General features: G+C 41.2%; 4 protein-coding genes, 1 long non-coding RNA gene, 1 other non-coding gene and 2 pseudogenes across 9 annotated transcripts; 2 read left to right on the plus strand and 6 right to left on the minus strand.

Annotated features, from left to right (window-relative positions):
* Positions 1-1,050: 1,050 nt before the first annotated feature.
* INTS4 (integrator complex subunit 4) lies at positions 1,051-113,328 on the minus strand. The gene is made up of 23 exons (XM_022593907.2): positions 113,144-113,328; positions 107,268-107,462; positions 94,718-94,835; positions 88,919-89,025; positions 68,564-68,749; positions 67,885-67,935; positions 63,422-63,510; positions 62,138-62,258; positions 55,558-55,629; positions 53,647-53,821; positions 48,838-49,043; positions 38,633-38,775; positions 35,908-36,023; positions 33,336-33,469; positions 31,160-31,317; positions 23,477-23,570; positions 20,541-20,621; positions 18,573-18,703; positions 12,984-13,043; positions 11,057-11,216; positions 10,688-10,831; positions 6,036-6,156; positions 1,051-2,296 (listed from the first exon to the last, which is right to left on the minus strand). Exons 1-23 carry the CDS (start codon positions 113,195-113,197, stop codon positions 2,118-2,120), a joined length of 2,895 nt encoding a protein of 964 aa, XP_022449615.1. The 5' UTR covers positions 113,198-113,328; the 3' UTR covers positions 1,051-2,117.
* Positions 23,577-31,146, minus strand: LOC149748749 (cytochrome b-c1 complex subunit 6, mitochondrial pseudogene; annotated as a pseudogene).
* On the minus strand, positions 64,531-65,218 carry LOC111184907 (peptidyl-prolyl cis-trans isomerase A pseudogene; annotated as a pseudogene).
* LOC115802658 (U6 spliceosomal RNA) lies at positions 98,753-98,859 on the plus strand. The gene has a single exon (XR_004023172.1). It is a non-coding gene; the product is annotated as a U6 spliceosomal RNA (small nuclear RNA).
* LOC149748750 (uncharacterized) lies at positions 112,914-157,045 on the plus strand. Its single transcript, XR_016393856.1, has 2 exons — positions 112,914-113,401; positions 156,786-157,045. It is a non-coding gene; the product is annotated as an uncharacterized LOC149748750 (long non-coding RNA).
* Positions 122,155-127,792, minus strand: KCTD14 (potassium channel tetramerization domain containing 14). The gene is made up of 2 exons (XM_022593908.3): positions 127,649-127,792; positions 122,155-122,949 (listed from the first exon to the last, which is right to left on the minus strand). The coding sequence occupies exons 1-2, from the start codon at positions 127,718-127,720 to the stop codon at positions 122,287-122,289; spliced, it is 735 nt and encodes a 244-aa protein (XP_022449616.2). The 5' UTR covers positions 127,721-127,792; the 3' UTR covers positions 122,155-122,286.
* A 901-nt stretch (positions 157,046-157,946) lies between the features above and the next one.
* Positions 157,947-165,373, minus strand: NDUFC2 (NADH:ubiquinone oxidoreductase subunit C2). The gene is made up of 3 exons (XM_022593910.2): positions 165,054-165,373; positions 159,956-160,099; positions 157,947-158,126 (listed from the first exon to the last, which is right to left on the minus strand). The coding sequence occupies exons 1-3, from the start codon at positions 165,220-165,222 to the stop codon at positions 158,077-158,079; spliced, it is 363 nt and encodes a 120-aa protein (XP_022449618.1). The 5' UTR covers positions 165,223-165,373; the 3' UTR covers positions 157,947-158,076.
* Positions 165,374-173,439: 8,066 nt separating this feature from the next.
* On the minus strand, positions 173,440-201,752 carry ALG8 (ALG8 alpha-1,3-glucosyltransferase). 4 transcript variants are annotated; one of them, XM_089915348.1, is made up of 13 exons: positions 201,634-201,752; positions 196,778-196,856; positions 190,377-190,570; positions 187,261-187,370; positions 185,966-186,033; positions 182,542-182,668; positions 182,172-182,275; positions 181,206-181,326; positions 178,631-178,729; positions 177,275-177,380; positions 175,831-175,928; positions 175,443-175,515; positions 173,440-174,077 (listed from the first exon to the last, which is right to left on the minus strand). In XM_089915348.1, the coding sequence occupies exons 1-13, from the start codon at positions 201,726-201,728 to the stop codon at positions 173,846-173,848; spliced, it is 1,506 nt and encodes a 501-aa protein (XP_089771474.1). In that variant the 5' UTR covers positions 201,729-201,752; the 3' UTR covers positions 173,440-173,845. The 4 variants fall into 4 exon arrangements, with proteins under 4 accessions (XP_089771474.1, XP_022449619.1, XP_089771476.1 ...); XM_022593911.2 differs by having other exon boundaries at positions 177,275-177,414; positions 178,631-178,770; XM_089915350.1 differs by lacking the exons at positions 177,275-177,380; positions 178,631-178,729; positions 182,172-182,275.
* Positions 201,753-229,126: the final 27,374 nt, after the last annotated feature.

Consider the following 229,126-nt stretch of genomic DNA (forward strand, 5'->3'; position numbering starts at 1 on the left):
TTACAACAAACTTGTCAGGAGCTTGTTCAACCTCTGCTTGAACACATCCAGCATGGAAAACTCCTTATCTCCTAATGCAGCCCATTCAATTCTTAAAAACTCATCCTGATACTAAGGTAAATTTTGCCCCTTCGTGTTTTTCTCCACCTTTGGTGGGAAAAGTACTATTTTGGGTTTTAAGACCTAGGGATGAAATCCTGCCCTTGCCCCTTAGGAGAAAGACGTTACCTCTAAGTCTCCGTTTCCCCACCTGTAAAATGGGGAATGACCCAGAAGGATTTTTATAAAAGGAGTAGTGTTATCTGAAAAGGATTCAGCATATTCTTCCCTTGGAAGGCTTTCTATAGCTATGGCATCAAAGGCTCAGTTAGCAGCGATGAGTCTTGATGTTTTCATCTGTGCTTCAACTCAGTAATCATCATTAGGGGCTTTGTGTCAGGGCCATGGTATGGTTCAGCCTGGCTTTAAGCTTCATTTTATCTCCAAGGCAGGCAATTTTCTTCAGGGCATCTGTTGACACATGAGAGCCCACTGATGGCACATCACTGAGATGTACTAAACAGGCGAGCACAGGAGAAAAGTAAATCCCATGGAGGTGACCTTCTTCCCTTAGTCCCTCTATAGCAGTTATAACCTCCCAGAGCCAGACTGCCTGGGTTCAAATCCCAGCTCTGTCATTTACTAGTTGTGCGTCCTAGGCCAACTAGGCAGCTCCAACACTGTAGTCATCAGAGATGTAGTTCACAATATTATTTCTTATAGTGGATCCCTCTTTCTCATAATCCTGGTTTCTTTAAGTTCTCTGAACTTCAACGGCCTTGTTTATAGAATAAATGTAACAGTACCTACTTCATAGGGTAGTTTTGAGGATTAAATGAGTTAATTCATGTAAATGGCTTACAACACTGCTGGGCACACATTAGGTATATTAAACCAAAAGTCAAACATGCTTGAATTCAAATTCCAGCTCTGCCTCTGAGTAATTGTATGCTCTTATTATTTTTATTAGCTTTCCAAGTACCAAATATGATCAAGACTGGCCACAGAAGATTTGCCAAGCATTATTTAATTAAACCCATTCAACAACACTTAGGGTATAATTACCTCTGTTTTACAGATGGAAAAACTGAGGCACAGAGAGAAAATTTGAAGGTTCTTTTCCATATGGTATAGCTCAGGCCTTTGGAATCATCTTGGATTTGAACGAGTAAAGGTGTTATTACAGTTTTCCTACCAGTGACTTAACCTCTTAGTCTCACTCGGCTGTTGCAAGGATAAAATGACAGGTAAAGAACATAGCACAGGTCTTCACATGGTTCACATCTCTGGAGCCTTTACTGTTCTTAGACCCCTGCTGCACCTTCAGCTCACACGCAGCTCCAACGCTGGAGTCATCAGAGAAGTAGTGGGAAATGACTTTGTTTCTTACACTAGGTCCCTCTTTCCCATAATCCTGGTTTCTTTTGTAAAATATGGCCCTTCTCTCATATTTTTGTTCTAAGGATAACGGCAGGCAAGATCAAGAATTTCCCTGAGGGATGAAAGTGATTCATTCTTTAGCTGTTCATTCAGTCCTTGGCCAGCTATTGCCTGAGTTACGGAAGGAGACTCTCAGCAAGATAACGAAAGTCTAGGGCCCTTCAGGAACTGTCGGTGGTGAAAAAGTACAGCTGTGAAAGCTGCTTTGGAGTTGGCCCTGGCAAACAGACTACTGCTTTAAGAAATAAGATTATGGCTCCAATAACTGGTTCTTTGGAAGGGGCTAGAAAATTGGATCTTTTTGTTTCACACCCGAAGAATGTAGGCCTGCGGTATAAATGTTGAACCTATAGCCACACAGATTTCTTTAAGGACCAGGAACTAGAACAGCTTGGTGTCTCAACTTTACTGGGGACAAGGCTAGGGAGGTAGGGGGTGGGGGATGGGATAGACTTGAAGGTTTTTGTTTTCTTAATGCAAAATAATTTATCCAATGTTTGATACCAGATAAGACTATAAGGGTCACATGTTCTTCCTTATGCCTATATACCATGTCCAGGTGAAATGCTCCAGGCTTCTGGCTCACTCTGACCCCAAGAAGGGCCTTCTAGGCCACGGCTGTAAAGACTACTTGTGACTCAGCGCCTTGCGGGTTTGGGCATTATGTAAACTTTTACAGACTTGCTGAAGGGGATGGTGCCCTCGATGCTGGTTTCCACCTGGGATGACATCTCACCGCCCTCAATCCAGGGGGATTTTGGAATGCGTGAACTGGAGTTGTAGGCCAGCAGCAGTCTCACTTCCACCTGGCACGGTTCTAGAAAAAAAAAGACAAAAATCCTCTGATGGGGCAACGCCTAGGAATTGGGATGAAATGTCAAGTAAAAGCAACATCAAAGATAGAAGCAGTAGGGTTTCAAGAACATTTCTTCATCTGTCTGCATCCCTCCTTTCCCCCATCAGCATACAAAAACACTTTTCCAGCCTGAATATTGTGAGGCTGTTCCTAAGCCTGCAGATGTACTGCTGCTTCTCTGCCACTGCTACCTCCTCCTCCGGTCTCTTGGACTCCCCGCAGCTCAGAGCCATGCTGCTGAGATGTTCAGAGAGCAAGCTAAAAAGGCCTCTTCCACAGAGGCCTTCCAGCCTCAAGAAAGAGGGTCACAAAGTACATGCATGTGGCCAATTCTTGTACCCAGATAATCATGCCTTTCTGCACAGCTGATCTCAGCCCTGAGGGCTACATGCACAGTGGACTCTACTGCATTAGCGGAGAGGAAGCCTTTCATTAAGGAAATAGTTCGGACAGAAAACTCTCACTACTGAACAGGAATATATTTCAGGGACCTAAAATCACGTCACTGAACCTTCCGTTCTTTCATGACATGACATTACAATACTGATCTGGTGTCTTCATGTGGCAGGCCCCAGCAAAAATAAATAAGACCTCCCTCAAATTGCTGTTTGGCTGAGGAGGCAGAGACAGTTGCACTGGAGCACAGTGCACACTCGAGTCCGTAAGAAGTACTGAGGAGGGAGCTCAGGAATGCTTTGGAATGGAACACCTGCTCTGTGCCAAGCACATAACTCCAAGAGTTCTTACCCTGCCACACCATGAAAGAAAAACTGTCACAATCCCAAAAAAGTCCCAAGACTCTGAGAGGTTCTAAGTGACTACCCAAATCCACACCAGTGACAGAATTTGAGCCTAGTTCATAAATTGAAGCAACTAATCTTTCTATTCACCATGTGACTTCCATAAAGAAGGGGGAGAGGATTTCAGAAAAACCTAAGGGCAAGTGCAGAGGCCAAGAACACCGCTAGCTTGGGTGTCCTCCTTGATTTGTGTGACTGCGTAATCTCATGAAAGGTGAAATTATTAAAGATGAGCCCAAGGCTAAGAGGTTTACAGGGCAGGAATGAGGTCTGGATGGATCTAAATGAACAAGGGCAGAGGTCCCAGGACTTCTCAATGCCTCCCCAGATGTGTTCCTGGTTACTTCCAGACTTCTCCCTAGGGATCAGAATACAGACTAGATTGCTGTCCTCCAGGAAGGGAAAGGCTGGCAGGCAACCAGAGCAACCTAGCCAACCCCAGAGAGCAACCAACCTCAGCATCACCTTTTCACATGGGGCCTTTTACCAGCCTGGAGTGTATCTGTAATGAAACTAGCACTGCTTTCTGGTACTAGGCTCCAGTATCAGCTCTCCCACTATGCTCTCCTTTCTTGTCCTAGATGGCTATTGCCAAACCCTAAACCACAATCTAGCCCTGGCTCTCATAGCACTTTCAGGAGCCAAATACTGTTAAGGTCAGAGGACTAAACCCAGGTCAGAGGACTAAACTCCATCTGGTCATTATGCCTTTTCTCACCAGCACGTGGGAAGAGTGGCAATTCAAGCCACTGCCAGCAGCGGAAGGGAGCAGGGAGAAGAAACAAGAGGGAAAAGACAGTGGGAAAAAGAGACAAAAGATCATCTGGGACAAATCATGCAACCTATTTATCATGCTTGGAAGAATATGTCTTTATGAGGTATATATTATTACTCCAATCTTAAAGGAAAATGAGATAGAGAGGTTAAATAACTTTCTCAGGATCACACAGCAAGTAAGGCAGAATTTGGAAACTCGTCTATGTGACTCAAACCTTGCGACCTGGCAGCATTCTGTCTCCCAAAGGAGAGGCCCTTGGTAGGGAGCTGAGGGACTAGATGGAGGACCCCTTACCAATACCAGGCACCGTCTCCTGGATTAGGAGAAAGAGGTGCTGGCACCTTCAGAATGAGAACACATTTTCACTTTAGTGTCCCAGGTCAGATGGGAGGATGGTACAGTGAAAAAAACAAGGGATTTAGGAGTTAGGAAATCTGTGTGCCAGCCCCAGTGCCATTACTATTCAGCTACATGGGCCTTCACTTAGGCATCTACAAAATTAAGAGCAGAATACTAATTCCCACCACAAAGTTGTCTAAGAATTAAATGAATTTTAATTGCAAATTCAAAATCCTATATTCAGTTTTCATTATTTGTTGAGCACCTACTCCATATCAGGCAGTAGGGACACAGAGGTTAAAGATGACGAGCAAGTTCCCTGTTCTCAAGGAGCCTACATTCTAATTGGAGAGAAAGTCAATAAACAAATGAGAAAACATCTGACACTAATAAGTGCTGAGCAGAGAATTAAAATAGATATTTGTAATTGTGACTAGGTAGCAACCTCTCAGAGGAGGTGATCCTGGATGAATTACAATTCTTCAGGCTCAGGGCAGCCCGAATTGTAGGCGTGGTTCAGGCAATGACCTGCTGTGTGACCAGGGGCAAGTCAATATGCCCCTCAAAACCTTTCAAGCTCTTCTGAGCTCTAACATGTTGTTTTGCTTCCCTCAGTCTTAACCCTGTAAAACAACGCTGTCCCACAGCATTTCCTTCCCCATATCTAGGATCCCTTCACCACAAGAGATTAAAATAAGGAACTCTACGTTTCTGTGGACTTACACTGTGGCAAACAGTGCAGAACATTGCAGGCAGCAAGGATATGGATTGAGGGACACTCAGGGAGGCAGATTCTCTGTACAAGCATTGCTGGATCTGCTCCCTCAATTTTGCCAGGCCCGCTGGACCCCCGAAGGGGCTGCCCTGACACTCAACAGCACCACTTCCTCTTTGTGAAAACTTTATAAAGTCATCTATACCTGCCTAACACCCTTGACAGAGGAAAACCATTAATAATGGCAATAAACAGTTACTCATGTATTCAAAATACAGTGAAATAAAATTCCAGAAGGCGTCCACCTATTTCTAAAATAAACCAGATTTGGTGGTATTGAACACCTTCTCCAGTAACAACCATGCTTCTGAATCACCTTCAATAACTTAGGCAACACCACCGAGGCCAATTCTCTCCCACATTTTAGGTTCTGCAGACTGAGTCTTTTTCAGTTTCCAAAGCAGCCTTACAGGCTTTGGAAGTGTAATGTCATTGCACTTGTATTCTCTCGTTTTATTCTTTACAAATGAAAGAAAAATACTTATGTAACCTCCATGTCTTTTCTCAAATTATCAAGGTTCTTCTCAGTTGCTGTATGGGAGGGTAAAATAGGAATAGATCACCTTACTTTGCATTATCGCACAAACCAGCCCATGTGGGAAGGGAAGGCAAGAACAGTTGTCATTTTACTTGTTCTGGGGGAATGAACTGTATTGTTCATATACAAAAAAGAGTGATTTTAAATTTCTGGTAAGAAATATAAAACTTTAATTTCCAGACAGAATAGTCCTCAGAATTAAGTAGTAAAGAATTGTTATCTTAATTTGAAAGGTGAGGAAACAGATTCAGAAGGGAGAGTAGCTTGTCCAAGTGTACACAGCAAGTCAGTGGCAGTGTTAGGATGAGAAAATAGTCTCCTGGTGTCCATCCCACAGTTCTTTCAATGAGACTCCATTCTACTGCTTTCAGGCTCCTTAAGAATCAAGTTCAACCCTCAGCAGGCCTGGTTCAATCACGTATTTTTCAAACTACAAAAAAAAAAAAAGCCTTGGCCCACTGACTCTTTACCTGTCCAGGCAGTGTGGGAGAGGTACACCTGAGTGATAAGCCGGTGCCGCCCTGGGCCGGGATTCCGAAAGTCTGCCGGCTTAGGGTGGATCATCTGAGCTTGGCCATCTGGATATGAGACCTAAGAGGTGACAGAAATGAGAAAAAGAGGCAGAAGAGCCATGAGCTTTTAACAGAATTGCTGGTGACATCTGCTGTGAACCCCAAAACAGGAGGAAAAGAAGACACTACCCTTCATACAAAACTGCTCCTGGAGGGGAGGACAACACTGTCGAAATCTCTCTACCCCTTCCCCAGTACAAAGCAGTATGTGATAAATGTTTCCTGAATTCATGGTGAATGAGGGACAGGAATAAAGTGCCTCTATTAAGTACATGGATAGGTTAAAATATTAATCCTGATGTGAAAAGCCTTCTCAGACACCCCCATCAGGATGACTCTCCTTCCTCTGGCTCCAAATCATATCATGGCCCAGGATCCATCACCAACTACCAAGGATTAAGAATAATTCTGTAACTCTCCACTAGATCATAAGCAGCTAGGAAGCTGTTTATCTGTCTCTTTCTACAGAGACAGTGCTCAGTGCTCAAATCACTGGCCAGGTCTTCAAATCTTACAAGCTGCCAAAGAGCTCTCCTCAACACCCAAGGGGACCTCACAGCTATCTGTGTAGAGGGCCTATTATTATATACTGCACAGTGTACAAATGAGCTAAATGAACAAATGAAGCATATCCTACAAACACATAGGTCCTGGGCTATGGGAATACACTGATAGGGGTAAAGTAGGGACCACACAGGTCTTTCAACTTTGAAACTCTGGGGAGGCATGTCTCAGCCCACCTGCCCCATAATCTCATCTGTCCGGAAGTGTTGGGGCACGGTAGCTGAACTGGACAATGCTTTCCTACTGTCAGAGCTGTCCCATGACTAAGCAGCGAGTTCCCCATCTCCCAGCCTGCAGAGGTATCTAAACAGTCTGGCCATGCATGTAGTAGAGCTACTCTGAAGGTGATCTTTCAGTAGAGTGTAGCAGGTGATCCTTAAATAATCTATACCTGCAATCTCATTTATGCTCAATTGGTCAGCGAACTTTTTCCAGGGACAATGTGAAACAGGGGTTCTCAACCCGGGCTGCACATTAGAATCACCTATGAGCTCTTAAATAAAAAATACTGGTAGTCATGGGTCCTACTCTCAGGATTCTGATTTAACTGGTGTAGGCTGAGGCCCCGTGCATCAGTACTTTTTAACACTTTCTGTATAATTCTAAAGTGCAGCTAGGGTGGAGAACCACTAACTTTGGGGCTGAGAAATAAAACATTGCCCACCACATCAGTAAACAAAGGGTTTTGGGCCATGAGCAACCGCAGCCACCTTCCAGCAGTGAGCCCTGAGGGAACTGAGGAAGGAAACAAGGAATGACCGCAGTCATCAGACTGCAGCCACCCCGAATGGTGCAGCTTGAGGAAACTCGGGAAGAGGAAACACAGGATACTGGCCCCAGAGAGCTGAGGTGCATATCAAAGGAATGATTTCAATGAGTCCAGACTCTTGCATCTTCCCTTATGTAGAAAAGTGCCAAATTCCTTAACTTGAGATATCTAGTTTTCTTTTATTAACAGTAGTCTTTTGTTCCGGCTACCTGGTGTTGTTGCAAAAACTCCTATATATCCTGGTTTCCCCCTTCCTCTTCGGAACAGTTTTCTCAGCATTTATCTGAGATGCTGTCTCCCAGGCTTGCGACAATCTACACCTGCAATCTAAGAACGTCTGCCAAAAAAAACATAACTCTCAAATTCTACGTTGTGCATTTTTTTTCGGTAGACAGGGGAAAACAAACCAACAAACAAAAAACTGCCGTCCAATAAAACTGCAGCTCAGAGTTAGTTCTCTGTAGGTCTCATGATTTCTAATAATTCCTGCTGGGAAGCCAGAAGATTTTTTTCCTCTACTGTCACCATAGGTAAATATTAACCGTCTTCAGGGCCTGATTCATCCTGACTCTCTTCCAGGAAGCCAACCCTGCGTGCTCCAGGCTATTTTTCTGTAACTACTGCAGGTGCTTGCATCCCTAACTTTTATTCATATTCCTTCTGCTTGGAATACCTCTATCCTTTGCTCTTAATCATCCTTTATCTCATCCATGTAACAGTATCTCCACAAAGTCTTTCTCTTCCTTAGTCACACTCTACAAATTAAGGGCTTCTCCATAGTATTCTTTATAATTTATATATATATATATATACACACACACACATATATGTATATATACACACATATGTATATATGTGTGTGTGTGTATATATATATATATATTTTTTTTAAGTATATTGCAGAATGTTTTTATAGTAGCCAAAACTGGAAATAACCCTGTAGGGGAGAAAAATTAATTTCCCCTCTACCCTTCTTGGTTCTTGGCTGAGACCCTGCTATAATAAAAGGCAGATTAACAGGAGAAAAACAAATAGAAGTTAATAACAAATATGTCTCCTCTATATAAGGAAGAGACCTAGGAAAACTGAGTAACTCCCTGAAACTAACCAAGCCATCACCTTAAATACCATATTCAGCTAAAAACAAAAGGAAGATGTTGAAGAGGAAGGGAGCCTGTTATGGGAGGTTATCAGGTAAAACACAATAATCAAGGGTATGAGTGTTATGCAAATTTAAGTTGGCATAGTCTTCACTGATGAATTTCTAGAGATTTAGTCTTGCTTCCCTTTCTGGTACCGAGAGGAAGATACCTTACAAATGGAGATTTCCCTTATAAATGTAAATTTCCCGCACAAAAGGGCAATTCTACTCTGTTTCCAGTCTACAGCCTCTCAAAAATAATCATCCCAAAATAATCCTTAGGCCAAAAAGGCTTATTTTGGGGTGGTGTATTATGTTCCCCTTCATTCCTGCCTTTGAAACTTCTAAGAAGCTTCACAATCCAGAAGCTAAGTCGGTAGATCGGTCCATTATCTCACTGAACCAGTCTCTTAGTCTTTCTTTTTAATCTTTATTTTCTTTCTTTATTTCGTTCGTTGGTTGGTTGGTTGTGCTGGGTCTTAGTTGCGGCTCGCGGGCTCCTTAGTTGCCGTACATGGGCTCCTTATGTAACAGAGAAGAGCCAAATCTGGCTACATGTTGGACCTGTTTCTTTTACTTTAACCTTTGCTTTCCTGCTCTTGTTCACTAAAAGGATACTGTCTATACATAACGGCCTGCCTCGGGGAACCCTGTCCCTCTGCCTGAATGTTATGTTAAACCAAAGTGCCTTTGTTGGGGGAAGCATCCTGACCCTGTCCACCTGTGGGTGGCTGCAAGAAAGAAGAAATTAACACATCCCCTCCCTGAGGCTAGCCATTCCAGGGGACATTTGCAAAACTTACGGCCTTTTTACTTTACTTCCTCACCTCCTCCCCCTCTCTGTTCTATAAAAGAAACTGGCATCCAAACCCAGGTAAGATGGTTTTTCAGAGACACTAGTCTGCCATATTCTTGGTCTGCCGGCTTTCCGAATAAAGTCGTATTCCTTGTCTCAACACCTCATCTCCCGATTCACTGGCCTGTAGTGCAGTGAGCAGAGCGAGCTTGAACTCAGTAACACTTAGTTGCGGCAGGCGGGCTCCTTGGTTGTGGCAAGCGGCTCCCTAGTTGAGGCACGTGAACTCTTAGTTGCGGCATGCATGTGGGATCTAGTTCCCTGACCAGGGATCAAACGCGGGCCCCCTGCATTGGGAGCGCGGAGTCTCATCCACTGCACCACCAGGGAAGTCCCAGTCTCTTAGTCTTGAGGATAGGTCAGGTTATTTAAAAAGTTAGGTCTCATTTCAGGAGGCAGTGTTGCAAGTGGCTCCCAAAGTTAGATCTATGTTGTGTGAGCAATCAGGATTTAATAAGAGGCCATAACATTCTTAATTCATCCTGTGCCTGTTGGAACTGATGACTGAACTTCTGTTTTACAACTGCCTGTCCATTTGTCTGTCTCTCACTGAAACTAAGCATCCTCAGGGCACCAATTCTGACATGCTTGCCTAGCACTTAGCATGTGCAATAGAGTAAGCATGGATGGATGGAAGGGAGGAAGAGAGGGAGGGAGGGAGGGAGGGGGTGTAAATGGGTAGGACTCTTAGTGGGGCTTAACTACTGACTGTTAAATTGCTTAGTGTCTATACTGCATCTCTCCTGTCTCTCTAGTACATCTATCTAACTTGGAAAGAATACTCCCTAGTGACTACTTTTTCCCACCCATAAACTGTATTCACCAAGCTGACCCACCTACAACCGGAAAAGGACTTATTACAGTTTGCTTATAGCCCTGAAAATACCAAGTCTTAACTTCACATTATAAGAATAGAAGCGGCCCTGTCATTTAGTGAACCCTTACTGGGGACCAGGAACTTTATACACATCACTTCATTTCAATGTCAACTATTCCTATTTGTCAGTTGCAGAATCTAAGGTTCAGAGTTTAAAGTAACTTCCTCCAGACCATACTCAGCAGTAGAGCTGGGATTCACACCCAGGCTCTTGTCCATAAAAACTTATCTCTTCTCTCTCCCCAGTTTCTGTCCCTCAGGTAGAGATTACAGGGGTGCTAAAGTTAAAAGTTCCAACACAAAGTCAGTTTAGAAGCTCCATGGGAACCAAAACCTGACAGACCTGGACCTTCACAGTGCTCTGAGGATCCTGAACATGTTCCAGGGTTGCATCGACATCCAGGGCCACCACCAACCCAGAGGTAAACCGCAAAGGGTTGTCTGACTCGCCCGCTGGCTCAATAATGGTGGCTGAGGCTTTGTGGATCTGTAAGCAAGAAGAAAATACGATTCTAAAGCCAGGTCATCTCTGGGTAACAAAACATGATCCTTGCCTTTCTGTCTCCTTATCTAATGGGTGGACACATGTTAGTCAATCAGAGGAAAGGCCCTAACCCAGCTCCTCCACTGGTCAAAGAAGATCACCAAGATGAGCAGTTTTGGATGCTCTCTGGATGGATTTCGCCTGAAGGGGTATGACACAGACACTGACCTGCTCTGGAAGGGGGAGGTGTAGGAAGGTACTCTGCCGCAGCATGGTATGTAGAATTTTGACCACTTCTGCAGGTTTGGATGTCATAAGTCGGGGCATGAGGTCAAGAAGTTTGTCCACAAAGCTGTCCTGCAGGTGGGGCAAATCAGCGATGAAACACCTGAAGGAACAAACAGAAGCAGCTATGCATTCATTCACCACAGGCTGAGCCCTAAACTTCTGCCAAGCCCTGAGGTAGGAAAAGTGATGAACTGGAGGAGTTCATGGTTACCGAGGAAAGCCATGCACCTATGTAATTATGCTGTAGTGACATGACCATCATAATAGCCTTGCTTATTAAATATCTATATATGCCAGGCATCCTCTTAAGTGTTTTACACTATCTTATTTAATCCTCCCAGTAGTCCTGTGCATTGTTAGAATTATTATTGTCATATTACAGATTCATTAATTAATATAACAAATATGTCTTTAGGTCTTACCAAGTACTATTCTAGACACTGAGGATATTATACTGAGCAAAAGAGAAGAAAAAGCCTGTCTTAATGGAGCATCACTGATAGGAACATTGAGATTCAGAGAGGATAATGTTGTACTGAGGCTTAAAAAAAGTTAAGTAACTTACTCCCAGCTCTGAATGATTCCACAGTACTCTGCTTTGTAGAAGGAGATAGTCAAAAATATTTCACTGAGGGGTGATATCAGTATAGGGACTCAGAGGCTGAATTAAGAAAGAATGTGCAGCCCTTAACAACAGATCCTCCTCTGTGGCAAATCAGAGCTGTCATCTTTCCAAAAATCTCTCCAACCCAACTGTGCAAAAACAAGACTCTCCACCTTAAAGAATCTAAAACCATGTCTAACTAAATCAGTTTGCTGTACACCAGAAACATATACAACATTGTAAACCAACTATACTTCAATTAAAAAAAAAAATCTAAAACCAAAAGTAAGGCATGGACTTCGTAGAGATTTGAAGTCAGGATCTAAAGAGTCAAGCTAGATTGCATCATTTACTAGAGCAGCTCCTATTGGTGAAGAGTAGTATTGCAACTCAGCCCTATAGGAAGCCATCATCACCCAAATGAAAAAAGCCTGAAAAGTGTAGAGTCATACAAACCTGTAGAGTCAGGTTTGGTAAAGTTCATGGGGGTAGAAGCAAGGAGTGAAAAAATGAAATATTAGACTTAATAAATATTAGATTTTAAAATCCTATAAATGCCTTCTTCCCAGTATTGTATCACCAGCATACCACAGGTCACAGTCAAGGTCACTACCTCGACCCCCACTGTTTCACCAAGCCTTCCACTCATCGACTGCATATGTTTTAGCTGATTTACTTCATAATGAATCCTGAGAAAACATATCTATGCTACAAAATAAAAGCTACCTATAGAATGATGGAACAATTTTTGTAGATTAGACAGAAATATGCAAGTTTAAGATCCATGGTGAAGAAAAATAGACAAGTTGTGATTTTTCAACAAGAGTTTGAGTTTTCTCACATAATATTTGTCTTTTTCTGGCCCAGCTGAGTGCTGAATCAAAAAAATTCCTAATGTTTTTATTATTATGTTGTATGTTTAGCTAACCTAAGAAGTTTATATACCAGTAAAGAAAATACAGTTATCTCTCAGTATCTGTGGTGGATTGGTTCCAGGACTCCTTGCAAATACCAAAATCCACAGATGCTCAAGTCCTTTATATAAAATGGAATAATACAGTCGAACCCTCTGTATCCATGAATGCAGAACCCATGGATACTGAGAGCCACCTGTATACAAATTAGGGCATACTGCATGTATCATAATAGCTTGGCTACATGGGCTAAACCAAAGATTCTGGCTTGTGATTGCTCTTGTTTCCCTGTAAGTACGATCTTTACATAACCAAGATTTAATAAGCTAGAAAGTGATGAAATACTTACCTCTGAAAAAAGTCCACTTCCTGTAAAAATTTTTCACACATCCCAAATAAGGGGTCAACTCTGTAGAAAAGAAAAAACAACAAAACAAACAAAAACCCATGTAATTTGCTTGTAAAATCTGAGAACTGAGGAGTAAAGACCAAAGTTCCAGAAACCTGAGCCCACAAGAAAAGACAACGAGCATATTATACTATAAAAATTATCTGTAAGAGAAACAGAGGACTCCTAATGGACCTAGGGGGAAATATTTGCCAGGATCCCAAGACCTAATTAAAACACTCCAGTGCCCATTAGGCTCAACGTACATTCAAAATCAAAGACTATCACAGGCCACACTTGGCACCAGATTCAGTAAGGATATAGGACAGAAGCACAGCTTACAGGCAGTGCAATGTCATATTCCTCCTCTGCAGGAGTCCTTGCAGCAGCCCATTCAACCATCTACATAGCTGTCTGGGAGCTCTGACCTTGCCACTGACAGCTCAGGTTCAAGGAGATGAGATCTACATCAGGTGAATGTGGAGACCATCTTCACTTAGAAGCCTCATGCTCCATAGGTGCTAATATCTCTTGAAGTAATCCAAAGGCATACCTTCCAGGGTCCCCACAGGGATATGCTCAGTTACAAGAATCACTGCATTCAATGAAGCCCAAAGCTGTGGTGTCTGCATTAGGTAATTATAGTTCACTGATAGTTCCTTCTAGTGTACATGTAATTTTCTCAGAGATCATTTTTACCATAGCAGTGTCACCTAGTAATAGAGTTGATGCGATCAGCTTACCAGGGAAGAGATCTGGAAACCAAAGGTCAAATTTTCATGCAGAAGGGGAAAAAGTTTTGTTACTACTTTGCACACAGACACAGACTATATGCTTTCTTCTCTATCTTGGCTTCTTTGGTCAAGTAGTACTTAGAGTACCTAGATAAGCCAGGCAACATGCCAGGCCAATATAACTTACTAATCACACAACAGATTTTTCCTTTGATCTTTGTGCGTTTTATTTATTATAATTTCTGCAGGGAATGTTCCACTCATTTTCATTAATATATTATTAATTGAAGGAGTAAAGTTCCAGTGAAGAAAAAACAAATACTCTTTCCTTATATAAAAACATGTAAGAGAATGGTATCAAGGTTCTTAATAACCGAGTCAAGTTTTTCTACTAAACCGTAAGCTCCATGAGAGTAGGGACTTTGTATCATTCATCATGTATTTCCTGACACAAGCAGCTATGCAATAAATATTTGTTGAATGGATAAATGATAAATGGCAGATGGAAATGTACTCTACAACCAACATTAATTTGAATTATTTTCCTAAAAAGCAGGTAGCACTTGAAACTTTCTTAACTCTGACAAACTACTAGAAGTGGAACTGAAATTTGCTGGTGAGGTTAACCAACCAAAGACCACCTAGGATGAGAGGGCTGGAAGGGAGAACTCCAGCTAAGCAGAGACTGAAATGAAAGCAATTTGGCCAAGTAGCACCTTTTTTGGCTTGCTCACGTACAACCAACTTGGAGAATTTCCAAGCAGTAAAATACAAAAAGATTTGGGAACTCTTCCTCAACCCCCAAGCAGAGTAGGTAGCCTCACCTACATGGTACGTACATGAAGTAGGCCTCTAGCACTAAGAACCCCACTTTCAATGTAAGAGTGAGGCCCACTAGGGGAAACCAAACATTGACCTATAACTGTTGGGGAAGCCTATGCCAGTTACCAATTTAAACTAGTCTAAACTTTCACTTATAAGTATTCAAAGACAATGAAAAATTATTAGATGTTATAAGGATGATAAGGAGCTGTAAAGGAGACCAAGCAGACCTCAGTGAGGTAATGTCAAGGGAAGAAAGCACAGAAAGCTTTTTTTAAAATTCTAATAAACAACCTGATTAAGATTTAAGAGGATATTTGAAAGGATATCGAATTGATAAAGTGAGAAAAACTGCTACAAAAAAGGTACACAGAAGAAAGCACACTTGGAAATAATAATAATGAAATCAACTCAACAATTGAAGAACACTAGAATGAAAAATGATGAAAACTGAAATGGTAAATTAAAAGAGTACGTTGAGGAATTTACTCAGAATATAAAGTAGAAAAAGAAACTGAAATTGTGAGAGAAAAGATAAGATATAGGGAAAATAGATCCAGAAGATACAATATCTAGTATGGCAGACTGGAGTGGATGGAAGAAGTAGTAATTAAAGAAATAATAGAGGGAAAAAAATCCCTGAGATAAAACAGAGCTGAGACTTCGAAGTCCCATTAAAAGTCAGTAAGAATAATGAAAGGAAACACATAACTAGACATATCCTGATGAAATTTCTGAATTCTAAAAAGAAAAAGAAAAGTTTACAGCTTTGAGCCATGAAAAATAAGCTAACTACAAAGGAAAGAGAACCAGACAGACATCAGACATCCTAACTGTAACATGAAATACTAAAAGGTAACATAGCAATATTAACAGAGTTCTGAAAGAATTCCAATTATGTATGAGAGCAAAAGAAAGGCAGTTTTAGATATGTGAAGTCTCAATGAGTATACTACTTATATACTTACTCTGAAAAGCAATACTAGCGAATGTGTTCCAGTCAGATAAATGGTGAATTAGAACAAGGAATTTTAAAAGGCAATTGTGATACAAAAAGAACAGTGGTGGGTAAGCTGGAGCTAAATTATTTTGATAATGTACTTATAAAGACTAATGCTATTTTAAGAAAGAATTCTTAAAATAAGAGATACGTTAAAAACCATAATCCAATATATTGTACAGCACAGGGAATTATAGCCATTATCTTATAATAACTTTTAATGGAGTATAATCTGTAAAAATACTGAATCACTATGCTGTACACCTGAAACTAATATTGTATACCAACTATACTTCAATTTAAAAAAAGAACAATCTGAGGGCTTCCCTGGTGGCACAGTGGTTGAGAGTCCGCCTGCCGATGCAGGGGACACAGGTTCGCGCCCCAGTCCAGGAGGATCCCGCGTGCCGTGGAGCGGCTGGGCCCATGAGCCATGGCCGCTGGGCCTGCGCGTCCAGGGCCTGTGCTCCGCAGCGGGAGGGGCCACAGCAGTGAGAGGCCCGCGTACCACAAAAAAAAAAAAAAAAAAGAACAATCTGAAACTAAATTCTAAATTATTTAACAGCGTGAAACAATCAAATAAAAATACACTAAAACTTTCATTTTGATTAGATATGGTCTTGATAGAGATGATCATAAATTCTATTTTTTAATGCTAAAAAATATAAGGTCAATCTGTTTATTAAAAATATAAGGGTAGGGATTCCCTGGTGGCGCAGTGGTTAAGAATCCGCCAGCCAGTGTAGGGGACACAGGTTCGAGCCCTGGTCCGGGAAGGTCCCACATGTCGTGGAGCAACTACACCCGTGCGCCACAACTACTGAGCCTGTGCTCTAGAGCCCGTGCTCTGCAACAAAGAGAAGCCACTGCAATGAGAAGCCCGTGCACCGCAACGAACAGTAGCCCCCGCTCGCTGCAAAAAGAAAGCCCGTGCACAGCAACAAGGACCCAACACAGCCAAAAATAAAAAAAATTTTATATATATATATGAGTAAAAATACTATTTATACAACTAAAATGAGCTAACATTTGTCAAGTGTTTACTCTTAATGTGTCAGGCAGTATTTTAAGGGCTTTACATATAATAACTCAATAATCCTTACAATAACCCTATGACAGAGAGGCAAGTACTATTATTATCCCAGTTTAACTTATGGGAAATAAACTGAGACAGAAGTTCTTAAGTAACTTGTCCAAGGTCACTAAGTTTGCAAATGGTGGAGTCAAGATCTGAATCAAATCAATGAGGCACCCGAGCCCTCTTAATCATTATGTTCTACTGCCTCTCACTTGAATAGGTTAAAATTAGGGTACAGAACTTTCAAACCCCTGGAAGGAGAAAGAAACAAAACAATAAAAAATTTCCAGCAAAAATCAAGGAAAAAGAAAAAGAAGCAGGTATGCATACAAATGGAAAATATAAAATAATATAGCATGAGTAAACACCAAATATATTGGAATCTTTATACAATGACATGGAAATACGAAAAATTATATTGTTGGATGAAATGAAAATATGGCAGAACAGCCAAGTATATTATGATTCGATTTACACTAATACACGCATTTATAATCTACACTTTTAGTCATTTGTTTTACAAGGGGTAGATTACCAGAGAACAGAATGTTCACTTAATCTACAATATTTAAAGTTTTACAGTAATCATACATAAACTGAAAAAGATATTTATTTTCTTTAAATAAAAATGCGTAGGGCTTCCCTGGTGGCACAGTGGTTGAGAGTCCACCTGCCGATGCAGGGGACACGGGCTCGTGCCCCGGTCCGGGAAGATCCCACATGCCGCGGAGCGGCTGGGCCCGTGAGCCATGGCCGCTGAGCCTGTGCGTCTGGAGCCTGTGCTCCGCAACGGGAGAGGCCACAACAGTGAGAGGCCCACGTACCGCAAAAAAAAAAAAAAAAAAAAAAGTGTAGATGCCAGCACAAGCACCTATCTTTTCTCAGCTGTGACTGGCACATAGCAGGAATTAAACATTTGTTAAATGAATGTATGGCTATCTCTAAGATTAAATCACGACCTGAGTTTATCAGGTCACTATCAAGATAAGCAAAGAAATAAAATAATACAATGTTCCTTTTAATGTATTTTTCAGTGCTCACTTAAACACTCATATTTATTTCTCTACACTATTTTTAGGCTGACACAACTGGTGGACTGAGCATCAAATGTGTCTCCTGTCTGATAACGAGTTTCCTAAGCACTATATTACATTAAATCCGTGGTGCCATTATTCTTAAGATGCACCTTTATTTTATGAAACACCAAGAAACAAAAACACTTTCAAACTACGGCACACCATCAAAATATCTGATTTCAGAGAAGTAAAATTTCTAAATGTGCATTTTAGAATCAATGAAATATAGCAATTCTCATTATCAGAAAGTCTAACAGCTACAATTATAATGAGCTCTTACTATGTACTAAGTACCATGCTAAGTGCTTTTACATGTATTATCCCATTCATTTTTCATAGAAACCCCATGAGATAGATGCTGTCATGGTTCTCATTTTACAAACAGGAAAACAAGGCACAGAGAGGCTAAAAAAACCTGTCTGTAATCAAACAACAAGTAAGTAGAGAGTCAGGATTTGAACAAAGTAGTCTCACAGCACCATACATTCTCATAATTTGTCTTTACTGCCTAAGGTAGAGCACTAGTCCCATCAGAAGAGAAAAAAAGTGGTTCTGGCACTATATTCTTAAAGAAATCTATCAAGGACTATACAGAATGCCTTGTTGCCAGATGAAGCCCTATGTTGTGTTGTAGGCAATGGAGAGCCACCAAAGGGTTTTTCCAGGGATCTAATCTGATCCAAGAATGTAACTTGGAATATCTGAAAAAATGAAGAGCTTGTAGGTAGTCTTTCCTAAATATTATTTCACGCATCATTAACCTTGGTGAGATCTCTGAATGCAGTTGTAAGTGTCTTTAAAAGGACTCAGCCACCCTTTTTCACCAACCACACATCTTACCCTCGAGCAGTCCGTGCTGTTACTATAAGTTGCAAGGCTTTGGCCTGCAGCCTCATGTGATGGATAATCACCACCTGCTTGTTCTCCACGCCACTATACATGAACTCCATTTTGTAGGTCTCTTCCATGATCTATAAGGAAAAGATAAGTAATAAGCAGATTATAGTCTTACTTAAGAGCAAAGAGCAGCACAGGATTCTAAGTGAAACCAGATCTGCACAGAGTGCTTTTTTTAATGCCTATGTTTTAATTCTGAACTGAGATTTTTAAGTGCCTATGTTGAGAGAAACTAGTGTAATTTGAGAGAAATTAATATACATGTTGAGAGAATAAATTATTTTGTCAATTAAAAAAACAAACTTCCATCTGGTAATATCATCTTAGTTGATGATATAAAGATATGAAAGTTTAAACACTGATAAAACTGTAAAGCACTGCTTGTAACTAAAGCAAATTCACTGTGATGTGGTGGCAAATGAATACGTATGGAAACGTAATCCTCAGGAAAAGTCCTCAAGAATTTAGTATTAGGAACCACTGACCACCTGTTAGCCATCCAGACTGTTCTATGGGCCTGGTCTCTCAGAGGGATTTTAGGGAGGGAATCAGTGCAGAAAACAATGTCAGTGACCTCAGCTCAAGCCCAGTGCATCTTAAGCTCTCGCTCTGTTCTATCCAAGTCAGCAACTCCCCCACAATGATGCTTCTCTTTCCCTTCCCTTTCTCCAATGGGAGGCAAGCAATGATGGCAGGCAATGATGCTTGCCTCCCATTGAAGGCTTTGGAGTCAGAGCCCTGTCAGCTGTCTTCTACAACTGACAGTAAGATAAGTTTCCTAATTACATGGTGCCTCAGTTTCCCTATCTGTAAATGCAGAAGAAACAGCACCAACATCATAAAATTTAAAGGATTAAATGGGGTATGGAAGGTGCTTAGCACAGTAACTGTCACATAGCAATGGTAATTCCTTTCTCTTTCTTCCAGACTACTGCTCCCTGTCCCATCCCTCCCAACATGGCCTATTGGTGTTCTGTTGTCATTAAGTTCTACTCCCCTACAATAAGCCACATGGCAGGTCTGAGAGGGAGTCTAGATTAGATGAGAGATGAAGCAGAGTAGTGGAAAGAAAACAGACTCTGGGTATCAGAGTACCTGAGCTCAAGTTCCTGACTTACTACCTATAGCTCTACGAATATAACCTTGCTGAGCGTTGTTTCATCTGTAAAATGGACTTAATACTTATTCCAACCTAATGGGATTATTATGAGGGCTAATTAAAATAGACTTGAAATCGTTTCGTGAACTGTAATGTAACAATCATAGTCACCATCATTATCTTCCTACTGGGTTGTAATTAGTCATATACAGACTTACTATTGGGAAGACATGACCCAGAAGAGTTCACCAAATCCCAATACCCAAGAATGAAGGGAAATTGCTCAAAACTAGAAAGAAATAAACTTAAGGCAAGTAAAATTAAATGCTACTTAATGAACTGAGGAGGAAAAAACAGACCTTTAAATATTCAAGAGATGGTTAAAGAAAAGAGAGAGAAAGAGAGATGGTACAGGCTAAAAATATAACCACCTCAAAATGAGTTCAGCTAAATTTTCAGATGAAAGATTCATGATAGTATTTATTGGATTTTAGTATACCTGAAATACAAACTAATAATATTTTAGAACACAAAAGAAATCTTAGAAATCAGGGAGGTTAAGTAACCTGCTCAACACCACCCAACAAATTAGAGGCAGACATGGGAACAGAACCCAAGTCCCCAGACTCTAAAGCCAGTGCTGTGTCCCCTAATTATGCTGCTTCTCGTATCACTAACTTCTGACACAGGCTGAAAATGGGGAGGCCACAGCAGAGCCTTGTGAACGCCTCTGACTCTAACTTAAACAATGCAATTTCTGGACAGAGATCTGGACAGAGATCCACCTGAGGAGAAGGTCTCAATAAGCTTACCTGTTTTGCTGCTGCTGAGGCCAAATCACTCTGCTTCAAATACAAAGGGGCAGCCACATTCCACAGCTTTTCCTGCAAGGCCTAACAAATCAGGAGAGGACAGAACACAGAGGTCAAAAAGACTGCCATATAATTTGAGACTTAAGTGTCTGTTTTGCTTTGAAAATTTACCGTGATCAAGACTTCCTCTCATTCTTATTCTTTTAGGCCAGTAAGTCCTACCTATTATGGACAGAGAGGAGACCAATGATTTGGGCCAAATGAACTCCTCCCCATTCAATTCTTGGCCCAAAGACCCTATGTTCCAGACCAGAGCTTGCAAGCAGAGTGCAGGAGCCATGAAGGCCTCACCAAGAATGCCCAGGCAAGCCAGGCTTCTGAGGCTCTGGGACCTCCTTGATCCCAGAGTCACTGGACTAACCAGACTGCCTAGACCCTTCTTCCCTGACTTAGTTCCTTTTTCTTTGCTCCATGCTCTCTATCCTTTGAACAGCCCCATCACCTTACCAACATACTCGAACAAGAAATCAAGAAGCTTTCCTAGATTCCTCCCTCTCTCAATCTCTGCACATTCAAAACTATCACTTAGAGCCATGGATTTTACCTTCCATCTCCCTCCTCGCCTATCCATCCATACGGCCATCTCATCTAAACCTCTGCTATAGTCTCTTATTTTCACAGCCCTTCTTAATTACAGACATAATGACATTACAGAAAACCTAGACTAACACTATACAACATAAATATAACACAAGCCGTGTATGTAATTTTACACTTTATAGTAGCCACATCTTTAAAAGTAAAAAGAAACAGGTGAAATTAATTTTAATATAGTTTATTTAACCCAGTATAAATAAGATATTATTTCACTATGCAATCAATATTTTTTAAATTATTAATGAGATAGTTTACATCTTTTTATACTAAGTCTAAGAAATACAGTGTGTATTTTACACTTACAGCACATCTCAATATGAACATTTATTTACTTATTTTTATAAATTTATTTATTATTTATTTATTTATCTGTGGCTGCATTGGGTCTTCGTTGATGGGCACGGGCTTTCTCTAGTTGCGGCGAGCGGGGCTACTCTTCCTTGCGGTGCATGGGCTTCTCACTGCGGTGGCTTCTCTTGTTGCGAAGCACGGGCTCTAGGCGGGTGGGATTCAGTAGTTGTGCCATTTGGGCTCAGTAGTTGTGGCTCGTGGGCTCTAGAGCGCAGGCTCAGTAGTTGTGGTGCACGGGCTTAGTTGCTCCGCGGCACGTGGGATCTTCCCAGACCAGGGATCGAACCCGTGTCCCTGCATTGGCAGGCGGATTCTTAACCACTGCACCATCAGGGAAGTCCTCAACATGAACATTTAAAGTGCTCAATGGTCACACATACCTAGTGACTACTGTATTTGACAGTGGCAGGTCTAGACTATAGATATAGAAATTGTTTAATAACCTAAATCATACTACCATTAAGAGTTATTGTTTTTGAATATTTGCTTCCAATCACTTCCTATATGCATGTTTTTTTATATAGTTGTAGTCAGAAAGCAGAAGTAATTTTGTGTGCTTCTTTGGGTACATAATATTATGTCACATTTGGTCATGTTCTTATATAATTCTTCATAAAGATCATTATTGCTACAGAATATACTGTTGAGTAGACGTGCCACGATTTATTTAGCTCCTCCCCTATTATCAAACACTTGCCTGCCTTGGGTTCTAAGTCTGGGTCCCTTACCTACACTTCTCCTACATGACGCTGAATAAAAAACATAGTTCTGTGTTCTTTTCAGGAGTAATCTCTTCTCTTTTCCTACTAAAGAAAAGTGGATTCTTTTCAAAGGCCTTCTTGTATTGCTATCTAGAAGACAACAAGCCAAGGAAGAAGGAAGAAGACCAACACTGACACAGCACTCACTATGTACCAGACACTAGACCAAGGGTTTTCACATGCACTGCTTGCTACCAATCCTTACCTGGGTAGAGTTATTATTAGCCTTGTTTCATAGAAGCTTGGAAAAGCCAAATAACTGTGCAAAGGGACATGAAGGAACTTTTGGGGGTAATGGAAATCTTCTATATCTTAACCGTGGTGGTGGTTACACAGGCATATATATTTGAAAGAATCTATCTAGCCAAATAAGGACTGTTTAAATCCCAAACTACTTCAGTGTACACACTCATCTTCACATGCATACACACACCTACAAAACCCTAAGCTCACATATCTTACAGTGGCAAATAAGTTCTGACGCCTCCATTTATTCTGACTTTGGTCAAATATCACTAATAACTTTGAAGACTAACCACATTGAGAACTAAAGCCAAGTTAAGTCTTATCAAGTTAGAAGGGCGCTTCTAAATTCTAAGCCTAAATTTATAGCAGAACTCTGCTGCAGAAGCTGACAGCTATTGAGCTAGTTTAACTGGTTTTCAACTCAGGGAACTGAAACAGCTTTTGGGTACCAATTTTGTGTGTGTATATATATGTACTCTAACTACCTAATATGAAATGACAGCAAGTCATTAGCTCTTAAAAGCAATGAAATCAACCTTTGACTAATTTGACTTTGACCAAATGCAATTAGCATTTAGAAATATATAAATATATAAAATACAAATGTTTATATAAGATCTTTGCTAATCAAATTGTTAAAAAACAATTAAAATCCTTGGGATTCTAATGCAAATGGTTATCCAACCTGCTCTAATTATATGATAAAGGAATTCTCTCAAATTAAAAAATTCAAATTCATATATGAGTTAACAATTCTTTAATTAGAGGCAAATATAATTATACTACAGAGTACATAATTTCCCCATTGCTAAGCAGTTGCATAAAACCAGTTATTTTTCTACTTATAGCCTCAAACACTGCTGGGTCCATTAAACTGCATTCTTAGCAACACACTCATGAACAAAATGGATTCAAACCAACCTTGATGAGAAGAAGCTGACACCTCAGATAGGTAGCAGAGAAGTCAGCTACTCCTGCCAATTCAGACTGAAGTTCTCCAAGTCTTTGCAGATCCCTGTAGTAAATAAAAACCCAAGCCAAACACAGAATAAGAATAACACCAATTAAAGATCATGTCAAAAGCTTTTTACCATTTTATACCTAGTAAATTGGTAAAAAAATTTTAAATGACAGCACTCAATGCTGAAGTGGTTATAGTGAAACTGTTTCACTTACACTTTGATAGCAGTTTAAGCTGCTATAATTCTTCTGGAAAACAGCACTGTACTACGTTATAAAAGCCACACATATAGTCAAAAGTTTTGATCAGTAGCTTTATGCTACGAAGTAATTCTAAGGGAAACATTCAACGGAAATGAAATACTTTATGCCCCGCAATATTCATTGTTATGTTATAGTAAAACCCAGTAACTACTTAAATATCCAATGGTAGAGGAATTATTAAATAAATTACTGTACATACAGTCAATGGAATATTCTACAACCATTAAAATATAATATGGTAATAAGGTATATGATCTCAACTATGTAAAAACCATATATATATACATATATATATATATATATATATACACACATATATGAAATATGAAAAAACAGAGCAAACTGTTTTCTAGATAGAGGTATTAGGGTGTTTTTTAGTGCCTTCTCCTAACTATGCTTTATTTTCCAAGTGTTTTATACAATTGGTAAGTATGTTTTATATCATCAGAAAAAAAAATTTTAAGGTATCATAGTGGGCTCCATTGGCTGCCTACCTAGTTAGTAATTTTCCACTTTTTCCTTACTAAGTGAACCCTGATTTTGTTTAAGAGAAGGTGCCCCAAACCTAGTTCCAGATAGAGCCCAACTGGACTAAGCTAATTAGCACACATCATCTTCCTGGTTAGGTCACCTAGGTTGGCCTTATGAGTCCTAATGGAAGGACTTATATTCAATGCTTGAAGCAGGTCTGATGGTGGTCTATGAATCACTCATTTTCTCTTTCTCTCTCTCTGTCTCTATCTCTCACTAGACTGAACAAGAATGTTTTATACTCCTGATTACCACTGGCAGTCACACTGTAACTCTAAAAGAAAAAAAGCCTTGGGATAAAGCAAATGTTGAGGACAAGAAAAATCCAAAGAGAGAGAGAAACTGGGTCCTTAATGATATAAATGAACTACTTAACCATACCATACTAAAAAATGCCTCTGGTTTCTGTTCATATGAAGAAATAAATAGCCATTATAAGTTAATTTGAGATAAGGTTTTCTGATACTCACAATCAAAGCATGCTAACTGGATATAGGTATAGACAAAGTGATTGCAACCATATTAAATACATCTGCCTGTGGACAAGAGAACAGAAAGTGGTACACACACATAAAATAGTTGTGTTCAGGGCTGGGACTACTGATTTGAAGCATTTAATTTTTTTAATAGGTTATACATACCTAGCTATAGAATTACACCAATAAGGAATAGAATTCAAAAGATACTAAAGGATAGACAATTAAATTAGTCCACTTTCCTATACCTATGTGCTGCTAACCAGTAGCCTTTTCCAGAGGCAACTACCATACCAGTTTCTTTTAAATTCTTTTGGAAATATGCTACACATCTACAGAAAGTAATGTTTTTCTTTTCTTTCTTCTTCTTTTTTGGGGAGGAGAGAGAGGGAGAATGAGAGACAGTGCGAGCAAGCAAGCTAACAATCTCAGAAAAAATTCATAGAAAGCTGCTTGGTTTTTTAATGTATCAAAATTTCACATAGAAATGATAACTGTGGGAAACCTAAAGATCTGGCTCATGAGGGAAGTTAGCTGTTTCAGGGCTGGGATACTATATCAGGTTTCATAGCAGCCTGTACAAAACTGTCCATTGGACTAAGCCCCTCCCTCTTATTTCAGGCAACTTTCTGAGAGCTAATGCTGCCTCCTGAGAACCTTGATACAAGAAAGGAGATGCCCTGGAAAGGGGCAAAAATGAATTATTTCCAAAGTGACTGAAGAAATTAGGGTCTGTGGCTTATATACCGACTCTTTTGAGTTTTGGTGATTTGAGCTAATCCCGGAGAGCCTGCTCATGTGTGGGAATCAAGCACAATAAAAGGCAAGACCTTGCACTAGCTAACCATAACTGTAAAATCCTATTTTGGCGGCCAGCTGGTCTCTCCCTTTCGCATCTCTGATGTCTCTCTTGCAAAAGATGGCCCGGAATCATTCTACGTCTGAACCATTTCATCTCCAGAAAGATTCTGCCTTCTGCTACATTATAGAGAACACTGACCAGCTGACTATACGTTAGCTGACTGCCCCCATGTGTTAAGTCATTCTACCACCCTTGCCCTGTAGCATTTGTTCTGAATTGCACAAAACAAGATGCAACCCAACTAGCCATGGGAAATCTGAACTATTATAAAAACAAAAATAGAAACTTGGCAGCCCTGCTCAAAAAGCTCTGTGTCTCAGTGTTTCCTCTCTGTATCTCTTTTTTTTTTTTTTTTTTGCTGACCACTGGACTTTATTAAGATGGAATCACTGATAATTACACGGAAGCTACCTGCCTAAGCCAAAATCCTTGAGGTTCACATGAACTTAGTTATACAAATAAGAAACAAATGGCATGTTCAAAACCATAAAGGAAATATCCCGACGCTCAGGTGATGAAGGCTGGGGTGAATGAATCGGCACACTTATTCCAAGCTTTAAAGAGTTTGTGGGCCACGCAGTGGTCCCTTGCATGCAAGAAGTCAAAGACCTCCTCTGTGCAATCCTCCTCTGTCAGTGACCTGGAGGATACATGCTCATCACAGAGCTCTAGCCGCTCCCAAGCCTTTACACATTTCTCCAGCTGCCCGCATTGCTCTCTCGCTGCTGTTAGGGGATCCACTAATTCCTCCTCCTCCTCCTCCTTCTCCTTGGGATCTCCAGACCCAGTCAGCATCGTTTGCTCATCCTCCAGCCCCATGTCTGGCTGCTGTTGTGGACTCAACATGAGCAGCAACAGCGACACCTATTCTCTGTATTTCTTTATGCCCACGATCCTCAGGAAGCCTCAGTTTAGACATCCATCAGGAGACTATGGACTCTTTAATGAAAAAGGTACAAAAAAGCACCTCCTATGTGCACTGTACTAGGTGTTTCCTTATTTGAGCTCATTTAATCCTTACAATGTGAACTGCAATTATAGGCATACTTCGGAAAATTGTGGGTTCAGTTCCAGACCACCACAAATAAAGCAAATATCACAATAAAGCTAGCTAGGCACGCAAGTTTTTTGGTTTCCCAGCATATAAAATTCATGTTTACATTACACTAGAGGTTATACTGTTCTCCACGGTGGCTGTACCAATTTACGTTCCCACAAACTGTAGGAGGGTTCCTTTTCTCTATACACTCTCCATCATTTAGTAATGTTGAGTACCTTTTCATGTGCCTGTTAGCCATCCATATGTCAAACTATGTTGAATAAAAGTGGTGAGAGTGGGGCTTCCCTGGTGGCGCAGTGGATGAGAGTCCGCCTGCCAATGCAGGGGACACGGGTTCGTGCCCCAGTCCGGGAAGATCCGTGGTGAGAGTGGGCATCCTCTTTTTCCTGATCTTAGAGGGAATGCTTTCAGCTTTTCACCACTGAGTATGATGTTGGCTGCAGGTTTGTCATATACGGCCTTTATGATATTGAGGTATATTCCCTCTATGCCTGCTTTCTGTAGTGTTTTTATCAGAAGTGGATGTTCCATTCTATCAAAAGCTCTCTGTTATCTGTTGAGATGATCACATGGTGTTTATTCTTTAGCTTGTTAATGTGTGTATCACACTGATTGATGTGCAGATATTGAAAAATCCTTGCATCCCTGGAATCAATCCCACTTGATCATGAAGGATGATCCTTTTAATGTATTGTTAGATTTAGTTTGCTAGTATTTTGTTGAGGATTTTTGCATCTATATTCATCAGTGATATTGGCCTGTAATTTTATTTTTTTGTGATACCTTTTCTAGTTTGGGTAGCAGGGTGATGGTGGCCTCATAGAATGAGTTTGGAAGTGTTCCTTCCTCTGAAATGTTTTGGAATAGTTTCAGAAGGACAGGTGCTAACTCTTCTCCAAATGTTTGATGGAATTCACCTGTGAAGCCATCTGGTCCTGGACTTTCGTTTGTTGGGAATATTTAAATTAGTGATTCAACTTCAGTACTGGTAATTGGTCTGTTCATATTTTCTATTTCTTCCTGGTTCAGTCTTGGGAGATTGTACCTTTCTAAGAATTTGTCCATTTCTTCTAGGTTGTCTATTTTGTTGGTGTACAGTGGTTCGTAGTAGTCTCTCATGATCTTTTGTATTTCTGTGGTGTTGGTTGTTAACTTCTCCTTGTCATTTCTGATTTTATTGGTTTGGGCCCTCTCCCGTTTTTTCCTGATGAGTCTGGCTAAAGGGTTATCAATTTTGTTTATTTTTTTTTAAAGAATCAGCTTTTAGTTTCATCAATCTTTTCTATTGTTCTTTTAGTCTCTTTTTCATTTATTTCTGCTCTGATCTTTATGATTTCTTTCCTTCTACTAACTCTGGGGTTTTTTTTGTTCTTCCTTCTATGGTTGCTTTAGGTGTAAATTGGGTTGTTTTGAGATTTTTCTTGATTCCTGAGGTAAGTTTGTATCGCTATAAACTTCCCTCTAAGAACTGCTTTTGCTGCATCCCATAGGTTTTGGATTTTTGTACTTTTGTTTTCATTTTTTCTCCAGGTATTTTTCTGATTTCCTCTTTGATGATTTGAAACAAGTCTTTGGATTTTAAATCTCACTATACCAGATCCTTCATGTCATACAGACTGTTTATGCAGAAACAGAGCAGTGTGACAAGATGGAAGGGCTGGAAAAACCTATGTTCTAGTCCAGGGCTTTGCTGTTCCTTGCCTTTGACAGTCTTCTCCCTTCTTCACTTGACTAATTTCTAGTCATTCTTCTGGTCATTGCTTAAACCATGAAAGGAAGGGTTAGGTGCCCCCTTCTGTCTTCTAGAAAACTCTGTACTTAATGTATTGTGTGGAAAGCACAATACTGCATTGCCTGTTTACCTAGCTATTTCCCCAACCAGGCTGTAAGATCCCTTGCAGCAGAGACTATGTCTTGTTTACTGTTGTGTCCCTTCTGCCTAGCACAATGCTTGGCGCTAAAAAACCATATAACAAATTAATGAACTCCAGCTCCCTCACTCCTTGTAAAAATTGGATAATTCTCATGGAATTGTTTTCAAATTCAATGAAATAATTTACATAAAACAGAAGAGTGGGCACTTAATAGACAGCAGCTCTTACTATGATCAAGGATAGTGGAGCCTTATAAAAGATTAAATCCATGCAACTGAAGGTGAGGTATGACCAGAAGAAAATGCCATCTATAAAAATATTAAAAGTCTTCATTCCTGGTTAAGCCATCATAACCAGAGTTTTCAACAAATATTTACTAAGCTCCTAAATAAGGCACCCAAAATACAGTGGTGAAGACAAAGTAGTTATGTCAAGTTCTAAAAACAAACCAAAAAAATCATCCCCCCAGGGTCCTCACTGAACTACAGCAGTGAGGTGAAATCTTATTTGGGTGACATGGCTGCTTAGATTACAACAAAGGACAATGTGTTTGACGGTGAAGTTTGTTTGATACTAGTACTAACAAGTAAACGGCCAGAGTCCTAATCAGAGAAACTTCTGTATGAAATTCTGACTAACATTTCACTTTTCAGCAACTACGGAAAAATGTAAATTCTGAAGAACTCCAGGGATCATCTGACGTACCTCCACTGACAAAAGAATCCCCTTCACTGCTGCATATCAGAGAGCAACAATTTTAGAGTCAAACAAAGCTAGATTTAAATCCCAGTTCTGCTACTTCCTAGCAAATTGCTTCATTTCCCCAAATTTCTATTTCTTCACTGTAAAATGGTTAACGACATCTAACTGCAATAGTATTTGTGAAACACAGTAGGTCATCAGTAACTGCTGCACCATCGGCTTTCCTTTTCGGATCTTTCACCATCCTGGCCACCTTTCTCAGAATGCACTTAACTGGAAACATAGTGCCCGGGACTGACCACAGCACTAGAACTGCGGTCTGACCAGCCCGAAGCCCAATAGGACTATCACCTCATAAAATCCAGATCATAAGAGTGACTCAAACCTGGGTGTCTACTGAGTACCTACTAATAGCCAGCACTGCAGGTGATGACCAAATTGGCTTGCTTTTGTGCATTTTGTACCTTCTCAGTGCCAACTGGATAGAAAACTGTCAAGGACAAAACTAAATGTTTATTTAGGTGTGGCTGAGTGGGGAAGTAGAGCTTTTTTTCCTGGGCTCAGGGCCAAAAACTTCAGTAGCAGTTTCTAAATTTAATCACGTTGGTGAGGGAGCAGATGAGAAAGAAAATGTGATCCAGGCATCACTTCAGGGTCAGCAAACTTCTTCTGTAAAGGGTCACATAGTAAACATTTTAGGCTTTGTAGTCCATATAGTCTCTGTGGTAGCTACTCAATCTACCACTGCAGCAATGAAAGCAGCCATAGACAGTACCTAAACAAATGAGTGTGGCTGTGCTTCAATCAAACCTTATTTACAAAAGCAGACAGATATTGTCTTTGCTAAAGGCAAATGGAGGGCTTCCCTGGTGGCGCAGTGGTCAAGAATCCTCCTGCCAAGGCAGGGGACACGGGTTCGAGCCCTGGTCCGGAAAGATCCCACATGCTGCAGAGCAACAAAGTCCATGTGCCACAACTACTGAAGCCCGCACGCCTAGAGCCCGTGCTCCGCAACGAAGAGTAGCCCCTGCTCGCCACAACCAGATAAAGCCCGCGCGCAGCAACTAAGACCCAACGCAGCCAAAAATAAATAAATAAATTCATTTTAAAAATTAAAAAAAATAAAGGCAAATGGGTTTCATTTCTTTTCAAATCATTCAGGACATACTAATAGGGCCTGGCAGACTCTGCTGATTGTTCTCGATATCCTTCTCTTCTTCCTTAGTAACAGAGTCACTAAGTGTTAACTAAGCACTGCTCACCCAGAACAAAGACTACCTTTCCTAGCTCCTTACAGCTAGATATAGCCATGTGACTTAAGTTCTAGTCAATGGGACACAAGTAAAATTAGAACATGCAACTTTGGGGAAGTGTCTTTAAAAGGGAGTGGTTGTAGAAATGATGCCCTTCTGCTCTTTCCTTTTTCCTAGAGGCTGGATTACAAAGGGGATGGTTAAAGTTTGGATATTCAGCCAAAGGCCACTTGATGCAAAAGATGGAGAAATAAGAAAGAATGAGTCTAGGTCATCAGCCATCTCAGCTCTGTCCGCCTATGAGAAACAATTAACCTTTTATCCTGTTTAAGCCACTGTTAGTTACATTTTCTGTTACCCTAACTAATATAAGGTAAGAAAAATTGAAAACAGGTTCTTTGTAACTCTTTCTAGTTTTGTACTAATCATCAATCTTGTCATGAACACAAAGCTTTTCTTTGTAATATGCTCAAACAACAATCTAATCCAAATAAAAACATCAGAAAATCCTGTCAACACAGTCAGAAAAACTAGCCTATAACCAACATTAGAAATCAAAAGGATCAAGCCAAGCATAACAACGTTAACTGTGTCAAAGGAAAGGGATGATCAATCCCCTCACCTGATGGTGAACTCTAGCAGCTCCTGAGTTCCTTGAGGGTCCAGGTGTTGAAGACTGTATACCCTTTCAAGGCTCTGCTGCAGGAACTGATGGGAAGGATCCTCATGAGGCATGATATTGGGAGAAAGAGCTGATGACACTAGTTTTCTACCTGGTAACTAAGCAAACACAGTGGGGTTACAGCACCATCAAATTCTCTGGCTTAAAAAAAAAAAAAACCAACTTCTGTGGCTCAGTTTTTAGTAACACGAAGAAACCAGGAAAAAAATGTGAACCAAACAAAGAAATGGTAAAAAAAAAAAAAAAAAAAAGCTAGATAATTCTGTAAACAACCTTCTTCTCCTTCCTCAGCTTAAGTGGGAGAAAGGGAAAGAGAGAGAGAAAACGAACATGGTCTACCGAATACAGCCACAGCTGCAAGGAGAAAAAGAAAAGAGAATGGTATAACATTATTTTCTATTGCTAACTGAAATAAATGGGCTAACCACAGAAACAGGACTAAAAATTAATCTGTAGTCACATTTATTTTTAACCTTTATTTGATCATTCACTTCATAGAAGAGTGATGATTTATTCCCAAATAAGTTTATATAGCATGTTGTAAAAATGTTTTTTATGATGATAATTATAATCCTTGTTCTTACTGTTAAAAGTGGCTACCTTTCAAGAAAGGGATGAGGAACGGAGAGCAAAAAGGATTTTACTTTTAACTTTGTATCTTCTATATAGTTTAAATTTTCTAACCATGTACATATATTATTCTAAATAAAGTCATTTAGAGTTAACTAAGCAGGGATGAGTAAATACAAATAAAGAGCTTAGAAAAGTGCCTGCACACAGCATTCAGTAAGTGTTTGCTATTATTATCATTATGGTTCATTAAAATTTTTTTCTTTCTATATCTCTCGGTTTAAAAATAATAAAGAGTTTATTATTAAAAAATAAACTTGGGAGTTCCCTGCTGGCGCAGTGGATAACACTCTGCGCTCCCAATGCAGGGGCCCCGGGTTCGATCCCTGGTCAGGGAACTAGATCCCACACGCATGCTGCAACTAGGAAGCCTGTCTGCTGCAACTAAGACCCGCAACCAAAAAAAAAAAAAAACTTGCTGAGAATCATAGCTTTATGTAATTATTAAGATATAACACAATCTTAACCTTGATTTAAAATATGTTGTTCTAGATTTCTTCTTCTTGCCTAATATAACATAATCAATAACCCAGGGACATTTTTTTTAACGTCTTTATTGGAGTATAATTGCTTTACAATGGTATGCTAGTTTCTGCTTTATAACAAAGTGAATCAGCTATACATATAAATATATCCCCAAATCTCCTCCCTCTTGCATCTCCCTCCCACCCTCCCTATCTCACCCTCCCTATCCCACCCCTCTAGGTGGTCACAAAGCACCGAACTGATCTCCCTGTGCTATGTGGTTCCTTCCCACTAGCTATTTATTTTACATGGTAGTGTATATATGTCCATGACACTGTCTCACTTCGTCCCAGCTTACCCTTCCCCCTCCCCATGTCCTCAAGTCCATTCTCTACGTCTGTGTCTTTATTCCTGTCCTGCCCCTAGACCCAGGGACATTTAAAAAATGAATCTTCTTAAAAGATTCAGAGCAGGGACTTCCCTGGTGGCACAGTGGTTAAGAATCCACCTGCCAATGCAGGGGAGACGGGTTCGAACCCTGGTCCAGGAAGATCCCACATGCCGCAAAGGAATTAAGCCTGCGCACCATGACTACTGAGCCTGCACTCTAGAGCCCGTGAGCCACGACTACTGAGCCTGTGCTCTAGAGCCTGCAAGCCACAACTACTGAGCCCATGTGCCACAACTACTGAAGCCCATGTGCCTAGAGCCTGTGCTCTGCAACAAAAGAAGCCACCACAATAAGAAGCCCGCACACCACAACGAAGAGTAGCCCCGCTCTCTGCAACTAGAGAAAGCCCACGCAGAGCAACAAAGACCCAAAGCAGCCAAAAATAAATTTATTAAAAAACAAAAAAAGATTCACAGAAAAGTACAAAACAATAGAAGAAAGCCCAAGAGAGAAAGATAATTAATGAACGTGCTTTCAGAGACTATACAGTCTGCTTTCTGCTACTTAACAACCACACGGGACTAAAAATCAAAAAACCAAAACGAAGAACGAAAGATGTTTTCAACATACCCTCAAGGCAGGAACAAGATGAGAAAGACTGTCTCGGAGGTAGGCATAGTGTCTGAAGGTATGATCTGAGAACAATGCAGGCATTGTTGGACAGGTTTTAGCAGCATTGAAAATAAGAACCAAAACTGCAATGTCTGATAAATAAGTGGGTTAAGTAAACTTGGAGGTATAAAAGGTTGAGCTTGGCCAGAATTTGGTGCCTCTACTTCTAACCCCCCAAATTCCTGTTAAATGACTACAATTTTCTAACAAAGAAATGCAAATTCAAAGAGATACATTACCTCACTCCAAATTACCCCAATTACCCCTCCAATTACCAAAAAAAGGTTTTTTAAAATAATGTCTGCTGCCGAGAATACTAACAAATAGGAACTTCTGGTACAATGCCTACTAAAGTATATACTGGCACAATCCCTTGGAATAATAATTTGGTACTAGATATGAGTCTTATGAATGTTGAGTAATTCCACATCTCAAAATCAAATGGCAGAGAATCATTTACAGTAGCAAATAATCAGTAACAACCTAAATGTCCAAAACCAGGAGAATGATTAAATAATTTGTGTTTCATCTACTTGATGGAGTATTACACAATAGTTAAAAATTATCTTTATAAAAGATTTTTAACATTGCATCATAAGCATTTTGTTATAAGTGAAAAAAGCAGACTCTAAAATGTATAGACAATATGACAGCAGCTATCTATCATCAAATGTTTGTTGATGAAATAAAATGTTAAAAAATAAAATGACAGCAAAATCCCAAACCCAAGCTTTTAAAAAGGGAGGAGGAGGGCTTCCCTGGTGGCGCAGTGGTTGAGAGTCCGCCTGCCGATGCAGGGGATGCAGGTTCGTGCCCCGGTCCAGGAAGATCCCACATACCGCGGAGCGGCTAGGCCCGTGGACCATGACCGCTGAGCCTGCGCGTCCGGAGCCTGTGCTCCGCAACAGGAGAGGCCACAACAGTGAGAGGCCCGCGTACCGCAAAAAAAATTAAATTAAATTAAAAGGGAGGAGGAAACACACCAAAATATTAAGTCAATTACACTGGCTATTAAGACTCTGGGTGTTACATATGAAATTTCCTCTTTCTACTTTTAAAAGTTTTCTTTCTATGTATATTAATTTTGTAACAGAGGGAAAATCAGAAATTAAAAACACAAGATAAACATACCTTCCAATCTTCTGTATGTATCTCTATGGCAGAGTGTGCTATTTGCCTACCCAGTATCCATTGTTCCCTTTTTTCTTACTAATAGAATATTGATTTTATTCCAAATATCCTCTAACTTCCTGCCTAGAACCTGGACCTGATGACTGGAGCTCTAGCAATAATTTTGGACAACTGAAAATGGAAGAACAGAAAAATGGAAGGAGCCTAGATCACCAAGAATAATGTGGAACTACTATACCAGACTGCTTACCTCCAGACTTCTTTTACATTGAGGAAAAAAAAAAAAACCTGTAATTAACATTTAAGATACATTTGGGGCAATCTCTGTTATTTACAGCCAAACATATTTCTTAAATAACACAATTCTCCAACTACCCAGAAAAATATCTTAACATTAGGCTTCCAAAAATGTTTAGTATTTTTTTTTAACGTGAAAGGGGCTTCAGATTTCAGGGCACTTTAATATGTCCTGTGTGATTTGTAATAACACCTAGCCCACAAGTCTCTCTGATGAGCTGAATTTCAAATAGTCATAGTATTGCACCTTTAGAAGTAAGGTCAGGGATGTGCCTTTTTTAGATGTAAACACAGAGTCAGGCATTGGTTAGCACATCAATTACACAGATCTTTTAAAAAATTCTCCAAATGCCCTGTGAAAATAAAAAGAATTAAGAGAGAATACAATGGTCATCACAAAAGCCAGTTATTTGGCTGATCCCTGTATCTCAATAAATACCCCCCTAAACCTCACCAAGGATGTGCTATAGAGTGAAAAGAACCACGGGAGAGTATGGATGTACTGATGTAAATGTATTCCCATTACTGGAAAACAACCCGACGGCATGGCATGCTGCCCAAAGCTATCACAACCCCCTTGAACTTGTATCAGGGCTAGAGTAATCATGCAGCGTAGCTCAGCCCATCCCCTCCTTCAGGCTGCAGATCAAATTAAGCACGGAATAAGACACAGGGAAAAGTCCACAGGCTTTAAAACCAAAGATGTCTGTCTGGCTTTGAATCCCAGATTTGCTGCTTAGAGAGGTACTTAGCCTCTCTGAGCCTCAGTTCCTCATCCGTAAGCAGGGAATAATACCTCCTTCCAGGGTTGTTTGCAGATCAGTGATAAAAATGTATGAAGCATTTAAACAGTATGTGGAATGTAGTAGATGCTCAATAAATGGTTAAAAATTTAGTATTAGTATTAAATGGCAAAGTTGAATTACTGTGAATATAAGAATAAAACCTGAGGAAAATAACCATTAGGCTCCCTCAGGATATACTTTTAACTAAAAGAAACGAGAAAGAAAAATAACAACAAAACAAAACAAAACCCTCAGACCATCCAAGCTATACTGCAGAAAAAGATGCCAAAATTCCCTGCTAAATCAGCAGAGGATACAAGCTGGATCATCCATGTCTGGTTCAGCTGTGTCAAAAAACGGATGGGTGCTCAGGAGCTCAGGCACCAAGGGAAGCACCAGGGTTGGATGCCGACTTCCCAGAAACTTCAAGCATCTGAAACAAGCAAAATGAGAAACAAGCAAACCTCTTTTTTAAAAAGTACTGAGAATTGGAATCAGAAAACCTGACTCAGAATTACAAATTCTCAACCATCTACTTTTGTTACCTCTATGACTTCAGATAAGTCATTCAATTATTCCAGAACTCAAGTTAATTCATCTAAAAACTTGGTTATTATGAAGACAGAGAGCTGATATGACAGATATTACTACAGGTTATTTAACTAACAACCATTTCCCCCAGCTTCCTCGCCAAGAGAACCCTGATTTTACTCAGGTATCAGGTAAGTAGCAAAGTGCTCAATGAAGGTAGGCCTAGCCCAAGGGCTCAACCACAACTGGTCTAAACTCATCATGGCAATCCCAAGCCCATTTTACAGAGACTGCTTTGCAGGTAGTCAAGTAACCCAGTTCTGGTCAATGGGACAAGAGGGGAAGTCTGCTGTGGAGCTTCTCAGGAATGTTTTCCTAATCAAATGAAGTGCATACAAATGAACATATCTATGAAACGGAAACAGACTCACAGATACAGAGAACAGATTTGTGGTTGGGAAGGGGGGTGGGGGAGGGAAGTATTGGGAGTTTGGGATTAGCAAATGCGAACTATTACATATAGGATGGATAAACAAGGTCCTATTGTATAGCACAGGGAACTATATTCAATATCCTGTGATAAACCATAATGGGAAAGAAAATGAAAATAATATACATATACGTATAACTGAATCACTTTGCTGTACAGTAGAAATTAACACAACATTGTAAATCAACTATACTTCAATAAAATTTTTAAAAAAGAGAAGTGCATGGAGGGAATGTCCTTTTCTTTCTGTCTTAAGATACTGTCTTATCAGGTAGCCATATTGCAACTATGAAGAGAAAGCCAAGAGAACTGCAAAGAAGTCAACCAGAGTACTAGCCCTGTTAAGCTGTTGAATGACCAATCCTGAAATCAACTTTCTGACTTCTTGTTATGCAAAAAAATTAGACCTTACTGTTTAAGCCACTTTTAATCAGGTTTTCTGTTATTTGTAGACAGAAGCATTCTAACGGATATCCTGGGTGAAGTTCTAGAATCAGAAGAGATCTGATCTGAAACAGGAAACTTAATAACTCTGTGGCCTTGAGCAGATATATGTTTACCTACAAATGAGATTAAATATAATTACCTCATACAGTTGCTATAAGGATTAAATGAGATAATGAGTGAAAAGTACTTAGCAAGGTGTCTGCCATTATATAATAAGAACTCAATTAACTATTAGTTAACTATTATTAATTGGCTATTAGTTAACTACTATGACTACAGGAAGGCCCTTTATAAGTTATAAAGAACTACATGTGTGCTGGTATTTATGCTTTTTTGTTATTTTTAATTAAGTTCTGGTGTAGAAGGTGTGTTGAATTGAAAATAAATATAAACCTTAATTTAATGTTCTCACTGAGTTTATAATCTAACTGAGGCAAAGATGACTAACACTATAAGGTAATGAACTATCAAATGAATGAAACCCTGCTTTCTACCTGTCAAAGGTAGAAGGGATCACTATGATCGGAGAAAGTTGCACAAAGAAGATGAGACTTCACCAAGGACTGGAGAATAAGAAGATCAGCAAAAGAGAGAAAACAAACCCCATGAACAAACTGATGGCTATATGGGGTATGAAAGGCATCACATTTAAAACACTTGATACTGTTAGGAAAGTACACTTTTCTCCAGTTCTGTCTTAAAGAACTTAATTCACTAGTTTTCTGACCTCTCTCAGCCCATTTACTCACTGTGCCTCAGGGGACATTGTATCCCCACAGCCCAAATGACTGAGTGCTCCTTGAAGACACTCAATAAATGTACAATGAATTGAGCTGAATTGAACTGAACAAACATGAAGAAATGGCAAAACAGAAAACCAGGTATCGAAAATGTTACCTAGAGCAAGATTCCCTGGCATTTTTAGTTCTTAGTATGTCTTCCAAGCACCTGATTTGACCCACAGTTTTTCGACTTTTAATAACAATTTTTTTTGAAAATAAATAAATCATATATTTACAGTGATCTCATCACATAAGCTCATTGAAATATGTGGAGTACAACAACGCACATTTTATATTAAATGTATGCAAGTAGCTCCTCAAACAGCAATTCATGAACAGTGTTAAGCTTGACTCTAGCCAGTAAAGCTAGAGGTAATCAGGGGAAAATATGATTGTGATTTTCCATCTGAAGACCAAATACTCACCCTCCCTTTAATCTCTACAATGATGGAAACAGACAAAGAGTGACTAACACTATATAAGAGGAAAAGGAAATCTAATCGACTCATCTCTGTACCTCCAAAACTTACCACAGGGCTTGGCACATAGTAAGCACATAGCAGGCACATAATATTTGCTAGGGGAATGGATGGACAAATGAATAACCTAAGGTGTGATATTCAATTTAGGAACCAGACTCTTGAGAGTATAGTTATGTTGAATCAGGTTTCTAAATTGAAGACAAAATTGAAGGCCATACCCCAATCTATGATGATCCACTAAATAATGTCAACATTGTACATTTACCATATTATCAGACTCAGCGAACAAATGAGCAAAAAAAATCCTTACTTCCATATGGAGTCCCTATCAGTAGGGTACTTGGTTAAATTTTTCAGCAGCTCCACCAGTGCAAGATGAATCCCTTCTTTGGTTGAAACATTAGTGCAACATAAGAGTTCATGAAGAGCCTCTCTAATATCTCTGGATGAATCCTTTAAAAAAAGAAAAAGGTAATAATAATAATAGCAGTCACTATGGATTAGCTATTATGGAGGAGTATACAAGTTAAAGTGGGAGTACAGGGTAAAGAACTTCTCAATTTTCAGAAAGGGGAGGGGCTAGTGTTCACAGAGGAGGAAAAATTTGAAATGATATTTGAAGAATTCATTCATTTGTTCATTCATTAATCGGTACACTCAACATTTACTGAACACTTATTAAACAGTCAACATTTATCAGCACCTACTATGTACAAGTGCTAGGGATACAGCAGTAATTAAAATTGAATCCCTGCTCTCAGGAGTTTCCTTTTAGTGAAAAGACAAAAATGAATAACTAAATATATAGGTCAGATATGAGAAACTATAAAGCAGGTTAAGGTTAAGAGTGCTAGGATAGGTGGGGTATTTTATATGGCATAATCAAAGGGAACAGCAAACATAAAGGCCATGAGGTGAAAGCATGTTGAAAAATAGCAGTGTGGCTACAGCAGAGTAAACAAAAAGAGAGTAGGTACCAGATGATGTCAGAGAGTGGCCTCTTCCCTCCCCAACACTTTCTGCTCAACCTCACTAAAATGATTAGAAAAGCTCACCAACAACTTCTTAATGCTAATGTAAGTGAAAACATATCAGCTTTACTCTTATTTGATATCTCCATAGCATTTTTTGCCAGTTCTTTAAAACTTTTTAATATAGACAATTTGAAACATATGTAAAAGTAGAGATAATTCCCCAGTTTCAACAATTAACTCATAGCCAATCTTGCTTCATCTATATACATTTACCCACTCCTCCCAGATTATTTTGAAGCCAATCACAGAAATCATAGCATTTTGTTGGTAAATATTTCCACAATATCTTTTTAAAAATTATTTTTAAAAAAACCCACAAAACCAATATCATGCCTAAAATTTTAATAATTCTTTAATAGCAAATATCCATTCCATAATAAAATTTCCCTGACTCAAAAAGTTTTTATTTGTTCTAATTAGGCTCCAAGAATGTCCGCACATTGCAATTGGGTAATATGTCCCTTAAGTATCTTTTAATACGTAAAATCTCTTTACATCTCACGTTTTTTTCCCCTTGCAATTTCTCCCCTGTATATCCTGAGATGGTAGTTTGATTTAGAGGTTTAATCACATTCAGGTTCAATTTTTTTATAAGACCACTTCACAGGTAGTAGTGTGTACCTCCCTCAGGAACTATATTTTTCTTTTTGTGATATTAGTAACCACTGAAGATCACTGCCTAGATCTGGTAATTCATCAAAGTTGTAAAACAATGATATATAAATTCTATCATTCTTCTTCATTCATCAACTGGAATACTTCTACAAAGAAAAACTTCCCTTATCAACTAGCTGGTTGTCTTGAAGTTCCATCTGTATAGGAAAAGGAAGGATAAATGCTTGATTCCTTAATTTACCAGTTTTCAAAATAATGAGTTGATTACTAAGCATCTTCTAAAGGTGACTAATGCAGTGTTTTGTTTTTGAATTATTATAAAGTCATGGGTTTCAACATATTTGCAGTTATAATCCTTAATGATATGTTTCACCTTTGGTCAGTGTGAGTCTATTTAAGTTATCTCCTGGGTCTTTTTTTTTTTTTTTTTTTTTTTGCGGTACGCGGGCCTCTCACTGCTGTGGCCTCTCCTGTTGTGGAGCACAGGCTCTGGACGCACAGGCTCAGCGGCCATGGCTAACGGGCCCAGCCGCTCCGTGGCATGTGGGATCCTCCCAGACTGGGGCATGAACCCGTGTCCCCTGCATCGGCAGGCAGAAGCTCAACCACTGCGCCACCAGGGAAGCCCTCTCCTGGGTCTTTTTGATATAAGCCTAGAGGTCTTTGATAGCTAATGTTTGCTTTCTGTATGACAAAGACAGTACAAGGTCATCTTGTTACGTTTCCTACACCACACTTGGAATCAGCCATTTCTCTTTGGAATTTTGGTTCCTTTTAGTGGGAAATGGGATCTCCAAAGCATTTTTTAAAAAGTCAGGTTTGAGAATTCCCTGGAAGCCTGGTGGTTAGGACTCCATGCTCTCACTGCCGAGGGCCTGCGTTCAATCCCTGGTCATAGAATTAAGATCCCACAAGCCACATGGCTTGGCCAAAAAAAAAAAAAGTCAGGTTTACTGGCATATAATTTACATTCTGTAAAATTCATCCTTTTTAGTGTACACTTCCATGAGTTCAACAAATGAATACAGTTATGTAACCACCATGACAATCAAGATATAAAACACTTGCATCACCCAACACTGCCCTCGTGTCCCTTTGTAGTCTACCCCTCACCCCCAGCCTCTGGCAACCACTGATGCATTTTCTGCTACAGTTTTTGTCTTTTCCAAAATGTCATATAAATGAAATCACAGAGTATGCTGCTTCTTGCGTCTGGCTACTTTCACTTAGCATAATGCATTTGAGATTCATCCATGTTGTTATGCGTATCAGCAGCTATTCCTTTTTATTACCGAGTAGTAATCCATTGTATAAATGTACCATAGTTAATTTATCCATTCACCAATTGAAGGATTTTGTGTTGTTTCCAGTTTGGGACTATTATAAATAAAGCTGCAATAAACATTTGCATACAGGTCTTTGTGTGAACATGAGTTTTCAGTTTTCTTTAGTAAATACTTCAGAGTGGTACTGTGGGGTCATATGTTAAGTGTATATTTAATTTTATAAGAGGCTGTCACAGTAGTTTCCAAAGTGGCTCTACCATTTTGCATTTCCGTCAGCAGTATATGAAAAGTGCCAGTTGTTCCCCATCTTCACAGCACTTGGTATTGTCAGGGTTTCTTTTGTTTGTTTGTTTGTTTTTACCCATTCTAACAGATGAGTTGTTGTAATTTCTCACTATTGTTTTGTTTTTTGGGGGGTTTTTTGGCCACGCGGTACAGCTTGCAGGATCTTAGTTCCCTGAACAGGGACTGAACCCAGGCCCTCAGCAGTGAAAGTCCAGGGACCTAACCACTGGGCTGCCAGGGAATCCCCTCACTATTGTTTTAATCTGCATTTCTCTAATGACTAATGATGTTAAGCATGTTTTCACATGCTTATTTATTATTTGCCACTGCTATCTTCTTTGCTTAAGTGTCTGTTCAAATCTTTTGCTCATTTTTTAATTGGGTGGTGTGCTTTCTTATTATTGAATATATATTCTTTTTATTTTTATTTTTCTTTTGGCTGTGCCACATGGCTTGTGGGATCTTAGTTCCCGCACCAAGAATTAAACCCAGGCCCTTGGCAGTGAAATTGAGGAGTCCCAACCATTGGACTGCCAGGGAATTTCCTGAGAATTTTTAATATATTCTTTATCAAATGTGTGTTTTGCAAATATTTTCTCCCAGTCTGTGGTATGTCTTTTCAAAAAAAAATTTTTTTTTGGCTTAGATAAACAGAAATTTATTGTCTGAGCTCTAGAGGCTTGACGTCCAAAATCAAGATGTAAGCAGAGTTGGTTCCTTCTGAGGGCTGCGACACAGAATCTATTCTACAACCCCCCTCCTAGCTTGTGGTAACCTTACATTCCTTGTATGGCCTTGTAGATGGCATTCTCTCTGTGTCTTCACATTGTCTTCCCTCTATGTGCGTTTCTATATCCAAATCTACCCCCTCCCTTTTTTTGGTACAGTTTATATATCAAAGCCATTATATGTGTTTGATTTGGTCCCATTATCTCTTTACTGTCGTCAAATATATATAACATAAAATTTACCGCTTTAAGTAAATGTACATTTTAAGTGTACAGTTCTATGGCACTAAGTATATTCACATTTTTGTGCTATCTTTAAAATTTCTTACAAATGTTTCTTTGAAGAAATTTTTTTATTTGATAACCAGTTTATCTAGTTATTTCTTTCATAGATTAAGTTTTTGGTGTCATATCTAAGAAATCTTTGTCTAAGACAAGGTCACAAATATTTCTCCTAAAAGTTTTATACTTTTAAGTTTTACTTAATACATGAAAGAAATCAAACTAAAAAATTTAAAAGACACATCCATAACTATATAACAAAATCTAAGAATCAGAGGACTCTTCCTTGAAGCTCAGTTGGAAACATGCCTTCTTTATTCTCCAGGCACCCTCTTTTACCCTGCAATTCTCTCATTTCTTTACCCTATACAATTGGGGGGCCCACTTCTCAATAAACACATCTGACCATGTCATCTCCCCATTTAGTAACCTCATTTGGCTTCCCCGCCACCCCAGGATAACACTGAGTCTCCTCAGCATGGCACACAGGCCCTTTACAATTGGTTCCCTACTGACCTCTCCTGTTTCACCTCCCACCCCTTCTCCCTCACAGCCACATGTGAACTTCTCAATGTTCCCTGTCCAGGTCGTGCCATTTCACACCCCACCCCCCATCCCCCGCCTTTACCTGCGGTCATATGCTATCCTTCTGGTGAGAATGTCATCCCTTACCTTACTTTTGATACGATCTTGTAATTATGGTTTATATTGATGTTTTCTCTATAAAACTGAGCGACTAAGAGGCAAGAGGACTGTCCATCTCAACATCCTCAGAACCTAGTACAGAACCTGGCTCAGGAAAAATCAGTAAATGTTTCTTGAATGACTTTCTGAGGCATACCTGAGAGACACTGCAAGTTTGGTTCCAGACTACCACGACAAAGCGAATATCACAATAAAGCAGGTCATAAATTTTCTGGCTTCCCAGTACATACAGAAGTTATGCTTATACTATACTATAGTCTAGTTAAGTACGCAATAGCATTATATCTAAACAAACAATATACATACCTTAATTTAAAAATACTTTATTGTTAAAAATGCTAACCATCAAAACTGAGCCTCAGCAAGTCATAATCTTTTTGCAATAGGAACATCAAAGATCACTGATCACAGGTCACCATCACAAATACAATGATAATGAAAACGTTTCAAATACTGAAAGAATTATCAAAATATGACACAGAGACATGAAGTGAGCTGCGGGAAAAATGGCACCAATAGGTTGGGGGTGCAGGGGGAAGAAAAAAACACAGGACCGATAGACTTGCTCCATGCAGGGTTTCCACAAACCTTCAATTTGTAAAAAATGCAACATCTTCAAAGCGCAATAAAATGAGGTATGTCTATATTATGAACTACTACCATGTGAAGCGCTTTACATGAATTCTCTCATTTAATTCTTAAAAGAAACATAAGAATATGTGAAATTATCCTCACTTTAGAGATGAGAAAACCAAGAACCAGAAGGATTAAATAATTTGTCCAAAATTGCAAGGCTGCTAAAATCCTTTAACAGCTTTTAGTTGTTCTAAAGGCTCTGCATGAGCTGGTCCCACCAACCCCCTCCAGCCTAATCTCATACCACACACTAGCTCTGTTACTGCCAGGCCCTCTTTTGGTCCCTCAACTGTGTCATGTTTCCACCCACCACAGTTTCTACACTTCCTGCTCCTCTGCCTGAAATGTCCTTACACCTCACACTCCCAACTCCTCCGGCCAAGTTAGTGCCTTATTCCTCCTTTAGAGTTCAGGTTCAGAAGCTTTTCCTGATTGCTGTACCCCCTCAACTCCTAAAGACCAAGTACCTCCATGATATACCCCCATGGGACCTCACTTCTTTCTGTCGTGAGCTCCTTATTTCAACTTATATTACACCTTCATTTGTGTCTTATTTGTCTGTCTACCTCATACCTAAATTCTAAGGTCCATGAGAGCAGGGCCATGGCTTTTGCTCACTATTGTGTCCCCCTTCGCACAGTGCCTGGCACATAACAGATGGTCAATAAATAATAAAAACAAACAAACAAAGGGAAAAAGGGACCAAAGAGAAGAAATGACAGGTTGATTTGGATCTGTCTGGCTCTGTATGTAGCAGACTTAAATAAGATATAATGCTTTCCATATGAACAAATCTCCACGACTGATAGGAGGCAGCTATATGGATGTACTGGAGAAACAATTGTCAAGTAGTAAGAAAACAATTTTGACTTGTGTGTTTCTTAAGAACTTCCCAGTTATACAATTAACCTGTGTAGATTTGTTTTAGGAAATGTTTACTAAGCATCCTCTATGGGCAAGTCACCACATTAAATCCTGAAAGGATACAGTAAAGGGTACAACATGGTCACTTAAGGACTTCACAATCTCATCAGGGAGATAAGACAAACATACTAAACCTGACATAAATGGATAAAGTGTGAAAACTACAGTAAGAGACACACGGACTTGGTACTCAATAATTATGCCTTAAATGAAGGAATGAGGGAAAAAGTCAATTTATTTGATATGAACTTCAAGAATGAGATATGTTGGGGCTTCCCTGGTGGCGCAGTGGTTGAGAGTCTGCCTGCTGGTGCAGGGGACACGGGTTCATGCCCCGGTCCGGGAAGATCCCACATGCCACGGAGCGGCTGGGCCCGTGAGCCATGGCCGCTGAGCCTGTGCGCCCGGAGCCTGTGCTCCGCAACGGGAGAGGCCACAGCAGTGAGAGGCCCGCATACCGCAAAAAAAAAAAAAAAAAAAGAATGAGATATGCTGAAAGCGGTAAATTGTTATGTTATCCTTCTGCATAAAATTTTCCAACGGTATCTCATAATACTTAGAATAAAATCCAAACATCTTACAACAGCCTCCAAGGTACTCTACCTGCCCCTACCCACCTCTCAGACCTCATCTCATACCACTTTTCTACTTTCTATGTTCCACCTATACCAGCCTTCTTACTCCTGTTCTGGAAGCACACCAAAGCTCACCTATGCCTTAGAGCCTTTCTACCAGCTATTGCCTCTTCCTGAAGGTCCTTCCTCCAACTTTCACATGGCTGGCTTCCTTTTGTCATTTAAGACTCAGCACAGGCCCCAGCCGCCGGGTCAACCAGCTGTCCCGGCGGACTTGCGTTCCATAGCCCCAGCTGCCTGCTCCTTATTTGTGTCCTGAAGATTAGTGTGCCGAGTTCGTCTGTTTATTAAGATTAAACATGTAAACAAGAACCAAAAAAAAAAGACTCAGCACAGGGACTTCCCTGGTGGCGCAGGGGTTAAGTATCCACCTGCCAATACAGGGGACACGGGTTTGAGACCTGGTCTGGGAAGATCCCACATGCCGGGGAGCAACTAAGCCCATGCGCCACAACTACTGAGCCTGCGCTCTAGAGCCCGTGAGCCACAACTACTGAAGCCCACGCGCCTAGAGCCCGTGCTCTGTTACAAGAGAAGCCACCTCAACGAGAAGCCTGTGCACTTCAATGAAGACCCAACACAGACAAAAATTAATTAAAATTTTTAAAAAAGACTCAGCACAAACACTGTCTCCATAGAAATGCTTTTACTAATCCCTAACTTTACAGTGAAACTTCCCATTCCTCCATCACTATTTACCTTCTGTATAAGACTTATCACTCTCTGAAATCATATTGTTTACTCTACCTGTCTTTAGAATGTATGTCCCATGAGAGCAGGGAATCTGTTTTTGACCACTACACCTCCAGTACATAGACAGCACTTGTTGAATTCAGGTAGTAGCTCAATGTAAAAGAAAGGAAGAAAAGAAAGAAAAAAAAGTAAAGGAAGGAAAGGAAGGAAGGAGCAAAGAGACAAATTAAGGCTGGAAGGGTCAGGTAGCTAAATTTCAACACAGTGAAGTACAGAGGCACAGTAACTATATAGAGCAGTGAGCAGTAGGGTAGAAGAACAGAGAATGAGTTTATATAAGTCTAAAATTCATGGACAGAACTCCAAGTCAAGGAGTTTAGACCTAAACAAATTCTTTGTGAGTTTTATACAAAAGTGCTCATAAATAAGCCTATCATGGCCCTATGAACAATTAAGTATGTCAAATTATAGCTTGGGATATAGCTCAGCTACTTAACATTTACTGAGCATCTACCTGTGTAGATGCTACAAAGCACTGCGAATTTAAGAACGAAAAAATCAAGACTGGTGCCTTGAGAAGCTCACAGTCTTGTGGAATAAAGAATTAAACAGACAGAACACCTACTGATAAATGCCACGGCAGCATAAACAGGGTGTTACAAAAATACAGATGAGTGCTATTTAGCCCACTCAGCAGTACAGGTAGTTAAGGAAGGCTTCCTAGATATATTACCTAATGTGGATCCTGTGTGCTACATCTGTGTGCACACATAAGCAGAAGTGTGCTACATGAAAAGTGGCAGTTTTGCAGGCAGAGGAGAACAAGTTGCAATGAAGGCAAAATAGTGAAGAAAAGCAGGATGATTAGCGGAGTGACTACAGCATAAAGTTCAAGATGAGGAATGATGGGAATGAAAGCTAAAAGGAAAGGGGCTAGGCTATAGAGACCAACCATAGAGAACACCACAAAAAATGCAAACTTATCTTCCTAGGAAAAAATACGAGGGACTTAGCTGGTGGCGCAGTGGTTAAGAATCCGCTTGCCAATGCAGGGGACACAGGTTCGATCCCTGGTCTGGGAAGATCCCACATGCCGCAGAGCAACTAAGTCCATGTGCCACAACTATTTAGTCTGTGCTCTAGAGCCCGCGAGCCACAACTACTGAGCCCACTCTCCTAGAGCCTGTGCTCCACAATAAAAGAAGCCACTGCAATGAAAAGCCCACGCACCACATCTAAGAGTAGCCCCTGCTTGCCGCAACTAGCGAAAGCCTGCGTGCAGCAACGAAGACCCAACGCAGCCAAAAATATAAGTAAATAAATTTATTTTTAAAAATACGTGAAAAAAATTATAAAGATTTATAATTCAGGAAAAATCTTAAGAGAAGTGCTAAGCAACTGAGAGAATGATAAAGACCTTCAAAATCAAAGCACCTAACCTGTTTTCTAAAGTATGTAGCAGAAATCTGTAACAAGTGCTAATATGTAAACATCAAATTGCTATCCCTTTCACAATATCTAAAAAAGGGGGGTGGGAAACCAAAGCCCAACTCTCATTTATTAATATTCTGAAAAACTTCAGTGACTTCCCTGGTGGTCCAGTGGTTAAGAATCCGCCTTCCAATGCAGGGGACGGGGGTTCAATCCCTGGTCGGGGACCTAAGATCCCACATGCCATAGGGCAACTAAGCCCACACACCGCAACTACTGAGCCCATGCACTCTGGGGCCTGCAGGCCACAACAAGAGAAAAGCCCGCGTGCTGCAACAAAAGATCCCACATGCTGCAATGAAGATCCCATGAGCCGCAACTAAGACCCAATGCAGCCAAATAAATAAATAAATAAATGAAAAACTTCAGAGCTCGCAAATAAAATCCAGACACTTTAAAGAAACAATTGAAGAACCACAAAGAGTTGTACAGCCTGGGAGGCAAATCTGTGTTTGTATCCTGGCACAGACACTTGTCACCTGTACAACCTCAGAGAAACTACCTTTTTTCTGAAAACTCCAAGGTTGAATGAATTGATCCCTAAGATCCCTTCCTGCTGTCTATGATTCACTAGAAGAATTAAATCAAATCAAGGCTGAAAAGAATTCTTCATTGTTTAGCTCCTGCCTTATCTGTAGCCACTTCCCTTCCCTCCTCTCTCAACTCTATGTTATATTACAATGAATTCCTCCCAATTCCTTGAATATATCATATCCACTCTTACTTCTGGATCCTTAGACACTGCTCCCTCTGTTTGGTATCCTTCCACCCTACTACTATCAGTGCCACTCCTTCCCAAGAAAATGCTTCATACACCTGAATCTAATATAATATAGTAAGTCAGCTATACTTCATTAAAAAAAAAAAAAGAAACAAAGAAAATGCCTCATTAAGTCCTACTCCTTCAAGTATCCACTACAGCATTCCTTCTTTCTTCCCTATCTCCTCAACCTTACCCCAGGCAATTCAGGTTAGATACTCTGCATTCCCAGAGCATCCTATCCTTCCCTGATCATAGCAATACTAAGCTTTATTCTAATTTCCTGTTTAATAGTCAGTCTCCTCCACCACGAAGGAGCTGTATGATGAGAAGGCAGAATTGTGCTGCCTCTACACAGTTTTATCATCAATGCCTGGTTTAAAAAAAAAAAAAAAAGTGGTGCTCAGTAGGTATTGATGAAGAAATGCATAACAAACTCACCTCTAACACAGCCAGGACAGTGTCAAGCTGATCCTCTCGAAGGGTGATATTGTTAGAGATTTTTCTCATGGTATGTATGGACTGTAGACGTACTTCCTCAATTTCATCATTAAACATGTCAACCAGGAAATCAAGGCACTTCTCAGCAAAAGAGGGTGAAGACTGGGCCAGCATGCAGAGCGCCTCTACAGCAGCAATGCGGACCTCTAGAGAAAAAGGGACAAACAAACAAAACTGCACGTCAAGTTAAGATCCATGGGAAAAATGTAAGAAGGATTCCTTCTCATTCAGGTTTGTGTTTCCCTCTCTACTCCTGTTACTTTACAAACTCTCTCTGGGAGATCTCCTCCATGCCTGCAGATTCTGCTACCACCTTCACATAGACCTATGAACAAGGATGTTGGTACCACAGGGACTAAGGTTTAGATCCTGACTCCTTGAAAACTCAGCTGTCTTATTATCTCAGTAGTCCAACCACAGTAAAGTACTTTTTTAAAAAGCACTTTTAAAATAACATTATTAAGATTAAAACAGGGTCGATACCATTATTCTCATTCTACAGATAAGAATCAGCAAAGTGGATAAACTTGCCTCAAGTGAATGAGAGCAGAGATAAGACTAGGACCCAGGTCTGCTAATTCTAGACTAGCATCATATAGTGGTTAAGGGTACATGCTCTGGAATGATAGAGGCCTCACAGTGAATTGTGAAAAGTAATCCATCCACTAACTTGGACGGTGATCTTGAATAAGTAAATTCACTTCGTAGTATCAATTTTCTCACCTGTTAAATGGAGATAATACCCATTTCCTTACAGAGTAGTTAGGAGGAGTAAACGACATAGTGTAGGTAAAGCACATAGCACACTGCCTGGCATATGTTAAAAGCTCAATAAATATTAGCTACGATTTAGGTACACATCTTGTAAGCACCTTGAAAACAGAGGCATGTCCTCTATCTCTTTACATGCTCAGAACATGTAACAGTAAAGCCACTGAATCCAGGAAGCCCTTCATTCTTTCACTAACACTGTCGCCTGAACATGTACTATATGCCAGGCCCTGTGCTGACTGCTGGGATACAGAGATGAGAAAGCTATAGACCATGGTCGCAAGACTTCCATACAAGCTTGTTTTGTTCCAGCGGTTCCCACAATAAAATGTACAGTTTCAAAAAAGAAAAGAAAAACACTCAAATTGTGGTTAAAACTCTCCAATATACTTTCATTTTTGTATAAGAAAGGTTTTATAGACACCTTAAAAGCAGAGTTACTACATAAAAGGGAGATGACTCAGATTTTTCTTGGTACTTATAAATTCCTCTTTTTCATCAGAAGGGAAGGATTTGCTCTACATCACATCTATGTAATTTAAACAGAAAATTGCTAATAATTACAAAGCAAGCCAGAGATGGACCCAAATGTTTTAACTGCTAACCCTGCTTCTTAGGGCTTTATCCATTACATTGCATTGACTCATGTGTAACTCTTGCAAGTGTATCAAGGGAATCACAGAGAAACTTCAGATCAACATGAGATAATCAGTATGACCTGACCTGATGCAATTCCAAGCAGAAGCAAAGAAGCTTGGTTTTTGACTTTGCATGCACAGCCTGGCTGCAGGTAGCTAAATTAACAATTTCTACTGGACTTTTTGGAATGTTGAAAATATATAACAGTCTCCTTAAGGGTCCAGGGCAGAGAAAAGGAATTAGCTTGCTCGAGAATAAAAAAAAGACTGATCCTCTGGTGTCTTAACATACGTAATCAGATCCTAGTTTTGCTACTTACTAGCTTTATGCTTAGTACTGAAGGTACAAAGATGAACAAGAACAAGACTGTGTCCCAGCCACTATAGACTAGAATAGTTAATTGCATTACAGAGTGATGAATGATACAATGGGAGAGCACACGTAGTATGAAGAAAATGCAGAAGAGGCACATAGCCTACTCAACAGGATCAGAGGCAGCTTTTCAGAAAGTGACCCCTAAAATAATACTTGAAGGAGTTGCTAGGCCAGAGGAAAGGAAAAAGGCCTTTCTATGCAGAGGAACCACATGTAAAGGCCCAGAAAGGAGGGAGAACATGGAACAACTAGAGGACTAGAAGTATGTGTGATACTACACTACAGTCTATAGCCAATGAAATAAGGCTCCATTTCACTCCCAGCAAATGTGTCCCTAAAATCCTGATTTACCCAGAATTTTATAGGTATGATTAGAGAGCTGCCATACCTGATGCTGGTTATGATCTAATCACTTTCCAAAGTTAAGTTCCTTTAAGTAAACCTTAGTGACAAACTAAAAACTGTAGAAATCAACCACATAAACATTAACAGTGATTAAATTCAATTGCAGAAACTAAACAAAGCAAAAATGCTAGGAGAAACAAAATAAAATAGGTTCTAGTTACCTGTCTCAGGATAAAATGGGTTTTAATAACTGGAATTCCTTATTATCTAACACTATTTAAATTTTTAATTCATATATCAAGTTCATGGAGAACATAAGCAGAGTTAGCTTTAATTAATTTCCATATATACAGAAAATCTTACAGCAAATTGAATAGGGTAACCCAATTCTAATATCTACTAATAGAAAAACTGTCTTTCAAAAGTAATTTTCTTGCCCTTCTAAGAAGTTCTATTCTGAGGTATCATTTTTATAGGCATTTTAAAGACCTGAGTTGTAATCCTCTGACACAAATTTACTATAAAATTTGGACAATCGATATTATCTCCCCACATCTGTTAGCCTCACTGAAAATAGGCTGGAGTCAATCATCTCAAGGCACTGACAGTCTGTGATCTATGTGAAATGGAGAACATCATATTGAAGAAATCGTAAGAGCTTTGCAAGCACTTCTATTACTGGCTAAAATGGAGGAACAAGGGCTAGATTTATCTTTCTATCTGAAACAACTAAAAACAGAGACAAAATATATGAAAGAAAAGTATTCAACACACTATACAACAGGCAATAAGAGGTAGTGATCCCTGAGAGTCAGGAAATAAATGAGGTGAGCTTTATGATTATACCGGTTTGCTGTCTGTAGAGTTTCCAGGCTGTAGGTCGCCCTGAGTTCAGAAGACAGAGCTGGGAGTCTGGAAAGGCCAATGTGACTAGAGTTCATAGGGCAAAGTACCAGAAAGGAAAGACATGCACAGAGAGAGCAAGCCTAGGAGGTCTGCAGAGGGTCCTCCTCAAGTCTTCAGGCAAGTTCTGTTCTGTGAAGAAACTATCCAAGGCCTGAGAAAGAACCACTCAAGAGGGGTCGAGGGAACAATCTCCAAAGCTCACACACGGTCAACAATAGTTTTTTCAGAAGAGTTTGTTTCACTAGTGATGAAAAAAAACCCCTAGACTAAATGCTACTTAGGTCCACCTAACAAAGCTTAAAAACAAGACCTGAACTAACTGCATTCTAGAACAAAGCTCAAGAATACTCATAGGAATATAACAATGTTCAGCACCCAATAAAGTAAAATTCAGAGTGTCTGACATCCAATCCCAAATTACCAGGCATGCATAGAAGCGGGAAAATATAATCCATAATGAGGAGAAAAATCAATCAATCAAAACCAACCCAGAAATCACAGAAATAACAGAGCTAGGAGATAAGGACATCAGGATAGTTACTGTAAATACATTCTCTGTTGACAAAGCTAGAGAAAAGATTAAGCGTATTAAGTAGCGATACAGAAGATACTAAACAAATGCAAATTCTCATCAAACTTCTAGGGATGAAAACTACAATGTCTGAGATGAAAAATATACTGGATGGAATTAACAGCAGATTAGACACTGCAGAAGAAAAGATTAGTGAACTCCAAGACAAAGCAATAAACATTATCCAAAATGAAACAAATAGGAAAAAAAGGTTACATGGAAAAAAAAGAATAGAGCATCTGTGAGCTGCAGGACAACCTCAGTAGCCTAATATATATGTAATTGGGAGTCCCCAAAGGAGCATGGGGCCAGAAAAATATTTAAAGAAATAACAGTCAAAGATTTTCCAAATAAAAACCACAAACCCATAGATCCAAGAAGCTCAACAAACTCCAAGTATAAGAAACATGAAGAAAATTATACCAAGGCATATTATAATTAGATCGTTTAAAACCAGTGATAAAGAGAAAAGCTTAAAAGTAGCTAGAGAAAAAAAGATACATTATGTACGGAAGAACAAAGATTTAAAATGACAGCAGAGTTCTCAACAGAAAAATGCAAACTGAAAAACTGTGGAACAAGATGTTTAAAGGACAAAAAAATAAACAAATAAACCACTATTAATCTAGAATTTGATTCCCAGTGAAACTATCTTTCAAAAATGAAGGCAAAATAAAGGCTTGATTAGTCATTAGTTAGTCAGACTAACCTGGGTTTAAATCTTGCTTCTGTCTCTTACTAGCTGAGCGACTAATAAGAAAGTACAATTGTTATCAGTATAAATATCAATTTTTACTACCATTTATTAAGTGCTTACTATAACTGGGTTATGTATCATGTCATGTATATGTAATGTCATTTCATTATAACAATTCAGAAACATTTGCTATTAACCTTGTTTTACAAAAATGCTAGAATTTGAACCTAAATTGACTGAACCCAAAGTCCATGCTCTTAACCACTGATCCATACCACGTGAACCTCAACCTCCTCTGTTTATAAAATTAAAATAATAGTAGATATTTCACTGAGTGACTATAAAGATTAAGTGAGACAACCTGTATATATCACTCAGTACAATACCAGATACATAGCAGCCACTCAGTAAATGGGCACTGTTATTTTTATGAAGTCATTCTTACCATACATTTCATCTTCCAATCCATGAACAAAGGCTCCACAAGCTCCTGACTCGATCAAGTTCACAGCCCCTGTATCTACTTCTTCCTTGGGAGCATCATCTCCCCACTTCCTGCCGCTGGAAAACTCTCCTGAAGTGTAAAGTTCCTTGGCACGTTCATGTGCAGTGCGTTTCCTCTATAGAAGACAACAATTACCACTTGATAGAGATTTGTGAGAACTAAGTTGCACCCCAAGAACATGAGAAAGTAGGAAATAAGATTACTCTCTGAGAGTTACATTTAAAAAAAATATACTCAATAGATCAGAGCAGAGAAATGCAAATTCAACTTGAAGTTAAGACCAAGGTTCTCAGGTCATCAATAGCTGATAGTAACCTTATTAAAGATAGTAACTTCATTAAAGATAGCACAAGAATGTTGACTGAACAGGTGGTTATGTTTGCCATGGCAACACAGGAAAGGGAGAACCAGAGAGGTAAATAATGGCAGTGTCCTTCCAAGCACCATCCTGGGTAGACAATACACTGGCCCTAGAAAATAATTTTTTTCATCCCATAGAAGTAAGCCTCTATTTGACAACACTATGCTCACCAAGCAAGTGTCTAGTAAATTTACTTTCTTCACAGATTGCCTAAGGGGGAATATACTAGTCAGCTAAAGTAAATATTGAGTCTACTTGACAGTTACAGTTACCTTCATAAATGAATAAACTGGCATAGATATCAGCCTCTGTGAACCTTCCTGGTGTGAGCCCACATCCTCATGGCTGATCATCTCAAAGGCACTGATGAAATATAGCACCTGAGCCTACAAGGATGTGGGTCAGACGCAGAAGTAAAGTTTGTACCTTGCGAAGTGTCTTAGAAACCTTTGCATTACCCATCCCTCACCATTCACCATGAGCGTGTCCTTCTTTGCACTTCCACCCCAGTATACACAAAGAACACTTAAGCAATCACTGATCTCAAATGAAGGGAATGTCCTTCAAGAAAGCCATGTGGCAATGTTTCATGAAGCACAGATATTAACTCCCCAACCATTCCCAAGAATTCATCTTATGGAATAAATCAAAACAAGAAAAGATCTAATATCCATGAAGGTGATTCTCTATATGTGATTTATAATGGTGGAAAAATTAAGGAGAAACTGTAAATGTATAATAAAGGGCTAAAAAAATGATGGCACATCTACTTGACAGAATATTATGCTATCAGTAAAAATGGTAAGTATGAAGTTAATATGAAAAAAAAAGCATATGAGGTAGTGGTAAATATAAAAAGTAGACTACAGGGGCTTCCCTGGTGGCGCAGTGGTTGAGAGTCCGCCTGCCGATGCAGGGGACACGGGTTCGTGCCACATGCCGCGGAGCGGCTGGGCCCGTGAGCCATGGCCACTGAGCCTGTGCATCCGGAGCCTGTGCTCCGCAACGGGAGAGGCCACAACAGTGAGAGGCCCGCGTACTGCAAAAAAATATAAAATAAAAATAAAAAATAAAGATACTGACAATGAATGCTCCTATCATATTCTCAGACTCATATTTGTTCTTGACAACTATGTCAGAGAACTACCGCAGTCAAAGCTTAAGGGCATTCTGTTACTGTTCAGAGAAAGGATTTACTCACTCTTCCATGAGAACTGCTGTTGAAAGGAGTCACAAAATAAGACCAGACCTTTGTAGTTTCTAACAAATAGAAAGTGAATCTTGCCTCTTGTAATTGTACAAGTACTTTTACAATTGTAAAAGTAACTTGTAATTTGGTTCAATTTACTAAGATTTTAAATTAAAATGTAATCTAGTCATCCTAATTAACAAATTCATAGGCTGTAAAATTAAATCAACACAACGTGGCATATAGCTACACTGATTTTGGTTTCAGAAACCCAGTTTAAACAACAAAGAATTCAAGTTACCCTCAGATCTGACATCAGCTTCTTGTCAAGCGTCTGTTCCAAGAAATGAGAACTGACTTGCTCCATAGAGCCCTATAAAAAGGAAGAATCCAGAGCAATTAAACAACTTTTAAGATCGGAACAATATCTTCAAATTCAAAGTTTGCCGCCAACTTAAATGCATAAAGATAACATTATTCTTTTTTAATTCTAATTTTTTTTATACAGCAGGTTCTTATTCGTCATCAGTTTTATACACATCAGTGAATACATGTCAATCCCAATCGCCCAATTCATCACACCCCCACCACCCCCACTTTCTCCCCTTGGTGTCCATACATTTGTTCTCTACATCTGTGTCTCAATTTCTGCCCTGCAAACCGGTTCATCTGTACCATTTTTCTAGGTTCCACATATGTGCATTAATATACGATATTTGGATAACATTATTCTTGATAGTAAAGAGCCCTATGGGTTTTGAATCATCAGGAAAATAATAAAATCACTAGCAGCAGCAGCTAGCATCTATATAGAGCTACTAGGTGTCATGCACTGCTCTAAGTGCTTTATACATATATTAATGCATTTAATACTCACTACAACCCTATGAAGTAAATACTAATATGAGTCACGTTTTATATAAGAGGGAAAGAAGGCACAAAAAGATGAAGTAATTCATTCAAGGTCACAAACAGTGTAAATTACAGAGCTGGGCTATAAACCCAGGCTCCAGAATCCTTTGCCTTAACTACTACTCTCCACTGCCTCTCCATCCCTTTTCATTCCATCCTTTCCATTCATTTGTCCATTCATTCATTAAACAAATGTATACTTAGCAACCGTTCCATTATATGCCTAGAGTTACCAGGAACAGGTACACAAAAATAAAAAGACATCAACTCTACACTCAACAATCACACACTAGTGAGGGAAATTGACAAGTAAAGAGATTACTGCATTATGGTATGAAATTTTATAATATACATTTATAAAGGGTGCTATGGGAACTTAAAGAAAAGCAGTATGGGGTGGAGGCAGAGAGGTATATCTGGGGAACTGGAAATCACAATTAAATGCATAAAGAAAATGTCATGTGGGAAACATCAAGTGGTTCTATGAATAGAACATAGGACGGGGGTACCGAACGAGGCAAGACATGTTGGTAGAAAGCAGGTCATAAAGGTCTTTGTTTGCTATGGTAAGGAGTTTGCCTTATGAATAATAACTCTATAGATAATTTCTATTAAATATTTAATGAGCTCAGTAATGTACAAAGACTTGCATTTTAAAAATGTATCCCTCCCAATAATCCCATGAAGAATGAGCATTATCCTCACTTTTTATTTATTTATTTTTTACGAGAAATTGAGGCTGAGAGATTCAGTAACTTGCTCGTTTCAAATAAGAGAGAAACATAATCAGATTTATACTCATAAACATCATCTTGGCAGCAATGAGGCTAATGGACCAGAAGGAACCCAAAACAAAGCAGAGACACAAGTTAGGAGGCTATTTAAAGCAGGTCCTAGACATTCTTAAGGAATATATTGGAAATCTTCTCTAATTCCCAAGTTAATAAATATGGAAATGTTTATATAGGCTCAGACTTTTTCTCCAATCACATTTTCCATATCAAGTTACATGTTCTTTGGGAGTACTCTTACCCAAGTTAACACCTTTCCTACAATTCTAGAAGGGCAATTGTACTGTTCACCTTAAGTAGTTTCAAAACCACTTTTTCTTATCTCTACATGGTATATAGTTTGTTACATAGGTCTAAGCCAATACCAAATCTAACATTCATTTTTTTAATGCAAAACATCAATTTTATGAATAAAAACTATACATTTTTAAGAACTCCTCACTTTCTCTTTAGTCTTACCACCAACATTAATAGTTGTCTTTTCTTTGGCCGCACCATGAGCCACGTGGCTCTTAGTTCCCCAACCAGGGGCTGAACCCGTGTCCCCTGTATTAGAAGTGCAGTGTCTTAACCACTGGACTGCCAGGGAAGTCCCCAACAGTTGGCTTTTTAACAGGCACTTTGTTTTTCTACAAAGAATGAAAGTTTTAATGACTTCACAGTAAGTTACTGGAACCCACAGTCTCAACGTCCTCCTCCAAAGCCTTCAACTGAGCTCTCTCCCAACACAGTAGCAAAGAGGGGGTACTATTCAAATCCTAGCCTCAAAAAATTGCACATCATTATTTGTAACAAGTTTCCAGTGTTATGTAAGAATAGCTGAAGCTTTCCATTTTAAATCCACAAATAGCAAGAACCTTACAGCATAATCCACTTGAAAAATAGTAAAACCTGAACTGTTACAAGCACAGTGGAAATAGAGAAGGGATAGATTCAAGGTATGTCGAGAAGGTAGTACTGATAAGAGTTGATGACTCAGTGGATACGAGACACAGAGAAAGAATTCTCAAATGCCTCTAGGTAAATGATGGCACCATTTATGAAAGCACAGAAGGAGGAAATCTGGACCTAAAAGATAATGAGTTCATCATAAAGTGCATCTCACCAATCAGAAAAACATCTACATTCCTGTATACTTTGACCAAGACACATATATTCAGGTAAAAGCTCTCCAACTGTACTACTACCCCTACTTAACAATCTATAACACTAAGAAAACTGATATTTAACAAACAAGTGCGTCAAACCTGCTCTCAGAACAAAAACTGCTCAACTAGTATAATAACATAAGTCTATGCACTGTTTGCCTATTTCAATTTTAAGCTCCTAGCCTCTATTCATTAGGTGATGAAAAAGAGCAGACCAAAAAAAAAAAAAGATGGACTACTATGTGAGACATAAAACTGCCACTGACTAGGACAGCTACATTTGCCCTGGGAAAGACTAGCCCTGGGCAGAGTTACAAACATAAAAACCTACAGTCTACAGTCTAACTGTCTGAAAATGTTATAATTTTTAAGGTCAAAGACTTCCGGAGCCTTACTAATAAGGTTTAAATTATTTAACATCTTAAAAAGAAATCATTAAACTAAGGACCCTATTCTAGATAGGATGCCAATTACCATAATTAATTTCAAAGTAGTGACTGTATTCTAAATAGTCCCATGGAGCTATATTCTTGAAAATCAAGTTTCTTTGCTCCATCAGGGAAGTTACAGATAACTGAAAACCAAACCTTTACATGGTTTTGAATTTTCTGATACATCCCATATCTGAAATTTTTCATCCTGCTATAAGCCAAGAAGAATGGACTCTATTCTTTCTGTACAAGATGGCCTTAAGTCTACAGCCTTATCATTTCAGCTAAGTTCTTGAAAACCTGGCTTCTACGTTCCTCCCAAGCTTAATCTTGTCACACATCATCAAATCAAACATTATCCCCCACACCAAGAAGTACTAAACTGCTTGTAGTTTAACGTGATATTGTAGTTTAGTATGATATTAGCATGCATGATAGTGTACTCATGTATCTCTGCTCATATTTTCTCCTTCTCTACTTCTTTACCTAGCTAACCCATACTCATCATTCAAAGTCAACTGAGAAACACCTCGTCCAAGAAGCCTTCTGTGCATGTGTTAGGTGCTCTTTACTAGGAGTACCAGTATTGTAATTGACTGATTGCCTATGTCAACCTACCTGACTATCCACTTTTTTTTTTTTTTTTTTTTTTGCGGTACACGGGCCTCTCACTGTTGTGGCCTCTCCCGTTGCGGAGCACAGGCTCCAGACGCACAGGCTCAGTGGCCATGGCTCACGGGCCCAGCTGCTCCGCGGCATGTGGGATCCTCCCGGACCAGGGCACAAAGCCGTGTCCCCTGCATCGGAAGGCAGACTCTCAACCACTGCGCCACAAGGGAAGCCCAAAGAATAGTTTTTCTGTTTTTTTGGTTTTTTTGTTTTTGCAGTAGGTGGGCCTCTCACTGCTGTGGCCTCTCCCGTTGCGGAGCACAGGCTCCAGACGCACAGGCTCAGCAGCCATGGCTCACGGGCCCAGCCGCTCCACGGCATGTGGGATCTTCCCGGACCGGGGCACGAACCTGCGTCCCCTGCATCAGCAGGTGGACTCTCAACCACTGCGCCACCAGGGAAGCCCTATCCACTCTTTTGAAGGCACAGATTATGCTCAGAGTTTGCTGAATTGATGAATATGTAGTCTAAAGACCATATATGGTTTACCTGATCACGGATTTGTCTACTCAAGAATTGGAGCAGGGGAGTTTACCTCTTAGCTTTCACAGAGGAACTAGTAAACCAGCAGGGCCTTAGCTGCATAACTGCAGCTCCCAATATATAACTGGACCCGCACTAGGAAGGAATTCTACATGGGCTTTAGAGCATGAAGTATCATTTACTATCTATGTGGCCTTGGACAAATTATACTTTTCTAAACCTTAGTTTTATTATTTATAAAATAAATAATATAATATCTACCTCAAGGAGTTTAAAATAATTATAAACAAAAAGTGAGTATGTATGTAAGTGTATGTACAGGCATATATTTACGTGTGCCTGTATATGAAGAAATGGGTGTATGTGCATGTGTATGCATGTATGACTAAAAGTGCCTAGCTTAGTGGGCTAGGAACTCTATAAATAGTAACAATTATTATTATTAGCAAAATTAGATTATTAATTACTTTTGAAGTATAATCATACTTGTGTAATTTAGAGTTGTTTGGATTTGAAATCACTTAAATAACATAAAGCACTTGAGTCAAATTATAGTCATCTAAGTGAAAATCTTTTCAATTCACCACTGTGATTCATTATTCATACAGCTTTACATAAATGAATTTTAGATTCTATGGGGTACAAAACTAAAAAATTTGGGGCTTCCCTGGTGGTGCAGTGGTTGAGAGTCCGCCTGCCGATGCAGGGGACACGGGTTCGTGCTCCGGTCTGGGACGATCCCACATGCCGCGGCCCGTGAGCCATGGCCACTGAGCCTGCGCGTCCGGAGCCTGTGCTCCGTGACGGGAGAGGCCACAACAGTGAGAGGCCCACGTACCGCAAAAAAAAAAAAATTTGAATGACTCTGCTTTAAGGATTACTTTTCTAACTGCCTACTCAGATGACAACATATCATTGAATTATTCCTCTAAAACATCCCCTCACACACACACAGCACACTGTAGATGCTCAGTACACGCTGAATGAAGGAATCTGATGAATGATTGGATTGTTCGGAATTTTAAAATATCCACAAATCAAAACAAGGCTTTAAAATGTGAATTCAAAAATAAAATCACTAACAGCTGGCTTGTTTAACTCTATATTTTATTATGGACAAGAAATATAATCTGTAAGCAGGAAATACTGAAATCATCCAAGTTCCTTATTTTTCCATGAAAGTGCTTCACATAGGTTTCAGCAGTTACCCCCAAAATACTGGTCAAAGGACTAGGGGTATCACAGGATCTGTGTCCAGTACAATCAAGTCCAAACTTTTTAGCCAACAATCTTACTAAGACTGGCATAGTTGGGGGCCCTCAAAAGAGAAGTTATCAAAAAGAATTTCAGATATCCTTGCTGTGATATTAATACAAATTTTTATAGATAGCTACATATATATTTATATATTATAACAACCCCACCATCTTGCATAGTGTAGTACTTCACAATTTATACACATATTCACAGACAGGATCTCATTTGAGTGTCATGACAACCCTGTGATGTAAACATGAGAGATATTATAAGCCACTTAACAGATGAGGAAATGAGACTAAGATAAAGTGACATGTCCAAGACAACACAGGTATAAAATAAGGCTGAGCATTACGCCAACCCTCCTTCTTCTATAAGACAGTTCTATCTCTGAAAAGTTAAAATTTTTCTTATAGGGGGCTTCCCTGGTGGCGCAGTGGTTGAGAGTCCGCCTGCCAACGCAGGGGACACGGGTTTGTGCCCCAGTCCGGGAAGATCCCACATGCCGCGGAGCGGCTGGGCCCGTGAGCCATGGCCGCTGAGCCTGTGCATCTGGAGCCTGTGCTCCGCAACGGGAGAGGCCACAGCAGTGAGAGGCCCACATACAGGAAAAAAAAAAAAAAAATGTTCTTACAAATATACTAGAGTCCCCAAAGGCAAAACAGTAGGAAAGAATGAGGCTAAAAGTCAGATTAGCATCTGAATCTCATTCTACAACTTCCTATCTGTATAAATTGAATAATTTACTTAAATTCTCAGAGCCTCAGCTTTCTCACCTGGGAAGTGGGAATAATAGCACCTACCTTGCTGGGTTACTGTTAAGAATAAATGGGATAATAAAGCAATTATACTCCAATAAAAAAAAAGAATAAATGAGATAATTAAGTGGCCTCATAGCAAAGTATCTAGGCCATACCAGGTGCTTAGTAACGGTAACAATTATTTTTATTATTATGTTCCTTTTTCTCTAGACTTTGGTTGTCTAATATGCTAACAAGATTAAATAGGATTATCTTTAAAATTCTTTCTAGTTCTTAAAGACTACTTCTCTATGAGAAAGTGAACAACTTCTTTCTATTTTAAGAAATACTAAGGTTTATAAAAGTGCATTACACCTGTCTCTATCTAGTTTCTCAAAATGTTTTACAAGTGTAACAGGTAATATGCTCATTAAAGAAGATGTAACTTACCAATAGCTTTGAAGCTTGAACTCGAACCACCCAGGAGCCATCACTGACCATGTGACAAATTTTTCCAAACGCATCATCAACTAAGCGAATTTCTTCATTAGAAGAAGGGATTGGGACAATGCTAAATTAAAAGAAAAGAAACCACAAGTGACAAAACATGAGCCTAAAATTGCAGGTTCAATAAACTGAGAATGACCAATGAAAATCAGCACAAATAGAAATGATAACTGAATAATTCAAATCCTATAATGATGAAATACATTTTAGAGTAACCAAATCAGTCTGGGATTTGTTTATTTTTAGTTGCAATGCAAATTTGTGTCTTGAGTAAAAAGTATTTAACACTGAAGATTCAAAGATTTATGAGATACCAAAAACAGCTACCACAGAGTTATCTTTAAGTTTATTCTCTCTTATAATTGCATTGCGGTCAATATAGCAAGTCTCAGAATAAACCAATATAAAACATACTTGCAAATCTGGTCCTAAATGAAAAGACAATTTCCAGCTAGTCTTTTTTTTGCGGGGGGTGGGGGGTGGTGTCTATGGGGGGTGGTGTCTATAGCTTTATTAACTCATTCTTGTTTTTCAATTTCAGTAGGTAGTTTAATGAAGAGGAAAAAACACTTCTTTTTCCTATAAAAGGAGTTCTATAAAACAGAATAAATAATACGTGTCTCTCCACCTCAAAGAATCACTGTGAGATAAATTATTTAATTACTGTGAAAAAAAAATTTTTATTTTTGGCCACACCACACAGCTTGTGCAATCATAGTTCCCCGACCAGGGATTGAACCCAGGCCCTCAGCAGAGAAAGCACCAAGTCCTAACCACTGGACCACCAGGGAATTCCCTATGAAAATATTTTTAACCAGGAAAACACTACATAAGGGATCATTATTCTCAAATTCACCTGGTATCTTTAGCTGGCATTTGTATTTACTAAAATGTGCCCCAAACCATTTTAAAGACTTTTTTTAAGGGTTGGGCAGAGGTGGAGTGGATAGCATTTGAGAAAGACCATCCAATCTCTTCATCTATAGTTGAGGAGGTTGGGACCCAGAGAGGCGAAGTGTCTTTCCCAGCATACACAGAAAGTTCAAGGCAGAGCTGAAAAACAAGGACCAAGCATCCTGATTTTCAGGGTCCATGCTCTTCCCCTATTCCATACTGCCTTCCAAAAATCTAACCAACATTCCTTTTCTGGAGGTGGGCTTTCTGCATGGTGGGAGGAGAGAAAAATGGCTTAGCAATGAACAAAAGCTGGCTTACACCCACACTGACCTTTCAGGATAGAGCTGACTGACAACCCAGATAAGCTGGACTGCAGCACTGCGCACTTGTTCATAGTCATCAGAGAGCAATTTACAAGCCTGCAAACAAGGATTCCAAAAGTCTGTTAGTTCTGTGTCCTCCCAGGTGATGTTCAAACTATTTTCAAAATGAAGATACGGTGGCTGGATAAGGATACCAATCAAAACACATATGGGGTGATTTTAACTTCTTGAACCTTTGCCCAACAAAGAATTCTTGGCCTCTGCCAGCTGCTCTGCCTGTGTTCTGACTGTGTACCCTCCCACTCCATGTCTGAAAGGAGAACCACAGATTGATAGATAGCACAAAAGCCATCTAGAATAGCATCAATCATAGCAAAGCTTGCCGGGAGCCCACAGTGCTACCCTGACAGGCTCAAACACCAAAGATGAGTTTTTTCCCTATCTGTAAAAGTAGAGCACAAATTTCTGACTGACAGTCCATCTGAAAATTCAAGCACTCTAAATAAATGTACAATTTTAACGTTAAGCTGCCAAAAAGAGGCCAAATTTTCCTTTTTTACTTTAGTCTGAAATGGAATATCCCTACTCCACCCACAGTCATAGCTACACCCTAGACTTCAACAACACCCAGAAAACGGTTTTTGAAATTTTAAAATCTTATATTCCATGCTTTGACCATATATGCTACTCTACCAGCTCTTCCATCGCCATGACTTAACCCATCACACCTGCTCTTCATCCCACTTAAGTTACCTATCCGTTTAAGCAGGGTCTCTCAACCTTGCTATTATTGACATTTTGGACTAGATAATTCTTCGTTGTGAGGGGCTGTCCTGTGCAATATAAGATATTTAGCAGCATCCCTGGCCTCTACTCACTAGGTAGTTGTAGCACTGCACCCTCTTCCTCTCCCCAGCAACTGAAATAGTCAAAAATACCTCCAGACGTTGCCAAACGTGCCCTGGAGGGCAAAATCACCTTGGTTGAGAACCACTGCTTTAATTCTGTCCTTTCTTTCCAAATAAACCACCTTTGCCTTGCTCTATACCCGTCCTTACTTCAGTCTCTTTTTGTTGTTGTTTAGTTTTTATTTCATAACCATAAACTTAACTTTGCAATTCAGCTAACTTGGAGGGGAATAAGGAAAATATGGAACCCAAAGAAGTGCAATGAGAGCACAAAGATTACAGTATATTTTGAGCAGATGGGGATGAAGGGGTGCTCTCCTGAGCTACAGAAGGAATGGTCTGGTGGTTAAGATAAAACACAAGTCAAATTTATTACTAGATTTGTCCACAGTCAGCAATGGTGATCTTCTTGCTGGTCTTGCCATTCCTGGAACCAAAGCGCTCCATGGCTTCCACAATATTCATGCCCTCTTTCACCTTGCCAAAGACCACATGCTTGCCATCCAACCACTCAGTCTTGGCAGTGCAGATGAAAAACTGGGAACCGTTTGTGTTGGGGCCAGCATTTGCCATGGACAAGATGCCAGGGCCCGTATGCTTCAGGAGGAAATTCTCATCATCAAATTTCTCCCCATAAGTGGACTCGCCACCAGTGCCATTATGGCGTGTGAAGTCACCACCCTGGCACATAAATCCCGGAATTATTGTGTGAAAGCAGGAACATTTATAACCAAAGCCTTTCTCCCCAGTGTTCAGAGCACGGAAGTTTTCTGCTGTCTTTGGAACTTTGTCTGCAAACAGCTCGAAGGAGACGCGGCCCAAGGGCTCGCCATCGACGGCAATGTCAAAGAACACGGTAGGGTTGACCATGGTTGGGCAGCGCAGGAGGTTCCGACGTGGCGGCGTCTGCAAAGCCACTTCAGTCTCTTGACAGCATTGTCTGCATCATCATACACAACCCCCTCAGGATTTCTGCTACAGCTGCTCCACAAACATAAGACTTTCTCTAGTCTTCACAAGGGCAGCAGAGCACTGGCAAAGACCACACTCTCTAGGGGATTGGTGATTCATGATCTCAAACCTTATTAGTCCTACTCTGAAATCTTTTACACTCCTGCTTTCCAATTCCATTTCCCAAGGCAGCTTTTCTTTTTTTCAGAACGGTGGCTAATGAGCCTTTTTTTTTTCTTTGGCTGTGTTGGGTCTTCGTTGCTTCATGTGGGCTTTCTCTAGCTGTGGCGAGCAGGGGCTACTCTTCGTTGCAGTGCATGGGCTTCTCATTGCAGTGGCTTCTCTTGTTGCGGCTCACAACAGTAGTTGTGGCTCAAGGGCTCTAGAGTGCAGGCTCAGTAGTTGTGGCACACAGCCTTAGTTGCTCCACGGTATGTGGGATCTTCCTGGACCAAGGCTCGAACCCGTGTCTTCTGCATTGGCAGGCAGATTCTTATCCACTGTGCCACCAGGGAAGCCCCAAGGCAGCTTTTCTTAACCTTTTCCTCAGGAATTCTATCCTACTACCAGCTATAAGGCGACCTGTTTATCTGAGAAAAATCAAGGTTCTCAGGCACAAACCCACTCAACTACTCCACACCAGTTATAAATTCATTTATTCCTGTATTCTCCCACCCCTTGTTTTCTCAATATCTGAGGGAAAAGGGTCCTTTCTAGTTCCTAATCCTTCTACTTTTGCTATGGATCCCGTCACTTCCTCACATGACCATCCCTTACCATCCTCCAAAATAGATCCTCTTTGTGATAATCTATGATAGCATCCTATTGATTTACCTCACAGCAATACTCATATGCTATAACTGTGTTTGCTTATTTGTTAATTGCCTGTCTTACCTATGACAATGTGAAGGGCATGGGTCCTATCTATTATAACATGCTTGGCATTATACAGCCAGCATTTAGGTACTCACTAACATTTGTTGGATGAATCAGCTCATGAATCTGATTTTCTGCCTCAAGCAACTTACTCCAGCATTTATTCCCCTTTGTCTCTTCTATCATAACACTAGCTCTCCCTTCAACATATAAACATACTTAGCAACTGTCTTTAAAATACAGGAAAAAAAACAACAACCCTTAATCCTATGCCCCCTTCTACCAACTTCTACCCCACTTTCCTATCATAGTCAAGCTTCTTTAAAGTACAGTCATAGTCAATAGACTTTAAATGCCTCACCTCAAAAGACCCTGATCTGGCTTCCCCCAGTCCCAGCACTCCACTGAAATTGCTCTCTTTAAACTCACTAGTGACCACTTTGTTGCTAAGTCCCATGACCAGATTTCAGTGCTATCCTAAATGACCTTTCACCAGCATTTGACACTGCTGACTATGAGAATGCCCTCTTGCCTTTTCTGGAATATATTCTTCCTCCTCCTCCATCAAGCTGCTCCTCAGTTCCATTCTAGGGCTCCTTTCTTAAACGTTGGACCTCACCCCTGGCTCCATCCTCATCACTTCCAATCTTCTTACTCTCCCTGGGTATCCCCATGACCCCTAGATATTGATGGCTCCAAATATCCACCTCCAGCTCTGATCTTTCCTGAGTTCCAGACCTGGAATTCTCCTCATAAGTATCCCATCAACCCTTCAAACTCAAGATAATCAAAGTGAACTCATTATAGTAACTAATTCTACCTCATATCTCAAATCCTCCCCCATCATTCCATCCTCACTCCCTTGAGGTCCACAGCATTGCTTGCCTAACCAACTGACACAGTCTTATGTCACTAAACATCTGAATCATCGGACTAACTCTTTTTCCTTTGAGTCCTTACTCTACAAGTTTCCTTTAATTATTTGGTTTCCCACACAGTTTTCCTATAGGTCACACCAACATAACCATTCTGAACTCATTCTACTTCATTTGTAAAAGAACGTACTTGGTTTACACATCAGTCATAGGGGTTTGGCTAATTATCCTCTTCCTCTAAAAGCTAAAACCACTCTCAATAGGCTAACAAAAACTGGTCTCTGAGCGTGGATTTAGATTTCTTGTCTCTAGATACATCCGATAATTCTACAAGAATAAATGTAAGGGCTTTTGGTTAGGCACTCGGTCAGCTTCTCCTAATGATACTATAATTTTATTGTGCTTTTCCTTACCAATGCTATAACAATCATGTGATATCTTTTCATACGATGCCATGGTCTTGGTCATCCTCCTCCAGAAATACTCCAGTTTCTCAAGTGTGGTGCCTTGAATTGACTTCAGGTTTGAAGTCAATTTCAGTCAACCAAACAGAGATCAACAAGACTACCACTCTCCTTACTCTGAACACTACACTTCTCTTTGTATACTCTGGCATTCATACTGAGCTACCTAAATCCTCCCAAATGTCCTCCTCACATGCACTAGTGCTATTCATTACATATTCCCCATTCTCTTCTTAGAATGTATGTTTTGGATACAACTGCACATTCATCACAACACTGCCACTGTTAGCCAGCTGAAGCTCTATGTTTTCAAATTCTGACCACCAGCGTGCCACCCTCCCAGTTTCATGATTTCTCCACCTCCCTCCTCTTCTAGACAGCAATCATTTAACGTACCTGAGTATAAATTGTTTGGTATAATTTCAGTCCTCTTTCATGGAGCTGCAACTAGATAATAAAGATACAGTTTAAGTATTCTGAAAAAAAATCAATATTTCCAATGTCTCCCCACAATCTCATATATTTTTTCCCCATTATATCACATTAACATGGTTCCCTCTGGCCAAAATCAGTGCTATATAAATAAGAAACCTGGACTTTTCAGTAGAAACACTCAAACACTTAATCAATCTAACCCATGGACTGTCCCAAGGGGATATCAGAAAAAATACGAAATAATGATAAGGAGGCTGAGGAAGAAATGGTTAACACCATCTCCCCCTAAAGAGCAACCCTCCCCCATAACTTTCACCTATACTTCTGAAATACAAAGATATAACCTGTACCTACTGTACTATAATACCAAGTAACATCTCTCCCATAGACCTGGGATACAAGTTGTACCTTCCATGTTTCAGAAATGCAGGTGAAAGCTACCAAAGAAGCCCAAAGATAAGCAACTGTTGTAAAGGAATGTGTGCCTTTGAGTTCTGTGATGCCACCAACACCTTCCTGAAAGTGTGCATAAAGTATACCCTGGGGGGGATTCAGAATGTATCCAAGGTGGCATTAGCCATTAACTTAAAAAAAAAAACAAAAAACAGTATCTCCATTTAGTTTCCATGATCACGTTTACCATGGCTTTTATAGCTGCTGTTCTGACACGTGGGTCCTGGTCACTGAAGTAATCCCCTATAATCTTCTGGACGTCTCTGACAGCTAGGCCTTCTGCATCTTTTGTGACACTTTTCTCCAAAGAACCCAGATTACCAAGTAATTGCAGGCACTTATTTCTTACACCATGTGAGGTATCTGTCAGGTGCTACAAAAAGAAAAGAGAGAACAAAAGGACATGATTAAGATATCTTAAAAATAAACAAAAACACAGAAACAAAAGCACTGTATCAACTTTAGGAATGACTTCAAACACTACATTCTCACTAGTCTGTCTAGTCTCATGGGTTTGTTGTTGTTGTTGTTTTTTGTTTTTTTTGGCCATGCTGTGTGGCTTGTGGGATCTTAGTTCCCCAACCAGGGACTGAACCCAGGCGCTGGCAGTGAAAGTGCCTAATCCTAACCACTGGACGGCCAAGGAATTCCCTTCATGTTTTTTGAGTATGTGTCTTCCAAAAAGAAGCATGAGTCCTTAGAAAACAAGACTCCCATTTATTCAACATTATACTCCCAACAGCAAGCACCTGGCCTTGTAAAGACTAGGTACTTTAAAAGTGACCCCTTTAATTGCATTTTATTTACTATCAAATCTAAAAACAGAAGAAAAATTCATAAATTTTCAAATTTTTAATATTCATACAGAAATATGCAAAAATATTAAATGTACAGCTCAATGAATTTTCACAAAACACACACAAATAAGAAGCACCCAGATAAGGAAGTAAAACATGACCAACTCTCCCAGTAACTACTCTACCACCATCAAAAATAGCCACCATCAGGCTTCGTCCTCCCCAGCAAGAAGCTAGGCCCTTCCTCTTGGGAGCTGCTGTAGTATCCTCTCAGGCATCAAACTGTACTGCAGTGTCTTGTTTTCACAAGTCCATTTCCTTTAAGACTGTGCTCCTGGGCTTCCCTGGTGGTGTAGTGGTTAAAAATCCACCTGCCAGTGCAGGGGACACAGGTTCAATCCCTAGTCCAGGAAGATACCACATGGTGCAGAGCAACTAAGCCCATGCGCCACAACTACTGAGCCCATGCACCACAACTACTGTAGCCCACACGCCTGGAGCCTGTGCTCCACAACAAGAGAAGCCACCTCAATGAGAAGTCCGCATTTCTCAACGCGGGATTAAGCTGAGCTTGCCACAACTAGAGAAAGCCCACGTGCAGCAACGAAGACCCAATGCAGCCAAAAAAAGAAAAAAAAAAGACTGCTCCTTTCAGAATCTTTTATATGTTGAGCACAGAGTACAGAGACTAAATATGGATTATAAAGGGCCTTCTTTTGGGGGTTCTTAGGAAAACTGAAAGTAAATTAATTTAAATTAAGTGCATGCAAAGCATCTGCAGTGTTGTGAGAATTCCATAAACATTAGCAGCTATTGTTACTATTACGATTATTATTAATAATAAAATTTGCTTCCTTCCACCTAAAAAATAAAATAAAATAAAAAGCCACCATCACCAAAGCAATCTTGAGAAAAAAGAATAAACCTGGAGGAATCATGCTCCCTGCCTTTAGACTATACTACAAAGCTACCATGATCAAAACAGTATGTTAATGGCACAAAAACAGACACACAGGACTTCCCTGGTGGCTCAGTGGTTAAGAATCTGCCTGCCAATGCAGAGAACACAGGTTTGAGCCCTGGTCCGGGAATATCCCACATGCCACAGAGCAACTAAGCCCATGCACCACAACTACTGAGCCTGCACTCCAGAGCCCACAAGCCACAACTACTGAGCCCGTGTACCACAACTACTGAAGCCCGTGTGCCTAGAGCCCATGCTCCGCAACAAGAGAAGCCACTGCAATGAGAAGCCCGCGCACTGCAACAAAGAGCAGCCCCCACTCGCCACAACTAGAGAAAGCCCGTGTGCAGCAACAAAGACCCAACACAGCCAAAAATAAATAAATAAACACATTTTTAAAAAGACAGACACACAGATCAATGGAACAGAAGAGAGAGCCAAGAAATGAACCCACACACTTATGGTCAATTAATCTACAACAAAGGAGGAAAGAATATACAATGGGGAAAAGACAGTCCCTTTGATAAGTGGTGCTGGGGAAACTCTACAGCTACATGTAAAAGTATGAATTAGAACATTTTCTCATACCATATACAAAAGTAAACTCAAAATGGATTAAAGACCTAACTGTGGGACTTCTCTGGTGGTCCAGTGGTAAAGAATCCATCTTCCAATGCAGGGGATGCAGGTTCAATCCCTGGTCGGGGAACTAAGATCCCACATGCTGCAGGGCAACTAAGCACGCACGCCACAACTACTGAGCCCATGTGCCTCAACTAGAGAGTCCTTGAGCTACAAACTACAGAGCCCACGCGCTCTGGAGCCCACACGCCACAACTAGAGAGAGAAAAACCCACACACCACAACTAGGGAGAAGCCTGCACACCACAATGAAGAGCCTGCATGCCACAATGAAGATCCTGTGTGCCTCAACTAAGACCCAACGCAGCCCAAAAAAAAAAAAAGACCTAAATGTAAGATTAGAAACCATAAAACTCCCAGAAGAAAACATAGGCAGAACACTCTTTGACATAAATCATAGAAATATTTTTTTGGGTCTCTCTCCTAAGGCAAAGGAAACAAAAGCAAAAATAAACAAATGGGACCTAATTAAACTTAAAAGCTTTTGCACAGCAAAGGAAACCACTGACAAAAACAACCTAGTGAATCGGAGAAAATATTTGCAAATTACATGACCAATAAGGGGTTAATATTCCAAACATATAGACAGCTCATATACCTCAATATCAAAAAAACCCAAACAACCTGATTACAAATTGGGCAGAAAACCTGAACATTTTTCCAAAGACATACAAATGGCCAAGAGGCACATAAAAAGATGCTCAACATCGCTAATCATCAGAGACATGCAAATCAAAACTACAATGAGACATCATCTAACACCTGTCAGAATGGCAATCATTAAAAAGAACACAAATAACAAATGTTGGCAAAGATGTGGATAAAGGGGAACCCTTATACACTGCTGGTGGGGATGAAAATGGGTGCAGCCTCTATGGAAAACAGTATGGGGTTCCTCAAAAAATTAAAAATAGAACTACCATATGATCCAGCAATTCCACTCCTGGGTATATATCTGAAGAAAACAAAAACACTGCTTGGAAAAGATACATGCACCCAATGTTTACAGCAGCATTGTTTACAATAGCCAAGATATGGAAGCAACCCAAGTGTCCATCAACAGATAAACGGATAAAGAAGATGTGGTGTACGTGTACACACACACACACACACACACACACACAATGGAATACTACTCAACCACAAAAAAAATGAAATTTTGCCATTTGCAACAACACAGATGGATCTGGAGGGTATTATGCTTAGTGAAATAAGTCACACAGAGAAAGACAAATACTGGGTGTTATCACTTATAATGGAATCTAAAAAAATAAAACAAACAAATGAATATTACAAAACAGAAACAGACTCACAGACATAGAGAGGAAACTAGTGGTTACCAGTGGGAAGAGGAAGAGGAGTAAAATAGGAGTAGGGGATTAAGATGTACAAACTACTATGTATAAAATAAGTAAGCTACAAGGATATATTGTACAGCACAGGATTATAGCCAATATTTCATAATAATTTTAAATACAGTATAACCTATAAAAATACTAAATCACTGTGCTGTACACCTGAAACATATAATACTGTAAATCAACTATACTTCAACAACAAAAAATAGCCATTATCTTGACTTCTAACATATATTTTGTCTAGTTTTCTACTTTATAAAATCAAATAGTGCCTGGCTTCCTTTGCTTAATATTATGTTGGTGAGAATCGTCCACAGTATGGCATTATAGCAATGGTTTATTCATTCTCATTACTGTACAGTATTCCATTTGTGTACACACCATAATCCATTTATCCTTTCTACTGCTGATAGATATTTGGGTTATTTCCAGTTTGCGGCTATTCTAAATAATGCTCTCTGCTTATTCTTGAATGTGGCTTTTGGTATACATGTTCACATTTCTGCTGAATATACAGTAAGAAGTGAAATTGCTGGGTCACAGGACATGTATATGTTCAGCTTAAGATGAGACTGCCAAATAGTATTCCAAAGTGGTTGTACTAACTGAACTTATTTACACTCCCACCAGTGATATGTAAATGTTCCAGATATGCCACATCTTTGTCAACCCTTAGTACTGTCAATCTTCTTCATTTTGGCACTTCTCACCATCATTTTTAACAAATTTTCAGTTATCTCTCCCTCAATCCTAGTCCACTGCTACTGAAATAGGCTATTTGCATAATGCAATAACAGGAACTGAAAATACTTTAATGAAATGACTAATTTAAGGGCTGGGCAAGAAATATGTAAGAAGAACCTGGGAAACCTCGTGCCAAAAAGCAAGGAAATATCAAGGACTAATTGAGTCCAGATCAAAAGGACACAGAAGCCAATCTGTAGGGGTTCCCACTGTCAACATATATATGACACCAAAAGGAAGCAATCAAATCCAGAATGTAGGACATAAACAAGACCAGTGATCCAGTTTCTTCAATAAATCCGTGGCAATTAAAGGAAAAACAAAAGAGGCCACTGTTACTGATTAAAAGAAATTCAAGAGACTATCCAAAGGTAATACACGCTAATCCAAAAAAAAAAAAACAAAACGAACTACAAAAAGATATTTATTGCAATTAAAAAAATTTTAATATGAACTGGTATGAGATGATATGGAATAACTGATAATAACTGCATCATGGCTATATTAAAAACATATCAGTTATTATCAGTTAGAGACATACTTAAGTATTTATAATTTAAATAACATGTCAGGGATTTCCTTAAAAATATTACATTAGACTACAACAAAAAGTGGAAGGAAAAAACATGAAAAAGATTACAAAGCATAAATAATTGTCAAATTTACACCAAAAACTGGAAAGAATAAGTAAATTTGAAAATTTCCATATTATAAAGTATATATAGATTGAAAAAAAAAGACCTAGCTTCAAATTTCAGCTCTGACTCTATATATGTAACATTGATCAAGCAACTGGACCTCTTAGGGTCTCACTTTCCTCATTTATAAAGAAGGAACAATAATATCTGCCTTACCTAACTTACAGGTGTATCATAAGGCTCAAATAAGAATATAAATGTTAAAAAAAACTTTATATACTATAAAGCATGACTATTAGCTATTATTACTATAATCTAAAGTAATGAGATTACTGCATGTAAAATTGTCAATACAAAAGAGTATCTTCAGATATTCCCTTCAAGTTCACAAAATAGTATCTTTGGATATTCCCTTCAAGTTCAAATTTTCCAGGATTTTCTACCCATAAATGAAATCACTGATTGAAATCACACAAGTTTCCCTCTTGCTCACTCTAACACTGGGACATACAGTCACTGAAAGTACCCTCAGTAATCACCCATCTCTCTCCTTGTGCCTTCACCAATTCCCTATTTTATAGGATGATAATGATTAAGTGATATGTCTAATAACGCAAAGATAACCTAGTGGAACAGTTGATACTGGAATCCAAGTCTCCTGACACTCCATCTAGAGCTCTTTTCCCTATCCAGCTTCATAAATAAATAATGTCATGATTTCTAAAACTTTGCTTACTATGTTCAGAGTTGGGCATTTGAACCTTAAATACTTAAAAGCTCTACAATACCTGTTTTCTTTACATACATTTATATTGCTACTCCCAAGTATCACTATTCTCCAGCCATGACAAACTGCTTGGGTTTCTAATTACTGCCTGATAAACACAGTGATACTAAATTAATATCCCCTTCTTTTAATCATCTTTATTGGAATACAATTGCTTTACAATGGTGTGTTAGTTTCTACTGTATAAAAAAGTGAATCAGCTATACATATACATATATCCCCATATCTCCTCCCTCTTGCGTCTCCCTCCCACCCTCCCTATCCCACCCCTCAAGGTGGTCACAAAGCACTGTGCTATGCGGCTGCTTCCTACTAGCTATCTATTTTATATTTGGTAGTATATATAAGTCCATGCCTCTCTCTCACTTTGTCCCAGCTTACCCTTCCCCCAGCCTTGTCCTCAAGTCCCTTCTCTAAATCTGCGTCTTTATTCCTGTCCTGCCCCACGGTTCTTCAGAACCTTTTTTTTTTTTTTAATTCCATATATATGTGTTAGCATACGGTATTTGTTTTTCTCTTTCTGACTTCACTCTGTATGACAGACTCTAGGTCCATCCACCTCACTACAAATAGTTTGTTTGTTTCTTTTTATGGCTGAGTAATATTCCATTGTATATATGTGTCACATCTTCTTTATCCATTCATCTCTTGATGGACACGTAGGTTGCTTCCATGTCCTGGCTATTGTAAATAAAGCTGCAATGAACATTGTGATACATGACCCTTTTTGAATTATGGTTTTTTCAGGAACACCCAATTCTTATGATTAGCAAACCAGGCCACTGACACTTTGTGGAAGTAACATACACACATTCACACATATACAAAACTGAACAGGAAGATACATCAAATAAGTAAATATATTAAGGATAATGCTGTCTAAGAAAGAAGTTACAAATACTAGAAAAACACTGTCAAGTAAACACTATAGTGTTGGGTTTGACTTACAAGGAGAGATGAGAACATGATTTTTCTTACATACAGATATAGAAATAAAAATACAGATATATATGTTTGTATATGATATATATAGACATTACATTAGAATATATATATCTAATATATATATATGTGTATGTATCTCCGCTAGCTCTCTCCACTGAGAGGGCCCAGGAGTAGCAACACCTCAACAGCAACGAGCACACTTAGTACCCAGAACTTGGTTTCAAAATACATTTCACCACTAAGAGGAACCAGGGCTTCTTGGAGAAAAGCTCATTCCAGGGGTAGACTAGAGAAAGTACAAGGTGGGCCTGAAATATTTTATTGTGCCAGAAAGAAATGACGCATTAAAAAAAATATACAGTTGACCCTTGAACAACATGGTTTGAACTGAGTGGGTCCACTTATACACATTTTTTTTTCAATAGCAAATACTACAGTACTACACAGTTCGTGGATGGTTGAATTGTGGAGGTAGCACTGTGGATACAAAGGAAGTGGGTATACTGAGGAACTGCATATATGGAGGGTCAACTATAAGTTAAATGTGAATTTCTGACTATTCAAAGTGTCAGTGCCCCTAACCCCCAAGCTGATAAAGGGGTAACTGAAGAGAAAAGTCAAAAGGACATAGAAGCCAGCCTGAAGGGGTTCCCACCTGGCAAAATCAGGGCACTTGAACAAGATGAATAATGACAGTAACAGGTTATAACATTGAACAAACAAGAAATCTGAGTCCATAACTGATATAAATAAATAAATTGAAAGTTGGAGGACAATTTACATAGTTTCAAAGTAGTAGTACCATGCCACAAAATACTTATTCATTTCAAAAAGAAAGAGTAACTTTATACTGAAGAAATCTGACAGACAACACCTTAACCAAGTGATCAAAGTAAACATCATCACCAATGGGAACAAATCAAAATGGTGTACCGCCTAATAGGATACAATGAGAACAGAACAGCATCAAGTCTGTGATATTTGTGCCAAAGGTGGAAAACTTGAATCTAATTATGAAAAAATATCAGACAAACCCAAATTCAGGAATATTCTACAAAATTACTGTCCTATAATTTTCAGAAGTGTCAAGTTAATGAAATGAAGTGAAGACTGAAGAATTATTCCAAATTGAAAAAGACTGGGGCTTCCCTGGTGGTGCACCGGTTAAGAATCAGCCTGCCAATGCAGGGGACATGGGTTCGAGCCCTGGTCCAGGAAGATCCCACATGACCCGGAGCAACTAAGTCCATGCGACACAACTAGTGAAGCCCACGCACCTAGAGCAGTGCTCTGCAACAAGAGAAGCCACCGCAATGAGAATCCCGCGCACCGCAAAGAAGAGTAGCCCCTGCTAGCCTCAACTAAAGAAAGCCTGAGCACAGCAATGAAGACCCAATGCAGACAAAGAAAAAATATTAAAAGCAGCAAGGGAAAAATAACATACAAGGGAATCCCCATAAGGTTAACAGCTGATCTTTCAGCAGAAACTCTGCAAGCCAGAAGGGAGTAGCAGGACATATTTAAAATGATGAAATGGAAAAACCTACAACCAAGATTACTCTACCCGCTACAACCAAGATTACTCTACCCAGCAAGGACCTCATTCAGATTCGACAGAGAAATTAAAACCTTCACAGACAAGCAAAAGCTAAGAGAATTCAGCACTACCAAACCAGCTTTACAACAAATGCTAAAGGAACTTCTCTCTAGGCAGGAAACACAGCAGAAAGAAAAAACCTACAATAACAAACCCAAAACAATTAAGAAAATGGTAATAGGAACATACATATCAATAACTACCTTAAATGTAAATGGATTAAATGCTCCAAACAAAAGACACAGACTGGCTGAATGGATACAAAAACAACACCCGTATATATGCTATCTACAAGAGACCCACTTCAGACCTAGGGACACATACACACTGAAAGTGAGGGGATAGAAAAATATATTCCATGCAAATGGAAATAAAAAGAAAGCTGGAGTAGCAATTCTCATATCAGACAAAGTAGACTTTAAAATAAAGACTATTACAAGAGACAAAGAAAAACACTACATAATGATCAAGGGATCAATCAAAGAAGAAGATATAACAATTATAAATATATATGCACCCAACATAGGCGCACCTCAGTACATAAGGCAGTGTTAACAGCCATAAAAAGGGAAATTGACAGTAACACAATCATATAGGGGACTTTAACACCCCACTTTCACCAATGGACAGATCACCCAAAATGAAAATAAATAAGAAAACACAAGCTTTGAATGATACATTAAACAAGATGGACTTAACTGATATTTATAGGACATTCCAACCAAAAACAACACAATACACTTTCTTCTCAACTGTGCATGGAACATTCTCCAGGATAGATCATATCTTGGGTCATAAATCAAGCCCTGGTAAATGTAAGAAAACTGAAGTCATATCAAGTATCTTTTCCAACCACAACGCCATGAGACTAGATATCAATTACAGGAAAAAAACTGTAAAAATTACAAACAGGGAGGCTAAACAATACACTACTAAATAACCAAGAGATCACTGAAGAAATCAAAGGGAAATCAAAAAATAACTAGAAACAAATGACAATGAAAACACGACAACCCAAAACCTATGGGATGCAGCAGAAGGAATTCTAAGAGGGAAGTTTACAGCAATAAAATCCCACCTCAAGAAACAAGAAACATCTCAAATAAACAACCTAACCTTACACCTAAAGCAATTAGAGAAAGAAGAACAAAAAACCCCCCAAGTTAGCAGAAGGAAAGAAATCATAAAGATCAGATCAGAAAGAAATAAAAAAGAAATGAAGGAAACAATAATAAAGATCAATAAAACTAAAAGCTACTGCTTTGAGACGATAAACAAAATTGATAAACCTTTAGCCAGACTCATCAAGAAAAAAAGGGAGAAGACTCAAATCAATAGAATTAGAAATGAAAAAGGAGAAGTAACAACTGACACTGCAGAAATACAAAAGATCATGAGAGATTACTATAAGCAACTCTATGCCAATAAAATGGACAACCTGGAAGAAATGGACAAATTCTTAGAAATGCACAACCTGCCAAGACTGAATCAGGAAGAAACAGAAAATATGAACAGACCAATCACAAGCACTGAAATTGAAACTGTGATTAAAAATCTTCCAACAAACATAAGCCCAGGACCAGATGGCTTCACAGGCGAATTCTATCAAATATTTAGAGAAGAGCTAACACCTATCCTTCTCAAACTCTTCCAAAATATAGCAGAGGGAGGAATACTCCCAAACTCATTCTACGAGGCCACCATCACCCTGATACCAAAACCAGACAAGGATGTCACAAAGAAAGAAAACGACAGGCCAATATCACTGATGAACATAGATGCAAAACTCCTCAACAAAATACTAGCAAACAGAATCCAACAGCACATTAAAACGATCATACACCATGATTAAGTGGGGTCTATCCCAGGAATGCAAGGATTCTTCAATATACGCAAATCAATCAATGTGATACACCATATTAACAAATTGAAGAAGAAAAAATATATGGTCATCTCAATAGATGCAGAGAAAGCTTTTGACAAAATTCAACACCATTTATGATAAAAACCCTCCAGAAAGTAGGCATAGAGGGAACTTTCCTCAATATAACAAAGGCCATATATGACAAACCCACAGCCAACATCGTCCTCAATGGTGAAAAACTGAAAGCATTTCCACTAAGATCAGGAACAAGACAAGGTTGCCCACTCTCACCACTCTTATTCAACATAGTTTTGGAAGTTTTAGCCACAGCAATCAGAGAACAAAAGGAAATAAAAGGAATCCAAATCAGAAAAGAAGAAGTAAAGCTCTCACTGTTTGCAGATGATACTATACATAGAGAAACCTAAAGATGCTACCAGAAAACTACTAGAGCTAATCAATGAATTTGGTAAAGTAGCAGGATACAAAATTAATGCACAGAAATCTCTGGCATGCCTATACACTAATGATGCAAAATCTGAAAGTGAAATCAAGAAAACACTCCCATTTACCATTGCAACAAAAAGAATAAAATATCTAGGAATAAACCTACCTAAGGAGACAAAAGACCTGTATGCAGAAAATTATAAGACACTGATGAAAGAAATTAAAGATGATACAAATAGATGGAGAGATATACCATGTTCTTGGATTGGAAGAATCAACATTGTGAAAATGACTCTACTACCCAAAGCAATCTACAGATTCAATGCAATCCCTATCTAACTACCAATGGAATTTTTCACAGAACTAGAACAAAAAATTTCACAATTTGTATGGAAACACAAAAGACCCCGAAGAGCCAAAGCAATCTTGAGAAAGAAAAACAGAGCTGGAGGAATCAGGCTCCCTGACTTCAGACTATACTACAAAGCTACAGTAATCAAGACAGTATGGTACTGGCACAAAAACAGAAAGGTAGATCAGTGGAACAGGAAAGAAAGCCCAGAGATAAACCCACACACATATGGTCACCTTATCTTTGATAAAGGAGGCAGGAATGTACAGTGGAGAAAGGACAGCCTCTTCAATAGGTGGTGCTGGGAAAACTGGACAGTTACATGTAAAAGTATGATAATAGATCACTCCCTAACACCATACACAAAAATAAGCTCAAAATGGATTAAAGACCTAAATGTAAGGCCAGACACTCTCAAACTCTTAGAGGAAAACATAGGCAGAACACTCTATGACATAAATCACAGCAAGATCTTTTTGACCCACCTCCTAGAGAAATGGAAATAAAAACAACAAAAATAAACAAATGGGACCTAATGAAACTTCAAAGCTTTTGCACAGCAAAGGAAACCATAAACAAGACCAAAAGACAACCCTCAGAATGGGAGAAAATATTTGCAAATGAAGCAACTGACAAAGGATTAATCTCCAAAATTTTTAAGCAGCTCATGCAGCTCAATAACAAAAAAACAAACAACCCAATCCAAAAATGGGCATAAGACCTAAATAGACATTTCTCCAAAGAAGATATACAGAATGCCAACAAACACATGAAAGAATGCTCAACATCATTAATCATTAGAGAAATGCAAATCAAAACTACAGTGACATATCATCTCACACCAGTCAGAATGGCCATCATCAAAAAATCTAGAAACAATAAATGCTGGAGAGGGTGTGGAGACAAGGGAACCCTCTTGCACTGCTGGTGGGAATGTGAATTGGTACAGCCACTACGGAGAACAGTATGGAGGTTCCTTAAAAAACTACAAATAGAACTACCATACAACCCAGCAATCCCACTACTGGGCATATACCCTGAGAAAACCATAATTCAAAAAGAGTCATGTACCAAATGTTCACTGCAGCTCTATTTACAATAGCCAGGAGATGGAAACAACCTAAGTGTCCATCATCAGATGAATGGAGAAAGAAGATGTGGCACATATATACAATGGAATATTACTCAGCCATAAAAAGAAATGAAATTGAGCTATTTGTAATGAGGTGGATGGACCTAGAGTCTGTCATACAGAGTGAAGTAAGTCAGAAAGAGAAAGACAAATACCGTATGCTAATACATATATATGGAATTTAAGAAAAAAAAATGTCATGAAGAACCTAGTGGTAAGACAGGAATAAAGACACAGACCTACTAGAGAATGGACTTGAGGATATGGGGAGGGGGAAGGGTAAGCTGTGACAAAGCGAGAGAGTGGCATGGACATATATACACTACCAAATGTAAAATAGATAGCTAGTGGGAAGCAGCCACATAGCACAGGGAGATCAGCTCGGTGCTCTGTGACCACCTAGACGGGTGGGATGGGGGGGTGGGATGGGGGGGTGGGAGGGAGACACAAGAGGGAGGAAGATATGGGGATGCAGGTATATGTACAGCTGATTAACTTTGTTATAAAGCAGAAACTAACACACCATTGTGAAGCAATTATACTCCAATAAAGATGTTAAAAAAAAAAAGACCCAATGCAACCAAAAATAAATAAAATAAAATTTTAAAATAAATAAATATATACAATTTATGGATAAATAAATATACAGTACTGGGGAATAAAAGACCGAACGCCACCAAAAAAAAATCAATTAATTAATTAATTAATTTTTTAAAAAAAGAAAAAGACTGATGAGATATGTTGACAATCAATGCAAGATGTGATTCTGAACTGGATTCTTTTCCTATAAAGGACATTGGAATAAATACTGAAATTTGAATGAGGTTTGAGGATTAAATGGTAATATGTTGATGTTAGTGTCCTGATTTTGATGGTCATATAGAGGTTATGATGGAGAGTATCTTTGTTTATAGGAAACACAAACTGAAGTATTGAAGAGTAATGGGGCACCATGTTAGCAACTTACTCTAAAATGGTTCACAAGAAAAGAAAGTTCTTTATTACTGTGCTTGCAATTTTTCTTCAAGTTTGAGAGTTTGTTTTTGTTTCTTTTTAAGGCCACACCACATGGCTTGGGGGATCTTAGTTCCCTGACCAGGGATTGAACCGGGCCCTCAGCACTGAAAGCACCAAGTCCTAACCACTGGACCACCAGAGAATTCCCAAGTTAGAGATTGTTTTGAAAAATGAAAGTTTAGGGCTTCCCTGGTGGCGCAGTGGTTGAGAGTCCGCCTGCTGATGCAGGGGACGCAGGTTTGTGCCCCGGTCCGGGAGGATCCCACGTGCCGCGGAGCGGCTGGGCCCGTGAGCCATGGCCGCTGAGCCTGCACGTCCGGAGCCTGTTCTCTGCAACGGGAGAGGCCACCACAGTGAGAGGCCCACGTACCGCAAAAAAAAAAGAAAGTTTAAATATACACAAAAAAGAATAAACTAACCATACTGTTTCATAAACATTTGAAAAATGTTATATTATCCATAAGAATAAGTGTACTTTAAGACCATAAAAAGGGGGTAGGTATAGCAGACTCATACCCACACAGGTGCAGAGAATGCCTGGAGGAGGTGTAGGAGGCTTTGCAAAGAAAGTGGATTTCATAACTTGTTTCCCCTCTTGTTTGAGAAGCAAAGAAACACAGTGGAATGAACATAGACTGGATCCAGACCTAGGTCTGATTGTTGGAGCTGCCACTTAGTATCTATGTGGTCTTCACTAAGCCCCTTAAGTTTTTAGAAACCCTTACTTTGTAATAATAGGAATAATATCGCCTACCATGAAGTTTTATGGTGAGTGGATTAAAATGAATTCATTTAATAATTACTGTATGTAAAATCAGTTAATAGTGTCCCAGATATAACAGACATTCAGTAAATACAAATGCCTAGCATAGTGCCTGGCACTTGGCATGTACTTTTTTTTTTTACATCTTTATTGGCGTATAATTGCTTTACAATGGCGTGTTAGTTTCTGCTTTATAACAAAGTGAATCAGTTATACATATACATATGTTCCCATATCTCTTCCCTCTTGCGTCTCCCTCCCTCTCACCCTCCCTATCCCACCCTTCTAGGTGGTCAAAAAGCACCAAGCTGATCTCCCTGTGCTATGTGGCTGCTTCCCAATATATCTATTTTACGTTTGGTAGTGTATATATGTCCATGCCACTCTCTCACTTTGTCACAGCTTACCCTTTTGGCATGTACTTTTTTTTTTTTTTTTTGCGGTACGTGCGCCTCCCACTGTTGTGGCCTCTCCCGTTGCAGAACACAGGCTCCGGACGCGCAGGCTCAGTGGCCATGGCTCACGGACCCGGCCGCTCCGCGGCGTGTGGGATCTTCCCGGACCAGGGCACGAACCCGCGTCCCCTGCATTGGCAGGTGGACTCTCAACCACTGTGCCACCAGGAAAGCCCTGGCGTGTACTTTTAAAAAAACAACCTGCTTAAGAAGAGAAGGGAAACAGGTGGGGAAAAGAAGGACAGGTAGTGGCAAAAAAGAGAAAACAAAGAAGGGTCAGAGGTAAAAGTGGGCCAGCTGGATGAAACAGCCCTGCTGATGTGGAACACACAAGCATAAACTTTCCAGTGATAGCTGTCTAATAAGAGGGCAGTCTGTCAGGAAAGGTACTAAGCACCTGTTAATGGTTCACATCAGAATGCTCCAAGGGGAAATTCCTGAATTAAATGGACCTGAACTTTCTGTGTGAAGCTATGTTCTATGTGAAGTTAGACTAGGTAGGTAGGCTTACTTAGAGGAGAGAACAAAGGAAACCTGGAGAGAAAGCTCAGGTGCAGAGGGTGGGGCTCTCAGAGAGGTATTGTCTCCTTATAAAAATGTCTCAATCAAGCATTTTAGATCAGAGTTAGTTCATGCCTCCAAGTTATTTAAGCTACAGAAATGTGAAACATATACTTTTAAGTGATCACAATGTCATGTAGAGTAAGGGCTCAAAATTATCCAACAAAATAACACACTGAAACTGAGAAGAGAAATTTCCAGATATGAAGCTGACAATGACTCTCTGTCAGAGTTAATACAGCAAAGTTGTTCTTTTTTTTAAACTATTTTTATTTAGTATGGAAGAATCGTTTGTCATAACTAAACTGTTAACTGAACCACCAGCCCCTGGAAGACTGCTGCAATTGTTACAAATACTTTATTTGATTTTCAAACAAATTAAAACATTCTAGTTCCTATTAAGGTAACCAAGGCAACACGGATTCATAACCAGCCTATTACTGCACACTGAATGTTAGCCCAAAAGAGATCATAAGTCTAAATCACACCCTCAGGGCAGCAACTACAGTTTTATGATGTCCTTCCCCCACATGTCACTACTTACATCACGGCTATCATCACTAATAGCTGCCTAGTGTCTGCTCTACAGATGATGCTATTTTGGTCTTATACCCAGGCCATTAAAGTGCCATCATTTCTCTATTAATGGAGTGAGTAAGCAATCCACATCCCTGATAATAAGAGCAATCCACGTCAAAAATAAAATAAGCTAAACCAATCAGTTTAAAACTATTGCTACAGGAAAAAAAATCAATGATTAAGTATATCAAGAAAATCTAAGACTGAGGTTAAATAAGACAAGAATACCTTACTGACTCACTCAGTTTCAATATGGATATTTTTTTCTTTTTTGGGAGGGGGAGGGAGGCAGCACACTGCACGGCTTGTGGGATTTTAGGGCCCCGACCAGAGATTGAACCCCAGCCACGTCACTGACAGCACTAAGTCCTAACCACGGGACCACCAATTCCCATCAATATGGATTCCCATCAATATGGATTCCCATCAATATGGATTGTTTTTAAGCACAGATAAAAATTCAGTGTACTTAGCAATGGAAATGATTCTAACAGACAACCTCTCCTAACAAACAACACATAATATCTGTTTGGGTAGTATTTGATAAATGTTAAAATGCTGTATGTTTCTATCTTTTGCCTTAAGAGCTTGATGTTTTGATACTTTTGCCACAGAATTAAAGGAACAGAAAAAAAACAGAGAGAATGGAAGAGAAGGTGAGATGGAAACAGAAAAACAAAGAATTAAACTAGGCTCTAAGGAAGCCATATAAGCAAAAATGACAAGATATTTATTCTTCTAGAAAAATCTTCACAGATAGGAAAGAAAGCAGAAGACCTCTAATTTCAGTTGTGCGAATCCTACACAAGAAAAGACTGAGTAATTTCCTGGCCAAATCTAAATCTCATCATCTCTCAAATGAAGACTAGCTGTACAATGTACCTCAAAGGATTACTAACAGGATAAAATGAGATGAATTTTGAAACGTTAAGAGTACCCAAAAGCATGACTTTCTTCCTACTGTGAAACAAAAAATATGGCAGATTCACATCTTACATTTTAAAAATATATAAAGGAGCAATATGAACTTCAAAAAAATAATAAGGATAAAGGACTTCCCTGCTGGTCCAGTGGTTAAGAATCCACCTTCCAATGCAGGGGACGTGGTTCAATCCCTGGTCGGGGAACTAAGATCCCACACGCCGTCAGGCAACTAAGCCCGTGTGCCACAACTACTGAGCCCCCACGCTCCTTTTCTTTTCTGTCAGGTCAGCGGAAATAGCCTCTTTTCACTTCTGATTCTAATAATTAGAGCCTTCTTTTCATCCTTTCCAAAACTAAAGGTTTATCAATTTTGTTGATCTTTTCAAATAACAAGCTTTTGGTTCTCTGATTTTTCTCTAATGTTTTTCTACTCTTGATTTAATTAATTTCTCCTCTAGTTTTTCGTATTTCCTTCCTTCTGCATGCTTTATATTTAGTGTGCTCTTCCTTATACAGCGTCTTAAGGTGGAAGGTTAGGGTACTGGTATGAGATCTTTCTTCTTTTTTACTATAGACACTAATTGCTATAAATTTCCCTCTCGGCATTGCATTAGATGCAGCCCAGTTTTGGTATGTTGTGTCTTCATTTTCACTCATCTCAAAGTATTTTCTAATTTCCCTACTGATTTCTTCTTTGACCCATTGGTTAAATAGGAGTATGCTGTTTAATTTCCACATATTTGTGCTTCTCCTAATTTTTTTCTGTTACTCATCCAATTTCATTCCATTGTAGTTGAAAAATATACTTTGCATTATTTCTATCAAAAGAGTGAATGTTATTGTATGTGAATCATATCTGTATGGCACACTGTATGGCAAAAATCACAGACAAAATAGCACTAGGCAATAGAAACAGTAACTGTAGCTATGAATCAGTCTTTATTTATGCGAATTTGCAAAAACTTGTGACAGATATGCCATTTCCAGGTAGTTCAAATTTTTACTCTATTACAAATGGTGAAGAAATGCACAAAAACTCCATATGAGAAACTGGAAAACATGAAAAGCTCATTCTCAAGAGAGGCAAATGAAGAACAAATACGAGGTCTCACTAGTAATCTTTTAAAAAGGAAATTTAAAAAAATGAAACTCCATTTTCCTCCTACCAAATTAACAGGTTTATCTCTTGTTTAAATCTTAATCTCTTGTTTAATATCCAATGTTAGAAAAACAGGTGAAATTAGGCACTCTCATATACTGTTGATGGGCATATAAACTGGAATACTTTGGAAAACAATTTGCCAAAAGTATCAAAAGCCTTACAAAAAACTCTAAATGCTTTCATCTAGTAATTCTACTGTAACAATCTGTGTTTAGGAAATAACCCTAAATACAGAAAATACTTTAGACTAATCATATTCACTGTACTATTATTTATAATTTTAAAAAATGGCTACAATATAAATGTCCAATAATAGGAGAATAGTTAGGACAAACTATGGTTTAATTACTGGACAAAATATCATGCAACCATTAAAAATATTTATAAAACATTTACAATATAAGGAAAATACTTTTGTTACGTTAGTGAAAAAGCAAAATTGAACATAGAATATGATTACAGCTACATGTGTAAAAAGAAAAGCAATCGGGCTTCCCTGGTGGCGCAGTGGTTGACAGTCTGCCTGCCAATGCAGGAGACACGGTTTCGTGCCCTGGTCCGGGAGGATCCCACATGCCGCGGAGCAGCTGGGCCCGTGAGCCATGGCCGCGATGGGAGAGGCCACAACAGTGAGGGGCTCGCGTACCACAAAAAAAGAAAAAAAAAAGCAATCAATCTGTATACAGAAAAAAAATTCAGAAAGCATACATCAAAAGACCAATAATAATGGTTGCCTTTATAATGGTTGAGTGTAGTTCTTTCTTTATACTTTTTAGTATCTTTCCAAAGTTCCATGAGAATAAATTTTTATAATAAGAGGTTTATTCAAAACAAATTTAAGAAACTGTTACTTCTAGCAGAACAATCCCCTGAGTACAACACCTCTCTCACAAGCAAAACCTCCCAGGTATATATATATACTCTCACATGGGAGATACACTTACTCTCTCAAACACATAATCCCTAGTTTTTTCCACTTAAGCTTTTAATACTATACTTCTCAAAGTGTTCTGGGTTTGTTTATGGTTGTCATTGTTTATTAAGATAAATGAAATATTCTTTCCTGGGGTTCAGAAATGGCTTTCCAATTCCATGAATATAACCCTTCCACAATTCAAACATATGTCTCCTTATATTCTCAAAATAAATTTACCAAAAAGATTAAAACTAAAGCCAATTGTCAGAACACTCTTTGACATAAATCACAGCAAGATCCTTTTTGACCCACCTCCTAGAGAAATGGAAATAAAAACAAAAATAAACAACTGGGACCTAATGAAACTTTAAAGCTTTTGCACAGCAAAGGAAACCATAAGCAAGATAAAAAGACAACCCTCAGAATGGGAGAAAATATTTGCAAACGAAGCAACTGACAAAGGATTACTCTCCAAAATATACAAGCACTCATGCAGCTCAATATCAAAAAAACAAACAACCCAATCCAAAAATGGGCAGAAGACCTAAACAGACATTTCTCCAAAGAAGATACAGAGTGCCAACAAACACATGAAAGGATGCTCAACATCATTAATCATTAGAGAAATGCAAATCAAAACTACAATGAGGTATCACCTCACACCAGTCAGAATTGTCATCATCAAAAAAATCTACAAACAAGAATGGACTTGAGGACAAGGGGAGGGGGAAGGGTAAGCTGGGATGAAGTGAGAGAGTGGCATGGACATATATACACTACCAAATGTAAAACAGATAGCTAGTGGGAAGGAGCCACATAACACAAGGAGAGCAGCTCGGTGCTCTGTGACCACCTAGAGGGGTGGGATAGGGAGGGTGGGAGGGAGACGCAAGAGGGAGGGGATATGAGGATATGTGAATGCGTATAGCTGATTCACTTTCTTATACAGCAGAAACCAACACAACAATGTAAAGCAATTATACTCCAATAAAGATGTGAGCAACAACAAAAAAAAAGTAAAGTCAATTCTACAAAGTTTAGGAACTGGTGTTATGCACAAAAGACAGCTAATAAAAAGCTCCAAATTAAGTCCAAAGGCACAACTGGGCTTCCCTGGTGGCGCAGTGGGTGAGTGTCCGCCTGCCGATGCAGGGGACGCAGGTTCGTGCCCCGGTCCGGGAAGATCCCACATGCCGCGAAGCGGCTAGGCCCGTGAGCCATGGCCACTGAGCTTGCGCATCCGGAGCCTGTGCTCCGCAACGGGAGGGGCCACAACAGTGAGAGGCCCGCGTACCGCAAAAAAAAAAAAAAAAGGCACAACTAATGTACATACAATTTTTTATAATCAGATAAAAAAAAAGAATTTCCGAAACACTTGTGTCTAGTTGGTCTGTTTATTGAGGCAACAAAGTATCATAAAAAGAATGTGGACTTTGGAATCAGAAAAAGGAGTTTATGCCCTGGTTCTGCAACTTCCTAACTGCGAAAACTTGGGGAAACTAAACTTCTCCAACCTCAATTCCCACCTTAGTAAAAAAGGTATAATAGCACTTCCCTAAAGGACTATGAGGAACAAATGAAAAACTGGGTACAAAGTACTGTAATAAGCAGAGTGCATGTATTAGGTACAGGATACATGGTAGTTCCTATGATTATTTTCATTTCTTTTGGGAGGATGAGGAAGCTCATTTTATAACAAGTTACTCAACTTTATTCCTAATCCAACATCAAGAAACAAAAAAATGAGGCAGCTCTTAAAACCATTAAGAGTCCTTGGCAATTCTCAGTTATAGATTTAGGATGGAGGTAAGCAGATCTTACAGCTCGTATCACCTCTCCAGATAATGCAAAACTGTTCAAGAAAGATGCAACCCTGTGTCTAACAATTATATTCTTACCTTGCAGGCTACATCAACTAATCGCATCTGGATAGCTTGATTGTCTGGGAGTTTAGTGCCAATTGCAAGCAAAGTGTCCAACAGCTGAGCTAGGACTTGATGAGACTCTAGAAAGGAAGATGGAAAGTTGGGTTTTAGAATTTCAAAAGGAGATCACTATAGAAACTAAATTTACTTGGGTAAAGAATGTAGATTTTTGTCAGCTGGGTTCTACTATTTGATCCCTAATTCCCTTCAACTAAATTCCTAAAGGGATCATGTCTAAAAATTTGAGTCCTCCACAGGATGGTGCATAGTGCTCCAAAAATGTTTAGTGCTTGACTAATTCAAGGGCTTTTCATTGCCTTCAAGATAAAGTCTAAATTCCTTAGTAGGGCATGCATACATACATACATATATACATACATACATACATACCAGTCCCGCCATGATGTCTAGCCCTCCCTACTTTTCTAGCCTCATCTATTTCAGGTCTCCTCTAGCACCCTTTTCCCCAATTACTTATAATTTGCTCAGGCCAACTTCCCTACCTAGAATGCCTTCATCTACATCCAACTCCATTTTCAACCTTACTCCCCAGGGAGCACCTACTAATCCTGAAGTGTCACCTCCTGTATGGTACTTTTCCTTCTTCCCCTAAAAATATTAACCATTTCTTCCTCATGCTTCCACTGAATCAGCTGTAACACTTTACGATACTTATTTATTTGTATATCAGACAAAACCAGGAGACTGAAAGATCCTTAAGGGCAAGGACTGTGTTTTATTCACCTTTGTATTCTCAGAATCTAGCGCGACTCATTATATGCCCAACAGATGCTTAATAAATGGGCAAACAGCCAATTCTAAGTGAACCACTATCAATCACCTTAGCCAGATTCTCTTCTTTGTTCCAAAATACGGCTCTTATGGTATGGTAGTGTTAGTGGTATACAAGAGGATTTAGGTGGCATTAGGAAAATCATTTTTATATTAATAACCTTGTACAGGCATACCTTGTTTCACTATGCTTCACTTTATTGCACTTTGCAGATACTGTACTACATTTTTTACAAATTGAAGGTTTGTCTCAACCCTGCAACAAACAAGTCTACCAGTGCCATTTTCAACAGCACTGCTCACTTCATGTCTCTGTCACCTTTTGGTAATTCTTGAAATATTTCAAACTTTCATTATTATATTTGTTATAGTGATTTGTGATCAATGATCTTTGATATTACTATTGCAAAAAGATAATGACTCACTAAAGGCTCAGATTATGGTTAACATTTTTTAGCAATACAGTATTAAGGTAGTACATTCTTTTTAGACATAATGCTATTGCACACTTAATCGACTACAGTATAGTGTAGACATTACTTTTATCTGCACTGGGAAATCAAAAAACTTGTGTGACTTGCTTTATTGTGATATTCATTTTACTGTGGTGGTCTGGAACAGAACCTGCAATATCTCAGAGGTATGCTTGTACATATTTTAATGAACAAAATAAAAATTGCAGTTATTATGTTGATGACATTAATTTTCTTTTACCTTTACTAATATAGTCTCTTTAAATTAATTTTATTTAACTAAAAAATAATTGTCCACTTAAAAACATTAAGTAAACCATAATATAGATGTGAAACAAGTATGTCAAAAATGGTATGATATATAAATGACCAAAGCTCAGAAAACACTGGTTAAATCATCTCTTACTAAGACTTCCAGTAAAACACAATAGACTGAACACATCTGTTTATCACTAATTCTTTCCTAAAACCTCATTAACATATAAGCGTAAAGAAATTTAAAAGGTATAAACTTACAAGGACAAAGAAAACAGGAGAAGAAAGGTAAGCAGATGAGAAAAGTCAACAAATTTTTCCGAGATGGAAAGCAGTTAAAAAGTCTATGGCAGCTCAGTGCTTTGTGACCACCTAGAGGGGTGGGATACGGAGGGTGGGAGGGAGGCACAAGAGAGAGGAGATATGGGGAGATATATATATATATAGCTGATTCACTTCGTTATAAAGCAGAAACTAACACACCATTGTAAAGCAATTATATTCCAATAAAGATGTTAAAAAAATACTTAGTATGCCAATAAAAAAAAAAAAGTCTATGGCAAAACTGAGAAATCTAATACTAAATGCCTACTGAGGAGGGTGTCGTGACAGAGCAAATAAATTCTAGCCATACGCCCAGAAAGATTCAGGAATTGTAGATTTTAAAAAAGACAACCAGGGCTTCCCTGGTGGCACAGTGGTTGAGAGTCCGCCTGCCGATGCAGGGAACTGCCCCGTTCGTGCCCCGGTCCGGGAGGGTCCCACGTGCCGCGGAGTGGCTGGGCCCGTGAGCCATGGCCGCTGGGCCTGTGCGCCCAGAGCCTGTGCTCCGCAACAGGAGAGGCCACAACAGTGAGAGGCCCACGTACCACAAAAAAATAAATAAATAAAAAGACAACCAAAACACACCCCAAAACAGGGATGAGGCAGGGATTTGTTTGAAGCGTCTATAAGAAGTAGTTGGACCCCTGCCTCCTTCCCTATCCTATATAACCAAGTGACCACTGAAATAGGAGGTTTGTTCTCTATAAAAATTAGGACAGAAAGGATCTAATTTGGGGAATACTAGGTGAGGACAGGGAGGAAATATAATGAAGAAGAGAAGATTAAGAGATAATCAACATATTGAAAATGAGACTCCCTCCCTCTCCCTAGCTCCCTTCAGTTGCTTTGGCTAAAAAAAAACCATAGCAGCCAGGCATTTCTCTGTCTTCCTAGCAGGAGAGTCAAAAGCTGATGGGTGCCACAGAAAAACAGCAAAAAACACTAATATTTAACGGTCCTCCAAAGACATAAAGGATCATCTTAGAGTGGAGCCTACCAGCTGACTCTATTCTTTATTCTGCTCCTCTGCAGTTATTCCCACCATTCAGTCTTCCAGCTCACTTACTTAATGTTCTGCCTCAGTTATTCTACTACTGATTCCTTCTAGTGCATTTTTCTTCTCAGTTATTGTGTTGTTCATCACTGTTTGTTTGTTCTTTAGTTCTTCTAGGTCTTTGTTAAACATTTCTTGTATTTTCTCAATCCGTGCCTCCATTCTATTTCCGAGATTTTGGACCTTTACTATCATTACTCTGAATTCTTTTTCAGGTAGGTTGCCTATTAACGCTTCATTTATTTGATTTTGTAGGTTTTTACCTTGCTCCTTCGTCTGTAACATTTTTCTGTCGTCTCATTTTTTCTGATGTATGGGACTGTATTCCTGCCTTACTTGTTGTTTGGCCTAAGGCGTCCAGCACTGGGGTTTGCAGGCGGTTGGGTAGAGCCGGGTCTTGGTGCTGAGATAAGGACCTCCGGGGAGACCTCACTCCAATTAATATTCCCTGGGGTCTGAGGTACTCTGTTAGTCTAGCAGTTTTGTTTTTTTTTGTTTTTTTTTTTTACGCGGGCCTCTCACTGTTGTGGCCTCTCCAGCTGCGGAGCACAGGCTCCGGACGCGCAGGTTCAGCGGCCATGGCTCATGGGCCCAGCCGCTCTGCGGCATGTGGGATCTTCCCGGACTGGGGCACGAACCCGTGTCCCCTGCATCGGCAGGCAGACTCCCAACCACTGCGCCACCAGGGAAGCCCAGTCTAGCAATTTGGACTCGGCACTCCCACCAAGGAGCTCAGCCCCAACCCCCGGTCTGGGAACCAAGATCCTGCAAGCCACACAGCATAGCAATAGAAAAACACACACACACACACACACACACACACACACACACACAAAGGAGAAAGCAAAAAATATTAGAAAAAACAAAAAATATATTAGGAAAAATAAAAATATAAGTGAAACAACTACAACAAGGTAAAACAGAACCACAACAGAAAAAAAAAAAAAGGGAACAAGCCAAAAGGAGCTGAATAACAAACTATAAAGAATAAAATAAAATTAGAAAAATCAAAATATAAATGAATCAACAACAACAAGGTAAAACAGAAACACAACCTAAAAAAACTTTTAAAATTAAAAAAGACCCTTGGCTGTGGGGGCAGAGCTTAGGCAGGGGCGGAACTTAGGCGGGGGTGGGGTTTAGTGTGGGGGAACCTAGGCGTAGCACCTGTGGGGAAAGGCAGCACGGCCTGAGGGGGGCCTTGGTGTGCAGAGTTTGGAGTTCAGAGGTAAGGCCCTGGGTGGGGGTGTGTGGACGGAGCTTAGGCTCAGCACTGCTGGACCTCAGAGGGCAGAGGATTAGGCCCAGGACCTCAGCAGGCTCCCCACAGGCCCAAGTGGGCAGGGAAATGCTGGCTGTGCTCCCTTCCATTCCTCCCCTCTCCCGAGGGTCTCCCCTGTCCCTGTTGATCCGCTAACCATGGGTGGGCCCCACCTGATCTGGGAACCCTTCCCCTCCCCCAGCCACCCCTCAGGGGCGCCAGTCCCATCCCACCTCCACTTCTCCTTCCCCCTCACTCCCTGACATGTCACACTCCCCCTACCCAGTCACTCAGTGGTTCCTACCATCCCCTTCGATGTCTGTGGTCCCCCACCAGTGCCTGGTAGGTGCCCTAGCTGTGCAGAGATGCGAACTCAGCGTCCTCCTACTCTGCCATCTTGACTCCACCCCCATCAAATTGTTTTATGGTAGTAGTAGGAATACTTTTTAAATTTCTCCCTAATGTCATTACATTGGCATTTCAATAAATGCCAAAAAATTTTTTTAAATATATTTTGATTGTTTCCTGTGAATTAAAAGTCTTGGGTCAAAATTCAATACAGGTAAAATTTAAAGTTCCTTCTAACAAAATAAAAAATTCTCAACTTCAACCCATGGGCCACTTATATAAGATATTTGTTATCATTAAACAGTTGTACAGTAAGTGAATTTAGATTGTCTCTTGAGTTCACTGGACCTTTATTACTCTCATAACCTCAAGTTGATAGACTAAATGTTGTCCAATATTTAAATAATCGTATTTGTTTAACTATGTATACCCTAAAATGAAATAAAACTATTTTTTGAAACTACAAACAATTCAAACAAAACTATAGTACTTTCAGGAACAGCCACAAAGGATTTCATTTTATTTAATTTTAGAATAAATATCAAGGCAATGAGGCACTAACCCTATAAGAAAACCTTATACATAAATAAAACTAGATAATCAAAGAAAAAAAATTTTAAGGTAAAATAGTTTTCCTTTTCACCTAAACACAGAATAATTTTAGTGGGCATCAACAAGGAACAAACAGAAAAGGCAACAACATATGAGACATGGGAGATGTTGCCTTTATAGAAGTAAATTGTGGGGGACCACATGACCAGGGCAGCACCAGGGCGAGTTAGTAGGCACAGTCAACAAAACATCAACTCTGTCACATACTATGTAACCTTGAACAAGTTAGTTAACTTCTCTGAGCTTCAGTTTCCCAGCCTATGAAATAGGGACAATAGTATCTATCTTATGTCATATGTAAACTATCTTAAGTATATGGCACTTAGTAGAGATCAATAAATGATAGCTATTAAGAGATAAACCTGTATTTTAACTCTAGTGTAAATATATGTACGTGGTTTTATTGAATCATCCTCAAATTCCTTTTCAATAACCACCAACACAACAAAATTTTGTTCTACATTGTATACAAAAGGAACTAAAGATTTCTGATCTAATTATACAGCTTTTTCTTTTTTTCTGGCCAGGCCTGCAGCATATGGGGTCTTAGTTCCCCAACCAGGGATCAAACCCATGCCCCCTTCAGTGGCAGCTCAGTCCTAACCACAGGACAGCCAGGGAATTCCCTATATAGCTTTTAAATTGCAACTTACTTTCATTCTGCAGGATGTTAATGGCATCATCCATAATGCAGTCTGGTGAAAATCCTGCAGTCTTTGACAGTAAACCCAACAATGATGCAATTTTCAGTCTCACAGATGGATCATTCTCCTGAAACAAAAGAAGCTATTGTTACACTGATGCTCTACTCTCAGGAACATGGGAAACTAATATCTCAAAACAGTCTCAACAAGTATTTCTTAAGCTTTATTTCTGAAAAATTAACTTTATATGCTTTGGGGGCAGAAAGTTTTTCTCAATCTGTATGTTACACCTAAATACTGCAAAGTGAATGGGAATATTTTATGCCTTCCTGATGTCATTAACTTCTAATGAGATGTGTGCTTTTGGGATTAAAAGTACCTTTCCTCCACTCTGCAGTAACATTAGACATGAGTTGCAGCAACTTGGACCACCAACACTGCCAGCACTGGGCACTCAACACTGCTGTCAGCACCACTGTTTTTGGAGCCCCAGAAATTGGGTGCTGCAGCTACTACTGCTATCACCAGAAAGAAGTTTTCGTTCTACCTGTGTTTTTTTGGATCACCAGATCCTGATCAGAAGTCTGGGGCAGGTGATGGGACTTCCCAGGTGGTCCAGTGGTTAAGACTGTGCTCCCAATGCAGGGGGCCCGGGTTCAATCCCTGGTCAGGGAACTAGATCCCACATGACGCAACTAAAAATCCTGCATGCAGCAACAAAGATCCCGTGTGCCACAAGTAAGACCCGGTGCAGCCAAATAAATAAATAAATAAATATTTTAAAGAAAAGTCTGGGGCAGGTGAATCATTGTCTGGGTCTAGGTCCTGGGTCTGGGGCCCAGGGCAAGAGAGACTAAGACATGAGTTAGCGTGGCCCATTTAGCTTCAATATCGGGAGGTGGTCTCTAATTTGCACCAAGATTCCTAGGGTGAGAAACTTCCCCCAAAGACCGAAAGGAACATGTCTTTTTGTTCATCACCATATCGCAAGTATGTAGCACAATATCTGGCACTAAGTAGACAGATGTTCAATAAACATAGGTAAAATGAAAAAAAAAAAAAGTACCTTGCCAATGCTAAGATTAAGCAAGCATTTCTGTCCCAAGGACAAAATTACTTAAATGGATGCTCAAAAGATGAAGTGCCTTCTAGATGTGACCCCAGTTTCTAAGGAGGTAACTGGGTAGAACAAGGCAGCCTGAAGCAGGAGAAGGGACAAAAGATATGCAGTCAGAAGACCCTGAATCCTGGCACACCACTTACCATAAGTTCAACCTTGGGAAAGTCATTTTCTTGGGAACTTAAGCTGTGGAGTGCAGCAGAAGGAGAAAGGGCTTTGAAATTGGCCAGATTGAGGTGTGAAGCCTGGACTCACTATGTAATAGCTATATGTCTTGAACAGGCTAATTAACTTCCTAAGCCTCATCTGTGAAATGGGGCTAATAACAACCTCAAACGGCTACTGAGAGGAAAACAACTCACACAGAAATGGGCATACAGAAGGCAATCAAATATTAATGCCCCTCCTTCCTTCCTCTATGATCATCAGTCCTTTCATGTGGAGGGTAATAAAACCTGAACTGAATCCCTATGAATATGATACTCCGATAGGTACCATAAAGAGCAAATAAAAAACACGTGAAAAATAAGGATGCAATCACCAAGCCCAGAATATGGGAAATTCCATGGGTAAAATGCCTAGTTTTTAAACAATAAATATCATGGGAAAGAAAAGGTGGTGGGGGGAGGGAATGCTATAGATTAAAAGAAACTGAAAAGGACAGCTAAACTAACCAAATGCAATGTGTGAATCTTGCTCAAACAAACCAACTGTAAAAAGACTTTAAGACAATCAGTGAAAGCTGAACATGGACTAGGTATTATACACTATTAAGGATTATTGTTAAGTGTCATTTTTTTTAAGTCCTAAAAAAAGTCCTAATTTGTTAAACACAGATAATTAAGTGTTTATAGGTAAAATGATATGTTGTCTGGGATTTGCCCCACCCCCAAAAAAGTAGGGGAATGAACCAAACAAGAAGAGCAAAATGTTGATAATTGTTGAAGCTGGATGAGGAACACTGGAAGGCTCATATTATTTTCTCTCCTTTTGTGTATGTTTGTAAATTTACAAAAAAAAAAAAGTTAACTTTTTAGAAAAATCACATGAAAGTACTTATTCTATTTAAAATGCAAATTAATTTACTCATTCAACAAACATTCAAGAAGTACCTACTATGTGCCGAGCATCATTCTAGCTGCTGGGGATACAACGGTGAATAAAACAGAAGCAATCCCTGCTCTCATAGCGCTTATATTCAAGTGGATAGGACTGGCAAAAGAGGGAATCCTCTGGTGGTCCAGGGGTTAGGACTTGGTGCTTTCACTGCCATGGGCCCAGGTTCAATCCCTGGTCGGGGAACTATGATCGTGCAAGCCGTCTGGCTCGGCCAAAAAGAATAAAAAATTTAAAAATAAAGACTGGCAAAAGAAAATATGTAATTTCATATGGTAAGCATTCTGAAGAAAAACGACGTGTGTAAGAGGTTAAAGACTAATGTGGAGAGGCTGTTATAGACAGGACAGTGAGGAAAGTCCACTCTAAGGATTTGACTTTTGAACGGACACTTAACTGAGTGAGACAGAGAGCAATAGGAAGTTTTAGGGAAGCAGCATTCCAGGCAGAAGAATGTTGCAAACCCAGAATATGGAAGATTCTGAAATGCTGCATTTAAGAATGCATACATATCTGTTACAGTGATTCTCTCCAGAGTATTCTCTGGAGAGTGTATTTTGTTTTCTAACTTTTTTATTTGCAGAGGCAAGTCTCATTCTTTATTTTATACACTTCTATACTGCTTGAATTTGTTACAATAAATGCTACAGTTGGGGTTTTTAAAAGAATGTTAAATTTAAAACTCCACACAAACATTCATAACCCTTCAAAAGCTTCCAGTTTCCTATGGAAAGAAGCCTGAGCTGCTGAGCATGCCACAACGGCCTGCCAAGACTGTCCTGTATGTCAGCTCCCACAATTCCCCACCAAGCTTGATGCCATGAGGCTTCAAGTTCCTGTACTTCTGCTCAGATTGCTCCTCTGCCTAAATTGCTCTCCCTGCCTCCCACAGCCACTCCCTCCTGCCCCTCAGGTATCAGCAACCCCAGGAAGTTTGTCTCTGATGCCTGAACTGGACAAGAGTGCCCTTCCCCTTGGACCACCCAAGCAGCCTGGTGCAACCCTGTATCATGCCCCTCACCAGTGCACTGTAATTATCATAGTGTATTATGTGATTGTGTCTGTTTCCCCAACCAACCTGTGAACTGCTAAAGTGACAAGCAGAATGCCCAGAAAGCACTTCGTACATTCTGATAAAAATAAAGGGAAGAGTATAGGAAAAGGAAAAGCCACGTGTCCTACTTAATTCACTCAGTGAATTAAATAATTCATCCATCATCTGTTCAACAGGATTTCCTGAGTACTTACAAGGAGCCACTGTGTTTGGCCATGGGGATACACTGCCCTCATGGAACTTTAAGTTTTAATGGGCAAGGCAGACAATTGTCAAGTAATGTCCAAATACATAATTACAAAGTTGTACTGTAAAGGAAAAATAAAGAGTTCTATGAAAGCATATAACAAACACAGACTTTAATTTGAGGCAGAGAGAAAAGAATAAATGAATGCTCTCAGTCATGAAAGAACACCACAGCTTCCAGAACTGAAAAAGGGGGCAATGTGGCTAAAATGTAGACTACCATGAAATGCGGCTACAGAGGCAAGCAGGTGCCACAACTTTTTGAGAATTATGGCAAGTGTCTCTGATAGTGCCCAGAAGGTAGCAGGAATTCAATACATATTTGTTCACTGTTGAATAAACAAATGAATAGTCTTTGTCCTAAGAACAATAAAAATCCTTTGAATAACTATAACGAGGAGAGTGACATAAACAGATTCAAATTTCTGAAATACCAAACCAGCCTCAATATAATGATTGGATTGGAAGGGGCAAAAGTAGCCAGAGAGACAAATTAAGAGTAATTGCGGTGCTTGCTTTGGCAGCACATATACTAAAACTGGGACAATAGAGAGAAAATTTGCATGGCTCCCATGCAAGGATGACATACAAATTCATGAAGCATTCCATATTTCTGAAAAAAAATTTAATCCTTTGAGCAGCGAAAAATAAAAAAAGGAGTATTTGATTTAAAAAATTATAGAACAGCAAAAGAATCTGAATGGTTCCAAAGAATTATTCATCTTTCCATTCATTCTTTTAATAAATTAAATAAAACTTAATACGCGAAAAAAAAAAAAAAAAAAAAGAGTATACCGCTATAGTCCAGCAAAAGGCAATGCCAAGACTCTCACGTTAGGGGCAGGCTAGATAATACAGAACAACCTTCCCGCTAAGGAAAACTAGAATAGTATTACGGATGCCAAAAAGAAAAACATATGTGTGTGACTTCTCAACGGAAACAATACAATGATATATTTAAAATACTAAAAACAAACAAACAAATAAAGAAAAACAGCCAATCTAAAATTCTACACACAGCAAAAACATCATTCAAGAAGGGAGGTAGGGGCTTCCCTGGTGACACAGTGGTTAAGAATCCACCTGCCAATGCAGGGGACACTGGTTCAAGCCCTGGTCCAGGAAGATCCCACATGCCATGGAGCAACTAAGCCCATGCACCACAACTACTGAGCCTGTGCTCTAGAGCCTGTGAGCCACAACTACTGAAGCCCGAGCACCTATAGCCCGTGTTCCACAACGAGAAGCCAACGCAATAAGAGGCCCACGCACCGCAACGAAGAGTAGCCCCCACTTGCCACAACTAGAGAAAAACCTATGCACAGCAACAAAGACCCAAAGCAGCCAAAAATAAATAAAGTAAAATAAAATAAATTAAAAAAAAAAAAAAAAGAAGGAACGTAAAGGGAATTCCCTGGCAGCTCAGTGGTTAGGACTCAGCACTTTCACTGCTGTGGCCCAGGTTCAGGGGCTGGTTGGGGAACTAAGATCCCACAAACCATGCAGCATGGCCAAAAAAAAAAAGAATGGACGTAAAACTTAAAACTTTTCCATACATACAAACACAAAGAATTTGTCACTGAGTGCCACCAGTAAACTCACAATAAATGGAAATATCAGAGGGTATTCATCAGCCAAAAGGAAAATAATCCCAGGTGAATAAACAGTCACAGATACAAGAAGGAAAGAAAAGCAATGATAAATACATGTGGGTAAATGATAAATACACAGGTAAACTTAAATGAATATTGCCTGTAGAAAATAACAATGTCTTCCAGAGTGAAAAATGGAGAATTAAACCATAAAACTTCATTCACACATGTAAGTCAGGAAGGTGGATAAATGAAGTTAAAGTCCTCACATTGTTCAAAATAGAAACTGTACCATTTAACACTTGACTTTGATCAGTCAAGAATTCATGTAATAGCTAGGTTATAACCAGTAAAAGAAGTGTAAAAGAATGTATAACTCCCAAGCTAATAAAAAAGGGGTGGAGGAGAGAATTTTTTTAAAAGAGTCAATGCAAAAGATGGCAAGAAATGAGGGAAAAGAAAAGAACACTGAGCAGGTAAGACAAATAGAAGGCATTTAATAAGAGGGTAGATTTAAACTGGCATATATCAATAAACACATTAAATTTAATGAACTAAAATGCTCCAATTGAAAAACAAACACTGTCAAGTGAAATTTTTAAAAAACTAACTACATGTTTTTTACATGGGTCATAAAATAAAATGTTATAAAAAAGAGGAAAATAAAAAGTAGAAATAGGTATACCATGCAAACTTTAATCAAGAGATAGTTGGTATCATAATATTAATATCAAACAAAGCCGTTATATGCTGATATGATTATTTGTAAAGAATCCAAAATCTACACATAATTTATTAAAATTGTTAAATGAGCTTAGCAAGGTTGTTAGATATAGGATTTAATAAGCAAAAATCAATTGCATTTCTGAATATCCATTCTGTACTGTTAGAAAATAAAATTTTTTAAACATATCATTTACAATAACAAAATATTAACTATCTAGGAATAACTAACAAAAAGATGTACAAAAGGACTTGCCTGGTGGTGCAGTGGTTAAGAATCCGCCTGCCAATGCAGGGAACATGGGTTCGAGCCCTGGTCCGGCTCAAAATTTATAAAGAAATTAAAAGACCAAGAACAATTAATATATTCTTAAAGAAGAGGAAGGTGGGAGAAGTTGTCCTACCAGATGTCAAGATTTATTATAATGTTATGCTAAGACAGCATGGTATTGGCATAAGAATAGACAAATGGAACAGTAGAAGAGACAGCCCTGAAACATACCCACCCATATACAGACACTTAATTTACCAGAAAGGTGGTACTGCAAAACAATGGGGAAAAGACATTCTTTTCAATAAATGGTGCTGGGACATTTGGACTTCCATACACCAAAGCATCACACACACAAATCAATTCCACGTATGAAAAACAAATAATAAGCTTCTAATAATAATGTAGCAAAATGTCTTAATGAGCTCAGGGTAGGTAAACCCTTCTTATATCAATCAGACAAGAAAAGCACAAAATATAACTCAAAAGACTGTCAAATTGGGTTACATTAAGAACTTATTTTCATCAAAATACAACATTAAGGGACTAAAAAGGGAGAAGATATTTGTAACATGTATAACCAAAGAACTTGTACCCAGAATATAAAGAATTCCCACAAAGCAATAAGGGAAAAAAAAAAAATTTGTAAAATAGGCAAGAGACATACATAGGTATTACCCAAAAGAATATCCAGTTAAACGTATTAAAGTTGCTCCCCTTTATAGTAATCTAAGAAATGCAAATTAAAGCCACAGTGACTACACATCCACAGGAATTGTCAAAATGAAGAAAATCGGGCTTCCCTGGTGGCACAGTGGTTGAGAATCTGCCTGCCAATGCAGGGGACACGGGTTCGAGCCCTGGTCTGGGAGGATCCCACATGCCGCGGAGCAACTAGGCCCGTGAGCCACAACTACTGAGCCTGCGCGTCTGGAGCCTGTGCTCTGCAACAAGAGAGGCCGCGATAGTGAGAGGCCCGCGCACTGCGATGAAGAGTGGCCCCCGCTCGCCGCAACTGGAGAGAGCCCTCGCGCAGAAACGAAGACCCAACACAGCCAAAAATAAATAAATAAATTTACTTTAAAAAAAAAAAAGAAGAAAATCAATTGCAGCTATTGGAAAGTATGTGGAACAAGTGGAACTCTCACACAGTGCTAATACGAGTGTAAACTGGTATTACCACTTTGGAAAACAGTTGGCTCAGTAATTCCACTCCAGGGTATATACTACACAGAAATGCAAGCCATGCACACCAAGAGACTTGTATAAAAATGTCTGTGGTAATATTTCTTATAATAGCTAAAAACTGGAAACAGTCTAAATGTCCATCAATAATAGAATGAATAAATAAATTATGGTATACTCATACAATGAAATCTATTTTTTTTTGCGGTACGCGGGCCTCTCACTGTTGTGGCCTCTCCCGTTGCGGAGCACAGGCTCCGGACGCGCAGGCTCAGCGGCCACGGCTCATGGGCCCAGCCGCTCCGCGGCATGTGGGATCCTCCCGGACCGGGGCATGAACTCGTGTCCCCTGCATCGGCAGGTGGACTCTCAACCACTGTGCCACCAGGGAAGCCCGAAATCTTATACTGTAGTAAAAATGAATGAACTACAGCTACAGTTAATAATATAGATAAATCTCACAGAATTTTGAGCAAAAGTCCCACAAAAAAAGATACATACAGAGAGGGAGGGAGGGAAAGAGGAAGGAAGGAAGGAAAGGAGTGGGGTTTTTTTACCAAATAAATCTGTATTTAGTACAAGTTTAAATGGTAAAAAAATTTTTTAAAGGAATTTTTTACCCCGAAAGTCAGGATAGTAGTGGTTATCTTTGGGAAAGGGGGGAGAAATAATTAGAAGGAGTTTTGAGGGGGCCTATGGGAGGCTGATTATATTCCATTTCTTGACCCGGATGGTAGTCACATACGGTGTTCATGTTGATCAATAGGCTATATGAGGTTTTTCTACGTATTCTCTACATGTTATATTTCATAATAAAGCTTAAAAATATGATAGTTGGGACTTCCCTGGCAGTCCAGCGGTTAAGACTCTGCACTTCCACTGCAGAGGGTGCGGGTTCGATCCCCGGTTGGGGAACTAAGATCCTGATGCTGTGTGGTGCAGCCAAAAAATTAAAAAATAATAATAATAAATTTAAAATATGACAGCTGTTTATATTACTGAGGTAATGGAAACAGAGAGGTGATGGACTTAAGAGATACTTAGAAGGTAAAATCAACATGAGTTGGTGAGGAAGGGAATATGGAGAGAGGAAAGGGTGAGGGTTATATTTAGGATCCTTCTTGGGTTTCTGATTTAAGGGTCTATATTGTTGGTGGTACATTTCTTGCTATAAGGTAAACTGGAGAATGAAGGGAGATACCAAATTCAGTTTTGAACACAAATAAAAGCCAATTCTTTATGGACTTCAAATCATTAAAATAACATCATCAAATCAAGTAACTGTCTTTCAGAGACAATAGATTAGTCAAATACCCTAATTCTGCAGTGAAAGAGGACAGAAAAGATACATAGCCTTTCCATGGTCTGGAATGGAGTCACAGACCTCCAAACACAAGGGAGCAGCACAGAAAACAGAAGTACTAAGTCTAGCAGATAAGAGGAAGGCAAGGAGGCAAAAGAGTATCTGACCTAGTAACATTCTTTCTTCATCTAGATACTTTACTCAAGTTCTTCTACTTTCTGAAATTATCCCCTGGTACCCTTCATGCCTAAGCTTAAAACTGCCTTGGGGAAAGGCCTCTCTAATAATTGCTCTTCTCACATTAAAACTGTCCTTGTTCAGGCTTTCCTCATCTTGCTGTAGACTTATCAGTCTCCTAGTTGGTCACCCTAACTCCCGTCTTGCCCTCATTCAGTTCCTCCATCCTCCATACCGCCCCCAAGAGTGACATGTCTAAAACAAAAACCCCCAAGGTAGAATACAAGAACCTTCCATTAGACAAGATTTCTAGTCTAAAGTAAAGAGTTCTCAATTTAAAATCTACACCAGGGACTTCCCTGGTGGCGCAGTGGTTAAGAATCCGCCTGCCAATGCAGGAGACACGGGTTCGAGCCCTGGTCCGGGAAGATCCCACATGCCATGGAGCAACTAAGCCCGTGTGCCACAACTACTGAGCCTGAGCTCTACTGAGTCTGAGCTCTAGAGCCCGCAAGCCACACTATTGAACCCAAATGGCATGACTACTGAAGCCCGTGGGCCTAGAGCCTGTGCTCCGCAACAAGAGAAGCCACCGCAATGAGAAGCCCATGCACCACAACGAAGAGTAGCCCCCGCTCGCCGCAACTAGAGAAAGCCCACGCACAGCAACAAAGACCCAACGCAGCCAAAAATAATTAATTAATTTAAAAAGTAATAAAATAAAATAAAATCTACACCAGCCAAACTACCTGTATTTCTTCTAACGTGATAAGTTATTTCACATCTCGATGCCTTTGCTCACAATTGCTCCTTCTTTCTAAAACGTCTTTCCTCCTACTTTCCAACTGCCCATAATCTGATTAAGATTCATCTCAAGCATCACTACTCTATAATGCCCTTCTAGGCCCGTGCTCCCAAGTACAATTGATTACCCTCTTCTTTAAAGTTATATCATAACCTGTCTCAGATTTCGTAGCACCTATAACATTGTATTATTATCCATTTTTTGTCTAATCTACCCAACTAGACTCAGATTAGGGATCATATATTAATCTCTGTATCATCAACATGAAGCACAAGGCCTGGCACAGAATTAGAATTCAGAACACTTAGAGTGAATGAAAAAAATAAACAAATGAATAACTCAAGCCCTTACCATCTATATATCACATATATTATTTGATCTACCAACTATACTACTGGCCCTTAAAGGACAAAGAACATGTCTCACAGTTCCCAACATCCTCCACAGCAACTAACACAGTAGTATAAGTGAAGAACCCCTCATGTGAAATATTAACAAGTTCAGCTACAGAAAACCTTGGATGAGAAAAGCAGAAGCCCAAGTAGTTATCTACTAAAATACAAGATACCACATTTCTGTATAAAATAGAAGAATAAAAAAACACTATAGTCATCAATCTAGAACTGGACCCATTTATCATCCCTCCTCCTTTCCTCTGGGGCTAGAATCTGCTAGACTAATGCACGTAGCATGGCCTGGTTAAAGAGCTTGGGGTCTGACATCAGAATGCCTGAGTCCAATTTTTCTTTTAGACATGGTAACGGTATTGTGATTATGTTTTTAAAAAGAGTCTTTATTGTTTAGAGATATAAACTGAAATTTATGAATAAAATGATACGATGCCAGGAATTTGTTTTCACAAGAATCTGGTAGAGGGTGAGAGTGGAGGAAATGGAAGTGGACAGTAGGAGTGGGGGTGGGAATAAAACAAATTTAGACATAAAATGATAATTGTTGAAGCTGGGTAATGCGTACATGGGAATTAAACTATTCTCTCTAATTGTATACATATTTGAAATGTTCCATAACAAAAAGTTGAAAACGAAATTCCATACAGTCCAGCAATTCCACCCCTGGGTATTTATCAGAAGAAAACAAAAATACTAATTCCAAAAGATATACGCACCCTTATGTTTGTTGCAGCATTATCACAGCCAAGATTCGGAAGCAACGTTAAGTGCCCATCAATAAATGAATGGATAAAGAAGACGTGATTTATATATACAATGGAATATTACTCAGCCATAAAAAAAGAATGAAACCTTGCCATTTGCGACAACATGGATGGACCGAGAGGGTATTATGCTAAGTGAAATAAGTCAGAGAAAGACAAACACCGTATGATTTCAGTTACATGTGGAATCAACAAAACAAAACAAATGAATAAACATAACAAAACAGAAAGAGAGTCATAGATATCGAGATACACAGGTGTTTGCCAGAGGGGAAGGGGTTGGGGGGGAGGAGAGAAATAGGTGAGGAAGATTAAGAGATATAAACTTCCAGTTGCAAAATAAATGAGTCATGGGTATGAAATGTACAGGGTGGGGAATATAGTCAATAACTATTTAATATTTTGTATGGTGACAAATCATAACTCAACTTATTGTGGTGAACATTTTGAAATGTATGGAAATACTGAATCACTATACTGTGTAACAGGAACTAACATAGTGTTATAGAAAACAAGGCATTTTACAAAACAACTGACCAAATTTCTTTAACAGGTCAATGTCACCAAAATAATAAAAATTGTTCTAGATTTTTAAAAAAGCAAATGCCATGTGTGGAGACAGTTTGCATTTCGATTTGAACAAATCAACTATAACAAGATATTTGGGGAACAACTAGAGAAATGTGAATATGGACTATTTGTTAGATGACGTTAATTTTACTTGAGATGCTTAGATGGTTATATTTTTTAAGTGTCCCTTTGTAAGAGGTATTTACTGAACTATTTAGGGAAAAATATTATGATACTTTAAAAAAAACTTCAGGAAAACAAACTGAGCAAATTCGACAAAATATTAATAACTATTTAATCCCAAAGATGGGTATTTGGCAGTTCATACAGTATTCTCTACTTTTCTATAAGCTCAATAATTTTCATACTAAAGTTTAAAATCTGAAGTCATCTGTGATTCAAATATTTGAAAATTATTTCTTCTTTTACTTCAGATCTTACCTACAAATAAAAACTGAAAAATAAACCATTTTGCAAATTTCATTTTCTGCTTAAAATATTTCCTCTATTTAACTATGCATGATTGATGGTTTTTTCTAACCCATGAAAATAGAGAAATAAAATGCCACTTAGCTAAAAAAGTTAAAAAAAAAAAAAAGGGCTATTGCAGTTAGATATGAGGGCCTTGAATTAAAGCAGTAACAGCAGAATGAGAGGTTGAAGTTAACTCCTCCTTTGTGCTCCAATGCACTCTCAGTACTCTGAGCAATTTGATGCATTTTATCATTCACATCTGTTTCCATCTAGATACTGTAACCTTTTTTTTTTTTTGACTGCATTGGGTCTTCGTCGCTGCGTGTGGGCTTTCTCTAGTTGCCGCAAGCAGGAGCTACTCTTCATTGCGGTGCATGGGCTTCTCAATGCAGTGGCATCTCTTGCTGTGGAGCACGGGCGCCAGGTGCGCAGGCTTCAGTAGCTGTGGTGCACAGGCTTAGTTGCTCCACAGCATCTGGGATCTTCCCAGACCAGGGCTGGAACCCGTGTCCCCACTCTGCCACCAGGGAAGCCCCTGAAAGCTTCTGATAATAGGATCTTTTTGGACCTTTTGGATCTTTTTTATCTCTGTATCCACAGTGCCTAGCACATGGAAGACACTCAGTAAAAGACTGTTGAATGAACACGTTATTATTTATTTTGCATATTAACCTATTCTGCAGACACATGATACAACTCTTATACATACTCCCATACACACTCTCATCAGGTACTCAAGACCTTCTTACCTTGTAATAATGTTCCAAGAGAATCCTGACTACTCCCTCCACACTTTCTGCCTCCACAGGCTTCCTGGCAAACTGAAGCAGGTACTGCAAAGCATCTGCTGGGGAGGTAGCCTTACACAGATCTATGTGGAGTGCTGCAGATTTACTTGGTTTTGTCAGTCGGAGTTTCTTAGTAGCAATTTCCTCCTGCTGTTGCTGCAAGAGGGTAGGAAAGATAAAACATGAAAACTTGACTGCAAACAGAGAGTTGCAAATTTAACTTTACCTTGTTTGATGGAAATAATTTTTCCTATACCAAAATAATGTATTTAGGTAACAGACCCAGCTTAAACAAAAAGCAGTGTTGTGAACTGGGAAAGGAGCCAACTGGAGACAAAGCTATGAGTCCCAATTTTGCTTTTCACTAGCTCCTACAGCTTTGGGCAAGTTATTTAACCTCTCTAAGTCTCAGTTTCTTTCTCTGTAAAGTAGGTCCACGAATATTTTGTTCTGCCTATCTCTTAGGATTGTTGTAGCTTTAGGGTTAAGAGGACACACAAAGGATCTGCTCCACTCCTTATTAGAAAAGAAATCTCAATTCGACAAAAATATTCAGACTGTGCTGAGGCACTTACTAGGCTCACCTTGCCTCCTAAGAAAACTACAACTGATGGGAATGGTCTGCAGCTTACACTGAGGAAAAAAATCTTCCTCTTATAACAGATGACTATTTTCACCCAAATCATTCTACCTTTGTTAGAAGGATGGTCAGTATAGGAAAAAAATACATTGCCATATGCCTAGCAAACTGCAGTTACTTAACAAATATTTACGGAATGATTGATTTGGAATTAGAAGTTGTCTCTGATTCCAACTCTGCTGCTCTATTCTAAGTATGTCATGATTCACATTTTTATCATCCGTAAAAAACAGAAATGATGACCTACCACTAGTCTAACTCAATCAGGGATCCTCATCTGAACCACAGAACACACAAAATTAGCTGAGTAACTATTTTCTCAATTTTCCCAAGGATGGTGCCTAACTAGAACTATTCTAGATGCATCTGTTACATATGATGAGTGCCAAAAAGTTCACGTAAAAGGGAACCTGTTACTCCAGGGCTTACGTAAGGCCCTGGTGTGTAGATATAGAGAAGATCACAACAGAAGATAAAAGTTGTAATCAATAGTAATCATCAGAAAACTACTAGAGCTAATCAACGAATTTGGTAAAGTTGTAGGATACAAAATTAATGCACAGAAATCACTTGCATTCCTATACACTAAAAATGAAAGATCAGAAAGAGAAATTAAGGAAACAATCCCATTCACCATTGCAATAAAAAGAATAAAATACCTAGGAATAAACCTACATAAGGAGGTAAAAGACCTATACTCAGAAAACGGCAAGACACTGATGAAAGAAATCAAAGATGACATAAACAGATGGAGAGATATACCATGTTCTTGGATTGGAAGAATCAACATTGTGAAAATGACTATACTACCCAAAGCAATCTACAGATTCAATGCAATCCCTATCAAATTACCAATGGCATTTTTCACAGAACTAGAACAAAAAATCTTAAAATTTGTATGGAGACACAAAAGACCCCAAAGAGCCAAAGCAATCTTGAGAAAGAAAAACAGAGCTGGAGGAATCAGACTCCCTGACTTCAGACTATACTACAAAGCTACAGTCATCAAGACAATATGGTACTGGCACAATAACAGAATTATAGGTCAGTGGAACAGGATAGAAAACCCACAGATAAACCCGCGCACCTATGGTCGACTAATCTATAACAAAGGAGGCAAGAATATACAATGAAGAAAAGACAGTCTCTTCAATAACTGGTGCTGGGAAAACTGGACCGCTACAGGTAAAAGAATGAAATTAGAACACTCCCTAACACCATACACAAAAATAAACTCAAAATGGATTAAAGACCTAAATGTAAGACTGGACAGTATAAAACTCTTAGAGGAAAACATAGGAAGAACACTCTGACATAAATCACAGCAAGCTCTTTTTTGACCACCTCCTAGAGTAATGGAAATTAAGAAAAAAATAAACAAATGGGACCTAATGAAACTAAAAAGCTTTTGCACAGCAAAGGAAACTATAAACAAGATGAAAAGACAACCCTCAGAATGGGAGAAAATATTTGCAAACGAATCAATGGACAAAGGATTAATCTCCAAAATATATAAACAGCTCATGCAGCTCAATATTAAAAAAACAAACAACCCACTCAAAAAATGGGCAGAAGACCTAAATAGACATTTCTCCAAAGAAGACATACAGATGGGCAAGAAGCACATGAAAAGCTGCTCAACATCACTAATTATTAGAGAAATGCAAATCAAAACTACATGAGGTATCACCTCACACCAGTTAGAATGGGCATCATCAGAAAATCTACAAGCAACAAATGTTGAAGAGGGTGTAGAGAAAAGGGAACCCTCTTGCACTGTTGGTGGGAATGTAAATTAATACAGCCACTATGGAGAACAGTATGGAGTTTCCTTAAAAAACTAAAAATAGAATTACCATATGACCCAGCAATCTCACTACTGGGCATATACCTGGAGAAAACCATAATTCAAAGACACATGCACCCCAATGTTCACTGAAGCACTATTTACAATAGCCAGGTCATGGAAGCAACCTAAATGCCCACAGACAGACGAATGGATAAAGAAGATGTGGTACATACATACAATGGAATATTACTCAGGCATAATAAGGAACGAAATTGGGTCATTTGTAGAGACATGGATGGACTTAGAGACTGTCATACAGAGTGAAGTAAGTCAGAAATAGAAAAACAAATATCGTATATTAACACATATATGTGGAATCTAGAAAAATGGCACAGATGAATCAGTTTGCACACAGAAATGGAGACACAGATGCAGAGAACAAACGTATGGATACCAAAGGGGGAAAGGGGTGAGGGGTGGTGGTGGGATGAATTGGGAGATTGGGATTGACATATATACACTAATACATATAAAAAAGATAACTAATAACCTGCTGTATTAAAAATAAAATAAAATTCAAAAAAAAATTTTTCCTTAACGCTTGATGCATCATAATGATACCTTGAGCAATCACCTCTTTACAAATTTACACTTCTACAGAGAAGAGACTAGGATTATTCTAGACAGGAACGTGGCATGGCATGATAAAAAGACCAAGGGCTTTGAAGTCAGAGGAATTTGAGTTCAATTACCACTTACTAGCTAGAGGAGGCCTTCTCCTTCTATAAAAAGGAATACAATACCTACATCATAGGGATATTTAAGAAGTCTAAAGTATAATGTCTTTATTGTGCAAACACATAATAAGCACTCGATACATATCAGTTCTCTCTCCCTCATCTTCATAGCAGAGGAAAAATAAGAGAAGCAGTAAGATCTCATTTCATCACTCCATGGTAACCATGCATGAACAATGAAGTGAAGAAAGGAGCTCTTCTCTTAAAATCCTTACCAATTTCCATCCTATTCCACACAAATTTGGTCTTCGGTGTTATCTGGGCTGCAGTTAGGTCAAAAGATTGGAAAGATTTTTTTCCCTAGGGAGTATATAAGGAGAAGGACAGACCAATATCTGCTATCATTCAACATCTATAACATGAGCCAGGCCTTATGGTCTATCCAGGGAACACAGATGAACCACGCATCATCTCTGCCCTCGAGGAGCCCAAACTGGTGGGGAGATATGTACACTAGTAATTATAGTAGCACTCAGTGATAAGTACAAATAGATGAGTGTTACAGAAGCAGGGGAGGAGAGACTAAAGCAAAAATATAAGTTCACTGAGTGGAGAACAAAGAGAGAGGGAAGCATGACATCTGTTCTATGTAAAGGAGACAATAGATACAAAAGTTTGGAGAGGTGCAAACACGTGGCATGCTGGAGGAGGGGTGAGTAGTCTTGGTAAGGGGGAACAACAGAATACTGGAAAGAAAGGAAGTGACATTTCACAACAAAGTGAAAGTAGTTAATGCCACTGAAACTTACACTTAAAAAATGGTTAAAATGATAAATTCTGTGTTATGTATATTTTGCCACAATTTTTAAAAAAGGGGGGCAAAGGAAACAGCCAGGAAATGCCAAAAAGCAAGCCACAGAAGAGGGAGCTCTGTGAAGTCAGAAAGCTTTCCTGAATGTTGACTCATTTTAAAAGTTGAGGAAAACTAATTTCACATAAAAAGGGGCAACAAAAGAGTGTAAAGGTAAATATCAAAGTTATTTTCAGAAAAAAACAAGAATAAGAAGCAAACTAACTTCCCTACACACAATGGGAATACGTCACAAAGTGTCCACAAAACAAAAAAGGCAGTGATACAGCTAGAAGGAATACTGTTAAATCACAAAGAGCTAGGAAGTTTGGCTAGGGAGTTTTTACAAAAAGAAATAGCTGTTAAAAAAAAGGGTGGGGAGGGCTTCCCTGGTGGCGCAGTGGTTAAGAATCCGCCTGCCAATGCAGGGGACACGGGTTCGAACCCTGGTCCAGGAGGATCCCACACGCCACGGAGCAACTAAGCCCGTGCACCACAACTACTGACCCTGCTCTCTACAGCCTGCAAATCACAACTACTGAGCCCGTGTGCCACAACTACTGAAGCCCGCGCGCCTAGAGCCCGTGCTTCGCAACAAGAGAAGCCACCGCAATGAGAAGCCCGCGCACCGCAACGGAGTAGCCCCAACTCGCCGCAACTAGAAAAAGCCCGTGCGCAGCAACCAAGACCCAACGCAGCCAACGATAAATAAATAAATAAATTTATTTTAAAAAAACAAGTAGCTGTAAAAAGAGGAAGACTTGATTTGTCGATGCAATTACCTCTTTGTACTACAATCACAGATATGCCGTTCCGTATCTCCCACTCGCCTGTGAGTTCCTAAAGGACAGGGACCCTACTTTGTATTGGACTTTGTAGCTCAGCACCTTTTACCATACCTAATACGTAGTAACCACTCTTTTACTCAGTAAACTCTTGTTGAAGGAATAAATGAAATGTTTAAGGATCAGTGTCCTGCTGGATGGTCTAAAGCTTGCTACTCCACAAGTCTGTGGATGGAAGGATGCCACTGACTGGCGTCAATTGAGGGCTTCTCAGAAGTGCAGATTATTGCTTCACCTCCCCGGCCCGATTTACTTACTGAGTAGAATCTACATTTTAAAAAGACCCCAGGTGATTTGGATACACAAAGTCTGAGAAGCACGACACAAGGTATGACGTGGGATCAACCTCTACTTCAGCTATATATATGAGGAAATACAAGGAGAATCACTGACTGTTGACACGGGTTTGGCCCACCAGTCCTTAAACAACTCTAAAGGAGGAAGGTATTGCCCTCCTCCCTAGGTGAACTGTTCCACCAATGGAAAGTTCCACCCCTATGAAGCCTGTGACCCTCGCCTGCTCTGACTGGGTCTTGAGGATTTCTATAGGCTCCTCTTCCAATCCCTTGAGCTCTGCATACAGCCAACTTGTCCCTGGGCGCTTTTTTTGTAACGGGAGTTGGGAGGCAATTTGCCACTAACTGGCTCATACTCCACCAGAAGCCTCAAAGTCCTCATCTGTAAAACGAGGATGCTAATGTAATACGAATAAAATGAAGTAACGAAAAAGACATTTTCGTAGATTGTAAAGCGCTGTTTCTTCAAATAATTTTTTAGTGTCAGACTGCACGTATTAATGCTGACAACAACAGCGGCAAACGACACGCCCACTAAAGTGTAGCCTCAAAGAGGCTGCCTACCAAAGCAGTAGACATTCAACCCAGCTTTGTGGCGTCTGGTCTGGCAAAGTGCGTGGGGCGTGGAGAACCTTCCCCTACCCCAGACCGGTCCCGGGACCTTTCCTTCCAGAGCTTACCTGAACCACCTTAGTGAATTCCTCGTACACCCGCTTCTTGAGGTGCGCCGCCATGGCCGTCCGCGCACCCTCTCAGCTTCCGTACCCGAGGAGGGAGGTGGAGCGCAGGAGTCCGGAAAACCTGCCCAGGCCGGAGGAACCAGCCACGGTCCCACAAGGCAGTGGGGTTCCGGAAAAGAGAGGCCACTTCCGGCTGCTCGACTGCCCTGTCGCTGTGCCGCTGGATTTGGTCGCCTACGCCACATGCGCCGGAGAAAGGTAAGCCAGAGCGAGAGCATAGCGCAGAGGGCGGGGCTTCTGGTGGGAGGAGCCGGGTGGGAAAGACTAAAGGAGCCAATGGGGGATTTGGGGAGCTTGCTGTTGATCTGAGTGACGGAGAGACTGGCGGGGGGAACTGAGCCCAGGGAGGGAGGAAGTACTATCGGGTAAAGGGCAGAGGTGGAGCTTTCCAGAGCTAGAGACAAAACCTGGAGCTGTGTAAGGATTTTGACTCAGGAGATAAGGGAAGGAGGTTAAACTGACGTTCGCATCATCCATTGCTGTTCACAGTATTTGCCATCTGTATGTTGCCTGCGCTCTCCTCTTGGTCAAGCCATTACTGGAAAAGTGGTTCACCTTAGTGAACCCAAAAGACACGACTAAGCCAAAGTTAGGAATAAGGAAGGATATATTACTTGCAGCAAGTAAGGAAAACAAAGAATCTTCCCCAATGCATTGTCTCTCCAAACAGGAAAATTGGGGAAGCGTTAAGCTAAGGAAGCGTACATATTCATGAAGGGGCTTGAGCAGAGGAGAATTCATCGTAGAATTGGGGCAGAGGTCAACAGAGTCCAGGCTTTAGTGGATTGAAGTCAGGAGGGTCGACATCATCATTCCATCCTCCACCTGGGTGGGGAGCCTTAGTTCCTGTAGAACCCAAAGACATGTATCAGATTGTTATGTATATGCCTTGGGGAGAAACTTGGTGTTTTTTTTTGCCATGGCTCATGGCATGCGGGATATTAGTTCCGCAACCAGGGATCGATCCTGCACCCCCTACAGTGGAAGCTCTGAGTCTTAACCACTGGACCACTGGGGAAGTCCCAGAAACTTGTTTCTCGACTGCTTTTCCTTTGTTCCTGCATTCTTTCACTTAATTAATTACCGAGACCTATTCAAGGACAAACGTGGTCAGGCTTAGGTCACAAAATAGCTTAGGCCAAAAATTGCTTCCCTTATGTCAAGAAAACCATGCCTGGTTCTTTCTCTGGGGCCCCCCTACCCTACCTGCTTACAGGAAGCTGGATGCCACCACCCCCACCTCTGCCTAGGGTACTTCTCCCTGCTTTCTCACTCCAGTTGTTCAAAAGCTACCTATCCTTTAAGGACTCAAGCCATCCTCTGACAGCTAGGGGAGAGTGGAAAGAATTCTGAGGCCAAGGGTTAAGCAACAAAGCTTCAGACTGCACAACTCAGATGGGATTGAACCCAGCCGAAACTCACACTTGGATTTGAACCCATGGGCTGGGACTTTTACTCAGCCAAAACTCTGACTGGGACTCAAACCCACTGTCTTTTAATTAAAATTGCTCACCTGGTGTCAGGACTTACTGAAGCTCAGGTTCTTTATGTCTCAGCCCAGAAGGAATTCAGCGAGAGGCAATGCGATACAGAAGACGTGGATTATTTAGAGAGGTACAACATCCCATAGACAGAGTGCAGTCCATCTCAAAAAGTGAGAGCAGTGGTGGGAGAAACACACTCCACAGAGTGTGAGCCATCTCAGAAGATGAGAGGCCCTGAAATATGGGGTAGATGGTTTTTGTGGGCTGAGTAATTTCATAGGCTAGTGAGTGGGAGGATTATTCAACTGTTTTGGGGAAGGGATGGGGATTTCCAGGAATTGGGCCACTGCCCACTTTTTGGCCTTTTATGGTCTGCCTTGGAACTGTAGGTGCCTGTAGGTGTGTCATTTGGCATATGCTAATGTATTACAATGAGCATATAATGAGGCTCAAGCTCTACTGGACGGTGAATCTTCTGCCATCTTGGACCTAGTTGATTCTAACCAGTTTATGTCATATCCTCAATGGCTATGTCATTCTTTTTGTTTGTTTGTTTTTTGGCTGCACCACACGGCTTGCAGGATCTTAGTTCTCCGACCAGGGATTGAACCCAGGCCACAGCAGTTGAAGCCCAGAATCCTAACCACTAGGCCACCAGGGAACTCCTGGCCGTGTCATTCTTTTAAAGGTTGCACCCTGCCCCCTTCCCTCCTATTTCACTACGACTAGCACTTAATGAACAAGTAGCCTCAACTACAATTGCACTAACACCTAGCCTGACAAAGATGTAGTGACAGTGGAATGAAATAATGCAGAAACATTTTGCACAGTAAAGTATGGTTCACGGGGCTTCCCTGGTGGCGCAGTGGTTGAGGGTCCACCTGCCGATGCAGGGGACACGGGTTCGTGCCCCGGTCTGGGAAGATCCCACATGCCGCGGAGCGGCTAGGCCTGTGAGCTATGGCCGCTGAGCCTGCGCGTCTGGAGCCTGTGCTCCACAATGGGAGAGGCCACAACAGTGAGAGGCCCGCGTACTGCTGGGCCTCTGCTGCCCGCATCAGCAGGCGGACTCTCAACCACTGCGCCACCAGGAAAGCCCTATTTTTTTATTATAGCTACATCTGAGTAAATGGGGTAACTGGCAAGACCAAGAAGTTTCTTTGCTATACTTTTTTCATCATAAAATAAGCTCCTTAGTCAGAAGCAATGTGTGAGATACCATGAAAATGAATAAGGTATACATGAATGCTAGGGCTGGCGGAAACATTGCAGTTAGGTATTATTAGGGTTCTTCAGGAAAACAGAACCAATAGGATATATAGAGATATTAGGATACTATAACAGAATACCATATACTGAGTGGCTTATAAACAACAGAAGTTTATTTCTCACAGTTCTGGAGGCTGGGAAGTCCAAGGTCAAGGTCCTGGCAGATTCAGTGTCTGGTGAGAGCTCACTTCCTGGTTCATAGTTAGCTGTCTTCTCTCTGTGTCTCGCATGGTTGAAGAGGCAAAGGGGCTCTCTGGGGTCTGTTTTATAAGGGCACTAACCCCATTCATGAGGGCTCCATCCTCAGGACCTAATCACCTCCGAAAGGCCTGACCTCCTAATACCATCACATTGAGGATTAGGATTTCAACATATGAATTTGGAAATGGAGGTGGGGGGGTGGGGGGTGACACAAACATTGTCTATAGCAGTAGGAAAGTCAAATCTGAATCTGGGATATGTATCTATTCCTATGTGGTTAAATCACCACTCCCTCCCTGATGGAAAGGATAAAGCATATGGTAGCATGATTTGTAAAAAATGGCCCCAATTTTTCCTCTCTCTGTATGTAAATCCTTTGAAGTGTAGCTCTAGAGCTGCTTCCATTAAGAGATGGAATCTGTATCCCCACTCTTTGAATTGGGCTGCCCTTGTGCCTGGCCAGTAGAATACAGCAGAAGTTACAGTGTGCTAGTTTTGAACCTAGGCCTCAAGGTCCACCCACATACCAGTTCTTCAGGTCTTTTGTTTGATTTTGGAAACCTACCATTGCCATGAGAATAAGTCCAACCTAATCTACTGGAGAGTGAATGACCACATGGAACAAGGCCAAGCTGACCCAGCTGAGGCTATTTCAGACCAGCCTCACCCCAGCTGATCCCCCATCTGACTACAGATGCATGAGTGAGATCAAATAAGACCAGAAGAACTGCCCAATTTATAGGCTATGAGAAATAATTAATGGTTATAGTTTTAAGGTATTAAGTTTGGGGGTCAAGAGGTTGTCATGTGGTTAGACAATTCCTAAGCTGCTAACTTCCATAGAGTCAGCTGGTAAGGAGAAAACAAGCCCAAATAGATTTAGGCAGCTTATCATTCACAGCATAGCAGGCAGCATGAATTTCATGTTTGTATTAGTTCTCCTTGCCCTCTAAACACCATGGGAGTAATGCAGGTGAATGCCATGCACAGTAGATCTGTAACACAGATGAAGAACACTGACCTTAGGAAACGCTCAATCTTAAAGAAGGAATGCTAGCAAACCTGCCCTCTGGAGAGAGACAATATCAGTTTTTTTTCCCCCAACATTATCTTTATTATACCGGTCAGGAAACAAATTTTCCTGCCAACCCAGTGGGAAACATTTTTATCACCCTGAAATGTCTCCAGGATTGGAGAGTGAAACTAGCTTTATTACCCTGTAATGAAATAAATCTGCATCCTAACCCTAGGCAGCTTTGCAAACATCCTCAAAGCTGTCAATGCCATTTGCTTAGAAATGCCAGCATTTCTCCCAACAGTCTGTTGCAGTGCAATACAGCTAACTGATTTGCAGGATTATCTGCCTACCACCAAGAAGTATCTAGTCCCCCGGTGGGAATAATACCATATCAGGGACTCAGTGTTGGTCTCTGCTGTTGGACATTCATCATTGACCAGATCAGCTTTGGCAAGAGGAACTATACCACAGAGCCCACGCACAGACTCCATCCCTACCATCATGGCCACCTTTCTCATGACTCCGTTGAGCTCTGGGGAAAGAGGCTGACTGGCACGCACAGGTTTTTTTGTTTGTTTGTTTTTATATTTATTTATTTAGGTTGCGCCGGGTCTTAGTTGTGGCATGCAGGATCTTTTTTTAGTTGCGGTATGTGGACTTCTTAGTTGCAGCACGCATGCGGGATCTAGTTCCCCGACCAGGGATCGATCCGGGGTACCCCCCGCATTGGGAGCACGGAGTCTTACCCACTGAACCACCAGAAAAGTCACAGGAATGCACAGTTTGGATCATTTTGTCCATTTATTTTTTGAAAGCCTCTTCTAGAATGGGTGCCCTCTGGTGGGCATTCATAGGAAACACAAATATTTTCACCATTCCAAGACATTCATCTACATACCAACATCCCAGGCCTTCTTGTCCCCAATCTTCCACTCTCATACTTTCCAAGGCTTTGGCCAACCAGGAAGGGGCCTGGACATGCAGTACCTAGAGATCAGTCTTCCAGGACACTGAGCACAGCAGAAAAGGGAAAAGAATGAATGGAAAGGGGGGCAGGGAAGACAAGGAAAATAAGTAGAAGGAAAAAAAAAAGAGGTGCTCTAAGAAGTATAAGAAGAGGTATAAGAAGAGGTGCTCTAAGAAAAGAGGTGCTCTAAGAAAAAAAAAGAGGTGCTCTAAGAAAAAAAAAAGAGGTGCTCTAAGAAAACAATGAGACCTGAAAACCTGGCACAGTGCCATGAAGTAGGGTGTCTCCATGAGGGCAACCTCAAAGGTTTTACTGTGTGTTTTTCCTTTGGATTATAGTGACAGTTATATTTAGCATTCAGTTTTAAGTTTTTCTCCTCTGACTCTATAATTTTCTTTAGTTAATCCCAACAGATCTGAAAAGCCACATATACCCCTACAAATAAATAGAGGTGGTGTTTTTTTTTTTTATTGAGGTATAGTTGATTTATAATTTTATATTAGTTTCAGGTGTACAGCATAGTGATTCAATATTTTTATAGATTATACTCCATTTAAAGTTATTACAAAATAATGGCTATATTTCCCTGTGTTGTACAATATATCCATGTTGTTTATTTATTTTATACATAATAGATTTTATCTCTTAATCCTATACCCCTTTTTTTTTTTTTTTACCCTTTGGCCACACTGCACAGCATGAGGGATCTTAGTTCCCCCAACCAGGGACCAAACCCACACCCCCTGCAGTGGAAGCAAGGAGTCTTAACCACTGGACCACCAGGGAAGTCCTTCCCATACCTCTATCTTGCCCCTCCCCCTTCTTCTCCCCACTCATAATCACTAGCTTGTTCTTTATATCTGTGAGTCTGTTTCTGCTTTGTTATATACATTTGTTTGTGCTAGTTTTTAGATTCCACATATAAGTGATAACAGAGAGTATTTGTGTTTCTCTGTCTGACTGATTTCACTAAGCATAACACCCTCTAAGTCCATCCACATTGTTGCAAATGGCAGAATTTCGATTTTTTATGTCTAAGTAGTATTCCATTGTATATATACACACATATCTTCTGTATCGATTCATCTGTTGGACACGTAGTTTGCTTCTATATCTTGGCTGTTGTAAATAATGCTGCTATGAATATTGGGATGTATGTATCTTTTGTTTTCTTCAGATATATGCCCAGGAGTAGAACTGCTGGGTCATATGATAGTTCTATTTTTAGTTTTTTAAGGAACCTCCATATCGTTTTCCATAGTGGCTGTACCAATTTATATTCCCACCAACAGTGTATGAGGGTTCCCTTTTCTCCACATCCTTGCCAACACTTGTTATTTGTGGCCTTTTTGATGACAGCCATTCTGACAGGTGTGAGATGATATCTCATTGTGGTTTTGACTTGCAATTCTCTAATAATTAGTGATGTTGAGTATCTTTTCATGTGCCTGTTGGCCATCTGTTCATCTTCTTTGGAAAAATATCTATTCAGGTCTTCTGCCCATTTTTTAATCAGGATGTTCAGAGATGGTATTTTGAACATTACTAATGTGCTTTACTTATTTTGCTATTTCAGAGGAAGGGAGGAGATGGTATTATTGGGAAGGCAACCAAGCGTGTCAATTTAATTTATGTATTTCTAATTTACATCTTTTATATTTCTTTTTTTCATAGCCCTGTAAGCCCCACCACCTTAAATCCTTTTTAGAGCAAAGATTTAATTAAATTGTACTGAATTAAATTAATCTCCTCCCCAAAAATTTTAAGCCATCTGTAAATGCAATTTTGCTATATAACATTGCATTATATAGATGTAACTAAGTTGGCTTATTTCCAATTGTTTTGCTATTGTAAATTAAGTAGGATAAAAATAGTATGTTATCTTAATTGTGTTATGGATTGGGAGTGGGGGGCCGGGGTATTGGAATTGCCTTCATTTAATAAAATAGTTTGGTAAATTGCTAAGGAAGAGAGTCAGATCCAAAGGGATGCAGGCTAGAGCCAGAGCAGTAAAAGAGGTAGCTAAACTGGAACATGGTCTTTTGGCAAATGACAAGAACACAAGGGGGCTGGTGGAAATTTGGCATGCCTCGAAAGCCTCATTTTGGAACTGGCACAACTGTCAGTTCCACACGTATACCATTGGCCAGATTAAGTCATGAGGCCAAGCACGAACTCAGTGGGGTGGGGAAGATTACTCCCACCTACAGAGAAGCATGGCAGGAATAGAGAGGGAAGAAAGAATAGGACACAAATACAATCTACTAGTGAAAAGCCCCTAGTGATGGGGGTGACTAAGGCACCCTTAAGAAGAAATATGCCCAATATTCAGTTTGAAGTTGTTGGCATTTCTGTGCGGTAAACTCCCCTTACTTGCCTGTATTTGCCACAGTCTGCTATGTGCACAAATAGCTGATGGGAGTGGCATTTGTAAAAATTAAGAAAAAGATCTGAGTGTTAACTCTGGGTAAGCATTGCGTAGAACAGCACAACAGGTTTAAGACATCTAGTTGATCCCTATGCTGAATGAATCTAGCAGAAACAGAGAACCAGAGCTGACCGTAAGAAGACAAGCCCTCTGGGAATGTGCAGAAATCTTGGGGAGGACATTGATCTTTCCATAATTCATGAAACTGAGATTTTAAGCAATCCTATTTAGATCTTATGGAGCAGGGTATCTCCTTGGAATCAAATCTCAGAAGTGTAATTACTGATCAAAGGGTATGAACTTTTTTCAGGCTCTTGATGAGTAACGTTGAATTAACTCATGATGTTAAGTTCAAATAGATATTCAGGATTTTTCCACTTTAAATTTTCAACCATATTAAATACCTAAAAAAGAAAAAGAAAATATAGAACAAGCTTTGAAAATAAGAAAAAAAATATACAAGCAGATGCAGTTACTGAATTAAAACGCTCACTGAAAATAACTATGTTCTGAGCGATTTTATGTTTAAATTTGAAATTCTCTGATTCAGTGTTAATTCCTTAAAGCTTCACAGTTAAACCTGACCTTCAGTCCCAGGGAACCCAGGATGGCTGGTAATCCTACTAGGTGGGGAACGGGGGCCATCTATCCCAGACCTGAACTTGGAGAAAGATGAATGTGTCCTCTTTAGAGTTACTTAATGTGTTTGGTTGAGAAGCAGAACCTGAGAGAGTCTCTTGTTTAAGTGGTTTATTGAGGATGTGTTCTCAGGTGAGGGGGAGGGAGGGAAGCCGGGTAAAGCAGAGGAAGACCACTAAGCAAGAATGTGGTGTTCAGTGAAGACTGACTTCAGCCTGATCCCACGAGGAGCTCTAGAATAGGAACTGCACCTCCTTGAGGTGAGGGATCAGTCTGCTGTACCTCCACACAAGCGAGATAGCAATTCTGTTCTTGATCAGATCTCAAAATTAAAGTGCATCAGAATTACCTGGAGGACTTCTTAAAACAGACTGCTGGGCCAACTCCCTGTTTCTGATTCAGTTGGTCTGAGGTAGGGACTAGAGAATTTGTATTTCTAACAAGTTCCCAGGTATTGGGGATGCTGCCGGTCTAGGGACCACACTTTGAGAACTACTGCTCTAGATAAGAGGACAGCTGTGAGGCTTTAGCAGCCAATACCCACAGCATCCGGGAAAGGAGATCTGAGCACCGTCTACTCCAGGTATACTAACTTGGCATCTTCCTCATGAAGGCACACACCAGGGCTAGAAGATTGGACCACAAGCTGAGGCTGGGTAGATTACATTTTTAGGTCTGTCTAGACTCATGACATCCTATTATTTTCCTGTTGTCATCCCGCATCTCCAGCCAAAGCATTGTTGAAACATTCCAGTTCACCTCTGCCTTGCTATTGGACTTCAAGGGAAGGGTCTGGCAGGTACATGAGGCTTTAAAGAGGAAACAGCTGCACCTCTCTAGGCAAGTACAGTGGAGTCAGTTGCAATGAGTGGGAAGTCCTCAAAGGGGAAACACATATTTGGGGGCAAGACTCAAGTAGACCACCCTGGAAGTTTTTGATGTCTATTTGTTTTTTTTTTGTTTTTGTTTTTTTTTGTCTATTTGTTTTTAAAATTAAAGGAAGATGGCTTTGGAAGGCAACCTTTAATTTCGTAAGTCCCACCAGAGCTCGTAACAAACAGCCCCCACCCCTGGGGATCACCACCAGCTGAAGCTGAAGGTATAGAAGTAGTCGGAGACCTTGGCCGGTAATGGACTGTTGTGTGAATAGTGTACCTGGTACCCTTGGGCCTTAATGTCCATGTTCATGCAGTCCAGGAGGTCCCTGATATCCAGGGCTGCCTTCCAAGGCCCGAATTTGACGACTGACCTCTTGTCCGCCTCCAGGGAGCGCAGGGCGTCCGCGCAGTTTGCATCATCCTTTTCGTTTTGTACCAGGCACACCAGAACTCTAGAGCAGCGCGCCGCCACGGCCTCAGCACGCGCCAGGCGCACCATAAGCTCCAGGTTCTCACTGTAGCCTGGCACCTGCAGCAAAAACTGCTTCCGAGCTACCTGCTCACCAAAGATCTGTGGCATGTCCTCCAAGAGTTTGATTAAAGGCTTGATTTCGTAGAACTGAGCCTCACGGTACACCTCGGGGATGTGCTGTGTGGGCAGCTGCCCACTGCGTAGGTATTCCAGGATGGGTCCAAAATAGGTGCCGCAGCGATCGATGAAGAAGCGTCCCTCCGCATCCAGGCAGGCCTTGGCGGCGCTGGAGAACATCTCTGCCAGCTTTGAGTCTGGGAGTTTTCTCAGGGTGCCCAAGGTGGTGGTATAGAACTCACCCCCAACGTTCAGCTCCACTACAGGAGATTCCTGGGGGCACAAGAGGCAGAGTGAGCCCACAGCGCCATCGCCAGGGAGCTCATGATTTATTCTCATCCAAAGAACAATACCCTACAGAATTTAGGGGAGCCATAATGATTGGCTTCAGCTTATTGGAATGTCCATCTTACTGAAGGGGGTTATATTTATGCTGTACAGCTACAGAGAGTAGGCATTTTAAGGAAGAAAAATATTTTAGTTTGATATAAGAATACCCATTCAAGCATTTGCATTTTCTCATTTAGGTCACAGAATATTAGTGGAAGCAAGTCACACGGACAATACCTCTAAAGCGTGTGGCCTGTGGCAAGGCTTTTTCCCTCCCTAGGCCTCAGTTTCCTTGTTTATAAAGTGAGGATATGGGGACTTCCCTGGCGGTCCAGTGGTTAGGACTCTGCGCTTCCACCACAGGGGACACCGGTTCAATCCCTGATTGGGGAACTAAGATCCCACATGCCATGTGACACAGCCAAAAAATAAATAAATAAAATATAATGAGGATATGGAGCTATTGTGAAGTCAAGAGTTCCTGACAGGGATGCTTAGATATAAGATACAGTAAAAAAAAAAAAAAAAAAGTGGGTGGGGGGAGGTTGGGGGGTGCAAAACATTTTCAACCTTTCAGAAAGGCTAAAGAAATCACACATGTATTCATTCAGGAATCATTTCTTTGTTACTTACTGCATATCCACATCCGTGCTGGAAGTGGGGATAAAAATTCTTATTTCATATAGAGCAGAAGTTCTGATTAGCAGTTGGCATGACTTTGATTAACAAATGTAATTTGTCTGATGGGTATTTTTTCAAAATATAGGCCCATGGGATTAAATAACAAGAATATCCTTGGTGGTAACAAGGTTGGTAACACCAAATACAACAGGCGTAAAACTGCCCCATAAATGGTAAAGTATGGTGCAAATGTAAGTTAGATTTAGCTGTTCATCAGGATTTTTAGAGGCCTCTTCTCTAGATCAGACCTTGGGCTGAGCACTAAGGACGTGGGTGAGACCCATGTGATATCTGTCTGGAGATGCCCACAGGCGAATGCAGAAAGGGACCTGGAAAGAGACTGAGGGTCGGGCTGCATCTGGGGAATGCTGCCACACAGACCTAACAAAAATACCATAATACTCTATAGCAATTATTACACATGAGGTGATACACCGGTTGTTATCCTTACAAACCCAGCTTCCTGAACAACTTCCATCTTTTAAAATTCACTCACTCATTCAATAAAACACGTATGTGCCTATTTTGTGCCAGGTAGCTGGGACACAGTGAGGAACAAGCAGGACACAGAACCTCCCCTCACAGTCTAGTAACTGTGCAAAGTGCTTTACATACACTCTGCAACTCAACCCTCACAGTAATCCTATGATGAATGTATTAAATCCCCATTTTCCAGATGAAGAAACTAAGGCTTAAGGAGGTGAAGTTCAAGTTGCTTAAGACCAACCAGCTACTAAGCGATAATGTCAGGATTTGAACTCAGGTCTGATTTACCACTTAGTCATTACATAAATTGATTTTCAACCTTCAAACACCTCCACTCTTCAATCCCTATTCATCCAACAGAATGTAGAGAGGACCTATTCCACCCAAGCCTCCTCTGAAGCAGGTGGACAGGACAAGGTCCCTGCCCTTGAGGAGCTCATAGGGGAGAAAGGGAAACAGATGGCTTAAATGTGTAGGTGCTGATGGGGAAGACTCAAAGGTAGAAGGGATTGGCTCTTTTTGTAGATGTGTGTTGGAGGTTGTCAGGGAAGGTTTCCTAGGGGATGTGATGGCTGCTGCTGTGGAAGAGATCTACAGTATTAGGGGGAAGGCTGGATTTCCAAACTGGAGACTCCACTACAGGTCATTACAGGGCCAGGGATAGGGACAGAACTCAGGAATGTCCTTCAGTCAGATTTAGGTGTGACTTCCTTTTCAACTTGTCTGTGGGCTCTACCTCTAAGATTAAAGTACTGGAATTAAGAGAACTCAAGGCAGCCAAACTGCTGGGGAGAACTGAGTTGCCATGGCAACAGCTCCTACCAAGGGACAGTTCTGCTAGCTGGAATGGAGAAGGGAGAAAAGAGGTTGCAGTCTGACAGCAGCCAAACAATACAGCCCTGAGAAAAATAAGCCCAGAACCTGTGACACCCTCTTTCTCCCATAAACCTCAAGGCTCCTTGGCAAGGCTGTTTGGTTAGCCCTAAGGCGGCTCTGTAAAGCAGGCAGTTAAATGTGAATTTGCAGACTTTAACCCCTGAATGGATCAATGATGGACTCTCATCACTCCTGTACCACTGAGAGCTCTTAACGTCCCCACATTACAGGTGAGGAAAGCTCAGGAAGAGGGGTCACACAGCTAGGAGGTGAGGAAGTTGGAGCTGGGATCAAATCCTTATCAGTCTGACTTCAGGACAGTGTGGATGCCCTACCCCCACCCTCCCAACATCCAGTCGCGCCGCTGCCAGTAATTAGCTATGTTCCTAGGGCATCGCACTTCCTTCTCTGGGCCTAAGTTTAGTCATCTATCAAATAGTGAGGCAAAATCAATGAAGAGAACTCTAAGACTCTCCAGCTTTGAAAGTTTAATGAATCCAATCACTTCAAATGTTGTTTCTGAAGCTCATTTCCAGATGCTACACAAAATAGTCCCCTGCCCTGATATTCGCAGCCCCATTTCTTTATCAGCCAAGACCTGGGCCCTGTTCCCAAGCTTCCTAATTATGTCCCTTTTCCCTCCATGTTTTCTAAAAACTCCAAATCTCTTTGGAAATCCCAGACCTCCTACCTCATCCATAAATACTACTGTGTGTGTTTCGAGCAGATAAAGACTTCTTTTCCATCCCTCTTCCAGACCACCTGCCCTTCCTCATGGCCCCTCTTCCCCACCTGTTCTACCAGTCACCCTGCTGAAGCATTCCTGGGTGGGCAAGCCTGACCCAGGCCCTGTGTGCACAGGCCGGGGAAATGTGGTCTTTAGGAGCCTCTGCTGGGTACCAGGCTACTGCTGGCCACGAGGACACAGGGATGAATCAGGCCCAGCTCTCATCCCACCAAACATTCATACATTTCCTTAGGTCACACTTAGTCTAGTCAGTGGAGGGACACCCCCATTCATATGTCTCCCAAGCCCAAGATCTCTCCCCACACCACAACTTTGACCTTTTCCCACTGTACCCTATCTCCATCGTCTGAGCCAGAAACGTAAACTCTAATCTTGCACTCTGCTCCTGTCCTCAACCTCCCCCCACACAGGTAATCAGTCACCAAGTCCTGGCCATTCTAAATGTGTGGTCAGTTCCATGGCTCCCAGCTCCCTCGAATATCCTCCCCCAATCCAGTCTCTATTCTGAAACCAAAGCAGTTTCTCTGAAGCAGAAATCCAATCTGGTCACCACCTGCATTAAACACTTCAGTGATCCCACATTTCTTTACAGGTTAACTCGAGACTCCTTAACAAGGTTTACAAGGTCCTTTGCAACCCTGGCAATCAACTACCAGAGCCAACTACTGCTCCCCAACCCCAACCCATTCAGAGCAGGCTGGGCCCCACTGCCCCCAGGACTTCACTCATTTAACACTCCCAGTCCCTTCAGTCAGCCCACTCATCCTTCAAGGTAATTCCTCTGGGAATTTTCTGGATAGGTTGTCTCCTTGTGATTTCAGAGGGCCATGTACTTCCCCTTGTCATGGCAGTTACGTCTCTTGTAATTCTGTTCCTTCATCTGTATCCCACACTAGACTGGGAGGTTCCTAAGGGAGGACTACCCCAGATTCATCTTTATGTTACCAGTACCTACTACAGTGCTCAGCACACCAGGATGCTCCGTAAGTGTCTGCTGAATTGAACTGCACTTACCCTCAGCACTGACTGACAGGAGCGCCTGGCATTCTGATAAAGGCCAATCTTGCCCTACTTGGCATCATGCACGGTGCTGGCTTCCTCCTTTGCCCGGTAATTAATTCAGACATTTATTGGGTACCTTGAGCGGCCCCTGCCTCTGAGCAGGTGACATTGTCACTAGCCAGGAACAATGAGGTTATCGTCATCCTATTGAAAAGAGCCACAGTCGCCCCACCGCTGGATCTGCTTTCCCTTCCTACAAGTCTTCAGGATGGCACGTAGCCAGGGAGAGGTTAAATGTTCTGATCCTTGAGTGCTCTGGGCTTTTTCTTGATCCTCCCCCCACCCCCCGGGCCCCCCACCCTAGCCCTGGGAGGGAACGGGCAAGCAGGAGGACTCAGGACCCAGCCAGAGGTCAGGGACAGGCTAGAGAGGATGGGTGAGGGAATGAATGATACTCTGGCCAGCCCTCAGTTGGGTCTACTCCCACCGGCAGGAGGGGAGGGGCAGAGGAAGAGCAGTGGACTGGGGCAAGCCAGGGGACTGAGAGACGAGACGCAAAGAGAAGGAGGAGACAAAGGCAGCCAAGCAGGAAAGAGGGCATAGAGGAGAGGCTGGACTGAGCCGGAACCGGAACCGAGGCTGTGGCGCGGAAGGAGAGATCAAAGCGTTAGGAACTGACCAGGTGAAAACAGAGCGCCCAGCCGCAGGCCGAGACGGGCGCGCCGGAAACAGGGGAATTCAGACCCGCGGGGAGGGAAGGACGGGTGGCCCTGGAAGGAGTGAAAGAAGGGAGAGGCGCGGGGCCGGAGCCGGCAGGGTCTTCTCGTCCACCGCGGGCTTCGCACTCACCGTCCGCCGGCCCGCGGGGGTCACGGCCCGGCGCAACGGCCGGGAATCGGGCGCCGAGGTCAGGCTCATCATCCCGGCCCCGCAGGCGCTGGCGCTGCGCAGCCAGGCTGCCGCTCGCCGGTCCCGCACAGCCCGCCACGTGCGCGGTACTTGTGGCTGGCGGAAGTGCTCCTCGCTCCCGCCCCGGGGTGGGGGGAATCCGTACCCAGGGTGTGGTTAGAACCCTGATTGGGCTGGAGTTGGCGGCCTTGCGGTGAAACCTTAGGCTAGTTGCTGTCCCTCTGTTGCCTGGTGTTGCGGGACAGCCAAATGGGGGAGGCAGAGGGAACTGACATTGACGACCTTGGGACTGTCTCCACTCACTACAGTCCTAGGGGTAAAGGATGAGCGACACCCATTTTACAGGTAAGAAGAGTGAGCTTCCAGGAGATAGGGCGGCCAGTTCACCTCAGATCAGCTGCCGAAAGTGCAGAGCATGATCAGTGATGAGAAGAGCTAGGTACCTGTTGTGTGAGTTATTTTGCTTGTTAAAACATAATCCTTATGAAGGGGGGCATTACTCTTCTGTAGTATAGGCCTGCATAATGACCTTCCGAAGAGGACAGTGTGGAAAGAGGAGGGGAAGAAGAGTAACCGTACAGTGGGGAAAATGACAAACACAACTTCAGCCAGGTGATCAAGATCAACATCAGAAGTCATAAATCATGATGATAGTATGTATCCTTGATATGATGTGATGAAAATGGCACTTTTCCTCTGTGATCTTCCTCCCCAAAACCCATAACCCCAGTCTAATCATGGCAGTTCCTCAAAAAAAAAAACAAAAAAACCTACAAGTAGAACTATTATATGATTCAGCAAATCTACTTCTGGTTATATATGAAGAAAACTAAAAGCAGGACCTCCAAGACATTTGCACACCCATTTCATAGCAGCATTATTCACAGTAGCCAAGAGGTGGAATATCCATCAATGGATGAATGATACATAAGCAAAAGTGGGATATATGTACGATGGAATGCTATTCAGCCTTAAAGAGGAAGGAAATCCTGTCACATGCTACAGCATGGATGAATCTTGAGGACATCAAGTGAAATAAGCCAGTAACAAAAAGACAAATACTGCGATTCCACTTACATGAGGTACCTAAAGTAGTCAAATTAATAGAAACAGGAAGTAGAAGAGTGGTTACCAGGGGCTGGGGGGAGAGGGAAAAGGGGAATTGTTTAATGGGTAGAGAGTTCCAGTTTTGCAAGATGAAAAAGTTCTGGAGATTCTGTTTCACAGCAATGTAAAAATATTTAACACTACTAAACTATACCCTTAAAAATGGTTAAGATATAAATTTCATCTTATGTGTTTTTTAACACAATTTTTTAAAATATGACTTTTGGTCATAAACTAATGGTACAGAAACTTGGAAAAAATAATAACAATAATAACCAGACAATATCTGGTGAAAAAAAATAGAGCTTTGGAGTGTGACAACTGGGAATGGAACCCTAGACCTGTCATTTACCAGCTGTGTGATCATCCATCACTTCCCCTCTCAAAAGAGCCCAAATTTCCTCTTTGTAAAATACATGCAAATACTTACTTTCTGGGTTGTTGTGAGAATTAAGAGGAAAAAAATCTATCGTGTTTCCCAAACTTCCCTGTTGCTAAGACTCTCTCAGAATGCTTGTTGAACATCATTCCAGAGCCCCACCTCCAGAGTACTGAAACCAAATTACCAAAGAAGGGCCTGGGAACCTGCATATTTAACCAGCATCGTGTCATCTTGGAAATTAGGAAAAAACTAGAATGATGCATTTACTGGCCTAGGAAGAATGGGGCTCAGTGAATGTCAGTGCCCATTCCCCCTGACTCTATGACAACACCCTTCCAACATCAGCCCATCCAGCCGTGGATAACTTTCCAATCTTTTCTTCCTCCCCATGTGTGTTGTCACTCCATTTAATGTTCACCCAAGAGTTACTGATACTGACCTTAGCTAGGGGTTAGGGACTACGGACACAAGTGTGCAAGACATGTCTGTTCCAAAGATATGAACACAAATAACTTTAATGAAAGAGTAAACAAGCATATGAAAATATGCTGGAAGTCCATGTTACTGGAAATCCTCCTACTAAAAAGCATCTCAAAATATTGAAAATATTGAATATATGTATGTCTATATGTCTGAGCTCTCAAGAAAGTCAAGGAACTTCTCTGAGGTGCTCTGAGATATTTGAACACCAACTCCATGGACTCCCCTGGGATTATCTCCAACCCTGAGTAACCTAGAACTTTTATTTTCAGGGGAGAGAGAGTAGGAGACAAAGTCTGGGCCACTCACAGAGTTGGATGTCAGATCAGAGACTATAAAAGGGTAAATTATTAAAAATCCACCACTCAAATGTGAATGCTGTGGAAACATCTATCTCATTCCTCGGTTCTGGGTAGAGAAAAGTCTCCCCTGAAAAATTCTGGCCATAGGCTAGAGCTCAAATAGATCCAGGGTCCAAATATTCATTTTTTTCATGATCAACAAGAGCAACAACAACAAGGAACTTAATTTAAAACGGACCTGGATTGGTAATGCCCCAGATGTCTGACAAAATGAAAACCCTTCCTGGAGGTAAGTGCACAGTCAAACCAAGCCTCAAAGAATTCACACAGATAGCAGTCCAACAAATGCAAGCTCAGAATCAAAAGTCACCACAAAAGGACACAAGGTACAGTGAGCAAGAGTCAATAGATCCACAAGCACCTCAAATACTGAGATTACTGGGTATAGAATATAAAATAAGTGTTTACTGTGCTTAAATAACTATAGAGAAGGGTGTATTTAAAACCTGAGTGAAGACCAAGAAGATATGATCAGAAATGACCCGGCAGGCTTCCCTGGTGGCGCAGTGGTTAAGAATCTGCCTGCCAATGCAGGGGACACGGGTTTGAGCCCTGGTCCTGGAAGATCCCACGTGCTGCGGAGCAACTAAGCCCGTGCGCCACAACTACTAAGCCCGCGTGCCTAGAGTCTGTGCTCTGCAACAAGGGAAGCCACCACAATGAGAAGCCCTCACACTGCAACAAATAGTAGCACTTGCTCACCGTAACTAGAGAAAGCCTGCACACAGCAACAAAGACCCAATGCAGCCAAAAATAAATAAATAAAATAAATAAATTTATATTAAAAAAATGACCAGGCAGATTTGAAAAAAGCCAAATAGATCTTCTAGAAATGAAAAATAAAATAACTGAAAAGTTACTGAAAATTACTAGGGGTTGAGAAAATGCAACCAAAGGGAGCAATGTTGTACTATTTTTCATCCATCATTTTGGCAAATATTGAGAGGAATAACAATGTGCCAGAGTGGGTAAAGATGTAAGAAAAGAACTCAAACTTCACTGATTGGATGTGAACTGCTGTGATCTTTTTTGGAAAGCAATACGGCCATAGCTACTAAAATTAAAAAAAAACAAACATATCATTTGACCCAATAATTTCACTTTTGAGAATCTATCGAATAGAACTAAAAGCACTTCTCTGAAAGGATATATGAACAAATATGTGTATTACTGTTTTGTTTGTGATGGCAAAAATTAGAAATGTAGACATATGGTTGAATAAACCATGGTTTGTCCATGCCGTGGAATTCTATGCAGCTATTTAAAAGAGTGAGGTAGATCTACATCTGTTCACTCATCCATGATTTATTAAGCAATTAAAAATAAATATCAGAGCAGTGTTTACTACGGAAATTCAGTAAAGACAAACATAAACCTCCTCATATAAATTTATATCTATTTATCTGAGCGTATACTCAGAAAAGTGTAGAATGATACACAGTGGGTGTTACCATTGGTTATTCAGTAGGACGGGATAGAAATGAAGAGGGGAAATTATTGATTAAGAAATGTTTTTCTTAATACATGTTTGTATTATGTCACTAGTTGCAGTGAACATGAAAAAGTATAAAAGAGCAAAAGAAAGAAAAAGAAAAGGCAATAACATAACACAAGAAGAAGGCATTACAAAAGGAAGTTAGCTTTTCAGTTTGAGGGGCCTGGAAAGGCTTCATGGAAGCGGTGGCACATAAGCTGGGTTTGAAGCGGGGAGAGATTAGTTGAGAGAAGCCTGCGGGGCTTTCCTCCCAGCAGAGGGGTCACCTGTGCCAAGAAAAGGAGGAAAATGAAAGGAAAATGATCATGTGTTGAACACCTGCACTGAACACAGACTCTCGTATCAATTCTTCCAAGCAATTAGACTTACTGTACAGGTGAGGGAACCGAGGCTCAGAGAAGTTCAGTGAATGGCAAAAAGCCACACAGCTGGTAATTGGCAGAACCAAGCTTAAACTCCATGTCTTTCTCACTCCAAAATTCTTTTTCTGTGACTGGAAAGAATTGCTTTGTATCTGGCTGCTATGATCTGAATGTGTCCCCCCAAAATTCATGTTGAAACCTAACCATCAATGTGATGATGTTAGGAGATGGGGCATTTGGGAGGTGATTAAGTCATGAGGGTGAAGCCCTGAAGAATGTATTAGTGCTCTTATAAAAAATGAGACCCCCAGAGAGCTCTCTAGCCCCTTCCTTCTACCGTATGAGGACATAGCAAGAAGATGGCCATCTATGAACCAGAAAGCGGGTTTCATCAGACACCGAATCTACCAGCACCATGATCTTGCACTTCCTAACCTCCAGAATGGTGAGAAAAAAATGTTTGTTGTTTATAAACCACCCAATTTACAGTATTGTTGTTATAACAGCCTGAATAGATTAAGACACTGGGCAAGGTGTGTACCTTGAACATTATGACTTGCAAATGGGATTGAGCCACGGGGAGGCAGCTGTGATCTCCTCAAAGCAGGCTTCCCTGCCCACTGCATCTAGGTTAGGGAGCTTCCCATGGGCCGGCTCCACAAGGCACGTGTCCCCCCTTCCCCTTGCATTGTCTGACTCCTCCCAGAGGGTTGATCAACCGCATGGGCCAGGATGATTCCATGGGGAGGCTGAGTTCTGAAGGGTCATCACCCCAGAAAGGAGGGCCGGACAGTTGGAGGGACAGTGGGCACTTCTGACAGCACCAAGAACCCTGGGCGCCATTTCCTGTTTCTCCCCCAGCTCCAGCTGCCCTGAAACAACCTGCACTCCTATGCTTTCTTGCTTTTGTTTATGTTGTTCCTTGTGCTCAAAATGCCTTTCCCCACCAGCTTCTTCTCTCTGGAAAACTCCTACACAGCTTTCAAGACCCAAGTCAAATGGCCCCCTTCCTTTTATATCCATTAGCACATTTGACCCTCACCATTCAAAATAGGAATTAGCACCTCCATTTTATGTATGAGGACCCCAAGGTTCCCAGAGATGAAGTGCCTCTTTAAGAGTCCTTCAGCACCGGGAGACAAGAGACCGACTGGGGTTCCAGTTCTGGCTCTACCATTCATGTGTAATCTTGGCCAAATCCGTCTCCCTCTCTGGGCCTCAGTTCTTCACCTGTAACATGGTGGGGGTTGGGATATTGTTTGAGATGGTCTCTGGGAAACTGTCTGGCTTGATGCTATGGCAACAAAAGAATTCAAACAGTCCCTTGGTGCTGCCTAAAACTGGATCTTGTTTCCCTTTGGCCTGAATCCAAGAGCAAGCACTGCTTCCCTCTGCCCTCCTCCCACGCACCCTACTCTTTGTTCTTCTTCCTGAGACAAAGCTGCCAGCCCCTCTCCTCTCCAGGCTGCTGGGCTTTGGGCCAGCCAGCAAAGTGGCAGCTGGGACTCAGATGAAAGGGCCCTCAGAGGGCTGCCTGTGGCAGAGTGCCCAGCCCAGCCCAGCCCAGCCCAGGCCTGGCAGCCCTGGGCCCAGCTGTCACTTGAAGCATCCTGCCACCACTCCCACACAAGGCTCCCTTTGTGAGTTCCACAGTGGGGGAGACCCCTGCCAACCCACAAGAACCCTCTTCCCTTCCCTCTGCTCCATGCCTGTTTGAGAAATATCCAGGTCTTTATAGAATGGTCCAGGACCGAACCAGACTGGTCTGACTTTGGGCCAGGTGCTTTGGAGAGTTTTGTTCCATTTCACCTTCAGAACAAATAGCAGGTAGTGCTGTTCCCCTTTAGAGATGGGGGACATAGATATCTGAGGGCCTACTATGTGTCAATCGTGGCATCAGGTACTGGGAGTTGGACAAGAGCATGTGTTTCTCCTGCCCTCCCTCCCTCCCTCTCTCCCTTCCTTCCTTTCTTTCTTTCCTTATTCCTTCCTGTCTTTCTTTTCCAAACACTCTCTAGGGGTCTTTCTTATTTCTTTTTTAAAAAAGAAGTCATGGGACTTCCCTGGTGGCACAGTGGATAAGTCTCCGCGCTCCTGATGCAGGGGGCCTGGTTTGATCCCTGGTCAGGGAACTAGATCCCACATGCATGCCGCAACTAAGAGTTTGCATGCCACAGCTAAGGAGCCCTTGAGCTGCAACTAAGGAGCCTGCCTGCCGCAACTAAGACCCGGCACAACCAAATAAAAATAAATAAATAAATATAAAACTTAAAAAAAATAAAAAAGAAGTCATGGGACTTCCCTGGCAGTCCAGTGGTTAGGACTCTGTGTTTCCACTGCATGAGGCACGGGTTTGATCCCTGGTCAGGGAACTAAGATCCCACAAGCCATGCGGCATGGCCAAAAAAATAAAAAATAAATTTAAAAAAATTAAAAAAGAAGTCAGGTATGGAGGACAGATTGTGTGGCCTGGGTTTAAGTCCTGGCCTTGACATTAACTGCATGCTCTTGTGTAAAACCTTTTGCTACCTGTCAAATGGGGTCACTAGGCTAGGTAATCTTCAGGTCCCTTTAGTGACAGGTGGGAACGGGTGGCCCAGAGACATCTACATTTCCCTAACAGGCCACACTCAAACAGAGGAGACTGCTCACCCTGGCCCCAGCAGCAATCCCTGTCACCCGAGTTTATGAGCACCCTGACATAAACTGTAGCGGACATGTATAATGTTTCCACCCAGCTTCTGTTCTCCCTCCTTCTTTATACAGAGCTACAGTTTTCCTCTGGGGACCACCCCTCCTTTACTCTCTACTGCCACTCTCATCTTGCCACTACATACAGCTTGAGAATGAAGCTGACATATGAAGGCAAATGGAATTGAGAGACGAGATACCTGTTCCTGGCCATCATCTGAGCACTGATCAAGGCCCTACCCCTGGAGTTTCTAGTTAGGTGACCTGACGTTATTCCCTTTTGATGTAAGTCATTTTACATTGGATATATCTGTCACTTACATTCTGAAGGGGCCCAAAGGTGGAGGGTTCTGTACTGTGGCTCTGCCAGTTGTCCCTCCAGATCCTCTCCACCCTTCCCCCCACTGGCTCTCCACCCTGGGAGGCTGATCCTAATGGGCTATAGGTGCAGGCTCGCATGCCCTCCAGCTTCCGTCTGAATTTGGCCAACGCGAGGCCTAGCAGGAGATCAGAGGGAAAGGGGAGGCTGAGATCAGACTGTATTCCCTGGGCATCTCCCTGCCCAGTCCCGGTAAGTCAGCTGCGTCCCTCAGGCACCCGCTTCACACAGCTATTCTCTTTGGTTCTGGTAACCACTGTCTTCCTCACCCTTTTAGGTCCCCACAGTTAGCTGCCCTGCAGGACTGCACTATTTCTTGCTTCTCTCCCCAATCCCTGCCTTATCTCTGTAGAGTCTTTTCATGAACCTCTCCTCGAACCCCCAGCTTGAGGAGGCACCTGTGTCCTGCCTCTGTGTGTTCTGGATGGTGTATGTACTGCGCATGCACGTGTGTTTGTGTGTGTGTGTGTGTGTGTGTGTGTGTGTGTTTGAATGTGTGCTTGCATCATCTCTGTGCCAATCTCTCGACAATTAATCGAGAGCTGGTAGAGGAAGGGAACTGATTTTTACTGAGAGACTCCAGGCAGGGCACTTGATATACATAGTTGGGTTTCATCGTCACACTTCTATAAAGTAAGTGTTTTTAACCACATTTTATAGAAGATAAAACTGAGGCCTTAACTGCTAAAGGGACTCACCTAAAGTCCCACAGCTGAGTAAGTAGTGGACCCAAGATTTGAAACCCAGCCACATCTGGCTCCTAAACCTGTGCCTTTTTGCCACTCTGGGGCCTGCTTTCCAAAATGCCTGGTTCATTCTTATCCTTTAGGTCTCAGCTTCTGTGTGTCACCTCTCCCAGGAGGCCTTCCCTGACCACTCTACTGGAAGGAAGTCACCACTGATATTCTTTTTCATAATACATTGTGCTTCTCCTTCACGATGTGTATTTGTTTGTTTATTTAGTGCCTGTCCCACTGCTTAGATACTAAGCTCCATGAGGGCAGCCAGTCTCCATACTTGTTTTGTTCACCACTCTTTTCCTAGTGCCTAGCACAGCTGCCTGCTCTATACCAGGCCCCAGATAAATATTTGTTAAATGAAAAAAGGGCAAAGAAAAGGAGCAAGCATTTATTAAGGGCCTGCCCAATGTCAAGCATTTTATGTGGTTTTCCTCGTTTCTTCTTCACAGCTATCTTATGAGGCACAGGTTGTTGTCCCATTTTGCTGACCGAAGTTAGAGAGGGAATGTGACTTTTCCAAAGTCACACAGCCTAGAGCCGGGGTTCAAACGCAGGTCTCCCTGATGTCACAGCTGTACTTGTCCCCCCTGCCCCTCTGCCCTTGGCACGGGAGCTCACAGTGGGGCAAGGAGGAGGAGGCGCTGATCAGTGGAACTCACATGAATCGTTCTTGGACAGACAAACTGCAGAGAGCAAATAGTGGCTGCTGCACCCACTACCCTGGAACCAACCATTCCTAGACCCTCCCAGCCCAGAAGCCATCATCTTTCCTGTTTGCCCTCAGGCTCTCAGCCCAGTCCTACGTGGTCTGTGATCTTCTCCAAACACCCTGTTGCTTGCCTTTCTTTGCAGGGCTGCCCATGGCTCACCAAGTTCCCAAGGGACGACCCTGAACTTCTGGGTGTGTGTTGTGTCCCAGAGCCCTGCTGCAGGCCAGTTCACTTGTCAGTCAGACGGCACCTGGGAGGATCTTTTCCTTCCTTCCTCCTTTGCTCTCAGACCCTGTCCACTTTCCTCTCTAAAACCATTGCTACCCAAATGGGGGGCTTCTGAGACCCTGAGTAATGTTTTTGTTCTTGGCCTGGGTAATGGTTACACAGGTGTGTTTACATCTTGTGACAATTACTGGGTGCATTCCTCTGTATTTAAGTTATACTTCAATTAAAAGTTTTTTTAAAAGATCATTGCCACCCACTCTTACCCCTGGCTCCCCCTACCAGACCAACTGTGAAATAGGGATCATCCTTCCAGCTGTTCTCCCTGAATACTCCCCAACACATACCCAGAGACCCTTTTCTTTCTTTTTATTATTTTTGGCTGCATCGGGTCTTCGTTGTTGCATGCGGGCTTTCTCTAGTTGCAGTGAGCGGGGGCTACTCTTCATTGCGGCACGCGGGCTTCTCATTGCAGTGGCTTCTCTTGTTGCAGAGCATGGGCTCTAGGCGCACGGACTTCAGTAGTTGTGGCACACAGCCTCAGTGGTTGTGGCTTGCAGACCCTAGAGCGCAGGCTCAGTAGTTGTGGCTCATGGGCTTAGTTGCTCCACAGCATGTGGCATCTCCCCCGACCAGGGCTCGAACCCATGTCCCCTGCATTGGCAGGCGGATTCTTAACCACTGCGCCACCAGGGAAGTCCCACCCAGAGACCCTTTTCATCTAAGGGTTTCTGACTGAATCCTGCCCGGCAAAGATAGTATAGGTCAACATAGCTGACGTGGGCAGTGCCCCAAGTCCTGGGACCTCCAGAATCCTTGGGTTCCCGCTCCTGGTGGGCAGCTCCTCCCTCTCTGAGCCATCACTTGGAGCCCCAAAGGCCTCTCTCTGGACTAGTCTGAGTGAGAGCTTGGATGCCCTCCCAACTCCTCCCCAGACCCTCTTTTTCAGGTCATGCTGGCAGCTGTTGGCTTGCAGGGTCAGTTTTTAGGTGCCCAGGCACCATGTGGGGCTAGTTACTATTTACCCATGGTCACTGAGAAGAGCATGTCCCATGGCCTGTACTCAGGACCTCTGCCAGCTCATCCTCCTTGGGTTCCTGGAGAGGAATTAACTGCATCCCATCCACCTCCTTGTTCACTGGCTGCCGAGCCCCAGTGTGCAGACCCCAGTTGATTACCCCAGATGGACACCTTCTCACACAGCCCCAAGACACCCTAACCCAAGGAAGGGAGGGGCCCTGCCCACCAAGTGGGTGGTGGTAGCAGAACTTCCTGCAGCTGAACACAGTGAAAGTGTCAGACCAGGCTTCTGGTGGCCAGTAGCAGAGGCCAAGGCCAGCTCTTTAAACCAAAAGGAAATTTCCACAATTATCAGTGTTCCTAGGGGATGGGCACCAGGGGCTCAGGGGGCCCAGTGGCAGGAGCCTGACTAGGATTACACTGCAGAACTGAGTGGCTTCTGCTGCTGTGGTCACAGGCAGGCCCCTGGCTATACCAGGGGCAGGTAGAAGAAGAAGCCAATCATTCGGGCTTCTGCAGCGGGAGCAGGGACTAGCAGTTACATACCCTGGCAAGACTTGAATGGGAATTTCCCCTAGGGAGAGCATGGGGCTAGTGGGGAAGGGGTAGAGTCTAGACATCACATTGCCAAAAACAAAAACAAAATGATTACCTCTTAAGCACAGGGTTGAACTGAACTTGGAGAAGACTTTGAGCTGGGCAGAGGCAATGCCACCCCCATTACACACATATCCACTAATAACATTTTTTTTTTTTTGTGGTACGCGGGCCTCTCACTGTTGTGGCCTCTCCCGTTGTGGAGCACAGGCTCCGGACGTGCAGGCTCAGCAGCCACGGCTCATGGGCCCAGCCGCTCCGCGGCATGTGGGATCTTCCCGGGGCGGGGCACGAACCCGTGTCCCCTGCATCGGCAAGCGGACTCTCAACCACTGCGCCACCAGGGGAGCCCCACTAACAACGTTTGAATCATACCTTTTCTTTCTTTTTGGCCGCACCCCACAGCCTGTGGAACTTCCCCTACCAGGGATCAAACCTGTGTCCCCTGCAGTGGAAGCGTGGAATCTTAGCCACTGGACCACCAGGGAAATCCAAATTGTACCATTTTAAAGATTAATTTGAACGTGTATGTTGTTTTTTTTTTTATCTAGTATTGTGAGGATTTCTCCCATTTTATTAAGGGCTCTTCTCTACACCATTTGTAATGGCTACATCACAGTGAGTTGTAAGAATGTATCATAATCAAGCCATCGGTCCCCAACCTTTTTGGCACCAGGGACCGGTTTCGTGGAAGACAATTTGGTTCAGGCAGTAATGCGAATGACGGGGAGCGATGGGGAGCGACAGATGAAGCTTCGCCTGCTCACCCCGCCGCTCATCTCCTGCTGTGCAGTCTGGTTCCTAACAGGCCATGGCCTGGTATCAGTCCGTGGCCTGGGGGTTGGGGACCGCTGTATTAAGCCACACTTCATTTCTGCCTTCTTTCTTTCTTTTTTCTCCTTTACTGTAACTAGCCCTGCAAGGAGCATCCTTTCTAGCTAAGACACTGAGCAAGGAGTATGCACCTTTTTTGAGGATCTCTTCCTTGTTGCCAAATGACTAGGAAGGCTGTGCCCACCATCCAGGCACACAGGGTATGGCTGCTCCTTAGTGTGTTTTTGCCCCTGTTCAGAGTCTGACCCCACCCACCAACCCCCAGGGGGCTGTGGGCGAGGCTGAAAACGTGAGCTGGCTTACAGGCAGGGCCTGAGAACCAAGCCAGGCCACCTCCACCATCGGAGTCTTCCTGAGATCTGATAAGCATCTTATTCTGGAGTGATCCAAAATACCAGCTAAGGAACTCACCCCACGTCCTGCTCCGTGCTGTCTTTTCTTTCTCCCGTCTTCTCTTCCTTCTTGCTCCCCCCTCCCTTTTCTCTCTCTCTTTCCTTTCTGTGTCTTCCCTCTAACTCTTGTCTTTTTGCTATCCCTTCCTCTCTACTCTTTTTCCTTCACCTTTTAATTCCCCCCTGCCCCGGAATTCAGCCTTGTTTCTGTCTGTTTTCTCTTCTCTCCTCTCTGTCCTCCACCCACCACTCCTGTTGTGTGAGTCATAATTCCCCCAGGGAGATAAGGCAGCCTTTTCCTTCATGGGCCTTGATTTGAATGAGGGGTGAGTTTGACTCCCACAAAAGGCAAAGCTAACAGATCACAAAATGGGGAGCTGCACGGTACACCAGGGTGACTCAGGGCTTCCAGGTTGGGAGACACACAATCCATCAAGATTTCCTTAGAGGCTTTGTCACCCCAAGGGCCAGCACACTGTGCCCGATGACTCATCAGGGCAGCCTTGGTGTATTGACAGCAGGCTGTGGGTAGGGACATCAGTTTATGAGGTAGCTCCAGGGAAGAAACCCGCTCTCTGAGGGCAGCTGCTGGGGACCCAGGAACACAGCAGATCCAGGCCCCATGGCCGTGTTTCTCATTGTGTGTTCTCCCATCACAATGATCAGGTAGGATTTTATAAAAATTCAGGTTGCTGGGCCCATGTGCATTCTTATTAAACCAGAATATCTGGGAATGGGGGTCAGAAATCTTCATGCGGAATGTGGTGCACAGGCTGATAAGTGCCTGCTAGGTTTTTGAACGCACACACCCTATGTCTCAGCAACCCCACTCCTCAACTTTCTGCATGAGGATATTCGGTGTAGCATTGTTTGTTATCCAAACTTGGGAACACCCTAAATGTCTATTAGTAGAGAATGGTTAAATAGATGATCATGTTTCCTACTGTAGAGTAATATTCAGTCACTTTTTAAAAATGGGGCATTTGGGACTTCCCTGGTGCTCCAGTGGTTAAGACCCCACGCTCCCAATGCAGGGGGCCCAGGTTCAATCCCTCATCAGGGAACTAGATCCCGCATGCCACAACTAAAGATCCTGTATGCTGCAACTAAGACCCATGCAGCCAAATAGATAAATAAATAATACTTTTTTAAAATGGGGAATTCATAGAGACAGAAAGTACATTAGAGGTTACCAGGGGTTATGAGGGGAGGGACAGGGGAGCATGGGGAGTTATTGCTTAATGGGTACAGAGTTTCTGTTCGGGATGATGAAAAAATTTTGGAAATATAGTGGTGATGGTTGCGCACTATTGTGAATGTAATTAATGCCACTAAATTGTACACTTAAAAATAGTTAAAATGGCAAATTTTTTGTTTTATATATATAAACAAATTAATTAAATACACACAAGTTTAAAAAAATGAATGAGGTAGAATCATATGCAGTAATATGGAAAGATACCCAAGATAGACTGTTAAGTGAAAATGGAAATTGTAGATGAAGATGATAGTAAGAATTATAAAATTGTGTGTGTGTGTGTGTGTGTGTGCGCACGCATTTGTGTGCCAGGAAAAGTCAGTAAAGAATCATATCACCCTCTTAAAAGTGTTTGTCACTAGAGGTGAGATTGGTGGGACATACAGGAGAAGGAAGATTCTTTGTCCTTTCTGTGATATCCAAAATAAGTGCTGGGCACTGGTCAGAATGGCCATCACTAAAAACTCTACAAATAACAAAATGCTGGAGAGGATGTGAATAAAAGGGAACCCTCCTGCATTGTTGGTGGGATTCTAAGTTGGTACAGCCACTATGGAAAACAGTTATGGAGGTTCCTTGGAAAACTAAAAATAGAGCTACCATATGACCCAGCAATCCCACTCCTGGGCATATATCCAGACAAAACTCTAATCCAAAAAGACACATGCACCCCTATGTTCATAGCAGCGCTATTCACAATAGCGAAGACATGGAAACAACCTAAATGTCCATCAACAGAGGAATGGATAAAGAAGATGTGGTACATATATACAATGGAATATTACTCAGCCATAAAAAAACAATGAAATAATGCCATTTGCAACAACATGGATGCAACTAGAGATTATCATACTAAGTGAAGTAAGTCAGAAAGAGAAAGACAAATACCATATGGTATCACTTATATGTGGAATCTAAAATATGACACAAATGAACCTATCTATGAAACAGAAACAGATTCATGGACATGGAGAACAGACTTGTGGTTGCCAGGAGGGAGGGGGTCAGAGGAGGGATGGAGTGGGAGGTTGGGGGTAGCAGATGTAAGCTGTTATATGGAATGGATAAACAACAAGGTCGTACTGTATAGCACAGAGAACTATATTCAGTATCCTATGATAAACTATAATGGAAAAGAGTATTTAAAAAAGAATGTATATATGTATAACTTAATCACTTTGCTGTACAGCAGAAACTAACACAACATTGTAAATCAACTCTACTTCAATTTTAAAAAGTGCTGGGTTTATAGGTGATTTTTACTTTCTTTTTGGTGTTTTTCATATAAAAAATTTAAACACACTCAGCAAAACAAATACCATCCTTGTTCTCAAAGAGCTCAGGATCGAGTGGGGAGACAGATCCAGATCCAGGTAATCATAACAAAACACTGTTTGTGGCAAGGGCTGTGGAAGCACAGTGGAGGTAGTGGAAGGCTTTCTGGAGGAGGTGACATTTTGACTCTGGTCTTCAAAGACCTCAAGGAATCAGCCAAGTGGAGAACTGGAGCTAGAACTCCTCTGGTGGAAGGAAAGGCAAAGTTGCGAGAGAAAGCATGAGGTTCTGGAAGCGTCTGTAAAGCTCAGGAGCTGAAATGCAGCTTGCCTGCTGGGAGTAGCTGGAGAGTGAAAAGTTTTACCAGGGGAGTGACAGATTTGTATTTTGGGTGGATCCTCTGGCGAGGTCTTTTCTGGGTTGAGGTTAGAGACATTGTTCTCAGGCAAAGTCTGGAAACTAATAAGATGTAAACAAAGACTTTCCCATTCACCTCGGAATTTCAGCTGAGGCCCCAAAGGCCAGACCTGCTAAACTTAAGTGAGAGGCTGAACCACCCATGCAGAACTCCGGAGGAGGAGAGAGGGCAGGACTAAAAGCCATTGCTCAGCTAACCTGACTGCCACGGAGAGAAAGTCAACATCCCCCAGGAACCGCCGGAGAGAAGACTCTTCCGAGAGAGTTGTCAGCGCATTCACTCTGCCTGTCCCCCAACCACACATTACCAGGGAGGGGAAGGAGCTCTCCCCCGTCACCTCGAACCAGGGGAGAGAGGCTTTGGGAGAACTATTTGGGGAGCCTTGGAGGGGGGACTGTGAGGTCTGGAGTCTGGTGAGAACTGGTGAGTGCCGGAGTGGGGGGCGCTCCTAGTCAGGGGGCTGTACTTCCAGCTGTGTGTTTCTCTTAGGGCACCTGTAGATCCCACAGTAAGGAGAAGAATGAGACCTTGGAAAGCACCCCGTGGAAGAGGGCTTCCGCTCAGGGGAGAGGGGACTCCCGCAGAACGAGGCTGGAAGTGTGAGGAGGGATGCAGAAGCCAAGGGGCTGTAAACAGCCCCAAAGAGGAAGCACCCCCTTTTTTTAGGGGTACTGTAGCTGAATGGTGTGGTAGGTCTCCCAGGAGCCTATCAGAAGTGTTCCTGAGAGAAAATGTCAGTATCTGGAACCTGCCAAGACCAGAGGGCTCTATCGTAGGTAGACCTTCCTGGCTGAGACTACCCCACCCCCTCCCCCCAGCTCAGGAGAGTGCCAGAGGCAGCCGGGGCAGGGGCAGGAGGAGCAGAAAAGCGAGGCGAGAGAGGCTGCCCAGGCCCCTCCCCAGCCAGCAGGTGTCCCAGCCAGAGGTGGCCAGAACAGGGGCAGTTTTGCTTTAACACTGGCCTGTAAGTAGAGTGCCTGACAATAAACGGGAGGCTCTCGGAAAGCTAGGGGACATGCCGAGATTTCATCCGGGAAAAGTAAAGCATGAGTCCGCAGAATCGGTTCGAAAGGGCAGTGGTAGGAAAGAAAGAAATCGGCTCCGTGCTTTCCAGCTGCTGAGTCAAACCCCTTTCTTTAATAAACAGCTACGAAACCTTAATGACGCCTATCTGGTGAATGCGGTCTTAAAACGATGAGAGGATTTTCCTCCCACTGTCTCCCGCATCGGCCAACCCTTTTTATCAAAGCGAGACGGACAATTACCGCTTGGAAACTCGTGTGTTTCCGGGGGCGACGTGTCTCGTCGCGCTGGCGGGGGCTCAGGGACGCAATAGCGGGCTCGGGCGGCGGCGGCGGCGCGGGCGGAGCACCGGTCCTGGCCTGACCTGCAGCGCCCCCTGCTGACCGAAGCTGCAGCGGCCGGCTCCCCCCGCCTTGCGACCCAGCTTTGGGGCTGGAAGCCGCCCTTCCTTCCTGGAGTCTGCAGGCTTTGAGGCGAGACAGGCATTCGGGAATTGAACGGTCAAACGAGAGGTGTACACTTGCCACTGGGATGAGAGCCTATCCGATAGGGGAGGGGGCTGATATGGTCAGAAAGGTCAGCCGCGGAGGGTGAGGTTGGGCAAAAGGGCTGAGGTGGGAAGTGGGGGTAGCGGCGTTTGGGAGAGTGCAGCATGCTGAGGAGTCACCGGTATTCCTGCTACTTAGTGTCTCTGGGCATTTGCTCAAGCTGGTACCTCTACCTGGAAAACATTTCCCACTTTCCTTTTCCTTTTTTTTTTTTTTTGGTTCTAATTAATGTATTCACAAATATGAGAGAATGAATATATAAATATCCATGCACCCATCACTCAGCTCGAGAAATAAGACCTAACAAATAGAAAGTACCCATGTACTCCTCCCTTTCACCCTCCTTCTTCCCAGAGCTGGCTCCTTAAGTTGATGTTTTCATTCCCATGTAAGTTTTTATTTACTGTATATGTAACCATAAATAATATATAGATGCATGAAATCAGGAAAATTGTAATTTATTATATTTAGAATATAGATATAGAATGTATACTATATGTGTATACTTTAATTTAGTATATGTATGGGGCTTCCCCGGTGGCGCAGAAGTTAAGAATCCACCTGCTAATGCAGGGAATATGGGTTCAATCCCTGATCTGGGAAGATCCTACACACCGCAGAGAAACTAAGCCCGGGCACCAAAACTACTGAGCCTGCGCTCTAGAGCCAGTGAGCCACAACTACTGTGCCCGCCCGCCTAGAGCGCATGCTCCGCAACAAGAGAAGCCACAGCAATGAGAAGCCTGCGCACCGCAATGAAGAGTAGCCCCTGCTCGCCACAGCTAGAGAAAGCCCGCGTGCAGCAACGAAGACCCAACGCAGCTGAAAATAATTAATTAATTTTAAAAAGCGAAAAAATCTTTTAAAAAATATAGTATATGTGTTATAGTACTGCATAGTATATTTACATATATAGTGTATGTACTGTGTTATAGAGAATATACTGGTTTGGCCAAAAAGTTTGTTCGGGTTTTCGTACCCTCTTACAGACAAACCCGAACGACATTTTTGGCCAACCCAATATGTATATAAAGAGAGAGAGACACACATTTTTCTTCTCACCATCCTGCATTTAAGATTATTCCCACATCTTTCTGCCCTACTAACTTCGCATAGTTGTTACTCCTTCCGGAAACTTTGCCAAGCCCCTCTCATCTCTGCTCCCTGTGCTCTTGTGATAGTTATCCAGCTAGGTTGAAGTGGCCTGCTTGGTTGTCTGTCCTCCCCCATCAGGCTCTCAAGCTTCCTGGAGGCCAGAACTGTGCATCCAGGTCGGGTGTCTCTCCTGCTCAGCCCAGAGTCTGGCCCACAGGTGGGGCCTGAAAGCGAGAATAAGGCCAGAAAGGCTTGAACACCAGGATAAGACTTTGGACCTCATCTTGGATGGTGGTTTTTCATCTGGGCCCTGTGGAGTCTCTTGAGTTCTCTGGAGGTGACTTCAGGGCTAAAGAAAAGTGGTCAAAGGATGCAGCTATAGCCCACCCTCATCCTATTAGTCAAATCAATTTCTTCTCAATCTGTCTCATTCATTGGGCTTCAGTGCAAAATTTCACTTAAAGAAATATGGTACATGTTAAAGAATGAAATTAGAACACTCCCTAACACCATACACAAAAATAAACTCAAAATGGATTAAAATAAAATACACCCACGGGTGTATTTACACCCATGGGTAAAAATACACCATACACAAAATGGATTAAAACCTAAACGTAAGGCCAGATATAAAACTATAAAACTATAAACTATAAAACTCTTAGATGAAAACGTAGGCAGAACACTATCTGATATAAATCGCAGCAAGATGTTTTTTGACCCACCTCCTAGAGTAATGAAAATAAAAACAAAAGTGAACAAATGGGACCTAATGAAACTTAAAAGTTTTTGCACAGTAAAAGAAACCATAAAATGAAAAGACAACCCATAGGGGAACATATTTGCAAACCAAGCAACCGACAAGGGATTAATCTGCAAAATATACAAACAGCTCATGCAGCTCAATATCAAAAAAACAAACAACCCAATCCAAAAATGGGCAGAAGGCCTAAATAGACGTATCTCCAAAGAAGACATACAGATGGCCAAAAAGCACATGAAAAGATGCTCAACATCACTAACTATTAGAGAAATGCAAATCAAAACTATAATGAGGTATCACCTCTCCATGGTCAGAATGGCGATCATCAAAAAATTCTACAAACAATAAATTCTGGAGAGGGTGTGGAGAAAACGGAACCCTCTTGCACTATTGGTGGGAATGTAAGTTGGTACAGCCACTAGGGAGAACAGTATGGAGGTTCCTTAAAAAACTAAAAATAGAGCTACCATATGACCCAGAAATCCCACTCCTGGGCATATACCTGGAGAAAACCATAATTTGAAAATATACATGCACCCCAATGTTCATTGCAGCACTATTTACAATAGCCAGGACATGGAAGCAACCAAAATGTCCATTGACAGAGGAATGGATAAAGAAGATGTAGTACATATATACAATGGAATATTACTCAGCCTTAAAAAAGAATGAAATAATGCCACTTGCAGCAACATGGATGGACCTAGAGATTGTCATACTGAGTGAAGTAAGTCAGACAGAGATGGACAAATATCGTATGATATAACTTATATGTGGAATCTTTTTAAATGGTACAAATGAACTTATTAACAAAACAGAAATAGAGTTACAGATGTAGAAAACAATCTTATGGTTACCGGGGGGAAAGGGGGAGAGGGATAAATTGGGAGATTGGGATTGACATATACACACTACTATATATAAAACAGGTAACTAATAAGGGCCTACTGTATAGCACAGGGAACCCTACTCAATACTCTGTAATGACCTATATGGGAAAAGAATCTAAAAAAGAGTGGATATATGTATAAGTATAACTTATTCACTTTGCTGTACAGCAGAAAGTAACACAACCTTGTAAATCAACTATACTCCAATAAAAATTTTTAAAAATATATCATGGCATGTAAAAACAAAATTGAAAGGGATGAGGAGTGTGATGGGCTCAATAATGGCTCCCAAAGATGTCACTGTCCTAATCCCTGGCACCTGTGAATATGTTAGGTTATATGGCAAAGGAGGATTAAGGATGGAATTGATTGCTAATCAGATGACCTTGAGATGGGAAGATTATCCTGGGTTATAATCCAGGAGGGGGCCTAACATAATGACAAAATCCTTGTAACTGCAAAAAGGAGAACCAGAGAGATGGCTAGATGAAAAGGCCTTGCTAGCTTTGAAGATGAAGGAAGGGCCCACGAACCAAGAAATGCAGGCAGCCTCTAGAATCTGGAAAAGGCAAGGGAATGGATTCTCCCCCAGAGCCTGCAGAAAGGAACACAGCGCTGATGACCCCTTGATTTTAGGTTCATGAGATCCATTTTGGATTTCTGACCTCTGGGATTGTGAGATATAGTAAATTTGTGTTGCTTTAAGCCACTAGATTTATGGTACAGGCACACCTTGGAGACATTGTGTGTTTTGTTCCAGACCGCTGCAATAAAGCGAATATTGCAATAAAGTGAATATCACAAAAAAGCAAGTCACACAAATTTTTTGCTTTCCCAGTGCCTATAAAAGGTATGTTTACACTATACTGTATTCTAAGTGTGCAACAGCATTATGTACAAAAAAATGTACATACCTTAATTTTAAAATACTTTATTGCTAAAAAATGCTAACCATCACCTGAGCCTTCAGCGAGTTGTAATCTTTTTGCTGGTAGGGGGTCTTGCCTTGATGTTGATGGCTGCTGACTGATCAGGTTGGTGGTTGCTGAAGGTTGGGGTGGCTGTGACAATTTCTTAAAATAAGACAATGAAACTTGCGGCATCGATTGACTCTTCCTCTCACAAACGATTTCTCTGCAGCGTGAAATGCTGTTTGATAGCATTTTACCCACAGTAGAACTTCTTTCAATACTCTCAAACCCTGCTGCTGTTTTATCAACTGAGTTTATCCTTTGTTGTTATTTCAACAATCTTTACAGCATCTTCACCAGGAGTAGATTCCATTTCAAGAAACCACTTTCTTTGCTCATCCATAACAAGCAACTCCTCATTCATTAAAGTTTTGTCATGAGATTGCAGCAATTCAGTCCCTCCCATCAGGCCCCACTTCTAATTCTAGTTCTCTTGCTGTTTCCACATCTGCAGTTACTTCCGCGACTGAAGTCTTGAACCCCTCCAAGTCATCCATGAGAGCTGGAGTCAACTTCTTCCAAACTCCTGTTAATGTTGATATTTTGACCTCTTCCCAGGAATCAAGAATGTTCGTTCTTTTTTTTAATAAATTTATTTATTTATCTATTTATTTATTTATGGCTGCATTGGGTCTTTGTTGCTGCGCGTGGGCTTTCTCTAGTTGCAGCAAGTGGGGGCTACTCTTTGTTGTGGTGCACGAGCTTCTCATTGAGGTGGCTTCTCTTTCTGCGGAGCACAGGCTCTAGGCACATGGGCTTCAGTAGTTGTGGCTCGCGGGCTCTAGAGCACAGGCTCAGTAGTTGTGGCGCACGGGCTTAGTTGCTCCGCGGCATGTGAGATCTTCCCGGACCAGGGCTCAAACCCATATCCCCTGCATTGGCAGGCAGATTCTGAACCACTGCGCCACCAGGGAAGTCCAAGAATGTTCTTAATGGCATCTAGAATGGTGAATCCTTTTGAGAAGGTTTTCAATTGAATTGGCCCAGATCCATCAGAGGCATCACTACTTGTGGCAGCTATAACCTTAGGAACTGTGGTTCTTAAATAATAAGACTTTAAAGTCAAAATTATTCCCCGAATCATGGGCTACAGAATGAATGTCACGTTAGCAAGCATGAAAACAATCTTGTTGTAGATCTCCATCAGAGCTCACAGGTGACCAGGTGCGTTGTCAATGAGCAGTCATATTTTGAAAGGAAACTCTTTTTCTGAGCAGTAGGTCTCAACAGTGTGTTTAAATTAGTCAGTTAACCATGTTGTCAACAGATGTGCTGTCATCCACATTAGAGCACAGGCAGAGTAGATTTAGCATACTTCTTAAGGACCCTAGGATTTTGGGAATGCTAAATGAGCATTGACTTCAGCTTAAAGTAACCAGCTGCGTTAGCCCCTAGCAAGAGAGTCAGCCTGTCCTTTAAAGTTTTGAAGCCAGGCATTGACTTCTCTCTAACTATGAAAGTCCTAGATGGCATTTCTTTCCAATATTAGGCTGCTTCATCTATATTGAAAATCTGTTGTTTAATGTAGCCATCTTCCTTAAATGTCTTAGCAAGATCTTCTGGGTAACTTGCTGCAGCTTCTATATCAGCACTTGCTGTTTCACCTTCTATGTTATGGAGATGACTTCTTTCCTTAAACCTCACGAACCAACCTCTGCTAGCTTCAAACTATTCTTCTGCAGCTTCCTCACCTCTTTCAGTCTTCATAGAGTTGAAGAGAGTTAGGGCCTTTGACTTAAAGGAATGTTGTGGCTGGTTTAGTCTTCTATCTAGACCACTAAAACTTTCTCCATATCAGCAATAAGGCTGTTTTGCATTCTTATCATTCGTGTGTTCACTGGAGTAGTACCTCTAATTTCTTTCAAGGACTTTTCCTTTGCAGTCACAACATGGCTAACTGGTACAAGATGCTTAACTTTTGGCCTATCCCAGCTTTCGACATGCCTTCCTCAGTAAGCTTAATCATTTCTAGCTTTTGACTTAAAGTGAGAAATGTGTAACTCCTCCTTTCACTTGAACACATAGAGGCCACTGTAGGGTTATTAATTGGCCTGATTTCGATATTGCTGCATGGCCTGAAGAGAGGGAGAGAGATGGGGCAATGGCTGCTTGGTAGAGCAGTCAGAGCACATGCAACATTTATCTATTAAGTTTGCCATCCTATATGGGCACAGTTTGTCGTACCCCAAACAAATTGCAATAGTAACATGAAAGATCACTGACCACAGATAACCACAACAAATATAGTAATAATGAGTGACTTCCCTGGTGGTCCAGTGGTTAAGACTCCACACTTCCACTGTTGGGGGCACAGGTTTGATCCCTCATCGGGGAACTAAGACCCCACATGCCACGCTGTACAGCCAAAAAAAAAAGAAAAAGAAAAATTTGAAATACTGCAAGAATTACCAAAACTTGACACAAAGACATGAAGTGAGCAACTGATGTTGGAAAAACGATCCTGATACAGATTCTGAATAGCCAAAGCAATATTGAGAAAGAAGAACAGTCCTGAAGTTATCATGTGCCCTGACTTGAGACTATACCCTAAAGCAATAATAATCAAAACAATAATCAAAACAGTATGGTGCTGGCACAAAAACAGACACGTAGATCAATGGAACAAAATAGAGACCCCAGAAATAAAACCACACAATATGGTCAATTAATCTATGACAAAGGAGGCAAGAATATGCAATGGAGAAAAGACAGTCTCTTCAATAAGTGGTGCTGGGGAAACTGGACAGCTACATGTAAAAGAATGAACTTAGAACATTCTATAACACCATATACAAAAATAAACTCAAAGTGGATTAAAGACCTAAATGTAAGACCTAAAACCATAAAACTCCCAGAAGAAAACATAGGCAAATCACTCTTTGCTATATATCATAGCAATATTGTTTTTGGATCTCTCTCCTAAGGCTCCCTAGGGGGAGCCCAGTAAAAGTGTACTGAATGAAAACAACAGAGGAAGGAGTGAAGAAATATCTGGGAAGCACACCAAGGATAGACAGGTCCCCACAGTTTTCATTCATTCATCCTTTCAGTCAACAAACCAAGGAAAATTTCCTGAGCTCCTGGGGTCATAGGGAAGAGGTAGACCTGTCTCTTGCCCTCAAGGACCCCAGGTAGAGGAGAGACAGACATGTTTTCCATATGAGTGACTACTTTTGTCTGGTCACAGAATTTTAAAATATAATAGCTTTATAGTAAATGATATATATGGCAGGTGAAGTCCTTCCAGGGGAGTGAACAAAACATGGTTGAAAATATAATTTGGAGTCCCAGGTTCCTCATCAATAAGGTAGAGGTTGAGTTGCAGTAGTGCTAGAGTATATCCGGCTCTGATAATCCAGACCTTTGTGACTGACTGACTAGGGAGCACTTTGTTGTCCTATCAACCCCCCTCTTTACTACTCAGCAAGCTCAGAAGCCTGTAGGCTGCCCCAGGAGCCAGTTGCATCAGCTGGAAGAGGGCTGGGTCTTCCCAGAACGGGGGGAGGGGTATGATAGGGAGGAAGACCAGAGTGGAGGCTGGTCAGGAAGACCTGCCAGCTTCCTGGGTTGACGCCAGTCAGCCACTCACAAGGAGCCTTTGTAACAGTGGAGTTTGCAGTGGATTCCCCAAGCAGAGATACTTCTATTTCCAAAGGACAGGAAAGGCCTGGGCCTCTTAGGGTAACCTGAGGACTCCAGGGCCCTGATGCTCCCTCAAATAGCTCTTTCTTAGCTGGTCATTTGACTCTTTTAATTTTTTTTTATTTGTTTTTTAATTTTTGGCTGTATTGGGTCTTCGTTGCTGCGCGCGGGCTTTCTCTAGTTGTGGTGAGTGGGGGCTACTCTTTGTTGCGGTGCGCGGGCTTCTCACTGTTGTGGCTTCTCTTCTTGCGGAACACGGGCTCTAGGCGTGAGGGCTTCAGTAGTTGTGGCTCGCGGGCTCTAGAGCTCAGGCTCAGTAGTTGTGGAGCACGGGCTTAGTTGCTCTGTGGCATGTGAGATCTTCCCAGACCAGGGCTCGAACCCTTGTTCCCTGCATCGGCAGACGTATTCTTTTTTTTTTGAGGTACTTGGGCCTCTCACCGTTGTGGCCCCTCCCGTTGCGGAGCACAGGCTCCGGACGCGCAGGCTCAGCGGCCATGGCTCACGGGCCCAGCCGCTCCGCGGGACGTGGGATCCTCCCGGACCCGCAAGAACCTGCGTCCCCTGCATCGGCAGGCGGACTCTCAACCACTGCGCCACTAGGAAAGCCCCAGATCATTTGACTCTTGATGCCTCAGAATCCTCCATTCAGAGGATTGTAGTTTTTTAGTTTGAAAGAGCCTCTATTGAGTTCAACTCCTCGATTTACCCGGTTGGAAACTGAGGCCTAAAGAGGTAAGATGACTTGCTTAAGGTTCCCTAGAGAGTTAGTTGTGCCTTTAAGGAGAATATTTTATGATTGGTAGCACTGGCTGTTCCCTCTGCCTGCAAGACAGAGCTTCCAGAAGCTGAGAACATTTACATCTCAAATGTTTCTTTTTTCCCTGGGGCAATTACCATGCTTGGAGTGAATTCCTGACCCGCTGGTCAGAGGCATCCCCTGAGGATCTTGTTGAAATAGAGATTCAGGAGGCCCTGGGCAGGGCCTGAGAATCTGCATTTCTGATGAGCTCTCTGGTTATTGGATGCTTCTGGTCTGTAGACGACACTTGTAGTAACAAGGCTCTAGCTTATTAATTTACTTTTTCTTCCTAGTACATGTCATGATGTGATATTATCATATTTATCTGTGCATGTGTTCATCATAGCTTTCTTCTCACTAAACTGTCTGAGTGGGGCACCTTGACCCCCTCGTGCCCTGTAACATCCCCAGGCCCAGCACAGCACAGACACACTGCAGGCTCTCAGTACATGAAGTCCCCCCAGTGACAGAGGGAGTCTGGTTCTGGAGAGCAGGGACTTTGTCCAGTTTTCTCTTGACTCCTCATGGCACAGCAGGGGGTCAAAGTACACAGCAGGGGCTCAGTGACTCTTGACCCCCTATGTTCTCCAGTAGGTCAGGACTCGAGTGACAAACAGCCTGAGGTCCATGGGCATCAGGTGACATGAGTGTGTGTATATAAATCATTTTTAAAACTAGAAAACTTGTCACAACCTAGGTCTGAGTCCATTCTGTAGCTGCCTGGGCTCAAGCTCAGCCAGGGTTACTTGGAGTCTGGCTTTCCCAGGGCACTTGATCAGCTTACCCCTGGCACCACGGTCACATGGTGTTCCTGGCCTGGCCCTTGGGGGCCTTGACCCCAGTCCATCTGGGACCAGTTCAGTTTTTCCAACTTGAGGCATTCAGATACCCTGAGGGTGAGGTCACAGGCAGCTCCGCAGAGGCCATTCCAGTAAAGTACCTCACTGGGTGTCAGTTTCCCCACCTGAGGGTGGGAGGGAAGTCTGGGGAACCTGAATGGTGCTTGAAGTCTAGCCCAGCTTCTGCTACTTCGCTCTTATCCATTGCTACTTCCACCTGCAGTGGCCCAGCTGGACAAGATAACCTCCCAACCCTGAGACGTGGCAACTTGAGAGCAGGGACACCTGAGTTCAGTGGGCCCTTCTGAACCAAGGGCCACGTCTCCTGCCTCACTGCACCCCCTGAGAAGACCTCACGTCCTTGTCCTTTCTTTCCTGCCTGCCTCCTCTCCCCACTCCTAGAACTTGTCTGAGCGCAGCCTGTGCCCTTAGATCCCTGATAACTGGAGCCAGCTGGCAGCTGCTGAGTCAGCAACATTTTATCTTTCATACGCCAGGTGGGCCTGGAGGCAGTCTCAGCCTGTAGCCTGCTGGCTGCATGACCCTGGCCACACAGACCTTCCTGTCCCTCCTTCGCAGGGCTACTCCGTCTGTTCTGCACTTGTTTACTCACGTCGCTCATTCATTCCCCCAATTACCAATTGGCACACTCACTCACACGTACAGCGCCCCCTCAATCCCTGGGGCCGGGGCCAGGGCCAGGAGCATTTCTGGAAAGGACTGGCCTGAGATGGGATTACGATGCACACACAGAAGCAGACTGACACAGCAGGACACAGGGGCCCTGTGCTCAGCTGGAGTCCCCCAAAGTCTGAGCTGAGGAGGACTTAACAAAGATCAGCCCCCTTGTTGGATAAATTCTATCTATTCAAAGGTAAAGATAGGCCCAGGAGGCTGCTGATGGGGCACTCCTGACCTGCCCACCACGCCGGGTCAGCTCTCCCAGCCCTGTCTGCAAGCAGGACATCATGTTTTCCAGTTCTGAGTCAGTGACTCTGGAGCTGGGTTAAAAATGAGAGAAGTAGAGCAGGATAATAATATCCTTAGTGACCCAAACATGGATTCAGAAGGAGTTATACAACTAGGGCTGGAAAGGCCTTCCCTCAGAGATTTCCAAACCCTTCACTTTATACTCGTGGATGCTGGAGCCCTGGAAGCCTGGTCACAGGTGGACCTGGAAGCAGCCCCAGAACCTAAACCACAATGTCCAGCCTACTGGTCTCTGGCTAAACCCACTGCCCAGCCATCCTGGGTGTTTAAATACACAGGAAGTCCCATTTTCCTGAGGAGAAAACATTTTAAGAACGTTTTCCCTTCCCTGGCAGTCCAGTGGTTGGGACTCCATGTGCATGTGGAGTTTGAACCAAGTTTGCGCCAAGGGCGCAGGTTCAATCCCTGGATGGGGAACTAAGATCCCGCAAGGTGCACAGCGTGGTGTTTTCCCTAGTAAAAGTCAAAAACAAACAAACAAAAAATGTTTTAGGGCTGGAAATGAATTAATCAAATGTTTACTTAAGTAATCTATTAAAATTAAATGTTTTCACTTAATCTATTATTTTAGAAAACCTGCTCTTTTCCACTCATAGTTTAGGATACAATTTTATGAAAATTCTTCTCCCAGCTGACTGGTGGGGAGGTAATATTGGGCTAATGCACCTTGCTAACAGTTTGTCTGCAGTAACATATTGAGGAAAGCACCATGCATGATGAAGACTGTCAGGACAGAGTATGGCACACCTCTCCTTCTGGAATTCTAGAAAAGAGCTTCACCTTAGAGTCAGGCCCATGAGCTGGCTTTGAGCACCTGCTATGCCTTGGCCATGTGTGGCTGCAGCCACCTGGGGTCCCTTGCCAAAGTGTCAAAGTCCTCACTACTTCCTCCTGCCAAGTCAGGGACCCTATTTTTCAAGGTGACTGGACATTATAACCAAAGACCCTAGAGTGTATCAAAAAGTGAATCTAACGGTCATCATTCAGCCAGCATCTACTGAGTATTTGCAGTCCTGGGAGCCAGGACAGGTACAAAAGGAACTGAACTGTGTGTAGCAAGTCCTAGAATGGAAGAATAAAGGAGGAATTGGGAGCATAGCATAGGAAAGGGGAGTGGCCAGGAAGCAGTGCGTGTTTATTGAGGTCTTGCAATATTCCAGATATTTCACAAACACCATCTCTAATCCTCATAACTACTGGTGGGTAGGATTTAGCACTTGTTCCAACTCCTGTGTGTGTTTTAAGGTTAATTTCTTGACCTTCCTAGGCTTCAGTTTCCTCCTCTGTGAACGAGGACCATCTATCTACCCCATAGGATTATTGGAAGGATTGAGTTCTGCTCTAAGCACTTTGCGTATATTAACTTAGTTTAGAATAGCAAGCCCTCAATCGATGTTTGCTCTTATCATTATTACAACATAGGAGGAAGGTGAAGCTCAGGAAGGAGCAGGACTAGCCCAGGGCCACACAGCCAGAGGGAAGAGCTGGCCATGTTCTCTGTTCCACTCTGCGACCTGCAGTACAGAAAGGGTTAAAAGGGGAAGCTTTGCCCTCACAGCAGGTCCATGGCTGGACTTCGCTGCCCTCTGTACCTTGGAGAGGCAAGGCCAGCTGTCCAATGCAGGATGACCCCAGGTCACCTGCAGCTGTGTGCCTGGCCAGCCCATGAAGGGGACTTGGAGAGAGGGAAAACTGTCACTTTCTTCTGAGGTCTGGGGAGCTGGGCTGAGTCTCCTCCTGTCATGTCTGAGACCTTGGGCAAGTACCTCCCCTTGCCTGCATCTCCGTGTCCTCATCTGAAAAGGGCGACACTAATGTTTTTTTGCCTCATAGGGCTGTTGTGCGACTGAGCAAGTTAAAGCTGGGAGATGGGTTTTCACACTACCCTGTTGTGCTAATATAAGCAGAGTTAAGGCCCATGACTTTAGGGTGGGGTGAGTATTTCCATGTAATGGGGAGGGGCCATGAGGAGTTAGAATCCAGTTCAACATAAAGGTGAACTTTCTCATAGCTCTGGCCATAGGAGAGGAAGGAAGTGGTCCGGCGGATGATCATCTGTCAGGAGGGTGCAGAAGGGGCTTCTGCTCTGGAGTGGGAGTGAGGGTGGCCTAGGTGAGAGAAGATCCCCTCTGATGCTCTCCTCCTCTCTCCGCCAGGTACCTAGTAAATCTTTTCCCTCAAGGTGGTGCTACAAACAGGTAACTGAACTAGAACTCGGAAGGTCTTGTTCACTTGACTCTGCTACTAACTTGTGCAACTATGAGCCTCTCATTGGGCCTCGTTTTCCTAGTTATTAATAAATATAGCAAACGCAGTTTCTCAACTGTGATAATGTGGCAATGCAAGGGATTATTATCTTCCAAGACTGTTGGTCGGAAGACTAGGTCAATGGTAAAGAGGAAGCATTATAACTCATGGAATTACTGACTAGAGTTGAGTGGGGACCTCAGCATTCATCTAGCATCTGCACAGATAATATATCTGGGGGCTATGCTTTGTCTCCTAACACCTCAAACTTACAGATAAGGATATGGATCCTGTTACCTTATATAACTTCTCTTTTTTTAAAAAAAAATAAATTTAATTTACTTTTTTATACAGCAGGTTCTTATTAGTTATCTACTTTATACATATTGGTGTATATATGTCAATCCCAATCTCCCAATTCATCCCACCCCCACCCCCACCCCCCTGCCACTTTCCCCCCTTGGTGTCCATATGTTTGTTCTCTACATCTGTGTCTCTATTTCTGCCCTGCAAACCGGTTCATCTGTACCATTTTTCTAGGTTCCACATAGATACGTTTGTGCCCCGGTCCGGGAAGATTCCACATGCTGCGGAGCGGCTGGGGCCGTGAGCCATGGCCGCTGAGCCTGCGTGTCCAGAGCCTGTGCTCCCCAACGGGAGAGGCCGCAACAGTGAGAGGCCCGCGTACCGCAAAAAAAAAAAAAAAGAAACCAGCTCTGAGTGGTTCACACTCTTACACCTGCTGAGCACAGGTGAACTATATTTATTGCAGTAGCAATAAAAAATACCTTGTATTTGTACATATCTTTATTAACCTCTAAAGTACTTTCTCAGACACAATTTCATTTTTAACAAGTAGGACTCAGAAGAAGCGAGATGGAACCATCTGATTTGCCCATCTGCTTATATTCAGACTGCCACCTAATTTGAAATCACATATAAACAAACACTTTTATTAATCTCCAAAACCTAATCTGATTATAAAATCTGACCTTGGAAACAAAAACTTTTTGGACAAGCATTTGGACTTGATAAGCCATAAAGAGTAACCTCATTCTAGTCAGGTGGGATCTCTTACTTCTAATTGCACCAAGCTCCACTGTGGACAGAATTAGCTACTGAGCCCACTTTCTCCAGGATGACCCATCTAAGAGCTGAGACCCCTTTGCCGTGTCAGCTGTTCTCCTGGTCTTGAGTTTCCTCCTTCTCAACCACCCTCTATGTTGTTGCAGAGAGCTCAGTAATACAAACATGACCATGTTATTCCTATTTAAAATCATTTAGTGACTTTCCACTACCTACAGAATCAAGTCAAAATTATTCTGCACGACTCACAAAACCTTCCATAATCTGGCTTGCTTGGTCTCACTTGGCATTAGAACTGGAGCAGGCAAAACTCTTCTGTAAAGGGCCATATATTAAATATTTTAGGCTTTGCAGACCATTAGGTCTCTGTCACAACCACTCAACTCTGCTGCAGTAGCATGGAAGCAGCCATAAACAGATAAACAAATGAGCTTGGCTGTGTCCAGTAAAATTGTATTGGCAGTGAGCCAGATTTGGCCCACAGGCTATAGTTTGCCAACTCTGAACTAGAACCCCATTTTTAAATCTGCCAGATGGCTTCTTAAAACTAGGTAAATGGAAACTGACCATTCTCTAATGAACTATTTTTCTTATGACAAAAAGGAGTCAGAGTGCTTATGATGATCATTTTAATCACAAGGTGTTAATGTATAGATTAACATAAACTTCAGATGTCACAGAAACAGTTCCACAAAATTCAGAAAAAACCGGTATCAGTGAAACCGGAGCAAGCATTTTGGAGACTTCAACGCACTGGATGGAATTCTTCAAGAATTTTACCGTAAGTTTTCTTATCTATAAAAAGAAAGATCGCAGAAGATTTTTAAATTGTGTTTAAAAAATCATATTTCCTGAAGAAAAATTAACACTTAATATTCTTTTAAGAACTGCCTTATTTTCTAGTCCTCAACCATGGCTTGGCAATCACTGAGGCATTTTGTTCCACTGAATGAAGAATAACTTTGGAAGAATCTGTGGTGACATCCAGATGGTTATCTGGAGGGGCAAAGGGCTGCCAGGGGGATCCTAGCTGAAGGGGTAAAAGAAGGAATGAATAGGGAGGGGCCAGGAGCCGAGGCGTTCAAGCTCTCCATGACTGCACTGTCCGTGCAGAAGGCTCTTGGCACACCTGCCAGTAATCTGCTGCTCAGAGAGAATGAGCTCCCTCTACACTCACTGCCAGAGGGAGCTAGTGGAAATGTGGAGGCAAAGAGCCAGAGGTCTGGGACTGAGGACTAACCAATACTGGGTCTCCCTCTTAGAAATCAATATTCCCAAGATTCCTTTTTCAGATCTAACATCCAGCAGTTCTGAGTATTTCCCATCCCTGATACACCTACTATTCATGGCTTTGTATTAGTCTTTGAGCTCTTCATTGGCAAAAAAAAGTTGCCTTTCTGATCCACCATAAACATCACATATGTGACTGAAGGCTAGGGAAATGTTAGAGTAATACAATTTCAGAGCTAAATAGGACCCTACACATCATCATTCAGTCTGATGAAATTTAAATGCTTAATATTATACTTTTACATAAATAGGAAAATCTAAAAATCTATATATTTACAAAATTTCAAAAATTTCCTACACTCATTCATTCACATATGTACACATCTATATTGTGTATCTGTATAAAATCTGAACAAGAAAACAGCTGTATTACAGTTATATTCACAGCTGCACAAAGATAAGTAGAGTATGCTAAGGAAATTCCTGTCTATAGCTGGATGAAGGCTTCATTGAGATGATGTATCTTGAGCAGGAATTTGTTGGGTGCGCAGAGTGGAAATGGGGCAAGAGGAGGACTAAGGAGGTATAGCATGTACAAAGCGATATAGGGCAGGTTCAGGACAGCACTTCATGAGGCAGGAGATGAGGCAGGGCTCTATGTAGTTCAGGCCAGCCATTATTTATTAAGTGCCTACTATGTGTAGGCTCTGTGCTGGAGGCTGGAGAAACAAAGATGAAGCTACGGTCCAGTGAGGGACACAACACAGCCTGTGGGTGATAAGGGGTGGATAAGAGGTATGAGTTAAGTGTTTCTACCAGGTAATTAGCTCAGCCTGGGAAAACAAGCCATCCTAGGGAGTCTTGATTTTATCCAAAAGGTAATGGATAGCTGTTTTAAGCACATCCATATTTATCCACACAGATGTGATTTTTGGTAAGACTAAAGGCAGAGGCAAGCTGGAGGCAAGTGCAAGAGCCACACAAGAGATTACCAGGGCCTGAACCAGGGTAGTGGCAAGGGTAGAGAGGAGAGTTCAGAGCTGAGAATTATTTAGGGATTAGAACGGTTAGACTTGATGACTAATGGGAAGTCAAAGACACAGACGTGAAGATGATTCCCAGGCTTCTGGCAGGAGAGCCTAGGTGGACAGTGTGCCATTCACTGAAGCAGGACACAGAAGAACAGGAGGTCTGGGCAAGCAGAGGGGACATGAGTTGTCTGCTGTCTGAGGGACACAGAGGTACTCAGCCAGAAACTGGATATATGAATTCAAGAGAATTCTGGTGGAAGTCAACAGAATACAGAAGGCACTGAAGCCATAGGCATAAATAAGATTAACCAGGGAAAATGATACAGAATAAGAAAGAAGTTTTCTACAATTAACTTGAAATACCTTTTTCAGGAAAATCCTCTGGATGTGACTTTACATATGCAAACATATCATGGTCCCTCAGAGCACACGTACAGTCTTGACGTTTTAAAAGATAATATCCGACAAAAATAAAGGAAGTAACATATAGAAGCTGGCGATGCAAACCTGAAATTGAAACAAATCCCAAAGAAAGCAAAAATCAGTCACGTGTATTAAAAATCACATTTTTCATGTTTCAGATATATAATTTATTTCTTTCAACATTCTTTTAAGAAAAAAGGCTTTTGTACATGGGTATTCTTTGGGACATCTTCCTAAGGATATCTGGCAACTATGAAAAGCAACATTAAGTATACAAATGTAACTATCAACAGAACCCAAGATTTTTAAAATTCAGGTTTTATAAGTTTCTTCAAGGAAAAAGGTGGATAAGTACAAAAACTTGAATGGCAGACTGAAACAGAAAAAAAAGTTTTTCTTTTTCAATAAGTTAACTTTAGACCTACACTAGCTTGTATTCCAGGACATGTTCAGAAGATGACGAGTAGAGGTAAAGTCCTCTACAGATGGTCTAAAAGCAATCTGGTTTGTCTCCATATACCAATTTATTTTTGCATACCTAGTGGTTACTAAAACAGTACACTGTACAACAAATATATCTCAATTCTCTTTTGTACCTTCTAAATTTTGTAATTTTGCATATTCAAAAACTATGTTTAAAAAATCATCCTACTGGGACTTCCCTGGCGGTCCAGTGGTTAAGACTCTACGCATCCACTGCAGGGGGTATGGGTTCGATCCCTGGTTGGGGAACTAAGATCCCGCATGCCACGCGGAGCAGCAAATAAATAAATAATAAATAAATAAATAAAATCATCCTACTAAAAAAATCATCCTATTATAATAAGACTGGAGAGGATCACATGATCTAGGAAAGCCAAAATTTTAAATGTGAAGGGGAGATGCAAAGGTATAAACTTTATATACAAAAATATTTTTTTGCAAAAGGCTAAGGGCAGGTTTTCTAGCTATGCCTCAGAATTCTATTCCCAGCCCTCTTCTTATCCCATAGATGTTCCTTTGGAGAACTTTTTATCCCTATAGTTTTATCTATTATCATCTATAAGTAACGTCCAACTCAGGCACCCATGCTGAACAACAAATATAGCCAAATCTTTGACAGATACATTTACCTGAATACCCCCAAACAAACTCAGTTCCTTCCTATTCATACCTCTTTTTCTTATTTCAGAGAATAAGACCATTTACCCAGGAATCCATGTCCTGGGTAATAAACACAGTAATTATCTTTTTTTTCTACCCTCTTCCCCTACATCCAGTCACTGTCAATTCTACCTTATAAATATTTCCTTTCCTCACTTCAGGGAACTTGTGCTCATTTACACTAACTGGTCTCCCTTTCACCTCATTTTCTACTCCACACTGATCCCCGCTTTTACCCTGTCATTAGAGGAATTTCTACTAAAACACAAACTAGTCTGTCAGTCCCTTCTTCAATTATGGTCAACAGGACCCTAAACTCGTGCATATGATCTCCCAGGCCTTTCATGAGCTGCCTCTTCCACCTTCATCTTCTGACACTCCCTGATATGCACATTGTGCCCAGCAATACTGAACTACTTTTAATTCCTCACATAAACTAGGCTCCTTCATGCTTCTATATACCATGCACTGATTACTTCTCTGTCCAGCAACTTCCTGAGCCTTCAAGATTCAACTCAGACATCACTTCTGCTAAGAAACCTTCCTATAACTTTCCTAGAGTTAAAAGGATGAACTCATCTCTATTAATATGTAAGTTGCTATAGTAATTATTTCTCTCTCTACTACCAGGCAAAGTCAATGTTTGATTCATCTTTGTATACCAGCACACAGACAGCACTTAATAAATATATAATAAATGGATGAATGGCCTTGGGCAAATCAATTTACTACCTCTAAAACAAAGATAATACCTAACCTATCTTTTTCACAGTAGTTATTATAGTGTTTTGGAAAAATTATAAAACAATAAAAATACAAAGTATCACTATGACCTGGGACTGGACAGGGACCAGACTCTTCTGCATTCTCCCTTAGCCCAAAGAGCCACTGCTTCCCCTAATGGGCCACCTGTAATACAGCAAACCAAAATGTGCTGGGTTCTCCCGTGTGCCGCTGGACTACACAGATACAAAGACTCAGACTCTCTGTGCTTACTCATATCCCTCACAGAAGATTTAGATGATATCAGTGTCCTAGCCCTAAAGGCATGGCTTGGCCTCTTCTCAAGTCCTCATTTCCCTAGCCTCTTCTCTTTCAGCAGTGGTCTCCCTTTCACCACATACACAACCCTCCCACAATTATTTTCCCCTTCTTTCCTTTACTCAGTGAACCTAAACTTGAAAGCCATGGTGCTCTTTGCAGAATGCCATAAACTACTGATATATTAAACTAGAAATCAATAAACATTTAATTTTGTGGATTACACTTAGATACCAACTAACTCTAAATTTAGGGCAGGTAAGTGGTAACCAGAAACAAGGGTTTAAAAACAGGTGATGGGAGAAAAGCTTAAGAAAAAATTGTATTTAATATTTTCTGCTAACTTGAAAAAGATCTGCACAACTTGATTTCCTTGACAGAATATTCCAACTACCTACAGAATGCCAGGTACTCTCCATGGCCATAGTTGGAAAATCCACCATATATTTCTCTTCCCCACTCCTCCTATGTGCATGAAGTTGTACCACAATTCATCTTTTTAATAGATATGCCCATCTGGTTTGTAAATCTTTGGATGGTTGGGACAATGTTTTATATTTCCTTGTAATCTACACATTCATTCAATAAATACTCATTGAACATTACTACATGCCAGACATTGAACTAGATAAACACAGTATGCATTCAATAAATGCTGCTGAGGAAAACTATTTCAATAAAGTCCTCAAGACCTGAATTTTCCAAAGCAACTAAGGGGAAACCCAGGGAACTCAGGAACTCTGACCCCTAGGCCTGGGCTAAGTGCTTTACATCCATTATCTCACGTAGTTCTCACAGCCACACAGAGAGGTAGACACCATCCCTATTTCATAGATGAGGAAACTAAAGCTCACAGAGATAAGTAACTTCTCCAGAATCAAATGGCTAGTAGGGAGGAGGTGGTGTCAAATCCAAAAGCTTGTGCTCTTAACTACTGTGCTCTTCTGTCTCCCAGAAAAGGCACAAAACATTCTTTGACAACAATGAGGTGAGATTAAGTGATGCATACTTCAAATCTCAGCCAAGCGTTTCTTCCTCTGGAACAGGATCCCTCTGATCTGAACCTCCTTTATGCTCCCAAAGCACCCTCTGCTCACCCACCTCTATCAAAATACCTGTCTGCCACACCTAGACCCAGATCTGTTTGTCTCCCTGACACAATTAGGAGTTCCTCAAGGGCAGGTCAGTATTCCTCCCCCCATACACCCAATGTCTAACACTGCCTGGCACAGAGAAAGAGCTCAGTTAAGGTTGAACAAATATATGGTAAACTGTTTGCATAACAAGAGCTAAGGAAAGGGAAACCTGTTAGGCACCTTCCGTGTGCCAGGCATCTGCCTATAGAATCTCACTTAATTCTCAAAAAAAAATATGCAAAGATGAATTATTCTCACTTTATAGATGAGGAAACTTGAGCTCTGACCAAGTAACTTGCCCAAGGTGACATGGCTGGGAAGCAGCAGAGCAAGGCCATTTAATTCCAAAATGGAGCTCCTTCCATTACACCAAGTGACAGGCGTGGGCAAGTGTGGAGTGGTGATAAGAAGGGAGAACACCCCATAGTTCCTAGTGGCAGAAATGGACAAACGATCACTCCTTTCTGTGGAGTGGGGGCATGTCCAAAGCACACAGGATCTCAAGTCTATTTGAGCACTAGAAATGCCAAAATTTGGTGGGTTGGGAGTCAACCTCCAGGCATACATACACTTGGAAGAAGGCAAAAGAGGCACAAGTGAGGTGATTCCTGCTTGCCTGGACCATTGTATTAGCCTTCTTCCTAGCTGGGCTCCCTGGCTCCAATCAGTTTCTAACAAAGTTGACCTTTTAAAACACAGGTCCAATCACTGAACTTCCTCTGATAGCTTTCAAAAGCATGTAAGGTTCCCGTCTGCCTAGAGAATAAATTGCCACCATCCACCTAAATCTTTGTTGCCTTATCGCCCTTCTCGGCACTCACTCATCAACTGCCCCCGATTCAGGTGCTCTTGCCCCCCATTCACTCCCACTAGCCTCCCACGGGCCTGGAAGGCTCTCTCCAAGTATCCGTCTGACATATCAAAGCTAAATTCAAACACACCTTTTACAAAGTTTCCCTCTCTTCCCTTTGGAAAGCCATAGACTTTAGCACAGTTAACTGTGTCACTTACTATCACTGCTGGTCTCAGACAGGTGAACACTGATCTACTAGAAAATACAGCCCAGTGGTTTAGAGCCTCCTACTCAATGTGAAGTCCCCAGACCAGCAGCGTCTGGGAGATTGGGACCATCAGGCCTCTCTCCAGATCTAATGAACCACCACCTGCATTTTAACAAGATCCCCAAGTTATTAGTATGCACATTAAATCTGAGAAGTGCTGGTTCTGAACAGCACTCTCTTTAAACTCTTTAGTTTAAAAACAGACTGTGCTACTTAGGACCTTGGGCAAGCTGCTTTAATCTAAGGCTGTTTCCCCATTATGGATAATACCTCTCCCCCACCTCACCACCCAAGGTGTCTGAAGACTAAATGCTATAATGCACGCAGTGTCAGTAGTGCATTGCATCGACTGATCGCTCATTTTTGCACACCCCACAGTGCGAACTGAGAGGGGAGCAGGCAGTTCAGTCCGGGGTCCTTCACAGACTCACTGCGAGGTCGTGGGTTGCACTGCATCTCAGTTTCCTGAAATGACACTCTGGCCGGCCCGATTCTGAGAAGCTCACGGGGCGCGGATACCTGAGGGAGGCGAGGCGGGGCCTGTTAACGCGAAAAGGCCCGGAAAAGCGGAGGCACCTCAGGCAGCCTAAGGCAGAGCCGGCCCTCAGCCCTAGGGCCCCCTCTCCTCCCAGACCATCCCGCCCGCGCAGCCCTCACCGGCCGACGCCACCGGCCGCCGCCGGATCGCGTTATCAATCAGGCCGGAGCAGTAACCCAAGAAGCCGACGTAGAAGAGCCGCGGGTCGGTTAGCTTGGGCGGCGGCAGGCTCCGGGCCTCATTCGGCAGGAACTGTAAGGGCACTCGGCCCGGCCGGCCCTTCATCATGGTGAGGCCGTTCCCACTTGAGGCCTGGCCTCTGACCTCCAACTATAAAGAAAATCACCAAGCCTACGGCCGGGACCCAAGCCACGAGCTTTCACCTCCGAGCGCGGTGCTGAAGGGCATGGCGCGAGGCGGTGCGGCGCCCAAACACTTCCCCTTGCACGCTGCTGCCGGAAACGCGCACGCGAGGTTCCGGGCTACTAAGTGTCCGGCGTTGCTCGCTTGCTGGCCGGCGCTAACTCCACGGAAGGGATGTCAGGGCTTGGTAGCGGGGGTCGAGGAGTACGGGAAACGAGCCATACTGCGAGAAGACTAGGAGATATTGATTTTTTTTCGCCCAACTTCCCCCACCCACAATTGCCTCTCCTCTTCCCGCCCCAGAATGTTCTTTCAGCAAGAATTTATCTTTGTATCCAAAACCCACAAGTGGGCTTGATGGATAGTTTTAAGAAACGTAATTAATTGAAATAAAATAAAAGCTAGTTTTCATTTCCTGCGTTTCCTGTCATTCATTCGCACAGGCACACCCTCCACAAAGCCTAAAATTAAGGTGCAGCCAGCCATAAAGAATTTGGAGAATCCCAGGACTGGATCACTTAGCTAAACTCTCGAAATTCAGCCTGGGTCTTCAGGTCCTTGCACGTCGCTGAGGGACGAGGTGTTTCCCAAAGATTTGAGGACTGAAAAAAAAGAATCTATAACATTCTGCCAAGAAATTGCCCAGTCTCTGCTCCCCTGCCTCCAGGACTGAGGAGCTCCGATCTTCGAACAGCTCTGTTTAGACAGCCCTTCCTGATAAGGAGCTAAAATGTCTTCAACATTTTATCTAGAGGAATGCTGATTAAACTAGAGGTTAATGCGAAGCTATATGCATCAGGTATTGATCTCCAAGGTGGAAGAATTAAGTTTCAGTTAATAAAGGATGAGGCTTTTATGCCTACAAAAAGCAATATCAGATCCATAACATTTCAAGTTAGGATTTTCCAAAGGAACGTATATTGGAACAGTTTCCTGGAAGGCAGCAAATGTTTCAGAGGTTCACAGTCTTTGACCCAGTAATTACGTATGAGAATCTGTCTTATGTAAATACTAGTATGACATATGCACAGTCTTTTTTTTTTTTTAACCACAGTGTTCCTTTTAAAATTATAACAAAGGGGCTTTCCTGGTGGCGCAGTGGTTGAGAGTCCACCTGCCGATGCAGGGGACACGGGTTCGTGCCCCGGTCCGGGAAGATCCCACATGCTGCGGAGCGGCTGGGCCCGTGAGCCATGGCTCCTGAGCCTGCGCGTCCCGAGCCTGTGCTCCGCAACGGGAGAGGCCACAACAGTGAGAGGCCCGCGTACCGAAAAAAAGAAAAAAAAAAAGAGAGATAATGCCTAGCATAGTACCTGACATATAGTAGGCTCTCAACAGAAAGGACCACAATGTGGGACTTCCCCTTTGTGTATCACTTGAAGGGCTGTCACAAACGGGAATAGAACCTCATTATGTATTGTTCCAGAGACCAACTGGTAAAAGTAAGAGGAAGAAAAGTATTAATTCAGCATTAAATGCCCTAAGAAACAGCTGCACATGTAGGAGAGGCTGCTTTATGAGATGGTGAACACCTCAACACTGCCTAATCAGCTACCTATTCATTCAGGAAAACTGTAAAAAATAAATCCTCCTCGAACGCTCTTCTGAGAGTCTCTAGGATTCCATGATGTTGTACCTAGGTATATTATGGGTACTGTCCTTTTCACAGTTGTTTCTATATATACTATACTGTTTTTATTTCTGACTCCTTTAAACAAAGAAGCATAGGGAGTGTTGCTCATTGACCAGTTCTGTAAGGACTAACCTGCTGCAGTCACTGATGGACAGTACACTCTCTGCTTCAGACAGAGGAAATTAAGACAACAGGATGCTCTGTGCTTTGGACAAACAGTTCCCTTATAGTTAGATGTATATCTTAGGAAGAATTTTTTTTTTTGGATGGCTTGAATTATATATATATACATATATATATATTTTATACAGCAGGTTCTTATTAGCCATCAATTTTATACACATCACTGTATACATTTCAATCCCAATCAATTCATCACACCACCACTCCCACCCCCCAGCTACTTTACCCCCTTGGTGTCCATACGTTTGTTCTCTACATCTGTGTCTCAATTTCTGCTCTGCAAACTGGTTCATCTGTACCATTTTTCTAGGTTCCATATATATGCGTTAATATACAATATTTGTTTTTCTCTTTCTGACTTACTTCACTCTGTATGACAGTCTCTAGATCCGTCCACGTCAAACAAATAACCCAATTTCGTTCCTTTTTATGGCTGAGTGATATTCCATTGTATATATGTGCCACATCTTCTTTATCCATTCGTTTGTCAATGGGCATTTAGGTTGTTTCCATGACCTGGCTATTATAAATAGTGCTGCAATGAACATTGGGGTGCATGTGCCTTTTTGAATTATGGTTTTCTCTGGGTATGTGCCCAGTAGTGGGATTGCTGAGTCATATGGTAATTCTATTTTTAGTTCTTTAAGGAACCTCCATACTTTTATCCATAGTGGCTGTATCAATTTACATTCCCACCAAAAGTGCAAGAGGGTTCCCTTTTCTCCACACCCTCTCCAGCATTTGTTGTTTGTGGATTTTCTGATGATGCCCATTCTAACTGGTGTGAGGTGACACCTCACTGTAGCTTTGATCTGCATTTCTCTAATAATTAGTGATGTTGAGCAGCTTTTCATGTGCTTCTTGGCCATCTGTATGTCTTCTTTGGAGAAATGTCTATTTAGGTCTTCTGCCATTTTTGGATTGGGTTGTTTGTTTTTTTAATATTGAGCTGCATGAGCTGTTTATATATTTTGGAGATTAATCCTTTGTCCGTTGATTCGTTTGCAAATATTTTCTCCCATTCTGAGGGTTGTCTTTTCATCTTGTTTATGGTTTCCTTTGCTGTGCAAAAGCTTTGAAGCTTCATTTGGTCCCATTTATTTTTGTTTTTATTTCCATTACTCTAGGAGGTGGATCAAAAAAGATCTTGCTGTGATATATGTCAAAGAGTGTTCTTCCTATGTTTTCCTCTAAGTGTTTTATAGTGTCTAGTCTTACATTCAGGTCTCTAATCCATTTTGAGTTTATTTTTGTGTATGGTGTTAGTGAGTGTTCTAATTTCGTTCTTTTACATGTAGCTGTCCAGTTTTCCCAGCACCACTTATTGAAGAGACTGTCTTTTCTCCATTGTATATCCTTGCCTCCTTTCTCATAGATTAGTTGACCATATGTGTGTGGGTTTATCTCTAGGCTTTTTTTTTTTTTTTTGCGGTACGCAGGCCTCTCACTGTTGTGGCCTCTCCCGTTGCGGAGCACAGGCTCCGGACGCGCAGGCCCAGCGGCCATGGCTCACGGGCCCAACCGCTCCGCAGCATGTGGGATCTTCCCGGACCGGGGCACGAACCCGTGTCCCCTGCATCGGCAGGCGGACTCTCAACCACTGCACCACCAGGGAAGCCCTTTCTAGTATATTTTTCATTTCAGTTACTGTATTGTTCATCTCTGTTTGTTTGTTCTTTAATTCTTCTAGGTCTTTGTTAAACATTTCTTGCATCTTCTCGATCTTTGCCTCCATTCTTTTTCCGAGATCCTGGATCATCTTCACTATCATTATTCTGATTTCTTTTCCTGGAAGGTTGCCTATCTCCACTCCATTTAGTTGTTTTTCTGGGGTTTTATCTTGTTCCTTCATCTGGTACATAGCCCTCTGCCTTTTCATCTTGTCTATCTTTCTGTGAATGTGGTTTTTGTTCCACAGGCTGCAGGATTGTAGTTCTTCTTGCTTCTGCTGTCTGCCCTCTGGTGGATGAGGCTGTCTAAGAGGCTTGTGCAAGTTTCCTGATAGGAGGGACTGGTGGTGGGTGGAGCTGACTGTTGCTCTGGTGGGCGGAGCTCAGTAAAACTTTAATCTGCTTGACTGCTGATGGGTGGGGCTTGGTTCCCTCCCTGTTGGTTGTTTGGCCTGAGGCAACCCAATACTGGAGCCTACATGGGCTCTTTGGTGGGGCTAAAGGCGGACTCTGGGAGGGCTCATGCCAAGGAGTACTTCCCAGAACTTCTGCTGCCAGTGTCCTTGTCCCCACGATGAAGCACAGCCACCCCGCGTCACCCCAGGAGACCCTCCAACACTAGCAGATAGGTCTGGTTCAGTCTCCCCCTGGGTCACTGCTCCTTCCCCTGGGTCCCGATGCACACACTACTTTGTGTGTGCCCTCCAAAAGTGGAGTCTCCGTTTCCCCCAGTTCTGTTGAAGTCCTGCAATCAAATCCCAGTAGCCTTCAAAGTCTGATTCTCTAGGAATTCCTCCTCCCGTTGCCAGACTTCCAGGTTGCGAAGCCTGACGTGGGGCTTAGAACCTTCACTCCAGTGGGTGAACTTCTGTGTTATAAGTGTTCTCCAGTCTGTGAGTCACCCACCCAGCAGTTATGGTACTTGATTTTACTGTGATTGCGCCCCTTGTACCATCTCACTGTGGCTTCTCCTTTGTCCTTGGACGTGGGGTATCTGTTTTGGTGAGTTCCAGTGTCCTCCTGTCAATGGTTGTCCAGCAGCTAGTTGTGATCCTGGTGTTCTCGCGAGAGGGAGTGAGAGCGCGTCCTTCTACTCCGCCATCTTGGTTCCAATCGGAAGAATTTTAATGAACCCTGATTCTTGCATCTTCCTTTAGATAGAAAAGCACTAAAATCATTAAGCTGAGATATCTGTTCTTTGTGACTTGCAGTAATCTTTTACCAAGATGTATACTTGACTGTATGTATTTCCTAGCCCAAAAGTCACATATATACTTGAATCTCCCCCTACCTCTTCAGAGCTGTTCTCTCAGAGTTACTGAGAAGCCGTTTCCTAGGCTATAGTCCTTGGTAAGGTCCTTGAATAAAACTAAAACAACTCCTATGTTGTGTGTTTTTCTTGCAGTCAACTCTCCTGAGACTGAAAAAAATTTTTTTAGTACATTTATTGACATTTCTATAAAGTGGGGATGCTGAATATGGGACTTTATTGTGAGAAACTAACGGCTATATTGATTCAGGTTTTTGAGGTTTATAAAATTGTTCTAAGTTCAGTTGCCATTAGCACAGTAGCCCACTTCTTTCTTTTTGGCTGCATCAGGTCTTAGTTGCAGTGCATGGGCTCTTCGTTGCAGCACACGGGCTTCTCTCTAGTTGTGGTGCACCAGGTGCACAGGCTCTGTAGTTTGCGGCATGCTGGCTCTCTTGTTGAGGTGCACGAGCTTGGTAGTTGAGGCGCATGAGCTCAATAGTTGTGGCATGCGGGCTTAGTTGCCCCACGGCATGTGGGATCTTAGTTCCCCGACCAGGGATTGAACCTGCGTACCCTGCACTGGAAGGGGGATTCTTTACCACTGGACCACCAGGGAAGTCCCAGTAGCCCATTTCTTTGAAGCACGAAAAAGGGGGTAGATGGGTCAAAATAATTTTTTTTTTTTACCATGATCATACTGGAAGAGCAATTTCATCAAACTACTTAAGAGTAAAACATATTTTTCAAAGGTTATATTTTAATAGAATATTTTTTCTCCCATTAACTGCAAACAAGCTGCATGGACTATACATAGGGGGCAATTCTCTCTGACACTGAAGTGCTTCCTCCACAAAGAATAGTTTCTAGGTGGAAATCATTAACAAGGAAAACTATGACAGTGTTGGGCTGGAAAGAGTGCATCTTCCATAGTTCCCTCCCAGTTCTGGCTCTATCCCCTCAACCTAGGGAAAGATACAGTGACCAAGAATACCAAGTTCCTCCCACTTTTCTTTTCCTTCGTCTTGTTAAATTTGGGTACATTGCAAATAAATTAAAAGCAGGTTAAAAAATGGGTTTCTTATACATCTTGTTTAAATTTTGATAGTAACCTTTGCTTGTTCTTGACTTAATTCTAGATTTCAAAACATTTTGAAATGGCACTTTCATTTATTTAGTTAACTGCTGAAACCTAGGAATTTACTGTTGAAAACCACTCATGTTTTTGCAAAGTTTAAATACATGAATACTAGGGAGGAAGTCTGTGTTGGCATCAACAAGCTTTTCCTCGGTCTCTGGAGCCATTGCCCTCCTGGTAATATAAGGGGTTGAATTGCTTTAAAGACTATATTTAGAGTTTGAACCCTTAAGTCAAACAAAAACTTACATGATGCCTAATATATAATAGATCAAAGCATATTTGCTTTGGTTGAAGATGCTTCAGGGCCCAGAGCCTCTGAGGCAGCTCTCAAGAACCTCCAAGGCTCTGCAGAACATTTTGGAAACCTCCGCACCAGATGAGCTCTTCCAGCTCTGACATCACATCACTTTGACAGTAACAACCTTCAAAGCATAATTAAATTTGGCCTTGTTGAGAGGCATCCAAATTCATCTTTTTTTGTTTGTTTGCATACCAATTGGCAAAGATATGAGGAACTACATTGGGTGCCTTGTGTTACTGCTGGTGCTACTAAACATTTAGATTTTAATCATGGCCTGTGCGGTGTGCTTCATTCATTCAACTGTGCCAAAAACTGGGACTATCAAGACAAGTGTGGTCTCTGCTGTCAAACTGTTAAAGTCTCCTGAGGAAAACAGATAAACAATTATAACAGCCGTTAATAGTAGAAGTAGACCCCTGGCCTGGGAGCACATGGTGGGGTACTCAATTCTGGGGGAGGGGGAGAGAAGGTAGAGGGAAAGGACTCGTAAAAATATCAGATATTTATTTACTGGCCGCACTGCGCAGCTTGTGGGATCTTAGTTCCCCGACCAGGGATTGAACCTGGGCCCTCATCAGTGAAAGTGCAGAGTCATAACCACGGGGCCGCCAGGGAATTCCCTTAAATGATATTTATGGAACACGTAATATGTGCTAAGCAGGGTTCTAAATTTTTTGTGATTTTAGAAATGAGGACATTGAGGCAACGGATGGTTAAATAACTTGACTACAGATAAAAAAAATCATGGAGGCAAGATCTAAAATCAGGCTGTGTGATTTCAGGGACCCTACTCTTTTTTATTTTTTTTTGTGCCAGGGAATTCCCGCAGGGCCCCTACTCTTTTTTTTTTTTTTTTAATATTTATTTTATTTATTTATTTGGCTGCATTAGGTCTTTGTTGCGGCACATGGGATCTTCCTTGTGGCATGCGGGATCTTTAGTTGCAGCATGTGGAATCTTAGTTGCAGCAGGCAAACTCTTAGTTGTGGCATGTGGGATCTAGTTCCCTGACCAGGGATCAAACCCAGGTCCCCTGCACTGGGAGCACAGAGTCTTAACCACTGAACCACCAGAGAAGTCCCAAGGCCCCTACTCTTAATCATTACACTGTATTACATTTATATTTATAGATACGGTAGCAGTGAAGTTGAATCTTGAAGAAGTTCAGACAATCAGATGATAGGGTAGAAAAGTCAGTAGAGAGAGGAAAGAAAGGAAGTGGCAAAAATGAAAGGAAGCAGAAGTACGAAATAGCATGGCACACTGGGAAATCTAAGTTGTTGGGACAGCGGGAGTATAGGGTGCAAGGGGGACTGTGGTGAGGAAAACAGGCTAGAGGGGCCGTACTTCCCTCCCCCTTTGGCAAAAATCCCCATCTTTATCTTTGAATGAGACTCAAAAGAAGTCTGGGAAAATAGAGTGAATTTAAGAGATGGGATAGCTGGATTAGCATCCCAGGATTCTATTGACCTTGGTCTCTCTCTGATCTTCTTAGGGGACAATGGGTAAATAAAATGTGTGAAAGTTCCTAGTGTCAGCTAGATAAATGTTGGTTGAATTTGAATGTGCAGCAGGTATTAGGCAAACGGGGGTCTTGGATAAAGTGTATGAAGTACTCTCAAGGTGGGGGGAGGACAAGACTGGGCTGCAAAACACCCTTAAGTCTTTTCACATGAGGAAAGTTTGAGAAGGAGTAGCCTTATCAAAAGTGCAGTACTTGCTTTTAGAATAAATGAACTGTACAAGATGTCCTTAACTAATGTAAGAGTAGATGTGGTTTCTAGTCTCTGCTGACAGGCCAAACAGTTCATTAAATATTCTCCCTGGCTTTGTGAGTATTGTCAATGTATAATTTCAATGAAAAAAAAATCTCCTGGAACAAGGTGTACAGAATGGGGACAGTGCACACCACTTGCTTGTATGCATGCCAACAGGAAAATGTAGGAGCTGGAAATGATCCAAAAATTTTTTGTGCAGAAATACAAAATGGTATTTTATTTATATTTCCCTTAGCATATAATTCTAATTATGCTTTATACCCTGACAATGGTTATCATAGGCTACAGATAATCATGCTGTTGATCAGACTCCCCCCTTGCCTAGAGCAAGCAAAGCAGTCTCAATGATCTCAGACAATTTTAATACGGGAAGGCGAGATTTGTTTCAGATGTGTTTCACTGCTTATGGAGGACAAGTGGCTTCTCACCATGGTGACAATCAGGTTGCTAAGCTGGGCAAGGCCAAGTTTAGAAGAATGGTCCTCAAACAGATTTACTGAAATGAATGGCTCATGCCACCAGCAACTTTCTTCAAGTTCTGATTAATTTCCCATGAAATAATTGCTTGGAATACATCCAAGCAGTTCCTTTATTCATTGCTTCTTTGTCTTGCCAACAGGAGGGTCAGTCAATACTGAAACATACAGTTTGAACCAAGCATATGTGATGCCCACTGCACAATACACTGAGGTCAGTAACAAAGGGATAAAGGGGTACTTCAGCTTCCAAGAGGTGAAAGGGAATACAAATTCACAGAAGACTTCCAGAGGCCCCAGGCCAAGGAGGTAGAAAGTTTCCATCCAATTAAAAAGAGGTTTTTCTTTTCTGAAGAAAAAACGAGAGGAGTCTGATTTTAGATGAGTCATTCTGCTTTTGCAAACATTTCTCAGCTAAAGCTTCTCACCTGCACTGTCGTGATGTGAAGTACAGATAAAGCTAGAGTCAAACGAATGAATAAAATTTCACATTTAAAAAAAATGATAAAGATATATCATTACGTTAACCCAACAATCCAAATTTACCCAACCACCATCTATGTTGTCACTTAGCGGACGTTGCTGAGAGAGAGTTAGCTATGCATTTGGAAGAGGAAAGGGGGCTGGAGAGTGTGATATTGGAATAAGAATATGGTAAACAATGCATAATTTTTTGTTTTGGTAAAATAATATAAAATTTGGTATTTTAACCACTTTTAAGTATATAATTAAATAGTATTAAGTATATAGACAATGGTGTGTCAATATCCACTTTCAAAACATTTCAACACCCCAAAAAGAATCTCTGGAAACATTAAGCAATAATAACTCCCTATCCAGCACCACCATTGCTCTCGCCGGTCCCCATACCTACTAATTTACCTTCTGTCTCTATGAATTTGCCTAGTCTAGATATTTCATATAAATGAAATCATACAGTATTCGTCCTTTTTGTGTCTGGCTTATTACACTTAGCCTAAGTTTTCAAGGTTCATCCATGTTGTAGTATATATCAGAGCTTCATTCCTCTTTCTGGATGACTAATATTCCATTATATGTATATATACTATTTTGTTTATCCATTCATTTGTTGATGGACATTTGGGCTATTTCTACCTTTTGGCTATTGTGAATAAAACTGCAATGAACACTGAGGTACAAGTATCTGTTTGAGTCCCTATTTTCAGTTCTTTTGGGTATATACCTAAGAGTGGAATTGCTGAGTCATATGGTTATAATCGAGTTTTCATATAATTAAGCATTTGAGGTTTCATAAACACAATCAGATATAATCTATAAGCAAGCTTTAAAAAATTATATAGGTAACATTAAGTTTAGAAAAGAAAAAAAATTCCACCCATAATTCTAAGATATGTAAGAATTTTCTACATATCTTTTGGTTTTAAGCATCTGTATTTATGTGGTTTTACTCATAATGCATATTTTACATTCCATTTTTTAGTTTTCATATAAAGTTTTAATTTAAGCTGGGTAGTCCCTCCTCAAATATTCCCCCAAACTAAAGCCATGACCTATGTTGCCATGTGAGAGTGATGGAATATGGGTAATTTCTTCTGCTATCTGCTGATATTTTGTAATGTTGTGATGTTACTATTTAAACTTAAAAAATAAAATTTAAAAGGCTTATCAATCATTTAGGAGTAAACATTTCACAAGAGTAAATATAATTTTAAATGCACTTTTTTCAGATTACCTGAATAGAGTCTTCAGTGAGGAAACACTATAGATGGTAAACAGTAACATGAGTAAGATTTTAATGGGAAGTTCTGTTAAAAGAATAAAAAAGTACATATGATAATTAAGTTGGTAAGAGAAAGGTTTATGGTACTTAAGGGAATATAATCACAATGACACAGCTATATAGTGCTAGGAACGCTTTCGGAGCTTAACGGTACATTTTTGTGACATGTAAAGATACTGAGAATTAGGGACATGTTGGAAGTTTTATTTAAAAGAATGGATGAGCTCTCTCTTTCTAAGAGATTTTAAGGTTGTTTAAATCAGATAGTATTGATCAGACAGTAGGCTCTGATGAAAAGGCATGGCAATTAAATAGATCTCTCTTAAAAGAAGCTATTTACCTGGTGCAGTGAAGAGCAGAGGGAAGAGGGAATAATGTCCTGTTGTGGTCAGAATCAGAAAAATTGAAGCATCTCCTGCTTTTCCCACAGACAAGAGGCTAAAAATAAAAATTCTTATAATAATTCCTTAAAACATCAAATGAAGCTTATACTTGCAGATAGCTGGAATAACCTGCATCTAATATTATTTCTAGAACTGGCTTATGCATAAAATAACATACTGATCTTTGCTACAAGTCCAATTCAGTTGAGAATATTAATTTTTTTAGTGGGAAACTTTAAGCAATACAAAGAAGAATGCATCACACTGAGTCATGGAACATTCAAAAAAGATCTTGCCTCTCTGAGTAACTGCCTCCTCAAAGAAAGGAATATTGTGGGATTGGGAGCTGCCTAGTGGTGGCAGCTAGAGAAACAGGACTTGGAGTTTTATTTCCAACCCTTAGTCCTTCTCTTGGACAATGCCCCATACCTGCTGGTGTTTAATAAGAATTCTAACTAAAGACATTAGAAGTTTTTCTCTATTTTTTAATTTGGAAACTCCAAGTTGCTAAATGAACCCAGACAAGCCATATAGTCATCTGACAAATTTGATTAATGTCCTTTCAGAGCTTAAATGATTTCTCTCAGGATTTAAGAAAAATCTTAAGAAAAAGGCTAATTCTATTACCATCTATCTAATTGGGTTTCAGTTGTATATAAAATGGACACAACTGCATTTAAAATGCCTTTTTTTTCTTTTTTAGCATGACACAGTGAAAAGATCTTAAGATTCAGCATGATAAGATTCAGGTTTAAGTCCTAGCCCTGCTATTTGCTAGCTGTGTGACTTTGGATAAGTCACTTAAACTCTGAGCCCTAGTTTCTGCAGATGTGAAGACAGGGGATGATATCCACTTATACTAATTATCTTAAAGGTTTTGTGAGGCTCAAAAGAAAGAATGCAAAACAAAACAAAACAACAACCCCCGCCCCCAAAAAACCAACTAACAACAAAAGCAGTTCTGAAAAATCTGAAGTGCTGTACGTGTTAGGTATTATTCCATAATGGACTCAATCCTTACTTTGACTAACAACACTTAACAAGGAACTGTGGGACCTTATTCTCACAGGTGTGATGACACCAAAGTCCATGCTTTTTCCATACTATGCTGCTATTCAGTAGCCATAAGTAACAGCCTGGTATCATGGCGCTTGATCACTACAGTACCCCTTACCAAAAAATGCAGGAACAATACAGGCAGTTTTGCATACCTTAGAACCCTCACAGGTACCAGGATCCCAAGTTAAACATCCCCATTCTGTCCTGGTATAAATCTGTTCCCACGTGTCTTTGCCTTTGCCCATCCCACTGAACATGTCAAGAAGCGACAGATCAAATGGAAAACAATCGGATCACTGTGAAATATGCCAGAAATGTTGACTGACTGAGCTATCTGCTTACCTCATTGGGAGAACTGCAAGGAGTATGGCTTTTTCATGGACGTGCCACCCAAACATGAAGGAGCTCAAGGCACAAAGAATTAGACATCGGAGAAAGCCTCTGGGCCCTTGAGGTTTAAACCAAAGACAGAAAATAGAGGGCTAGAAACAATAGGCAAAGATAAAACTTCAGTATCATTTAAAATAGGCTTTACTGAAACATTGTTCAGGTGAATATAATTTACATCATCTCTGAAAGACAGTAGCTCTTAAGACTATTCTCCATCAAACTGGGATAATTCGCTTTGTGAACAGTCCACCAAAAGTTAACATAAAAACAACTGCTCAGGAAAAAAAAAGGCATTTGGAAATATATATTTAACACATTAAAATTAATTCTATTCATCAAAATTAATATGAAATGATAATTAAGTTCTAGGATATCCAGTATAACTCCTAACTACACCTTCATAATTAGTTAATTAATAGTCACTGAACATATTAGGTCAAACTACAAAAGTTCATCGATATTGTGGAGCTAATAATAAATTAGATCTTAGCATATTAATAAACAAACACCTAACTTTGTGGGCTGGAGTGTAATTTACAACAAAACCATGGCCTTCCATATGCAGCTTACAAGGCTGAAGTTTTAGGAAAAAAGTTTTAAATTCAGAACATGTGGATAAGTAGGCCAACAGAGCTTAACTACCTACCAGTACTGCCACGTAGTTAAGTGGGGTCAGGTGTCTTGTGAGTCGATTTGATTGTTTAGAAACCAAAATTAAAACTGAGTGTAATTAGATATGATTAAGTTATTTATCCTGAATTTTACTAAAATTGTATCATGAAATTGAGGGCATCATGATCACTAACAAATAAAAACAGCTATGAGTGATGCCTATAATAGCATCTGATTCATATAAGATTCTTATCTGATGCTCAGACAGCCTCAATTCATTGACTCTCTCAATTCATTATCATCGTCACAAAATATCCATGCAGTACAGACAAATTTAGAGTTTTTATCAGTTAGCCATGTATGAAAACAAAAACCTGATGTCCCTACTACATTGTCCTCTTTCTCCACTGTGTGGTCCAAGTTCCCTCCCCTGGGCTTTTCTTTCTTCCTCATCTGACGGTGAACAGATGGTCTATTAGCTTCTGGTGAGAACCTCTCTCATAGAGGCTTTACTAGTAATCCTTCCTTACAGTGTTCAAAGTTACCCTAAGAATAGGAAATGCCTCAATCTGCAGCAGGATTACAGCCATGGAATTTATCCTACAGTTGGGAAAACTTGAAAGTTAAAATTCAACCAGCCACACAAAAGAAAAGCAGAGAAAACTCAAGAAATGAGGACCACGTGTGAATTCTTACCAATATGGCAATCAGAGTGCAGATTAGGGTGGCCAAGGGTGTCACTGAGGGAAGGACTGTGTGTTGGAACTGCTGAACTAAACCACTTGTCATTGAGGCCTTCGGAATCTTGCTGGGGTCAAGAAATTTCAGTTCTAAACCTACAGAGTAGAAAGACATTTTATTTTGTTTTGTTTTGATTAATGGCACACCATATTTTACCAATCAATTCCTTGAGGAAAAAAAATAAATCTACTAGATCTTAAGACTGTTTCAAGGTCAAGATTTCATTAACTCGGTCCTGCACCGTTCTACCTAAAATGCCTCTAGTTTAGACTGCAGCTGTCTGTATTGGAACAGGAAACCTTGCTGGCGGGCAGCATGAACAGCAATATGCTCTCACCTCTAAAATGAAGCAAGCTTTCTAAAGTACAGGTCTACCATGTCACAGGCCAGCTTTGAATCCTTCCTTGCCTATGGGATAAAGTCCACATTCCTAAGCATAGCACATAGTGTCTTCCATGATCTAGCCCCCTCCCACCTCTCCAGCCTCATCTACTCCACCTTGTTAAATACAGCTTGGCCACGATGAGCGGACATACCACTGACACCTGTGTCCTTTTGCACAGACTACTGCCTTTGCTTAGAATGGCCTGCTCACTTTGCAAAGTTAACTCCTAATTCACTTATCTGAGAAAGCTCCTAACTCAGGAAGTAGAGCTGATTTTCTTGTGGGCTAAGGTCTGTTATACATGTCTCTGTGTTCACCACACTGCACTGTATCTGTATGTATGTTCATTTCCTCTACTATACTCGGTTCCTTAAAGGCAGGAATAACAATTAATTTATTTCTATCCCCAGCACATAGGAGTTCAAGAAATACTTACGAAATGAACCAAGTCTGAGGATAATGATGCAAGTCCCAGCCCAAAAAAAGCTAACAGAACAGTCAGGGACAGTCTGAGCACCTGAATGGCCCTGTCTAATGCCATTGAAAATTAGTGAAATGTGGGAAAGGTGTAGACTACCAAAATATTTTCTATTCATTCACCTTGTCCCTTTTTCCTTCAGCCTGCTGATTCTCTCTTAAAGCTGATACTATCTGCCTGAAACAGAGTTGCCTAACCTGCCACTGACTTTCCATTCACGACCTCCTTGAGGAGACAGATATACAAGGTGAGGTACAACAGTTTCCTGACTCAGATAAGGCAAGCGACCCTTGTACCTCATATCATGCTGGTTGTTTAAAGCTTTTAGAAATGTTAAGAACTTACTTTATAAGACGCCATGTACATCAAGGCCGGACTCAGTGGGTGAGCAATAATACCAAATTATGATTTCCTGTAAGTACGCAGCCAAAACGGTAATAGCAGCCACCACGCATTAAGCATCTACCATGTGCCAAGGGCTTTGTAGCCATTACTTTTTGCCCCCCTGAGGCACAGAGAGATGAGTAATGTGCCTAAGTCACACAACTAATAGGTGGAAGAATCGAACCCAGTCCTGTCTGGTTCCAAAGCCCCTGCTACTGACAGCCTAGCACTTCTTTATTGTTGCATTTGTTTCTCACACAGGTTTTTACGTTTTTAAAGGTTGTAAACAAAATCTTATGTGGCCTAAAATACTTACTGTCTGTCCCATTACAGAAAAGTTTACCTATCCTTCTCTTGATCCTGCCATTTTCCATCAAGCTAGGCTGTGTTCACAAGTGAGAGGCTGTGAGTTGTTCCACACCATTATTTTCAGAACCATCTAAAGGTTATAAATTCTTTTGCATCACACCTCAAACTTAAAAGCATAGCCTAAGTTTTCCCTTTCTTCTCATCTCATGTTAAAATGCATGGCCATCATTTTCCTTATTGGTTCAACACCCAGAGTCACAACTTACACATTCTTCTTTCCTGCTTCTTCACATTTTTAAGTTTAAAACTAAGGCTATAACTACTGAATAACGTTTTGCTTAAGGTAAAATTACCTTTTTTTTTTTTTGCGGTACGCGGGCCTCTCACTGTTGTGGCCTTTTCCCGTCGCGGAGCACAGGCTCCGGACGCGCAGGCTCAGCGGCCATGGCTCACGGGCCCAGCCGCTCCGCGGCATGTGGGATCCTCCCGGACCGGGGCACGAACCCGTGTCCCCTGCATCGGCAGGCGGACTCTCAACCCCTCCGCCACCAGAGAAGTCCCAAAATTACCTTTTAAAAATGTCTAAAAAGTTTATTTTTTTCCCAAGGACAGGAGCAACAACCTCACTGCCACAAAGAGCTTTTATAAGGAGTGCAGTCTGTTTCCTGCACTGAAGTCTCAGCCCCTAGAACCACTCTGCCGTTCATTCTGAAAGCTGAATCGCAGGGCTGGAGAACAAACAGCTCAGCCACATTCAAAACACAAAACAGGTTTTTCTATTTGTCAATGTGACTAGTCCTTTCAATATTCATAGTCTAAGTAAGAAGGCTTAGGGAATTCCACGGCGGTGCAGTGGTTAGGACTCGGTGCTTTCACTGCCGGGGCCAGGTTCGATCCCTGGTTGGGGAAGAAAGATCCCACAAGCCGCACAGCACGGCCAAAGAAAAAAAAAGTAAGAAGGCTTGCTACCATACCGATGATGGACAGCACTTTGTCCAAAGCACTGTACAAAGCCCAGAAGTTTGGGGCCCAATACGCGTGGCAGAGGCCCCTCTTGAAAGGGAAGAGTCGGGAAAAGACTTGAGGCAGTTGGTTCTGTTGAAAAGAGATTAAACAGTGATCAATATTTTCTAAATTCAAAAAGAGAACTAGGGTACTGTCTATGGCATAGCGTGTAGAAAGTTATGAGGTCTGAGTTCCGGTTTTTATACAAGGAAGTAGTTGTGTGATCCTGAGCAGTTCACAGAACCTCTTTTTTGTCCAACCTTCTCATCTGCTAAGCGGGACAAGATACATCAGAGTACTTTGAATACCAGTCCAATACTATAATAATGGAAGAATTTATAAGGGGCAAAGGAGAACACAGACTGCAGCTTTACCAAGTTTACTGAAGAGAAGGGGACGGCAGGGAAGGCTTGATGAGAGATGCAGTGTTTCCCAATTTTAGCAGAAATTAAAACTAATTAGTTGAATTCAGCATGAGGGAAGAAGTGAAAAAAGAAAAACACCTGTTGAACATCTGTAACATTCTAGGCACTTTAGAATGTTTGCTGTCAATGAATGACTGTGAAAGCACTGTGAGTACTGATTTTGAGATTACAAATAAAGTACAGCAAACAAGCAAATTAGCAAATATGGAAATCTGTGACTAATTATTAGCAACTCTGTGTGAGTGTGTGTGTCTGTGTGAGGCATATAGTTAAACGTACAAATATATGCACATACATATTTGCATAAGCACAGAAATGTCTGAAAGAATAACATCCTATCTTTGGGGAATCATAGTGGGAAGGAGTAAAAAAGGAGTAGTTTTCCTTATTTTATATATTTATATATATTTTATATATTTATATATTTCCTTATTTTATATATTCCTGGCTTTATTATTTTTTTCTAAATAACAGCAAACATGTATTCTTTATAACAGATAAAAGACTTACCAAGGCTAGAAAAGGACCCAGCGAAAGAGCAGAAACTAGGAAAACAATTAGTCCCAGGGAAATAAGACGGAGAAAACTGAAGCTGTTCCATCGGATGGACCCATCTACAGAAAAGGAACATTATCGTTAACCAGGAGCATGGAAAGCCGTAACTTATACAATATGCCAAAACTAGAAGTATCCCATGATAGTACACCAATCTTTATGATGTGGCAAGAGCAGAGAAAAATCAGAATGGGTAAAGGGTTTATAGGATCAATAGCTGAGAGATACCCGTTGTGCCTCATAAAACTCTCTCACAAAGCAAGCCACCAAGTCAAGGTAAAATAAAATAAAGCAAAAATAAAATAAAATGATCACTAAAACTTGCCTGGTTTATTTGCAGTGAAACAGTAAGATCGCAGTAAATATACACCGTAAGCTGGTGCTACATAGAGGTAGATGTGCTTGAAATGTAGGAGAACAGCAAAGAGAAATGCTCCTTCCATATGCCTTTTCTAGGAGATTTAAAAGGTAAATAATTCAAAATTCAGGGTAGACTAAACACAATAATGTAGTATCCTGGATTGGATTCTGGAACAGAAAAAGGATGTTAGTGGAAAAACTGGTGAAATCTGAGTGTACCAAGGTTGGTTTCTTAGTCTTGATGAACGTACCATAAGATGGTAACATTAGGGGAAAATGAGTGAGGGGGTACAGGAACTCTATTATCTTTGCAACTTTCCTGTAAAGCTAAAATTATTTTAAAAAATAAAGTTTATTAAAAAATAAAAACACTGGAGACTGGTTGCACATCAGTGTGAATGTACTGACCATTACTGAACTGTACATTTTAAAATGCTTAAGATAAATGGGTGAGGGGAGGAAAGAAATAGGTGAGGGAGACTAAGAGATTAAGTACAAACTTCCAGTTGCAAAATAAGTGAGTCATGGGTATGAAATGTACAGGGTGGGAAATTCAATAACTATATTGTCATATCTTAGTATGGTGACAGATTGTAACTAGACTTATGTGGTGATCATTTTGAAATGGATAGAAATATTGAATCACTATGTTGTGTAACAACTAGCAAAAACAAACAAACTCTAAGAAAATGAGATCAGATTTGTAGGTACCAAAGGTGGGGAATGGGGGAGGGAGAACTGAATGAAGGCAGTCAAAAGGTACAAACTTCCAGCTATAAGATAAATAAGCACTAGGGATGTAATATATAACATGATAAATATAAATAACACTACTGTATGTTACATATGAAAGTTGTTAACAGAGCAAATCCTAAGAGTTTTCATCAAATTTTTTTTCTATTTCTTTAATTTCGTATCTTTATGAGATGACAGATGTTCACTAAACTTATTGTGATAATCATTTCATGATGTATGTAAGTAAATCATTATGCTGTACACCTTAAACTGTATGTCAGTGCTGTATGTCAACTATATCTCGATAAAACTGGAAGAAAAAAATGGTTTAAGATGTTAAGTTTTATCTTATATGTATTTTACCATATTGGAAAAAAAACATGGTTTTGAAGATATACAGGCATATGTCGTTTTATTACGATTTGCTTCATTGCGCTTCACAGATACTGTGTGTTTTACAAATTGAAGGTTTGTGGCAGCCCTGCATTGAGCAAGTCTATTGGCGCCACTTTTCCAACAGCATTTGCTCACTTCCTGTCTCCGTGCTATATTTTGGTAATTCTTGCAATATTTCAAACTTTTTCATTATCACTATGCTTGTTATGGTGATCTGTGATCAGTGATCTTTGAGGTTACTACTACAACTCACTGAAGGCTCAGATGATGGTTAGCATTTTTTAGTAATAAAGTATTTTTAAATTAAGGTATGTACATTTTTTTAGACAATGCTATTGCACACTTAACAGACTACAGTATAGTGTAAACATAACTTTTATATACACTGGGAAACCAAAACATTCACATGACTAGTTTTATTGCAACATTTGCTTTATCGTGGTGGTCTGGAACTGAACCCACAATATTTCTGAGGTCTGCCTGTATTTGGAAATACTTAACAAATGAAATATGATGTCTGGGATGTGTTTCAAAATAATCCTCTGTGTGTGTGTGTTTAGATCACTGTACTATTTTCTCCATTTTTGTATATAATTTAAATTTTCTATAATAAAAAGGTTTAAATGTAATATAAGGGGAACAGAGGCAAGTGATTCCAGCCAGCTTTTATACTGAGCCTAGTCGGTTTATAAATTCATTATTTCAACAAATATTTATTAAGTACTAAGTTTGATGCTGAAGTACAAGATACATCATCATAACAACACACTACAAATTCTCCTTAAGGAACCTAGGGAAGTTAATTACCTTCACCCTCTAATAGTTATACAATAGCTGGAGTTGATTTCCAGAGAGGATCTGGGAATGAGAGTACCAATGATTACACATAAAGCTATGCTAACAAAGAATCACTTAAATCTTATATTACATATTAGGTAACATAAACTACAATCAGGCTGAAGGCACCAAGTGTTGTGCCAATAGTACTAGATCTAACAAACTTCCTAGGAGAATTAAAGGCATTCTGATTTAGGGGGAAAAAAAACCACCTCCAAACTGAGTTGACTATAACTAAAGAAGTCTGCATTCTACCTACCTCACAGGAATTCTGGAAGGATCAAATGAGATAATGGTCCTGGGGTCCTGGGGTTTGGAAGGATTAAATGAGAAACTGCCAAAGGGAACATGAAAGGCCAAGTTCCTCCTTTCACTGTCTCATCAGGTGTGGTCTAGAATAGATGCGTTAGGAATGATAAGGCAAAAACAATGGGATGCTTCCAAATCTCTCCACTGGTTTTATTATTTATTTAAGATTCAGAGAAAGTCTAGCTGGTTCTATAGCTAAAGTTTAGTTCATTTGTTCAACAACCATCCAACATTCATTCATTGAACACCAATTATGATCCACGTATAATGTGGCTTTTTACGGTTAAAAGAAAAAAACTTATCCAGACATTTATAGTTGTCAAAGAACTTTAAAATAGATTATTGAATTTGATCTTTCCAAAGTCCCTGTGAAGTAGGTGGCCCCATCTTATAAACAGAATGTATCAAGGGTAAATTTTATTTTATGGATGAGAAAACTGAGGCTGAGAGGGTTGATGGTTGCCTTGGGTTAACGGTTCCCAAACCTGATGGTGTATCAAAATTCCCTGGAGATTCCTAAAACCCAATCCCAGAGATTCTGATTCAGTGTACAGAGGAGTGTCCCAGAAATCTGAAATATCCGCCTCTATGAAAGGAGGAAACTTTTAACAACTTCACAGAATAGTTACAAGGTTTACACAATAATATATTATATATAACGTAGCCAATCTGAAGCAGCCAGTGCTTTTGAATAACCCCTGTCTGAGTCACACAGCTTATTAGTGTTATTCAGGATTTCAACTCAGGTCTTCTGGTTCCAAATTCCATACTTTCCATTACACTATGCTACATGCTGCTGATGGTTAAGGCCCCACCATCACAGTTACTACATAGTATAAACTGCTGACGATTTCATTCCTGGATAAATGATCCCAACCAAATATAGAAACTCAAGTTTATTTTAGGCCTGCCACACTCTAACAAGTTTTTAGAGTATAATTTTCTCATCTGTAAAATGGAGAAAAGTATTATTAAAAGAGAAGATGGAATTTGTGAGAAATACTCAATAAAAGTGTCTATAGCACTTGGCAACTCAAAACAGTTGGTCAAATAAACTTACCTATCACCTTTACAAGCTAAAAACCAAACTAATTAGCCTATTTCGTGTTTACCTGAAATAATCGTGCAATAGAGAGTAGCATTAATCCAGATAAAAAACCATTGTACTGGAAATGAATATCTGGACTTAGGTCAAGGAAAGAAAACAGAGGATGCCAATTTCACAATGAACTGTGCCAGCAGACTAAGTATAAAAATTTCAAATGCTTCCGTTATAGGTAAATTAAAGACAAAAATATTACTACCAGTTTGGACTTTTCATAAAAGTGTTTTCTATAAACAGCCAAATCCTGGACAAACTTTTAAATTAAAATTTATGTTTAATAAGAAAACCAGGAAACTTTCCCAAATTTTCTGTACCTTAAAGAGCCAGCAACTAAAGGAGTTTTTTGTTTTGTTTTGCTTTTTAGAATCAGGGATAAGAAAGGAAGGGAACTAACAGCTACTGAAGGCCACTGCATGTAGCATTCCATTGTTTACAGTACACATACAGTGAACCTGTGAGGTAGTTAGAGCTCAGAGCATTAATGCACTCATGGCCTAACACTACTTGAATTTCATAACTGAGATTCAAGACCAGGTCAGACTTAAACCGAAGTCTCGGTGTTTTCTTCCACACCTGGCTACCTCTATGAAAACTGTAGAAATTCAGCTTCTATCATTCGGATTTTAGTTACATTCAGGAACCACCCCCCCCCGCCCCCGGTTTTTCTTTTAAGATTTTTTTGATGTGGACCATTTTTAAAGTCTTTGTTGAATTTGTTACAATATTGCTTCTGTTTTACGTTTGGGTTTTATGGCCACAAGGCATGTGGGATCTCAGCTCCCCGATCAGAGATCAAACCCGCACCCCCTGCATTGGAAGGCGAAGTCTTAACCACTGGACTGCCAGGGAAGTCCCCCATTCAGACCCTTTGGATTTAAGAACTTTGCCTATTAATATGTCATAAGCCAAGATGGCAGAAAAGCATGAAGGCCTGTCTGTTTCCATATGGACACTGTGATACGCCGTTTCCTATAAAAGGTATTTAGAATAATGTGTTATAAACTATTTAAGATATATGTATTAGATTAATCTAAAGACAGTTACCAAGTCCCAGTATATTGCTTTACTGGCAGTTTAACTGGTTCTTGCACGTCACCACTAACTTTTCCGGGACAAAGTGCTCTAACAACCAGAATCTGATAAAGTTGGGCAGAGACCACAGTTTGGGGAACTGACTAACCCACCCCACATCCACTTTCAAAAGCAGCTCACATTTCAGAATCACCATTACAGAAAGAATTAATCTTATACTTAGTATATATCAAATAAGTAAGGGAACAGTACATAAAACGTCAAGGATACGGTCTACAATTAACAACCCGAAGTTCCACAGCAGTAATACTGATAGAATAAACTTTGGCTTCTCTGTAAGTTCTCTGCCTGCTTTTTTCCCATCAATGCATTTACAGCACCTATATTGGAACACGAGGAAAGAATCAGAAACAAATTTAATCTTCATAAGAACACCATAATACTTCTACAGAGTACACTCTGATATACTCTGATGCGTTTGATAGCCATTCCTGATAAAGTGTCCATGCCATTCTTTTTTTTTTTAATGTGGAACTATTTTATTTTGAAAATGATGATTAAAAAGTGACACTGAGGCTGAATAGCAGTCAGAAAACCCAGGTTTATATCAACCCAAATGTGAAGAAAAAAAAAAAAGGAAGAAAGAGATGGAGGAAGGAAGGAGAGAAAGGATGAAGGAAATGAAGCTAGTATTTATGGAGTACTCAGTGCACGCTAGATGCTTTCATTCAGAGTATTAAATTTACTTCTCAAGGACCATGGGAGGTTTTTTTTAAAAAAGGAGGAAAGGGACTCCAAGAGAATTTCTTGTAGTCCTTCAATATGACTGCACCCAAATCACAGCTCTAATGTTGCCAATTATTAATAGGGAGGAAAAAGAAAGGTGATGGAGTCCAGTCCTGGTGATGCTGACAATTTTCCAATTAAGGTGCCCTTAGGTGTCACCTCTCCCAAGAAATTCCAGTGGGTTTGAAAAATTTTAGTTGCTTCCCTGTCAGTTTATTAGATTAGACACAGGGATTGGGGTGTCCATGCCATCCTTGACTGTTTAAAAAGGTGGTAGCAGAAAGAAAGGCCTCAGGGCCAGTTCCATGTCTCTTTCTCAGCTATGCTGACTTGAAACAAAAGTCTTCATTTTTTCTTTTTTTTGAAAACAAAGTCTTCATTTAATAAAGCAAACAAACAAACAATAAAACCATCCACCAAAAACCCAAATGTAAGGATTTTGAAAATTGAGAGGGCACACACTATTTTAGCCCTTAAAACTAAAAAATGCAGACCAGAATGATATAGCACTCCAAATTATATATTACGATACCAGCCAAGTTAAGAATAGACCTGTGAGGACTTCCTGGGTGGCGCAGTGGTTAAGAATCTGCCTGCCAATGCAGGGGGCACAGGTTCGATCCCTGGTCCAGGAAGATCCCACATGCCATGGAGCAACAAAGGCTGTGTGCCACAACTACTGAGCCCATGCGCCACAACTACTGAAGCCCATGTGCTCTAGGGCCCACGTGCCACAACTACAGAGCCCACGTGCTGCAATTACTGAAGCCTGCGTGCCTAGAGCCCATGCACCGCGACAAGAGGAGTCACTGCAATGAGAAGCCCGTTCACCGCAACAAAGAGTAGCCCCCTATTGCAGCAACTAGAGAAAGTCTGTGTGCAGCAACGAAGACCCAACGCAGCCAAAAATAAATAAAATTTTTTAAAAAATATATTAAAAAAAGAAAAAAAGAATAGACCTGTGATAGTTTGGGACAGGGTGGTGGAGGGAATTGAAAAAAAAAAAAAAAGACTAGAGCCACAAACCTGCAGCTCTTGATTGCCCAAATAATTAAAAAAACTCCTATGAAAAAATGTATGTTATTTAAAGGTAGAGATATAGTAATTAAGTGACAATACCAGGTGACAAAACAGTATGATCCCATTTTTATTTTATAAAAATTAAATTCAGATACAGGAAAGAGGCTGAAATAATATGCACCAAAATGTTGATAGTGACAGCTGTTAAGTGCAGGAGTATAGGTCATTTTTACTTTGTGTGTATGTAAAATTGCTTTCCGTTTTCCAAAATTTTGACAATGAAAAGGATGTATTATTCTATAAAAAGATTTTTTAAAAATGTGTTTCATTTGAATATCAACAAATTCTAAAACCAAAGAAACCTAAAACCAAAAGAAGACATAATAAAGATGCAATTAAATAGGGGTTAGCAAAAGGTGTCCTGCTTTTCCTCCATGGAGCCTCAGTTTTCTCATAAATAGAGATAGTAACCTTACAGGGTAATTGAGAAAATTAAGTAAGTTACTAATCTATACAAAGTGCCTTGTTCCAGATTTTTATCTTACTTAACTGTTCCCTCTACATTGTAGATGGAACTGAATTCTACTCCCTCTCTCTGCCTGTATACACTTTCCCTGAGAGTGTGAATTTAAACATTTTGAGTTAAAAGGAGTACATTTACATATCACCTTCGCTTTCAACTCTTGCCAGGTCATAAAGAGAATGAAGGTCAGGGTGCCAAACAGCAGTTATTCCACGAAAATGAGCAGGGGTTAAAACATCCCCAAGGGACTCTTTACTGAATGGGGCAAAAGTTCAGTCTAGAAGGCCTCACAAACAGAAATGATCTATTTATGACAAAGGTCATTGAATGGACACCAGTAACTGCTCTGTCACAATCACACCAGCAGGCTTAAGTCTTAGGACAGAATAGAAACCAACATTAACTGGGAAATCACTACTTGGAAGTCACTGTGCACAATATTCTACGTACGTGTATTCACCTACTTAAAAGTAACTTGTAAGTAAAATATGCGAAACATAAAAATATAAAATATAAACATAACTTAAGATTAATGAAGAGTCTTCATGAAGGAAAGTGTCCAGAGACCACAACTGAAAGCACTCAGTAAGATTTCTTGAGTTTACTACAATGGAAACTCCACTGGTGGTTAGCATTATGCATACGTATGCATGAGTGTGCTGTGCTGTATGTAGGTATGCGTATCCCAAAGAACAGGGTAGGTCATGGCAGCCTCTGGTAGTCTGCTACAAGGAAGGAAAGAGAAGCATGTAGAGCCACTTTGGGCAGGAGAAACGGTCCTGGAACTCGCTTGGGACTACTTTTCACAACATTCACAATCTCTTGTTCTACCTCTAACTTGTAACCCCACCTCAGCCCCCATTTTCTTCCACAAGATTCAGCTAGACTGCTTGCTGTAATTACTCATTGTGAAGTTTGAAACACAACCATTTTGGACAGTTCTAGCATTTGCTATTATATGAACTTTGTTTGCCCCAAATGAGGAACAAGTTAATACTATTTAATACTATAATATTTCCTCAACACCTTCCACAGGAAATGACATTCTCAGACTTACTCATGGACAGCATACACAAAGAGTGTATCTGTAAAGATGACTGAAAATCTCTGGAAGAGTAAGGTCCTTGAGCTGGAGTAATTCAGATTACGGACATTCAGCATCTCTTGATCAAAATATTTGGCAACATGTGACAGGGCATACTCAAACCATGCAAAAAAGGGGGGGTAATCCAAGGTCCACTCTGAAGTTGCCTGTGGTAAAAATTGAAGATAGAACATATCCTAAGTAACTGAATAAATAAAGAAGGTGAAAAGGCTGGAAATTTTCATTCTCTCATCTTTAAAAAAAACACATGATGAAATTATACTTAAAATATGCCATAAATAGAAAATTTTCTGTTAAGTCTGAGCAGAACGCCAAAACGTGTTTCCTAAGTTATTTAATACAGTCTTCAATTTCCTTAGAGTCAACTATACTTCACAAGAAGTTAATCTGAAAATTTTTAATAATAAACTTGGTTATGACATGGTTCTACTCATCTAAATATAAAAAGGGAGCTAAGGCATAACGAATGATTTACTAGCTTGAGTTCAAGCTCTGTCCCAGAGATTCAATTTCCCTATCTGTAAAATGACATATTGTGAGGACTAAATAAGTTAATACATATGAAATACGTTTATAAACGAAAAAATGCTACACTGATGCTACTTATCTTTTGTTCCACTAGGTCATGAGATCCTTGAGAGCAGAAACCACTCTGTCATTTCTGTATCCTGAGCATTTAGTAAGTTCCTGATATATTATATAATCATTAGTTAAATGAATGAATCGTCACTAATGATTAAATGAAAATATAGATCATATGAAAAACATATAAACTTTATATAAAAATATAAAGTATAAACTTTGTGACGCTATATTTTGTTGTTTTGTTTCAGTTTCTGCATTCATACAAGGATGACAGTACCTACTTCATGGGTTATTAAATTTTACATACAGGGCTTCCCTGGTGGCGCAGTGGTTGGGAAGCCGCCTGCCAATGCAGGGGACACGGGTTCGGGCCCTGGTCCGGGAGGATCGCACATGCCGCGGAGCAACTAAGCCCGTGCGCCACGGCTGCTGAGCCTGCGCTCTAGAGCCTGTGAGCCACGAATACCGAGTCTGAGTGCCACAACTACTCAAGCCCGCGCGCCTAGAGCCCGTGCTCCGCAGCAGGAGAGGCCACTGCGATGAGAAGCCCGTGCACCACAGTGAAGAGTAGCCCCCTATTTCCACAACTGGAGAAAGCCTGTGCGCAGCAACGAAGACCCAGTGCAGCCAAATATAAATAAATAAATATTTTAAAAAAAATTTACATATATATATACACACAGTATTGAACCAGATATAAACTAAGTATCAGTAAAAATTATTAATTGTTATCATTTAAAACATTATTACTATCCTCATAGCATGTCCCTAAAACTAAACCTGACCTTGCACCTAGAAGAGCTGAGACAGTAATAATCTCCCTACTCTGCATTTGTTGCTCTTTTCAATGGAAAACTCCTATCCTTCTGGAAGTGCACTAAGGGTTCACTAGGTACTAACTAAGTGCCCACAGGGACTACTATTTAGGGTCTCTCTGTAGTATAAAATGAGGCAAGAGAGACTCAAACTACTTATTAGCTCTTTGTTCATGATAAGGATGAATGAAAACTTTAGGTCTCAATAAGAAGTAGCCTATTTACTCCCCCTGCAGGTATAAAATGCAAAGGCCAACCCAGAGGCTCTCTGTCTAGGGCACTCAGGCTATGAACCCACCCATTAAATTTTCCTTTATGAAAAGTTCCTTCTCTAATCCCAAATCTCCAATGTGGGGTGATGAGCCACTGAACTATGGAAAGAAAAATGAGAAATTCTATTTTTTACTCTTATCCTTCTTAATTTCTATTTTTAAAAGTATATTAATAGGGCTTTCCCTTTATAATTTATAAAGATGTCTTGGGTAGTGAATGCTCAAAAATGATTTCTGGCTAGGGAATATATTTTTTAAAACGTTTAGAAATTACTGGTCCATATAATTTCAAGAAATTCAACATGAATCTAGACTTTATTAACATCTGTGGTTTCCAGCCACAGTTTCTATGTCTATGTCTCTACCCTTAAAGAGCCATTTATTTTATTGGAAGTCTAAAAGATTTTCCTACTTTATTTTATTGACATATTTATTACTTTAAATAAAATGGGGAACAGAAAGCATGAAAAGAGTTGGGAGAAGGAACAGGTGCTGCCTGAGATGGTCATTTATCCAAAACAAAATGTCCCTGTCCTTCCCTTGCCATCCCCAACCCCACACCACTCAGGCACCCTCTGTTATGTTGGTCCTTCTCCCCACGAAGACTTCCCAAACCTAGCCCAGAAGGCCCTCCTGACCTCCGGGATTTCCAGCTGGGGCCATCATCTTACCTAAACAGCTTTTGGGAAGCCAGGAAAGTGATTAGCTAACATTTCCTCCCAAGTGAAGAGTTCTGTCACTTATATGTGGTAGAGCTGGGGCTCAAATCTGGGTCTCTGACTCCAAATCCATTAGCTCAGGAAGCTACCACAACAGAGCTGTTTCTTCAAGTACAAAAACATCCAACCTCATTTTTACATGTGAAGATGTAAAAATTAATAAACAGAAACCTCAATTAAGATAGAATCAGAAGGCCAGAAGGGGGAGGTCTCAGGTCCTAGGAGGACAGCAGAGCCCAACAGCAAGAGGAAAGTCTCTTCTTTCCTGCAAAGAGCTCACTGTCACAACTCAGCCAATGAAAAGCCATGGACTCTGTTTACTCTAGCCCTCCCAACTTCCTTTTTCCCTCTTTGAAAGAATTCTCCTTCCCTCGCTATGCACTACGCAGGGACTAGCACATGACTCGCTATGGTTGCAGACCCTGAATTGCTATTTTCTGCTGAGCCTGAATAAACCCATTTTTGCTGGAGAAATAACTGGCAGTCTACTTGTTTTAGGTCAACAAAGATTCAAAACAATTGTGTTCATTCCACAAATATTTATTATGGGTATTTTTAATGTCTTTCCCAACCAATCGACCAATCAATTTAATTTGAGGCCGGAACAGAAAGGTAGGCTAGAAGTCAAAGCTAAGAAGGGCTCTACAAAGCAATCCACTGCTCACATGTCCACTCTCCTTAGTATGGCAGAAAGACCTTCCAGACCTGAGTCATGTGCCTCTCCAGCCTTATATCCTACTGTGAACCTCGCACTTGAGTTTTTGTTGATTTCTTTTGTTGTTATCTCTTTTGTTGTTATTGCTGAGGAGGGCAGGAATAACAAAGAATTTTACCATTACTAGAATCTCTTTTACATAAACCTCTTCTATCTAAAACAAGCCAATAACAGGAGACAGCTCTGGCCTAAATACAGTTTTAGGAGTACTAAGTAACAGGTAGTAGTGAAAGTTATAGGACTAAATGAGAGAACAGCCAGAAAGAATTATAGAATTAAAAGAAAAAGGGCAGCAACTAACACAACAATGTAAAGCAATTATACTCCAATAAAGATGTTAAAAAGAAAAAAGAAAAAGGGACCACAAAGAGAGGCAGAGGGAACCAGCTTTTGAAAGAGTGTGTAGATGAAGAAGAGTTAGCAAAGGAGACTAAGAAGGGATAGTCAGAGAGCAGGGAGGAAATGGTGAGACAGGAGACTGCCTTTTCATTTACAGGATGAAGGTCATTATATTAATAATGCTAAGTATTAATAACCTTTAATAATATTTAATGAGCACATTTGTTCTAAGTACTATGCTAAGCACACCACATACATGATATTCATTTCATCCTAATAATTATTTATTATCATTTAATAGCTGGGGATACGGAGGCTTTGAGAGGTCAAGTAGTTTGCCCACAGTTGCCCAGCATAGGTATTAAGTGGCAGAGCTGAAAGTCAAACCTAGGCAGTCTGAAATCACAGCCCAACCTCTGGACAACTAGGCCACACAAAAAGTTTCCTCACTGGTATGCATACATACATGCAAATGGAAATACTTCACACTAAAGAAACTACTTAAAGTTCCTTAGCATTCTTATGAAATACTTGTAGTGTTGTTATGTGAGAAGGAACTTGGTCAATTAGGTCAATTGTTCTCAAGCTTTTTCAGTGCAAAGGGCTATTCTGACCTGACCAAAAACCCCCAAAAGCAACAACAACCTCACAGAAAACTTTACAGCTTGTCTTAAAAAAATCTTCCTGACAGCAGAGTGCTGTTTTTGATCAAGTCATTTTTGAGCTGATGTCTGTTTTCCATGAAGTATCATATGCAAGTTAGTAACTCATACCAGAAATAAAAATACAGACATAGTTTTTCTAATAATAGAATAGAATGGTTTGTATATTACCAGACACCTACACATCACATTTGATTATTCCTGTCCTCATAAATCACAAAATGTTAGGGAGAGACAGGACCTTAGAAATAATTCATTCCAAATCCTCATGTGCCACAGGTGAGAAACCAAGGCTCAGAGAGATGAAATGTATTTTCTGTGCTGATGCAGAGCCAGGTCTTGAGTCCAATTTTCCCTCTTTCCCATGTGGCAAATATTATAATTTCCCATGTATAATTTGGGAAACTCATTTTGAAGTAAAGGGGTTCCCTAATAGTTCCAGAGGGCAGAACTGAATGAAACTGACTCCTCCTAAAACCAAGTTCCCTTGCAGAGTTTATGATTAACCTCTCCATCCAAAACGTTATTCCCTTTCTTGTCCCACCATGTTCTCCTCAGGAATTGAGGAGTGTCAAAGAAAAGGGGGGACTGAAACCGAGTAAGACCCTGCGGGGCCTACCCAGGTATAAGACCCTTCCTGTCCCCCACTTCTTGTTTGGCCTACCAAAGAGCAAACTCAAGTAGTTAATGATTAGAACAATAGAGTCACAGGACTCCTAGTTCCTCCTGAATGAATATAGACAACAATTGGACTCATATCTTTGAGTTGTTCTGAAGAAACTAAGACCCCTGCACTCAGTGGAGGATTGTGACTATATGCTGACCACAAGCACATAAACCCCAGACTGGAACCAGAAGGTTGATGATTAAGATTCCCAAAACAAGGACTTCCCTGGTGGCGCAGTGGTTAAGAATCCGTCTGCCAATGCAGGGGACACAGGTTTGATCCCTGGTCCGGGAACATCTCTGTGCGCCACACTACTGAGCCTGTGCTCTAGAGCCCGCGAGCCACAACTACTGAGCCAGCACGCCACAACTACTGAAGCCCAAGCGCCTACAGCCCGTGCTCCGTGACAAGAGAAACCACCGCAACGAGAAAGCCTGCGCACAGCAAAGAAGACCCAAAGCAGCCAAAAAAAAAAAAAGGATTCCCAAAACATCACCCTATGACCATACCACCAACCAATTAGAAAAATGTCCATGAGCTGATCATGCACCCCGAGACCCTCACCCCTACTGTGGTCTTTAAAAACCCTTGCCTGAAAGCCATTGGCAAGTTCACAGTCATCAGCGATGGCAGCTACCACCTGATGGTGAGCTGGTGAGCCCTGAGGGAACTCAGAAGGGAAAGAATGCCTGCCACCTAGCAGTCATCAGGCTGCAGCCACTCCCTACCGTGAGCCCTGAGGAAACTCAGGATGTGAACATACAGGATACTGGCCCCAGATAGCTGAGGTGCATATCAAAGGAATGATTTCAGTGAGCCCAGACTCTTGCATCTTCCCATATATAGAAAAGCGCTAAATTCCTTAACTTGACATATCTGGTTTCTTTAATTAACAGTAATCTTTTGATGTACCCGACTACCTGCCCTTTGTTGCAAAACTCCTATATATTCTGGCTCCTCCCTTGCCCCCTCGGAGCAGTTTCTCAGAGCTATCTGAAATGCTGTCTCCCAGGCTGCAGTCTTCATTTTGCCCCAAATAAAACTTAACTCACAACTCTGACGTTGTGCATTTTTTTAAGCCAACAAGGTCTTTTGAGAACTAGCTGCCTGTTCTCTTTGCCTGGCGCCCTGCAATAAACGCTGTATTTTCCTTTACAATAACCCAGGATCAGTAGATCTGCTTTGTGCGTGCCAGGCAAGGGGACCGAAGTTCGGTTCGGTAACATGAGTAAAGACTATATATATATATTTTTTTGCGGTACGCGGGCCTCTCACTGTCGTGGCCTCTCCCGTTGCAGAACACAGGCTCCGGACGCGCAGGCTCAGCGGCCATGGCTCACGGGCCCAGCCGCTCCGTGGCATGTGGGATCTTCCCGGACCGGGGCATGAACCCGCGTCCCCTGCATCGGCAGGCAGACTCTCAACCACTGTGCCACCAGGGAAGCCCAAGACTATAATTTTAATAAAGGTTTATTCAACCTATGATCACAGGGAAAACTGTTTGAATATCAATAATACTTACATGATTTCACACATCATCTTAAAAAAAAAACCCAAAAAGGTGAAAATTAAAACTTACCTCATAATACCACTGTGATATTGGCAAACTGTGGGTGATAGCAAGCCAGTTTCGGTGCACTTCAAAATCTGTGGAATGGCTACTCAAAACAATCAGATGAAGAAAATGAGATTTCATAACATTTATCAATCTCACATTTCTAAAATTAGGCTTTTAAATGGACCAACACCCCCTACATAGTCACAGCTCACTATCCTATAAAGACACAAATAGGTATTTTACATATTCCTGAAACACCTCACTTACCTGGAGGCCAGACCTCCTTCTGGAAAAGGTGGGGAACCTATTCAGTAAGATGTTGTGGAAAAACCCAAACTAACTTTTTGGCCAACCCAACACTAAGTGAAAAGAGTCTCTGAGTCATCTAAAGCAGTGGTCCCCAACCTTTTTGGCACCAGGGACCGGTTTGGTGGAAAACAATTTTTCCACAGAGTGGGCAGGGTGGGGGGATGGTGTTGGGATGTTTCAAGCACATTACATTTATTGTGCACTTTCCTTCTATTACTATTACATTGTAATATATAATGAAATAATTATTCAAATCACCATAATGCAGAATCAGTGGGAGTCCTGAGCTTGTTTTCCTGCAACTAGATGGTCCCATCTGGGGGTGATGGGAGACAGTGACAGCCAAAGTGTGTTGCTTATGTCTGGTCTACTCCATAAGATGCAGCTTAATTGTCACTTGCCACTCACTGACAGGGTTTTTTTTTTTTTTTTTAAATAAATTTATTTTTATTTATTTATTTTTGGATGCACTGGGTCTTCGTTGCTGTGTGCGGGCTTTCTCTAGTTATGGCGAGCGGGGATTGCTCAGCAGTTGTGACGCAGGGGCTTAGCTGCTCCGCAGCATATGGGATCTTCCCGGGCCAGGGCTCGAACCCGTGTCCCCTATATTGGCAGGCAAATTCGTAACCACTGCGCCACTAGGGAAGTCCCACTGACAGGGTTTTGATATGACTCTGCAAGCAATTGATTTATTATGGTCTCTGTGCAGTCAAATCTCTGCCAATGATAATCTGTATTTGCAGACACTCCCCAGCGCTAGCATCACCGCCTCAGCTCCACGTCACATTATCAGGCATTTGATTCTCATAAGGAGCACACAACTTGGATCCCTCGCATGCGCAGTTCACAGTAGGGTTTGCGTTCCTATGAGAGTATAATGCTGCCGCTGATCTGACAGGAGGCGGGGCTCAGGCAGTAAGGCCAGCGATGGGGAGCGTCCGGTAATTGTCCGTGGCCTGGGGGTTCGGGACCCCTGATCTAAAGGGCTGACCAAAAGCCCATACATTTTCTTAAGGGAGGCCTTCAGGCTACTGCTCAGAGGTGACTTATTCTTGTTCACAAACAATTCTAATAAGATTCATTATCTGGCAAAGGCCTCACACAGAAGCTGGATCTTCAAGGATGAGCAGGAGTTCATCAGACAGAAAAGGTGGGAAAAGGCCCCTGCCCTGCCTTTCTCATGTCTCCAAATTCTGTTTACTGGTCCCCCTCTCATTATATATAAATATATCCAAGTATGTCCCCTATATATAGGGGAGGAAAATTATTTTCCCTTCAACCCTTCCAGGTTCTGTGGCTGGTCTAAGAATTAAATTGACCTAAGACACAATAACAGGAGGAAAAAAAAAGACAATTTAAATTACATACATATGTACAGGAGCCCCAAAAGATATAAGATGAGACTCAAAAGGTGGCCAGGTGATTGAGGCTTATCTACCATCATGAGAGCTAAGGAGAGGGGTAGGGGTCTGGGGCTTCAAAGAGGGGGTAAGGCAACTCTTGGGAAGGTGAGAAGAGAATGTTTGGCAAGCAGAGGTTGCTCTGCCTTGAAGCTAAGTCTCTCAGATGAAAAAGTGATCTCTGGTAATAGTTACTTTCCAGGTACAGGCCTCCTTTCTAATGTAAATTTCCCTTGAAAGTAACTTTTACTGTTTTCAGAGCTTCTCCTATGTCTGCAGTTCCTCAAGATAATAAGTCCCGAAAAATCCTTACACCAAAGAGGCGTATTTTGGGGTGGCATATTCTGGTGCCCTTCACTCCTCTTCAGCAGGACTTTATTTTTCTGTTTATTACTCTGCTTTACTTCCCCTCCACATCTTACACAGCACCTGATATGTGGATGGGCTTAATACATTCTTGTTGAATTAACCACTCACCAAAGTCAACAATGAGTTCCACAGCAAAACCTGATTTACCTTTTCTAGTGTTTTACACAACATTTCCATTGTGACAACTCTCTCGTGAGTTTCTTAGCCAACCCCTTCCATGTCTCTTTCATGGCTTTCCATTCCAGTACTCATCAAGCAAATGCTGATGTTCTTTCAGGTTTGGTTCTTGGTCTTCTTCTTATGCAGTTTACTCTGCTCTGCACAATCTCATTCCCATTTATTGCTTCCACTAAGAACTGTGTGATGATGACTCCCGAATCACAGTATACAACCTTGGTCTCTTTCCTGAGTTCTAGAAGAGAGACATCTCCAACTTCCTGCTGACAACGTCACCTGAATTTCCTACAGATTTCTCAAAATCACAATTCACAGCTGATCTGATGACCTAGCAATTACATTTCTAGGTATACACTTGTAGGGGAGCAAAATATGGCAACGCAAAATGTGTCTTTTTGGCATGAGGATTGATTTAAGCTGATTATTTTTAAGAAACAGAAGACTCAGGAAGTCTTTCTTTTTACCTCCCTCTTAGCTGCCTAAAGAATTTATATAAAGGGCTTGTTCCAGAAAAGAGCTATCACCCCGATATCTGCATAGAATATGGGCTACGTGTGGTGAGGGAAACTCACCAGAACCTAGAGATTACAGTCCACTCTTATCTCTTCATGGCCCAGCAAACATATATGTGAATTGCCTTTCTCCCCTTTGAAGTCCCAAACTACTACCCCCAACATCCTCTTTTGTCTTTAGCTGAAGATGGTATTTAAGGTGAGGGGCTTCAGCCATTTTGGTGAATTACTCCATTTTCCCAAGTCTCTCCCATGTACATGTTATTAAACTTTTGTTTGATGATTTTCTCCTGTTCATCTGTCTCACGTCAATTGAATTCTTACACCAGCCAGAACCTGGCTAGAAAGGTAGAGAAAAATGTCTTCCTCCCCAATAGAGGGAGGAAGTTTCTTCCTCAACAGAAACACATACATATGTTCAAGAAAAGACATGTACTGGGTCTATCTTCAGGCCTACAATTATATGTCAGAGACCTTTCCCGACACTCAATCTAAAGTAAGTCCCCCTTGTTAGTTGCCTTATAAGATCCCATTCTTTCCTTTCATAACACTTAAGACAGCATTGTTATATAATTACATATTTGTGTTGACTTATTTCTGGGACTGTTATCTTCACTAAACTACACCCTTTATAGGGTTAGGGATCATATCCATTTTGTCTTCCCCTCTAGTAGCTTGCCACAGTACCTGGTTCATAATAAAGCAGTTAGTAAACATTTTGGTGAATACTTTTGCATTTATCCTGTAGCTTCCCTCTCACATCCCAGGGGTTTCCTGTTTGAGAAGCAGAGCATTAACTACAACTACATACATTCTTAATCCTGGATCAACAGCAGTATTCAAAGTAACAACCCTGAAGACACATTTCTAGGCTGAAGTAACTAAAGCAAGGAACATCACCTTATATCCACGGATTAAAAAAAAAATCCCTTTCATTCTGATTTGAAAGGAATTTCCTACATTTTAGAAGGATTTTTGCAATTTGCTTTTAAAAGAGAAAGATGTTTATTTGTTTTCAGTTCTGCAGAAAGTTCAACTGACCAATGCCTTCTTTTCCCAAGTCCCTGTAAGTCATTTTGCTGAACCTACATATACACTTTATTGCTTATATACACATCAGTATGGATTTACCTATACATACAGCTCTTCCATACCCAATGAGAGGTCACCAAGAACTTGAACCAAAGGATACCAATAAACCAAACACTAAACTGGGAAGGGAGCAAAGGAATGAGGGGAAAAGTCAAGGGAGAGGAAATAGGAAGGATGAACAGATGTGGAAGCCAATATTAATAATATTAATAAATACAGAGTACCCATTGTATACACATTACCACTGAGTGGTAGTTTCCTAATGGGATCCCATGCTTTCAGTCTTGGGTCTGCATCCATTTGTCACACAGCAGTCTAACCCTGTGTGACCTGACTACTGCCTACCTCATCCTGTGTCACTCTCCTCCTCCCTTACTGCTCTTCAGCCACAATGCTCACTTTCTGTTCCTGGAATGCTCTGAGTTCTTTGCTACCACAGGGCCTTTACACTTACTCTTTCCTATGCCTGAACTATTTTTCACATTGCTTATTCTTTTTCATCCTTCAGCTTTCAACTCAAACATCACCTCCTAAAAGAGGACAGTAAAGCCTTGCCCGGTAGCCACTCTCTACCTCTTTTACAGACCTCATCGCAATCTGAAACTTTACTGTTTGTCTATCTGGCCCCACCAACTTCCCCAGAAATGTCTTTCTCAAATGCCTTTCCAGGACTTACAACAGTGCCCAGCACAGGAGGCAGCTGATAAATACTATACTGGCTGAATGAATGTTGGAGGTGGGTGTTGTTTATCTGCCTGTTAAGGAAGAGGACCTTAAGGTCAGAAACATTAAAGTCAGACAGTGCCAGCCCTGACCCCAGCCATCAGGGCTATGATCTAGTGAACAGGTGAAATAACACTCAAAAGGCGGAGTGGGAAGCATAGCAAAGGGGTAGCAGCGACCACATGACTTCAAGTTCCCTTTCCTCCTCTCACCCAGGAGCATCCACGCTTCTCTCTCCCGCCCTGACCGACCGCGGGGCCTCCCCGCCCAGCCCCGGGCAGTGCGGGTCCCTTACTAGGTGGGGATGAGAAGGCATTTGAGAAGAGTCACCCCGAGCGCCAAAGCCGAAAACCAATCGCCACCACCTGTCGCAACTCCGAGCGCCGCCATTGCTACGGCGCCACCCGCTGTCAATCAACTTGACCCGCCTCCGCGCTCCCGCGCATGCGGAGAAGACCCTCTGAGGCGGCACCCGTGAGCTGCGCGCATGCGCTCAGCCGCTCAGCTGCTCAACCAGCGGAAAGCCAGGGATGGACCGTTTAAACTTCCCGCTCCGGGTGCTTTCTCCGCTCCGCCTCAGTCTCCGCCAGGGAGGGCTACCCCGAGTCTGCGCGGTTTGTACGGCGACAAGTTTCACGTGCTACTTTATGCTTTGGTTCAAATAGTTGCTGGGCATCTGCTCTGGGTGTTGATTTTGCCTATTGTTGGGGTACCTGGTGAGAGAAAACTTTTTTTCCTGGAGACGTTCACATATTAATGGAGGAGACAGAATTATAATCCCAGAGTAACAGTAGATAAAAGTACCTGAGGCTACTGGAGGCGCCTAATCCAGACACCTGGAGTATTAGCTCCAGGCAGAGAATGGACTGGGCAAAGGTACAGATGGGAAAACATTCTGCGCTTCTAGAACTCTGAGCTGGGCTCTGGGAAAGTACCTGCCTGAGGGGAGCCCACTGTGGAGGCAGGCTAGAGCCTAGTGCTTCTTCTGTCTGTACACTTGGGGGAATCTTGTTAAAGTTCCGATTCTCATGCAGTAGGTCTAACAAAGTCCTACATGGTGTGGATACTGCTGATACCTGGGCCGTAAGAGCCGAGGCACAAGGAATGGAGCTAGTCTTGTCACCCTCTTGTACTGTCTGATTTTGCACAAATGAGTAATCTTTCTTTTCTTTTTTAAAAAAATATTCATCGGGATACTGTTTATTTACAATGTTGTGTTAGTTTCTGCTGTACAGCAGAGTGAATCAGTTATACATATATCCACTCTTTTAGATTCTTTTCCCACATAGATCATTACAGAGTATTGAGTAGAGTTCCCTGTGCTATACAGTAGATCCTTATTAGTTATCTATTGTATACATAGTAGTGTGTATATATCAGTCCCAACCTCCCAATATATCCCTCCCCCCAATGACTAATCTTTCTAACCCTATTTTCCTTTAACGTAAATAGGAGGTTAAAAATGGTGTCTGCCTCATAAAGTGGTTGTGAGGATTAAATGAGGACACTTGTAAATTGCTTGATACGATGCCAGGACAGAATAAATATTCAATAAAAAATGTTTCAGAGAAGTTAAGTACCTTGCTGAAAGATAAACAGCAGGTAGGTGAGAGTGTCACTCTCCTCAGATGAGTTTATGCCCTCCTGCAATTTCAAATGCCATCCACATGAATATGACATTCAAATTTATATCTCAGGGGCTTCCCTTCTGGTGCAGTGGTTGAAAATCCACCTGCCAATGCAGGGGACACAGGTTCGAGCCCTGGTCCAGGAAGATCCCACATGCCGCAGAGCAACTAAGCCCGTGCGCCACAACTACTGAGTCTATGCTCTAGAGCCTGAAAGCCACAACTACTCAGCCCAAGTGCCACAACTACTGAAGCCCGTGCACCTAGAGCCCGTGCTCCGCAACAAGAGAAGCCACCGCAATGAGAAGCCCACACACCACAACCAGAGTTGCCCCTGCTCACCGCAACTAGAGAAAGCCCGCGCGCAGCAACGAAGACCCAACGCAGCCAAAAATAAATTAATTAATTAAAAAAAATTTATATCTCAAGCCCAGCCCTTTTATTTCACCTCCAGACCATTATATCTAACTACCTACCTGCCATCTCTTAGATGTTTTTTATTATGCGGTACGCGGGCCTCTCACTGTTGTGGCCTCTCCTGTTGCGGAGCACAGGCTCCGGACGCGCAGGTTCAGCGGCCATGGCTCACAGGCCCAGCCGCTCCACGGCATGTGGGATCCTCCCGGACCGGGGCACGAACCCATGTCCCCTGCACCGGCAGGCGGACTGTCAACCACTGCGCCACCAGGGAAGCCCTCTTAGATGTTTTAAAGGCACCTTGCATTAGTTTCCTAGGCTGCTGTAACAAATTATCCCAAACTTAAAACAACACAAACTTATTCTCTTACAGTTCTGGGTATCAGAAGTCTAACATCAGTCTCACTAGGCTAAAGTCAAGATGTCATAAGGGTTGGTGCCTTCTGGAGGCTCTGAGGGGAGAATCTATTTTCTTTTTCAGCCTTTAGAAGTTGCCTGCATTCCTTGGCCCCTTCCTTGCATCACTCTAACCTCTTGCTGCTACTGCCACATCTATTTTCTAGAATCAAATCTCCCTTGCTTCCCTCATATAAGGACACCTGTGAATGCATCTAGGACCCTCCCATCTCAAAGTATTTAACTTAATCACATCTGCAATGTCCCTTTTGCCATATAAGGTAATATTCACAGGTTCCAGTGTTTAGGACACAAATATCTTTGGAGGCCATTATTCAGTTTACCACACACCTCAAACTCAATATATCTAAAACTGAACTCGTGATCTTTCAGTATTATCCACTCAGAGAATGACACCAACCAACCATTCAGTTGTTCACCTCCCCTGCCCCGCACCTGCAAACTCACTGTGAGCTTACTAACTCAATACCCATTCCCAATCCCCTTTTTCACTTCTTCTAAAGAGTCTAGAAAAGTTAAAACAGTTGATCTTCCAGCTTCCCTGGCAGCTAGGTGTGGCCTGATGACAGCTCTGTCTAGTAGGACTTAGAAGTCTGCTGGGGGGGTTCCAGAAAAGGTTTTCCTTTCCTGGTAAAAGGGGCAGTTGTTATGGATTTTGCCCCTTTTTTCATTCTTCCTGCCTTGGACTTGGTCATGAGGCGTGGAAGGTACATCATACTGGCCCTGACATCACTGCGCTGCTAAACAAATCCCTCCCACCTCCAGAATTCTTATCTTCTTATTATCTGAGGAAACACATACACACATCATCATCATCCTTACGTATTTGAGCCACTGTTGGTCATTGTCTGCTCCTTGCAGCTCAAGTATTTCTAACTGCTTTTGCCAGGTCCTGTCTGTCTGACTTCCTTAATCCTCTCACATTCATCCACTCTTCTCCACCCCCTATTCTCTTCTCTAGCCTAACTGATTTGTTTTCAGCTTCTGGTACATGCCACGTTCCCTCCTGTCACTGCACCTTTATACATTCTTTCCCTCTATTTGGAATGTTCTTCCTTCTCCTTGTTAAAAAACAAAATTCAACTGAATAAGTTTTAAAGATCTTCTTGGTTTTATTCAATGCTTTATGAATCAAGCAGCATCCAATCTAGCAGACAGAGAGGAACTCTGAAGAGCTGTATGGAAAAGATGACTTTTATAGGCAGAGGGGAGCAAGAACAAAGAAGTTATGCTAGGCAAAAAGCAGATTGGTTATTGCAAGTTTACTTTCCCTATAGGGGATGCCAGGGGTTTATCGGGCACATTACTCAGCTAATGCTGATAAGGTGATTCCTGATTTTCTGGTTTAAGATTCCATTTCTGGGAGGACAAAACTGTAATTGAGTCAAGTCTCAGTTTGGTGGTGTGGAGCTTAGCATAAGTGATTCTATTTTGGACCTGTTGTCTTGTTTTTAACATCTCCCTAGGCTAGTTACCTCTCCATTCTTTAGCTCTCAGATCAAGCACCACTTTCCCAGGAAACCTTCCCTGACCTCCCTTTGTGCACCTGTCAGCTGAATGCAATCACACATTTATTTGTGTGATTATCTAATTCTCCATTAGGGATTCATACCATGAGTGCAGGGACCTTGTCTGTTTTTACTCACTATTGTAGCAGCAGAACTGGCACAGCAGCTGGTGCAACATATGCACTCAATATTTGTTGAATGGCGTGAATGTCTGGAACATGATTCCAACCCATGTCTTTCCTACCCCTGAGTCCCTGCTCTTTTCCCTCACGGTACACCACCCAGAATGAGTAGATTTCAACCCTGGGGAGATATTGTGCCATTTTTCCAACTGCATTTGCTCACTTTGTGTCTCTGTGTTGCATTTTGGTATTCTTGCAATATCTCAAACTTTTTCATTATGTTTGTTATGGTGATCTGTGATCAATGGTTTTCTTTTTGTTTGTTTGTTTGTTTGTTTTCCTAACCCTCAAGCCACTCTAATGGACACTTTGTGGAGCAAAGATAAGCTGTTCCTGCCACGTCTGTCCAAATTGCAGATTTGGGAGCAAAATTAATGACTGTTGTTTTAAGCCTCCCCTTCCCCCCACCCCCAAAAAATCACATTATCTCAGTAAAACATAGAGCTATGCTCAGGTTCTACTTAATCAACATTCCTGAACTCAAAAATATATAAATTTTAAGAGATGGGTGCATATTTTAAAACAAGCAACCAAAAAATCACCAGGCATGACTATTTCTCCTTTTCTTGAAACGATAAGGTCAGTTGTCCCCTGAGAAATTTCCTTAGTTCATATCTAATACTTTTCCAGTTAACAACCAGCCCAAATACCCGCAAACCAATATATGCCCCGATTCCTCATTCTATACGATCATTTAAACAAATCAGTATGAACTAGGATATGAAAACAAACTTTTTGTCGATTTTTTTTTTAAACAAGGTCCTGTTCCTTGCACACCTTGTAAGAATCCTCTAAACTATTTGAGAAATTTGTTCATGTTTATAACACCTAGCAAACAATCCTAAAGGCCATAGGGCAAGTAATCAGCCTTCGATCAATGGTTTTTGATGTTACTGTTGGGGAGAGGGAAATTTCCCCCTCTACCCTTCTTGAGTTTTTGCAGCTGGACTAATAATAAAATTGACACAAGACAGAATAACAGAAGAAAAATAAATTTTGACTCATGCACATGGAAGTCCCATAGAAATGGGACCTAAGAAGTGGCCATACAGGAAGCTTTCATGTTTTTTAGACAAAGAATAAATTTGTGAGGAATTGACAGGACTAGGGAACTTAGGTTTTGGGTGCCCAATTAATGAAGAATCTAAACAGAGCTTGGGCTTGGGTTAGTAAATTAAAGAAGTAACAAGGTTTATTTATATAGGCTTCTGGGTCCCAAATTTCCTATCTTTGGCAGTAAGGGTGTCCTTCTACCTCCAGATGCCGGGGTGCACCTTTCACATGAGAGATTTCTTTCCTGCTTTCAGGGAGACAGCAGGGAGAATCAGTGTCCCTCTTGCGTTGGCTATTTCTTAAGTAACTTTAATTCAAAATAATCAATATGCCATCGAGGCACATTTTGGGGTGGCCTACCTTGGGCTCCAACATTACTATTGTAATTGTTTTGGGGTGACACGAGCCACGCCCATAGAAGATGGCGAACTTAATGGATAAATGTTTTGTGTGTTCTGACTGCATCACCAACTGGTCGTTGCCCTGTCTCTCTCCTATTCCCTGAGACACAACAGTATTGAAATTAGGCCAATTAATTACACTACAATGGTCTCTGAGTGTGCAAGTGAAAGGACGAGTCACACAACTCTCGCTTGAAATCAGAAGTTAAAAATGATGAAACTTAGTGAGGTGGGCATGTCGAGGTAGGCCTCTTGCACCAAACAGTTAGCCACATTGTGAATGCAAAGGAAAAGTTCTTGAAGGAAATTAAAAGTGCTACTCCAGTGAACACACGAATGATAAGAAAGCAAAACAGCCTTATTGCTGATATGGAGAAAGTTTTAGTGGTCTGGATAGAAAATTAAACCAGCCACAACATTCCCTTAAGCCAAAGCATAATCCAGAGCAAGGTCCTAACTCTCTTCAATTCCATGAAGACTGAGAGAGGCAAGGAAGCTGCAGAAGAAGCATGTGAAGTTAGCAGAGGTTGGTCCATGGGATTTAAGGAAAGAAGCCATCCCTATAGCATAAAAGAGCAAGGTGAAACAACATGTGCTGATGTAGGAGCTGCAGCAAGTTATCCAGAAGATCTAGCTGAGATAATTAATAAAGGTGGCTATACTAAACAACAGATTTTCAAAGTAGACAAAACAGCCTTATATTGGAAGAAGGTGCCATATAGGAGTTCCATAGCTAGAGAGGAGAAGTCAATGCCTGGCTTCAAAACTTCAAAGGACAAGCTGACTCTCTTGCTAAGGGTTAATGCAGCTGGTTACTTTAAGTTGAAGTCAGTGCTCATTTACCATTCCAAAAATCCTAGGTCCCTTAAGAATTATGCTAAATCTACTCTGCCCATGCTCTATAAATGGAAAAATAAAGCCGGGATGACAGCACATCTGTTTACAACATGGTTTACTGACTATTTTAAGCACACTGTGGAGTCATACTGCTCAGAAAAAAAGATTCCTTTCAAAATATGACTGCTCATTGACAACACACCTGGTCACCTGTGAGGTCTGATGGAGATCTACAACGAGATTAATATTTTTCATGCCTGCTAACACAACATCCATTCTGTAGCCCATGGATCAGGGAGTAACTTTGACTTTCAAATCTTTTTATTTAAGAAATACATTTTGTAAGGCTATAACTGCCACAGACAGTGATTCCTCTGATGGATCTGGGCCAATTCAATTGAAAACCTGGAAACTATTCACCATTGTAGATGCCATTAATAACATTCTTTTTTAAAGATTATTTTATTATTTATTTATTTATTTGGCTACACTGGGTCTTGGCTGCGGCACGCAAGATCTTCATTGTGGCATGCGGGATCTTTTTTTTTTAGTTACGGTATGCGAGATCTTTAATTGTGGCATGCAGGATCTTTTAGTTGTGGCTTGTGGGATCCAGTTCCCTGACCAGTGATGGAACCTGGACCCCCCACACTGGGAGTGTGGAGTCTTAGCCACTGGACCACGAAGGAAGTCCCAAGAACATTCTTAATTCATGGGAAGAAGTCAAAATATCAACATTAACAGGAGTTTGGAAGAAGTTGATTCCAACCCTTATGGATGACTTTGAGGGGTTCAAGACTTCAGGGGAGAAAGTAACTGCAGATGTGGTGGAAATAGCAAGAGAACTAGAATTAAAAGTGGAGCCTGAAGATGTGACTGAATTGCTGCAATCTCATCATAAGACTCTTGGATGAGGAGTTGCTTCTTATGGATGAGCAAAGAAAGTGGTTTCTTGAGCTGGAGTCTGCTGGTGATGATGCTGTGAAGATTGTTGAAGTGACAACAAAGGATTTAGAATACAGTAGTACATAAACTTAGTTGATAAAGCAGCAGCAGGGTTTCAGAGGATTAACTTCCATTTTGAAAGAAGTTCTACTGTGGGTCAAATGCTATCAAACAGCATTGCACACCTCAGAGAAATTGTTTGTGAAAGGAAGAGTCAATTGATGCAACAAATTTTATTGTTTTATTTTAAAAAATTGCCACGGCTACCCCAACCTTCAGCAACTACCACCCTGACCAGTCAGCAGCCATCAACATCAAGGTAAAACCCTCCATCAGCAAGAAGATTATGACCTGCTAAAGGCTCAGGTGATGGTTAGCATTTTTTAGCAATAAGGTATTTTAAAATTAAGGCATGTACATCATTTATTTAGACATATTACTGTTGCATAATTAATAGACTACAGTGTAGGGTAAAGATAACTTTTTTTTTTTTTGGTTGCATCAGGTCTTAGTTGGGGCACGCAGGCTCTTCAGTGTGGCACACAGGCTTCTCTCTACTTGTGGTGTGGGCTTCTCTCTAGTTGTGGCGTGCAGGTTTTTTTTCTCTCTCTAGTTGTGGTGCACGGGTTCCAGAGTGCATGGGCTCTGTATTTTGTGGCACGTGGGCTTTCTTGTTGAGGCACATGAACTCAGTAGTTGTGGCACACGGGCTTAGTTGCCCCGCGGCATGTGGGATCTTAGTTCCCCAAATCAGGGATCGAACCCAACGTCCCCTGCATTGGAATGAGGATTCTTTACTATTGGACAACCAGGGAGGTCCCAAGATAACTTTTATATGCACTGGAAAACCAGTAATTCATGGGATTGCTTTATTCCAATATTCATTTTATTGTGGTGGTCTGGAACTGAACCTGAATATTTTTGAAGTATGCCTATACTTCCTCAGTTGTGACTTATATTCTTACCTTGTAATCCAGATGGGAAATTCTGCTTATTCCCTGGTTTCCAGGCAAATCTGCTCAGACACAGTATTTATGAATACAGAAGACTTTCTTGAAAAGCTGCAGGTCACACAGGAAATCCTTTAAAGTCCTTAGGAATCAGTCTGGCCCTCTGCAGTCCTCTTTGGCTCCTTGGCCACATGGTGTCCCTCCTTTGTTCTTTCCTTGTGTAGTACCAGTCTTCCCATTTCTCTGGTCTTCCCTTACTCTCTGAAGCAAGAAACCTCTTCCACATGCAGAGCAATCTCAGGGCACTTTCTGCTCTTGGCCTCTTCTTCTACCCAAGAGCTTATCAAGGTTTTTTCCCAAACGAAGTCAACTCCTTTTCAAAGAGGGATTCTGGGGCCAGCATTTGAGATAATCATTTCCCATTCCTGTGCCTAATTATATGTTTATGAGTGTTTCACCCATGGGTCTGAATCAGGTCTTACATGGTTTGTTTTGTTTACCCCAGCTTCCTGCACTGAGCCCTCAATAACATTTGTAGAATCAGTGAATTGATGATTGAGAGAATGATTGATTGAAAAAACTGAATCAAAGAATGAATAGGTTGATGTTAATTTGATCTGATGGTTCCCAGGGATCTTTGCTATGCAAAAGAAAGGGGCTGACTAAGGGTCTAGCCCTAATTCTAGTCCCAGTTCTGCCTCTAACTTGCTGTGTATCCACAGGCTCTCACATTTCCTTCCTGTACTTTGGCTGTAAAATGAGAGGTGGCTCCTAGTTATTCCTTTCTGTTCTGTCAACCACATCTCATTCTTATCCCCACGTGATAACCTGAAGCTTCACCGTGGGGACCTAGTTGGCCTGCTGGGTAGCTTATTATTAAAACCCACCTGCCTGGCTAAGAAGTGCTTTCAAAGCAGAGGGCCCACCTGGAATTGTTTTAGCCCATGCTTCTTATTCAACAATACCTGATTTTACCACCTACACTTTCGTCATCCTCCTCTAATGCCTTAGTTAAGCTGGATGTTGAATGAACTCCCTTTCATCCCTCCCCAGCTTTATGTATTAAATCCCATCAGCCTTTTCCTAAGCACAGCCCTCAAGCACAAGGGCTATGTGTATGCCCTTCCTTAACCTGGTTTATTGTCGCTGGAATTTCCTGAAACTTTCTATAGGATTTATGAAGGAAGTAGAGACCCCATATGGTATTTTTGTCAAGGTTGTGGTTTTAGCTGCTTTTTCACTGGGGCCTTATAACTTGAGCAACTCAAGATGAGTCCTCAGAGGCAAGTGTCTGTGAGAACTGACCAGTTTTCATTCATTCCTAGCTCATTTATATCACTAAGCCACTGTGCCAGCAACTAATATTTTAATTTTAGTGTCAAAGAATATCAAATATTACCTTTCATATGGTCTGTTTTGTTAGTGGTGCTGTAACAGGGAAGAACAAAATCTGACTCCATGTTGGATATGTTTCTTTTACTTTAACCTTTGCTTTCTGTTGTTGTTGTTTTTTTTAAACTATAATCACTAAAAGGATGTTGTCTATAGCTATTAGACAACATACATAATGGTCTCCCTTGGGGAACCCTGCCCCTCTGCCTGAATGTTAAACTAAAGTGCTTTTGTTCAGCTCACAGGGAAACATTCTGACCCTGCCCACCTGTGACTGGCTGCAAGAAAGAAGAAATTAATACATCCCCTCCCTGAGGCTGGCCAAACCAGGAGATATTTTGCAAGACTTATGGCCTTTTTATTTTACTTCCTCACCTCCTCCCCTTCTCTGTTCTATGAAAGAAACTAGCATCCAGACCCTGATAAATGGTACTCTAGGACATTAGTCCGCCATCTTCTCAGATGCTCGGCTTTCTGAATAAAGTCCCTATTCCTTGCTTCAACACCTCATCTCCCCATTTATTAACCTGTCATGTGGCGAGCAGAGAGAGCTTGGACTCAGTAACAAATTTGGTTTAGCCAGCCAGGAGTCTTGCTGTTCATGGCTAGCCGGCCCCGATCAGGCAATTTTGGGGCAAGGCCCTAGCAGCTGCTGGGACCATTTGTTTTAAGGATCTTCCCTTCAAAAATTTCCTTGAAGTGGCACTGGCTACCCCAGAGCTCGGCATTTGGAGCAAGGAATCGACAAACTTCTGCAAGTCGACAGACTCCATCTTTGTAGGGTAAGTTGCTCCTGTGTGCACAACCAGGAACAAATTCCCCCTTCAATTTCTTTTGCGTTCGGTTGGGGTACCCTGTTGGAGAGGGGAATTGTTGGACTCTGCCTGATTTGGAAACCAGTTCGTTGGCTTCTGTTTTGTGTGCATCGATGTTGGAATTTGTTTGCGCTTTTTGTGTTGGAATTTGTTTGCGTCTATTGTGTTTTGGTGTTATCAAACTTATAAAAATGGGAAATACTTCATCTATCTCGAAGGAAAGCCCTTTGGGGTGTATATTAGATAAATGGGCAAAACATAGCCGTGAGCCTATGACTAAGGAAGAGGTGAGATTCCATACGTAGAAGCATTTATGCTATTGCATCAGGAGGAAAAGAAGTCAGAGGGCTGCCATCTTATGGTGCAGCAGTCTGAAAGAAAACCCAAGGGGGAACCTGCTCTACGAGAAAATGAGAGTATGGACATGTTACTTCAAAACTTAAACCCCCCTCCGGCCTATCCAGCTCCCCAACTGGCCGAACACGCTGCACCAACAGTTGTTCCAACTATCCCCCCATGTCGCCAACATATTCATTCCTTTTACCGCCTCCTGTTTCCCCTACCCGTGGAGTCGAATAGAAGTTTCTATGTTAACCCCCAGGGCACAGGGACCTGGTTTAGTATCACCATCAAAGACCTGACAGGGCATCCAATTTGGACTGGGAGCCACTTCCACAGCAGGGCAATTTCCCTTGTGCCAATATCCTGTAGGAGGCCTTAATGCAGATGGCCAACCAGCTGGGTTTCTATGGATACACAATTCATTCTTGACTTTGGATTTGCTTAACTGGAAAAACCATAACCCTGCTTACTGAGAGGACCCATTCCGTTTGACTGAACTTTTCACCTCTATATTTGCCACTCACCATCCCACTTGGGCGGACATTCACACTCTTATGAATATAATGCTTACTGGGGTTGAAAGGAGGAAGGGCTTTGGGAAAAAGATTGCCCTAGACTAAAGAATAAGAAGGAGAATAATAGAAGGAACACAGGAGCCTCTCATATAAGAAAGACAGGAACACTCTGCTAATGAATGAAGAGGCCAGGAGACTCCCTTGAGCTTGAGGCGTCCGATTCTAATTTCCCCACAGGAGCCCCAGGTAACTATGACAGTGGGGAACAAATTGATTGACTTTCTTTTTTCTTTTTTTTTTAAAGATATATATATATTTTAATGGATTTATTTATTTATTTTTGGCTGTCTTGGGTCTTCGTTTCTGTGCGAGGGCTTTCTCTAGTTGCGGTGAGCGGGGGCCACTCTTCATCGCGGTGCGCGGGCCTCTCACTGTCGCGGCCTTCTCTTGTTGCGGAGCACCGGCTCCAGACGCGCAGGCTCAGTAGCTGTGGTGCGCGGGGTTAGTTGCTCTGCGGCATGTGGGATTTTCCCAGACCAGGGCTCGAACCTGTGTCCCCTGCATTGGCAGGCAGATTCTCAACCACTGCGCCACCAGGGAAGCCCTGATTGACTTTCTAATAGATATGGGTGCCACATATTCTGTGGTAAATACCAAGGTGGCACAGAAAATACCTGTCTATCCTGGTCATGGGAGTTTCTGGAGAAATACAACCTCTAGAATGCTAATTAGGGGACCCCACCCTTAAACATAGCTTCTTATATGTACCAGTGTGTCCAATCCCCCTTTTGGGACAAGATATCCTTTGTAAATTAAATGCTCAAGTAACTTTTTTGCCAGAACAGCTTGACATGAGGGTCCCACTGGAGCATGCTTTAAGCCTACAAATGGCACTAATGGAAACCCAAGAAAAGGGGAAAGAGCTCTTTCCCCCTGAGGTCTATGAAACGGTAAGGCCAGAAGTATGGGCTGACAGCACTCCGGGAAAGGCCAAAAACTCAAGACCCATACAAATCCCATTAAAAATGGATGCTGGGACAACTAATCTAAAACAGTATCCTCTGAGACAAGAGGCCCAAAAGGGAATTCAGCCAATTCTGGAAAAGTTTTTGAAAACAGGACTGATTAAGCCTTGCAGGCCCCCATATAACACACCTATCCTCCCGGTCAAAAGGCCAAACTTGGCAGAGTATCACTTTGTCCAAGACTTGAGGGCTATTAATGAAGTAGTCCAAGACCTACACCCTGTGGTGCCTAATCCATACACTGTGCTCACAACCATTCCGGGAGAATACGGCTGGTTCTCAGTCCTGGACTTAAAAGATGCTTTCTTCTGCATTCCTGTTGCAGAAGAATCACAGCAGCTAAAAGTAAAACATTCCAACGTAGGAAAATGGGTATGTCAGTCCTTCAATATCATTGAGGTAGCCATACAAGTCTTTGAAAAAAAGAAAAAAACACTGTCCTTGTTTTACAAATCCAGTCTTTACAGGACCGGAGGTGCAGCTCCAACAATGATCCAAAGCCCACCAATCTTTTTACCACTCCCAAACCTTCCCTTTTTATCTTAAGAGGCTTGTATGTATTAAACAAAGGGGAAACAAAGTCATCCTAGGAGAAACTTTGCCTGTATCTTTGAGATGCAAATGTCCTACCTGGTCTTCTCAGGAACCCTTATCTCTGCCATCTTTTTAAAATGCAAATTTTGAAAAGAGAGTAAAGTAATTTAGAAATTGACTTGTCAAGGATAAATAGAAATCCTAAATGTCTTTTCTATAAGTATTAGCAAAAAGATTCAGCCATCTAGACAAGTGAGCTTGATTTGTTCCATCTGCCAGAAACCCAATTTTAATCCAACCTCTTTTGTAAACGGATGAGTTTTACATTGCTGTACGTGACTCAGGGCTGAAATTTTGAAATGAGAACTATGAGGTTTCTCTGTTTGTGTGTTTGTATGTATCTACGTGTGTTGTAGATGTATGGTATTACCAAAATTAATTCGTAAAAGAGCTCTACTTAAATGAATTTTAAAGAAATTAAGCACTTATGTAAATACTCAGGAATATAAAACTGGCCAGAATGAATTTTGGGTTCACATGATCTGGAAGATATTCAACATTAAACTGATATTTGGTATTGAAGGTGGCTTAAACTCGTTGATCTAATTAATATAGACATGTCTTTAGAGTCATTAATTTAAGCATAATACCTTATTGTACCTAGGAATCAAAAAAGACCTTATTACATCTGTTGCAAGGAAAATAACTTAATAGGATGAAACTTTAAAGTAAATGTAGGAACTTTCCTGGTGGTACAGTGGGTAAGACTCGGCCCTCCCAATGCAGGGGGCCTGGGTTTGATCCCTGGTCAGGGAACTAGATCCTGCATGCATGCCGCAACTAAGAGTTTGCATGCTGCAACTAAGAAGTCTGCATGCCACAATTAAGAAGTCCACATGCTGCAACTAAGAAGCCTGCATGCCACAACTAAAAGATCCCATGTGCTGCAACTAAAGATCCTGCATGCCACAATAAAAATCCTGCGTGCTGCAACTAAGACCCGGTGAAGCCAAAATAAATATAAGTACTAAAAAAATTAAAGTAAATGTAAATGAGATAAGAGCTTTTAGGTAAACTCTATAGGAAGAATTATGTTCTGAAAATTACCTAAGACAGTCTCTCCAGATTTTGATAACTATTACTTGCTTCTTGGTTTTCACTAGAAATTAAAGTTTTTAAGAGTTGGGGATTCTAATTTAAATATGTAATTAAAGCAACTAAAAATAATAAAACATTTCACTATATAATAGGAAAGTGGGATATAGGTTTTGAGTGAAAAGGAGTTTTATGCATTGTCAGGCTGAGGTTAGGTTAAACTTAATTGATAAATGGATTTTGTTCTTAAATATTCTATCTGACCAAATGTTTAAAAAAAATTTTTTTTTGATTTTTTGGATGAATTTCCTATCAAATTCTAATTAAAGATCTTTTGACTTTAGCTAGTTTGGGGATGCTTCAGAGAGCCCCTGAGAGCCTTCCCTATTGCATTGGTTTGGCCTGCGGCAGAGCGTTGGTTGGGATTTTCCCTTTTGAGTCATCCTTGGTCATTCATTCAGCTTCATCTCTGATGGGACATTGGTTGGGGTTCTCCCTTTTTGGACTGATGGGGCATTGGTTGGGAATCTTCCTTTTGTGGGGCTAGGGAACTGTGACCCTGAGAGACCAGTTTGATAATGGGACTCATGTGTGACGATACCAGGGTATCCTTCCCTATTGCGTTGGTTTCGCCTGTGGTGTAGCATTGGTTATTTTCTTCATTTTTGGGGGCTAGGGAACTGTGACCCTGAGGCACCTCAGAGGAAAAAAATATATATATTAAACTGACTAGAATTGGTCAGTATGCTAAATTACACAGAAAGCATTGTCAAATGAGTGATAAGCCTCCTCAGATTATATGGTGTGAATAAATGTTATTAATATAAAATTCTAAAGATCATATAAAGTTTCTGAAATTTACATATGTCATGGTATAATGTTATAGTTTTAGTTGTTATTGTAAAATGTTGTATGTCACAACAACTTGGATAAGGTTCTTTGCTAAGAAGAATTGTAATCAGATCTTTAACCTTGCCTTTTTAAGACCCTTATCATTTCATTGGCAGCTAAGGTGATGCTTTGCAAAACTGCCACATCTTCTAGAAGGCATAAGAAGGAACTTTTTAAAAACAAATATAAGTTTCTGGTAGCCTTTAGATAATGCCACTGGACTGGGTAACAAATGAAAAAACTAATGGAAAACCTGATTACTTCATCTAGATCAACAGGAATTAATTAATTACATGGGACTGAATGAACTGATGAACATGATTTATAACTTTATGACTTTGGGAAATATACTAGCCTTAATCTTTGTTTTCCAGAAAAACCTTTTCTCTTATGCTATGAGCTACAACAAGTTGATGAAGTATACCCTTGTAAACAACGATGAAACATTTATCTTTTTCTCTCTGCCTGGTCCTGCCAGAATTTGGCTTTCTCCAGCTGGCTCTCCTGTGGACTTGATGGTTTATTATAACTGGATTACAAACAGTTATACTAAGCATTGTTTTAATTTGTTCTTTGTTTCCTAATTGTTCATGATTTGCGTCTCCCTGCTGCTCTATGACTTTGTCAGAGTTACTAGCTGCATTGCTTATATCCTGTCTATTATATAAGATTGTTGTCTCTTACAGTACCCAGTGTGTAACCAAGCCTCCAACAAAATTGATGATGGCTAAACATCTTGAGGAAATAGATCACATTTATGACTCTTATAGAATAATTGTAATAGTGTGATTCTAAGTATGGGAAGAAGCAACAAGGGAAAAGATTTCCTGGATCATAATAGACTAGAAAGACAGAGGATCCAGAGAGTCTTTAATTATCAACAGGGCCTAATCCAGAAATTAGCACCTGGAGCGGCGTATCAACAAGAATTTTTGCCTGACCTGGGATGAGCCTCCCAGTGCTGTGGGACAAAATGCGGTCATGAAGTGTCTCCCAAATGTGTGTCGAATTCCTGACCAGGAGGAGGATCTGAGTAGTGGAATATTTTCTGCCATATCAGTAAGCAAAGGATATCACAGTCATCAGCAGTGGTAGCCACCACTGATGGTGAGCTGATGAGCCCTGGGGGAACTCAGGAAGGAAAGAATACCTGCCATCCAGCCGCCAGCAGACTGCAGCCACTCCCCACCGTGAGCCTTGAGGAAACTCAGGATGTGAAAACACAGGATACTGGCCCCAGATAGGTGAGGTGTATATCAAAGAAATGATTTCAGTAAGCCCAGACTCTTGCATCTTCCCATACATAGAAAAGCACTAAATTCCTTAACTTGAGATTGCAATTTCCTTATGGCTGGAGAAGGGCAGGTCAATCTACTTGTTTAATCCTGTTCTACTACTTGTTTACTAAAACTTCTGAGAATTATTCCCTGCCCAAGGCTGATCAATTCCAGTCCATGATCAGCCCTTGTCAGCACTACACAGCAGGAAGCAGTTAGAGTGGTCATCACCCCTTATCCCACAAGACTGTGGAATGGACATTGACAGTGGGAAATTATAACAGGGGAGAACAAAACCTGTCTCCATGTTAGATCTGTTTCTTTTACTTTGACCTTTGCTTTCAGTTGCTTTTGTTCGGTCTATAGCTATAGGCATACATAATGGCCTCCCTTGGGGAACCCTGCCCCTCTGCCTGAATGTTAAACTAAAGTGCCTTTGTTCAGCTCACAAGGAAACACCCTGACCCTGCCCACCTGTGACTGGCTGCAGAAAAGAAGAAATTAACACATCTCCTCCCTGAGGCTGGCCAAAACCAGGAGATATTTTGCAAGACTTACCGCATTTTTATTTTACTTCCTCACCCCCTCCCCCTCTCTGTTCTATAAAAGAAAGTAGCAACCAGACCCCGATAAGATGGTACTCTAGGACACTAGTCCACCATCTTCTCGGATGGATGCCCAGCTTTCCGAATAAAGTTGCTATTCATTGCCTCAGCACCTTTTCTCCTGATTTATTGGCCTGTCATGTGGCGAGCAGAGCCAGCTTGGACTTGGTAACAAAGGGGTTCAATGTAATCAACCTGTTACCAAGAGGCTAATTGGTTTCCTTAAAGATTAGAGCTCAGCATTGATCTCTGCTACTGGCTTTTTAGGTATTTAGCAAAGGCAATAACTAGATCAGTTTTAATAAGAGGGAACCCATCCTGCTAAGCCCATGCATAGCCTCCCTCTTTGTCATCATAGCCACTCAACTCCATTGTGCTAGCACTGAAGTAGCTGAGGAGAGAGGCTGACTGACATCCACAGGACAAATCATCCTCTCTCCTGGTAGTCGAGCACTTTCTCTATGGTGGATGTTCTCTTATGGCATTAACTTGGGATACAAAGACCTATATACTAACTCCCACATGTCCATCCACGTGTTTCTTGCCCACATTTCTTTAGTCCAATCTTCCAATGGTGTTTCTTTCAAGTCTCTGACCACTCACTTCAAGCCATTCACCATTGGTCAGGAGACCATGTAGAACTGTACCTCAGGCCACTTTTCTTTCCTCACAAAGTAATCAACTAAGGGTACTGATTGTATCTCTGTCCAGGATTTTCCTTAACTACTATCCTTTACAACTACCCTTTGAGTCGTGAAGCAGCTGTCCATTTTTGACTAGTACCAACAAATTGTACCAACCCATCTCTGAAGTAGGTTTGAGTTTTTCCCTTCTCTGTCAGTTGGTTATGTGGGCCCATCTCCTCTCCCCACAAAGGCCATAGGTGTGAATTGATGAAGAGGTCTCACTGCAACAGAAATAGGTGACGTGGGAATCTAGGCATATTGTAATTGTGCTTTCTGGACCTGCTTGGGTCTGATACCAAATGCAACATTCCCATCCTACAATGGATTGCTTTTCCAATCCTATGGCTTGCTGGATCTGATAATACTCACTCATGATGGGCAGCTCCTGTCATATAGTAACTTGGTGTATTGATTTCCTGTGGCTGCTGTAACAAATTACCACAAACTTAAAGCTGTGGCGTAAAACAACGGAAATTTATTGTCTCACGGTTCTGGAGGCCAGAAATTCAGAATCTGTATCACTGGGCTGAAATCAAGGTATCAGCAGGACTACACTCCCTCCGGAGGCTTGAGGGGAGAATTTGGTCCTTGCCTCTTCCAGTATTTCTGGTGCCTGCCAGCATTCCTTGGTTTGTGGATGTGTTACTTCAGTCTCTGCTTTCACGGCCACATTGCCTTCTCCTCTTCTTATCTGTGTGCCAACTCCTGCTTCTCTCTCATATAGATACATGTGATTGCTTTTAGGGCCTACTTGAGTAATCCAGAATAATTTCCCCATCACAAGATTCATGACTTAATCACACATGCAGACTCCATTTTGCCATGTAAGGTAGCATTCACAGGTTCCAGGAATTAAGACAGGGATATCTTTTTGGAGACTACTATCAGCCTACCACGTGTGGTATCCCAGTGTCAAGCAATTATTCTCAGCTAGGACCCTGTAACATGTAGGATCTGGTTTTCAAATGATGAGTGGTTCTGTGCCATAAAAGACATGGTCTTGCTACAGAACTCTAGGGCTGCAACTCTCCTTGTAGGGTTTTTCAGAGATTCTATATAACATCCTTATGCCCCACAGATCTTCTAGGTCATATGCCTGAGTGTTAAGGTAACATGAACTGCAGACTGAACCTGCTGCAGAGCCCTCTCTTGCCTTGAGCAAAAAACAGAACTGGCAGCCTTCCAAGTCATCAGGGAAATGGACCAGAGCAGCATTTGTAGTCCAGTATATGCCACCTTCAAAATCTCCCAAGCATGTGGTTCTTCCTCAATGATAGGAATGCTAGTGCAAAAACTTGTCCTTTACCTTAGATGGAATGTTTTGCATACTCTAGGTCATTGAACCGCTAAAAGCTTCTTTTAACATGGCGAGCCTTGAATCTTCATGGAGTTTGTCTCTCTGTAACAATTATGTCTTATTTGGGCATCTAAAGTACTTTCTTTTCCTGCTCACCAGCACCACTGGCATGATGCCATCATTCTGGAGGAGCACTGTTAATGTTCTCTGCAATGAGAAGATGACTAAGGGGTCTAGAGACCACTCTGTGACAGAGCAAGAGAGTTGACATAAACTTCAGTCAAGGTAGTGAGTGTAGACTAGTATCCTTTCCAGATAAAGGTGAACTGCTTTTGATCTTATTTGCCAATGGGAATTGAGAAGAACATGTTTGTCAGATCTGTAGTCGTATTTCAAGTGCCAGAGGCTGTGTTATAGTAAAGGTATCCCATTAAGCATGGCAGCTACAATTAAAGTTACAAGTTGGTTAAGTTTATGATAATCCACCATCATCTGCCAGGGTCTATCTGCTTTTTGCAGAGGCCAGAAAGGTGACTTGAATAAGGGTATAAGGGGATGAACACTCTTACATCCTTTAAGGCTGTCAGTGCTAATCTCTGTAATTCCTTCCAGATGCAGTGTTGCTTATAATTTTCTCCCTTGGCTTGATGGGGCAGGGGGCTGTCTGGGTAATATCGAGGGCTTCCACTTTGGCCCCTTTTGCTTTAATTTTTTTTTTTTTTTTGGCTGCGTTGGGTCTTAGTTGCGGCGCGTGGGATATTCGTTGAGGCTTGAGGGATCTTTTTGTTGCAGTGCACAGGCTCTTCGTTGTGGCATGCGGGCTTCTCTCTAGCTGTGGCATGCGGGTTTTATCTCTCTAGTTGTGGCGCGCAGGCTCCAGGGAATGTGTGCTCTGTAGTTTGCGGCACGCAGACTCTCTCACTGAGCTGCGAGAGCTCAGTAGTCGTGGCACACGGGCTTAGTTGCCCCGCGGCGTGTGGGATCTTAGTTCCCCGACCAGGGATCGAACCTGCGTCCCCTGCATTGGAAGGTGGATTCTTTACCACCGGACCACCAGGGAAGTCCCACCCTTTCTGCTTTAAATGTTTTATTCCTCAAATCAGGAAGTCAAGGCAAAGATTCTTGTACCTGCTAAATATATCTCTACCAATCTCCGCTCTCAGAAACTGGGTAATTAACTACAGGGTAGATGTATGAATGCATTTCACCTTGTGCAATGGACTTGGGCTAGAAGTCCTTTTATCGCTTGGCTTCCTTAATTCCCCACTCTAACCATAGGCCTATAGTGGTGTTTTGGTTCTCCTAGTGTAATCAGGGTCAGCTCACACTCCATACCCAGAAATCCTGAAAACTGTTCTCCCCTATCCAGCCCCCGAAGTCTAATGCCTTCAAGGTCCATTCCCACATATGTTCCCCTGGTTTCTTCCAGTATGTATCAGCGAGGGTCTGCAATACCTTCAGTGTAGGAGATGTCTCCCCCGAGAGATGGTTATTAGCCTGGCAACAGATGGGGCAATAGGGGTCAGATATTGAGGAAGAAGACTAGTACCTGCCTCAGTTAGGGCTTTTTTTTTTTTAATTTCGGTACGCGGGCCTCTCACTGTTGTGGCCTCTCCCGTTGCGGAGCACAGGCTCCGGACGCGCAGGCTCAGCGGCCGTGGCTCACAGGTCCAGCCGCTCCGCGGCATGTGGGATCTTCCCGGACCGGGGCACGAACCCGTGCCCCCTGCATTGGCAGGCGGACTCTCAACCACTGCGCCACCAGGGAAGCCCTCAGTTAGGGCTTTTATAGCATCTCCAGACAAGGAGAGACTACTTTCTTATGGCAAGAGAGAAGGGGCTGTTTCTGCTGGAACAGAGAATTCTGGAGAATCTGGAAGTTTAAGATTCTAAGGTTACTCTGCCAAAATGTCCCCGTCTCTGTTAGGATTCCATCCTTTGTCAATTAGGACCTTGACATTGACACAGGAGACTCTTGAGGTTGTGTATTCAGTCTCTTTTGTAGCTCTGCCACTAGTGCCATGCTGAGAAGGGCTCTCAAAAAATGAAATATAGAGCCTAGTTTTTAAAGAATTTCCTTTACTATTTTCTGATTATAAAAATACTATGTGTTCATTGTACAAAATTTGTAAAGTATAGAAAAGTATAAAGACATGGAAAAAATTATCATACATAATTCTACCACTCAGAGGCAACTGGTGTATTTCCTTCTAATCTTTTTTCTGTGCAAATTTTAACCTAGTTGAGCTCATTACATATATGCAGCTTTACCCGTTCATGTTAAAACAGTCACTTAACACAAGAAAATTTCCCATGCTATTAAAATCCTAATTTTTAGTAGCTGAATTTGAATATATTGAATTTGAATATGAAAAGTGAATATAGCAAAATTTACTGAACTGTTCTTCTATTATTAGGTATTTAAGTTGTTGCCAATTTTTTGCCATAAGGACAAGAACACAGCTTTCGGAGACAGATGTATTTGAATTCCAGTCTTTTTTTTTTTTTTTTAATTCAGTCTTGATTCTGCTTACTAGCTTTACCAGCTATGTAGCCCTGGGTAAATTACTTAATTTCAAATTCATCATCTGAAAATGGGGATGACAGTTCCTATCTCATAAGTTTTCTGTGCGGATTAAATAATATGTGTAAACACCAAAAGCAGCTCCTGGCACATAGCAGATGTTCAATAAATAATATTGTGATAGGACATATTTCTGCAGAAATCTTGGTCCCTATTTGAATGACTTTCTTATCCTAAATCTTTTGACTCCCCCAAACTGACCTCCATGGTATAGCATACTGATTAAGAGCAAAAACTTGGGAATCAGACTGTGGGGCTTCAAATCTTGGTTTTACTAGTCACAAGCTGTTGAACTTTGGGCAAGTGGTTTAACCTGTGACTCAATTTCTTTATCTATAAAATGAGGAAAATTATAGTATATATCTCACAGTGTTATGTTGAGAATTGAGTTATTATATGGAAAACACTTAGAATTGCGTGGCACGTGGTAAGCACTAGTTGTTGTTATTATTATTTGGTCAACTCCATCATTCAGAATTTCTCACTGGCTGACTTTTTCCTCAGAATCCCCATCTATTGCTCTGTGACTTTTAAATTTTTTTATATTTATTTATTTATTTATTTGGCTACATTGGGTCTAAGTTGCGGCATGTGGGCTCTTCATTGCAGCGCCCAGGCTTCTCTCTAGTTGTGGCATGTGGGCTCAGTAGTTGTGGTGCATGGGCCCAGTAGTTGCGGCACACAGGCTCTAGAGCACACGGGCTTAGTCACCCCACGGCATGTGGGATCTTAGTTCCCTGACCAGGGATTGAACCTGCATCCCCTGCATTGGAAGGCGGATTCTTAACCACTGGACCGCCAGGGAAGTCCCTGCTCTGTGACTTAACTCCCCACTCCCTCTTCTCTCTTCTCCCCCCACCAATATCAAATTCTTATTTTATACTGTCTCTGTTTAGCGTTTTCCTTCCAAATTATACCTGAGGGGCTCAACTTTTCTGGAAAATGTAATAATAAAAACATTTACCTAGCACTGCCTCTGCGCCAGGCACTGTGTTAAATGCTTTATATGGATTAACTCATTTAATTCGCACAGCAGTCTCATGAGGTAGATGTAAATATTATGCCTACTTCATAGATGGGGGACATTGTAGTTTTAGAAGGATGTGACAACTTACCCAAGGTCTTACTCTAGGAGTTGGTAGAGTCTGGAATTGAATCCAGGCCTGTGGGATTCCATATGCTGTGCCCTAACCATTGGAGGATGGCATTGCACAGTGGTTAAGATTGTACACTCCAGTGTCAGACTATGTTCAAATTCTGGATTTGTTGCCTAGCTAAGTGGCTCCTGAAGGGATTTGGCCATTCCATTTGAGACAGAAGCATATGTGGTCTAGTTGTGTTTTTAAATAGTGCTTCTTCCTGCCACAGAACAGATGCCTCATAAACATTTGCTCAAACAAATAAATATATGCAAGACATTATTACAGGCACCATGTGGTTATAAAGGTGATTGATTTATTGTCTTTGCCCTCAAGGAACGCACAGACTAGGAGAAACTAGTCAGGTGCTTAAATCACCATAATATCAGGAAGAATGTGCTAAATGCTTCTGTATAGAAACAAAAATATCTCTATAAAAACAAAAGAGTTATTTGGTTATTACAGCCAGCAAACCGTCATGGCATGCTAACTGTAGAAATAACAGCTAAACAGTCCCTTGATATGATCAGTGTATTTTCTAAAGTCTGAAAGAATCAGTCCCTTGATAATTTTGCCCAGTTTTAGCCTCATATTTCTGTTGTCATGTTTGCACTTTCTTTTGGTGATTTACCAAGGTAATTGACCATTTTAGAATTAACAGTTTAGTTATGCTGCAAACTCAAAACAACAACAACAGCAAAAACAACAAAGAAGAGGGAGAGGAGGGTGGGAGGGAGATGCAAGAGGGAGGAGATATGGAGATATATGTATATGTATAGCTGATTCACTTTGTTATAAAGCAGAAACTAACACACCATTGTAAAGCAATTATACTCCAATAAAGATGTTAAAAAAAATAAGAGGGAGAGAGTAATTCAGTTGGAGGCATCCACTAAGGTTTTCTGGAGAAGTTATTATTTCAAATGGTCTTAAAGAAAAGGTTACCTTTTTCAGGATGGAGGATACAAGGAATGGCATTCTAAGCAGAGAGAATAGTAGGCAAAAGGCACAGAGAAAAGAGAGTTTGGGGTACGTTGAAGGAATGGCAAGTGTCTGGGTAAAACTGGAGTGTAGGTTGTATAGGGTAGGAGGAGGAGTGGGGTAGGGGCCAGGTGAGTCTGACTGTGGATGTCACTGAAATGGACATTCTGGACTGCTTAGCATTCATTCTACTTCTAGTAACAGCCCCTGATTTCCATTCAGGAATCTACTCCACCTTATTCTCAGTCCATGTTGGTTGGGTAGGCAGGCCCCATCCCCATACACACTTCAGACCCAGAGCAACTGATGCTTGGCACATCACTGATAGTAGTGACACATCTCCACATCAGACCAATCAGAGCCCCCAAAGCTCAGTTTTTCCTACAACTTATACTTGAGATATGGGAGAAATGAGTTCTCTTCTTCCCTAGGACTGGACCTAGGAGTGTGCAGGCTGGAGCTACAGCAGCCATCTTGCCACCAGGAAGGGACAGCATGACCAAGAAAGGGATTACAAATTAAAAAAAAAAAAAGGAAAGCAAAGATGAGAGTTGGAGGGAGAGAAACTATTCCTGGTGAAACCAGAACTTCTCTTAACTTCTCCAGTACATGAGGCATAAATCCACACACTCCCGCTGCCCCCTTAATTTTTCTTAAGCCATTTTGAGTTGCATCTTCTGTTGCTTGCAACCAAAACAGATTTGACAAACATAGTCCTGCTAGGAATTTTTATTCTGGTATATGATAGATTCAATGAAAGGATTCACGTAAGCTGTGACATGAACCCACTTGTGCTTTGTCACGCTCACTCTGACTTCAAATGTTCTGAAGTCGGACCTAGATTCAAACTCCATTTGTATCAGTTATTAGCCCTGTGATCTCAGGAAGTGTATCAGTCAGGCTTCTACCAAAGAAACAAAAACAAAACCTTTGGGAGGAAAAAAAAATTTTATATATATATATATATATATATAGAGAGAGAGAGAGAGAGAGAGAGAGAGAGAGAGAGAGAGAGAGAGAGAGAGAGGGAGGGAGGGATGGAGGGAGGGAGGGAGGGAGGGAGGGAATGAGAGAGAAGAGAGAAAAGGGTCAGGGGATTGGTTGCAAGTAATTGGCTTTTGGGATTGTAGGGGCTGGCCCGGCAAGTCTGGAATCCGTAGGGCAGACCAACAGGCTGGAAGCTGTCAGGTAGGAGCTGAATCAGCAGTCCATAGGTGAAGTTCTTCCTCTTCTAGGAAACCTCATTTTTGCACGCAAGGCCTTTTTAACTTATTGGATCAGGCCTATGCAGATTATCAAGGATAATCTCCTTTATCTAAAAGTCAACTAGGAATTCCTTGGTGGCATAGTGGTTAAGAATCCACCTGCCAATTCAGGGGACACGAGTTCGATCCTGTCCCGGAAGATCCCACATGCTGCAGAGCAACTGACCCCATGTGCCACAACTATTGAGATTGTGCTCTAGAGCCCATGAGCCACAACTACTGAGCCCATGCACCACAACTACTGAAGCCCACGTGCTCTAGGGTCCGCTTGCCGTAACTACTGTGCTCGCGTGCTGCAACTACTGAAGCCCGCACACCTAGAACCTGTGCTCTGCAATAAGAGAAGCCACTGCAATGAGAAGCCCGCGCACCGCAATGAAGAGTAGCCCCCCGCTTGCCACAACTAGAGAAAGCCCACGCGCAGTAACCAAGACCCATCGCAGCCAAAAATAAATTTAAAAAATTAAAAATAAGTAAATAAATAAAACATATTATAAAAGCTAACTGATTGTCCAAAATACCTTGACAGCAACACTTAGATTGGATTAATGTTTAATTAAAAAACTGGATACTGTAGTCTAGTCAAGTTGGCACATAAAATTAACCATCACAGGAAGTTACTTAATTTCCTTAAATCTTTTGTTTCCTCAGCTATAAAATTGAGATACTGATCCTTACTTACCTCATACATGAAAATATATGTAAAGCAGAACTTTAAATAAAGCATAGAGCATAGTGCTTGACACAGTAGCAGCTCAGTTTATGGGAAAAATTGAGGACGACTTTGAAACAGTTTAGAAGAGCAGGGTTTGGTTTAGATAAGAATATTTTTTTTCTAACGTGAATACTTTTAAAATAAAAGTAATATAAGTACATGGGGAAAAAAAATCAAACCAGTTCAAACTGGTAGTCACTGAAAAGTTAGTCTCCCTCCTACTCCAGAATCTCAGGCCCTTTACTCAAGTAATCATTGTTGAAGGTTTCCTACCATCTTTCCAGAATTTTGTTTTATGTGTGTATATATACACACACCTTTTAAAAAATATTTCTGTGTATCTTTAAAAATATTTTTTAATTTAAAGTTTTTAAATTTTTAAATTGAAGTATAGTTGATTTACAATGTTTCAAGTGTACAAAGTGACTCACTTCTCTCTCTCTCTCATATATATATATATATATATATATATATATATATATATATATTCCTTTTCGGATTCTTTACCATTATAGTTTATTACAAGATATTGAATATAGTTCCCTGTGCTATACAGTAGGTCATTGTTGGTTATCTATTTTATATATAGTAGTGTGTATCTCTTAATCCCAAACTCCTAATTTATCCCTCCCACACCTCCCTTTCCCCTTTGGTAACCATAAGTTTGTTTTCTCAGTCTATGAGTCTATTTCTGTTTTGTAAATAAGTTATTCATATCATTTTTTTAGATTCCACATATAAGTGATATCATATGGTATTTGTCTTTCCCTTTCTGACTTACTTCACTTAGCGTGATAATCTCTAGGTTGTGATAATCTCCATGTTGCTGCAAATGGCATTATCTCATTCTTTTCTATGGCTGAGTAGTATTCCACTGTATATATGTACCACATCTTCTTCATCCATTCATCTGTCGATGGACATTTAGGTTGCTTCCATGTCTTGGCTATTGTAAGTTGTGCCGTTATGAACATTGGAGTGTGTGAATCTTTCTGAATTAGAGTTTTTGTCTTTTCTGGATATATGCCCGGGAGTAGGATTGCTGGATCATATAGTAGCTCTATTTTTAGTTTTTTAAGGAACCTCCATACTGCTTTCCATAGTGGCGGCACTAATTTACTTTCCCACCAACAGTGTTGGAGGGTTCCGACACACACACCTTTTTTCACATCCAGCTTCCCCCACTGCACCCCCGGAATCTTGCTGTTTTAATTTAACAGTACATCTCAGAGAATGTTTCATTTAGGCACATACATATCTACTTCTTTTTTAAAATGGCAGCAAAATGTTGTATTGTGTGGTTTAACGATTATTTATTTATTTAGTCAGTCCCCAACTGATGGTCATTTAGATTACTAACATTTTTTGCTATAATATATACAAGAGTAAACATCTTGTACATATATCTTTGCATAATGTACAAGAATATCTGTAAGATAAATTTCTAGAACTTGAAGTGCTGCATTAAAGTGTTTTTCCATTTAAAATGTCAATAAATAGTACCAACTTGTCCTTCAAAGAGATCACATTAGTTTATACCCCACCAATAGTATATAAGGGTACTTGTTTCCCTACCCTCTTATCAACACTGCCACCCTGGATTTAAACCCACTTTTCCCCTTTAAAGTACCAAAAGGCACATTTAAAAGAACAGTTATCATGACGATCCCTTCTCTGGGCAAGAAGTACAGTTTTGTTTGGGTTTTATCTCTGTGATAATAGTGCTGGGCCTTCTGCCCTGTCCTGTGTTCTCCACTCTGAAGGGTTGGGGCAGATGACCTGACCACAGAATAGCTCTGGGTCACCAGGCAAAAGGGTAGGACAGACCCGGGCCTGTGCCCTGTCCAATGATGGAAATGCAAACAAGCCCAGTTCTGTAACAGAACACAGAGCCATTGTCTGGAAACCACAGATTGCTGACTTGCTGCTGCAAACAACAATACTCAGAAGCTGAGTCCAGGAATTCTAAAGCTGCGCCCTGCGTCAAGGGTGAGTGGGGGAGGACACTTTTAGAAAAGAACCCAGCAACAGAGGCCCTGGTGGTTCTTCCTAGAGAGTCACCAAGAAGGCTCTGTGTCCCCTTTGCCATGCCTTCTAATGATCCCAGAACCCCAGGCTGCCAGATCTGGAGTGGATCAGGAAATTATCCCACCCTAGGAGAGTCCAGGTAAAGAGCCAGGGCAGTTCCAAGAGATATGTGCTCACTTTCAGTGGGACAGTACAGTGCAGTGATTAGTGACCACACCTGAGCTCGAATCCCGACTCAGTCACTCACCAGCTCTCGGACCGTGT

Source organism: Delphinapterus leucas, chromosome 7, assembly GCF_059928025.1.
Source record: "Delphinapterus leucas isolate spDelLeu-1000000601 "Yukka" chromosome 7, BTC_Dleu_Yukka2, whole genome shotgun sequence".
NCBI lineage: Eukaryota > Metazoa > Chordata > Mammalia > Artiodactyla > Monodontidae > Delphinapterus > Delphinapterus leucas.

What these genes read in the sequence shown, in the direction of transcription:
- INTS4 (XM_022593907.2), bottom strand. Translation starts at nt 113,197, where the DNA reads ATGGCGGCGCACCTCAAGAAGCGGGTGTACGAGGAATTCACTAAGGTG. An exon ending in TAACATCCTGCAGAATGAAA is followed by an intron (nt 89,026 to 94,717) that starts GTAAGTTGCAAT and finishes CTTCCTTTCTAG; the next exon opens with AGTCTCATCAAGTCCTAGCT. An exon ending in ACCAAACAATTTATACTCAG is followed by an intron (nt 63,511 to 67,884) that starts GTACGTTAAATG and finishes CCTTGTTTGCAG; the next exon opens with GCTTGTAAATTGCTCTCTGA.
- KCTD14 (XM_022593908.3), bottom strand. Translation starts at nt 127,720, where the DNA reads ATGATGAGCCTGACCTCGGCGCCCGATTCCCGGCCGTTGCGCCGGGCC. An exon ending in CCCCCGCGGGCCGGCGGACG is followed by an intron (nt 122,950 to 127,648) that starts GTGAGTGCGAAG and finishes TTGTGCCCCCAG; the next exon opens with GAATCTCCTGTAGTGGAGCT.
- NDUFC2 (XM_022593910.2), bottom strand. Translation starts at nt 165,222, where the DNA reads ATGATGAAGGGCCGGCCGGGCCGAGTGCCCTTACAGTTCCTGCCGAAT. An exon ending in GCGGCCGGTGGCGTCGGCCG is followed by an intron (nt 160,100 to 165,053) that starts GTGAGGGCTGCG and finishes TTTCAATTTCAG; the next exon opens with GTTTGCATCGCCAGCTTCTA. An exon ending in AGAGGATTTTCCTGAAAAAG is followed by an intron (nt 158,127 to 159,955) that starts GTATTTCAAGTT and finishes TTCTTTTTATAG; the next exon opens with ATAAGAAAACTTACGGTAAA.
- ALG8 (XM_022593911.2), bottom strand. Translation starts at nt 201,728, where the DNA reads ATGGCGGCGCTCGGAGTTGCGACAGGTGGTGGCGATTGGTTTTCGGCT. An exon ending in TATCACAGTGGTATTATGAG is followed by an intron (nt 190,571 to 196,777) that starts GTAAGTTTTAAT and finishes TTTTTACCACAG; the next exon opens with GCAACTTCAGAGTGGACCTT. An exon ending in TCTGCTCTTCACTGCACCAG is followed by an intron (nt 175,516 to 175,830) that starts GTAAATAGCTTC and finishes TTCTTTTAACAG; the next exon opens with AACTTCCCATTAAAATCTTA.